The sequence below is a fragment of the Callospermophilus lateralis genome, chromosome 5 (assembly GCF_048772815.1).
Source record: "Callospermophilus lateralis isolate mCalLat2 chromosome 5, mCalLat2.hap1, whole genome shotgun sequence".
Taxonomy (NCBI): Eukaryota; Metazoa; Chordata; class Mammalia; order Rodentia; family Sciuridae; genus Callospermophilus; species Callospermophilus lateralis.
Genome location: NC_135309.1, coordinates 76996732 through 77285089, shown reverse-complemented (window position 1 = coordinate 77285089; position 288358 = coordinate 76996732). Strand labels below are relative to the sequence as shown.

At 34.1% G+C, this 288358-nt stretch overlaps 1 protein-coding gene and 1 non-coding gene across 2 annotated transcripts; one reads left to right on the top strand and one right to left on the bottom strand.

Annotated features, from left to right (window-relative positions):
* The first annotated feature begins 37897 nt into the window (after positions 1–37897).
* LOC143400639 (U6 spliceosomal RNA) lies at positions 37898–38004 on the top strand. The gene has a single exon (XR_013091536.2). It is a non-coding gene; the product is annotated as a U6 spliceosomal RNA (small nuclear RNA).
* Positions 38005–75733: 37729 nt separating this feature from the next.
* Tmem232 (transmembrane protein 232) lies at positions 75734–282995 on the bottom strand. Its single transcript, XM_076857676.2, has 13 exons — positions 282901–282995; positions 260199–260310; positions 258780–258885; positions 255936–256093; positions 251951–252050; positions 249038–249201; positions 242394–242548; positions 227973–228096; positions 226947–227199; positions 198650–198828; positions 180755–181002; positions 80067–80154; positions 75734–76009 (listed from the first exon to the last, which is right to left on the bottom strand). The coding sequence occupies exons 1-13, from the start codon at positions 282993–282995 to the stop codon at positions 75734–75736; spliced, it is 2058 nt and encodes a 685-aa protein (XP_076713791.2).
* Positions 282996–288358: the final 5363 nt, after the last annotated feature.

The window sequence follows — 288358 nt, the reverse complement described above, 5'->3', positions numbered from 1 at the left end:
GTAAAAATTAACCACATACTGGACTATAAAGCAACGCTCAACAGCTTTCAAACACCTGGTTACAAAAGTAAGCTAAACTGAGAAGGAAGACAGTAATACCTACAAAGATGAAACTTATCAAATCTGCAATAGAATAGATCCACAAAGCCAAAATCTTTGGAAAACCATCTGCAAAAGCAGCGGCCACCTCCACTGCCTCTCACTGTAGAACTCTAGTGCAGTCTAAACTCTTGTTCCTTCATGAACATTTTCCTCCCCATGACGTTTCTCATCATTTAGGTTCTCCCCCGTTCTTAAGACTTATTTGAATACACATCTGTTTTCACACTGGTCACAAAGCTCTTTTGAAAACAAGGCTGAAGAGATGTTTGTTAAAACATATAATCTACAGAGTTGGATACAAACACTATTAATCTTAGTGGCTTTCAGAAAATGGGCAAAGGAACAAAGCACTATTAATCTTAATGGCTGTCAGAAAATGGGCAAAGGAACTGAACAGACACTTCACAGAAAAAATACAAATGGTCAACAAATATATGGAAAAATCTTCAACATCTCTAGCAATTAGAGAAATGCAAACTAAAAATATACTGAGAATCCATCTCATTCCAGTCAGAATGGCAATTATCAAGAATACATGCAACAATAAATCTTGATGAGGATGTGGGGCGGGGAAAGTACCTTCATACATTGATGATGGTGAGGATGCAAATTGGTGCAATCACTCTGGAATGCAGTGTGGAGATTCCTCAAAAAACTTGGAAGGGAACCACTATTTGACCCAGTTATCTCACTCCTTGGTATATACCCAAAGGATTTAAAATCAGCATACTACAGTGACATAGCCACATCAATATTTATAGCAGCTTAATTCACAATAACCAAGTTATGAAACCAATCTAGGTATCCTTCAACAGATGACTAGATAGAGAAAACATGGTATATACTCACAATGGAGTATGACTAAGCCATGAAAAGAATGACTTTATGACATTTGCCAGCAGATGAATGATCTAGAGACTATCAGGCTAAGTGAAGTAAGCTGGTCTCAACAAACCAAAGACCAAATGTTTTCTCTAATATATGGAATCTAACCCATAATAAGGGAGGTGGTGAGAGGAGGAAAAGAATTGCAGTAGATTAGAAAATGGGGAATGGAAGGAAGAGGGGACAGATAAGTAAAAGAAAAACAGTGGAATGAATCTGACATAATTTTTCCATGTACATAGATGAAAACAACATAGTGAATCCCACCACTATGTATATCTTATGTACATCCATAAGAATGGGACTCTAACTAGAATAAGACATATTCCATGATTGTATAATTATATCAAAATGGATTCTGCTGTCAGGTATAACTAAAAAGAACCAATAAAAAAAAAAATCTTAGTGGCTTTCCAAGAAACAACTGGCGAAAAAACTGTTTTATTATTTTCTTGCCAGCAAAACTATTTTGAGGGGTGAAGGAGCAATGATCATTTATATGCTTATCCCCCACTAAGTGATTGATAGGGTACTCTACCGGGAGCCAATGTGGGGGAGAGGTGACATTTCAGAACTTCAGAGCTTGAACTTCTTGAAGTCTGTCACTTACTGGCTTTCTATACTTTGTGGGTAATGGTGAAACACCGAGTCTCATTTTTCTCAACTTTCCAACTGCTCTGGTACTTACAGTAGTAAACCTTGCAAGAATACTGTGAGGATTGGAGTAAACAATGAATGTTGAAGACTTGGAATGCACAGGCTGCTTAGAAAATGGTACCAATGCATTTTAAAAATACTTACCTCACCCAGGTTTCAAAGAAGAGAGTCTTCAAAAAGCTGTCCCAATGTATTTGAAAAATAAGCTTGTATTCAACAAGTCCCAAACTTTTATGATTTTATATGATTTTAATTCCTTTTTTAGTTTCTGTGCTTCAGAGTATAAATATTATAAAATATTGGGGCTGGGGATGTGGCTCAAGCGGTACCGCGCTCACCTGGCATGCACGGTGCGCTGGGTTCAATCCTCAGCACCACATAAAAATAAAGATGTTGCGACCACCGAAAACTGAAAAATAAATATTTAAAAAATTCTCTCTCTCTCTTCTCTCTCTCTTTCTCTCTTAAAAAAATAAAAATTAAAAATTAAAAAATTTTAAATATTGAATACTAAGAAATTCTACTCTGGTTCTTCCATCGTGGCCTCTTTTCCCTTTGGGACTCTTCCCAGTTGTATTCTACTTTCTGAGCATTTTAGTAATAAGAGTTGCTGCTGGATGGTGATTTTACCAAGTGTTCTGGAGTAGATTCAAAGTTCAGAAAAGGTCCTTTTAGCTAGAGGTTACAAATTCTTCTTATATACTCAAGCTCTGTATTTTTAGCCAGATTGTAGCCCTGTAGTTTGTTTAAATGCTATCACTTTTTAAAAATACACATACCAATTGCTTAGAGTGTTTTTGCTTTTTAATTTTTATTTTTATTACATTTTATTTTGGTTTGTGAAGTTCATATATGACTTAGCCAGATACATACTCTTCTAGGAAGGCCCACGGTTGATACTCCTCTAATATTACCTCTCAGTCCTTAAGCAAGCATTATACATTGTCAGCACTCAATAAAAATATGTCTATTGATAAGGAGTTAATCAGAAACCTACTAACTACAGGAAGGAAAAGGAGGAGCGAGGCGATGGCGGGAAAGCAATGTAAGGAGGAGGAGAGCTTGAAACAGACTTCAAAGGCTTAATGCTTGGAAAATCCTGCAAATGCAGTAACTTTTGAAATGTATGATTGCTTGCAGGCCACTGAATATGCAGAATATATGTACAGTACAATCCAGAGTTGGGAGCAAGCTGATTTAATTTTTTTCATTAGCAATGCCACAGACTATAAAATATTTATGTTGATATTCTAAATATGTATGCCTGGAGTAAATAAATAATTTACTGGATAGGCTGTAAATTATTTACTAAGTCATTCTAAATATATACACTATTTGCATTTTACTGAAAACAAAACAGGGGTTCCAAAACAAAAAAATAATACCAAAAAAAAATCAAATCTTTGGCTTCTTTGGAGAATGAGATAGCAGAAGACAGCCCCCATCTACTGAAAATCCAGTAAAATTAGTCTTTCTTGTAGAAAATATCAGTTTTACCCAACAGACCAACTGTCCAAGCATGAATTAATCTGGATTTAAAAAAGAAAACTGAGCTGAGCTTTTGGATTAGAAAACTAGGCACCACAGACAAAAACTTTTTAAAAAAAATCCTTAATTTCTTAAGGCTTTATTTGACTTCAGAGAAGTAAGCAAGATAATGTCCTGTTTGGGTTGGATGCTCCAGAAAATATTGTTGTATAGCTGGTTCATTTTTTGGAACCACTCTGCCGATTTCAAATCCCCAGCGATGTCTTGGAAGAAAGGTTCTTTCTGAATAAACTTGCTTCCTTCTTGAGCTTATTATCTGTTGACTGGTCGAACAGTTCAGACTCATTTCTGGGCAAGCAGCATTCTGAGTCAGGCCATTTCTGGTTACATCTGTTCTCAGAGTCAAGCTTGGAATCCCGTCGTGTCTCCTGGGCAGGCCTGGATGCAGTCTCACCATACCCTGTGAGCGTTAAAGCTACAGTGACTGAGGGGATGGGTCTGCTGCTCAGAGTCCCCTTCTCAGTCCTTGGGATCTAGCCTGGACATTAACTTGGGAAATAATGATTTCCACCTAAGTTACTCAAAGAACTTATTTCAGTTACAGTGCAGGAAAGACAGAGGCTCCACAAATAGACATTATAGGTTGACACCTTGTTTGTTCTGGGTAATCTTGGGCAAGTGAACTCTATTTACCTCGGTTTCCTAATCTCTAAAATTGTGAAAATATTACTTACCTCATAAGTTCAAGGTGAGTGTTGAATGAGTAAAAAGACATAAAACACTAAGCTTAATGCCTTACCCAGTATAATCAGGCAATGAGCACTATTTGTGTTGTTATTATTGATACATAGTAGTTTTCTTTATTAAATTTTGGGCATATTTAAGAAGGAGAGTTTCCTTATTAATTTAGAAACTAGCATGACTTTGTCAGATGATCAATAAATTTTAAATTGAATAAATGGATTAATTAACAAATGAGCAAGTAGAATGGATATGGAACCATGAGAGATATAGCTTAGCATTGTGGATTAATAAGTTCTTAAGAATGTTCTGTTTAGCTGAATTCCAACATGTACACACAAGCTGTAACTATCTGTCATATAATTATGGTTTGTATGTGTTCTCCAAAATCCATTTGTTGGAAACTTGATCCTCAACAAGGTTGTGCTAGAGGGTGTGGGCTATTGGGAGTGGTTTGGGACCTCCAACCACCACATTCATGAATGGATCAATGCTGTTTTTATAATAGTGAGTTTCTTACAAAAGGACCAATTTGGCCTATCCTGGTCTCTCTTTGGTTCTCTCTTTATCTTTCTGAACATGTTATGATTCAGCAAAAAAAATGCTTGAGCCACATGCCAGAATCTTAATCTGAACTTCCCAACCTCCAGAACTGTGAGAAATAAATTTCTTTTCTCAATAAATTAACTAGTATCTGGTATTCTCTTATAGCAGCACAAAGCAGAGTAAGACAATAACTTATTATCAATTTATGTGTATTTTAACATGAGATCATTTTTTCCATTCTGATAAGAAATTAGGTTAGGTCATTTTCCCTCACTTTGTCTGGAAATTGAAAAGATATTCATCTGTCATCTCTAGGTCATAGGTTGATGCATTTACCTAGAAATTTGTAACAAGGGTGCCGTCAGAAAAGAGAATATCCCTATATTCTTGGTAATCTTCTATGTTACGTCGTTCAGTGTCACTTAAGAACATGTTATGAGCCACGCTTCTTGTGTAGTATAGTGGTTGATACCAGAGTTCTTTCTTAAGAATGAATGCACTTAGCCTGTATAAAAAATATGGAATCACTGTACCCTTCTTAGTGGGGTGATAAAAATCATGATATCAGAAAATGATATGAGAATATGAAATTTCATAGGATAGAGCTTGTTAACACTTGTGGCAACCAGTGGGGGAAAATTAGTGAAAGTGTTTCTCTCTGGATTTTCTGGAAACCCATAGTTCAGGCCTGAACTTGACTGATATAGTTGTCAGCCTATGATTGGGCAACGTGAGGTATTGCCTGGGCCATGGTCAAGTGCAAAATCTCTATTTCCAGGAGATAACCACCATGCAGAGGGAAGGAAGCAGCCTACCTTAACCAAGGACTGTAGTATCCTTGGCTTTAGTGTAAGAATCAAGAGCAGGAGCCAACAGCAAAGAATCTCCTGAGACCCAACAAAGATTTCCCTGATCTACCCAGGTTTCATATCTACACTTGCAAAGGGATTTTAGAAGAGAAGCCTTATATAGCATTTTTATTTGTTCTAAAGTCACTTTTGACACTTAATTTTATTTCATCCTTGACATTCCCTGTCTCCGTGAACCTAAGTCAGTGGTGCCGATTTCATCAACAGAGAACTGTCCCTTTATTTTATATACAGAGAGGGAGTTAGCTTCTGGTGTAGTATGTGGCAGGAGCTTCTATTGGGTATGATTCTTGTCATAAAACTAAATTGACATTTTTATGTAAATGACTGTCAAGTCAAAATATCCTGTCTGAATCATCTTTACTTTTAGTGATGAAATGCCTAACAATTATTTATCTAATTCTCTATGTATTCATTAATAGAGATTTTTATTATATCACTAAATTATTTTCCATCTAATTAGAGGCCAAAGTCCTCATAGCTTTTTGCCACCACTTTCTTTCTTGTGTCTCTCTAAAAAATCTTTAGTCTGTAAGAGTTAAGATGTGAATAATGCTTTTAAGATAGTAAATGATTTTTATTTTCTTTTGTGTGCTTTTGTGTACATTCTAACATTATACAAAGAACCTCCACCACTTCGGTAATCAGAAAAAACTATTAGAATAATAATGGTAGTGCAAAAGAAAATCTCAATGCTTCCCACGAGGTCCTCCTCTGGCTTTTTTCCATGAAAACATTTTCTCTCTGCATGTGAATCACAAAAAATCGTTCAGTGTTTTGTTATTCTTATTTCCATCAAGTCTTTTTTTTTTTTAATTTTTTTTTATTTTACAGAATCCCTACCTCTTCTCATCCCTCCTGTTGCTACAGTGGTAATAAGGGGTAGTCCAAGGAGGGGACTGCAAAATACTTTGGTCTAACTTTATGATACTGACTACTAATTTAGAGACTCTACTGTTCCTCTTTCCTTTCCCTATATCTGATCAATTAGCATTTTGTGACTAAACATGAACTTAAGAGGGGGAGATGATTCACCTCCTGTCATGCTCCCCACCGCTGGTGGCATCTCTGGCACAGGTGTGGAGGCAATGCCAATGATGCTCAGTATCTTCCTCCTCTGGCCATGATAACGGAACACAAATTATTATTTTTGGCTTTACTCGGGTCTGTCTGTTAATTTTCAGCAACTTATTTTCTATCTGTTATATTTCTTTCTTTTTTCTATTTATCTATCTATCTATCTATCTATCTATTTATTTATTATGTGACAGCCAAATGCATTACAATTCTTATTATACATATAGAGTACAATTTTTCATATCTCTGGTTGTATACAAAGTATATTAAGAATGAATGCACTTAGCCTGTATAAGAAATATGGAATCACTGTGCCCTTCTTAGTCATTCATGGGGTGATAAAAATCACAAAAAAATCTTAGACACCAATTTGTGTCTTCATACATGTACTTTGGATAATAATGATCATCACATTCCACCATCACTTCTAACCCCATGCCCCCTCCCTCCCCCTCCAACCCCTCTGCCCTATTTAGAGTTTGTCTATTCCTCCCATGTTCCCTCTCCCTATCCCACTATGAATCAGCCTCCTTATATCAAGGAAAACATTCAGCATTTGGTGTTTTGGAGATTTCTTGGATAATTGCAAATGGAACCACCATTTGACCCAACTATCCCCCTCCTCGGTCTATACCCAAAGGACTTCAAAACAGCATACAACAGGGACACAGCCACATCAATGTTTATAGCAGCACAATTCACAATAGCTAAACTGTGGAGCCTACCTAGATGCCCTTCAGTAGATGAATGGATACATTTATTTCTTAACAACTACAAAGAGAGCAGAGATGCCTTTTCTATACCCCCTACCCTTTCTCTTTCCCCTGCTGACTCAACATCTGAGCTAAGAGTTGCTTAGTGGAATTTAATGGAATGCTGCTGCCTTGTTAATCCTTCTCTCTTTCCCCTCCCTGAGTCTTTCTTTGGGGAATCAATCCTTGATTCTATTGATCCTGGGACTCTATGGAGCATCTGGATGTGGCTGAGGATTGCTGGATGCCAGTTTTTCTATCCCTCCCATTGTTTGTCCCTCTCACTTTTTCAGACAGATATACAACATTTCTGGATCCTCTTTCATTGAAGAGTTTTCACAGAAAACTAGGAAGATATTTCACAATCAGTTTCCTAGGAAGGAAAGGAAAATGAGCTGCATTTAGGAAGGGGAAAACTTCATATATTGAGACCTAAGCATTCTGCAGAGCAGTGACAGAGAGAACTCTTCTGAGGGACGGATGTCCTGGACCCATTTTTAAGCAGCACTTTTTCTCATTAGACATAGCATGATCAGAGAAGAGTCATCTATATTTCTCTCTGTTGGGACATTGTCCCCTTCCTCACTTGCCTGGCTAATTTCCCCTCATTCTTCAAGACAGCTCAAACACTGATTCTTGCAATTAGTTCTTTCTTCTGCCTTAACTCAATGAAGACTTTCCCCATTGCCCATACCTATTTTTTACATGGTCATCCTCCAAACACTCACAATAACCTCTTGGTCCTCAACATCTTTCATGGTAATTGTTTATTTTTTTCTACTATGTGAACATTTTCTGGACTTTTCAGTGCTTTATTTTCTTTTTCTCCTGGACACCTTGCATGGGGCTTAGAGCACAGTAGGATCTCAGTAGGCATTCATTAAGTGGATTGTCCTTCTGTGGCAGTGTCAAAGACAAGAACTCATTGTAGGGGACAAAGGTCACACTGTGTCCTAGCTGTCCCTCCATGTGATTCAAATGGCCAGTGACATCTTTTCCCTGTTGGAAGTGTGAGATGCCAAGAGCGTCAAGCTTTCCTGAAAATGAAATCTCCACATAGCCTCTAGGATTTCATAGTAGGGAGCCCATCATGGAAAGGGCTACACTGTACCATCCTGCTCTTCATCTCCTGTTGCTAGCACTTAGTTTCCTCATGCAACTTTCATTTCAGTTGTCTTTGTGATTCTTAATCTCTAATGTTGGCAAGAGGAGGGTGAGGAAGAAAAAAAAAAAAAAGTCTCTGATGTTCCATGGCAGCTTGGCAGTCACTCACAGCTTTGGAAAGCAGAGACCATCCCAGTGTTCTCTGTGCAGTGGCAGAGCTCCAAGTGTTTTAGCTCTGAAAAATGAGCTCAGTTTCTGTCTGTGAGCTAACATATGCACTTTGCACACACTCTGGTGTTGACTATGTGAAGATAGTGTCCTGGAATAAAAACGCCAGAGCTGAACAGGCTCCTTGAGATCATAGTCTCATTTTTCAACAGGAGAATGTGACAGCCAAAGAAGTGAGATTGTTTGCTCAAGGTCACAGAGCATTTGGTAAAAAAAAAAAAAAAAAAAAAATGAAAGTAGGACTAAGATCCAGGTCCTGTATCCAGTAGAGTGCTCATTCTAAATACCACATGACAATCCTTGTTAGCCTTGAAGAGGGATCATGGCTTAGAATGGTGTGGGGAGAAAGGAGTGGATTTCCCTTTCTACAAAAGGGAGGGGGAATTGTGCAAGTACTTGTATGTGATCTTAGGCAATTCTGGAACCTCTCTGAGCTTTCGTTTCCTTCTCCTTAACATGGAGATCCACAATAGCTACCCTACCAGCTCTTTTGATGACCAGGTGAAATCATGTCCACATTGTGCCTGGCACAGAGCCTGGCCTTAGAGGATGCTCAGAGAACAAGAGCCGTTATTACAAACAAGCATGTCGTCCAGCTTTGCTCCCACTCCAGCTCCGAGAGCTTCCCAGTGGGCAATCAATGCAGCAATCCACTAGCTGCAAAGCAGTGGAGCAGGACACATTTGAGAATGGTTTGAGAGCAAATCTAGTATGTAAGAAAACAACCAAATTCCCATAAAGCCTAATTATTTGCACAGTTTATTAATAGCTCTGCTCCTGCCCCTCTCCCCCAGCAACAAATTAGGATCTGACTTGAGGTACTGCTCTGGATAGGGAAAGCCTTGCATATTTCTGCAGGGGGTAGCTCCTGCATAATGCATCTGGCATCCAAAGGGAGCCTGGATGGCTGCCTGCTCTCAGCTTCCCTTTGTATCTCCCATCATTGCCCATAACAGCCTTCATTATGATTCGGGTCCCCTTTATTGCACATATAAATAAAATCTGACAAAATTGTAAGTAAATCCTTTAGTGGTAAAAGCTGATAGAAAAGGGCAAAAATTAATTTTATGCATGAAGAATCTCATTAAGTAGCTTCGTGAAAACAAAAGGAACTGGCATCAGAGACTTTCAGATGTGGGCATCTCCAATCTGCATGTCCCACATCCTTATCCACAGAGGAGTCAGTCAGTTTATGCAGCCACTGTTGGCTCCGAAGATCACAGAGGTCCCCAAAGCTGCATTTTCTGGGAAAGTCTTAGGTTTCCTAGACAGGCAAAAAGCATAGCTTTTCTGGGCACTTCTTCCTTCTACTCTTGCTCTCCAGTGGGCAAGCTAAGGAAGGACTTCTCTACTCTGAGTGAGGCCCTGGAGCAAAGCAGCAGGGATCACAGCTGGGGAGAGTGCATTGCCTGTTTTAAGAAGAGCCTTCAAGATACCTGAAGCACTTTCCATCTCCTCTGCTGTGGGCCCTACAGTGCTATTTTTAACCTCCCACTGCTTTCCAGGAGGGAGGGAAGGATGAGGTGAGGAGGGGAGGGATGAAATACAGCAGTTGGGTGGGGTGGTGCTTAAGCAGAGCCAGGATTTATCTTCTGGGAGCAGGGATTGTACAATGGGTTCAAATGCGCTGCCTGTGAGGCCCAAATTCCCACAGTTGATTCCTCAAAATCATTCTTGATTGATTGATACCACATCAAATCACTGCATTCCCCCTCTGCTTTTGATTCATATTGTGTGGAATCAATGATCCATTATATGTGGTTTGTTTCCTCTCTTGAAAATGAAGATGTTGACATAAAAATAAAAATAATCTGTTGGGTCCTTCTATAAGCATTGTCTGTTCCAGGCTTTGTCACTCATCAGTGCATGATGGGTTGACTCTGGATATAAAATAATTCATCCCTGTTCACTTGGGGTTTCAGTGTAACCAAAGATCATTTCATACAGAAATTGTTTATTACAATTTTAGCTGGTCAACTATGTAAGTACTCTGCAGTGGTTGGTGGAAGTCTGCAGAGAAGATGAAGTTTTAATAAAAGATGATGTTCTTAAGTTATTTTCCAGCATTGATGAGTGTCTCACACAGAACTGTCAGAAACCACGGGGGGCTGTGCTGGATAGTAGAGAAAACAAGCAACAGCAACAACAATGAAAACTAGAAGGACAAGAAAACAATAGGAAAAGTATCCCTTCAACAGCAGTCTGTTATTGGTGTACAACTTCTCCATAGTATTTCCATCTGCAATCCCCTGAAAAACACTAAAGGAACACTGAACCTGCTAACATTTTCCTATACACTCGGATGTCAATAGGGCAGAAATAATGTTAGAATAATGGTCACAAGGGAGTCAAGCTCAGAAACAGCAGGAAGTGAACTGGGTCCCAATACTGACTTCATTGCTTATCAACATGGAGACCTCCTGTAAAACATTTAAGCTCTCCAGACATTGATCTCCTTAGAACTCCTTTGAGGATATAGACAGGTACCTAGTATAGTTCAAACTGCCACAGACTCTCCATAAATGACAGCTCTTATGAACCCAGAGGGAGCTGAGATTGGATGTATAAGGTGAGCCAGATTGTAATCTCTGGGCCTCTTCCAATTGTGTGCATCTGACTACTCCTTCATCTCACTGAATATTTTTGATTCCATATGTCATGCCTTCACTTTGATAATGGTACCAAAGGGATTAGAATAAAGAGAAAATGCATTTTTGAAATGTCAACCCCAGAGTATTGTTTGGATACGGTTTCCAAGTTCCTTTCCAAATTGTTTTCAAAGAATTCAATTTTCTTTCTTAACTATGCTTGCTGATCAGGGCACCTGCTTTATTGGTTGGGAATGCCTCTGTCTTTATAAAATTCCATATTCATCATAAGCCCAAACTTAATTGCCTTGCTCTTAATTGCTGGATTTGTTCTTTGTTTAGACTGTGACCTGAAAAGTTATTAAAACCTCTTTAAAGTAGAAAAATATTAACCAAGTATTGCCCCTACAATTCATTAGGGAATTACTCATTTTGGATTTCGTGAAGATGGTTTTGATTAGTAGTAAGATGATGAAATCTATGTGGCCTGTTTGCTACTCTTAGAAAACTGAGCTTCAGTGCAGACTTTACACTGTGAAAAATGGGAATTTACTTATTTCTTCCCAGGTTCATTTTTTGTGCTTGTCCCCCTCATCAAACCGTTGTTTAACAAAGCTGGAAGGGATAGTATGGTTTCCTGAGCTATCTGTTCATCCCACCTCTTGTGGGACCTTCAAACAAATCTAAAATCTTAGGACTTACCCCTAAACATTTACAATGACTTAAGAAATTCTTTTAAATTACCCACGTGTTGCTGTCCTATGAATTATATTTGGAGACTATTAAACTAGTCCAAATGCTACATTTCATAGTCAGAGAAATTAAGGGTCAGAGGCGTTAAGGCAACCTCCCAGGTCACAGAGGTGGACAGTAGCAGAACATTCTTATGTTACTAAGGTCATTCTGAATTCACCACCTAAATACTGCTGCTTGGAACAACTTGTTTCAATACTTTCTGTTTGGGTTTTTAGCAATAATTTCTTTAACATATGGCTGAAGAGGTAGATGATGTAGCACTTATGTTAACTCAGAAAAGAACATTAAAATTTCAAAAGGGCAAAATGCCCTGGTGATGGTAGAAGATGCCTCCAAAAGAATCCATGTCTGGGGAGATGGTAAGATTCAGGAAATCTCAGTTTCACTTTCTCAGCAGTTCCTTGATTATATCCCATTTGTCTGACATATTGGACCTTGGGATGGCCAACCAAGATATCTTTGCTTATATCACAACCACTTCTGACTCCTCCATCAATGGCCCATGTGTCATATAATAGGACTGTGAATGGACCAATGCCACACCGATTTTGCTGGGAGGAGGAAAGTGGGATGCTATCCTATAATTCTTGAGAAGTCAGATCATCTCAGGTAATAGATTCTGGACACTTTTCCCACTGCTTTTATCCATGTCTTTCTTTTGTTATTTTCAGAATGGTTTTAGGGGAAGCAGGTAGGATTGTTGGAAGTGCACGAAGTTGCCCAGGAACTGCAGAAAGACTGTGGAGTTAGAGCTGTGAAGAACCATGACCCCATCTTCATACTCCTCGTGCATTCTGTATCGGCAGCAGCAAACTCCTGCTCCTGGTTTTTTGTTTTGTTTTGTTTTGTTTTTGTTGTTGTTGTTTATTTCTCTCCTCTTTGTCACAGGTCTCCTTTGTCAACATGATGGCAGAAACTAATCCTTTCATATGTTTTCAAAGTTTTAATGGCTTCAATTCCTCTAAAAACATTCACTATAAAGACATTTTTTGTTGTTGTTCAGCACTTATTAAATTCTGAGCCCTGATTTCCTCATTGGAAAAATGTGTTAATTCAGCTATTAGCCTAGTGACGGGGTATCAATACAAATGAATAAAATAATGACTACTGATATTTCCTCATTACTATTAATTATACTAACAATTTTGAAGCAGATTTTTTTTTGAGGGGAGAGATTCCAAGTGTTTCTACCATATGCAGAAACAGATATGTTCAGACTGCAGAGTTAACAGGTTTTAAAGCTATGTTCCCCCAGCACTTTGTGTTAGGAGAGCATATTTCAATCCGTGTGCTTTTCCTAATGTGTCACAGTTATTTGCTTTTAGGTCCCTCCCTTTTACCAGAGTGTTAGCTCTTTATGGGCAAATGTCATGACTTATTTCTGTATCCTTGGTACCTGGCACACAGTAGCTCTTCAAGAAATGCTTGGTGAATAAATGGAGGGAGCATCTCAGGTTCAGGAAGACACTGAGTGCTTATGGGGAGCAACATGCATCTCTCATCTTAAGAACCACAGAGTACTTTGGACTTCTGAGTTTTTCACTTTTCAAATTACAAACGATTGATAATCAACTTTTCTTTCTCCTGCTTGCCTTGTAACTCACACTGCTGTGGGTTATATGCCTTGGCAGAGTGAAGTCAAAAGCCATCCTGTCAAACTTGGCAACTTGCTCTCAATTCGGAGAAGATAATTTGGGTTTTTCTCGACTTCATTGGAGTCAGATGGTTGTAAATATTTTTCAGACTTCATTTTATTCTCTTCCATTATAAGAAATTAGGGAAATCAACTTAGGTGGGAGCTTGCACCAAGCTGGTCCTTTAAGGCTGTGTGGTCATTGGCTAAAAAGGAGACAGGTTGAAAGTAAGCTTTTTAGAATTCAGAACTTTCTACACAGATACACTATGTTGCTTTCTTGGTTTAACAGTAATTCCTGGGAAGGTGCAACTGACCTATGCATTTATTCAATAAATATTTGTTATGGTTCCAGTAAATTAGGCCAAGGTTTTCCCTTGCAGTTACTTGTGGAGATAAAGTACCAGGTAAGCAGAAGAGCTTTAGCAATTCTCTGGAGCTTTAGCAGATATTTAATTCTCTTTTGCCAATTGAAGAATCAGCAAAGCAGCCTCCTGGAATCCATTAGGGATCAAATCCTGGGGCCTTGGCAGGTAAGAGTGGACTGCTCTAGATGCTGTGAGGGGAAATCAGGCATTATGCTCTGCCCTACACATTTGTCCCACAAATGCACTTAATGCTCCTCTTGCTAACTCCATATGAGCTCAAACAAAGCCTACCTACTTTGATTTAATCTTTTTCTTTTTACAGTTTCCAAAAGTAACAGGAGAATTGCAAATAAAGGAAGAAATGAGGAAAAGAAGATGCACCCTAAGTAGTTTTTAAACAATTCATCTGGAAAGTTCATGCACAGCTGCCTACGCATCTGAAGGCCATTACCAGTTCCTGGAAGGATAATATCCCCACTTCCTGTTCACTGCATTTATCTTCTCTGCTTGGCAGAAGAAAACCATTCTGCTTTGCCTTGCAGGAGACCAGGGACCAATTTTCATCTCACCTGCTTTCATCTGAGCTCATACCACCACCTAGTAGGGCACTGGGCATGGAATGCTTAATAAATATTTGTATATTTTACTCAGTGGTGTTATTTTCCCCTGTATTAATCAAAACAAAACAGAGTCATTTGAACCTGAGATATCTGCAGTAGAGTCTGTCTAGAACAGAAGATAGGAGGATTCCACACTTCCTTAATAGAACAGTATACTATGGCAATTCATAGCCATCTTTTCACAATAGGCATGACTCTTTGTATCCCCCAAATCAACACACGTGCTCCATTGTTCACCATTCCCTGATGGATATGTGTGATGTTTTGTAAAACAGAGCATTTCGTTAGGTTCCTGATCTGTCACTGTGTGACTTCAGAAAAATTTCTTAGCCTTCTTAGAGTTTTATTTCCTTATCTATACAATGAGAAGATAGGAATAGATCGCCTCTGAGACTATAATGGTTAAATTTTCTTAGATACCAACACCACTCTGTGGCAAGTTTGACCTAAACCACTATGCTAATAAAAGTTGGGAGGCTCCATTTTGGCTCAGAAAAAGAGTACTTGGGCCAAATATTCATGTCTATGTTCAGAGTGGAAGGAAGGGTGAATTGGCAGATTGAGTGCTCTGCATATGCCAGCCAGCCATGTTCTGACCCTGACTAGCTAGGTTGAAGAGGACAAGTTAGCATAAGGCTGGTACCTTCCTTGTGGAGTTATGGAAATTAAATATAATGATGCATACGAAGGAGTTATAACAGTGACTGGAACATAAAATACATTCAATACAGGTTAGATATATTATTATTTGTGGTTGTTAATTTTACCTTTTATTTATATACCTAAAACCTCTCTTAGCACTGATAGTTAATTATAAGTCAGCCTTTGCACTTGATAAAAAGTCATATGCTGTGCATTGAAATTCTTGATTTTAGATAATCCATTAAGTGTCATTAGCAATTTATTGCCTGGGGATAAGGAGTGAAGTGAATCAACAATGGAGTCAAAATTAAATCTAAAAATATTTATTTATTTATTTATTTATTTTATTTATTTATTTTTTGCATGGTAAGAAGATTCCTTCTTTAACTTAGGCAAGCTTTATTCAGTCTTTTGAACTTTCTTTTGGACTCATTTGTGAACTTTCTTGAAAAACCTGGTTTTAACAAGAATATTGCCAAGTCAGTTTAGCAAGAACCACTCCCCTTACCACCAGCCAACCTACTAGATATCGGATCTCCCCAGATATATCTGGTCAAATTCGTCATCCTACCCCATCTCTCAAGTGCTGTGTGATCACCCTGTTTCAGCAAGATCTTGTTAGGCTGATTTAGCCAGAATCCCTCTTATTCCTGATGTTTCTTCTTAGTAATTTTCCATTCTCTGATGCCCACTTGGCTCATTAGTTAACTTCCCATTTGTCCATGCTGTATATAGAGTTGAGTCTCATCACTCTATCCTACTGCAAGACCCTACATCTATTGCGATGGAACTGAATAAAGTCTTCTTTACCTTTTTTTTAACATGCATCATTGTATAATTACTCTTTAACAAGAGCAAGCTTCCAAAAAGGCTAACACTATTTCTACATCAAGTGGGCTTTCAAGTAATAGTGAATGCAACCCAGACTCATTCTTCTTTCTGCTTTTTTAATTTATTAACTCATAAAATATATAATTAAGGAATATCTATTATGTGCCAAACATTGTTGTAAACACTGGAGATGCAGTGATAATTAAAACAGACAAGATCCTTATTCTCAAATAACTTAATTCTACTGGGAACATGAGATAATAACCAAGAAAACAAATTTCAAAAAGAACCCAGTCTCAGATAGTGATAGGTAGTTATGATGGTAATAAAGCAGTCATATGTTGGGGATACTTTACACTGGGTAGTCAAGGAAGACTTCTCAGGGGACAAATATTTGCATTAACTCCTGATTAATAAGTAGAAATCGTGGTGTGGGCTCCCAGGCGCTAAGCTAGTTAGTATCTGCAAGATGTGAGCGCCTCACCCCAATGCAGCCTTAGCTTCCTTGGAAGGACTGAGCACCTTGATGGCACCTGAGAACCTAAGGAAAGCTGATTGATAAGTAGGAATCAATCTGCTTACCTGAGCTATAAGGATGATTATTCCAATCAGAGGAAACAGCATGCACAAACACCTTCATGTGAGAGCTTAGTATAATCAAGGAACAGACAGAAGCCCAGTGTGGCTGGAGCAGAGTTAGCACAGGAAGAATGGTAAGGGCTGAGACTGAGAGTCAGGGGAGGAAGGGGCTACATCATTTTGGATATTATAGGCCCTAGTCAGAAAATTTGATTTTGTTCCAAAAGTACTGGGAAGTCATTTGAATGTTTTAATGAGGGAAGTAACAGAATATGATAGACATTTCTAAAGATAGATCACTTTAGATATTTTTTTTTTTTTGCAAGTGGATTTTTGTGGACAAAAGTGACATTAGGTTAACCAGTTGCCACTAATCCAGACAAGAGCAGAAGGGGTCCAGAAGGTGGAGAAAATGAACAGACTTGGGATATGTTTTAGAGGTGGAGATGAAAAGATTTGCTTCCAAAAAAACATTTAACATCTTGTCTAATGTGATATTTGCCCCATCTCTGGGGATTTCCTTAAGGCTCTGAGCCCATCATTTCCTCAAGTACTTTCATTTGTCCAAAAGTATTCTGCTTGGCATTCTAAAAGTCTGAATGTGTAAATGCAACTTTTGTGAGTATTTATCTTGGAAACAAAAATTGCTTACATGCAACTCACACACTGAGAAATTAAATCAATAGGCAGTACCAAAGTAAATGTCATTGCTTGGTCTCTTGAAGATGTTGCTATGATTTTTACTGTTCTTACACATGAAATAAATTACATAAAGTTCACAGCAAGTAATAAATGCCTATTAAAATCTTCAATTGTTAGAGAAGAAACATAAAGGTACGTAAGATCTTAAGGAACTCTTAAAAATTATGAACTTCTTCCCACTTGGCTGACCCCACATGTATGGATTTCTTGCTTCCTACCTTTCGTGGGACCATTAGCAGTAAACTAGTCAACTTGCAATGCCCAGCTTCCCCAAAGGAGATTTTAATCCCAATGGATACCTTGCAATGAATTTATATCTGCTACATGGATTTTAAGGTGTGCTATTTGGGATTCCTGCCATTGTGGAAGGTTCAAATGTTATCCATTCAAATGAAGCATACAACACAGCTTTTTTCTTCTTTTTTATTTTTTTTAAGAAAATTTGTTCTAATTAGTTATACATGACAGTAGAATGCATTTTGATACATCATACATAAATGGAGTATAACCTCATTCTTCTGACAACACAGGTTTTATTGGCCTCTTTCATCTGGTCACTTTCATATCTGTCTTCAATCATGTTTCTCCAGTACTCTTTGATTTTCATCATGGGCAAAGTTTGGTTGTTTATTTCTAAGGTACACAAGATATAAAACATAGTTGGCTGGTCAACCAATCAGAATATGCATTACTCAATTTCAAATATTTTTTATTAATTTTAACATTTCTTCTCCAAAGTAAGCAGATAGTACATTTATTGGAAGAATACATATCCTTCCTAAAAGCAAAGGCTGACTAAAGACTTAAACAATGACCATAGTAGATGAGAACTACGGCTAAACTGCTAAAATCCTACCATAGTGGGAATGCTACTGGCAGCACCATCCCTGATGCTGGATTCTTAGAGCACCCTTGGCCCTGCCTCCTACTGTCAATGGACAAGGCTGTTGAGACAGTGCCTCCTCGGGCAGAGCAGCCACTGTTTTCCAGGTGCTGTTGTTTTGTCTCTGCTGCCTCTGCCATCATCAGATTGAATTCTGAATTGTCCCATGTTCTTTGTGTCACACTACCAATATTAAAAGTTCCAGGAGGCAACTGGCAGGAATCAGGAGAGCAAAATTGGTATTTTTGGCTTCCATAGTGATAGGAAAGCCATCTCAGTTTTTTATTCTGAGATGTAAATGTATATTTTAAAGTTCCTTGAGTGAAAACCTGTTAGGAGTAAGAGTTTTAGTATATGATAATATTAAACATGTCTATATTCTTTTTTTATTTGCCCGAGCTTTTTAAAATTTGTTTAAATGTTGTTTTTTTCCCCACATTTTATTGGTTCATTATAGTTGTACTTAAGAATACACATACATAATGTAATAATTTGGCCAATACCACTCCCAAGCATCTCTATATTCATCCCCAATTGTTAGACATAATTCCATATCTTTAAAATCTAGAATTATATTTCTAAGATGTATAGGTACTGACCAGTGCACATACTAATTAACTGACCAGTTGATTATACTTTACTTATTGCATACTTATAAATTAAGAACCAAAATTTGCCTATGCTACAAATCAAATAAGATTGGATAAACATCCTTCTCTCTCTCCATACAAACACACACACACACACACACACACACACACACAGAGTCTCATTCACAAGGATGTATGACTTTGAAACACTCATAAACTCTTGAAAGTTTCCTTATACTCTTTTCTTTTCCTTTCATACTGCCCTTCACAGCTTTCCCAAAGAAACTAAAGATTGACTTGCTTTTTCTAGAATTATATGAAAGTATGATCATACCTTATGTATTGTTTTATATCTGGATTCTTTTATTTAGAATAATTATTTCAGATCCATTAACATTTTCACTAAGTATGAGTAGTTTTTATTCAGTAGCATTCCACAAAGCAATATACCACAATTTTTCTATTTAGCATTTTATGAACATTTGAGCATTTGAGTTGTTTCCAGTTTGGGGTATTGCAAGTAAAGTTTCTAGTTGACATATGAATATTTTCACATACATTTTTTATTTCTTTATTAATGCTTTTATTTCTTTTGTATAATTATCCAGAAGTGGGATATCTGGGTCATATTGTAGGTATATGTTTGACTTTTTAAGGTCCTGCCAAATTATTTTCCAAAGTAGTTAGGCTATGTTACTATGAACAGTGAATGAAAATTCCAGTTGTTACATATCCTCCTCAACATTTTATATGGAGAAAAACTGGTATAACCAGGCTGTTACAGTTTAGGAAATGCATATTTGCAGTTCAGAGCCTAGTGAAAAAGACAGATTTCATCTTTGATATTATACATAAAATATTAGGAAATAATTCCACAAGTGTGTAAGTCACTGTTCTATAAGGTTCTTAGTCAAAAAGGAAGAAATAGCTGGGTGTGGTGGTGCAGACCTATAATTCAAGCAACGGGGAAGGTTGAGGTGGGAGGATCCTTAGTTCAGGTTGACCCATCAACAGTTCAAGGTCAACTCCAGCAACTTAGTAAGAACCTGTCTCAATATAAAAAAAAAAAAAAGGCTGGGAATATCCCTCAGGGGTAAAGAATCCCTGGGTTTAATTTCTGATACAGGAGAGCGGAAGAAAGAGAGGAAAGATTGTTTTCAGAAGTTCCATTATGGTCACAGAAAACATGGAGGTCAAGTTCCCCAAAGAAGGGAAGGGTTAAGCCAGAGGAATGAAGAAAGGGATTCTGGGCAAACAAAACACTGGATGCTTTAAAATTGTTTCAAGTTTAAGGAACATGAAACTGAAGGAAACCCTGGTGACAATATCCAATAGAGTTTACAACTAATATACAAAGTAGACAACATAAAGTTGGCATTTTATGTTTATAAGGAACAAGGCAAGAAGGGGAAGGACTGCTTTATATACAAGACCTACAATGAACAGTGTCACCTAATAAAAACTTTCGGGAGGTGAGATATGAGTCCTAGAATGATTCTGTAATACAGTGGCTCTCAGTGCAGCCTGTAAATTTGAGAGTACCTGATGGGAGACCATACTTCATCACTTACGTGGTGATTATTAGTTATGATTGAAATATACTGTCAGTGAATCATGTGTGTAACATGGAAAACCAAAAGTTCAAGAAGTATCTTATTACCCCCAAATTAAAGCAGTCTTAGTCTTGGCCTTCAAAAATGTCCTGTGACATCTGTGTATTTTGCATCTTTTCATCTGAGTCTGGTTCTACTTCAATATGTGTGCTGAACTAGTAAGCACATGCTGGGTACATAATTTCTTCAGTATAATTGATGATTCTGGTGGTTTGAGTACTATTCAAGTAGAAATATGAGAACCTGTTATTTTAAGGTAGTGTTAGAGTTTGGATCTGGAGTACCTTCCAAAAGTTCATGTGCTGAAAAATTGATCCCCATCTGGTGAAGCTATTGAGGAAGCTTCAGGAGGTAGGGGTCTCCTGGGAGAAAGATCACTGGGGTATGGCCTTGACCAATTTATCTTTTTTTCTTTTTTAATTTTTGGTACTACAGATTGAGCCCAGGAGTACTTAAACACTGAGTCACATTTCCAGCCCTTATTATTGTTTTTATTTTAAGATAAGGTCTTTCTAATTGCTCAGGACCTCACAAAGTTGCCGAGGCTGTGAACTTAGATTCTCCTGCCTCAGCCTCCCATTTCACTGGGCTTACAGGCAAGAACAACTGGACCCCAAAGAACATAATATCTCATCCCCAGTCTTTTCCTTACTCTTTCTGTGCTTTTGGCTGCCTCAAGGTGACTAGATTTCCTCCGCCACACTTTCCTTGCTATCATGTTCTGCCTCACCACAGGTTTAGAAACAATCAAGTTAAGTGACTCCATTGAATTCTCCGAAATCATGAGCCAAAATAAATCTTTTCTCTTTTTAAATTGTTTTTTTCTCAGGTATTTTGTCACAGTGACAGAAAGTTGATTAACAGTTACCAACTTTTTTTGCTTCTTTCCTAAGTCTGATATTTCTGAGTATTCTAAGCTTTAGCATCTAGATGACATGTATAATGTTTATATTAATGTCATTATGTAATTACAGTTTTCTAATTCTTTGCATTGCTTTGCTTTGCATTAGCAAACTGTAATTGCATAATAACATTAATAATCTCTCTACACTGATGAAGTAGAGATGGGTATGTATACTGGTACTCACAAGTGTTTCAGAATTTAAACCAATTAAATTGTTCCCCCTGAGATTTGAATAATTATACCATGGAATTTATATGCAGCCATTGATATTACAAGGAAGTATTTCATTGAGAGGTGAAACATTCATTAGAATGTTTGAGTTCTGAAACAAAATTGAAGAGAATCATTGGACTTGCAATGCTAGAAACATACTGGAATCACATGCAAATGTTTATTCTTTACCTGTATGTTATCCACCAGATTTCTCTATATCTCATAAAATTGTATGATAGACTAGCTTACTGTTCAAACCCTGATCTGAAAATGTAATCTCTGCTGCCATGTTCTATAAGATATAAACTTTCTTCATAATGAGGCTTATGGGTCTTGGCTTCCATTGTTCATTCTGTCATCCCAAATTCAAAGTCCAATGTTTGGTCATTTGACTGACATGATCTTCAATTCCAGGGGCTAGATGGCATGATGAATCAAGACCCCAGTTACAGAAAAGACAAAGGTGTTTTATTTTGTGTACTCTAACTTGCTTGGTTGATTTTCTCTTATTCATCACACATAAACAGTACCTTCTTTGCACTGAAATTCAGGCTTCACTGAATCAGAAAAGAAAGTTGGATCAGATGCAGAAAATGTTTAACAAATGGCTTTCTAAAGGAAAACTCTAAAACTGCGATTCATAGGAGGCTTCCAGGGATTTCAGTAAAAGTCCTTTGGAAACTTATGCAAAAAAAAAAAAATACTTCTAAATAAATCCAAACTAGGAACATTAGTGAACAAGGGTCATTAAGGGAGATGTCTCAAGAATTCAATTTTGTCAATGAATACCATCAGCAGAAAATTTCCATGTAAAAGTTTAACATTATGATGATAATTTTCATTCATTTCATTGAATGAATGAAGGTTCTTTTTACTTTTATCACGATGACTCAGCTAAATATTTCTCAAGTATATATGTGATCTAAACTATGTACACAATCAAAGACGTTGGGAAAAGCTAGAAAAGTTCATAATACAGATTAAAAACAATCATTAAGGGAAAATTAATTGTTATAGTATAATGGAGCATGAAACAGAGTTTTGAGACAATGGGGTGGGATTCACTTGTGCTAATGTTTTGCTAGGAAGCTTTGGGAAAATCAGGTAATCTCCTAAATCACAAATTCTGCATACATAAAATTATTAGTGTTAGATTAATATCATGGGATTAATTTCCTTCTGTAGCCATAGTTCTCTAGTTGATGATGATACTAAGTGTGGATAGTTAAAATTTTGTCTCCATTTCACTTCATATATGGGTATGAGTAGCATCCTATATCCTGAGAGCTGAACTTCTTCCAGCCAGCTCCTATTCAATTATTCCCCAAATGATATCTTGGTACAGATAATAGTCACCATTTATTGGCTGGACTGAATCTTCTCTAATTCCCTCTTCATTACCAGTTGGGAACCTCCAGTTTATTCCTCAGCCTCCTCCCCAGACAGAGATGATCAAGTTACTCAGCTCTGATTAGCAGAGAGATATCCACATTTTAGTGGAGTTGTCTAAGGATGTTTTCTTTTTTTTTCCCTTTTACTTCCCCCTCCTGGTATTGCAATTTCAAATGCTCAAATGATGCTTGAAACTGAAGCAACATCTAGTTATAGTTTGAACCGGTAGCCTCCTACATCTAGATCTCCTGTTGCATAAAGCAAGCAAACAAATAAAAAACTCACTTTATTTTACACTATTGTATATTGGGATTTATGATACTTGTATTCTAAACTATGTCAAAGCAATACAGCACACCATGAAGTAATATCCTTATAAAACTTCTTCATTATCTGAGGATAATTGGTGCTGAAAAGAGGCCACGGGAGGTGAAAGCAATGTAAAGCAGGTGTCTCAGCAACAGAGTTAATAAGGATAAAATGTCTAATTGGAATTTTATCTTAGAAAATGAAACTAAAATTGATGAAAATAATTTAATTAATACTTAATATTTAGGTTATAATTATAACTATACATAATGAGGCCATTTTGAATTTTAAATAGCTTTGTAGAGATATAAATGACATATCACATATTGCAATTTATGCATTGGAAATGTATAGGTGGATAGTTTGGGGTGAATTTATGCAATTGTATAAATATCACTACAATCTTGTTCTAGAACATTTTGTCACCCTGAAAAGTTTCATACATGATACCTGTAGTCCTACCCCCACCCCAGATGAACATCAATCAGCCTTCTGTGCCAGTAGGTTATCGTTTTCTAGAAGTATCGTATAAAGAGAATGATATTGTATGCAGGCAAAATGTTTTTGAGTTACATCTGTGTTATTGCATATATTAGTAATTTGATCTTTTATTGGAAATAACTCATTACTTATAATATACAGTACATTTTGTTTACCTATTTAGCAGTTCATAGATATTTGGATTGTTTCCATTTTTCTAGTTATGATGAAAAATATTGTTATAAACATTGATAAACAAATCTTTGTGTAGACATATGTTTTCATTTCTCTTGGGGAAATACCAAGGAGTGAAACTGCTGGGTCACATGGTTAGTCTATTTTTAAAAATTTCAGTAACTGCCAAACTGTTTTCCAAAGTGACTGTACTCATTTGCATTTCCACCAGCAAAGCATAAGTTTTTGTTTCTCCATGTGCTCCCCAACACTGGTGATTGTGGTTTTTTCATTGTCATATTAGTGAGTACACAGTGTGTCTCATAGTAGTTATAATTCCATTGCCTGAATGTCTAACAGTGTTGACAAATTCTCCATGTGCTCATTTTCCATTATCTAAAGTTTTGCCCATTGTAAAATTGATTTTTAAATATTTTTAAATTGTAAGAGATCTTTTTACATTTAAATAAGACGCACTGATTAAAAACAAAATTTGAAAATGTTTTCCTCCATTCTATGGTTTATCTCTTCATATTCTTAATGGCGTCTTTTTGCAGAGTCCGTGGTTTTTAAAAAAAATTTTAAATTGAGTAATGTTTTTATAGATTGTTCCTTTGATGTAATAACTAAAAATGCTTATCTAACCTAGGTTCACAAATATTTTTTCCAATATTTTATTCTAACTTTATTTTATTATTATTGTTTATTTTAGTATAAAATAATTTTAGCTCTTTCAGTTAAGTCTGTGAACCATTTTTCAGTGTGTGGGAATGTATGTGTATGTGTGTGACAGACATAAAATAAAGGGATTATATGGTTTTAAGCTTTTTCCCCCTTCACGTGAATATCTAGTCAGCCCAGAAATTTGTTGAGAAGACAATTATTTTCCCATTAAATTTCCTTGCACCTTTGTCAAAAGTAAATTACCTGTGAACATAAGGATTTATTTTTAGACTCTTGTTTCTGTTTCATTGATGTGTATGTGGTCCTTAGCTCAATACTACATGAAATAAGGTCCCCCAAATTATTGTTTTTCAAAAGTGCTTTGTCTACTTCAGGAGTTTTGCATTTATAAATTAATTTTAGAATCAGCTTACCAATTTCTGCAAGAACATCTGATAGAGTTTTGATAGGGATTGAATTATATTATACACTAATTTGGGGGAACATTGCTATTTTAAAAATATTTGGTCCTCCAATTCTGTAATATGGTATGTCTCTCATTTTAATCTTTTTTATTATTATTATTACTCTGTGTTCTTTTGTAATTTTTATGGATTTTTTTCTTTTTGCTGAAAATTTTTCTAAGCAACATTTTTCTTTCTTTTTTAAAATATTATTATTATTATTTGTCAGCAGACCTTTTATTTTATTTATTTACACGCAGTGTTGAGGATTGAACCCAGTGCCTTACACATGCTAGGCAAGCGCTCTACCACTGAGCCACAACCCAGGCCCTGAGTACTTTGTTTCTTTTGATATTGTTTTGAATGTAATTTTTGTGATTGAACCTTTGGATTTTTCATGTGAATTACATTTCTAGTATTATGATATGGATTTATCTCTCATATTTCCACTTTCTTAAATTTTGTTATGGGGTCTGGTACGTGCGTGTGAGAGAGGAAAAGAGAGAGAGAGAGAGGGAGAGAGAGAGAGAGAGAATTCTTTAAGATATTGGGCATTGGAATCACACTATTTGCAAATTAAGAGTTTGAACTTCTTCCTTTTCAAAATATGTGCTACAATGCCTTCCATGGTCTGACCTCTAAAAACCTCCCCAACTCCTCTGTCTACTAGACTCATCACTCATTACTCTCTAGCCACATTGACCTTTTTTTTCCCATAAAGCATATCTACATTCATTTCTATCTTAGGCCATTTAGACATTTTACTTCTTTTTCCTGCAATTCTCTTCATCCAAATATTTTATCAGTTCATCATTCTTGTCTCAAATCAAAAGTCTTCCCTTTCAGAGTGAACTTCCCCGGCCACCTAGGGAAGTTCCACCACTAACAACTTTCTGTAGTATTCTATTCTCTTCAGAGCACTTACAACTGCAAAATAATCTCAATATTTTACATGTTTATTTTCTGTTCCCACCCCCTCAATCTTAATATAATTTCTTTGAAGACAGTTAACTTATCTATCATTTCCACTGCTCAATCCCAGAGTTTACAATATTCCCTGTCTGATAGTAGGTGTACTTCTTCCTGTTTTTCTTTGTGATTGTCAGAAGAAAGAAAACAGGAGGAATTTTAAAGCATGCACTCAAAAATTATATAAAGAGTGACTTGCAAACTTCTGTTTGGTTATTATAAAAATTATCACAGGAATTAACTGATGTGGATGGAGGGAGGAAAGGGCAATAAATGAAGAAAATGAGCATGTTTTGATGATATGTTGGAGCTTTGGCATATAACAGGATACAGTATCTTAGTGTACATCTGTGTGGTCATGGGGTCTGTCTGTCATACCCTGGAGTTGTGAAGAAGTATTAACTTGCCTTTGTGTATCTGTGCAGATTCTTTCTGTGAATTAATTTGGGAATTAAGAGTGCAAGTTCTAGAATGGGAATTCTCTATAAACACAGACCAGCTCATGACACATGGATCTGTGCCTTGACCATTGCTCTTCAGATCTCTGCCCATCATCGCTGGCTCAAAGCATTGCCCTCCTGGGATGCAAGGCTGCAGGGCTAATGGCGCTGACACAGAGCCTCAGGGACTACTCCAGCATGCCATATATCTGCTGTTGGGCCCACCACATTGTTTACTCGTTTCCTTGGTGTCATTGTCTTGACAAGTAACTCTGAGAATTCAGTGCATTTTTCCCCTTCAGCTAGACGCCGCCAGAATATTTGACTTTCTGGATGTGTCAGGCAGGCTCTGTAATTAAATGGCTCAGCATTTCTGTTTGTCAGGGTGATATAAAATAAGGGGGAAAAAATGTTTGCTTTGTGAAACCCTGCCATAAAACCTTCAGGAAGGATTATCCATCATCAGGCCTTTGGCTCCCAAAGGAAAGTGTTCTGAAAGACAAAACATCTTTAGTGTCAATTTTCAACCAGAAGAAAATTGAATGAAATGAAGTTTGACATAGGGAACGGCTTTCATAAGTTGTTTCAAATGTGAGTCACAGGAAAGGTCACTTTGAGGATGCAACAAAAGACCAGCTGAGAGGCTTGTAATAATTTGAATACAGCCTAGAAGCTGCCTTAACTTCCTGTGTTCATGGGTCATGCCATGGACCACATTCAGTTTTGGAAGAACTAGACAGACCCATTGATCATTTGTCATTGTGGAGTTTATACAGGAGACTATATAGTTGCTTCTGTAGAAGGGAGGCTGAAACTGGCTTGGAAGCACTTAGGACAACTGTCTTAACCTACATTTATCTATGTCTATCACTTGAAAAGAGCTCTTTCACCCAACACTTCCACTCCTGCATGATTTAAAAAAAAAAAAATTCTTCTACACCAGCAACTTTTCTGCATAGTTACAACAGAATAAAATATGTTCACCACAGTTGCATCTTTAAGTTGTACTAGAAATTCAGTCTCTAAAATTAATGCTGATATGCCATGATGAAAAACAGTTACTGCACAAAACCAAAGAGTATAGGAGGAGTATATTTCTCAGAAACTATGGTCATGCATACATTTTGGTTTGTTAATAAATCAATATGATTAAGACACAGTTTCATATGGTGTCCATAGTTGGCTATTGTCTTAGTTCTACTCTCAGCATAAAATAATTATTTGACATTAATTTTTAAAAGTATTAGAATTTTTCCAAACCCTGTACCATGCATTTCTTTGCTCATTTGTTGATCAGACTATTATACTCTCATCATCCTTTCCTCCTCCTCCATTCCTAATCCCCAGTGTGGAGCTCACAGTGAAGCAAATTGATTGCTGTGAGTGATTTCATTTTATATCATGGCTCCATCTTATACTTGTGGATGTTTTTCTGAAGATAGATCTTGTGATTATAATGATTTTGAAATATTGGAGAGTACTTGTTGTCACTGAGAAATCAATTGTCAGGGAGAATCTAATTGAGGGCCTCCTTCTAATAATTCTTCTAATAATGAAAATAAATGATGCCTGGCTATGGAAGGGATTCCTAAAACAGTTCTAAGCCAATGTACTTATTTGTTTGTTTTTTTTTATTTTTCTGTGTCTAGCTGGAGAGAACGCCATATCCCTGTTTCCTTAAATGTAAACTTGTTTATGTTTTCATTCAGTTTGTGGAAAGTTCAATTAAAAGAGATGAAAAGGAAGCATACTAGCTCTCACTTCTACCTCATGACCCCAGTTGAAATTAAAAAAAAAAAAAAAAAAAAAGTGAATGAATCTTCCCTTAGAGAGGTGTGGCTAGGAGCTAGAATGTAAAATTTCTTGCAATATTTCAAAACAAGAAAAATGAGAGTGAATTTTTATTTTACATTGATGAACATATTTCAGCTCCCTCCCTTAATAGCTGAGTCATTACAGTAAGTGAAAAAGGAAGCACCTTCCTTTTTGGATTAAAGAGGTTGACAGAGGATATTTGGTCCTTCAGGTGAGAGTAGCCCACCATCACAGGTAGCAATAGAAACATGCAAAGTTATAGGAGGTTGGCTTTTTATCAGAGCTCCCTGTGCCTGATTCCTAGGGCTGTGCTTTTCCTGTACTTATGTAGAGCAGCCCTGTGTGAGTGCCCCATGGTTGTGTTGTGGCTGCCCACGGGGCCCAAATGGTAATCCTGAGCAGATTTAAACCAGCAGGCCCTTTCGTATTAGTCATGCTGATCAGTTCTAATTGAAAAAGAGAAAGCACTCATTTTGCACAGTATGGTACAAGGTACATCCACTAATGGAGCTGCTAGCCAGGAAGCCAGAGGATTTCCTACTTGCTTCTCTCCTAAGAAGCTTGTCCTCATTTGATGGAGTCCACATTTTGAGAAGAATACACAAAGAGTAAAGAGGGAGAAGAGGTGCCACTGGCCTGCTGATCCGAGTATTTATATCATCCCTGACCTTCAACAGGAGAAGAATGTCACAGCCACATCACACTCCCTCTTGCAATCCTTAAGAGAATTGGATTGTTGGACAGAGTCTTTATTGCGCCTTATTAAAATTGAATACCATTTACTAAACAGGGAGGGAAATTTTTTTCTATATAGCCTCTTTTTAAAAATATTTTTAGTTTTAGATGGACACAATACCTTTATTTTATTTAAATATGTTGCTGAGGATCGAACCCAGTGCCTCACATGTGCTAGGCAAGCTCTCTACAACTGAGCTGCAACCCCAGCCTCACAGTGGGTCTTAACCCTGTACATTTATGGCTGGTGAAGACCTCCAACATCAATCTTGACAACTTCCCCTTCCCCATGATCTTGCCAGGATGATCTGTCTTGAACATACCTCTTTCTCCCATTTTCCATCTCTACTCTGCTTTTCTTTCATGACCTTGGTAGTTGGAGTTCTCTTAACCTAGAAAGTTTCTTGGATATCTTTGGAACTGGTTCCTTTATTTTTTCTGTCCTTCACTTAAACATCATCTTTAGAAAAAGGCTTTAGATCATTCCTCATCTCACCACCACTCATGACCATATATCCCTGTTATCTTTCTTGGTAGCATTTTCATTGACAGAACTTGTCTTGTTTATTTATTCACCCTGTTTTCTCTCTGTCTTCCTATCTGGAATGCAAGCTCTAATAGGAGAGAGTTATCTGTATTCTCTAACATGGTGGCACTAGTGCCAGAAGTGTGTCTAGCACACAGTAGTTTTCAATCAACATTTGTGATAAAAACAAATCTGCAAGTGATATAATTACTATCACTGAATAAATCAGTAAATTGTATTTCCGAGAAGACAACTAACTTACCTGTGGTCAATAGCTGGCAGTGAAGGCATGTGCATTTGGAGGAGCCTAGACTATATTCTAGGTGTGCAGGCTGATCTGAACCAGGATTCTCTTACTTTCAGAACTACCTCAGCATTTCTCCAGGAAATTTACTTCATTCATGTAATCTCTCTGCTGGAAAAAATTGCATCAGCAGCTAATCATTTATCTGGACAATTTGCTTAGGAATTATTGGGACTCCATTTAAATAGTGTTCCTCTTCCTATATTTGGCATTTAAAAAAATAAGGAAATGAATTTTAAAAAAATAAATAGAAAACCCTCTACTCTTTTGATTTTTGCAGTTGGAATTTATAAAACCCAATTGTTCTTGCTGTAACCGCTTTATTGACATATAATTCATATATCATGAACTTTAACATGAAAAATGCACAGTCTAGTAGTTTTTAGTATATTCACAGAGTTTTACAATCATAATTACTACCCACCACCATCTATCATTTTTATCCCCCACCAAAAAAAATCTCTGAACATATTGGCAGTTTTTTCTTTTTTGCTTTTCTCCCAGACCCTGGAACCTATTAATTTACATTCTAATTCAATTTGGACATTTAGTAAACATGTAATCATACAATAAAAACATTTTGTGTCTAGCTTCTTTCATATAGCATGTTTTCAAGTTCTATTCATGCTATAGCACGTGTCAATATTTCAATCATTTTATAAAACCAAATAGTATTCCATAGTCTACATTTTGTTTAGCTTTTCCTTGATTGATGGATATTTGAATTATTTCCACTTTCTGGCTCCCATGGTTGATGCTGCTATGAACATAATATACAAGTTTCTACATGGACATATGAAGACAGTTCTCTTGGGTACATATCTGGAAGTAGAATTGCTGGGTCCTTGGGTAACTCATTGTTTAACCTTTTAAGAAAATGCTAAAGCATTTTCTTTTTTTTATTGTTTATTCAAAACATTACAAAGCTCATGATATAACATCTTTCATACATTTGACTCAAGTGGGTTATGAACTCCCACTTTTTACCCCAAATACAAATTGCAGAATCACATTGGTTACACATTCACATTTTTACATAATGGCATATTAGTGACTGTTGTATTCTGCTACCTTTCCTATCCCCTACTATCCCCCCTTCCCTCCCCTCCCATCTTCCCTCTCTACCTCATCTGCTAAATCATATGGAAATGGTAGGAGACCCTCAATGTTACACAAAATTATATATAAGAGGTTGTGAGGGGAAAGGGGTGGGGGAAACAAGGGAGAGAATTGAACAACAGCTAAAGCATTTTCTAAAGTACCTAAACTGTTTTACATTCTCACCCGTAATCTGTGGTGGTTCCAATTTCTCCACATCCTCATAGTGTTTGTTACAGTCCGTCTTTTTACTATAGCCTTTCTAGTGGGTAAGAAGAATTTGTTTTTTCTTAATGACTAATGATTTTGAGGGTCTTTTCATGTGTTTCTTGGCCATTTGTGTATCTTTTATGGGGAAATATCTATTCTAATTCTTTGCATTTTACAATTGTGTTATTTTGTCATTTTTTTTAACTTATAAGAATTCTTCATATACTTTGAAAACAATTTTTTTTTATTATTTGCAAACATTTTCTTCCAACACAGAAGTTATCTTTCTGTTGTTTAAAAAATAGACTTTATGGGCTGGGGCCGGGGCTCAGTGGTAGAGCACTTGCCTAGTATGTATGAAGCACTGTGTTCAATTCTCACCACCACACAAATAAATAAAATAAAGGTATTATGTCCATCTACAACTAAAACAATATATATTTATAAAAAATAAAAATAGACTTTATTTTTCGAGGAGTTTTAGGCTTACAGCAAAATTGGGCAGAAGGCGCAGAGAATTCCCACATGCTCCCTGCCACCACATTTGCATAGCTCCCCCAGTATCAGCATCCCCATCAGTATACATATATATTAATAAACCTATATTGAGATATCATAATCATCCAAAGTCCTAGTTTACATTAGAGTTCAGTCTTGGTGCTGTACATTCTACTAATTTGGACAAATGATTACAGGCATGTATCCATCATCATGGCTTCATGTAGAGTAATTTCACTGCCCTAAGAGTCCTCCATGTCCTGTCTTTTCATCCTTTCCTCCCTTACAACCTGTGGCAACACTGAAACTTTACTATCCTCATAGTTTTACCATTTACAGGATGTCATATATTTGTAATCACAAAGTGGGCAGCCTTTTCAGATTGACTCCTTCTACTTAGTAATCTGTTTGTCTTCTCTGTGCTTTCAAAAATTTTTTTCCTGACTCCACAGATCATTTCTTCTTGGTTCTGAATAATATTCCATTGTCTGGATGTAATATAGCTTATTCATTCACCTACTAAAGGATATCTTGGATACCTCTAAATTTTGACAATTTTGAGTGAAACTCTAATAAACATCTGTATTTAATATAGAGAAAAAATTTTCAAATCCTGGACAAACAATAAGGAGCTCAATTTCTGGAATCTACGGCAATAGTATGTTTAGTTTTGCAAGAAACTGCAAATTGTCTTCCCAAGCAATTGCACCATTTTGCAGTCTCGCCAGTGATGAGCAAGAGTTCTTGTTGCTCCCCATCCTTATTGTTCAGGATTTGGGCCATGCTGATAGGTCTGTAGTGATATTTTGTTGTTGTTTTAGCTGGTATATCCTCAGTGACATGTGATGTTGAGCACCTTTTCATATGTTCTTTTACCACCTGTGTATCTTCTTTGAGGAAGTATCTGTTGAGGTCCTGTTTTTGTTTGGTTTCCTATTTTTGAGTTTTAAGAATTCTTTGGCTATTTTGAATAAGAGTTCCTTTTTCAAACAGTTCTTTTGTAATATTTTCTCCCAGTCTGTGGCTTGTCTTCTCATTCTCCTGACAGTGTCTTCCACAGGGCAGAAGTTTTAAATTTTAATGAAATGAAGCTTATCAATTCTTTCTTTCATATATCGTGCCTTTGATGTTGTAACTAAAATGTCATTGCCAAACTCAAGGTCATCTAGATTTTCTCATTACCTTCTTGTACTTTTTTTGCTTTTGCATTTATATTTAGGTCTATGATCCATTTTTCAGTGTGTTTTTGTAAGGGTCTACATTTAAGTATATATATTTTTTGAAACTGAGGGCTTGTGAGTGTTCAGTTATTATCACCCTATTTTTTAAAAGATTATATCTTCTTTATTGTATTTCCTTTGTCCCTTTGTCAAGGTCAGTTGACTAGATATGTGTTGGGCTATTTATAGCTCTCTTTTTTTTGGGGGGGTGTGTACTGAAAATTAAACTCAGGGGCACTCAACCACTGAGTCACATCCACAGACCTATTTTGTACTTTTTTAGAGACAGAGTTTCACTGAGTTGCTCATCACCTTGCTTTAGCTGAGACTGGCTTTCAACTCGTGATCCTCCTGCCTTAGCATCCCAAGCCACTGGGATTACAGCTATGCCAAGGCGCCTGGCTAGAGCTCTTTATTTTGATGCACTGATGTTTTGTCCATTTTTTTTTTTTTTTAACTAATATCACACTATCTTGATTTCTGTAGCTGTATGGTAACTCTTAAAGTCTGGCAATTTCAGTCCTCCAGCTTTCTTCTTCTGCTGCAATTTTGTTTTTGGCCTCTTTAAATAAACTTTATGATCAGTTTGCTGATATCCCCAAGATACCTTGCTGGAATTTTAACTGATATTGTATTAAATCTGTAGATCAAGTTGGGAAGAACTGATATCTTGATAATATTAATAAAAACTAACATCTTGACAAGGTGTGAATATGGAATATATCTCCATTTTAGTACTTTTGGGATTTCTTTTATCAGATGTCAGTAGTTTTCCTTAAATAGATCTTATACTTATTTGCTTAGATTTATACCCAAATATTTCATTGGAGAGGTGTGTTCTAAAGTAAATGTTAATGTGTTTTTAACTTCAAATTCTTATTTATTCTGGAATATAAAATGTTATTGACTTTGTATGTTTACCTTGTGTCTTCCAGTCTTGCTGTAATTGCTTTTTAGTTCCAGAAGATATTTTCATTGTTATTGTTGGTTCCTTTGGATTTTATGCACGGACAATCATATCATCCAGGTCATCTGTTCACTGTCTTGGTTGTTCCCTTTGAGCATAACAGTTAGTGGGTTATTTTCATTGAATTTTGTTGTAGTCCAATTTGTCTATATTTTTATTGTTGTTGTTGCTTGAACATTTTGTATTGTATCTAAAAATCCATTGTCTAATCCAAGATCATAAAGACTTACATCTCTGTTTTCTTCTAAGAGTTTTACAGTTTCAGCCTTTACATTTAGGTCCATGATCCATTTTCAAATAACTTTTGTTTATGGTATAAGGTTGGAGTCCTCCATTTTCACTTCATTTTATTTTTGCATACGACTGTAAGGTTAATCCAGAATCATTGGTTGACTATTCTTTTTCCATTGAATTTTATTGACACTCCTTTCAAAACTTCATTTGGCTATAAAAATAAGGTCTTATTTCTGATGTTGGAAATAAATAATAAACTATTTCTTATCCCCTTATCTTTTAAAACTCTTGGCTTTTCAGTAAATTCCAGATCCCTATTCTGAGAATTTTAAACCACATTTCCTATATAAAAATCTCTTATTACTAACTTCTCACATTTCTTAAGTTGATTCTCCCAGAAGCAGACTATAAGGCCAGAATCTGTGTGCGTGTCACTTACCAAGTAGGTGAGGACACACTGGTTGAGAATGGGGAAATTACACACATAAGGGAAGGCCGATGATAAAAGTATTATTACTAAGTTATCTTCCAGAGGACAACCGTAGTTTCAATATTATTAAAAAAAATAAGAAAATTCAAACCATATATCTCTGAATGCTAGTTAAGAACTGTCATGTCTAACAAAAAAGAAGGAAGAATAAAAAGAGGTGAGGGAACTGGGGTCCTTTTATACAACAACTGATTATCATTGTTTGAGGCTTGTTCCTGAAAATGTTAATTCTCTGATATTTTCAGCCTGCCATGTATGTGAGAAGAGGGGCTCTCTATGGTTCTAGAGGAAACTTTAGACACAGGGATGCATCCTTAGAAGGAGGCTGGAGCACACTGACACAGTAAGCTCAGAGGGATATGAAATGGCACTGATGCTGTCCTTTACACAGGTGAGGCTCTCTTTCAATGTGGCTACTTAAAACTCAGATCCTCCCTAAGGGAGCTCAGGCTTACCCCAAGCACCACTTCCAGAAGCAGCCAGAAAGAATATGGAGAAAGAGAATAATGCCAAGTTACACTTGCAGTAATATGCCATCCTGATCTAATGTGCTAGAGAAAATAAAACTTGATTCAACTGCAATGCAGTAGGAAAGTGAGATACTTTTATATTTGAGGTCACTGTTGTAGTTGGGAGTCTTGGGCTGTAAGTGACAAAAACTAAATTTGCTTAAGGAAAAGAGCACTATATTAGATTATCCAGTCAAACTATAGAAAGAGCAGAGGGAAGCTGGTCTTCCGGCACCTCTGGACCTGAGCCTCAGATATTGTGATTCTGTCTGTGCATTGTGATTTTCTAACATGTTTAGCTTCTCAGAGAAAGAACATGACTTTCTGCTACTTTTGGCTCATTTCCTTGTAGCTGCCCAATTAGAAACTTCCCTGTCAACCATAATTTAAAACATTCTGAGGAAATAAACCAATGGACAACATTTAAAGACTACATAAAAACAAAAAAGACAATAAAACCTTTTTTCCCATGAGTCCTTGTGCACTCCTGAAATACCCCAGGACCCTCAGGTCACTATGGAACACTATTCCAAGGGCATACTGGAAAACTCTGCTTTTTGCAACTCTCATGCTCCTTTGAACAATAAACTCACAGCTCCCATGTTGCCTTACGTTGTAAGACAGCTGGTTTTTTACTCGATATTTTTGTGAAGAGATAATGAAAAATCTGAACTAGTGTCATCTATTTTTGTCCTAATTTTTAAACCTCTCAAATAGTGTCTTATTAAAAAAGAAGTCACAAATGTTGAAGCTGCCTAGTTACCAAGAACAACTGAGCTATGTTTTAGAAATAGTGATTGACATCAAATATCAAATAATCAGTCCTCAAGCAAAGATTAGAATGAGAAAGCCTTAATAATGCTTAGGAAACTCTGGAGTGGTTCCTTCATTGTTTCCAAGATATTATCACCACTCATAAACTTCAGGGATCCACCAGACTATAACACAATTGACCACACTTTCTTCTGGGCAGTTCAAAAGTCTGTGTCACCCCCCACCCCCTCCCCACACCCTTCAAGATTCATATGTAGAAACTCAAACTCCATTGTGGCTTTATTAAGGGGTGAGTCCTTTGGAATATAATTAGGTTATGAGGGTAGAGCCCCCATGAATCAGAGTAGTGTCCTTATAAAGTGGACCAGGTGGGTCTTCATGAAGACACACTGTGAAAGGTGATTCTGTGAAATAAGAAGTTGAGCCCTCACCAGACACAGATGCTGTTGGTGCTTTGATCTTAGACTTCTCAGCTTCCAGAACTTTGAGAAATGAATTTCTGTTGTGTATAAGCCACCTGGTTTGTGGCATTTTGTTAGAGCAGCCCAAATGGACTAAGACAGAGAGCTTAGGCTTTTTGCTTGTGAGGGAAAAAAAAATCTCTTCAAGTAAGAAATAAAATAAGAACTTTGAAACTACTTTCGCTAGTAATGTGACAAACATAGCAAGTAGTTAGATGCTAATTCAGGCTATCACCTTTAATTAGGATTTGGGGAGCATGAGTTCTGCTATCTTCAGCCTTTGGAAATGAGCATTCATGATCAAAGAGCTACCTTCTTTAAATAATTTAAATAGATATCCATTATAATTAAAGTAGATATTCAATAATGAATATGAAAATGACTTCTAAAAAATCTTTAGATTGGGTGACTGCTGCTTAAATGAGAGGTCCCTGTATAGAAAGAAACAACATCTGGCAGAGTCTTGCTTCAGGAATGAGGATGAACCATGAACTCTGCTGGAAACCTTCTGTGATCCCAAAACTTCCCTGGGAGGAGCAGCTGGTAGGCAGACCCCTCCAGAGCTGCCTGTTGGGTCAGTCTACATGTCTTAATAGCTGACAGAGGACAAATCAATCTGTTTCTGCTCTTCTGAAAAGGGCCAAGTGTTCTCCCTGACCCCAAGCAAGAGTGGTTGGGAATGAGGCAAAGCATTAAAGGAATCATTAGACAGATCCTCAACATTTGCTAAAAATGTCCCTGCTGAAGTGTTCAACCTATGCAGAGAACTGGATGTGGCCCTTGTGCACCATCACCATCTACAAGCCTGACTTTTAGGGGTGAGTAAAGAAGCATATAAGAAAAGTTTGGCAAAGAATTAGTAGGCTACAAGATTTCGATTATCCCCCCAATTCTTAATAATTTCCTCTTGTCACTATCTGTTTCATTATAGTATTTTCTCCCTCCTCTCCATTATCTGGTATTTTTTTTCCTTCTAATCCCCAGGCCAATAGAATAAGAAGTTGTCAACAGCAAATCTACGCACAATTGCATTCAAAGAAAGAAAGAAAGATAGAAAAATAATAATAATTCAAAAGAGAAACTAGATACCACAGAGAAAATTTCATTAGTTATTTTTCTGATTTCCATATGCCTATAAACTTCCTCTAGGTTTCTGTTAAAAAGAAAAGTGATGACTTTTTTCCTTCTTCTTTTTCTTTTAAAAGAATGTTTACAGATACTGCTTAAACTCAATAGTCCATATTTATTTTATTTATCTTACATTCCATCAGAGTGGAAAGGATAGATTAAACACTACTGCCACTTGGTTTGGAGATGAATTCCATGAATCAACAAAAATACCCATAAACATTCATAAAAATCAATCAACAAAAATACCCTTCTTGCTGTTTATGAAAACCAAATGGCATGCTGCAGTCCACCTCCTCGGCACATGTTCAATTAGCTCCCAGCACTGAGTTAGATTTGCTTCTTGTCCCTTTCATGATCTCTGATTGACCAACATCTTGGTTTTATGAGGTCAAACTCCTCTGCTCTGAGTAACTGTTTACCATCCACCATCATCTTGACTCTTGGAAGCTTCTCTGAGAAGGGCATCATCAGTTGTTTCCTGGCTTCATATGCTGCACATATGGATGAGTCATCGTGTCTTTCAATCACAGCTGCCAAATCTATGCAGTATTCTTCAGTCCCTTCACTGGTCTTTATGCTATAGAAGGAGTATTTCATATCAAGATATTGGAAGCCATGTGAGTGACAGTTTTGTTTAAGGAAAATAAAAAAGAAATAGAAGTCATGCTTGCTTTGGCAGCATATACACAAAAATTGGAATAATTCAGAGGAGATTAGCATGATACCTGGGCAAGGATGATACACAAATACAAGAAGTATTCCATATTTTTAAGAAATGGAATCATCATTTGATCCAGCTATCCCATTCCTTGGTATTTATCCAGATGGTCTAATATCAGTATACTATAGTGATAATGCATACAGATGTTTATAGCAGCACCATTCACAATAGCCAAGTTATGAAACCAGTTTATGTATCTCTCAATAGATGAATGAATAAAGAAAATGTGATAAACATGCACAATAAATGTTTTACTCAGTCAAAAAGAATGAAATTATGTCATTTTCTGATAAATGGGTGGAATTGGAGAGCATCATGCTAAGTGAAATATGCCAGACTTAGAAAGTCAGGGGTTGAATGTTTTTTCTCATATGCAGGAGCTGGGGTAGAGAAGAAGAATAAATATAAAGTTTTTTAAAAGGTGGGGAGCTGATGAAATTAGAAGAAAGACCAATAGAATAGAGGAATTAGATCAAGAGGGAGAGAAAGGAAAGAGGGGAGAGCATGGGGAAGTACTAAGGAATGGAATCTACCAAATTTTGCTATGTCCATGAATGGATATACCACAATGAGTCATTCATATATATTAACATAATTAAAATAACAAAACAATGATAGAAGGGGTAGATGATACAGCAAGGTGAAGGGGTAGAGGGTATAGCAAGGTACTGGGAAATGAGATTGATCAACTTAAGCTTTGAGCATATATTCATCTGAGTATGTCATATGAATCCCAATGTTATGCTTTATTATAAAAACAGTTAAACAAAAATCACAAATTGAAGTCAAGACTCTGAAGCAGTAGTAGTTGAGGCAGTGTCTGGAGAATATGGTTGGGGACAGACAGAGGCAGGAGAACTGATTATTCAAGATGAGAACGGTGTTTTAAGGATGGCTGTGATTTAAGGTGGTTAGTGTCATAGTGAGTGAGCCAGAGGACAATGTGAGCCTAGCCAGGATGAAAGACAGAAAAGTGAAGAACATGATGGAAGGAGCCTCAAAACAGGAGAAAGCATTCATTGTTAGAAATGTCTAAAAAAAAAAAATGCCTTCTGAAGACATCTGAGAGTTTGAGATCCAAGAAATAGATAGGGAAAAACCCAAATCAGCATGTGGCTGAACAAGGAAGTCCTATATTCACAATCAGAGGATGATGAGTGGGCTTCTCTTGAAAACAAGCCCAAGGCACTTCATAACACTGACTGCAAAGCTTGTATTGAAATAAAAGTGAATTTTTTTCATTTTAAATATTGCACTGGATTCTGACATGGAGCTCAGCTGACAAGAAAATTCACTTTCAATTGCACACAAAATATTACCTGAACTTGCATTAGAATAAGCCTTTCAAAAGTCTGAATGTACTGTGAATTGAGCAAGAATCGAGCTCTTTTCTAAATGCCAATATCAGAGAAGTATTAAGAATACTATGTTTCCATTACAGATCAGAAAAAAAGGCACTAGAAATAATTGGCCATTGGCTATCACTGCTAAGAACTTAGGCTCAAAGTTTCTGTTATTACAGTAAAATTCATCACAAAATGCCAACAAAAGTACAGAGCAAGTTATACCTATACATGACATGTGCAGAATAGACATCCTCTGTGATGCCAAGATTGGTGGTCCTGGAAGATCTATCATAGAAGGAGTCTATTACAAGGAAGAATTACTGACTTCTGCAGTCCTGCCTTCTGTTCTTGGGGTACATTAAGAAATAAAAGATAATTGTATCTTCCCTGGCTATTTCCATAATCAATCAAGTTTTTATATCTAAGCCACCCTCTCTCGAGACCTCATCATCCCAGCTACCGTTCTCTCCCACCTTCCATAACTATTATTTCTCTGCCAAACATCAGAATAGAACAATGGAAATTATGGAGTTTAACTGATGTTATCTCACTGCAGGTGTTCTATCTCACAGAGCAGAATGGTCAGATATTTGGTCAAAATATTTTTTTCTAGACTGCAATTGAAAAGACTAGGAGGACAAGTCACAGTCTGCCACCTCTTACACGCTGAAGAGTGACCCTTTATTACTGCTCTCTGGGCTGGACTCAGTGTCACAATCCAGCCTGAAATTAGATCTCTTATCTAGGGTAATCTGAGCTGAATGCAATACATTAGAAGCTATTGATCTCTTGCATTCTCATTACACTCCCAGCATGTCTTTTTCTGAACACCAAGGAAAAGTAAGTAAAAGGAAGTAGATAGGTTCATATGACTGGTGATGGGGAATGATCCAGAGAGTACTGATATATTTGTTTATGAATACCTTAGCCCCAATATGCAAGAAACTCAAAATAAGGATTTTCTGTTATCATTAGAACCTGGTTAAGTGTAAAATGAACACATTTCCATCTACTCTGCTGGCTTCAGAACTGTGAGTTTCTTCAGAAACATGGCTTTTGTCATATAATATTTTGGTAATAATTGTTCTCTAGTAATAGCTTGATAGATCAAAAAACCATGTTCTTGAAGGAAGCAGATTATTTATGTTCTCACAATATTCACATTAGAAAGATTCACCTACCATTTGCATGTTAAAAGTTTCAAAGACCTGACTGGGGTGTTGGCTCAATGGTAGAATGCTTGCCTAGCATGTGTAAGACACTGGGTTTGATTCTCAGCACTGAATATTAATTAATTAATTAATTGATTAATTAATTAATTAATTAAAGGTCCATCAACAACTAATAAAAATATTTTTAAAAAAAATTCCAAAAACCTAGCCACCATTCCTTCTGTGTCATATTTTAACACACACACACACATACACACACATACACATATACACACACAAGTGCACACACACAGCATGCATTCATTGCCTCTGTTGGGAATTAGAACCAGTGGAGTTTCTTCAAGACACTGCTGTCCTGATGATGCTACAGTGGCTTAGACCTTTGGTTTGTTTATTAGTTTGTGTATGTGCATCAATGGATGCTTGCTTCGTTTTATTCCATCTGTTTTGCAATAAATAATCATGGCAGGGATGACCTTTATGCTGCATTGTTTGTAAGTTTTCCCTGAGGCTGATGAGCATGGCATAGCTGATGGATATGATGAGATGATTCTGTCAAACACTGCTGGAGAAGTGTGGGTGCCTATCAGAGTGACGTCTGAGGCTCCTATATGAACAAGAGAGTGTGTGCGTGCTTGGGCATGTAAAACAAATCTCTGAGGATTGATCACGCACTCATTGATTTGTTTATTCATCCATGCCACAAATACTTATTGAGCTAATGTGCCAGGTTCTGGGGATAAAAAGAGCAAAGACAAGTGACTATTCAGGCTCTTACAAAACTTACTAACAGGAAAGAAAGATACTGCTCAAAAGATCAAAATATAAATAATAGGAAATATTAGCTTCAAAGAAACTATATTGTGCTGAATTATGTTCCGATCTTAGATTAAATAATAAGAATGAAATGAAGCTGGCTAAAGGTTTTGGAAAGTTATAATTATGTGTTCAAGTATATTTAAGGATATTGTACATATTATATTTTCTTGTTAAAAAGAGTCCTTTGGTTCAGTATAATTAACTGAGATTGTTTTTTTCAGAGGAAGAACATGTCTTGATCATCTAGATATTTAGAGATTAAGTAAAAATAAATGTACAAATGGTACTTCACAGGTAACCACAAGGGAATGGAAATTACAGAGTTGAACTATGTAAGAGTTTGGGTAGGGAAGAGTAATAAATCAAATGCTGAATGCTTGGTGAATGGATGAAATAAACATACAGACCTTGCATGCTTAATGATATAGTGAGCTTGGTGCCTGCCATTGTGTCTCCTACATATGCATCATGTGGCATATGCATCATTAGCCTAACTGGAGAAATGGAAAAGAGCTCATATTGCCTTGTCTGTTCTATCAGTTATTTCCATTTTTCTAGACTTTTCTAATGGTCCATTCCACTACTCCTGATACTGAGAGGTAGCAGAGGCCATTCCCCAGGTGGTGCTATTGAATTAGGTGGGGTTGCTAGCTATTGGGTCAAGATGGCATTTCAATCACTCTCCTAGCCCTTTGCTCCCCCTATCAGGGGCAAGAGAGGAGTGGACACACAGTCCAAGGAGCCAAAACCTCGGTAAAATCAGCTAGTAAACAGAAAGAACAAGAAGTGGAAAAGAGATAAACACAATTTGATGGACTGAAAAAAACTGAGATGGTGACTCAATCCAATTTAGCAGTACAGACTATTTCTTAGCAGAATGGACAGTTCAGGGTGGGGTAACAAAGTACAGTAGACTAAGTGGTTTAAAGAACAGATACGTATTTCTTATGGTTTTGGAGGCTAAGATATCCAAGATCAAGGTTCCTGCTGGTTATATTCCTGTTGGACTGTCTTCTCCTGGACTTGTAGATGGTTGTATCCTCACTGTGTACTCACACAATGGAGAGAATTCAAGCTTTGGTTACCTTATGATGACTTGAATCCCACATGAAGGCTACATTCCTCTCCTGACCTCATGTGAACCTAATTACCTTCCGAGCCCCTCTCCCAAATGTCATCACATTGGGAATTGGGGCTTCAACATATGAAAGTGATGGTTGGGGAGCAGCCTTGAACATTCATTCAATAAGAAATAAACACTAATTTCAAGACCTAGTATGGAGTCATTGTCAATTTAATCATTGTGCTTTTATAATTGGATCTAGAGGTGACTGTTTCTTGTCTCACAATATTGTAATTTCTGTCTTTTAATAAGTCTGGTAACTCAATATTTTAGAATTGAGTCATTTAATTTTACGTGTTTACAAAATTAATTTCATAATTTCCAATAGCTTTCTCTTGCTGATTTCTGGCTTAGTTCTGCAATTGTCTGAGAAAATACTTTGAATAACTTCAATTAATATGTATCAATATTTATTTTGTAGCAAAGAATATAGTCTATTTGGGGGAGTCTTCCAGGTATGCTTAAAAAGAATATATATTCTGCTATAATTGGGTGAAAGGTACAAGAATTGTCAGTTAACCAAAGTTAATTAATAGTATTATTCAAGTCTTCTGTGTATTTTCTGATTTTGTATCTACCTGTCCCCTCAACTACTAAAAGAGAAGTGTTGAAATATGCAACTATTATTGTACAGTCCTCCTTTTCTCTTTTCATTTTTGTCAGATTTCGTCTAATATATTTGGTAGCTTTGTTGTTCGGTGCATTAATATTAAATTATCCTTGAAGGATTTTTTCTGTCATCGCCATGTAATATACCTATTTATCCTGAATAATATATAGTTACTTTGCTGTATTTCAATTAATATTTTCATTTTCTGTTCTTTTACTTTTTAGCCCTTCAATGTTTTTATAACTAAAGTGATTTACATGTAGTTGAAACTTGCTTTTTATCAAATACACCAAATTCTGCCTTTAATTAGTTTTTGGACTATTTATATTTAACATAATTATTAAAATGTTTGGATTTCCATCTGTTTAGCTGCTTTCTGTTTATTATTTTTATATTTTTTATGCCTTTATCTTAGCATTTTTATTATTCCATTTTACCATGACTATTAGTTTATTGCTTACACTGCTTTTTAATATTTTAGAGGTTGCTTTAGAATTTATAATATATATAAAGCAATGCATTATCACATCACAGTAGTGTAAGGACCTTACAATAATGTATTCCTAATTTTTCCCTTCCATTTTCTGTGCTGTTGTTGTCATATATTTTACTTTTATTTATGCTATAAACATATAATACACTGCTACATTTTTGCTGAAGAGAGCCACTTATCTTTTATGACCAATGTAAAAAATAAGAAAAAAAGAATTTTATATTTGACTATATTTGCTGTATTTCTGATGCACTTTATTTCTTTGCATATTTCTAAATTCTTTGGGCGTGAAGTTTCTTCTACCTGAAGAATTTCTCTTAACACTTTTTTTTTTTTTTTGGCTGCTGATTTTGCCATGAATTATCTCATTTTTTATTTGAGAAAGTCTTTTCTCATTTTCATTTTTAAAAGATATTTTAGCTAACTATAGAATACTAAGTTGAGAGTTGGGGCTGTAGCTCAGTGGTGGAGTGCTTGCTTAGCATGTGTGAGGCACCACATAAAACAAATAAAGGCATCCTGATGATTTTTTTTTTTTTTTAAGAATACTAGGTTGAACAGTTTCTTATTATTTCTTATAAAATATATCTTCATGTCTTTATGGGTCAAATAGTTTCTCATAAGTCTAATTCTCATTTGTTTTTCCTTCTGTTTCTAATATACCTCATATCTCTGGTCACCTTCAAGATTTTCTCCATGTCTTTGGTTTTCAGTAGTTTGAATAAAATACATATATTTTGCTTGTGTGTTTGCTTGCCTCAGTTTGGGACCTTCCCTTTGCAGTGTGCCTCCAGAGCATGCTTTCCTGTTCTTATAGACCACTCTTAACTGATACTCCAGTGCTTACCATGGTGGGGGAAAGATGGGGTGGGATACTCTCTATCGTTTTGTTCAAGTTCCAATCTTAAGCAGGCATTGTTTTCTTGGCACAGGTCTTTCTCGGTGATCTTGTCTACTTCCAGCTGTGGTTCTGGGCCCAGCATGGTTTTCTGCTCCTGTCTCAGGAGCAGAGGATCTTTTGTTGTTGTTATCCCCATTCCCTAGCATCAAAGAATCTTCATCAGGGCCCTAAGAGCATCAGGTTTCATTGCCCTTCCTGCAATAATTTACACCTTTTGTTTCACAAAGAACTAGGGTAAAAGCAATCTGTGCTTTTCCACCAAAACCCTCACTGTTCAGGCCTGCACCATAAGGGACACATTGACAGGACTTTTGCTGGCCTTCCCTGATCTGACCCTTGGCAGAAAAGCATGTTTTCTCCCTGCTTTTCTTCCAGTGTCTGTTTCCTCCAGGGGTTGTATATTCTCCTTCCAGCCCACCACTGTCTTTATTAATTCATTTAAATATCAAGCTCAAATCTTCCCACCATTGATAGGATAGTGTTTATTTCAGGTAAGCAGATGCTCATGCCCCAACATTATCATCCTGGAAGTGCCTCACTTTCCTTAGATTTCATATTAGTTGATATTTATCAGTTTTCTGCTGGCTTTAAGGAAACTTAGGGATTTTCAGACTGTTTGGTGTTTCTTCTTCTGCTCCTGTGGTGGTGGTTGCTGTAGGAGCAGGGCTGATGATGCTCTGTATAGTATTCTACATCCTGAGCCCAAACTGAAAGTTCCAGCATACACAATATTTAGCTGGGAACATGGCCAGTTGGAATCAAAACTCCATTTCCTGGCCTCTCATATGCCTAGGTCTGGCTAATTATATGTACATGAGAGTTGTCAGTGAAATTTCCATCAAATATCCTTAAAGGGAGGGCACACACCTTTCTCCTTGCTTTTTATCCTGCTGACTCTACTGCACACATGAGATCTAGAGCTGATGAAATCACCTTGCACCACAAAGTAAATTTGGGGAAAGAGGCCATGGCCTGTAGTACAAGCAAGACAAAGGCAGCTTTATAAAACACTATGTTATCTATACAGGTTTTCACCTGAGAGTGAAAACGACAATAACAACTTGTGTGGTTTACTGTCATTTTGGATGTTCTCTTTCATTGCTGTGCTAAGTCCTAACTGATAAGCTGTGTAATCATTCATATCAGTGATGAACAACTGGCATCAAGACTAGGGCCGTTCTTGGTCATCAGGCTGCTGGTTGGTATTCCCGGTGGGGAGGGTTTTCTCCCTCCTGCACATGCCTTCACCCTGCACCTGGCTCAGGGGCTCACAAATCAGCAGTATTTAATAAATATTCAATAATGAAAATTGCAGGTGTACCATCTGACTGTGACTTTTCCAGACTACAAATTCGCACAGCTATTTTTGTGATATTCTTTTATATAATGTGAGTTATAAGTGCCTCCTGCACCTGCACTATTTAATCTGACCTTTTGTCAAAGATATATAATTGACAGAGTGAATTATGTTTTTTTCTGGGTTTTTACCTCTTTGAGATGTAAAGAGACCTAAGAAGACAAGAATAAGTCTGAGAAAAAGATGAGAAGCCAGGGACTGCAAACCTCTTAAATGTAAAAAAAAATAAAATATCCCCAAATAACTAAGAGATGGCTCTTGGTTATCTACTCAGACAACTGTTTACATCTTTGATTCTGGTTGAAAGTCGGGTCATGGGAGTTTTCTTGGAAAAAAAAAAATATTTCCTTTCCTTTCCCAGAAAGACACTATCTTCCAGTTATTTATATCACCTGCTGAAGAGGAAAACATTAAGACAGTTCTGCAATCTGTCACTGAGCCATAGAGAAAATGCTGAAGCTCTGACTACATAGCCAAATATGACTCAAAAGCCCCTGGACCATGCAGGTTAAACTCAGAGTTCCTCAAGACTAGGATCTTGGCCATCCGTTTAAATTTCAAATGTTATACCATGACAAACATAATATGAAAGTTATTTACTATACCTGAGACAGTTGTTTCTGCAAAAGTCCCAGAAACTAACAACTTGAGGGATTTAACTGAAGATGAGAAAACTATAAGAAATATCATCTCCCCATGTAGGAAGCTAAGAAAAGACATGTTTCTATTCTCTATGTGTTATTAGAACCTGTCTGGCCTCCTCAACATCAGCACTAATGGTGCTGAAGTCTATGAAAATAATTGCCTAGAGTCATTCTCAAGCCATGGAGAAGGTAAGATTAATAAAGAACATTTGTTATAATTTTGCAACCAATTTATGTAATGGAGCTCATAACAAATAACCATATTTAACGCAAGCATTCATCAAAAGCAATTTACACATCAATTTTTTCACTATGTGTTAAACCAACCATTTATAAGAATAAGTTTGGTTTCTTTCTATGTCCCCTGAACTCTCTGTGAAAGCAAAAATTATTGTTAGATATGATAATTTTTTGGCTTTTATAGAGGCAGCATTGATAGTGATATATGTTGACTTCTCAGCTGCTGCTACATGCTGTATAATTTTTCACAGCATGTTGTTTCTGTCTGAAGTAAAAGGAAATTATTGTTTTAAAAATATAAAGCCATTATTGGTAGTCTGTTCTTCTCTCAGTAACTTGTCACCCCAGGTGAGCATAGTTCACCATAGGAGAAGCTGTGGATTTCCACAGACTGTCAACTCAGTTATTCTCAGAAAAAGGGACAGGTGTAGTCCAATAAATGAAGTTCACAGATTATCTCCAAGTATTTTGTTAAAACCATTTTTTAGTAACCCTGTTCACAAGCTTCAGCTGACATCATCATCTCCTCACGGCTGCAGGAGTATGATAGTTTTCGGCTTTGTACGTTCTAGAAAATTCTGAGTTATACAGACATTTACAAATACGTGTAGAAGGAAAAATGGATCCGTAATCCTTTACTGGCATGGGAAATCAGGATTATTGGCTATGTGTATAAAAGACAAGAGAAACAGGGGGAAGACCAAGGTCTTATAGTGTGATAGAGCCCAGGGCACTAAACTAAAGTCCTTTCTCCCTTAAACTTTCCACAGTCTAATCTCAGGCACCTATGAATATGTTACCTAACTTGGGTGAATGGATTAGGAAAATGTCTGAATTAATGATCTTAAGTTGAGGGGAGATTTCCTGGATTATCCAGGTGGGCCTGATGTAAACACAGTGGTCCTTGCAAGAAGGTGGCAGGAAGATCAGAGTTGGAAAGAGGGAGACATGATGATAGAAGGTGAGAGCTACAGGGTCCCAAGGGTCGTACCTCCTAATGACTCCTAAAGGCCATGCCTGTGAATACTGTTGCATTGGGATTAAGTTTCAACATGAATTGGGAGGGGGAGACACCATCATTCAAACTATCGCAGCTAGGAAATGGCTTTTATGGAAGGAATAAAGTTTTGCCATCAACTTGACTAAATGAGTCCTCCATCTCTCTTCTTCTGATATTAAGCATGATCTATGATTGATCACCCTTCCCTTCTGTGCCTTGCTTTTCAACCTTAGAAATTTATTTATATCACAATGTTAATGTTTAAATACTCAAGAAGTCATCTCTGAATAACTTTGTGTTGGGAATATGCTTTTCTAAAAAACAGTACACTAGCCTTTAAGAAACTAAACAGAATAAATTTTCTGTTTACAACCTGAATCTACCTTTTCACATCATTTTTTGCCTGTTTTCTATCAGTCTAGCTCTCATAGAATGAATTGCAGTTTACTTCTTGCTTCCTTTGTTAATTGTTTCATACATGTTAATCTCCCCCGACCTTGGCCACCAAACAATGAAGCTCCTTGATAATATGGACTATATTTTCAGAAGTTTTCTATAAATTTGCAATTGACTATTGGTAGACAGTATTTACACCAAAGTTATATCAGTGCTTTGATCTAGGATTGGTCATTAATAGCTCATTGAGTTTCTGAAACATATAACATCTTCAGAATTAAGTTTCACACAGATTTTCTTCTGGATTTATGTGAAATGTTCTGGCTTTGATTCCTCAAGAAAAAGATTCTATTCTATTGAATGTTATCTAATTTAAAAATTAAATCTTTTTCTCCTTGAAGAAAAACAAATGTGTTCTGTTATTATCAATTCTTATTTTAATATTTCTATGGCATAGAACTGATATGTTGATCTCTAACTTATTTCACACACACACAAAAAAAAACCCAGCTCCTGATCTTAAGTCACAGGTGTCAACTCAGCTGTTAAAGTGTTGCCTGCAGGTTCTGCAGACACCCAAAGGAGCTGCATATTTGAGGGTAGGCGCCCAAGCCTTTGCTGGTACCACAGAGCTATGGCCTCCCTTGCTGCTCATCCCAGACAGATGTGCACAAACCATCCCATAGCCCTGGAGCTCTGATGCCACATACTACTTTCCTTGGCTTAGTGTGACCATGAACTATGTACTTAATAAGATTGTGGGTGTTAGAAGACATGGTAGTCCCAGCACACACCCAGGTGCTAAAAAGACCAGAGCTGTCTGGTATATGCCTGCATTAGACTGAGAGATTGAAAATGACTTTTCAATCTCTTCTCAGACCTCTAAGTAGATTTCTTCCCGTTTCACAGAATTTCTCCCCTGAATAATTGCTATAATTATAAGGGTTATGATCTGAACAGAAAGTGAGAATATTAGTTATCTACTAACCAAAAGAAAACAAATAAACAAATAGGAGCAGCATGATTCCTATGTTGGTGGCTAGGGAAGTATCTTGCATCTTGCCAGCAGCAGCAGGATTTCTGTGGCCTGTTATGTGTATGGACAGGACCTGTGTTTGGGGAAGCTCTGGCTAGAATGTGTTTCCTCAGCCCTGCAAAGGTCCTGTGAACTACCTGCACCTCCAGTCCCTTTCTGCTTAAACTAGCGGGTTCCATGGACTTGCATGAAGAACTCTGAATGACACACCATCTAACCCAGGGAAAACAAAACAAAACAAAAAGCTTACAAAGCACAAAGACTGGGAGGACAAGTGCAAGAAGTAAACTTTTTTTGACAGTTGGGTTTCTTCTGAGCACAGCCATTAATCCTGCTGTCAGCAGGAATAAAGACACTTCCTGAGGAAAGTATAAAGAGCTGAGGTGGGTTCTGGGAATGTCAAGCATCAGTGGCATGCAAATGTGGGTAAGTCTTCAGAGCCTTCCTTCTCCTATCCGTTAACTCTGCCCAGAACCCACTTCAAATCTTTGGTAAAACAAGCTCTTTTCCTTTAGACCCAGAGATAAGATGTTTAATCTCTTTGGGAACCAATGAGTCCATGGAAAGTCTGAGATATTTTATTTATTGATTTCTTTTTTAGTGTAGAGGGCAGAAGAGGATAGATTCTGTAAAGAAAATGAGATGTGAAGAAGAGAAGAAAATTATATTTTAAATCCCCTTGTCTCAAACCCTATTAAGGAAAAGAAAAGCAGCATATCTTCCACAGGTATTGCCTTATTCCTTCATGACTGACTCATACGTTGCCAAAATGCCCTTTAGTAGCCTGTTTGCCCTGGCCTTGCTTAGAATTCTCTGCCCGGCCCTGAGTGGCTGGGAGTTTGTCCCTTTGATGGTCCCTGTTGAACTGGGTGACTTCAGTCCCAGGTGTGTTCACCGTTGGTAACCATCAGGGCTCCCTGGGGCTCCTTCCTCTATCCCATCCTAGCAATAATGCAGTCATGTGTCTAGGCTTTGTCAGGTCCTGTCCTTTCCTCTCACAATTTCTACTTTATCCTTCTTTTAAAATCGATCGACACTTCTTACTGCTCCTCTAAAAGCCGCTCAGAGTTATCATGCAGCTGTTGTCCCCTTCTCTGCTATCCAGTGATTCTCCCCACTGATCTTTTAAGCTCCTGGAGTGGGACAGTAGACTCTGAAATAGTTTTGCACTTCTTGATTTCCATCAGCCCCTACATGATACTGCATTAACCCACATTCACACAAAAGTTCCTTTATGCAAGTTCAGATTCATGACAAATTCTCTGATTGTCCCTTCTTATCAGATGGTCACCCCCGGATCTGCTTTTCTAGATGTTCTAAAGTCTCTACTGAATTATTGCAGTGATCTCTCCAAACTCCCTATGTTTGGTAATACTGAAGTTTGACGAATGAACACTGTCCTGATTTCTTCGGGTCAAAGACCACATGTTATGTGTTTTCTGGGATGGCCGGGAAGTTCACCCAAGGGCCCTCAGTCTAAAGTCTCCTGCTCACACTGCTACAGAGCGAAACCTGTATGTTTGGCCTGTAACCTGTCTAACCTTGCACTATCCTAAGTGTTTCAATGTTGACCATCACTTAGGATACATTTCCCTTCTGAACTGCCCTCTTTCACTCACTCTAACTTAGGTCAATCAGGGAGACTGAAAAATAGAAAATTTGAAATCACCCAGACTTAAATTCCTGGCTGCTTCCCCTATAAAATATGTGATATTAAGCCAATTATTTATATTATTTGTATCTCAAATTTTCTCAAATGTAAAAAGCATAAGTGAAATGCCATGATTTAGCTGACATTTTGATGTGAGAAGTTTAAAAAGCACATTACATGCATGTATCAACATGTCACAAAGAAACCCATTATTTTGTATGATTAACATGCACTAATAATTATAACAAAAAGCATTTAAGTGACAATGGACATAATAGCTGCCACATTGCCATTATATGCTCAAATAAATAAGTCTTACATAAGTTTTCTGTATTAGTAAAAAAGTGAGTTTACTTCCATACAAATGGCACATTTCACCCCAATAATAAAGGCCTGGGAAAATATGATTAAAAATATATAAAACATGCATCAGATTTAATATGTAAATTATACTGCATAAATCTATGATCAGGCAGAAAAAGCCATGAAATAAGTTCTGCCATTTCCAGGATGTGTATTTTCAGAATCCAAATTATTTTTATTTTCAGTTCATCTTTAATGAAATTTATTTTTAACTGATGCCTAAAAACATGAAATTGTACACATTTATGGGGTTCCCTGTGATGTTTCAATACATGTATACAATGCATGATATAAGAATCAGGTTAAACATATGTATCTCCTCAAATAATTATCACTTCTTTTATCTAGAAAACACAAAAAAATATTGATTTTAGCTTTTAGAAATACAAAATTCACAAAAGCACACCAGAACTTCTTACTTCAACCTAAAATAACCTAATACCCAGTGATCAACCTCTCCCCACTCCTTCCTCCCTGCTACTTAAGAATATTTATTCTAAATGTGGATAGACAGAAGGATTAAGTACAAGAAACTGACTATTTAAAATTAGCATATTCAATAAATAGTGCAGTGGCATTTATCAGAGCAATGATTTCCAAGAATAAACAGATGTTTCTACTTTCATGAACACACTCAGACCTGTGGGGCACGTCTTTTGAGAAGATTGCTGTTTATCCTATGAGTGGGTTTCTTGCTCTATCTTCTTGTTTCCTCAATTATTTTAATCTAGCCTCTAAGTAAATTGGGTTGTTTCTTCTTTATAAGCCTTAGGATATAGACATTTATTCTGTCATTTCACCTCCCACTTCCAATTCTTTTACTAAAAGCAGCACGTGTGGTCAAAAAACATTTTCTACCTTAGTATTTGGGAGCCGCGTGTCACAGCAGAAAAATGCACACTGTCTGTTGTTGCTGTTGGGTGTAAATGAGGCTGATGTATTTGGAAACTACCTGTCCAAAGCCACCGTAGTTTGACTAATGGATCTGAACAGTGATGTCAGTCTTGTTCTCTCCTAAGCTTGAAGATGCTCCATGGCAAAACAGTGGTTCATTTTTCTAGGTAATCCAGGTAGCGAAATGCAATAATCTAAAAACAACTTGACATGGACACCACATTCTTGTTCCAGCTTTGGGCACTCTGACATTTGAGATGAATGAGTTTCATAAGTTTAGAGCATCAATAATGAATGTCCTTTAGCCTGTTTCTAACTACAACAGAGAGACTGAATCACTTACCAACCAGCACGGCTTGTTGTTTTGACCTAGCAAGTGTTTCAATATGTCTTCCTAGGCTACAAGTTACAGAAGAGTTTTCCCTCTCTGCTTAAACTCCATCTCTTGCTGGTCCCCGCAGGATCCTAGTACGTTATCTTTGGGAATATTTGACATGACTGAGGTGGCCTGTTCTAGCATGAGTTTGCTTTCCTTAAAAAAAAAAAAAATCTGAAATAGCGTGCTTTATAGGAGTTCATATCAAATATCATAGTTCAGCTTCTATGTAGACCAAGAGCAGAAAGCATATTTGTTTTCCTGGGCTGTTTTAATATATTTTAAATAATATTTATTTCTAATATATAATAAAGAGATTATTGCTACTACTAATGAGAACATCAAAATTTGTGACTAATTTTTAAAATATCAGAAGCTGACATGGAACCAGAAGTCCTGACAGACAGTAATTTGCAAGAGCTGAGGAATATTGTTCCATTTAATGGGCAGTTCTGCAGTTCCTAAGTCCTGAGGGCTTCTATTGTTTCTCTGAGAATGAGGGTGAGTTTCTGTTGTCATTGTCTTTGCACTGCTGTTGCTACCTTCCTTAGCGTGAGCAATACGTCTCTGGACACATTTCTCTATCAGAGGTAGAAACCAAAAGGAAAGACAATATAGATTGAAGAAGAAAAATTGCCTAGATTACAATTCTTCATGGAAGTGAGAAGTATCCCAGATGATCTACTCCTTTAGGGACATCAGAATGACACTGCTTTATTGCTCCATCATTTTCTCCATGTAGAGGAGGAGTGCCTTGCTGCTTGCAATTGGTTCCTGACTTTTTTTTTTTTTTTTTTTTGCATTTTGTTGCATTCCCACAAAGAATTGACTTATACTCAAATAACTCTGTCAGAACTTTAATCTAAATACTAAAACAACTATTCGCCCTGTTAGGAAATCAGAGGTATATTTTGGAGTAGCTAATTATCCTCAGAATCTTGTACCATCTCTCTGGGCATGTTTGTATGAGCTGGATTTGATTGTGAGAAATATGAACAAATTTAGGTAAAAAGGCAAATTATTAAAAGTATATGGGATTGTTCTACACTCAGTAATAACACTGGAGAGAATCAGGCTCATCAGCAGGATGAGAACAGATGCAACTCAAAGAAGCTGGATGGCAGAAGTTGAATGACAGTTTTACCAATATGTATTTGATGACAAATAGTGTCTTCAAAAGATGTTTGGTTTTTATTTTTCCATCTATTCAAGACTCGAAGTCCACATGTCCATTGCCCTGGAGTGAATGACATTTTTTCCAAGGAGAAGTCATTGTACTTTGATTGACAGTCTCACCAAGGCTACAAACAGGGGACAAGACGTAAGAAAAAAAAAAAATGAGCAGAAAAAAAAAATGAGCAAATACCCACTACCAGATCTGTTCATTATGTAGAAGATGATTTCCAGTGTCTTTGCAAAGTTTCGATTAAAAAAAAAAAAAAAAAAAAAAGATGACTCACTTTGTGCTTTTGGCACATTTTCTACAGACTTTGTCTTTATGGATACAGGGCCACTTCCTGTCAGCCTGACTCTTTACAAAAGGGTGAAACGCTCTTTTGTGAAAAGAAAAGTCTCAGTCTCAGTGTTTCTAGAGTAAATTTTAAGTAACAAAACTCTTAACAAAATTAGAAATTTTACTTAAACTACCATAAGGCAGAGAAGTAGATCTAAGCGTTAAAATATATTTTTCTCCAAAGTGAATGGCCCTGTTTACCATCCCTCTCAGCTTGATAAACCTACTCATCTGTTGTGGTGCCTCAGGATAGAATACCCGTTTTCCCTTCAGGATTTGCTGGGCTGGCTAAGGATGTCCCACATCCTTATTTTGATCTGTGTAGTTTCAGCTACCCATAGATTGACAGAAGGTAAAACGATTGCTTGCCAGAGAGCTGCCTGGGACCATTCATAGCTCAGGAGATTTTCAAATGATATCAGAGGAGATCTAAAGCTTGTGATGCTGCAGACCTGCTGCAAAGATTTGTTAAAAGTAGAGGAATTATTTATGCTGGAGGGAAGAATTACAATAGGAACACATAGGGATTTGGGCTGATGAATTAAAAACGGAGTTGAATTTAGTATATACCATGAACCTCTGTTTGTTAATATAATCCAAAAGGATTTAAAAAGCAGTAAGGTAGAAATAATCAGCATGCAGCTTGGGCCTGTTGGGGAGAGCCAAAGAGGTCTCTGAGCTGAGTTTCAGCTGTATGTGTGGTGGGATGGAGAGCAAGGGTGGAAGGAATGCAAGTGAGGGAATGTCTTGAGCAAGGCTGAGCTCTGTGCTAAGCATATTCTCTATGTCAGAAGATAAGACAGTAAAGGAAAATTTGGTTACAAGATCAAAACAGTGATTTGGGTTGGGAAAGAACTTTTCGATGAAGTTTCCTTTTTATTCTGCCTCTTTACAAGTAACTTACCTTTCTCTCTACTTCTTGTCTTTTTATTTAAAATTTTTAAAATTTCTTCTTTTTAGATATACATGACCGTAGAGTGTATTTTGACATATTTATACATACATGGAGTATAACTTCTTCTAATTAGAATACCATTCTTGTGGTTGTACATGATGTGGAGTTACACTGGTTGCCTATTCATATATAAACATAGGAAACTTTTGTCCAATTCATTCCATTGTCTTTCCTATTCCTATCCCCCCTTCCCTTCATTCCTCTTAGTCTAACTCAATGAACTTCTATTCTTGCCTCCCTCCCTTATTATGTGTTAGCATCCAAACCTCAGAGAGAACATTCAACCTTTGGTTTTGGAGATTGGTTTATTTCACTTATTGTGATAGTCTACAGTTCCATTCATTTATTGTCAAATGCCATAATTTCATTTTTAGAGACACATCCACATCAATGTTTATAGCAGCTCAATACACAATAGCTAAGCTATTGATCCACCTTAGGTGCCCTTCAAGAAATGAATGGATTAAAAAAATGTGATATATATACACAATGAAATATTACTCAGTCATAAAGAAGAATGAAATAGAAGTGTCATAGAAATTATGGCATTTGCTGGTAAATGTATGGAACTGGAGTCTATTTTTCTTTTATGTCAAACTCTCTGTGAGATGCCCACATCTTCTTCCCACCTTTCCATCTTTATATTTCAAAAATGAGACCTAGTAAAATTTAATATGTGATTTTTCATTTTAACGTCTAAGGGACTGCAGATGTAGCTCAATGGTGGAGTGCTTACCTAACATATGCAATGCCCTCGATTTAATTCCTAGAACTGCAAAAATATATAAATTAATTAACTAATTAATTAAAATCTAAATTTGCTAAAGGTTTGATTTTCAATATCAAGTATACACATAACTCAGAACAGATTCTTCCTTCTCTGATGTCCACTCAAATTCTTTGCCTCCAACAGCTCTTCTTCCTTGCTTTCTGAGCTTACTCTTCTGTCATGACTTCATACTGTCATCTCTATTTCTGCTTCTTAAATAAATAAAGGGACAGAAGGTGGCAAAGGAGAAAGTTAAAGATGGTAGAGTGAGTAAAAACAGTTTTATGCTACATCCATGTGCAAATATGCCACAATGATACCTGCTTGTATTATAATGCACTAATTGAAATAATAATAATAATAATCTAAAAAGGGAAATCGGTAAAGCAAGCAGATCAGGAGAAGGGAGAAGAGAAGGTACTGGGGAATGATACTGATCATGTTATGTGAATGTACAAATATGGTGTTATAAATTCCATTATAAGGTATAATTATAATGCACCAATAAAATTTTTTAAAAATTTAATGTAGATCCCACATAGGGCTTATCTTATGTCCATCATGTTGTCTCCTTGATTTAAAAATTGTACTATGGGAGATAAAGGGAGGGAGAAGGAAGGGAAAGGGAAAGTACTGGGGATTGAAATGGAGCAAACTATGATATGTACACTTATGAGTATATTCAAATGAATATCATTGTTATTTATAAGTATAATGCACCAATTAAACACTAAAAATTGCACCATGAACAAATTGTTTTAATTCTTTCAGGGGAGATCTAGGTATGTGATCTCTAAAGTTTATTTAATTGGGGGAAACTCTTATGAAAATAATATAATATATATTAATATAATATAAAACCTTAAATACCAGTTTAAGTTCAAAGGTAAATATTAAGCAGGCTTCTACTTCCAGTTTATAAGAACAACCAAAATAATATTTCTGCCTCATAGAAACTACAACAATATTGACAAAATGGATAAAGCAAACACCATTTCTCAGTGGCTAGTGAAGAACGGTGAGTCTAACAAAGTCTTGATTGACTGAATTCCAGAGGGAGCCAAGTGCTGCCTAGATGAAGCCCATTCTCCATGACAGGTGGCTATGAGTGCAGGAAGCCCTGGGCCTGCTGCCCATGAAGAGAACTTCAGGGTCAAAAAAGACAACAGCTGGGACACAGATGATCCCAAGATGGCAATAGGTATCACAGTGTGGAAGAGTCGAGACAAAAAAATAAACTGTCTAGTCAAGTAAGTTTTTCTATATGAATATTATCAAGAAATCAGTCATGAAGAAGGGTATGCAGCAAGAAAATAATTATTAATGTGTAACAAGAAAATACATATTCTCATGTTGCTAAGATTTTAAGGCTCTGACAATGTTGAATCCAAATATGCCACAGTCCGGCTGCAGCAAAATAACCAGGGGGTGACGAACAACTTGTGTAGATTGATACAGCAGGAATGGGAGCCATTTGTTGTAAGACAGGAGAGGTATTTATACATTTCACACAGCTTATCTAATTAACATTAACTAGAATATTAAATATTAAGGTCTGTAAACAAGTCTGGATGGTGCCTGGCATTTTGCCAGAGGGAGTAATTAATGTTAGAGTCTGTAAACAAGTCTGGATGGCACCTGGCAAAATGCCAGAGGGAATGGTTTGTGAAGTAACCCCAGCAAGCCATTAAGTGTGGAGATTTCTGATTGGTTGACTGCTGTATCTAGTTTATGTAAATTAAGATAAGCTGTGTGGAATGTATAAATACCTCTGTTGTCCTACAACAAACGGCTCCCATTCCTGCTGTATCAATCTACACAAGTTGTTCATCACACCCCCTCCCCCGGCTATTTTGCTGCAGCCAGACTGTGGCACAAATATAAATCAAAAATATCTTTAAACCAACCTTTCCCATCTCAAATATTTATAAGATAAAAAAGGATTATGGTGATAGGAAGAGAATGGAGCTGGGCTAATCACAGGGAACTCAATGCTGTGGTGAAGCACAAGTTCATCTTGACCATTAAGATTCTGAGGCCAGAATCCTACCAGAAAGGGGCAAAGGTTTGTGTTCTCTGGCAGTAGCCAAATAAAACACTGTTATATTGTTATTTTACAAGCAGAAAAATATGTCTCATTTTTCAAGAGAAAAAAATAAATCAATGTAAACAAAATTAGAAATAACCAGATATTAAACTTAGTATACCCCAAATTAAACATAAGTATAAAAATCATATTAAGTAAATTAAAGGAAAAGATGGATAAAATGAATCAAGAGGTGAAATATTTTGAAATAAAGGCAAAGTTTTAAAATAAATATGATCAAATTAGAATTCTAAATTTGAAAATTATGATATTTGAAAACAAAAATGCATTGAATGCCTCTTCTAGCAAATTATAGAGTTAAAATTTGGTGAACTTACAGAAGGATAATGGAAAATATCCAATCAAAGGACACAGTAAATAGGTAAAGAAAAATAAACAGACTATCTTTAATTTCTGGGCATTACCAGGCACTCTAGCAAGTTGGCACTTGGAGACTTATAAAGGGAATAAATAAAGAAAAAGAAGCAGAAAACGTATTCTAAAAGCAACGACCAATCGCTGTGAGCCACCAAATTCCCATACGGGCCACTAAATGCCCACAGTCTGGCTGGGCACAATTAAGGAGCCAATTGTCAAAAGAAACTAACTTTATTTTTAGAACCACACACGCCAAACAAAACAGCTCCTCAGGAAAAAACTCTCAGAGCCCAACTGCCACCACTGGCTTCCCACTAGCCACTCTCACACCCCCCAGCCTCTTCACCTCCCACAATCCTCCTGCTCTTGAGGCCGATTGGCTGGGTCGCATGGGCGGAGCCAAAAAAGTCCCCCAATGAGCAGCTCCATGGTCTGAAAGGGCAGGGAAACAGCCCAATGAGCATCACCGCAGAGGAGCCAATCAGCTAGATGTTGCTAGATGTTGCTGGGGCCGCTGTGAGCCAATCATGAGCTGGTAGTCTGAAAGGGCAGGGAAACAGCTCAATGAGCATCTCCAATGAGCATCACCGCAGAGGAGCCAATCAGCTAGATGTTGCTGGGGCCGCTGTGAGTCAATCATCAGCCGGCAGTCTGAAAGTTTGCTGGCAGCTGGAAGTTTGCTGGGGCCCCTTCGGCTGTGGCTCTCAACATCCAATTTTTAAAAATTTGACCAAAAATATCAATCCACAGATGCAGAAGTTTCAAAAATGCCATGTAAAATGAAAAAAAAAAAAAACCAAATAAACAAAAAAACACAACCTTTGTATACCACAGTGAAGTTGCTTACAACAAAAGAGAAAGATAAAAATCTCAAAATCAGATAAAAGGGAAAAAGAAACAGTAGGTACAAAGAAACAACTATAAAAATTATAGTTGACTTCCATCAGAAATGCTGCAAGCCAGAGGAGAAAAGCACATCTGATTAAATATTGCTGAAGATACAGAAAGTTGGTGAAGATACAGAGCAAGTAGAATGCTCACACACTTCTGGGGTAGGTGTGAAATGTTCACTGTGGAAGATATTTGGATTTCTTCTTATATAGTTCAATTTTCATTTACCCACAGCTCAGATATACTTCCAGGAATCTACCTGGAGAATTGAAAATATTTGTTCACAAGAAATCTTGTGTCAGAATGTTTACTAGAATGGGGTAATTGGGAACAACCATCAGTAGGAGCATGCATAAATAAACTTTGGTATAATCATGCAATGGAAAAGTAATCAACAATAAAAAAGAATGAACTTCATTACACAAGTAAAATGGACAAATCTTAACATTACACTGAGTGAAAGGACCCTAGGCTCAAAGTAAATGTACAATATATACCTATTTACATCAAGTTCTAGGATAGGAAAAATTAATCTATAATTATAGAAATCAGAATAGCATTTCCCTGTAAGAAGATCATCCAGAAAAGGGCATAGTGAAGTTTCTAGCATGTTGGAAATATTATATATCTTGACATCTGATAATGCTAATTAAATTGTACCCTTTAACCTACATTAAATCAAGACCGAAAAGATAAGAGAATACTATCATAGCTTTTATGACAACACCTTTTTAAATTTAGACAAAATAAATAAAATTCTTAATGGAATACAGATTTGCAAAACTTACACAAGAAATAAAGAACCTGAATAATATGACAGCTAGAAAATAATGGGAATCAATGGATTACTCTATCTCCGTCCTCTCTACCTCTGCCAATTCATGTGAAACAGGCTCCTCAGAGTTCTACTCTTGGGCTCATATCCAGTGGCAAGTGTCATCACAGGAGAATTGCAGAGGAGAGGTACAGGGAGAAGATAGCCATGTGAAGACCGGAGAAGAGACTGTGGGTATGGAGGTATACAGCCACATGCCAAAGAATGTCTGGAGCAGGAGCTACCAGGAGCTGGAGGAGGTTAGAAAGAACCCTTCCCAGAAGCTGCACAAGGAAAGCAGCTTTCCTGCACCTTGATTTCAGAATTTTGACCTCCACAACGGGAAGAGAGCAAATTTTTCTTAAGTCACAAAATGTGTGGTCATTTACTGCAGCAGCTCTAGGAAATGAATACAGAGCTCTTTGAGGAGAAATGAAATAGCTATTAAAAGAATCTATAAAGTTTTCATGAATGTGAATGAGTATGTGGAGAAGGGTGATATGTACCCACTCTGAGAGGAAATAGGAAAATTTACCCACATTGTGCTCCTATATAAAGAGTAAACATGGATCATATATTGCCTATATTTCTCATATCTTTATTCAATAGTATTCACCCCACTGTGTAATTGAAAAAACAAATGAACAATTGGCAAAAATAAAAATAACGCTTCAACTTGCCAATTTATAATATCAGTCTTCTCTGCTTTTACCCTGTCTATTTTAAATGACTTTATTCAAATATTCAATCATGTATGTCTTTCCTATTCTTCTGTGAAAAATCAAGATAGTGGCTGGATAGAGAGAGAGTAGACTTGTAGTAGAAATGGAAAAGTGGAGTAAAGATGTCCAAGAGGTCCTCTAGGTTTCCACGAGGGTCTGCAGCATGTAGCTGATTCAGTGTACACTGTACCATAAGTTGTCTTGCCTAGACATTTGGCCATCCCAGTCCATGGTTTCCAGTCATTCAGTTATTCTTATCAAATCCCCATAGTTCCATATCTTTTAGATCTAAGCTTTCCACCAGTCCACTGGATTTTTAAAATCTTTTTCAGTCTTCGTAAGACATGCAGGAACTTCTGAACTCCCTGATTACTCTGTATGAGCCATATGGACTCAGGATATTTTTTTTCCAGATTATTTAAACTAGGCATCTCCCTTTAGTCATGAGAAGTACAGCACTAGATATGACTGAGTTGTGCTGTCTAACATCCAGGGCAGGGATTTTAGCCTAGGTATCATGGATTCAGAAGATATTTTAGGATAAATTAATGAATCTGGATGTAAAAAATATTGTATCATATTTTCAGCAACCACTAATTTCATTTTAGATTTTTTTTTCAACAAATCACAACAGATTTAAGAAATATGTGTGATTTTGCTGACAGCAGAAATTAGATATTTTCATATCATATTATAAACTTGGAAGATATTTTGACATATCTTCTAAACTTGTAAGTATCAGACCTGTAACTAAGTCTCATCTGATACATTAAAACAGATCATTTATATTACTATATTCAAATGTATTTTTATATTACCTTAACACTTGTTTAAATATATTTGGTTTCCTTTGTAATCTTCTTTTATACAATTAAAAAAACTATTCTGGTGAGTTTATGTGCCTCCCTATGTCAAAGAAGCTTTTGCAGTTGCCCCAAAATATATCGGGGGAATATGCTCCTACTCAATCCCATGGACTCAGAACCCCTGTTTTTATCTGGATGCTTGTTTAGCATACCCCAGCCCCACCAAGCCCCAACTCCCAAGCCCCAACTCCGAGAGGAGAAACTCCTCAGGGCAGAGGTGCTACCCTCTCTGCCTTAGTTCCACTGTTATTCCTTTCCACATTTCACCAGAGACACGCAGGGTGAATTTCCACTTTCTTTTGGATCTTTATGTCATAAACACTATTTTATAAACACTTTCCTTAGCCACATCACCACTCTTGTATACCCCACTTCTTGGATATTTAATGATGGAATTGTTGCTATGAAGCTGCTTTACTGGAAGAAAGGAATTTTTAAAAATCTATTGGCTTATTTTAAAAATATTCCCATTAAATTTTTCCTCTAGTAAATGTCTAGACCATCACAAAGAATATGTATTCTAATCTAGGTCTCTCCATTGTTCTTTAAAAGGTGAATGTTAGTTCTGCATTGTCTGTCTACTCCCCCACATTTTCCATGCTTAACTAGGCAAAGGAGACTAGATACTCCATGAGATTCTGAACTCCTCCACTGGAATTGCATCTCTTTAATCCAAGGAATTTTGCTTCTTCCCAGGCATTCAGCCACCCTCACCCAGGCTTCTCACTGTGCATGTGGTCAAGCAAGCCTTCTCCATATGGGAAAAAGCCTTGGTGGATCTCTTTCCATGTGAGAAAGTTGTGAGTTGAGGAAATTCCTTTGCAGAAGAGCAGCAGAAAGCACATTCTGAGACCTGATCCAAATCCTCTCCTATGTTCTTCACTCTATGCCTTGCTCGACTCCAAAGCCCAGTGGTCATGCCACATAAAACCAATATGAACCATTGCTATCTTTCCAGTTCCCAGATTCCTGTGATCTCTCAAGCTGCTCTTAGTTTCTATATTACTAGCTAGGTTCTATTTCTTAAGAGTTCAATATTTTTCAATAAAACACAGACTTTAGCCAGGCAAGGAGGTACACACTTGCAATCCCAGAGGCTCAGGAGGCTGAGGCAAGAGGATCTCAAGTTTAAAGCCAGCTTCAGTAAAATCTAGGCACTAAGCAACTCAGTGAGACCCTGTCTCTAAATTAAATACAAAATAGGGCGGGGGATGTGGCTCTGTGTTTGAGTACCCTAAATTCAATCCCTGATACCAAAAACCAAAACAAACAAACAAAAATAACAGCCTTTGCAAATATAATAAATATCTTATTATCTTCGTGTGTGGAGGTAGTATTTGCTATGTCACTAAAACAAACAAAAACAAATGAATGAAACAAAACAAAAAAACCCAGAAGACTATCAAATAAACTATATTGTGTTTTAGTGATGGATTCACATGATTCATCATTTATCCATTACGGTATTTCATGGCTTTGAAAGTTCTTCTCTTCCATTCTGTAGGTTTAGTTTGTTTTTCCTGTCTTCAGTTCTTGTGTGGATGTATGCTGAGTTTATAGGTCAGCTATTGCCACAATAATGTTGCATAGCACTGCTCCAAAACTCTGTAGTTTAAAATAACTCTTTTATTTTAGTCTTTTAGTACAAGGTAGTATGGTTGCTTGCAATTTTGTATTAGTGTTTTGTTCCTACCTGATATACCCATGCCCTTTCTTACATAGAAGAGAGAATATTCCCCTTAGCTTTAGCCAAAGATCCCTTGACATCAGTCCCAGTTAACCAATAAAACATGAATCAAGATGTTACTATACAGGCATTCAGTAGGAAGTGATTAAAGTTTATCATCAGTAGACTCTAAGGTATATTATCCTAGATAATACCAGTGATTCTGATCCAATCCATTGGAAGCCTTTAAAAGGAGAGAAGGACTTAAATTTCTTCCTGTACCCCAGAGTTCTAATTGGCCCTATAGATTTCAGAGCTGCCTAGTCATATACCCACCATTATATAAGCAAAAAACTGTGACAAATCTCTTAAAATAAATCTCCCATTTGTTATGTTTCTCTGCTTGTATCCTACTACACTGTGTGACTTATTTTTTCTATTAGACTAAGGTAGAATCAATAGTGCATCAGGCTCCTAAGAGACCTTGAATGTCCTCACTCATTCTTTCTGCCTTTGACCTTCATAAAGAGAAGAACATGCCTAACTAGTGTGCTGGTCCCTGGTAGTGGAGGAGAGCCCTGTGGAGCACACATGAGAAGCTAAGCCTTCTACATACCATCCACCTTGACCAGCTGAACTCCAGCTATCCTACAGATACAGACATGATAGTAAATGGGTTATTTTCAACCAGAGATTTTTGGAGCAGTGCTATGCAACATTATTGTGGCAATAGCTAACCTGTAAACTCTGTTTAAAATGTTACATGGCTTCATCTATTTGTGACTATCTTTATTTTAAATTCCATAATTTGTCATTACTCTGAAAACAAATATGAAGTTGCAAGTATTCTTCCAATAATAAGCATTTATTTCACTACCATCCAATTCTTGCCCTGCTGTTTCTGTCTTCTTGCACACAACGTACTTGTCTCAGTGCCAAATCATAGTGCAATGTTTTTGAAGACATTTTAAATAGACATTTGACTCAACTCATGAAGTGCCAACAACACACACAGCTCCTGTGACGTGGGGTCAATTGTGAACAGCCATGATCACATTCACGCATGCAGAGGCACTAACAACCATGTCACAACTGTCACTTGGCTGACAGCAATTGTAAAGTGTCATCAATTACAGGAAACATGCCCCTTTCAAGATGTTAAAATATAATGTGCTTCTTGGAATCAGTGGGAAATGCTATGTCCCTAGTCTCTGCTTTTGCAGCTGGAATTGCTGTTGTTGAAGCTGGACTTCCCTTTCTAGATAAGCTTTATTCTTTTCGAAATCCCTGATTTCAAGAAAGGTCTTAAAGATAACTTTCTGTCACTCCTACTCCTCCATCTGTTGCATATCGTTAAGCTCTTGCTATATATTCTTTTTCTTGCAGGGTTGGAATGGCCACTAATTTTGGATAATTCTGCTCTCTGGTCGTAATTGAGGGATTTGGAATCAGTTTCTGATGCACATTGCTACTCATAGATGTGGGGAATAAGAGCTCTTACCCTGGGCCCAGATGTTAGTAAATTGTGCTCTGGTTCTCTCTCCACAGCCAGGGAGCCTATTGAGCTAAAAGGACATGCATTCCCAAAGACTAGGCCCCTTCCCCAACTATGCTATGTGTCAAGTTCATGGAAGGCCAGCCTGTGTTGCTAATGTCAGCATCCCCTGGACTGAGCGGTGGGCTAGTGGTGTTTGTTTACAAGAATACATATGCATCTTGTTCATGTGGGCTAGACTAACAAAATATGCATGCATTAGGTCTCATGCAGCACAGATGGTAGGAAGAAAAGGAGGTGGGTAAGAAGCTAGGAACCTAACTCCCATCACCTTCTAGTTATATATTTTATTTATTTATAATTGTGGTAGAATATATTTAACATAAATTTTAACATTTTAACTATCTTTAAGGATGCAACTCAGTAGTGTTAAGTATATTCCACATTGTTAAGTAATCAGTAACCAGAAGTTTTCATCTTGCATAACTAAAATTCTATACCCATTAAACAACAATACACTATTTCTCTTTCTCTCCAAATCCATGGCAACCTTCACTCACTTTTCTAGTTCTATGCATTTGATTATTCTAGATATCTCTTATAAAAGAAATCATATGGAATTTGTCTTTTTTTTTTTTGGTACTGCAAATTAAATCCAAGGGTGCTTTACCACTGAGCTACATGCCCAGTCCTTAATTTTTTATTTTTGTATTTTGAGTTAGGTCTCACTAAGTTGCTAAGGTTGGCATTGAACTTGTGATCATCCTGCCTCAGACTCCTGCAACATTTGTCTTTATGTGACAGTCTTATTTCACTTAGAACAGTGTCCTGAGGGTTCATATATGTTGTATGTGTCAGAATTTCTTTCATTTTTAAGGCTGAATAATACTCCCAGTATGTAGATAAACCACATTTTATACCTATTAACGGACACCTGGGTTGCTTCAACTTTTTATTGTGGATAACGCTGATATGAACACAAATGTATCTTCTTCTCTTTGAGTAACATGATATTTTAATGATGATAAAAGAACATGATTTATAGGAAGAATAAAATGCACTACATATATTAGTTTAATAATTTTGAAATATCAATGGTGCTACATCCTGTGCCACATCTCTTTAGTACTTTGATCTCAGGGCATATCAGAGCTTTGATCTCAGAGCCACATAAATAAATAGTCAGTTAAATACACTTAGTATTCAAAGATATTAGTGTATAAATGAAAAGTGATATTTTTCCATTCCTCCCCCAAAGCAATATGATGTTAACAGTAAGAACAATTTGTCAATAGAAGAGCTAATTACATTTGATGCTGGAGACTTTGCTTTATCTTGCTTCTTACAACAGGATATAATTGGGAATTCAACCCTGAACAAACCCATCTCTTGAAAATATTGTTGGAGGAAAGCTATTGCCAAATCCAATCAAATGCAGTTTCATTGCCATTGATGCAGCAGCTACAAAGTGAATGAAAACCACTGAAACACCTGCACAGGTGCATTGCAACATCTCCAGTGTGTCTCCATTTCAACTTCCCCTCTCTCACCTTGGATGAAGCAATCATGGCCATTGACGTGTTGAATACGCAACTTTCTCAATTGTGAAGACAAAGTAAAGGCCACTGTTTCAGCTTAGTAAAAACATTAATATGGCCAAACTCTTTCTTTATTTAACAGAGAAACAATGCCAAGAAGAGTATCTTCTGAGGCGTAATCTTCCCACAAAATTTCGGTGCACTTGAGTAAATTGTAAGGAGTTCATTTTACTTTTCATTTTACTGCTTCATTTTACTTTTATGAAGTTAGTTTTAAGTGTTTCATAAATTTCTAAATATTTTAAATTAGAAGATATTTAGATCCATCTTTGTTTTATGTTATAATTTATAAAGGTAGTGGGCTTATGTTAAAACTTTTCATCTCCTAAAATCACAATTTTATAATATGTTAAGTTCTTAGCAAAATACCTCAAACCTTTGTGTGTATTAGATATCAATTTCAAAACAAAGAAATCATAATTTAAAACACAAGTTTCAAAGCATTACAAGTTAGGCTGAAGTTTTCTTTTGCTTGTTTGTTTCATTAACCCCAAGGCAATTTCCCTCTATCTTGGTTAAAAAAAAAAAATCAAAGCTGAAACCATGGCTTTCATGATTATAAGATCTGGCCCAAATCTACCTCTCCAATTTGATCTCCTTCTCATTCCTGTGGGGCCTTATCTCCAGCTCTGCAGAATTCTTTGCTTTTCTTCAAACATCCTAAACTTACTCCTATCCTGTCATCATGTTAGGCTGGATTACTCTACAATAATTTATAACTCCAAAACCTCCAACTCTCATAACAGAAGGCTTTGTCTTCTCAGATCCATCATCCTTATTAAAGGAGTCCAGAGTGAAAGAGGAACCACTTTTTTTTTTTAACATTCATTATTATTCAAAAGGGGGATGATTATTATTATTCCAAGTCAACAAGTAAATGCTTCAGCCCAGAAGGAACACACATCATCTCCACTCAAAAGCATTGGCCAAAATTATCCATAGGACCACAAAACAGTGAGGCCAGAAAATACAATGTTAGTATGTGTTTAAAGCAGGGAAAAGGAGAAATATAGCAAGGAGCAAAAATGGTAATCCTAGAGATTTCTTATTTGCTGTTTACCTTGCCTGGAAAGTCTCCCACTACCCCCCAAAAGGCAAATGACTCACTTTTCACTCCATTTAAATCTCTGTTGAAATCTTTAGAGAGGCCATCACTGCTGACTTGATTTAAGATGAATTTATATCTGTCTCTTCACCATGTTTTATTTTTGTTCTTCACCTACTCCTACCTGAAATTATATATTTTTTGTTGCTTGTCTTAAGCACACATATTAATTTTAATATGTAGAATGCTTTAGTTTCTGTAATATTCATTGGTTCATTGATATATCCCCAGTGATTAAGGATATCTCCTTATACATATGAAAATATGTATATGTGTATGTGTTGAAATGCCAGTTTCATATATATACTTCAATGACACAAACTTAATCTCACATATTTTAAATATAAAAAGAGAATTCAGTTTCTGAAATTTTATAAAATCAGATTTTCCTCATGAGGCTCCCTCTACTGGTTTTCTTGGGGAAGGGCAAAGATCAGGTTCACTAACTCAGGTTTAAAATTACCCAAATCTAGGAAAACAAGAGATCTTTTAAATATAAACTTGTTTTCTTTGGGAAACTTCTTTGCCTTCCAGGTTCATCTTCCCTTCTTCCTATTTTCCAAAATGGCCTGTGGTTATATAGGGAGGAGTAGAGCCTATAAGGGTAGACAGAAGCCTGGGTCCTTAAATCCTCCCACAGTCCTCTGACACTTCCCTGACCTTTTTTTTTTAATTTAATTTGTCATGTATGACAGCAGAATGCATTACAATTAATATTATACATATAGAGCACAATTTTTCATATCTCTGGTTGTACAGAAAGTAGAGTCAAGAACTAGTATGCTTTCTTTACTAATGTGTCCTGAAGGTGGATCTCTCTCTCTCTCTCTCTCTCTCTCTCTCTCTCTCTCTCTCTCTCTCTCTCTCTCTGTCTCTCTGGCTGTTGCTTTTGATATGCTAATACCAGAGATCTGACTTTCAGTATTTGCTTCTGACCTCATCCTAACGATTGCAGGTGTAATTGGAAATGGTTGTGTCTAATCCCTCTCCTGGAGGAATTTAACAGTCCTGAGTAGTCTGGGAGTTGATGCTACTCACCTGCTCACTTTCCTTGTCTATCTGGATGCTTCTACACCATGACCTCCCCACACACATACCTTGCTCTTCAAGCACCCTCATTTCTATCTTTTTCTCTGACTTTCCACAATATCTCTTCTTGGAATAGTTTGGAAGAAACTGTGTCTGCTATTCATGGCTTCTTTACAGTGAAGCCTCTGATTGGGAAGCCAAATGAAAATTTGGAGCTAGAGATGAACAGATTGGCCCATTTTAGTTTCTATTTCTTCATAATTTTAAGCACTATTCAAAGCATTACTGGATTTTGGTTCTCTAGGTTTTTTTTTTTTTTTTTTTTTTTTTTTTTTTTTTTTTTTTTTTTTAATATAAAGTCTCACTGGTGATTTTGAGAGGTTTGATCTCTACCTTATTCATTCATTCATGAAAAAAGGATTCTCCTTTCCTAAAAATAGAGTCAGCTTGGGAAATTTCATTGGACAGTTGGGTACACAAGGTTCTTTCAACTAAAAAAAAAAAAAAATGCTTCGGAAATACATATTTATTTTTGACTTTTCAATGAAACAGCAATAAAAAAAAATAACAAGGCACTAGGTATTATGTAAATAGGTCCCTTAGCTAGAATGATTGGATGGAAAAGTGAGCTTGAATAAACATTAAAGCCAAATTATCCCTGAAATTTATGTCACCATGAAAAATGCATGTAGTTCAAAAATACCCGAATCATCAGCAGAACTTACAAAACTATACAAATATGTGAATTTATGGTATAGAACATGATAATTTAAAATGCATTTTGCTCTAAGTTTTCAAACACATCCTAGGCCAGAGAAAACAAGTAGAACTGGTACAAGAAAACTCATGAATTTGTAAGTCTCCAGTGGCTAACTAAGGTGGAAAAGTACAGAGTGAGCTAAATTTACTATGGAGCAGTGGCAGAGTAGATTTTCATGACTCCCTATCTTCTTCTGTATTTAGCCCACAGGGGCGGGGGTAAGAGTCATTGATTAATCATGGGTAAAACAAACAGGACTCTTCATGTCCCACTTCCACAAACTGAGATGTGAGGAGCAATGAGGAGCCTTCCTGAGACCTCTGGTGCTTTTATCACTGACCCAAAGATACAGTTTAGTGTATGAGCAGTTTGGAATAAAATTTTGAAGGCAAACCCAAAAGCAACCCTCAGGCAGTTAACTTTGAAATCCGAAAGTTCAGTGAAACTATGGAACAATTGTTCTCAACCAGGAGCAATTTTGCCCCCCAGGGTACTTTTGTTGTTACAACAGGCAGCAGCAGGAGTGAGGGGATGGGGCTATTACTGGTATCTAGTGCCTAGAGACCAGAGATGCTACTAAAAAGCACAGAAAACCCATCACATTAAATAACTTTCTAGCCCCAAATGTCAGAAAAACCCTGCAATAGAACCATGGGATGTGAACGCAGTGGTATAATTAAGGCGGCATAAGAGGGGAAGAAGGAGTATCTACCATATGTGTTTTAAGCAATACCGTGCAAGAATTTGTGAATTTGTGGATGCATTATAAATTTCTTTGGACTTGTTGATATAAAAAATTTAAAGTATGAGGAAAAAACACTGAAAAGGTAATTCAATAATAGAGAGTTACAAAGAGGGTTGTTACTAGTAGGAACAAAAGAATCAATTATTTGAATTAGAATTTCTATACGTTACTATAAAATTTCTAAAATTAATGATGCTAGTTATTTTTGTCTGTTATCCCCACATCTCTTTTCCCTAAATACACTCACCAATGCTAGAGTAATTATATTTTTTTCAGGTATTTTCTTTCTTAAACATGTCTCCAGTATGCCCACAAACCTATGTGAATCATACTATTTGCCCTTATTTTAAAATCACAATAGGATAAATACTCATTTTTATGCTTGTATTACTCAGAATTTATTATTTTGTTTCTCCCCTTTCCCCCTAATATATACTTTTTAATTTTCAACACTCTAATAATTAAACAGCCTAAAAGTCCCTTAAGTAATTCATTCTCTATATGTTAAAAGGTCAATGAAATAGCTTGTGTAAAAAAGAAGTTGCTTTGATGGTTACTAAGAGAAAACTACAGAATCTATAATAAGTGAAGGGAGGAAACCCTTGGTTTGCTCTTTCAAAACAGAAATAAACATAATGGTAAAGTAGCATGGAAACAAGTTTTAGTTCAAAGGGAATTTAGACCTGAGGGAGGCTAAACACTTCCTAAAAGAGGCACTTAACAGTAAATAAGAGCTGTAAAGGGTAAATAGACAAGAATATCTTTCTCTTTCTCTTTCTTCCTCCTGTCAAAGTGGAAAACAAATAACAAAGAATGAGAAAACATAAGATAAAGGGGGAAAAAAGAGTAGCTGAAAGGCTCCGTTTGGTATCAACACAGTCCCAGACTCATAGACCCCTTTGTGAATTTTAAAGCAAAGTTAATACTAAATGTAAATGACAAATATCCAGTTGAGTTTGTGTTAAATTGAGCACTTAATGGAAAAAATGAAAATTTGTTCTAAAAATGACTTGTAGTGAAGTTTCTTTTTCAGCCATTTACATTAACTTTAAAAAAATGATTTTTTTCTTCCAAACTCCTGCGTGTGTGTGTGTGTGTGTGTGTGTGTGTGTGTGTGTGTGTGTTGGTAGAGTTGCAGAAAGAGCCGAGAAAAGGGCCTATGATGCAAAATGAAAGAAAGGGGGGTAACTTTATGACATAGTCTCTAATATGTCACAGGCATTATGCTGCACATTCTTTCCAGTTATTTAACTAGTGACAGCTCCAAACCTACGCTTTTGTCCTTTGCTGTGTGATGCTGGGAAACGAGAGCACATGTACGAGAATGGAGAGGATGAAGAAATGATTCTTCCAATTGCTTTTCTCTTCCTGCAAGTGTAGTCTTAAAAGTAGACAGTTTGTTCAGGTTTCCATTTTTTCCCTGGGCTCCCAGAAGCACCTGTTGTGTCCCTCAGAAGTGTCAGCAATAGCTAGGCAGTGTCCCCCCCATCAACGGCCTGAGCCCTACTGTGTGAGGTGTCTCCTCTAATCCCTACATTCTGATAATCCCATTCTTTTTGATTCCATGGACTAGGAATGGTAGCAGTTTTCTCCAGTTACTGTTTCTGTATTGTTTCTATGTTCCTTTCTCATTTTCTCAGTTCTCGAACACCTTTTAGAATAATTGTTGACATCAATTCTGTTAAAATGATTGATGAGAGTTTTTTCCTAATTACCTTCTGATTGATGGCAATCTTTATATTAATTATATCCATTTTATAAATTAGCAAAATGAAGTACAAAGGGTTCAGTGACTGCCTATTATATCATAGCTAACCAGAGGTAAAACTAGGATGTAGATCCATATTTACAAGCACAATCTTTGCTAATATTTCAAGAAGAGTCAGAGACATAAGACAACAGTGAGAAATGTTTTATTGCTAAATAAAAATGAATAATTTAAGAATTAAAGTATAAGTATTTTAACCATTTCTTTCTTCATATATGATTTTTTTTCTCTCTTCTAAATCACCATTTACTGAGAGCAAAGCAGTTATTAAAACAAAGATATGAATCCATAAAGATAAAAGATGATAGTGTGTTGGAAATACTAACACAACTGTGGAGGTTAGAAAGCAGTTAAACAAGCAAGAACAAATCTAAGCAGAGAACAGCAAAATAAACCAAAGTCAGTAGTGCGAAAGTCTTAAGGCAGACAAGATTGTGTCTCAAAATGCCAGAAAGTTTCAGAAATGGAGGGACCAGGTTTCTTTTCATGAATTTGGTGCTGAAAACAGCAGGGTTTGTTGAAATTCTTACAAGTAGCAGTCATATGCTAGAGTCCCTTCCCTTCAATTTGTAACTCAGTGGTTACATCTGCCTGTAAACCAATAGAAAGATTATCACTTAAAAAAGCAGCCAGGGTTTGGTAAAGCTCATGTTATTAGTGGTTCTTAACAAGAGAGTGGTTTGGATGGAAGGATGAGAGTATCTGGGACTTCCATAGGTTTAGAACTCAGTGATGGGAAGGGTTCTAGAAGATGATGAACAGCTGAAGCTTTTGGAGGAAAAGAGATTCAGAGAAATGGAACTGGCTGGTCTTCATTAAGAGAGATGGAACTGGCTCATTTTCATTAAGAGAGATTTATTTTCACGTGTAAATAAAGCAATAGTTGAAGGAAATTTTATTTGTAACAACTTGAATATTCTCTGTAGAAGGACACAAGGATAACACAAAATGGGAATAAAAACCAAGTTTGAATCAGCTATATGTGAATGAAAACAGAAACTCACCCCCAAGATTTTTCTACCACATATTTTGTTATTTTAAACAAATAATGATACCTTAAACTCACATAATATAGGTCACAAATTTGTGGTCCATGTGTCAAACTTAAACTAAAATATGATTTTAAAAAATTATTTGCCATTGGCACCAAAACAGACATGAAGACCAATGGAATTAGAAAACAGAGACAAATCCCCATAGATACAATCATCTGATATTAAAAAAAAAAAAAAAGAATTTCAAAAGAAATATTCAAAACATACATTGGAGAAAAGATAAGCTTTCTAACAAATGGTGCTGAGATTTCCCTATTTAGAGGAATGGACCTACATCCCTATCTCTCATCCTGAGCAAAAATCAACTCAAAATGCATCAAAGACCTAGGAATTAAACCAGAAACTTTGTAATTTCTAAAAGGCTCAATACTCCAATATATTAGCACAGGCACCAACTTCCTGAACAAGACTCCTAAAGCAAAAGAAAGAAAACCAAGAATCATTAAGAGGGATGGCATCAACTTAAAAAGCTTCTACCCAGGAAGGAAACAAGAGCATGAAGAGAGCCTACAGAACAGGGAATGGGCCTTCTACTCCTCAGACAGGGGACTGATATTCAGACTGTATAAAAGCTAAAAAAAAAAAAAAAAAGACAAAAAAAGAACCAATCCAATTTATAAATGGGCAAAATAACAAATGAGATACTTCTCAAAAGAAAAAATTCAAATAGCCAAGAAATATATGAAAAAACGATCAACGTCTCTAGCAATCAAGGAAATGCAAATCAAAGCTGCACTAAGATTCTATCTTACTCCAGTCAGAATGGCAATTATCAAGAACACAAATAATAGTAAATGCTATTGAGGATATGAGGGGAAAGGTGTATTCATACAATGTTGGTGGAACTGCAAATTAGTACGACCTCTCTGGAAAGCAGTATGGAGAATACTCAAAAAAGTAGGGATGCAGTCTGGGGCTGCGGCTCAGCATTAGAGCGCTGGCCTAGCATACGTGAGGCCCCGGCTTCAATCCTCAACACCACATAAAAAATAAATAAATAAAATAAAGGTTTTGTGTTCAACTACAAAAAATAAATAAATAAATAAAATTAAAAGTAGGGATGGAACTACCTCATACCCAGCTATTCCACTCCTTGGTATATATCCAACAGATCTAAAATCAGCATTCTATAGGGATACAGCCACAGCAATATTTATAACAGCACACTTTACAACAACCAAGGGAACCAAGTTAGATGCCTGTCAATAGATAAATGGATTAAGAAAATGTCATATGTATATACAGCCGAGTTTTACTCATCCATAAAAAAGAATGAAATTATAGCATTTGCTGATAAATAGATGGAACTGGAGAGAATCATGCTATGTGAAATAAGCCAGACCCAGAAAATCAAGAATTGAAATTTTTTTCTCTTACATGCAAAACGTAACCCAAAATAAGTGTGTGGGGGGAATCCCATACAAATAGAAGATTAATGGAGTAAAGGAAGTGGATTGAAGGCAGAGGAGGAGGGACAGGAAAAGGGAAGAACAGCAGAATGAAACTGATCAAACTACCGTATGTACATATATGAAAATGGCACAGTGAATTTCACTTTGATGTATAAATCTCTTCTACATTAATTTTTAAAAACTATAAGTAAATAGAATACCTGTAGTTTAAAAAAAAAAAAAAGGAACAAGGGAAGAAGGAGTGGGGGGCGGGAGGTCAAGTACTAGATTGAATTGGAGAGAATTATATTCCATGCTTGTATAATTATATGAAAATGAACTCTATTGGGTTATAACTATAATGCACTAATGAAAACTTAAATAATAAAAAATAATTCCTTGCAACAATTTGAAACTTTGTGTTAGGAATTAGATATGAGGTATCCCACAAAAGCTCCTGTGTGAGACAATGCAAGAATGTTCAGAGGTGAAATGATTAGCTTATGAGAGTTGTAACCTAATCAGTGGATATGCATTAACTGAGAGGTAACTGCAGGCAGGTAGGATGTGGCTGGAGGAGAGAGGTTGCTGGAAGTGTGCCATTGGAGCTGCTTTCTTCTGCCATGCCCTTCCACCATGATGTTCTGCCTCATCTTGGGACCCAAAGCTATGGAGCTGGCCAATCATGGACTAAACCTCTGAAACCATGAATTCCACATAAAGTTTTCCTTCTCTAAATTGTTCTTGTCAGACTTTTGGTCACAACAACGCAAAAGCTGACTAAAATATACACTGTACAAATTTCATTTTTAAAAATCCATTTAAAGGTTTCTTTCTGAAAGACTAGAAGATACTACAACACAGTTCATACATGTCAGCATGTAGTCAAGTGGCAAGACATTTCTCTAGATGGGATAGGCATTCTCCAGCTCCCATCATTAATATATGTTACCTTTCTGACCTGTGTGGTCATTCAACAGACCTGATAATGTATCTGTCTCTTGAGTATCTCCAAGCTGTGTGTGTGAAATTGAAAAATATATTATCTATGTTTTTCAGAAAAGGAATATAAGGCATCACAGGATCCCTTTTTTCATTGCTATTACTCATAGATTGAAAGCTTCAGATGAAGTGAAATACTCTTAAAAAAAATGACTACTAATGGGATGAATGTCTCCAATAGTTTATACTGCACTTGGCAGGATCATCTTAATTCATTGCCATAAACTCATCTGACAAAGTAAAACCACTGTCACTCATAGATTTCTGCTGGCATCCATTAAAGATCAAGTGCATCAAAGGTGACTGGCCCTTCCAGATTTGCCTACGTATAGTAATTTAGCAAATTCAAGTCTCTGACATAGTGTTTACTTATATGTCAACAATAAAATGCAAATGCAAATAGATGCCACAACTTCATTTATTTGAATAATAGTGACTATAGGAGTATAATCAAATGCTCACTCTATTTTCAAGAAAAAACTCTTATTCAGTGATTCATTAATTTGGAATTCATTTCCATCTTATAGTCCAATGAAACTCAACATTCTGGGAATAACTGATCAAGAATGCTATACAATCACAAGACAAGCATCAACTGAGAAAAGCAATAGTTATATAATTGGAAATTTTTAACTGGTGAAATCACTTCATTCAACTGACTAAAAGTTGACTACCAATGTAGGACTACAATATGACTATTACACAGCTTGCACTAGGATGACAGCTCCTTTCCACCCAATGACCTCAGATTAATTACAACAAATATTCCTAATATGAAGCTCTCTTGGTCTATTATTAATTTCTGGCAATGTGAACTCCATTTTTTTGTGAGACATTTCCTTTTCTAAAGAAATTGCTTCAGTCATCTGAGGAAGCTCATAAGGTTTGGTTTGCTTATGCAGTTTCTCTTCTCTTCTCTTCATAATTTCTTCAAAGTGTTTTTTCTCTTCTAAATCTTTTTCTTTCCGTTTTTTGGCCTCATTCTTCGCCTCTTCATTCCTTCGAAAATTCAGTTCTATCTGCCACTGTTAGAGAGAAAACTTCATTTACATGTAATTTCCATGAAAAAAACATCAATTTAACTTCTTAAAATGAAGATATTTATATACATATTTCTTAGTCTTCCCCCCCCCCCCGCACCCCCACAGACAATCCTCAGGAATCTTATACTCTTCTACTGTACTAGGAAAATATACAAACCATCTATTAGAACACATACGATTCCCACAAAAACAGAATTCTCTCTTAGTATTTTTAACATTTTTAACATTTGAAGGAAGAGATAAAAGGTTTTGGTTTTCTATATCCCAAAGGATTTTATTTTCTTCATCAGTATTGATATTTACATGACAGCGTGGGTCATAAAATGAAAAATAAAACTAAGCTAATGCAAAACAAACAAAAATATAGGAAAAAATATAAATGGAAGGCAAAAATTGTGATACTATTCCATATAAGATTGAAATGAAGTTAATGGTTGGCAGCAGACCACTTCTAGGGGATTCATCTTAACTGATCAGTTAATCCATGCCAATAATAGCATATCTGACATCAGGAGTCCTAGGACTGAGTAATCAGTGTTGGAAGTTATGATAATAAATCAATCAAACATCATCAAGAGAAATTTTTCCCTAATAAATTTTATCAGGGAATATATAAAAGGATGGTAAACCCCCTTTCAGACAAAAAAAAAAAAAAAGGTTTAGGGAAGAATGACTCAGCATAAAATGTTAGAAATTCCTAAGGACACTACCTACACCCTCAGCTCATGCACATGTACAAATGAGCTAAGGAGCCTCTCAGTTAATTTATAGGTTATTATGTGTATCAGTGCTTGAATCCTGACTACTATTTGACAACTGAGATGTACAGATAATAATAAGCAGAACCAAACTTCAGAGTCCATAGATATCATTCAGCCTTGCTGAAGGCCTACAATTCTGTAAAATGTCAAAATATTCACAGCAGAATGACATTAAGAGAGGAGGAATGGGAAAGGGGAGAAATGTGGAATGAATTTGACAAAATAACACTGTATGCTGTATAAACATACCACACTGAATATACCTTTCTATATATCTATAAAGCACTAAAACATTAAAAATGATTAGATAAATAAATAGAAGGAAGACAAGTAGAGGAAGAGGACTAGGGGGAGGGAAAGGAGGCACCAGGACTCAAATGGAGCAAATTAAATTGTATACATGTGTGATTACATCAAACTATTATACTTAACTATAAAGCATTCACTGCATCATTAAAAAAATCAAAGCATAATAATATCATCACATACACTTATTACATTATATATCCCAGTTAGGTTTTAATGACATAAGAAATACAAATTATCAGCACTTTCTTCGAGATTGCATCTACACAGTTATTACTCACATATTTGGTTTCTCAGAAACCATTTTTTTTTTGCAGGAAATATATAGAAAATTGAGGCAAAACATCCAGAACATTCAGGCACAGGCTTAAATTCATGTTTTGTTTTAGTCTACAAGTTCTATGATATTTAAGAGTGACATATAATTCCTTCAAATATAGTAAACTAAATAATAATCTGTTTAATAAGACTACCAATTTATGTTATATCATATAAGTAATAATTGGTCTAATATATTTTAATATAATATTTTCTATGGATAAAGATAACTAATGTACCTTATATATGGTATGCCATGTACCTATCTCATACTTTGCTGTTTACAATGTGAAAAATCAAGAGGATTAATTTTTAAGAACTGTCAGTAAAATCAAAATTTTAGGTTAACAAAACAGCATGTATAAATGAATAAATACATATGAAAGCTGCCAAGAAAGGCTACTGTATTACTATTGTCCAAGAGGCCACTCTTCCTCCTTATTTCCTTCCTTAAAACTTGTCATGGCTGGAATTCACAATACATCAAAATCCTTCATTTTATTAAGCCCAGAAAAAATAAAATTAATTTTTGTCTCAGCTGACCATGACAAGTAGATAAATCATTGCAGATAAATCATTGTATTGGGCTGGAGTTGTGGCTCAGTGGTAGAGTGCTCACCTAGCATGCACTCGATCCTCAGCACCACATAAATGTAAAAATAAAGATATTGTGTCCACCTAAAACTAAAAAACTAAATATTATAAAAAATCATTGTTTTGTTTTGATTTGAGCATGTCATTTTTATCATCCATTATGGTAACTAGGAGGATGCACATATACTTGAAGTTGATGGGAAATGGAAGCACCAGTTACACCTTTATTCATCCCATGAACTCGGTGATTTGATCATCATGCTATGGAACACCTGCTGTATACAAGGAACCTTAATATCCACTGATCTATTAGGTATTTCTTATTCCTTGCATTATTACAGTCACTCACAAAACTCAGTTGGCTTGTAGGTACAAATATATCTGTAGATTCAGGAATGTGTTTTTGTTTATTGTCAATATTACAGATCCCATCCTCTGGCCTCCAATCCTGGTAGAGACTATACACAAAGAACTTGAGGTGCCATGAAGAAAGGAAAAGGAAAGTGGATTTGGAGTTCAGAGATCTGATTTTGTGCATAAACTTCATCATTTACAAATATTAAAACTTTGGGCAAGTAACTGAACTGTGAACCACTAATTATTCTTATTGACAGATGTTTTACAAAGTTGTTGTGAGGATCAAACTAATAATGTAAGAGCATTTTTAAAAATGTGAAATACATCTGAAAGGAAATGATATGTGCATGAATACTTTAATAATATAATATTTAGAGGCACTTCCATAAGCTCTCCCATATCAAAACTAAAAACTATTAACTATTTTATTAGGCTACATATCAAACAACGTGGATCTCAGAAACTCTCAAGCATAATTTCAGACAGGATTCCTTTACCCTTCTTTAGCTACAATATAAGCTGGCCAATGGCAGCAATTACCTGAATAATGCATATACAACAAAAGAACAAAGATGACCGCTGTTAGAAGCTATTTCCCATCCTCTTTTCGGTCATTATCCTCTTTTTTAAAAAATCTTTTAAAATGTTGATGGGCCTTTATTTATATGTAGTGCTAAGAATTTAATCCAGTGCCTCACACATGCAAGGGAAGTGTTCTACCACTGAGCCACAACCCCAACCCCTTCTGTCTTATTAAGTAATCCTAAGGACCATTCAAATTTTTTGAGAAAGCATCAAATATATTATATGTTGATTAGCAAATACTTTATTATTCAATAGTAGAACCAAATAGTAGCTCTTTTTGTGACTCTAAGATATCAATCAGTCTTCAAACTTCAATATTTACATTTATTGCTACAGTGGCTTAAATATTAGCTATGTGGTATACAACTATTCAATGCAACCAATAAATTATATAATCCCTTATTTTTTCTTAAGAGATAACTAAATAGAATGTGAAAAATTAATCTGGTGATATAATCAGAATCTGATAAATATTGAACTACTGGTGATAAAATAATCATATTTTTTATGTTATTGAATTTTTATTGTGTTCAAAGAAAACACAAAAATAATGTCTCTTACTCCAGCTCTACTGCTAAAAATAATGTAGACATAAAATGACAGGAACTAGGTAAGCAATTATCAATTAAATATAGCACAATAAATTAAAGTGTCTTACGTGAATAGCCTTATATTGTCACTGCTTCTTTAACACACATTAAGAACAAAGTGATTAAAAGTCTTTCTAATTCATCAAGGGTAAAGAATGGTCACTGAAAATTGAGTCAAAATCTTTTTGTTCTGTTATTAGAATTAAACTGCAGAAGAAATCAGTGTTCAGTGTTCAATATTAGATTTTTGTCACAAGAAATCAGTACTAATTCAGGGAACAGGATTAGGCTAGTATTTCCCAAGTTTCCTTTACCCAGTGAAGGCACTGAGTATAGCATACCTCATGCATCTCACTATGTGGATAGCATAGTGAGATAAAACCCCTGCATCCACCATTTCATTCAATGACCAATCATGACTCTATTTTAAATGCCACGTACTAATATTTCCTTATCAGGACTACATTTTACAATTCAAAGTGCTTTTGAACACAGCTTTTGCTCCTGGTTTAAGAAAGTTAATCTTACGTGATAGTCAACGATTTTTGCCAAGTTCTTATCTGCCTTGGTGAAGAAATCTGGATATGGAAACATGGGAAGTTCTGAAGGATGTTCCCTTTAAAAGAGCACAAGAACAGAGCCAATGTTAGGGATAGGTATTCTTCCTGCCCAGAAATGAACAGAGTTCTAAATCATAATTCATGACTAAGCACTTGGATTCTATGTTGTTAACATAAATTGCTTACTCTGTATAGACTACTGTGTTTAGCTTTTAGTTTTTGTGAGCCATCTGAGGTTAGCAAAATGGGCACGCTTGAAGGTACAGCATGAAATACAGAATGAAAACTACACAATAATAAAAAGGCAATCCTTGCCTAGCAGGTATAAACAGTATAGCTGCAGCAAATGAGACGGTGGATATGAAGGGTTTGAGGAAATAGGCAGTAGACTGTGTTCAATGGGAATGAAAGTGTCCATTTCTACACATAGCCCCACAGCCCTGGAAGTTCTGATGAAAGCCTGTGACTAATAATTTGAGCTAAGATATGCTGAAACAATGATGTGATTTCAATAATTCTTTCACGTGCTTGTATTACTAAGGGTGGAACTGTGGTCATTTGGCAACAGCATGACAAAATGGTTGGAAGCACAAAGCTGGGCTCCAAACTAAGGGAGATTTAGTGTTGAGTTACCCACATGCTAGTGCATTATTAAAATTATTATGCAGGAAAGATGTGAGCCCAGAAAAAAGTAAACAATAAGATGATGGAGTAAACAAATAGAGGATGGCCTTGAGGGAGAGAAAGTGGAAGTAGAGAAAGTAGTAGAAAGAATTAGGGGAGGGCCTAAGGAGAGAGAGAGAGTTCCTGAGAAATTTCCATATCCAAAACAGTTTGAATTCTTAAATTCTTAGTCTGTAATATCTGACATTAACTTTTTCCAATTTATTGCTTATACCATTTCAGTGAGCTCTACATTCGTGACTCCCCTCCCTCGTGTTCCTTTGACAGCACCAGGTTCTATTGCTCTATAGTGCTCTAAATGCTCCTCAGATTCCTCTATTTATCTTTCATCTCTACTGTCACTTCCCTAGGCTGAATCATCATCTCCCACCTAGTCCAAGACCTCCTTTTCTAAAACCCCTGCATCCACCATTCCTTACCTACATTATTCTTGTCTCTACCTAATTTTTTTCTTCTAAAATACAAAATTTATCATGTCACACTGCTACATCGGACTGTTGGATATCTCCTCATTAAGTTCAGGATTAAGATTACATGTGTAATCTAAACCTAAGGCATGCTACTGTGCATTTGTTAAAGTAGTTAAGCATAGTTTCTCCAGACTTATTTCTCTCTCTCTTTCTTGCACCCCTAGCACACAGGCTTTCTTGCAGTTACTGCCATCTACCTTGTTCCTCCTCAGTATCACTTGTTTGCACATGCTGTGGACACTCTCCAATTTGTCTCCCCTCCTCTCCATCCATGATCCAGGGCTTGTTAATGAGGATTCATTCCTCAGCTCTCAGTTCAAGGCCACTACTGTAGTTCTCCATCCATCATGGACCTTTCTTTCATTATGTTTACCTGAGCTATAATTCTATGTTTGTCTTGTGCCCGGGTGAATTTTGTGTTCTCCTGACTAGAGTATGGGCCATGTGACCGTGGAAACTTTTACCAGTTTGCAGACCACTGTTTCTTCAGTATGCAACACAGTGCCACCAATCACTCACTGAATGTTGGCCTGTTTGCTTAATAGTAGAGGAAATGTAAAACCTATGATAAGCTTCAACCCTCAATTTTTCAAGCCATTACTAACAGTTCATTCCCACAACACTGTTGTGTCAGTTGAGTAGTACTGGGTATAGCAAGAGGACCAAGAGATGAGCTCAGAGTGGAGTTGGCTGCCGGAGTTCAAAGGAAAACAGCTGAAGTGACCGGTGATCATAGAAAATGGAGCCCCTTTCCCAGCCTAAAAAATATTCAGAAATGTTATGAGAAGAAGATTGAGCTTCTCACTATATGCCAAACAAGGTCTTTTACCATTGTATTAAAACTAAAGAAAAATGTGTATCTAGAAAGCTGGGGAATTGGAGGACATGGAGGAGCTAATGTTGGGGTTAACTATATTCATCTTAATGAAATATGGGCATTTCTAATGTTTAAACAATTATGCCAAATGTTGTAAAAAGATAAATAAGACATAAACTTAAAATCATTTAAAGGTTAAAAGTATTCAAGCAAGTTGCCGAAAATTCCTTTTTGAATAATGTACTCAATTTTTTTTTAAAAAAATGCAGTAACATAATGTTAAAAAGACCTTTAAAAAGTAAAATTAAATAAATATGAGTATGCATCTGTGATTTCTATTACCTCTGTTGAATTGTTTGTACCAGAAAAGAAAAAGAAATGCATGGATAATTATAATGCAGGAAAATATGAGACATAAGACAGGTAAACATTGAGTTGTATGAACAAACAAATACAAAGGGGTTAAGCACATCGGCTCTGCACTTGGACATATCTTGATGTGAATTTTGGTTCTTCCAATTAGTGATACATCATCCTTAATGTGGAATAATAACAGTCCCTACCTTATTATGATTTTACAAAGAGATAAGATATAAATCAAACACTATACAAGTTTTAGCTCTCATACTTTATCATCATCATTATCAACAGCACTCAGAGAAAGAAGCCATAACTTCAGTTGACACTATCGATTATGGGAAAAGGGACTAAGGACGACAATTCTGATGAGCTGTAAATAAGATAGAGAATTTTGATAAGTTAAATGGCAAGTCAAAGAAAGAGACTTCCAAAAAGACGGTGTTTATTTTCCCAAAGCTGCTTTAACAACTACAAACTGGGAGGCTTAAAACAACAGAAATTCATTTTCTTACAGTTCTGGAGGCCAAAACTCCTAAATCAAGGTGTTGGCAGGGTTAGAGGCTCCAGAGGCTCTGGAGGAGAATCCATTCCTTGCCTCTCCCTTAGCTTCTGATGGATGTTAGCAATTCTTGGCTTGTGGCTACATGTCCTCATCTCTGTCCCTGCATTTGATTCTTATTCTTTCTTCGGCTCTGTCCTCTCCTTTTCAGTTTCTTATAAAGATACCTCTTATAAGAACATAGGGATGCTGCCATTGATTTAAGGCTCACATGATCAAGATGGCCTTGCCATTCACTTCTGCTGTACTAGACTGAGTCCTCTGGGCTATAGGCCCCTAATTTCCCATTTCTTAAAGCATTTACTTAGAAAATTTCCAATTTTAAATTCTCCCTCAACCCTTGAAAATGTAAATCTCCTCCCAGAAATGTTTTTCTCAAGGACCTGGAGCCATTCTTTGAAATGTAATTATCAAAGAAGATAGTTCCCATTTCCCAGGTTATTTGACAATCAACAAACACATCTCAAAGACCTAATCACAATGAGTAGCCTACTCTTTAAGGTTCTCCTACATGTGCCCTACCAGCTCCCCACAGCACTCACAATTCTCTTGCCTTTGCTTTATAGGAGATGCATTCAATCTCTTTCCCCTACTGCAACAGCCATATGCAAAATCCTGTCTGCCTGTTTAGTTTATCTAGTGCAATTTTCTTGGACCTATATAATCTAGGATGATCTTGTCTTGAGACTCTTACATTTTTATTGATCTTTCTTCCAAATAAGATCATTTTCATAAGCATAGGGTATTAAGATTAGGGCGTATCCTTTGGAGAACACAATTCCAGCCCACTATGGATGACAAAGACTCATTTGGGGAAAAGTCGATGACTGGTGTGGCAGGAACCCAGAATACTTCTAAGGGAAGAGGGAGTGACTCATTTATTCACTCATTCATTTATTTAATACAACATTTATTGCAAGAAGGATGCTGGTATAAGAAAAAAGAGAACTTTAGCTATGGCTTTCCAGGAATTTGAAGGTCACAAGGAGGGAGGTATAAAAACAGACACCTACAGTACATTGGGAAACTTTTGGAGAACAGTAAAATAAGTTTCTTTGCAGTACAAAGGTGTGTAGGTGGCACAACTTAGCAAGAGAGGACTTCCTGAATGGATTATGCATGATTGTCCAAGTTGTAGCAATAGGATTATGATGAGATTGATAAAAAGACACATTTGGACATGTTCAGTTTCTTTAATATATCAAGGATGAGAAATGTACAGATATTTACCAAAAAAGTGGGGAAGATGACATAGTTCCTTATGTGGAGTTGTGGGTTTTCAAGTCTCCAAAACCCTCCTGAGGGCACACAGGTATGGAAGGAGCATCCAAAGTGAAGAAAACACTGTATCAATTAAACAAACCACAGAACTCCACCAGTTGAAAGACTTGCATTTGAATTAATACAAACCCAGGTATTACACAAATGGAATTTCTCAAAAAACACTGAGATTTTCTTTTGTCAATATAAAAAGCCACTTGCAGCAGACCCGTGATCCCACAGATAACAATCAATATCAGAGCTAAGAATTATTCCATTAAAAATTGTTTTAAACGGTGGATGATACACTGAAGCAGCTAGGAGTTAATGGCCAAAATCTCAGAGACAGAAACGAACCACAGAAAGCAAATAATACCTGCAAGATATGCTTCTCCCTAAGACATTTCCCCATTTATTGTATGGAGTACAAATGGAAAATCCAGGCAGAGGAATTTTTATTATAAGCAGAGAAGCCAGCAGAGTATTTGGCAATCTCACAGTGTTGGAGAGGCATTTGGAGCTGCTAAGGTAGCCCAGACTGAAGTGATCAAGCTCAAGAGGAGTGCCACACTCTTCACTAGGTTTCCCCTTGAGGGATTTGGTGGATTATTAACCCATGAAGTCTGAGAAGCCAAGCAAAGGGGTCACTGACAAGTAGAGTGAGATTTTTCAGAAAATTGATAGGAACACAAAATTTGGAGTATAAAATTGACGAGTCTTTAATAAACACTTGAGGCTCTCATTTGGGTATCTTGAAAATCTACACCCTGAAGTTACATTTGCTTGACATAGATTGAAATTAAAAGCCATAAAATTGTTGAGTCAGTTCATCCACTGGTTGGACTAAAATGCTCTGAAATCAAGTTACAAAGCAAGAAATGGCACATCCTTTCTGGAGGCATGGAGCGTCAATTAGATTTACAATTTCCATAAACAAGTTTCAAAATTCAATAAATCATGATTAGACACCCCAAATATTATATGGAAGACTCATATGTCATTAAAAGTAGGGATTTAAAATAACTATGATGCATATATTTAAATAAGCTATAAATGGACAAATTCAACAGAAAATTGGAAGCTATTTTACAAATTCATAGATGAATTCTGCAATTAGAAAAAAAGCAGAAGTGAAAAATTAAATTTAAAATTTAGTAACAGATATAATAGCAGGTTGGGAATAGAAAAAAGATAAGTGACTGAAAGGGGAAAATAGAAATGTCTAGGCTCAAACAAGCAGACATAGAATATAAAAAGTAGAAAAGATACATACATGAAAATATTCAAAGTAGCATTGTTGTAATAGCAGAAAACTGGAAACAGCCCAGACATTTACCAATAGTCAAAGGATAAATTGTTGTTGATTCATTAAATGGAAATTATTTAAAATTGTAAATACATTAAACATAATAAGTGAATGAATTTCAGCTAGATTCAGCCATGCAGCATAATTAAAGTCCATACACAATTTATGTAAGAAACTTGCAGTATAATTTTATTTATAAATATCCAAAACCATATAAAACCACACAATGCAAAATTAAGGATGCAGACATTTGTTTAAAAAAATAAGAAAAACAAAGGAATGATTTACAAAATTTAGATTAGTAGTTCTTTCTGCAATAAAGGAAAAAAACAAGCGATTAGGGGAGGATAATAAGAAAGTATCTAGTTTTAGTCATATTCACTTCATGGCTGGGTGGTGGGAATTTTGGTGCTAGTTTTATTTTATCATTAGTACTCTTGTTATTAAACTTGAAAAGGCACATTACATATTTCTTGTATATATTACACATTTATTTTATTTTTTTGGTTTTTTTATTATTAGTTGTTCAAAACATTACAAAGCTCTTGACATATCATATTTCATACATTTGATTCAAGCAGATTATGAACATTAAACAATTAAAAAATATAAGTAAAAAGCACATTTTTGCATAAATGAATCACATTCTGGAGCATCAGTCTGCCTTGTGGTCTCACTGCCCAGTTACCAAAAGCAAGAGTTACAAAGACACATTCATATGATAATTTGATAAAAATGGATCACAGGATCTTTAAGGGCAAAATATATGGCTTTTTGACAAAAGCCAAATAGGCTGACCCTATACTGGGCTTACTGCTGGCCTCTGAAGAGGATCAATATTAGTTTCCTAAGGAGTATCTCAGGTGCTATCACCCAAACTTCCCCAAGAATGTGATGAGCTTTTTGCTGGGAGGCTGGTGGCACTGGAGATTTCCCTAGATAAGGTGGCATCCCTGTTCAGCCAGGGCAGTGACAACAGAACCGAGCACCACACTCATCTAGTGATCGAGGTTTCTCCACGAGGGATTTTTGAGTCCATTTTACATAAACATGTATCATCCTCTTCTCCTTTTCTAGGCTCTTCTTTTTCTGCAGCACCAGGGGCCTCTTCTGTTTCTCCAGATCTGTTTAGTACTATGCCACTGTCCTCTGATTGCCTTTGTCCATCTTGACCAGGTTTGGGCTGTGCCTCCCCAGAGAGACAGTGATGGGCAAAGCCCACTAAGTCTTAAGACATCCCTTTCTCTGGTCCTTTGGATCCTAGTTAAGGGCTACTTGGGCAGTCCCACCACTTCCATGGTCCCAGTGCAGAGATCACTAAAAAAGAGCGAGACCTTTTTTCCTCCAATAAAGTAGATTTTTCTCTTCGCTTAACATTGTTCACTTAATATTACATCACCTTCTATCGTGAAGTAGTAGTTTCATTACATCAGTTTTTTAATTTCCTACAGTATTTGCTCATATTTTCCTAATGATTTAGGTTACTATGAAACAATAAAAACAGTCCTTTGGCTATCATATATTTCCTTTCCTTAAGCGGACTTTACATAAACCAAGATGAACTCAAGCTGACCAGCACTATGCCAGGCTTTGAAAACTTCTGAGCATGTCACCTGTCACCGCCACCACCCTCCCAAACACTGTTCAGGAAACTCAATTTGTCCTTAACAAAAATTGGATCTTAAGTAGCATTGCCTGTTAATTCTTCAGTAGCATTTCCCCAAATTTTGTTTTATTATTCTTAGGAACCATGACTCATTGTGAAAATAACTGTTTTCAAATCCTTAGCGACACACTTGATGATAACTTTAACACTCAGAACCCCACCTACTCAGATTTAATATTTCAAAAATCTTTAAAAGAAGAGTTTAAGCCAAGGATGGTGGTTCATGTCTGTAATCCCAAGTAACTCAGGAGATTGAGGCAGGAGAATCTCAAATTCAAGGTGAGCCTGAAGAATTTAGCAAGAGAGGAGATTAAAAAGTAGATGATTTTTTATGGGTATATTAAGGGAAGATTTTTATCTTAATAAAACAATTTTGTTTTGCATTTGGGAGACCTGATTGATACAAATAGTCAATCATTACCTGAGTGTACTTTCATCACTTTTTGTATTTTTTTAAACCTAATTATCTTGTTCAAATCATAGTTGGTCATAAAAGACAAGACTTTTTTTGTACCAGGGATTGAACCTAGGGGTGCTTGGCCACTGAGCCACATCCCCAGACATTTTTCTATATTTTATTTTGAGACAGGTTTCACTAAGTTGCTTAGGGCCTTGCTAAATTGCTGAGGCTGGCTTTGAATTTGCAAACCTCCTGCCTTAGCCTCCCTAACCACTGGGATTACAGGCATGTGCTGTGGCCTGGCTGAAGGACAAGATTCAAAGCACAAATGTTTACAAGACAGTTATATGGAATTAATAAAGCTAATACAAATCTCTTTGGCAACTTTTTAAAGGCTGGTTAATAAAAAAACGAGCTTATTTTAAACTATTATTTTTATGATTACTTGTCCCCACATTAACAATATCTTATAACTAGTTATTTGATCTTTTTTATACATATATTTCCTATTTTTAAAAATTTTCAGAGATACAGTTCACTCAGTGAGAGTCACTACATTGTCTTTCTCTCACCCCTCCCCTCCAACTTCTATAGTTGGGCAGTGATCTCATTTCTGCCTAGCATGAGAAACTGTCAGTCAAAGGAAGACTCTGGGGTCCTTGGGCTTCTGACATTCCCAGTGATGATGTCCCAGGGGCTCTGTCTCAGACATAGGCTTCCACAGTTTTAGTCTCAATTTTCTTTGCCAGCCAGACTATTGATCCAGTGGTTTCCATATATAGTTTCTGTTAGAAAGTTTCAGGTATCACTTTCATATTGATTACAGCCTACAGAAGCAATTGAGCTACACATAGTCATGGATTTTCAAATTTTATTTTATTTTATTTTATTTTAGAGAGAGAGAGAGAGAGAGAGAGAGAGAGAGAATTTTTTAATATTTATTTTTTAGTTATTGGCGGACACAACATCTTTGTTTGTACGAGGTGCTGAGAATCGAACCCGGGCCTCACGCATGCCAGGCAAGCGCGCTACCACTTGAGCCACATCCCCAGCCCGGATTTTCAAATTTTAATTTGTGTTCGGAGTCAAAATATCCAATGAACCAGTTCCATTGAAACAAGCCTTTCTGTATTCCCAGACATAAAATGTTATAGTCCTGGGCCATGCATAGTCTGCTGCTACCTAACATTACAGATTTACCTTCTACTGCAATTTATCTACAATCTCCTAATTTAATTTATCCATTAGAGTCTGGGGTCTTTTCATTAATTCCTTTGTAGATACTAATCTGTGTGATTATGGCAACAGGATTGTGATGTGATTGTGATGTGATTGGTGTCCAAAACATGTCAGAAGACATAGTAAAGGGATGTTAAGCAGATTTGACACAGAGGAAAAGGGTTAATATGTCTCCCGCAGAGGTGTGGCTCCAGGACCACCTCAAACTAGCCGGGAGGGATGCGCAGGAGTAAGTGTAGGATTACTGAGAAATGACTTAAGTGAGTAGTAGTATCAAGTGTCCTTCGTGGGACAAAATTGAGTGGAGAACAGGGGATTATTTTCATTTAGAATACATTGGATTTTAGAGTCTACTTACACCTATTGGAACTGGTGGCTTTCTGGGCTTGCTGTGTTTCTGTCATCCTGAGAATACTCCCCACCTCTGCTCCAGGGACCACTGCTTTCTATACCCAATAAGCTCCTGTTTCTTGATTTATTTTCTCATTCTGGGGAACACATTCTTAAGATACTTCCTCAGACATAGTGAATAAAAACTAAATGATAAGAAGCCTCATATATTTGAGGATATCTTTATTCCACTCTAACATTTGATAGATTAGGATATGAATGTATTCAGGAATCATTTGTTAAATGAACTTTGTCCAAATTGAAGAACAGATCAGATTTAGATAACTTTTATATGAAAAGTTGTTACCTATATTCCAAACATTATGAACCAAACAAATATTGTTTCCCTCAGTGTCTGAGGCAATTGCTCCAATGTATTCTTGCTTCTGGTGCTAATTTTGAGTAGTCCAATACCATCCAGATTCTCAGGCAGTTATAGCAGTCCGCTTGTTCTCTCTGGAACTATATTGTTTAAGATATTAATTGCTAATTTTCTCAATAGACAGATGCAGAAATCTCAATTAGCAAACCAAATGTGTACTTCTTTTTTTTTTTTTTTAAGAGAGAGTGAGAGAGAGAGAGAGCGGGAGAGAGAGAGAATTTTTTTCATATTTATTTTTTTGTTATTGGCAGACACAACATCTTTGTATGTGGTGTTGAGGATCGAACCCGGGCCGCACACATGCTAGGTGAGCGCGCTACTGCTTGAGCCACAACCCCAGCCCCCAAATGTGTACATCTTGCTCACAAAAGTCTGGTGCAGTTTAATAGGAGCTCTCTTCCACCCAATGTCCATGAACCCGGTCCCTTCTCATCTTGTAATCCCACCACGCCAGTAAGAGGCATTCCGGTTCACTTTTACCAAGGAAGAAAGGTGTGGAGGAGATACACTAATTCTTAACTGTTCTGCTACAGAAATATCATGCCACTTCTGCTCATGGTACTTACCAAAAAGTGCATAATTCTAACGCCAGGTTTCTAAACATTGGCCATCTTGGTATTTGGGTAAGATGTTGATTTGTCATGGGAGCTATTCTGTGCATTGTAAGATATTTAGCAATATTTCTGGCCTCTTTCCCTTACATGTCAGTAACATGCTTCACTGTAACAACCAAAATTGTCTATAAATATTGTCCAGGTCTTCTGGTAGGCAAAATTACCCTATTTGACACAACTCTGACCTAATGACAAGGAAGTATTCTGAATAAATGTATGAATCATATGAAATATGTTATGATTGCTGGTGGTCTCTGCAACAGGCAGTTTTAAGTTTCTCCTTTCCTTAGCTTTGCCATTTTCAAAATAGAAGGTGTAGCAAAAATTTCCACAATGGCTCCCTGTAATTGTCGCCTCCTAATATTCATGCCCTCATGTAATTTCATCTCCCGGAGTATGGGCTGGGCAAAGAACTTGTATCTAACCCATAGATCAAGGGGATGATGAAATGTCATTTCCACCATTAACTGTGACTTCTGTCTTGTTAGCAAACACTTTTTTTTTCTTCCTTAGCATTTATGCTTTGGTAAATCAAGTTGCCATACATAAAAGGCCCACAGCAAGGGAATGAGGATGGTTTATGGCTGAAAGCCAATAAATCTCTGATGTTCTCTGTTAAACAATTCACAAGGAAATAAATCCTGCCAATCATTTATGAGTGATCTTGAAAGCTGGGTCCTTCCAGATTTTCCTTTGGAGGAGATGCTAACCCTAACCAACATGTTAACTGTTAATACATATGAGACCCATAGTCAGTGAACCCAGCCAAGCCATGAAACTGTGAGATGATAAATGCATGTCGTTTGTATGTGTCACGTCTTGTGGTCATTTCTAACATGGCAATAGGTAATAAATACAATGCACCTTAGAGTAAATTCATTTTCGAGCACTATTTGTGTCCCTTAAATGTGTATTTGTCTATAGTTCTTCAAATTAAAAAAAAAATTGATAAATAACTCTTTTATCTTTTGTTGTTTTTTGAAATTCCCTTAATTTTTGTAGACTTCTGGAAATGTGCCTCTTGCTTTACTTACTTTCTTGTTCTCATTTCCTTTTTCTTTGTCTTCAATTTTATCTTCTAAACCTTCTGTTGAATTTTTAACTTCTAATATTATGCTTTTAAATTTGTAATAACTCTTTCTTTTTATCCTTATACTATTCATTTTTTAAACCCTTCATTTTTCAAGGATGAAAAAGGTTCCATTTATTTCTCAGAGGATAATAATTATAGATATTTTTAGACATTTTTTTCTGTTCCTCTGCTCTGTTTCAGTTTTCTCTGAGTGCTTTTTGTATTTTCTTTATTTGGGCCCTTGTCTATTATATTGGAGTCATTTTGTTCAAATACTTGGTGAGTCTTATTGCTCCATTAATATTTTAACAGCTTCACTAAGCATAATTAACATACATAAAATTGTACATCTTTAAAATACATAAGTTGATAGTTTTTACATATACATATTCATGGAATTATCATCATATTCAAGCAAAACTTAGCACCCCCAGCCAATTTCTTCATGTCCCATTTACTACTTGTTTGTGTTTAAGAATAAAATGCTCAAAACACAATTGAAAGCTCTGGCTGGGTTGCTGGGGCATGTTGAAAAATGGCTCTCATTATGGAGTGATTGGGTAGTGATTATATTAGTTACATATTGCTGCATAACAAATTGCTTCATAATTGGCAGCTTAAAGCAACAAACATTTATCTTCTCATGTTTTTTCTGGGTCAGGAATTTGGGCATGGCTTCTTGTTAGGGTCTCTCACAGAGTAGAAGTTGAAGTGTTTTCAGGGACCTCATACTGTGGAGCATCTACTTACAAGTTTATTCACATGGCTACTAGAAGAAAACCTCCTGTCCTTGCTGGTTATTGGTCAGAGACATCAGTTTCTTTCCACTTGAGCCTTTTCTTAGGGCAGCTCAGTATACTACAATGGTTTCCTTCAGGGTGACTGAATAAAATGTTAAGAGAGGGTCCTCAAGACAGAAGCCACAGATACTTAGTAAGCTAACCTTGGAAGAGGTTTCTCATCATTTCTGCCATATTCTATTCATTAGAAACAAAGCATTAAAGTCACATCGCACTTGATTACACAGGTCCTGAACAAAAAAAAGTCAAGGATCATTGGAGGCCTACCACAATAGGGAAGCCATTTCTTGGGCAACCCCAAACACCACCATCTATAGGCCTTTTCTGTTGTGCTGGACACAGAGCAGATAGACAATCTCCTGCCTGGGGTATGTCACTGTGGATCATATGGTGAAGAGGGAAGGGGTGAAAGTGGAATGAAAGTAGAGGCTTTGTTCCCTATGAATTCTTTACCTTTATTCATCATAACATCCTTGTAGTCTTTGAAAGCTTTCGAAGCAGTAAAATAATATGCTTATGATTCTGTTTCAAAATGATTGCTCTGATAGTTGTACAGATTGAACAAGAAATACTGAGACATGTGGGACCACTTTGGGAACAACCAAAATAGACAGTCGTAGTGAGTATGAAAGATTGGAAGAGTAGTCTTACCAGAGGAACAACTGATTGCCATAGCAACCAGATAGATCTGGGGAAGAGGAAATCGGGAGATGTAAGAGACCCTGACTTTTTCTTCTTTTTCGGACAACGAGAGATTTCAATGTTGCTAGGTTAGAGCACTTAATAATATAAACTTTCCACTTCAGGCTAAACTACCAAGAATGTATGGATGTGAGTATCCTCTAGTATTTTATTTCAGATGTCCTCAACTATGAAATTTTTGACACACTGACATTTTCTACAATTGTGAGGTACATTAAAATTATTTACTGTTAACAGTAACTGGAACCAAATTCTGAAAATTATCCTTTTTTAAAAAATAGATTATTCTGGGCTTATCCCTATACTAACACTCTCACTCCCATTTACTATAATAAAGTGCTTGAATGGAATTTGATCAATAGAACTGCAACCATCATGTGGAAAAATGGGGCATAACTCGGAATCTATAATTTCTATGTGGCGATCTTAAGTAATCTAAGGGTCATAGGAACTAGAGTTCAAAGTGGTTTTAAGAACCCACTAGTACTCTTTAAACAGGAATGGGGGTAATGCTTTTCAGATTTCAGAATCCAAAAGCAGGCATCCCTTCCTCTATGTTTTTGCTCCAAGGCAACACAAGTATGAGCACCATAGCCAATAACTGGCAGCACCAAAAGGGCTTCCTTTTCCTTCCTTCTGTCAACTCTCCTATATTTTTAGTTAGTCTTTGCAGGTTATAAAAAAAAAAAAAAAAATTTAAAGGAAATAGAAAAAATTGATGGGTAGAGATTATATTTCATTCTAGAAAGGGTGCTTACCTCAAGTAAGATTCTATTGAGGGGAAAAGAAAAAATTGGGGAAGATTGGAAGGGCCCTGTTTTCTCAACAGAGGACGAATAATAGCACTTTTCAGAGATCTGAGATCCAGGCAAAATGGATTGGAAAAAAAAAAAAAAAGTTACATCCCAACACAGCTATCTTAGATGAAAGCCTAATAGAGACCAGAACTAAGCTGGGCACTTTGGTTAGCACTATGCCACCTGCTGCAGATCTAAGTAGGAGGTTCAAGTAGCAAGCAAATGTTTACAGAGGGCTGCAAGCACACTGATAAATCATACCTGTAGGCAAATGTCAGTCCTTCACAGAGCTTATTTTAATACCTGGGAAGCAGAAGAAAACCTTCAAATGATCTCTAAATCACTCAGGGCAAGAAGATTGATACATCACCTCACATGTCCAGGGGAAAACAAACTTTCAAAAGTTATTTGCTGCAGGATTAGAAAGAAGGCATAGAAAACTAGTAAATGGTACACCCAATAGGATATAAAATACAATCTATAAGAGAAGAAAGTCATGAAAATAGAAAATTCAGGGGAAAAAAAAGATGTGAAATGAGGAAAAGGACATGAAAACAAAAAGCACCATTGTGACAGATTAATACCTAGTGAAAGCAAGTTTAAAATAAAAACAGAAAAAAACTATGAAAAATAAATCTGCTGGGTGAATTACCAATCTGAGAAGCTTTCCAAAGTTCAGAGAATGATATGAATGAAAAATAAAGAGAGAAGAGTTAACTGAAATGAAATAAGGAGATGCTACTCAGCCTAAATATTATTAATTACAAAAACCTAAAATATAGAATAGAGGTGATATTAAAAGATATGACCTCAGAAAACTTATTGAATTGAAAAACGACCCATTATGTGTCTTGAAATGACTTAATATACCAGTTCAAGAAAGAAAAGAATACTCAAAAAACTTTAAAGACAAAAGCAAAATTCTCTAATTAGTGAGACAGAAAAACAATTAAATGGAAGTAATTATGTAAACATAAGTAAAATCAGCATTGGATCTCTCCTTTTTAATATATAATGGTAAAAAATTATCTTAAAATTTTTCAAATACTTAGAATAAATGACTTTTCTATGCTTCCTATAAAGTACTCACATTAAGAGATTAAGGATAGAGGTAATTCAAAGATTATTAGTACTTTTAAGTAAAGAAGTAGGAAGAGGAGAGATGTAATAGTAGTAGTTGTAGTAGTAGCAGTAGTACAGGTAGTCATAGTAATAACATTGAGAGAAAGCCAGGTACTCTAAGCTCTTCAAGGACAGTGATCTGTGGTTCTAGAAACTAACATCTAGCCAATACTTTTAAAAAGTCTAGAAGTGAATACTGAACTACATCTAAATAGTTGTTTTAATTTGCTACAAAATTGAATAAAACTAGAGTGCTTCTTAAAGATAAAATAATAATAAGAGTTGTTTTCTGAAAATGTGAACATATTTATAAGAGCAAATGAGGATATAAATCTTCTAAATTATTAGAGTCTAAATTAAAAATGAAAAAATATTTTAAGTAGGAAAAATACACAGCAAAAGCAAGGAATCATATAAAACATAACATAGTAAACATAAAAGACAAGACACATATGTTTTTGATAAAATTATGTTGTTAATTCCATAAAAGGTAACAAACCAAAGTAAATGTAGCTTTATATTAGACTATTGAAATAAAATGAAATAAAACTTAAAAAAGAAAGAATAAAATGATTTGTTAAGAAATTCTAAACATTAAAATATCAGAAGTTGCAATGCTATTTTCAGAAAAAAGAAAACTTTAAGGAAAGATCATTGAACAGTTCAAAGAGGGTAGTTTCATATTGACCAATGGTACATTTCATAAATGATATATTCTCCATTGAATATTTCCATATGCATTTTAAATGGCTGAAAGTAAATATGTCAGATTTAACAATTATTTCAAGAAGATGTGATCACAGACAATTTGTATGTTCATGATTCAGAGAATCTCTATGGGCATGATTACATAACAGTATGAAAGTGAATGAAATCATGAGAAGCCATCTATAGAATAAGAGAAACAAAAAATTTAACCCCCTAACTGTGAACTGAGATGCTTATTTCTTAGTTCTTAACATTTCTGTATCATTTAATATGTTTAATAACTTTTTAAAAGAAAAGTTCTTCTTTGTTTTCTGAGATTGTTTTCTATCTAATTTGTTCTTCCCTGCAATTATATTATGCAATTATATGAATTTAATTACTATCTTTCTCAAGGAAGTTTTTAGTTCCTGTTTATATCTACCTTTATAACTACTTGATTGATACCAAAATGTTAGTGTATCTAACATTGAACTACTTTAGTTGCATTAATTAATAAATCTGTAAAAAGCACCTGTCATATGCTCAGTTTTGTATCAGATTCTGGGACTACATAGCATATTCTTGCCTTCAGAACCTTCTTCTAACATTGCCTTCAGAACTGCGTCTTCTAATATTTGTTTCTTTTTGTTGTTCCCTGTTTTGGAAAAATCATGGTCAACTTCTGAATTACCTAGGCTCAACATCTCTGGCATTTATTCATTTAAAGTTTGCTCTGTCTTTTGATTTTCACATCCAACCGAATACCTTCCCGAAGCTGCATTTTCAGTTCCTTTATTTTTTGCCTTCTCTTCTTCATCTCTGTTATCTACTCTCAAGTTTCATCTATCTCACCTTTACTTTGAAACTGCCTTCTAAAATTATCTTATTATTTCCAAACCTCTTCACCTTTTTTTTTTTTTTTTTTTTTTTTTTTTAGCACCTTGCTAAACTGTTGAGGTTGGCTTTGAATTTGCAATCCTCCTGCCTCTGCCTCCCGAGCTTCTGGGATTGCAGGAGTGCACCACCGTGCCCAGCCATTTAAACTCTTTAAAGAGCATATGACTTTGACATTTCTGTTTGCTTGGCTTTTCCCCCACTGTGCTTATTTTTTTTATTAGTTGTTCAAAACATTACATGGTTCTTGACAAATCACATTTCATACATTTGATTCAAGTGGGTTATGAACTCCCATTTTTACCCCGTATACAGATTGCAGAATCACATCGGTTACACATCCACATTTTTACATACTGCCATACTAGTGTCTGTTGTATTCGGCTGCCTTTCCTATCCTCTACTATCCCCCCTCCCCTTCCCTCCCCTCCCATCTTCTCTCTCTACCTCATCTACAGTAATTCATTTCTCTCTTGTTTTTTTTTTCCCTTTCCCCTCACCTCCTCTTATATGTAATTTTGTATAACAATGAGGGTCTCCTCCCATTTCCATGCAATTTCCCTTCTCTCTTCCTTTCCCTCCCACCTCTCATCCCTGTTTAATGGTAATCTTCTTCTCATGCTCTTCCTCCCTGCTCTGGTCTTAGTTGCTCTCCTTATATCAAAGAAGACATTTGGCATTTGTTTTTTAGGAATTGGCTAGCTTCACTTAGCATAATCTGCTCTAATACCATCCATTTCCCTGCAAATGCCATGATTTTGTCATTTTTTTTTAGTGCTGAGTAATACTCCATTGTGTATAAATGCCACATTTTTTTAATCCATTCATCTATTGAAGGGCATCTAGGTTGGTTCCACAGTCTTGCTATTGTGAATTGTGCTGCTATGAACATCAATGTAGCAGTATCCCTATAGTACGCTCTTTTAAGGTCTTTGTGGAATAGTCCAAGAAGGGGAATAGCTGGGTCAAATGGTGGTTCAATTCCCAGCTTTCCAAGGAATCTCCATACTACTTTCCAAATTGGCCGCACCAACTTGCAGTCCCACTAGCAATGTACAAGAGTACCCTTTTCCCCACATCCTCACCAGCACTTGTTGTTGTTTGACTTCATAATGGCTGCCAATCTTACTGGAGTGAGATGGTATCTTAGGGTGGTTTTAATTTGCATTTCTCTGACTGCTAGAGATGGTGAGCATTTTTTCATGTACTTGTTGATTGATTGTATGTCCTCCTCTGAGAAGTGTCTGTTCAGGTCTTTGTCCCATTTGTTGATTGGGTTATTTGTTATCTTATTGTTTAATTTTTTGAGTTCTTTGTATACTCTGGATATTAGGGCTCTATCTGAAGTGTGAGGAGTAAAAATTTGTTTCCAGGATGTAGTCTCCCTATTTACCTCTCTTATTGTTTCTCTTGCTGAGAAAAACTTTTTAGTTTGAGTAAGTCCCATTTGTTGATTCTTGTTTTTAACTCTTGTGCTATAGGTGTCCTATTAAGGAATTTGGAGCTCAACCCCAAAAGATGTAGATTAGAGCCAACTTTTTCTTCTATCAGACGCAGAATCTATTGACAGTTCTATCATGCTGTAATAGAACCTTTGGATTCACCCTCACTCTTCTAGACTTAGCAAAAATTCAGGCAAACCATGAAAAGTAGGCAAAAATATTTTTATCAACTATATAACATGAGGACCAACCTACTCGACAGGTTTTCAACCAATTAGAACAAATGTTAGATGCAAATAAATAAAAGCAACTGTAAGGGCTTCCCAGAATTCCTTGGATGTACCCACACCCACCTGGTAGTCAGAGGTGTTCTTGGAGCAGAGACTGCAACATGTTCACCAGAACCCTGAAAATGTGTCTTAGACACACTGCTGGACCCCATTTCCAGTTTTCCTAGGTCCTGTCAGTGCAATAAGTATGAACCTTTTGAGCTAGTTAGTTATGGCTAACTAACTCTCTTAGTTATCCTCACTCACAGAAATGACCTGAAGGAATTCTGAAAGAGTGGAGCTACAGAATCAAAGAACCTAGTCTCCTGCATGACCATATCGTATGCCATCTGAGAAAGAATCCTGCACTTGGCTGTCATGGGTCTAAAAATGCATGCTTATTGTGGTAAGCCACTACTGATTTAGGATTTCTTTATTTAGAATTTGCTCTTCTTTGTTATCCTTCTTTCTGTTTCCTCAGCATCCAGTATCAGCTTTACTAGAGAAGCATTCAGCATATAATCCATGTGTATTTTGTTTGTGCCTTTCTCTCTTTCTTTAAACTCACACTTCTTGACAGAAAGAGAATTCTCTTTTATTTCCAGAACTTAGTTTATATGCCTGAGGCTACTGCCTGAAAATATTCCTTTTAGATATGCCTTTTGCTTTTTACAAATGAATGCTATTTTGTAATATATTTCAATAGCTCTACAACTTAGATGGCCCCCTCATTGCCTAAAAAGGAAAGGTCAGAGTCTCGTTTTGGTTTGCAGGGGCCACCATGTTCCAGACTGAACCTTCATATTTTACTTCATCTTTCGCTTCTTCCTCATCTAGTGCCTTAAGTTTTTCTAGTCATTGTTTTCAGTAGTATCCCATAATAATTTGCTTTAGTGGTGTTGTTTATATTCCTCCTGTCACATAAAATGACTTTTTTCTTTTTCTCCATGTTTACATGAAGAATCAAGTACCTTACTATCAATTAAACATTTCCTAATTTTTTTCTAGCAGGAAGTTTTCTTTCCTTTCAAGGAATTGTTATGGTCCTTTACCTTCCTTAGAGCACTTATTGTTTATAATTACTACTTATAACAGGTATTTATGAGCAGCACTTATGCATATTTGGTATTTTAAAAGATCACTTAACCTAGTATGCTTCCAAGTATGTCATCTTTTTGCAATCCTAACAAGAAATATATTTCTATCTCCTTAATGTTCATTCAATGGTTTACTTAGAGGAAAACTTGTATCCAAACAAGTGTTAAAACACTGGTAGGCCCTCCAATTACTACTGTTGTTGACTCTGGCTAAATAACTCATCATGTTCTAGCAAGGAAAACCATCACAGGCCCTTATTCAGTTGAGATTGCTTTCTTACATTGCACTTCTAAAATAAAGCTGGCTACAGACTTTAAGAAATAACCTGATACAATCTTTACAATTTTAGTAGAATAACAATTGCTCCTTTTTTCACAAAAATGTTATATATACTTAAAAGAAGTCCAATAAAATGTTACATAAATTAATTCCATATCAGTCATTTCGGTAATAAATAAAATATTAATTCATTTTTTATGTGGGAAAATGTATTTTGTATCACAAACAACTGATGTAAGTTTGACTCACTGTTTAGTTAATATCTTCCAGCGCCTTAGTTTCACCTCAATAACCCTCTCAATTTTGAACAGAATAACACAGTATACTTTTATTTGAAGAATCCATCCAGATTGCTTAAATTTCCCTGGGATTGATTTTGCAGCATCTGAAGTACAGGTAGTATTTTGTTCTGTGTGCACGCAAACAAACCCCGAATTGATTTAAAATGAGCTAGGTCAGTGTAGATCAATTTAGGCCAGGGTGACCCATGAGGAGATGCAAATTAGGATTCTCCAACTGAGACCAAAAATAGATTTCTTCAAATCCTCTCTGAGCAGGAGAGAATTCTTAAAAAGGAAGGATATAAAAATTCCAATATTCCTACAGCAATATGAGTAAGAGGAAATGGAAGAAAGAGAAGGGAATAAAAGCTATTTAAACAAAAGAATTCCCTTGTATATAATTTACTCTTTTTGTTCTCTATGTTAATCAGTTTAGGAGTAAAGACACCACAGGAAGAACAAATAAAAGGGTAAACTGCTAATGACTTTAAGCCAAATGTGTTTGTCATTCATGATTTTTCTTGCATAAATTGTAAAGGGCAGTCTTCTATTCTAGGTAGAAGCACTGTGTCTGCAAGCACATATACAGTCCTTTCCCTGTGTGTGATGTTTCACAGGAAGCTTCCAAATGAAGTGTCTAGAAAAACAAAAGGTAATCTCTAAAGCAACTGCATCAAAAACTAGCTCTATTTGAGCCAGGTTATTATAACATAATAATTACTTCACCGATACCATGAAGATCACTGCTGTGCCTTATTGATAATTTATCTTAGAGGAAGAAAATGATGTTACAACTTCTTTTGGCCTATTTTCACACAGCACAATGAGTTGTTTCCTATAATCTGTTATCACAGAGTTGTAGATTTCCTATTCTGAGAGCCTTGGATACAAGATATCTGACTTTAAATCTCTACCGTTCACCTTTAAAACTCAATAATAAGGTGCTTGTTCAGAAAATATGCAGACATATTTTCAGTTTGGGTGGAGCTCAAGAGCCACGCAGTACAAGAATTTTAGCATCTGACACTAGCTAGCTGAGTACAACCGCATGGTAGAGCTTTAATTTCTTCATTTGAGCCTCTCATCTGAGCCATTATTTCCTTTGACTGAGCCTTGTTGCTCAATTCGTTTACTATTTCAATTTTTAACAATCCAGTTCTAATTCCAGAGTTGGGTACAGTGGTGCACCTTTGTCATTTTGGCTACTCTGAATGCTTTGGCAGGAGAATTGCAAGTTCAAGGCCAGAATTGCAAGTTCTGGGCAGTTCAGTAAGACAGTCTCAAAATGAAAAATAATAATGATAATAATAATAACAATAACAATCAAAAAAGGTCTGTGGATGTATCTCAGTAGTAAAGTGCCTCTGGGTTTAATCCCCTCAGTATTCGGGGGCCAGGGACAGAGAAAGTGAAGAAATAAAGGCCAATGGTCAATGTTATAAAGCACATCACCTTAAGTAGTGTGACATAGATAAGGAATATCACCAGGACTAAAAATAAATTTCAAAATATGAAAAGATCAGTTTACTAAGAATAAAAATGAATCTGAAATGTGTGTGAATCTAAAAACTGTGTTGGGAATATAAAAAGCAAAACTAATGGAACTGAAAACAGACATAGACAAATCCATAATTATATTTGGGTACTTCAACAATTCTCTCTCAGTAATTAATATAACAAGCAGAAAGGAAATCAATAAGGATACAGAAGCCTGAAATAACACTGTTAAATAACTTTATGTGATTAACATTTATAGAACTTTCTGACTAACAACAGTAACGGAACATAAAATATTTTTAAGTACACATGAACTATTTATTTAGCTAGACAAAATCCTGAGTCTTAAATCAAATCATACCAAATCAAAAAAATTAAAAATTTGACAAAGTTGAGGCCATAAAATACCTAAAGTATAAAAAAAAAACAGAAAGATATCTAAATAACAGAAAAATCTCTAAATATTTGGAACTATAGACTTCTAGATAATCCATGGTTCAAAGAGAAAGTCACATGGAAAATTAGAAAATGTTTTAAATAGAAAGAAAATGAAAAAAAAACATAAAACAAAATTTGGGGCATGTAGTTAAAGCAGTACTTGGAGGAAAGTATATATAGAGAAATAGTTAACATTAACTATTTTATCTTAGAAAAAAATTTTAAAATCTTAAAACAGTAATCTAAACTTTTGCTTTAAGAACTAGTTAAGAAAAGCAACTTAGGGCTGGGGTTGTGGGTCAGTGGCAGAGTGCTTGCCTAGCATGTGTGAGGCACTGGGTTTGATTCTCAACACTGCATAGAAATAAATAAAATAAAGGTCCACTGACAACTAAAGAAAAATTTTTTTAAAAAAGCAACTTATACCCTAAAGGGAAGCATAATGAAATAGGTGCATAAATAAAATTGAAACGGGAAAAACAAAAGAGTAAATGAAAACTAAATGCTTGCTCTTTGTAAAGATCAATTTAAAAAAGAGACTCTGCAAATGATCAGTATTAGAATAAAAGAATAAACATCATTATAGAACATACATTTAGGAATGAGGGTGACACTCAGCTCAGCCCTCAGCAGTAGAATGTTTGCCTAGCATATACAAGTCCCTGGGTTCAATCTCTAGCACCTGCCCCCCAAATATTATAATCACTTTCATGCTTATCACTTCAATGATATAGATGTAATGGTCAAATTCTTTGAAACGCATGAACTATCAATTTGTTCAAGAGGAAATAGGTGCAACAAGACTTCTAAAAGTGTGAAAAAATTTAATTAATATTTAAAATCCTTCCAAAGAAGAGAATATCATGTCCAGTGGATAGAGATTAACTATCCCAAATATTCTAATAGGAACTAATTCTATAGGAACTCTTCATGAAAGTGATATGTCTCCATTTATACCTGGAGGGCAGTGTTGCCCTGATACATAAACCAGAAAAAGATATTATGAGGAAAAACTACTGATCATGAGTGAACAGAAACTTTTTAACAAAACAAGAGCAAGTCAAATCCAGCAATGCCTAAAAAGGATAATTAATTATGAGCAAGTGGGTTTTATCTCAGCAATGCAGGACTATTTTAGCACCAAAAAACCCAACCAGTATAATTAACCATTTCATTAGACTAAAAAGGAAAAACCTTCACCAGTTTACTTAACAAATGCAAAAAAAAAAAAAAAACAAAAACAAAAAACCTCTAAACAAAATTCAATAGAATATTGTTGTTCATTCATGATGAAAGAACAACTCTTTGAAAACTAGAAATACAAAGGAATTTCCTTAACTTGATAAAGGGCATCTATGAAACCCTATGGCATGCTTTCTACATGATGGTGAAAACTGAATGTCTTGCCCCCCCAAATTAGAAACAAAGCAAAGATGTTTGCTCTTACCACTTCTATTTAACATTGAACTGGGGTCAGGGAGGTCTTTGTCAGTGCAATAAATTAAAAATAAAAATAAAAAGTTAAAGGTACAAAGATAAAAAATATTTATTTGTAGTTGATAGATTTACTTGGTGAAAACCATTTGAAATATACAAATGTCATTTGATCTAATAAGTAAGTTTAGCCAAGTTACATGATAAAAGGTAAATATACAAAAAACAATTGTAATTGTATATCCAGTAATAAATATTAGAAAGTATTATTTAAAAGATTTATAGCAGCAACAAAAAATATGGAATGATTAGATGTAAATCTAACAAAACTGCATAGGGTCTATGTACAGAAAATTATACAACACTGATAAAAGAAACCAAAACTGATCTAAACAAAAGAAGAGGCATAACATTGCTCACGAATTGGAGGAATAAATTTTATCAAGAAAATGTCACTACTTTTCAAACTGATCTAGAGATCTAATACAATTCATAAATTCTCAGAAGGGTTTCACTATAGCTAAATGGATTATAGAATTTACATGGAAAGGCAATTTAAAGACTTACAGAGTTATAATATATGAGATGAGAAAATGTGATATTGACATAAGGTAGACAAATAGATCAATGGAATAGAAAAAGATTCCATAAGTGTACCCACAGGTATACAGTCAATTGTGTTTTTATAAAGGTAAAGATGTAATTACAATAGACAAAGAATAGTCTCTTGAATGATGCTGAGACAATTAATTTTATAATACCTTTCATAATACAAAACCTCATATTAACTCAAAATAGATCCTACATTTAAATATGATGAATTAAAATAAGCTAAAATAATAAACTTCGACAAGAAAATAAGAGAAGCCGGGTGTTGTGGCACACGCCTGTTATTCCAGCAGCTCTAGAGGCTGAGACAGGAGGATCGCCAGTTTGAAGCCAGCCTCAGAAAAAAGTGAGGTGCTAAGCAACTCAGTCAGATCCTGTCTCTAACTAAAGTACAAAAAATAAGGCTGGGGATGTGGCTCAGTGGTCAAATGCCCCTGAGTTCAATTCCCAGTCTCCTGTCCCCCCATTGCCCACCAAAAAAGAAGAGAAGAGAAAGCATAAATTCTTTCTGGGTCAGATAAGATTTCTTGGTTACTATAGCAAAAGCATGACTCATTAATTTTTTAAAAATTAAAGAATTGGACTTCATTAAAATTAAAAACTATTCCTCTGTTAAATATAATGCTAAGATAATTTAAAAATATGCCCCAGGCAAGAAGAAAAAATTTGCAAAACATATGTCTGACAAAGAATTTATAAACCTCAAATTTTATTAATAAAATTTTAATTAAATAAAACAGATCAATGATTTCACAAACGAAGGGTTTTTTTTTAAAAAAAAAAGATGACATATGGATGTAGAATGAATACATGAAATATGTTTAACATAATAAGTCATGCAGAAAAGGTGATTTAAAACCATGAGATACCACAACTTACCAATAAATGGCTATATGAAACAAACAAAACACCACATACTGACAATAACTAGTTCTGGCAACTGGAACTCTCATATGTTCCTGGTGGAAAGGCAAAATGAAAACAGCAATTCTGGAAAACAGTTTGGCTGATTTTTTTTTATGAAGCTACACACACATTACCATACAAATTTAAACAGGTGAAATAAAACTCTGTTGATCAAAAACCTTTATGTAAATGTTTTTGGTGACTAATTGTAGTCACCAAAACAAACATCTGAAAACCAAATGTTCTTGAATTGATATAAAGAGAATTACTTGACATCTGTGGACAATTAAATATTACTCTGCAGTACAACGAATGGTTACTATTACATGCAACAACATGGATGATCCTCAAATGCATTATTTTTTAAAAAAGAAGTCACCCGTAATAGAGCTTAGGTGCTTTAAGTTAAAGAGGAATGTAAATAAGACTTTCTGATGGAAATAATGGTATGCATTAGAGGCAACTATTCTGACTTGAAAAAAAAAAAGACTACAGATATCAAAGTTACATGATAATAAATAATATAAATTCTAAAGTTTATATGTATATTGATTAGGTAAGGTAAAAAAATAATATATGTATATCTATACATATGACCATCATATTAATATTAATATATCTATATGACTATATAAATGAATAAATAGTGTCTTTACTATAAGTTCTTTGAAGATAAAAATTGTGCTTTTCTGCCTGTTTCATCTAATAAATAAAAGATATTTCTATTAATTATATGTTTAAGGTCCTATGCATGTTCATTTAAATTTTTATTTGTATTTCATCTCAAATGAATCCATGTCTCAACTCTTTATTTGTATTAATTCTCAGGTGTTGCTTAATTATGGGAATTTTGACTGCAGGCTACTTTCGAGCTGTTATTTTTCTTTCTCTCTTCTCCACCTTTTACTTGTTATTCTCCTCTCTCACCTTCTTTGCTCAACCTTCCCCAGATCTATTATCCTTCCAGGTTGCCCAAGTTTTCTAGTACAAAACAAGACCACATGCTGGCTGTGGGATGCTCCTGAGCTTTAGCAGTAGGAGGATATTGCAAATCGATGAGCTAGCAGGAGGCTTAGCTCAGTTTCTGGTTTGGGGGTTACATCTGCTGTGTTTCCTAATTTCTGTTTCCTGATACAAGGCGCAGGCTCTGGCAGATTAGTAGTAGCCATCTTCAGCCCCTTGGCAGGAGAGATGAACTGACTGAAACTGTGCTAGTGTGTCTGCGGCCCCACACTGCATGTGGAGTGCATTTATTCCATGATAACCCCATAGAAACTGAACCCATGGAAGTCTCTGGTCATCATTTTGAGCCCCATTCAGTACTTCACTACTTTCCATTTCTTTTCTGGTTTTTATTTATGATTATTCTTTTCTTTTTTTATATGACTACGAATTTTAAGTTTAAAAAAATATTGTTATGTTCCTCCTATGTGTTTGAAGCAGTTAGCAGAGATGGAATGCTTGGGGACTTAAAGCATGAATTTATTGTGCTAGCTTGGTAAGTAGCTCTGGTATATAAAAGACTCCAGATGATATTTGATAAACTGATATGTAAAAATCATATCTAAAATGAAACATAATAAACTGGGTGCAGTGGCGCATGCCTGTAATCCTAGTGGCTCAGGAGGCTGAGACAGGAGGATCGCGTATTCAAAGCCAGCCTCAGCAACAGCGAGGCACTAAGCAACTCAGTTGTTACTAATAAAATACAAAATTGGGCTGCAGATGTAGCTCAGTGCTTGGGTGCCCTGAGTTCAATCCCTGGTATTCACCCCCTCCTCCAAAAAATGAAACATTATAGTTATATTCTGTTGAATTCTTTTCTCTTTCTCTTACTTTCAGTATTTTGTAGTGAATTGAATCAAAATGAATGCCTATATTTGGGTAATAAAAAATAATTCTTTGGGATGAAAGATCTTCAGGTATCTTTGAGGAGATAAGACCATTTGATAATATTTACAGAAACTGATCTAGGCACATTTCTTTAGAATCTTGTTATTTTGTTTACAAAGTTCCTTGTAGCAAATACAGATATTGAAGAGCACACTTTATGCTATTGACATAGAAATGTCAACTTTCTACTATTTTCAACTGCATCAGTAGCAATCTTTGCTCCCTGATATTTAGAAAAATACAAGTCCCTTTAGACTATGTGGACCAACTCTCATTTGCAAGGAAGATGTTAATTTTTTGATCCATCAGCAGATGGGTGTCTCTCAATGTCAAAAGGCTAACAGAACTTGAAATATACATAGCACTGGATTTGATCTTGAAAATACAAAATCAAAGTTTTTTTTTTTCAAATCTTAAGAAATAACTCCTGCTATTTGACTTATAGTAGTTAATTTAAAATATTATCAAATCTTGCTTAATGACCTTTGAAATTAGAAATTGATAGTTAAATTATTCCATAACTAAATTGATTCATTAATAAAAATATTAAAATCTCTTTTAGGAAAATGCTAACTCATAAATGTAGTCCAAATGATAGAGGTAAAAAAAATCATGATTTTGCAATCATGATAGCAACACACAAAATATTAGTCAAGAAGCATCAATGTATATTAAAACTAGGAGAAATGTTTAATGGGAAACAGGAGGTTTAGGTAGTATCAAACTATTTCCTTAAAAATTAATTATTAAAAATGGAATATAGAGTAGCTTTGTAGAGGAAGATTCTACTAGATATTCCCTTAAATAAGTCATGAAAATTAAAATTGCCAATAATAGAACAAACTAATATCATCCCTGATATGACATATTGACAAGGACAGATTGCGTCTGTGCCTTTCTTGTAGAAGATGGATAACCTCAAACTAATCATGATGAAAAATTAAACCCAGGTTCAGATTCATTCTACAAAGTAATTTCCTATAGTCTGTAAAAATGTTAAGAAACACAAAGAAAGGTTGAGTAATGATGCCAAACCAGTGAGACCAAGGAGACAGGACAATCAAATGCAATGTGTGATCCTGAGCTGGATTTTGGAACTACGGAAAATAGCCATAAAAGAATTTTAGGACAATTAGAAAAATTTTAGTATGGCTGCAAATTGTGTGATAGCATTGTATCACTTTTAATTTACTGATTTCAATCATTGATGTATGGTTGTGTAAGAGAATGCTCTTTTGAGATAAAACACTGAAGTATTTACAGGTAAAAGAGCAAAAATACAATGTCCAAAATTTAATCTCAAATGCTTTAGTAAGGGAGTATATGTATGGAATATACATATGTGAGTATGTGTGTGTGTGTGGGGGGGGTGATAGGGAATAAATGAAAAAGCAAATGAAGCAAATGTTAATTTTTGAATCTGGAAAAGGTATATGGGTGCTCTTTTCACTACTCTTACTACTTTTGCTATATTGAAAATTGTATCAAAACAAAAAATTATCTCAAAATTACTTGCAGTGAGATGCCAAACATTTATTCCACAAAAATATTTTAGAAGATTCTTACATTTTCTCAAATCACTTAAAAAATATCACCTTTAAAGATACTTTGTCACTATAGGCACACATACACACACAACTACTATTTATATCACATCTGGATATTTATTAGATATCTTAATCCTTGTATGTTTTAAACATATTAAATATATTATTCTTGTTCATATTGCCCTGCTCTTCTCCTGGTCATATTAAAAACCTTTCATTCTAAAGAAAATGTAGTATATATGCTCAACAGAATATTACTCAGCCATAAAGAAGAATGAAATTACGGTATTTTCCAGTAAATGGATGAATCTGGAGAATACTAAGTGAAATAAGCCAATCCTAAAAAACTGAAAGCCAAATGTTCTATCTGATATTTGGATGCTAACACATAATGTGAGGTGGAGAATAGCAGTTCATTGGTTCAGACAAAGGAAAATGAAGGGAAGGGGGTGGGGGGTAGGCACAATAGACAGTAGAATGAATCATACATAACTTTCCTATGTTCATGTCTGAATACATGACCAGTGTAACTCCACATCATGTACAAGCATACTCCATGTATGTATAATATGTCAAAATACACTCTACTGTCATGTATACCTAAAAAAAACAAATTAAGAAATTAAAAACAAAAACAAAACAAAAAAACTTTTATCCTCATTTAAGTCAATTGGGAAAATTCTCCCTCTGGCTGAATCCAGTCACATGAGACTTATTCCCAACGCCTTGTGCAGACCTTTTGTGTATTGCTAATTCGTTAGTAAATATTTTTAATTCTATTTGCAAAGCACTCTCCCTTAACTCCACACTCCTGCCCTCCGCCAGACCTGCAGCTGCATCTTATCCTCCCTAGAGAACTAGTTCCCACCTGGTAATCTTTGTTCCCTTCACTCTAGTCATCCTTTTGTCCCTGACTCATTCTCACCTGAGGGCCTTTGTGCTTGCTGATTATCTGAAATAACTCATCCCCAGGTACTCACATACCTGTCTCTTTGCATCATGCAGGTCTTATCTCAAAAGTCACCTACTCTGAGAGGCCTTTCCTATTCCCCTTTTGCAAAGAAGCTGCACTCTAATTTTCCATCTGATTACTTGAACTTTCTCATAGCAATTTTCACACACTGAACTTGTAGTTATTTGTCTTCCCTATTAAAAGGGTCACAAAAGAAGAGAACTTGCCTGTCCTTCTCAATCTTTATCAGCTAAACACAGTGGCTGATAAATTTTAGATGCTTAATAAATATTTATCAAATCAGTAAAAAAATGAACAAATTATTTATGAACGAGTAAAAATGAACAAAAGTTACACAAGAAATAGAGCCTCGCATCCTTATTTCGACTGCATAATACTCTCTGGCTACTCTTTGCTCTTGTCAGCAATTTGAGACTATATTGGTGCTGGCTGAAAAGTCAAGATGCTGAGAAGAGCGAAGGGCAAAATCTTCAAGTCTGGACATGTCATCACAGGGCCAGGCTAAGTCTGGAATATAGACTCATGAGTGCTGCCAGTTTACTCAAAATGCTATTAATGGGTAGACAGTTGCAACGGGAAGAATGCCATACATAAATGTAAGCAGAGACCCGGGAGCCCAGCTCTGCTAGCATATGATGCGACCTTTAAGCTCAAATTTATTCACGTGTGCCACAAAGCATCAGTCAGAAGATTTACAGTTCTCATACTTTTAAACATCATCTTTATTTAACAAGAGAAATTTGATACTCTAATTATGTGAGGGTAAACCATTCCATATTAAAAAATACACGAAGAACTTAACATTTTGAACAAAAAAAAAAATGAAAACTGGGATAATATAAATTACCATAGCATTTGGAAAGACCTGGTATTTAAACATCCTATATATATATATATATATATATATATATATATATATATATATATATATCTATCTCAACAATATTCAATCTATCTATCTAGCTATCATGAATGTATAAAATCCCACACTTCCAGCACTTAAAACTGCATGCATTTCCAAGGACCTGGAGACAGTAAATCAAGAGTGGAGCATGCTAATGTCTACCCTGGCAAGGCTCGCATGGGAAGCCATCCAGAACCTGGGACTGGTATCTCTAAGTCAGAGCAACCTTAAAATAGACAGGTTTTATTGAAGAAAACTAAGCCTATCTAACAAATCACACCGAGCAAAGCAGTACTAAAAGATCTGCAAGGTGGATACAGAGTGAGGAGCCATCCTAACTTTCTGCTACTGGGTTACTGCACTGTCAAATGAATATGCTGATTGACAAAGACAGAGGAAACCAGGCCGAGAAGATCAGCTTGTTTGGAAAGCTTGTTCTGATAAAATATTATATCAGTGAGGCATCAAACTGGAAGCTCCTCAAAGCTGTGGTTATGTCCAGTTTTCTATCTGTCACTGGGACCTTTACCTGACAAAGTTGTCACATTCAACTTCTTAAGCCACTCCATCAGTGTCGTCTATGATTGGTGGTTAACATCATATGACAAGGCAGGGTCTGTGAAAGGGTGGCTGACAGCCCAGCCACTTTACAGCCTTGATGTTAAACTGCTTATTATTTCAGCTGGATCCAGTTTCAGAATCGGAGTCTGAGTGTATGAGAGTATTATTTTTTTCCCTCAGATTGTATTATTTATTCAATAAAGATTTTAAGTTGAACTGTCTATTTAGACCGCCATTTCAGTATTTGGGTATATAAATAAACATTTTAAAGTCTTACTTTTAAATTTTTATAATTCTAGCTGAGCACAGTGTGGCAACCCGCATAACTTGAGAGGCTGCAGAAGAAAGATTATAAGTTCAAAGCCAGCCTCAGCAACTTAGGAAGAACTTATCTCAAAATAAAAAATTAAAAGGGTTGGGAATGTAGAAAAGTGGCAAAGTGCCCCTGGGTTAAATCCTCAGTACAAAGGAAAATTTGATAATTACAAAAATCTAATGTCTTCATCACTTCTTTTTAACTGAACTAGAAGCTGTAGCTAGTACAAGAGAGACAAGTTCATAAAAGGCAAAAGTTTTGGTATGAAGGAAAAAAAATTATTATCCTCAGTGAATTTTGCTCAAAGAAGATAGATACCCACTAATAAATTAGTAGACTTATATATATATATATATATATATATATATATATATATATATATATATATATATAATGTATATGTTTATATACATTATATATATATAATGTTTATATATTATATATAATATGTAGTTCATATAAATGACATAAATCATTTACATTAGCAACAAATAAATAGCAAATAAAACTTTAAAAAATACCAGTTACAAAACAGCAAAACATTTGATTTTTTGCTGTATAAATAACACTAAGGGTCTAAAGATGCAGCTCAGTGGTAGAGCACTTGCCTAGTATAAATAACACTAACAAAAAATGGTTAAGGAGCTGGGGTTGTGGCTCAGTGGTAGAATACTTGCCTCAGATATGTGAGGCACTGGGTTCAATTCTCAACACCACATATAAATAAATGAATAAAATAAAGGTCCATCTAAAAATTTTTTTAAAAAATGGTTAAGACTTTCACCCTGAATATTGTTAGAATGTAAAGAATATCTCAGTAAACAGAGAACTATACTTATGCCCATGAACTAGAAGATTCAAAACTACAAAGATAGTTCTTATTTCAAATTAATTCTCAGATCCAACATCAAAAATCTGATGCTAAGATTCTGTGAAAAATAAAATATTCCTAAGACAATCTTAAAGTAGAAGGCCAAATATTTTATCACAATATATTATACAATTTAGAAATTAAGGAGGATGATATTAGTAGAATATATAGAAGCAGATCAATGGAACTATAGACAGTCGAGAAATAGACTCACTTATGCACAGTTAATTGATTTGACAAAAATGATCTTGTCATGCAATGAGGAAAGGCTATCCTTTTCCATTTTCAGTAACTAGGGGTGGATTTATTGTATATCAATAGGGTAAAACAATTTTGATACCTGTGGAGCACTATTTACAAACTTTCATTCCTTATATTGTGGTTTTAATTATGAAGGTAAATGCCCAGCCAAATGGAGTTAGGAGTTTTAATTTATGTTCCTATATATATAAAAAAAAATGTGTTTTTTGAAAGCCAGGGATATATATACACAAGTATGCATATACACATATACATATATATGTATAAATGTGTACATATATACATGTATGTATGTATATATAACAGTTCTCAAAACACTGGACAGCCAACAGTAAAGGACATTCATTCCCTAATATGAGGAAACTAATGAAATCCAACTGTCCAAGCTCACTGTCCATGGAAAATCATTAAGTTCTGGTGCTTGAAAGGAGAATCCAGTGAGGATTCAACAGGTTACCTGAATTGAGAAGATGGAGCTGGAGTATAAGGAGGTCAAAGTTTGCAGGGGAAGAAACAGAGAGGTCAGAGCTTTCCAGAGAGAACTCTGGAGAGTGCCCAGGGCCCATTCAGCATGTAGATTTGAGGACAGTACCAAAGGCCAGAAAAAAATTAGAGAAAACAATACTTGTTATTCACATGGACCCAAAGACAATCCATTTCTAGTCAAAGTGAAAAATTGAATTAAGTTAAATACTTAGGAAGACATTGCCTCAGTAATGGAATAAAATTAGCTCTAAGTTAAACTTTCCCTTGGTGCTGCCTAACAAGGCTTAAAAACTGAGATCCAAAAGAATCTCTTTCCAACATATCCAGCCATCTACCAGAACAAAGCTCAACGACAAGGTAAAATTCTTAATGTCTGAAATCTAGTTAAAAAAAAAAATCCAGGCATGTGAACAACTAGGAAAATATATTTCATAATGAGAAGGAAAAAATGTCAAAACGGATCTACTAGAGACATGGGTTATAGAATTACAAACAAGGGTATTAAAATAGTTATCATAACTATTTCCTATATATAAAGATGCTAGAAAAAGACTGGATGTATTACACAGACTCCTAGTATATCATTAAAAAGAATCAAATGGAAGTTTTAGAAATAAAATAGTAAGATGTTTCATATGAAAGACATGTCTGGTATTAATGAGAGAATAATATTTCAAAAGAAAAGATTAGTAAACTTAAAGTTACAGAAATAGAAACTATAAATTGAAACATACAGAGAAAAGAGGACCACTAAAAATAAAAGGAACACAGCATCAGTAGACTGTGGAACAATTTCAAGGAGCTGAATATTCATATGATTGGAATATCTGATTCAGGAAGAAATAGGGGAAGAAAAAAATTGAATAAATAATACACAAATTTCTTCCAAACTTGTTGAAAATCATGAGCCTATAGATCCAACAAGTTCAGCAAATTCTAAGCAAGGAGATAATTAAATACATAAAAATAAAGTTGCAGCAAAGCATATCATAATCAAATTACTAAAAAACAAGGTTAAGGAGAAAAGTCTTAAAAGCAACCAGAAGGGATAAAGAGTGTGCACAGAGAGAAACAAAGATGACAGCAGACTTCACCTACAGAATGCAAGACAAAAAGTCATGCAAGAGAGGACAATAGAACAGCATGGTTAAGTAGAAAATTAAGCAAAACAAAACACAGTCAACCTAGAGTTGTTTACCCACAAAAGATATTTTTTCAGATTTTAAGCTGAAATAAATCCTTTTTCAGTCTTACAAAAATTTAAAGAATTCATCACCAGCAGGCTTGAGTATTTTGCACTACAAGAATACTGAAAGAAATCCTTTAAGGAAAAGGAAATAATACCACAGAAATGTGGATTATACAAAGGAATGATGAGCACCAGAAATGATAACTACGTGGGTAAATGTAAAATATTTTTGTGCTATAATTTAAATCACTTAAGAATATAACTTGCTATTTACAATAAAAATTATAATATATTTTGTGTGAATTATGATCAATGTAGAAATCAAATTTATGTCAAGAATAACACAGAGACCAGAGGAGGAATAGGAATACAGTGATTTTATATTTATGTGAAACATTACACTGGTACTTGAAAATGAACTGTTACAAGCTGAAGATGTAAACTATAAACCATATAGCAAGAGTATCAATAACAAAACAAATAGCTGCAGTTGATAAATTAGCAAAAGAGTTAAAATGAATGATAGAAATACTCAAATAACTAACAATTAATTCAAAAATAAATGCAAAAAGAAAAAAAGAGCAAAGAAAAAATGGAGGACAAATATAGTATAATTAAGCCCAATCATACTAATAATTACATAAAATGTATATAGTTTCAATGTCACAATTCAATGGTAAAGATTGCCAGGGTGACTAAAAAAGTGAGAGACCCAAATAGAAGCTGCCTGTAAGAAACACACTCTTAATTACAAATAGATTGAAAGTAGAAGGTCAGAAAGCTATATAGTAATCATATAGCACATTAATATTAATCAGGAATGCTGGAGCAGGGCATGATGGTACATAAAGGAAATTCCAGAGACAGGGGAGGCTAAGGATCAAAAGTTCCATACCACCAGTCTCATCAACTTAGTCAGGCCCTAAGCAACTTTGCGAGACCCAGTCTCAAAATAAAAATTAAAAAGCTGGGGGTAGGTGAAGCGGTGGTTCTGTGGTTAACCACCTCTGGGTTCAATCCCTGGTATTGAAGAAACAAAAAAAAAAAAGACGAATGCTAGAGTAGGGTGATCATTTGTGGGAGAAGCTACAGAAAGCCTGCTTGTCACTTACAAAACCATCAAGATTGATCCTCAAGTCTGGGCAGAGGTCTCATGTGAGACAGGGGAACCCATGTGAGTTCATCCCTGGCACTCTCTCTTCCCTTTCATTATTCTACCTTTTTGACTAAAATTGCAGGAAGAAAAATAGCATCACTGACAAGCAGTGATTGCGTCTGTATCTTTAGTCATATTGAACATATTTGGGCTGCTGTTTATACAGTGTATTCACCACTTTTGAGGCAGCATGCTGAGAACAGAAGTTCAAGAAACCATTGTCTCCATAGCCATGTGTAGTTCAGTGGCACTCAATTAAATCTGTACAAAGCAATCATCCCATATAGGATACCAACCTTTTAGCAGGGTTGTAATCTACATAGAAAATCTAACATAAGCTATTTCCTTTATTCTGGAGCAAAGAAAGAGGCTATTGTCATGGTTTTTGTTCTGATTAAATTATTTGTTCTTGTTGCTTGTTAGAATGACCTAGTTAGCGATCAAAGGTCATATGAAAGCACATTTCTTAGTTAGGAAAAAGAAAGGTGCTTTTATTCAGAAAATTCACTTCACAAAAAAGACCTTTACTTTACAGTCTAAAATAAGAATTTGAAATTGTTAAAATGAAATTGGCTTGTGAGGTTAAAAACTGATTTTTCTCTGGAAATGCTGTTGAGTATATAAAAGCTTTCACAGATATTATTTCATTTAACCTTATACAGAGCTCATGTGGCAAACAAAATTATTCCATATTCATGTTAGGAAACTGAGGCTTCAAGAGGACAGATCCATTGATTAAATTCACAAAGATGGTAAGTGATTAAACTATACTGAAATTAAAATCTTTCAGTAAGGAAGTATCACAGTTGCTTTGGATGTTGGTTGCTAATGAATTTAACCTAAACAATTGACCTTTCAGTCAAAATTATATTAAAAATTATAATCTCCTTAGTTTGAAGGAGAGTAAATGAGAAAAATGATGCCTTGTTTAGAATTGATTTTAGTGTCAGAACCAAGATCTATATTTAACTATCACATTGACTATTTGATATTTCCAGACAAGTTGGCCTAATTGAGTTGCTCTGATATCATCCATTAAATTTTATCGAAAGCACTGGAGGAAACATTTTTCATTTTTGTAAAGACTGAAACCATGATTCAGGTTATTGCAAACATGTCCCCTACTCTCAAAATAATATGTTATTTCAAATTATAATTACTTTTTCCCTTTTAGGAATCATTTGAACCTACAGCTTCATTTTAGCCTTACCAATTAATCAATTGGAATGCTTATAGAACATTTGTTATTAGACCAATGATGAAAATACAGAAATAAAATACTATCCAAGTTCTCAAGGGGTTTACAATAATATAGAATCAAATAAAAGGATAAATAGATAATAAAGGAAAAGCAACATTGAACAATGAGAAGTAATAATATTGTAGGCAAAAATAACCAAAACAGTTTTGGCACCATAATGAAAATACAAATAACTGGGACAGAAGCAGACCTCAAAAGAATCAGCAAGCTTTCCTTTTTCTGCAGCGAAGTCAATCAATCAGGCATGGGAGGGCTGCCTTTCTGGGTATAGAAATGGCCCCTGGGTTACAGAAGGAACCGGTGAATTAATCACTGGAGACTGCGGACGTGCTGTTCCAACAGTCAGGGACTGAGTTGTACAGGTTAAAATTTTAACTCAGGAAGACAGTTATAAAGAGTGTAAAATTTCATTGTCACTGGGAAAAGCTCAGAATTTGTGTTCACTGCTTACCTTCCTTCCTCTGGGAACCATTGTTATCTACAGCTTAACTATTTGCTTTTCTCCTTCCAAAATTCATCTGCAATGGGAAAGGCTAAAAGTCCAGGGTCCAGGGTTTCAGTTTTCACCTCCTTCCTTCAAGACCCATTGTGGTTGGGAGAGGATAGATATTTACTTTTGGTGAAGATGTTAGGATGAACACCGGAAGGGATAAAAGTTTGCTTTTTCCCCTCAGGGTCCATTCTTACTGGGAAAGGATGTACTGAGAGAGGTTTAATATTTGGCTGATTTCCTGCCCTCCTCTTGAGCCACACTATCCATCCATTTTTCCTGGGAGGCTATCTTGTAGGAATATTATTTTCCATAACACTTCAATAAACATAAAGAAAAATTATCAGTTTATCATCCACTTAAAAATATCTAAAACCATATGGTTTACTCTGAGTGCTACAAGGTTGGAATTGTAAATTTCATGAACTCTGAAAATTGCTACTTAAATGGACATTACTCAGGAGACGGTACATGAGGGCAATTTTCCCTTGTGTGGAAGGGTCTTTTTATCCCTGCAGTTATGTCAAAATCCCCCATACTTCTCTACTCAGAACAAAGAAACTTTTTCCAGATTAATATTTCACTTAGTGAACTAAATTATTTGTCCAGTAGTGGAGAACAAATTGACTGGAAGACAGGCAAAAGCAGAAGTGGATAGATCATTTTGAGTCTACTATAGATACTAAAACGAAAACTGATGGTGGCTTGAGCCATAGGAATATAGAGGATGGAGAGGAATGGGTTCATTGAAGTATATTTTATAGAGAGAGCTAACAAGAATGCATCTGAATTGAATATATATATATATATATATATATATATACACACACAAGTTTCGTAGCTTTGAGCAGCAAAGTCCTTCCTTTGTTTTTTTCCCTCATTTTAATCCTTTCATATGGTTTGTATTTGAAGAAGATTTATTTTTTCATTTCTATTAGTAGTTAAGACCATAGAATACTATATATATATATATATATATATATATATATATATATATATATATATATATATAGTTTTCCAAATTCCAGAATTTGGAATTTCCTTAAAATGTGAAGAATAAAAACATAGGAAACCCCATTCAGGATCAATATCCATATACAGAATAGAAAAAATATTGTGAAAAAACAAAATTAATAAAAGATGAAATTAATCTAAAACTTTTAGTGATCATAAAAACCAATATGGAATGTTAAAAACAATAATTTCATTAAGAAGACTAAGATTATTTAAAAGTTAATAAGATTATTCTGCATCTAAAGAAGGAGATTTTATTTTAAATATGGAGAAAGGGGGGAAGCATAATTTAATCTTAAACATCTTATAAAGACTAAAAGAATTAGTAATAGGTACTTAAAATAGCTATAATTTATTATATAATTGTAACTTTAATACATTTATTATGTGACAAGAATTATTCTAAATACGTAATCATGTTCACAAATACAATTGTTTTAAATAATCTTCAAAAATTGATGTAAAACTTATTTAAACTAGCAAAACCTAAAAGCATTACATAACACTTGAACAAAATAATATTTTAAAGTAAAGAAAATGAGAAAGAGGATATATTTGATTAAGCTAAAAATAGAAATATTTTAAGATTGGGAAAAAATAAAATCAAATCCCCAAATAAGATATTCTTAATTAATAATTTAATTTTATTTTTTGTAGTCCTAGGAATCACACCCAGGGCCTCTTGCATGCTAGGCAAGCATTCTACCACTGATCCATACTCCCAGGCCCATAGGCTGTTTCTTAAAGCATTTTTTAAAAAGTAATATTACAAAATATTGAGAAATATAGTGTGCTACAAATAAACCAAAAAAATGATAATATCATAAAAAGCTGTGTTGGCAGAACTGATAAAATAAGAGGTACATTGGAAGGCAAAAACTAAATAAACAAACAAAAAATAAAAATTTAAGGGCTTATAATTAAAATGCTATGGTAATAAAAAGTAAAAATTGAAAAAAATATTTAAAAAGCTATAGCCACTGACTCTTAGGTTTCAGAAACTTTCAAATGTAACATGTAGTTCAGCAATGTAAGTAAAACTAAATCATGATCAAGTATAGTATAAACTATTAATACAAAGATAGTTCCAACATTTAAATATTATCAATTCAAATTATCACAGTAATAGGTTAGAGAAAAATATATCTTGTCCTCAATTGATGAATAAAAACAAATTGTTAAACCCAAGAACAAATGCATCTTAAAATTCTTATCAAACTATGACTTGAGGGATTTTATTTTTAAAACTAAGGAAAATATCCCTGCCCAAAAGCTATAACAGAAAAATGTACTTAGTTGTAAAACTTTAGAAGAATATCCTTTTATTCAGAGAATAATGTAAGGATGCTCATTATCAACATTCTTTTCAAGATTACCTGAATACCCTTGTTTAGAAATAAGCATATAAGTAATATATAAAGTACACATAGAAATACAAGTTAATCTACAAACTATCAAGACTATTAAGAAACTCCAAACTATCAAGACTATTAGGACATTAAAAGCTTTATTGGATATGATATCAATGTATAGTAATCATGAGTATAGCTATGCAGTAACCAGCTTGAATTTAAAAAAAAAGAAATGTATATAATTTCATCACAGTATAAAAGACAAATAAAATGGAGAGCAGATATTGATATAACAATTATTCCCAATCATCTATAAACCATTATAACCCAAATCAAAATTCCAACAAGATTATTTATAGAGTTTGGTAGATTGATCCTAAAATCTATAAAGAGGAAAAAAAGGATCAAGAATAGATAAGATTGTGTTGTACATGACAAACTACAGAAGGAGATTTATTATGCCTCATTCAAAGACACAGTATAGAGGCATGATCATTAAATCATTGAGGGATAGGCAAAGAAACAGAAAGACAAGGAACTGAGTAGAGAAATAGGTTAGATGTGTTGGTATATGATAGATGTAGTAGTACAAATATGTTGTAAAAGAATAGCTAATGAAATTAAGCTAAGATGATTTATGTTCCATATCGAAAAATAATAAAATTAAATCCTTATTATACTCTGAACAAAAATAAAATATTCCAGATTGGTTAAAGACCAAAATGTAAAAAAACAAAAATGTAGGGGTTTCTCAAGAAAATATAGGAGTATACTTTTAGGATATCCAGATAGGAAAGGACTTCTTGAAACAAGATACAAAACCTCAGAGTACTTGAAGGAAACAATACACTAAACTTAAAAATTACACATATATGAAAAAAAAAATCATATTTGGGGGAAAATGTAGGGAAACAGTCAAATTCAAATTAAAAACTCAAATTAATTAGAAATAGTATAACAATACAGTAGAAAAAATAACTAAAAATGTGATCAGGTACTCACTGAAGAGGACTTAAAAAGAAAAAGCCTATTCAGAGATTCACAACCATGGTACTAACAAGAGAATGCATATCAAAACATGGTGAAGGAATTTAAATCTCTTTAAACTCAGTTTTGGCAAAATTTAGGATGAGCAGGAATTTCTGCACATTGCCCTTCAAATTACATGACCACTTTTGAGAACAATTTGACAGTAGCTAGTAAAGCCCCGTATGCACGCTTCTATGACTCAATTCTTCTAGGCACCACATCCTGGGAAGCCCTTACTCATGTTCCAAAGAAAAATGAACTAGACTATTCACTGTAACACTGGTTGGAATTGAAAAATGAAAGATTTGGAACTATCTAATTGTCCCTTTGTAGCAGGATTATTTGAAGTCTCCTCATACAATTATATACTACATGGCAGTTAAAATGAGTGACCATTCTATCAACATATGTTGCTCTAAAATATATAATGTTGACAAAAAAGCAATTGCTAAATTAGTGTATTTAAAAAAACACAATGCTATACAAAAGGGTGCCTTATAATAAACATATAGGTGTAGTAGAAAAAAATTAGTAAAAGTTAAAACATGGCAACAGAGAGAGTAAATTGCTTATTGACACATTGTATCTAAAATATACAGACCTGTAGACATGAATGATACCCCCAAATTTTAGACTAGTGATCACTCATGGATAGGAACAAGAGAGAAATGGAAGGCAGTTTATGTATATATATATGTATATATTTGCTAAAATGGAGACAAAGAGATAAAAGAGAATATGAGCAAAGTGAAAGAAATAAGGGAATTGCTTTGGGCATATGGGTGTCTAGATCTCTCAATGATAGACAGCCTACACCACGTCCAGAAGAAATACTCATGTATTCTTTCACTCTGACCCATTTCAATAAATGCTGGGTAGGGGCTGGGGATGTGGCTCAAGCGGTAGAGCGCTCGCCTGGCATGCGTGCAGCCCGGGTTCGATCCTCAGCACCACATACAAACAAAGATGTTGTGTCCACCAAACACTAAAAAATAAATATTAAAAAACTCTCTCTCTCTCTCTCTCTCTCTCTCTCTCTCTCTCTCTCTCTCTCTCTCACACACACACACACACACACACACACTTTAAAAAATAAAAATAAAAAATAAATAAAATAAATGCTGGGTATTTTAAAGGAGGGCCTTCTCTGATATTATAGACCTGAGTTTCATGAACAATCTTCTTACTTAGCTGCAGGTTAAGTGGACTCTCCCCTGAGAGGGCAGACAGCACTCAAACATTCCGCTCAACGGAATGGCCTACCCTGGATTCTTAAAAAGAGATCCTTTTTATACAATGCATGCTTAGTCCATGGTTGTTGACTAAATGCTACTAAACCTTGTGTTGAGATAACCTTTGGGAATTCCTTCATGGGTAACCAGTGGCTCAGTGGTACTGGTAGTACCAGTATTCACTATTATTGCACACTCTTTGGGAACTCGTGTGAATCTGAGACAGAAACACAATGACTTCCACACTGCTTTGAATTTAACAAACATACATTTAAGTATAAATAAATGTTGAGGTATTTATTTAACAAATGCTATCAGTAATTATCATTAGGAAGCAGATAATGACAGTTGCTTTTTCTCCTTTCTTTTCTACATTTTCTAATTTTTTCTAATTTTTTTCACAATATACCACGTATTACTACATGATCAAAATTTTTTTCTTGCTAAACATACAATGCAGGTATTTTCTTGAGATGGGGAAATATGTGTAAAGACTAAGCACAAATTTGCACTCAGAGACATTTATACGTAGTGAACAATGGAGCAGAAATTTAATAAAATAAATACAAACCTTGGCTTGTCAAGCCAAAATACTGAGTATTTACAGACTAGTTGGAACTATGTGTGTGTGATATGTTCACAGCTTTTCCCTTGCCCCAGACAAGAGATATTTAATAGGGAAATATACAAAATTCTACCTGGATTTCAACACAGTATAATTTTATTTCCTTTCTTTTTTTCTGCTTAGTGGTTAGGCTGGTATTCATGTAACAAAATATTTCTTAAGTCTGTTTGGTGGTCATAATTTTAAAACTAGATTTTTATGTACACTAAAAATGTTGTACTATGTCATAATCAAGTGTTTTTCTCATCAGCAATAAGCTCAATAAAGTATCTAAATTATAGTTCTATACTCATAAGGAACATGGAAATTATTTCATCTACCAATTCATCCATCCATTCATTTCCCCAATATTTATAGAGAGCCCAGGCTCTGTGCTATGTGTAACATGCAAACATGCTTACATGAACCATGGTCTCCTTTCTCAAGGAATTTACTCCTTACAGGAAAAATAAAGCCCAAAACAGAAGGAATTCAACACACATACACATGCCTTATCAATTTAAGATGATGCCACAATAATGTAATTTGAGTTATGGTACAGAATAAAAATGACAGAGTCCTTGGAACAAAGAATCATTATTTCATGTTTTTGAAAATGATATATTATTTATGGCTTTGTTATTAGCTTTGTAGCTATTTTTGGACAACCCCTAAATACTTCATATTGATTATGATGATAATAGAATTTAAAGGAAATCATAGTGGCATGTGTTATGGGATGAATAATGTATTTCACAAATGCATATGTTGAAGTCCTAAACAAAAATACCTTAGAATATGAACATATTTTGAAAGAGGCTTTTGACGTGTCATTGAGGTTATATGAGTGAACTTTAATCCAACCTGTTTGGCATTCTTATAGAAAAAAAAATATATATTAGAGATATATATATATATATATATATATATATATATATCTCATGCAAACATGCTTACATGAATCATGGACTCCTTTCTCAAGGAATTTACTGTCACCTTAGTGTTTTGTGTGAGGAAATATAGAATTTATCACTGTGTGTATATATATATATATATATATATATATATATATATATATATATATATATTAATTCTTCTGGTAGTGGGAATTGAACCTTGGAGCACTTTTTGAAAAATTTTTTTTAAATAGAATCTCATTAAGTCACTTAAGATCTCGCTAATTTTCTGCAATTCACTTCAAACTTATGATCCTCCTGCCTCAGTCATTGGGAGTCATTGGGATTACAGGCATAAGCCTGTAATCATTAGGATTACTCCTGATTCATTGGGATTATAGGCATGAGCCATTGCACCTGGTTAAAAAGAGAAATTAAGGCACAAAGACAAGAGAAAAAGGTATGCAGGAGGACACAGCAACAAGGTGATCTTGAAAGTTAAGGAGAAGGGCCTCAGGAGAAAACAAATCTGTCATCACCTTGGTCTTGACTTCTAGCCTCTGGAAACACCAAAATAACAAATTTCTGTTGTCTAAGTTCCCCAGTATGCTATTCTGTCATGATAACTTTAGCAAAATAATATGGTATATAATCATAAAAAATACAGTTCATAGTGAAATTTCCATAAAAATGGATTTGTAATTAACATATAAAATATCATTGTAATAATTCTAGATTTCCTCACACAAAACACTAAGCTGACAGTGAATTGCCTGAGTAAGCATTGGGATAAACAATGACCAGCACTATCTCAAGTCTGCCAGCATTTTCCAGATGTCATCTTATTTCACTTTTGAGTATTCTGATTTTTTTCCTCAATGAACCAAAGGATATATGTTCTTGATTACTTTCATCTTTATAAAAAATATTTTTTCAGTTACCTAACATTTGTATTTTGAAGAAGAGTAAGATTTTAATTTTCAGATTGATCAGCTTTTTTAGCACCAGGATGATAACATAGATGGTTTTAGAAATAAGAAATTCACTTATATTGATAGCAATAAATGTGAAAAAAATGGCATATGAAAGCTGGTCTGCCTTTCAGAAAAATAAATTAATTTTACTGGTTGAGGTCCATTTTAAAACTCAGAAAAGGCTCTCAAAGCAAACCTAAGACCTATTTCAGAAATTTAAAAATAAGTAAATAAAACACAACCATTAACACATTTACTGAATATATCCTACTAGTCTAGTATTAATACATTTTCTACAGGAGAAAGAAATCAATGGTTTCCACTAGGAACCATGCTTGGTTTTTGGTTTTGCTTATATGGTTGAACTTTGCTTATATGGATGATAGTCCCCGAACTGTCTTTCAAAATGGATCTTTGTTTTGTTATAACAGTACCTAGAAATAGGGAAAGATGTTCTTGTTGGGTGACATCAACCATTATTTAGCAATCATTATTCAAAGGAACAAAGCTAGCTTTGTAAATGGCTTAGTAAAACACTGAGAAAGAGTTCAACTTTCTTTGTGTCATTTTGGCTTGTTGCTCAAGTAATTATATTTAATTATTATGTTTTGCCTGTCAAAAAGTTGAAATGTGGAACTATAATATTAACAATAATATTATGTAAACCATTTTGGCTATGTCAATCATACTGTTCCTTGATTGTTATATTAAGTACTACTCTCTTATGGAAAACCAACCTCCAACTATTCAGAAACCCCTACTACCTCCCCACCCCCCAGTTCAATTTCCTAAAACATCTGTATTTCCTTTGATAAACTGCTTACAAAAAAACAACAATTTTATAATGATGATAAACCATTGTCAATTTACTACATCAGCATCCATCAAATGAATTGATTAAATATACATGCTCATTTTGTATAATAGAAATACAATCACTGCAATAAAACACTGTCATGGGATTAATGTCTTGTACTCTGAAAATGTAAGTCTTGCCTTTGGCTTGGTATTTTATGAAGCAGCAGGAGACCATTATCCCATGACAACATTTTATTTCATTGACATCTCAAATATATTCTTAATATCCTTTATATTTATGTTCAGTTTAGAATGAGAGGATTAGAATAGGTATTATTATAGTGGAAAGGCATTCATTATTGCATTCTGAATAGCATTACCATGTGACATGTCTCAGCCATAAGAATCTCTTGGCAAGCGTTGCATATTTTATTCTTATGTATTCACAGTAAAACTGACTGTATCTTAGGCTATGAATTTTTCCTGTGTTAATCATCAACATCGACCCAGTTTTGCTGCTATATGGTTTCCACTTTAATTTATATACTGGGAAAATCAATGTAATCCCTCAAATGTTAATGAAATATTAAAAAGAAAAAGTTTTCTAACTTTAAGCCAAAATAATAACCATAAATTTAAATTTTTACTTCCCTTTAAAATAGATTTCTTCCTTTCATTTTGAAATCACTTTTCTCAGCACTTTTCCACAGTCTGAATACTAAAGATCTGCCTATGCATGTAAAATAGAGATGTGCAATAATTGTCTTTATAACTCAGACCAAAAGCAACACAACTTCATCTGAAATATCTAAGCAACTAAGACCATTTTTTGGCTTGGATTATCCAGAAAATAACTTCAATTCTCCACTACATTTTGCATGTGTATATATAGAAACAGACACAGGATAAATTATACAAAATAAGATTCTGAGTGTTAAATTTGAAGTGGAAGATAGAATAAGAAACTATGAAAATTCATTTTTGGGCATCGATATTGAAAGTCTGTGCAGCAAAGGAAATTAACACAATTTTCAAGATGTTAATATTGTAAGGCAATGTTTTGTGTTTACTGAGCTTTAAAGGTGCCAAAGTTGCCTTGTTTGTGTTAGACCACTGCTGTAATTACATTTCAGCTAGCTAATGAAATGCTAAACAGTGTTTTGTCTATGCATTGTTATAGGCAAGTAGAAGTGTTTTGATTAAGAGCAGATGGAGACATTGATTTTTTTTTTTTTCATTTTTGCTCTTTCTTCTTGGGTTAGTAAAAAGCCACGGATTGGTATCCTTGGTTAGAACTTAATTAAACTGCCAATGAATTTCTGCTTAGGTCTACACGAGTACGGTAGAACTAGAAAATTCCTGAAAAGTTGACTTGTTCCAATCTACTACAGCCAACCTATATAGTTTTGTGACTATAATTTTCTTTAAAAATATCCAAGCAGAAAACATAAATAATGCTTTTAATGCCTAAGGTATTATCGGGTTATTATTCTGTTTCTGTCAAAATACATTTAGATATAACCTACACAGAGGTAGGAAACTATTTTATTTTAGTCATTTACCATAGATATATTTTGTAGACATAATTGATTATAACATAAATACAGAGGTGTTAATAAATAATCTACAACTTAAATTATTGCAAAGTAAATGCATTTCATTAAACAGCTTGGTGAAGAAATACAAAACCATTACCAATGTAATATAAAACCCTCCATGCCCCACCTCCAGTCACTAAACCTTCCCCAAATATAAGCTCTACTTTTTCTCATAACACTGTACATTAGTTGTTATACTTTTGAAATTTTACATAAATCGCATTATAAAGTACACAACATTTTGTCTCTTGATCCTTAGATTCAACCATATTTTTAATATAATTATAGCCTGTTCATTCTCATTCTATGATATTTAATGACCTTAATACAACTCATTTACTCTAATTGTCTATGGACATTTTAGATTCTTGTTATTGTCCACTTAATAAACTTGTTTTTTTTTTTCTTAATAGTCTCTGTTTCATTGTGGTTTTTCACTAAGCGTATCACTTACAGAATATAATTGTGCTAGTGTCTGCTAAGTCATTATTGAAGACAAATTCCATTAAAGCCTATAATCAAATGCACTATCTTCCAAAATAATATATATGGCACTTTTTTTCTATTAAGGATTCACTTAAATTCACTTCCACATGTATTAGGCATGTATTATATGGTTTTCAAAAAAAATAATTTTTAATGTATCACTTTTTTCTGCTGAGAGAAAATATATATAAAGTTAAATCTGTTCAATTCATAACATTAATACCAATTCTTTTTCATGTATAATGTCTTGAAATAGTTCCTAATTATTTCTGTATATTTTCCTTCAATTCTCAATAAAACTTAAAGCTTATTTTACATTTTATAGAAATAAAAGTTGGAGATAAATGTTAGGTAAGAGCAGTCCACTTTAGTGTCCCTTAAATAAATATCAGTAGAAGAAAATAAAAACATTTATGTTCTCCATGAAAAAAAAAATGACATCCAGAGATTAAGAAAAGAACTGCTAGTTAAGTTTTTATGCTCAGCTCCTATTGAAATAGTCTGATGGTGTATTTTCCTTTATCCATTAGTTATATACAAAGCCAATCCTTTTGAGCAACTCACTGTACAAGGGCAAAGAATTTAGAGGTTTTCTCAAAAAAAAAAAATGGATGAATGAAAATGATGAACAATTATGGAATTAAGCTATTGACCATATCTAAGTAGAAAATTTGAAATTTTTTATTTGGCTATTTAAGAGAAGGCATAAGAAGTTTCTTCCATAGTCTTATTTTTTCTTAGGGCCCATCTTATCTTTTTTGCAATGAGAACTTTGCTCACTCATTTCCTTTGATAGTGATGGAGACTGTGATTGAAGTAGGGAGTAGGGAACAATACAAAAAAATGATAGAGACACTTCAGGGAAACTTCTATTATAGATTATAAGAATGAGATGTGGAGAATGAAACAAGAAGTGTCAACTAATTCTTTCCATCATCCAAAAAAAGTGTAGAACAAAATAAAGATTCAGTTTTACTTTCTTTTGTATAATAATAAAGATAAATATCAAGCTTTTTCACAAGGGTAGGTGAACCAATATGTCATTTTCTCCAGCAATACTGCCAAGTTAATGAAGAGCTTTATTTTTATTCAAAATAACCACTTTCTTGACTGAAACTTGTTTGGCACTATAAATTAGAAGATTAGTATATATATTTTGTCCTATGTGCCTAGTTAATATGTACTTGCTATTTATTTTTATTACTAATAAATAATTGATAATTATTTGGTTAAAAATATTTTTTAAATTTAGCACATGATAATCAACCAATGTTATATTAGTAGTCAATCTTAGATATTATATTCCCATGCATAATTAGCTAATCTTCCTTTATGCTATTTCAAGTATTGCTTTAAGTATAATGCTGTCATCCGTTTCTATTAATTCACTGGGGCTTTCTAATTTAACTGATAATGTAAGATTTTCAATGCTAAATTACACTGTTATATGGATGGATGATAAAATGACTTTTCGAATTATTATTTTATTAAAAAGGCAAATACAATATAGGAAAAAAAACAGAAGTCAGGAAATCAAATACCCATTTTCAGACCTATTGATGAGGAACTGCATATATTCAAACAGAAGCTTGTCTTTGAGCTATAGATATTATATTTAAATTGTAGATTGGCCGCTGGGTTATAGCTATAGATAGAATGCTCTCCCTCTTCCTTCTTTTTTGTGACATCCCTGAAAGTATAAAAAATGCTCCTTTAAAAATTATGCAATATTAGAGCTGGAAAACAAGAAGGGGTGTCATGAAATATTTGTCATGTACAGTATTTTGACCATTCCCTGAACTACAGGAAGATATCAGCAGACTAAAATGAAAAACTGCAGTACCAAATTGTAGGAGTATACTTTCAGTAGATATAACACTTGAAAAGAGTAGGCTTTGAAGCAGTCATCTGGATGACCCCTGATTTTTATCCTAGTTCTTTTCTTTTTCCTCTCCACCAAATAATGCCAAGCAATGGAAATAGTCACTATGAGAATTCAGGGTAGAAAAGTGGGGTTGTGATCCAGGATTCTAGTGAAAACTGATAAAAGTTAGCACTCAGAAAAAAAAAGTTAATAATAAAATAAGAAGTCTAGCTCTTGGTGCACAGTATCTAGGAATACTTCCCATTCCTATCCATGAAACCATAAGAAGCAATATGTACTACACAGACCCAATAACATAGGTAGGGTAGCAACTTTTAAACTCAAAGGCAAGCATGAAACCAAAAATCATTAAGTATTTGAGGCAAAGAATATTTCCTCAAAGCAAAATCTAATATCATAGAGAGTGTAATTAAAAGAACTGACCAACTAGAAGAGTATGCCATGTCCATTAAAAAACAACAGTTGTTTATAACAAAGTTCCCATTAAGCAGTTTAAAAAAATATAATGTAAATAAATAACCCCCAGAAAGGAATTAATTGCAGCCTTTAAATTAATTTTTAGATACTTATGAGCCTAAATGATATAAGCAGAGAGAAACAAATGAATTTAGCACAGAGTTTGAAAAAGACTTTTTTTTTTTTTTTCTGGTGTATACACAGTATATACACACTAATTGGTGTCTTCATACATGTACTTTGTATAATAATGATCATCACATTCCACCATCATTAATAACCCCATGCCCCCTCCCTTCCTCTCCAACCCCTCTTCCCTACCTAGAGTTTCTATTCCTTCCATGCTCCCGCTCCCTATCAGCCTCCTTATATCAAAGAAAACATCTGGTATTTGTTTTTTGGGGATTGGCTAACTTCACTTAGCATTATCTTCTCTAACTCCATCTTTTTACCTGCAAATACCATGATTTTATTCTCTTTTATTGCCGAGCAACATTCCATTGTGTATATATACCACATTTTTTAATCCATTCATCTATTGAAGGGCTTCTAGGTTGGTTTCACAGTTTAGCTATTGTGAATTGTGCTGCTATAAACATTGATGTGGCCGTGTCCCTGTAGTATGCTGTTTTTAAGTCCTTTGGGGAAAAAAGACTTTTATAAATAAGTATATAAATAAGAATGAATACTATATTTCACTGCATAATTTTTACCATGACATTAACATATAATTACCATAATTTTGTTCATCTTAATCTTGCACCAAAGATAGTTAAGTAATAATTTTAAAATAATACTGGCACAATTTAAAAAAAAAAAAAGCTCCACATAATGGCAATACCCCAAATTTTTTGCAAGAAAAAGAAACAAAATTGGCATAAAATCTGTAATGATTATATGGTGAAATGTGGTAAAAAAAAAATGAAATAAGCCTTTAGTTAAATTCTTTGAAAAAGAAACAGAAGGTAGTGCCACGATATATTAAAAGTGCTAAAACAAAACTACCAAAAATTCTATACCCAGAAAAAGAAACTGGCCCTCAAATACTAAGAATAAATAAAGAAAAACAAAGAGAATTTTTCCATGCACACTGTACAACAAAAAATAAGAAAGGGGTTCCTTCAGACAAAAATGAATAGACACCAAGCAGAAGTGACTCAAATTTACATGAAGTTGCTAAAGGCAACCACACGGGAAAATATAAAAGAAAGTTTAAATGTATTTCTTGTTTGTAGCTTTTTAAAATTCTATCTGATTTTAAAAGTTCTCATAAAGTAATAATTATAAATTTATATTGATGGCTATACAATGGTGAAATTTGATGAAATATTAATGGCTATATATATTGATGAAATTTGCATGACAATAGGAGCACAAGCAGGATAATAGAACTATAGGGTGATGAAGTTTTCATATACTGTTGAAATCTACTTGGCCCCAATTTGAGTCAAATTTTATAAGTTACTATATTAGCTGTAATGACCAGAGCAATTACTAGAAAATGATTTGAAAAACAATAAGATAAATGAAATGGGAATTTAAATGGTGTGATAGAAAAGTATTTATTCAACAAAAAAAGCACAGTAATAGAGAAAAAGAAAACAAACAAGATGTATATAAAATTGTTAGACAATGGTAGAAATAAGTTTTACCTTATCAGTAATTATATTGAATGTTAATGGATTAAACAATCCAATTTAAGGTACACACACACATATTGTCACTAATAAGTGAGTGAATCAAGGTTTCAGGGGAAAAGATCAATATACAAAACCCAATTTCATTTATATACATTAACAATGAACAACGTGAAAAAGAAAAATAAGAACATTAAATGAAAAATAAATTAAAAACATAGTTCAGGTATCTGTTATTAATAAAAAACATTTAAGATTCAAAGATACATTTATATTGAAAGTTAAAAGAATAAAGGTACAATTCAAATGATAATAAAAATGAGCAGGACTGTGTATAGTAATATGAAACAAATAGATTTTATAAGAAAAATTCTAGTAAGAAAAAAAGACAATGATAAAAAAATGAAAGTGAAACTAAAGCCAGAAGAATGAAGAAAACAGGGTTAGAGTGTAAATAAATACTAAAATCAGTAGAACCAAAAATTGTTCAGTTGTTTCTATGCAAGGACAACAGAATTGACATTCCTTTAGCTAGAATAATCAGAGAGAGAGAGAGAGAGAGAGAGAGAGACACAGAGAGAGAGAGAGAGAGAGAGAGAGAGAGAGAAAGGGAGAGAGAGAGAACAAGACAGAGAGAGAAGACTCAGATTTCTAAAATCAGGATGAAGGAGGAGACAACAATATTTAACAAAATTAAAAAGGTTTTAGGGAATACTATGTACAATTTTACGCCAACAAAATGAATAACCTGAGTGAAATGGACAGATGCTGAGAAACTGAAAACTAGAAAAAGGACAAAAGAAGAAATAGAATATATGAAAAGGCCTATAAAAAATTAAGGCCTATTGTTAAACATTCTCATTAATGAAAGCACCAAAAGGCTTGACTGGTGAATTCCACCAGACCTTTAAAGAAGAATTAATGTCTTTCATATTTGCTCCACTCAGAAGAGAACACTTCCCAATCTTATTCTATGAGATCAGTATCATTGTGATAACAAAGTCAGACAAAAAATGACCAACAAGATAAGTCAATATCTGATACAAATATAGAAACAAACAAACAAACAAAACCCACGCAAAACACTAGAAAACCAAATCCAGCAATATGTAAGGAGAATGATATAGTGTGACCAAGTGGAATTTATCTCAGGAAGGAAAGGCTGTTTGAACATCTGGAAATTTAATAATGTATATATCAGTTCAATAGAATAAGGAACAAAAATGATATGTTCATCTCAATAGACATATAAAACCTCTTTGAAAAAATTCAGCACACTTCATGATAAAAAAAATGCTCAACAAAAATGTGATTCTCAACAAAATCTTCATCCTGATGAATGGCATCCATGAAACGTTCACAGATGGCATCATACTTGATGAAAAACCATTGTTCTCCTTAAGAACAATGATAAGAAAAGGACATCCACTTTTGTCACTTATATTCAGTATTTTACCAGAGAGTCTAGCTTGAGAAATTGGGTAGGGAAAATAAATAAAAGGCATTCAGACTGGAAAACAGAAAGTAAAACGGATTCTGTTTGCAAATGATATATGTAAAAACTCCTAAGGTGTGTACACACACACACACACACAAACACACACACATACATACGCACACATATTGTCACTAATAAGTGAGTGAATCAAGGTTTCAGGGGAAAAGATCAATATACAAAACCCAATTTCATTTATATACATTAACAATGTACAATGTGACAAAGGAAAATAAGAACATTAAATATTCCATACTACCAAAATATTACAACTAGGAAGCAAAGTGCAAAATTATATTCTGAAAAGTTCAAAATATCCTTGAGAATCAAAGTCCTAAAATACCCAAAGATATCCCAAGTTCATGGACTGGAACAGCTAGTGTAGTTAAAATGGTAATAATTGGCAAATTGATCTTCATACTCAACACTTGCATACAAATGTTCGTACCAGCATTTTTCAAGACCATATAAAAGCCTGTGATTTTTGTAGCAATCAACAACTTGATTTTAATATGTGGAAATTCAGTGGCAAAAGAATATTCAAAAACAAACTTGAAAAAGAATTAAAAAGTTGGAAGACTTCAGACTTCTCTCATTTCTAACTGTGTATTGACATAAACATAAATCTGTAGATCAATGGAATAGAATTGTAGGCCCATAAATAATCCACCCCATGTATGAGAAATTGATTTCAACAAATATATCAAGACAATTCAATGGAGTAAACAATAATCTTTTCAATAAATGGTATTGGGACAACTTGATATCTATAAGAAGAAGAATGATGTGCACATTTACCTCATAGCATATAAAGAAATTAACTAAGCTAGGTCAAAGAATTTGGTGTATAAGATAAATATGTAGAAGAAAATTCTCAGAAGAAAAATAAAGGAATTAGGCAAAAGTTTCTTAGATATAATACAAAAAGCACAAGTAACCAAAGAAAAATAAGTAAACTGAACTTCATCCAAATGAAATTTTGAACTTCATACACTATCAAAAAGTGGAAAATCCACACAATGGATGGAAATTAAGGGTAGGGGACGTGAATACACAATACACAAAGAGCTTTTATGACTCAACAATAACAAAGAGCCCAACTGAAAAGTGGGCAAATAATTTGAATATTTTTTTCAATACATATCTTTTTTGAAGGTATTTCTTCAAAGAAGGTATACAAATAGGCAATACAACATATAAAATGTTCAACACTATCTGTCATTAAGGAAATGTATACAAAAACACAATGAGAGAGCTTTCACATACTCTAGCATGACTCTATTTAGAAAGAGTAACAACATTTGACATATATGTGACAAACTGTAATTCTCACACATTGCTGAGGAGAATGTAAAATGATGCAGCTCCTTTGAAACATTGTAACAGTTTCACAAAATGTTGAATATGGAGTTTCCATGTGACCCAGAAATCCTAAGTACATACCCAGGAAAATTAAAACGTATGTTCACAAAAACATGTGCAAATGTTCATACCAGCCTTATTTAAAATAGCCTCAAGTAGAAACAATCCAAAAGCTCATCTACTGATAAACGAATAAACAAAAGCAGTCTATCCACACAATGATATATTATTCAACCACTTAAATGAAGTACAGATATATGACAACTACTGAAGAACCTTGAAAACGACCTAAGTAAAAAATGACACATACAAAAATACAAATATATATTTATATAAAATATCAAGAATAGGAACCTCCATAAGGAAAGTAGATGAATTGTTACCAGAGATTGTGGGAAGAGATAAATGAGAAGTGTCTATTAAAGGGTACAGATTTCATTGGAGAATGACCAAATTATTCTAGAATTAGAAAGCGGTAAAGATTACACAACTTTGTTATTATACTTAAAAATCCTAAATGAATAATTTTAAAATATATATTTTCTGGAATGCGAATTATACTTCAAATTTTGAAAACTTTCCACTACCCAAATGAGATAGAAAGAGGTTTTCAAGGTTGAGAGCAGAAATTGAATAGAAAATAAAATTTTGAAAAGATAAATATTATTTTGGTGAGATTATTAAAGATAACAAACTTGAAATATAGAAAATAAGCAATATTAGGAAGGACAAATGTAAGAGATTAAAATTATAATTAAAGATTACTCTGACCATTTGATACAAATATGTTTCAAAATCAAAACAAAATGAACAAATTACTAAGAAAAAGTGAAAGAGCAGTTTAAAATATCCTCATTAAGCAAAAACAACCCAATGAAAGTCCACAATAATATTTAGTAAACTTTCAGAGGACAGGATATTTCAATATTGTGAAAAATCCTTGAGAATAATATATAGAATGCTTTGAATTATAAAATCAGGTAAGAGTATTAACAGAAAGGAAAAATATAAGCCAATCTCATACATGCATATAGATGCAAAATACCTTCACAAAATGTAAGTAAACTGAATTTGGGAACATTTAGAAAAATAAAACACTATTACCAGTTTGGAGTTGCTCCAGGAATATTAGTGTAACTTAATATTATATAATTAATCAAAAATATGAATTTATAATGGATGAAACAATTTAATAAGTAACTTAATTTTTTTGCACTTCAATGAATAATATCTACTAAAATTTTGCAACAAACATCATTCTTATGGTGAAAAGTTCAAACTTTAAATTTGGGAACAGCACAGTAATACTATTTCTACTCAAAATTTAAGGTGCCACCCAAACATTTAGTGACCCAAGTAAAACAAGTTATAAGAAAACAGCATACTACATAGATATTATTAATGTTAGATATTTAAACATAGGTTTTGCGTCACATAATTATGCCAAAGTGTACTCACTTCTATACAAATATAACTTTTAGGAAATAGAATATTTCTCAGAAATTGCTTCAAACTATCATGTATTGGTTACAAGTAAAATTATATCAAAAACTTGTTTAAAATAATCTGGGGGTTGGGCAGAGTGGCAAATGCCTAGAATTCCAGTGGCTCAGGAGGCTGAGGCAGGAAGATCGTGAGTTTAACCAGCCTCAGCAACAGTGAGGAGCCAAACAACTTGGTGAGACCCCGTCTCTAAAAAAATACAAAATAGGGCTGGGGACACAGGTCAGTGGTTGAGTGCCCCTAAGTTCAAGCCCTGGTACCACAAAGTAATAATAATGATCATCATGATAATAATCAGGGTTGGTGACAAACACTTGGCAGTAGTATACATAAAACAAGATCAATCATGCTTGATAATGGCCAAAGTCATTATCAAGAGGCTCAAGTGTACTATACACTTACTTTTCTACCTGTTTCAGACTTTTCATAATGAAAACTTATTAAAACACAAAACATAAACAGAAAAAGATGAGCTAATCTTTATAAAGGAAATTTTAAATTTCTTTTGATCCATAATTAAAAGACAAGTTAAAAATCATGTTTATAGAGATGAAAACTAAACACTATAAAAGAGCTAATTTCCCAAAATTGATTAATAAATAGAATTCAATTAACATTCACACCAAGAGTATGCAAGTCTTCCCTTTTCTCCACATCTTCACCAGCACTTATTAACTTTGTTTTCTTTTTTTCTCTTTCTTTATTTCTTTCTTTTCTTCTCTCCTTCCTTTCTCCCTTCCTCCCTCTTCTTTTTCTTTTTTAAAATAGGAGCTATTATTATTGGGGTGTGGTGATATCTTGTAGTTTTGATTTGCATTTCCTTCATTATTAGTGATGTTGAACAATTTTCAATATACCTATGACCTGTTGTATTTTTTAGAAAATGTCTATTGAGGCTAATTGCCCTTTTTCTTACATTTTTCATTGAGTTTTGGAATCCCTTATATATTTCAGACATTTATTTGCCACCTGTAAAATGTAGCTTGTAAATATTTTCACACATTCTATAAGTTGTCTCTTTATTGTTTCCTTTGTTGTGCAGAACTTTTAGTTTGATTTAATTCCATTTGTCAATTTTCATTTCCTGTGCTCTTGGAGTCTTTTCCAGAAAGCATCTGCCATCCCAATGTCCTGAAGTACTTATCTTATTTTTTCTTATAGTAGTTGCATAATTTCAGGTCTTCCATTTAAGTCCTTTATCCATTTCAAGTTATTTTTGGAACTGGCAAGAGATGGGGGTCTACTTTTGATCTCCTGCATGTGGATATTCAATTTTCCAACCACCATTTAACAAAGAGGCTGTCCTTTCTCCAATTCAAGTTCTGGGTACTATTTTTTGAAAATCAGTTGAGTGTACATGTGTGGGCTTACTGCTCAGCTCTCTATTTTGTTCCCTTGTTTATGTGTCTGTTTTTGTGCCAATACCACACTGTTTGGGTAGTATAGCTCTGTAGAATATTTTGAAAAAAAGTAATGTAATGCCTTATGTTTTGTTTCTTCTATTCAAAATGCCTTTGATTATTTGAGATTTTGTTTGTGGGTCCATATAAATTTTAGAATTATTTTTTCTACTTCAATGAAAATGTTTTGATAGAGATTGTATTGAATATGTATATTGTTTTGGGGTATAACTGACATTTTAATAATTTTGATTCTTCCCTTCCATGAACTTGAGATACCTTTCCATTTTTTGTGTCCTTTTCCATTTATTTCATAAATATATTATAATTTTTTTCTATAAATCTTTTATTTTTAAAATTACATGTAATCCCAGGTATATTCTGTAGCTATTACAAATGGGATTGTTTTCTTGATTTTGATTTCAGATAAATCACTAGTGGCATACAATAATGTTGCTGATTTTCCTATGATGATTTGTAGCCTGAAACATTGCTGAATTGATTAGTTCCGATATTGTTTTTGAGGAATTTTTGTGATTTTCCACATATAAGGTCATGTCCTCTTCAAACACTGACTATTTGACTTCTTAATTAATTCAGATGGCTTTTACTTCTTTCACTTCACTGATTTCTCTGTAACTACTCAACAGTACTATGTTGAATAAAAGTGGTAAAAGTGAGTATTCCTGTTTTGTTCCAGATCTTAGAACATTTTTATATTTTTTTCATTCATTATGTTAGTTGTTGACTTATTGAATATTATTTCTATTATGTTGAGGTATGTTCTTTCTATACTTAATTTGTTTAGGATTTTTATTATGAATAAATGTTCAATTTATTCAAATGCCTTTTCTTCATCTATTGAGATAATATTTTTGGTGTGTGTTTCATTCTGTTGATGTAGTGTGCCACATTTATTGATTTTTATACATTCAACTATCCTTGTATCCTTGGTGTTAATTCACCTGTATCATGCTAAATAATCTTTTTAATGTGCTATTTAATATGGCATGTTGGTATTTTGCCAAATGGATACACAATGTGAACACAACAGAGTTTTTAGTATATGATGTGAATATTGACTATTCTTATGTGAGAAAAAATCTATATCCCTACCTCATGCCATAACCTCTTCTCCTTTAATGAAAGAAAAATGAGAGGCATACTTTTTAAACTTTTGCAATAAAATACAGGAAAATGTTTTATGATATAGGCACAAGGAAGGACTGCTTAAACTTAAATAAGTATTCTAAGTAATAAATACAACCTTATTAAAATTATAAAATTATGTTTCTCATAAAAGAGCATAACAGATGTGGATCCAAACTATGATTCATTAATAGAATGAATAAGTCAAAATAAAAATAGACAACTGACATGAAGAGGCATTATGGAAGATACACAAATGTGAAGCAAATGCATGGAAGTCATTAAACCCATTAAAATCACTAAGTGAATTACTTTGTTTATCCACTAAATTGACAAATTAATAAAGTCTGACAGTACTAACTGTTGGTAACAAAGCAGAACAATGTGAAGTCTTTTAACAGTGGAGAAAGTGAATTAACAATACTACTTGGGGGGATAGAGGTCAACATTATCTTAAATGCTACATATTCACATATCATATGATCCAGAAATTCCATTCCAATGTAAGTCCTAAAAAATGATACCATATGCATACCAGAGTCCAAATACAAATGTTAATAATAGCTTCATATTCAATAACAAAAGCTAAAAAAAACATAAGCATCTATTGACAGAAGAATGAAAAATACACTATACAATGAAATGTTATAATTCCATGAAAATAATTTAATTATTATAACTATATATGACAATATAGAGTGATCTCTGAGATGTACTAATGATTGGACAAAAAGAAAAACAAATCCTGGAGTTGAATGGATGGCTGTGACTGGCGGAGGCAGCCATTGGAGGCTCAGGAGGGAAGAAGAGAACACAAGAGGAGTTTTGGAGCATTCCTTCCTTGTTGTGAAAAGCAAGGAATCCATGTCCTCCATTGCTGGGGATCTCCAAGTCACTCGCTGGTTTTGCTGAGCCAGGTCTGGGTGCCATCCTTAAATGGAAGAGAATATTTACAAAAGAAAACACATTCTTCAGCGAAAACTCCTGGACAGACCAACATGGCAGCGGCACAGAGAGATCAATTCTGTGACCTCTTCAGCTGCGCGGGCAAAGAGAGTCTTAAACCGACTGAATGCTGTTTACTCAGGATCATTTGGCAATGCTGGGCTGAAGTGGATCTAGGGTGAGCAGTTTGTGCCCTCAGAGCCCACACCGAGCTCGGAGCGGGTGAATTCAGGCTGCCTGCGCGCAGTTTCCGGTGGATTATTTGCGTCCAGCCGCCAAACCACCACGACTTAGCGCTACAGAGATGCTCCAGCCAAATAAAGAAACAACTCTTCGGTCCCTCCGTGAACCTTTTGAGGTGATGCCAACCGAGCCTCCATAGGCAGCAGGCCCAGAGCTGAGGTGACACCTGGGAGAGTCGGACCGTACCCACCCTTCACATCGGACACCCCATCAGAGAGAAGGAATGGCTGCCCTTCACATCAGACACCAACATGGCAGAGAACTGACGTCACCAGAATTTAGCGGATGGGATAGCTCCAGCGAAACCGGCGACTGCAGGTGTGTGACCCCCAGGCCCCTCATCTCCACACAGCAAGGGAAATCTCAAGGGCCCCTCCCCAGCTCTCCCGTGAGTGCGACTGTCAGACCGAGGGAGTCAGGAGGGACGTCTGACCCCCCTGCTACCTCTCCCACCAGCGCTGACAACCGAGGTCTCTTGCGCCATCTCCCGGGGGCATGGCTACTGGAGGGAAGCAGGCAAAATAAACTGATGGTCTCCCAGCCCCATGCTCCACAACCTTGGGGTCTGGGGGAATGGCAAACACAGTGTGCCCAGTTGTACAAGAAAATAGGGCTCCCGGGAGCCGCAGACCCGGCGTGTAGCCAGTTTTGTGGTGAACGTCACCGGTGAGTGGGGCCTGGCTGGAGGATAAGCGGGAAAGTGACTGGAGACCAGGAAAGGCCCTGGGCGACCAGGATTGGAAAGCCGCCTGGTTGGGGAGGAGGAGCTGCCTCATAGGGATTGTTTCCTGCAAATTGAGAGGAGAAGCTTGGCCCGCTGGGCACAGCTCCACATACTGAAAGAGAAGCTAATCAAACTTTAAGACTGCATTTTTATTTTTGGTCTTTTCATTTCTTTTCAATTTCCTTTTTCCCTTTTTCTTGAATTCTACCTATTTGCTCTCATTCTCTTTAGTGGCTTCTTCCTTCCCCTTCTAATATCTTTCCTCCCAAGCATTATGACGCTGTTTATGTGTAATTTACTAAATGTGTATAGGTAAATGTTCTGAGGTGATGTATAGTGCTACCAAGTCCCTAGCTACCCCCAAATACTCCGGACCATTCTCCTGTTTATATCCCCCATCAGTAGAGCAATATTTAAAGGTTGCCAAGATATACCAATCTCTATACCATCACATCACCCGACTTAAACATAAGTCCCAAGACCAAACCGCAGATCACTATATGCCATCAGAATCCATATGCATTTTATGAAACGAATGAATCTGCTTTAAAGTACAATAAAATTCATCATCTAGTCATAGTCTCCCATCACAAAGGAGAGACCCCGGAGATACACAAAACCAAAATAAATTTATAGGAGTAAACAGTAACTCAGCAAACAGAGCCGGAAGTAACATGAGCATCATGAAAAAGCAAGGAAGAAAAAGAATACAAACAATGCAGGACAGCCTAAATCTACAGGAGAACCTAGGGGCATCAGAAAAATGGACAAATAAAGAACTCAAGGAATACCTTACGCAGATGAAATGGAATCTTAAAGAGGTCATGAGACAGCAAATTCAAACAATGAAAGAACACATTGAAAATGAATTACATAAGCAGATTCAAAAAGCAAATAAACAACTTTACCAGGAAATAGAGATTATAAAAAAAAATCAAACAATAATCCTAGAAATGAAGGAAACTATAAACCAAATTAAAAACTCAAAGGAGAGTATCACTAGCAAAGTGGAGCAAGTAGAAGTCAGAATGTCAGACAATGAAGACAAAATACATCATCTCGAAAAGAGTCTAGCCAACTCAGAAAGGCTGATAAGAAACCATGAGAAAAACATCCAAGAGATATGGGATAACATAAAAAAACAAACTTAAGAGTCATCAGGATAGAGGAAGGTATAGACGTCCAAACCAAGGGAATGAGCAATATATTGAATGAAATAATTTTAGAAAACTTTCCAGACATAAAAAAGGAAATGGATGTACAAATTCTAGATGCATACAGGACACCGAGCATATAAAATCACAATAGACCAATTCCAAGACACATTGTTATGAAGATATCCAATATACAGAACAAAGAGAGAATATTAAAAGCTACAAGAGAAAGGAGGCAGATTACATTCAGGGGTAAACCAATTAGGTTAACGGCTGATTTTTCATCACAGACGGTGAAAGCAAGAAGATCCTGGAACAATGTATTTCAAATACTGAAAGACAATGGATGCCAACCAAGAATTTTGTATCCAGCAAAATTAAGCTTCAGGTATGACAATGAAATAAAAAACTTTCATGATAAACAAAAGTTAAAAGAATTCACAGCCAGAAAACCAGCATTGCAAAGCATCTTGAGCAGAACACTACACGAGGAAGAAATGAAAAACAACAACCAAAACCAATAGTGGGAAGTACCTCAGTAAAGCGAGAATGGGGAAAAATTAAAAAAAAAAAAAAACAAATCATAGAGGGAGAAACAAAACAAATTAAAAAAATAGATAAATAATCAAACATGACTGGAAGTACAAACCATATATCAATAGTAACCCTAAACATTAATGGCTTAAACTCACCAATAAAACGACATAGGCTGGTAACCTGGATTAAAAAAACAAATCCAACAATATGCTGCCTCCAGGAGACACATCTGATTGGAAAAGACATACACAGACTGAAGGTGAAAGGTTGGGAAAAATCATACCACGCACACGGTCCTTGGAAGGAAGCAGGGGTGGCCATCCTCATATCGAATAAAATTGACTTCAAGACTAAGTTAATCAAAAGGGATGATGAAGGACATTATATACTGTTAAAAGGAACCATTCATCAACAAGACATAACAATTATCAATATTTATGCACCAAATAATGGTGCTGCAATGTTCATAAAACAAACTCTCTTCAAGTTCAAGAATCAAATAGACCACAACACAATAATTATGGGTGACTTCAACACACCTCTCTCACCATTGGACAGATCTTCCAAACAAAAGTTGAATAAAGAAAATATAGAACTCAATAACACAATCAATAACCTAGACTTAACCAACATGTATAGAATATATCAACCATCATCAAGGGGATATACTTTTTTCTCTGCAGCACATGGATCCTTCTCAAAAATAGACCATATATTATGCCATAGGACAACCCTTAGAAAATATAAAGGTGTGGAGATAATACCATGCATCTTATCTGATCATAATGCAATGAAATTGGAAATCAATGATAAAAGAAGGAAGAAAAAATCCTACATCACTTGGAAAATGAACAATAAGTTACTGAATGATCAATGAGTTACAGAAGACATAAAGGAGGAAATCAAAAAATTCTTAGAGATAAATGAAAATACAGACACAATATATCAGAATCTATGGGACACAATGAAAGCAGTTTTAAGAGGGAAATTCATTGCCTGGAGTTCATTCCTCAAAAAAAGAAAAAAAACAACAAATAAATGATAAATGGCATTTATGTACAATGGAGTATTACTCAGCACTAAAAAATGACAAAATCATGGCATTTTCAGGGAAATGAATGGCATTAGAGCAGATTATGCTAATTGAAGCTAGCCAATCCCTAGAAAACAAATTCCAAATGTCTTCTTTGATATAAGGAGGGCAACTCAGAACAGAACAGGGAGGAAGAGCATGAGGAGAAGATTACCATTAAACAGGGATGAGAGGTGGGAGGGAAAGGGAGAGAGAAGGGAAATTGCATGGAAATGGAAGGAGACCCTCATTGTTATACAAAATTACATATAAGAGGAGGTGAGAGGAAAGGGAAAAAAAACAAGAAAGAGAAATGAATTATAGTAGATTGGGTAGAGAGAGAAGATGGGAGGGGAGGGGAGAGAAGGGGGAATAGTAGGGGATAGGAAAGGCAGCAAAATACAACAGACACTAGTATGGCAGTATGTATAAACGTGGATGTGTAACCGATGTGATTCTGCAATCTGTATACGGGGTAAAAATGGGAATTCATAACCCACTTGAATCAAATGTATGAAATATGATATGTCAAGAGCTTTGTAATGTTTTGAACAACTAATAAAAAAAAGAAAAAAAAAAGAAAAATCCTGAGTACTACATATAGTAAGAAATATTTAATAAAGCATAAAATCAAGCTAAACTAAATATTATAGCATTCATATACATGTTTTATAAATATTTACATGAAAACAAGAGAAAGAGACATAAAATTCAGATTAAATATGAAGAAAGCATATGGGTGAGATTGTGGATAAGAACACATTGTAATTTTTGGTTTGAAGTTATATAGTAGGATTATGGATAGTTCTTCCTTTTTTCTGTATTTATTATTAGTTAAAAATACATATATTTTTCAAAAACCAAATATTACATAAAAATAAATAGAATCTTTGAAAGATTAAGCAGTTTAGAAGGTCATGGAAGAAGTTAGAGATGGCTGTGGTTTAAACTAGGTTTTGTCCACATTACCAAAAAGATTCACAGATTCAGTACAATACTTATCAAAAATATCATTTTTTTCTTAACAAAATCAGAAAAAAAAACAAATTTAACATTCATATGGAAGCACAAAAGACTCAAAGTAGCAACACAAATCATGAACAAAAAGGAGGTATCACACTATCTGACTTAAGAATATATTACATGGCTGTAGTAATTAAAACAGCGTAGGATTGCCATAAAAACATACACAGACAAATAGAATAGCACAGAGTACCCAGAAATAATACCATGCATTTACATGCATCATTTTCTTGACAAAATTTCTAAAATCATATGGTGAACAAAGGACAGCCTCTTCAATAAATGGTGCTAGGAAGACCTGATATTCAAAAGCAAAAAACTGAAACTTGACCCTTATCTCTCACTATGTACAAAGTTGACAAAAGTCAACTCAAGTCAAAGTAGATCAAAGACCTGAATGTAATATTTGGAACTCTAAAACCAGTGGAAGAAAATACGGGGGGGTGGGGGGACACTTCAAGACATTGATATGAGCACATGCGCGCGCGCACACACACACACACACACACACACACGCACAAACACACACCCCAAATCACAGAAAACAAAAATGAGATTACATCCAACTAAGAAGCTTGTGTATAGCAAATGAAGCAATTAATACATTAAAGAGACAACTTACAGAGTGAAATAAAAGTTTGAAAACTCTTCATATGATGAAGAATTAATATCCAAAATGTATGAACTTTAAAAAAACCTCATAACAAAAGAAAAAATCCAATTAAAAATGGGCAAAGGGTATGAATAAACACTTCTCAGAAAAAGAAATGCAAACAGCCAAACATTTTATGAAGTATTCCCAATTTCAGCTGCTCAGAAATGCAAGTCAAAACCACAATGAGAAATCATCTCACCCCAGTTTAGAATGATTATTATCTACTCTTATCAAAAGGTCGAAAACTAATATGAAGTGTAGAAAAGGAAATCTCATATGCTGTTGGTAGGAATGAGTTGGTACAGCTACTATAGACAAGAGTAAGAAGGCTTCTTAAGAAACTAAAAATAAATATCCCATATGATCCAACTCTCCCATTTCTGGATATATATCCAAAGAAAATGACATAAACATATTGAAGAGCAACTTACATGCCCACGTTTGTTGCTGCACTATTTACAACGGTTAAGATATGGAATCAACTTAGGTGCTCAACGACAAATGGATAAAGAAAATGTGTGCATACATAACACACACACACACACACACACACACACACACACACACTGAAATCTTATCCATTGATAAAATTAATGATATCCTGTTATTTAGAACAAAATGGAACTGGCAGACTTTTAAGTCATGTGCAGATTGATAAATTTCACATGTTCTATCTCACCCAAAGATGTTAAAAATTGCATTGAAATGTATAATTGTGACTCCTAAAGGCTGGGAAAGGTAGGGTAAAGACAGGAGAATTGGAAGTTAGTTAATGCATACCCAAGCACAGTTAGAAAGAAGTAATAACTTCTAGGGTTCTTCAGAAAAGTGTGTGTGTCGGGGGGTGTAGTTCACAATAACCTATTATATACCTTATAGATAACTACAAGAGAGAGCTCAAATCCTGCAAAGACAAAGCGATGATAAGGAGATAGATACATTACTATGACTTGACCTACAAATATGATATGCATGTATTGAGATATTACATTATAATACATAAATATGTACAGTTATTACATGTTAATAAATTTTTTTAAAAAATTATCTAAGGAAATGGAAATGTTAACTTCCCTTATTTGATCATTACACACTGTGTATATGTATCAAACTGTCATCTGGTGACCCATAAATTTGTACAGTTAAAATAGTAATTTAAACTTGGTGTGCTGGAGCATGTTTGTAGTCCCAGCTACTTGAAAGATATATGCAGGAAGATGGCTCTAGCCTATGAATTTAAGAACAGCCTGGGCAACATAGTTAGAGCCCATCACAAATAATAACAAAAACAGTGGTAATAATAATAATAACATTTTTTTTTAAAAAAGTCAGGCCTACATTATTCATATGTCAATATTTTCCTTTCATTTATTCCAGTTTTCCCAAACTTGGATGCATAGTGCATTTTAAAAAATAATGATGTCTATATTCCACTTCTAGAGCATCTGATTTAATTTGACTAGGCCTTGACATTAGGATTTATAAAAATTCTCCAAGGTACTTCCAATGTGTAATAATGTATAATAACCACAGATACATTCTAAAATAATCATGTTTCAGAAACTATCTTACTTGGTAGAAAGAATAAAATGAAAATGTACATGTTGATTAAATAAAACATTATATTTAGCCAAAATGTCCTACTTTGTAGTAAGGGAATGTTAAAATAAAAATATTAAGCTTTATAGATATGAAAATTATGATTTTCCAATCCCAAAACATAGGAATATATATATTGCTATAGTGGTATAGCAATAAATGCAATATCACATTAAGTAAAATAATTTATTTGACTCAGGAAACAAACACATATTTCAGATATACTATGAGAATAAACAAAATGAATGTCATTAACTTAATGTCACATTTATAACCTTTATATTTACTAGAACACAAATGGAAATGATCTGGCCTTTTAGAAAGTGATGATTATATTATTAAATATTAATTGGAGAAATTAAATATTTGTTAAATAAAAAAAGAACAAATGTATGTTTCCCTTGCTATTAAAGAACCACTGAGTTATAATAAACACAAAGAAATAATAGAACTTCAAATAAGCATTTCAGACATAAAAGGGAGTTATCTTTTTGCATTATTTTTAAAATTAGACATCATTACTTGTAAATTTGAGTTTGTGCTTTTATATGAAAATTATATTCAAATCACAAAATTACAACAAATAATTCTACTCACAAATTATTTTTGGAGAATTAGACATTTTGCTAAAACTTTTAGAACTATTTTGATAGTTTTATTTTGTAGTTTATTTCAGGAAGTTTTTCCTTTTTATGCAATAAAATTAGGTATGTTAAATTTATTTGCGTAATATCTAAGCTCTTTAACAATTTAAAATGGTTGTGAATATAGTTTTTTTTCATTAAAAAACTACTTAACTATAACTTTCAGATTAGGCTCTGAGCAAAGAAGTTATAAATAATTTTAATGAATTGAAGCTCATAAATAATGTTATTATTCATCTAGAGTTCTAGAGTAGAAGATCCCTGTTTTCATATCTATAAGCCCTTATGCTTTGCTTTAATGTTACATTTATAGAAATCGATTTAGGATGCCATCATGTGGTATAATGACTATTTTCTAAAAGTAAACGCATACTAGCACAGAATATAGCAATCCTACAGTCTTCTTCATGAAATTTAGTTCATCTTAAGAATCTGTGAGAGGATAGGTGGTTCAGATAAGTGGACACATGCAGTTGTTTTGTAACTACAATGCCTTTTTGTTTGCAAGGCTCATTAAGGGAAATAGACAAAATCAAAATTTTGGAAACAACAGAGTTAGACCAGTTAGTAACTTCTCCATTACAAAATTAAGTATATGGATGAGGCCATCAGGTACTCCCAATGTCAGGGGAAAGATATTTTATTTTTTCTCTTTGAATCTAAAGATTCACTCACCTATACTAAAAAGAGAAAACCTGAGGAAGAAACAGAACAAATCAATACCTTGATAATGAATGAAAAATTATCTTGTCCTGAATCAACTCTGATGGAAAGAGAAACAAATAGAAAGATTAGATTCATGGGAGCTGGCCAGTAACTTTCTAATTGGCCAAAAGAAATTCAGCTACATTAGTGGGCCTTCACTTCCTCATCTGTCAAATGAAGGGTTTAGGCGAGATCTACTTACGGTCTTCAAATCAATAAGCTTCCTATATTTTCACCATTCCTCACACTTTAATATAAATCCTTGTGATTAATATCAAGTATAAATTAATAAGCAAGTATGAAAACTTATGGGAGAAACAAAGAAAATACGTTGAGAACTGAAGCACAACTTCCAAGGTACACAGATGATAACACTGAGTGATAAAATGTTTTCTAGACTACTACAACCATAGATTTCAAAGAAAGGGAAAAAGAGAAATGAAGACCAGGGAACTCTTAGCACCTTTGTGGGGACATGAAATTTGAATTGAGCATAGGAAAAACAAAATAGAATTCGAACAGACTGTGCGAAAGAGCCTTCTAAGCAAGCCAGGGAGAAGACACCAGCAGAAGAAGAATCAATAGAAGAAGAAATAGGTCAATAAAGAGACAGGGTCTCTGTATGCTAATCAGACATGTTTGTTATGACCTGAAGGATGATTTCACAAGAAGAAAATTTCACACTCAAGTCCATGGCATTTTTAATTTTTCCTGAAAGGGCAGATAAGACAACAATGGCTCATAGCACACTAAAGGCAAAGGTCAATGAGGTTGACCCTTCACATAACACATGCTACTCCAGCCCATCTCATCCTTTAACATTTTATAATGTTTCCCCAACTTGACCAGCTTTTATGTTGTCTATTCCTGCAAGCATTAATTTGAACATAAAACCCCTGAATATAGAGTAAAATAAGCCCAGTGAAAAAAAGAATAAAAGTCAATTGAGTGAAGATTCTACTTTAGATACCTTTTATCTCCTTGATTAATTTTTTTCCAAGGCATTTTATTTCTTTATTTATTGTAGCTGGGATTTCTTGATTTATTTTTTGCATAGTTCACTATTAGTGTATAGAAAAGCTTCTGATGTTTGTAGGTTGACTGTGTATCTTGCAATTTTCCTTAAATTGTTTATTATATCTTTTTTTTTTTAAAAAAAGATAGAGAGGAGAGAGAGAGAGAGAGAGAGAGAGAGAGAGAGAGAAAGAGAGAATTTTAATATTTTATTTTTTAGTTCTTGGCGGACACAACATCTTTGTTTGTATGTGGTGCTGAGGATCGAACCAGGGCTGCACGCATGCCAGGCGAGCGCGCTACCACTTGAGCCACATCCCCAGCCCTGTTTATTATATCTAACAGGTTGTTTTGTAGAGTTATATTTTCTATATTTAAATTATGATGACTGCAAACAGGGACAATTTAACTTTCTCCTTGACAGTTTAGATGTCCTTTATTTCTCTTTCTTAGGTTAGAGCCTAATTGCTCTAACTAGGACCTCTAGTTCTCTGTTGCAGGGAAATGGATGGCATTAGAGCAGATTATGCCAAGTGAAGTTAGCCAATCCTAAAAAAACAAATGCCAAATGTCTTCTCTGATATAAGGGGGGTGGTGACTCAAATAGGGTAGGGAGGAAGAGCATGAGAAGAAGATTACCTCTAGAAAGGGAAGAGAGGTGGGAGGGAAAGGAAGGGAGAGGGGGAATTGCATGGAAGATGAAAGGAGACCTTCATTGTTATACAGAATACATGTATGACAATGTGAGGGAAGAAAAAGAAGTGGGTCACATTAGATTGGGTAGAGAGAAGTGATGGGATGGGAGGGGAAGGGGGAAAGGAAGGACAGCAGAATAAAATAGACATTATTATTGCTGTGTGTATATACATGACTGCATAAGCAATGTGATTCTGCAACCTGTACACAAATGAAAAAAATAAAAATAAAAAAAAATGGTGAAAGTGGTGTTCTGTGTCTTTCCTGACCTTAGAGGAAAAACATCAACATTCCCCAACTTGGATGTGTTAGGTATGGGCTTGTCACTTACCAGTTTGTGTGTGTGTGTGTGTGTGTGTGTGTGTGTGTGTATGTGTGTGTGTGTGTGTTTAGGTATATTCTTTCTATACCTAATTTATTGAGAGCTTCTAATCATAAGGAAATGTTGGATTTTGTCAAATGCTTTCTTCTCTACATGTATTGAAATGATCATGTGGTTTCCTCCTCATTCTGTTAATGTGCTACATCACATTTATTGATTTACATACATCACACCATCCTTGCATCCCTGAGTTGGATTGCACTTTATCATAGTGAATGCTTTTTAAAAATATGCTGCTGGAATCATTTGGCTAGTATTTTGTTGAGAATTTTTGCATTTCATCAAAAACAATTGACCTGCAGTTTTTTTTCCTTGTTGTTGTTGTTATGCCTTTGTCTGGTTTTAGTATTGGGACATTAATGATCTTTGTAGAGTGAGTTTCACAGAATTCTTTCCTCTTCAATTTTTTTAAAGAGTTTGAGAAGAATTGGTGTTGATTATTTAAGTATTTGGTAGAATTCACCAGTGAAATCATTCTGGACTTTTCTTTAATGGGAGAAATTTTATTACTGATTCAACCTCCTTACACATTGTTGGTCTGTTCAGTTGTTCTACTTATTTATAACTCAATCTTGGTTGTCACTATGTGTTCAGGAATCTACCCATTATATCTAGATTTTCCATTTTTTTGGCATGTAGTTATTCACAATAATCCCTTATGATCTTTTGTATTTCTACGGTATCATCTGCAATATCATTGTTTTTTTCCCTCTGATTATTTACTTGAGTCCATTTGTCTCATTCTAGGCATTTTGTTGAGTTTTTTTTTTTATCATTTCAGAAAAAAACAACTCTTTGTTTCTGTGATATTTTATGTTTTTCAATCTCCATTTATTTCCGCTGAGGTCTTTATTTCTTTCTACTTACTAGTTTAGAGGTTGGTTTGCATTTTTTATATAATATTTTTTTTTTATTTTACACACTTTAATTTAAGAACAAAATAAACATCCCCTCCCCTAATACATAACACTCTCTGATAAAATTAGGGAGGGGAGAGGTTTAAGGCCCTTGTTTTCTGTCTTAGATGCAATAACACAGAGAAAAAGAGACAATAGATAATAAGCAGAGGAATCCAGGTAGGAAAAGGTCACTGAAGGCTGCCCTGGGAGTTGTGGGACACTAAGGAGAGGGCACATGATTTTGAAGTAGAAACTTTTAATCTACTGCTGCCATGTGAGACACATCCACATCACCCGCATTCGATTATCAGGAACAGTAGCACTGGATTCCTCTGCTTAGACTTCTTATTTTCCTAGTTCCTGAAGGAGCAACATTAAGCTGTTTATTTGAAGAAACTTTTCTTTTTTGTTGTAGGCATTATTGCTACAACTTTCACTTTTAGAACTACTTCTATTGTATCCCATAGGTTTTAAAATCTTGTGTTTTTATTATCATTTATATCAATAAGTTTTAAATTTTCCTTTTCTTTTTTGATGCAACAATTATTCAGGAGGATGTTGCTTAGAAATTGAAAGAGACCCAAATAAATGGAAAGCTATATCAAGTTACTAGACTGGGAGAGTTAATTTTGTTAAAATGACCATACCACCCAAAGTAAACTAAAGATTCAATGCAATCTCTTTTAAAATATCAATGATATTCTTCACAGAAGTAGAAAAATATCTTAAAGTTTTTGTGGAATCATAAAAGAATATGAACAGCAAAAAAAAAAAAAATCTTGACAGAACAACAATAGCAAAACCACAAATCAATCCTGGAGGCATCACCCTGACTTAAAAATATACTAGAAAGCATTAGTAATGAAAACAGCATGACACTAGCATAAAAAAACAGACACACAGACCTACGGAACAGAATAGAGAGCCCAGGGATAAATCCATTAATTTTCAGCCAACTGTTTTCTAGCAAGAATACATACTGGGGGGCTCATTTAAAAAAAAAAAAAGAATACATATAAGGATAATCTCTTTAATAAATGGAGCTGGGAAAATTGGACAGACACTAAAAAGAATGAAATGAAACCCTTATCTTTTCTTATAAAAAAAACAGCTCAAACTGGACTTAATATAAAAGCTTAAACTACTAAATTATTAGGAAAAATATAGGGTGAATGCATTATGACATTGGATTAAACAAATATTTTTGTTGTGGTGGTTATTGTTTGATTTTGTTTTTGTTTTTGTTTTGGATAAGACCTCAAAGGATTGCAACAAAAGCAAAAATAGACAAAGATGATTACATCAACATAAAGATTTTTCACAGCAAAGGAAAAAATCAACAGAATGAAAAGAAAACTCACAGAATAAGGGATTATATTTGAAAACTACATATCTGAGAAAGGGTTAATATCCCAATTATATAAGGAATACAAACGATTATGTAACTACTAAAAGACAGCCCAATAAGTAAAGGGCAAAAGATATGAATAGACTTTTCTCAAAAGAAGGTATACAAATGATCAAAAAGCATATGAAAAAATGCTCAATGTCATAAGTCATCAGGAACATAGAAATCAAACCGCAATGAGATGGCACCTTACCTCAATTAGAATGGTTATTATCAAAAAGACAAAAATAAGTGTAGGTGAGAATGTAGAGAAAGGAAACCCTCATACACTATTGTGGGAATGCTTACTATAGCCATTGGAAAAAACAGTATAGAAACTCCTCAAGAAATTAATATACAGCTACCATATAATCCAGCAATTTCACCAATGGGTCTGTATTATCACATATCAAAGAGATACCTGCACTACTGAGTTCATTGCAGCACTATTTACAATAATAGTTCAAATACTGAAGCAACCTAAGTGTTCACCAACGATTTAAGGGACAAAAACAAAGACAATGTAATACAGATACACGATGGAATACTCTTTGGCCACAAAGAAAGGTTGAAATCTTAATATTCATGACAACATGAATGAACAAAACTAGAGATCATCATGTTAAGTCAAATAAACCAGGCACAGGAAGATAAATACCACATGACTTTATTCATATGTAGATTCTGTAGAAGTAGTAACATCATTGTAGATACTAAAGGCTTTTGGGGGGAAGTTTAAAGGAATAAGGTTATGAGGAAAGATTAGTCAGAAGATACATAATTGTAGTTAGAAGAAATAAATTTCAAAAGATCTATTGTATAACAAGGTGACTATTCTCAATGAGGATATGGTGTATTCTTGGAAAATGTAGGGTGGATTTTATGTACTTTCACCTCCAAAATGATAACCACATAGTATGATTTGGATATGAGGTGTTCACTGAAAACTCATGTGTGAGACAAGGCAGGAATATTCAGAAGTGATATAAGAGTGTGAGAGTTGTAACCTAATCAGTGGATTAATCTATCTGATGGATTAATAGTTTGAAAGAACTACTGTACTATTTGGTAACTGTAAGCAGGTAGGGTAGGAAGAGGAGGTAGGTCACTGAAGGTGTGCCTTTAGAGTTTATATTATCTTTGGCTTATCATTTTTTCTGCTTCCTGGCTGCTATGAACTGAACAGCTTTCCCCCACAATGTTTTTCTAACATTACCTTCTGCCTCATCTCAGGCCCAGAACAATAGAATAGCTGTCCATGGAATGAACATCTGAAACCATCTGCCCCAAGTAAACTTTTCCTTCTCTATGTTATTCTTGTCAGATATTTTAGTCACAGCAACAAATAACTGAGGAATACATTATGTGAGGAATACATTTGTTAACTTGGTAGATTTCACCATTCCACAAAATGCAAAATATCATGTTGCCCATGATAAAAATGTACAATGTTATCTGTCAAATTAAAAGAAATAAGGCAAAATAAATAATAATAAGTGTATACTTTTAATGCCTCACAGTTTAAATGAATCTCTTTTTATTGAACCTAAGTTAAAGACTCTTGAAATACGTGTGAGAAATTAAGTAAAGAGCATGTAAAACCAAGTGTAAAACAAAGTATCCCAATCTGAATCCTTTATACTCTCTGATATTAGAATGTCAACTTCATATTAATGCAAGAAAAAAAAACAGTAATAAACTTTTCCCTGAAGTAACATCATTTAACTCAACATAAGAATAAAAAACTGATGATGAAATTGTTCTTTTAAAAAAACAAATTAATTATCCCCCAAATAGAGACTGAATTTCTAGATCATATAACTTGCTATGGTCTATCAGGCTCGGAATCTTGCAGCTAATTTCATAAGGGAATCTTAATATTTAAAACATTGTCATTTTCCCAGTTTCACTTCTAGAAATGACATATCAGTCTAATTTGAATTGCTTTCCCATAGGTGACAATCATGAGCTCCGGATAATATATAAAAATCAACTTTTAAGGTATTGGAGAGCAACTGAAAGCAGACAGAAATTGAAGAGGGTTTAACTCTGGAAAGAATGGGCATGCAACTGAGTGGTACAGTCATTAATGTGACTTCTCTTAAGGGAATGGTCCAGTCTTCCCACATGCAGAATAGCTAATACTCAAACAGAAACCTTCAGGCCTATTGTTTTAGGTGTCAGAAGAGTTTGGGTTGTTTCAGAGCATCTGGAAATTTACAGAGAAAATCCCAAGAAACTAAGGTCCAGAGAAGGTGAAGCCAGAACATCTGTTTATAAACCTCCTTCATTCAAATCCTTGGGTTATCTATAAACTACGGAAATGTGAAAGAAACTTTAGCAAGCAGAGGAAAAAGTGACAACTGGAAGGCTGAATATTTGTTTGGAAATTTAAGCTGTTGACCATTGCAAACAAACAAACAACAACAATAAAAAGAATACATAATTTGCTTACTATTCAATCTAAGGAGTTTGCCAAAAACTGTTAACTGGCCATTAAACTCCAAAAGACCATACCTTAAGAGCAAAGAATATTTTCCAGGACCAAGGGATTTTCTCTAAGACTAAGGACCAAACTACAAATCATAATTCCCTAATAAAGTGAAACCTAAATGTCTACAAGTTCAAGGTGATCAGTTAACAATTAAATTGCTGGTTACAACAAAAATCAACTCTTTATAATGAGTTACCAAAATCCAGAGTCTCTACAAGTTATTCTATATTATATGAAGAAATTTATAATAATGAGAGTTTGGTATGTTGAAAATGCTTATTGTATTATTTAAACAACCACTAAATAATATAAAATAAAATAGATATTTTGATTTGTTTGCTTTTTGGTGGTTGTTTTGTTTTGTTTTTGTTTTCTTTTCTGGTACTGGCAATTGAACCCAGGAATACTTTGCCACTGAGCTATATCCCCAGCTCTTTTATTTTTTTAGTTTTGAGGTAGTATCTCATTAAGTTGCTTAGGGACTCACTAAGTTGCTAAGGCTGGCCTGAGCTTCCAGAAAATAGATGTATTTTTACAAAAAGGCTAACAGATGACATAAAATGAAATACTAAAAAAATGTTATTAACACAAAATAAGGAAAGGATGAAAAATGTGAAGAGAAAGATGAAACACATAGGAAATAAATAGACAGGTAGATTTAAATTCACTCATATTAGTTTTTACATTAAATATAAATGGATAAAAGACTTCAATTAAGGGACAAAAATATAGCTAGCTGTCTTTTAAAAAAATACTATACAAATGCTGTCTAAAAGGATATATTTTAAATTTAAAAACACAGATAATGTGAATGGAAAAGCATCCAGAATATGCATAAATATACACTATTTATATGCATATATACATATACATACATACACATACACATACAAGCACATATGTATAATATGAAATATAAGCATTAAAATTGGGATGAAAGTATTCACATGAAACAATGTAAATTTTCATGCAAAGGAGATTTCCAGAGAAAATGATATTTAATAACACTAAAATACAATAAATTCCTCAATGAACATTAAATCCATGAATGTATGTATACTTAATAGGCTGTCCTTAATAGGCTGTTCAATAAACAGAAAGCAAGCTCTGACAGAAAAGGTATTATAGTCACATCCACATTTATTTTGGGGGATTTAAAAACCCTTCCTTTATTAATAGAACCACAAATTAGTAAATATAGAAAAAAATATAATTATATTCAATCTAAATTTATATTTATATTCCATCTAAATGCCAAATTAGGTCCACTTTGACCTAATTTGGCATTTAGAACACTACACACTGTAGAATGTATCTCTTAATGCATCTTGAGCATTCACGAATCTAGACTGAATGCTAAATGAGAGACGCTTCCATTAAATTTTGAAAACTCAGATTTTATGAAGTATGACCTTTGGTAACACTGGAATTAAATTTGATGTGAATATAATGATGATCCTAATATTCTTAAATATTGGAAAATTAAAAAGCATACTTCCCAGTAGTCATGGCTCCAAGATGAAATCACAAAGATATTATGAGAATATTATACATTTAGTTAAAATGAAATACATTTCAAAGCAAAATTTAGAGGAAATTTTAGAGAACTTTAGAGGAAATATTTTAGAAAATAATCACAATATGAAAATCAACCATCAGTCATAATAAATATTGTGGAGATCTCAGGGCTAGACTAAGGTATAATCTATAATTAAAATTGAGGACAGCAGACTCCCTACCATATCTTAGGGGTGGAATGGTCAAATAGGGCCAATTTGTTTTTGAAAGGCAAAGTTTTGGCTTTCTATCTAGACTGAAAATAGTTCTTGCAGTGTGCAAAGAACATTAGCCACTTCTAAAAATCCTTGTTAACTAGTCATAATTCAAGATATAAAAAAATTGCTTGTTGCAAAGCATTCTTCATCTTTCTTTAGAAATATACATTTTATTTCTGTAATAAATTTATTCATGATACTCCAATAAAATGTCTCCACTAAGGGAAAGTAACATTTTCCCATTGTTTTCAGGGTTCTAGCAAGAACAAACGTTGTAATAATAGGGGGCTCTTTTACCTGCTTATGCTGGAACAGAAAAGGAAAATATCAGCCTTTTGTTTTACTAAGCTGCTCCAAATAAAAATGCTAAAGTAACACTTGAGCTAAAAATAAATTATAATCTAATGCATTAAACTCATTGAATACAAAATATTGGCATCTAATCTATTAATTAGCTCTGTTTATAAAGGAATTGCAAGAGAAAAGTAGAGTGTAAATACTAATTAGTCTTACTATAATTAATCATTATACTTTATCCTTGTGATAATGTTATATAACCCTTAAGAGGAAATTATAATGACATTTTAAGTATAATCAAGGATTAAAACTTTTGAGTGCCTACATTAAAAATTACAGGATAACTTTCATTAGACAAATTCATTTCAGGGAAGTATAGCCTTATGATGAATGCAGTAGAGGTGGCAATTTTAAAGGTTCTCATGGTGGATAATAATTTAAGGAAAGGAGAAAGGACTTGAAGACCTCAAATAACCCGTATGAACTGACTGTGTCCCTGGAATTTCCACATTAAAAATTAATTCTTTAGGATACTAATTTATGGGTTGTCAAGAGTCCTCCTTAAAATTTTAAGCAACTATTGAAAGAAAAATCCCTGAAGACATTCCAAATGAACATCTCACAAATCATTGGCTGAAGCTAGCAAAGTGCAACAGGTGGTTAGTGGAAAAAAAGCACCATCAGAGGTGGAAAAGATATCTCCCACAGGTAAGCAATTTGCTTAAGTCTAAATCTTTTTTGAGACTCAGGTAGGGAAGTTAAGTTTTGTTGAGTTTTTAATAGAGCCACATTGAATTATTCTATGGCTCGTTGAATAATCTGAGACCCCAAAGTGTAGAAAGAAAATGTAATGTAAAATAAAGGAATAAAGGTCAGGGATGAAATTATTATCAAAATAGGAACTTTCCCCGTTTATTGTAGGAAATTTTGTGATAATAAGGAAAAGTGATGACTGTCATAGAAATATATAAATGTATCATCATTAAGATGGAAAATATCATAAATATAAAAACAGATGAATAGGATCTTATTTTTTCTAAGATTTTTGGTGCCTTTTGTTTTTGCTACAAACTTCTTTACAGAGTGTGTATATATGTAATTTTTTAAAACAAATTTAATACATGTAAATGCTTACACTAAAGGAAATACCTAAAATGAAAGGCCAACTTCAAAAATCTATAGATGTTCTCTATTTTTCTTATTATTCCAATGAATTGGTCAAATGTTGCCCTCATCAGGCCAGAAATGGTTTACAAATGTATTTCTACAGTTGCTGGGGGCTGAGATTATAGCCAGATCACACAGCTGTACTGTGTGATACAAACAATTCTAATTTCAGTCACTGATTGGGAAAGGATAAGTTCTGGCAAAGAAATTTTCATCTGGCAATTTATAAATCAAGATAAGCTTTAAATCTTAAAAGGGAGATAAATGGAATAAGCAAGATATCAATTGAGTTCAGTCATCACCTTCAGACTGCAATCCTTTCTCCTCTAAAGGTAAATTTGATCATGTCACTTCCCTGGTTAAAACCTTCCAGTGACCCCCCTTTGCGCTTAGAACAAAACTGGAATTCCTCATTTGCGTTAATGAGCCCTGCATGGTCTGGCTTAGGTGACTACCTCGCCCTCACTCACTGCTCTGCAGGCACACTGACCATCTTGTTAGTGGAAGCACTTGGTGAGCTCTTTCCTTCTTCTGGCCCTTGCTCACCTGTAGCCTCTGCCCCATGCTCTCTGCAAGGCAGGCTCACTCTCTTCCAGCGGGTCTCCACCTACAATCCTTTCCTCAAAGAGATCTTTCCTGGCTACCTAAAGTAGAATTTTCCTACTATTTTCAATTTTATCATCTGGTTAATTTCATGCATGCAATCTGTAATTACTTCATTCACTTATTGATTTATCCCTCATCTCCTTTAGATTATAAATTATGTGATATTGTTCACCCCTCTCTCTCTACTATGCATGATGGTGCATGACCTATAGTGCAGATTTCAGTTATATTTAGCCTCTTATTATTTTTACCATTATTCAAATGTTTGACAAAAATCATTTCAACAGGGAGACTGTTCAGTCTCAAATAATCATTTATTTTTTCTTCTTTCCTGAATCAGGTGAAAAGAATAGGAGCAGTGAAAAGTGCCTAGATTTTTAGAAAAGACTATAGGATCCTCCAATAGATGGAATGTGAGTGAGATGAGGCAAAGATTATTTCAATAGCTGAGTGAATGGAAAAATGAATTTTCTAAATACTGAAAAAATAATGAGGTAAGCAGGTTTGGGTGAGAAGGAGAAGAGTTCGATTTTAGATATGTTAAACTTATGTTAACATATGTCTACATATGTTAAAACAATATGTGGGTGGTTGTATACCTGAGTATAGAATTAAAAGAAAAAAATCAGGCTGCTAAGAAACTACCAATGAGCAACATAAAAATGTTTATCATGGTAAAGCTTACTAACTGGATTAATTGAATGATTTGACCTATTTTTCATTTACATTCTTGTTTATGTGCATCCAGAGTCTACTGAGGTTTGCCTAGATTGAAATTCTACAGATTAATTTGGTCCGGATCTCTGTTCCCCTTAAACTCATTATTCTAACTCTATCAGCCTTAAATTTTGCTACTAAGTTGATAGCAGATTCCTCCTTCACCTTGCTTTCTGCTTTAAAATGAAACACCAATCTTGAGTGTTTGCCAAATGACTGAACATTAAATGGAGCTGTAGGGCTTTTGTGGATAAAAAAAATGATGCCCTTGACTTTTCTGTACCTAAGGATCTGACCCTTAAAATTATACAAGAACATGGCAGAATTGACACCTTGCATGTGTCCCTTTTTATTTTCTTTTCTACTTGTTGTTTGTAAAAACGAACAATGCATTTCTCAGAATTTCTTGGGATTTAAAACGATTATTGACTTGAATCAATCAGGCAATTGGTAAAGTATAGCATAGGACCTATGTTTGTAGTTATAAATTAAAATAGCCAACTATTTTTAGATAAGAACAGGCGATTGAGACAGCACTGTTTTAGTTAACTAAAGAGGGATTTGGTATTAGTATTCAACTTAAATATGGATATATCACAATCCTCCATTGAAACATTCCTTTAAGATGAAGAGTTATGAACCACCAATCAGAAAACATTAAAAATATGAAGAACAGACTTAAACCTAACTACTTGAGCAGAGGAAAGTGGGTTCCTTACACATTTCAAATGCTGGGCTTTCAAAAAGAGATGTTAATGCTGGGGTAGAGGAGGGCACAGATAAAACACTAAAGACATTACACAAATTAGCTGCATGAATCAGGCCTCTGCAAAGAAGCAGATCAATAAGTTGTGGGGGCTATAGGGATGTAAAATAAGGACTTGCTTCAAGTGGTTATGGAGGCTGACAAGTCCCAGGATCTGCAGTCGGCACCCTGGAGACACAGGTGAGCCACTGTGTAGTTCCAGTTCTAGTCTGAAGGCCTGAGAACAAGCAGAACTGATCACTGACCAAGTAAGTTCCAACTGCAAGCAGCAGGCCCAAGACCCAAGGAAGGTCAATGCTTCAGTTTGAGTTCAAAGCTCAGAAAAGATGGTAGACCCAGATCAAGCAGTTAGACAGAGTTTCTCCTTACTCACAACAAGATTTTCTTATTTTTTTAAATATTTTTTATTTGTTCTTCTTAGATATTCATGGCAGGAAAGTATATTTTCAAATATTGTATGTATATATGGAGTATAAGTTATTCTAATTAGGATCCCATTCTTATGGTTGTACATAATATGGAATTATACTGGTTGTGTATTCATATATGAACATAGGAAAGTCATGTCTGATTAATTCTATAATCTTTCCTATTCTCCTCCCACCTCCCTTCACTTTATTCCCCTTTGTCTAATCCAATGGACTTCTGTTCTTCCCCTCCCCACCCTCCCTTGCTTTAGATCAGCAACTGCACATTAAAGAGAATATTTGGCATGATGGTCTCCAGTTCCATTCATTTACTGGTGAATGTTATAATTTCATTCTTCTTTATGGCTGAGTAATATTCCGTTGTGTATATATACCACATTTTCTTTATTCATTCATCTTCTGGAGGGCACCTAAGCTTGTTCCAACATACTTTGGCTATTGTGAATTAAACTGCTACAAACATTGATATGGCTATGTCACTGTATTATGTTGATTTTTGAGTCCTTTGGGTATAAACTGAGGAGTGGGATAACTGGTCAAATGGTGGTTGCATTCCAAGTTTTCTGAGGAATCTCCATACTGCTTTCCAGAGTGGCTGCACCAATTTGCAGTCCCACCAACAATGTACGAATGAATGTTTTTTCCCACATTCTAACCAACATTTATTGTTGCTTGTATTCTTGATAATTGCCATTCTGACTGGAGTGAGATGGAATCTCAGTGTAGTTTTACTTTGCATTTCTCTAATTGTTACAGATGTTGAACATTTTTTCGTAAACTTTTTGACCATTCATATTACTTTTTCTGTGAAGTGTCTGTTCAATTCCTTACACCATTTATTGACAGGGTTATTTTTTTTGTTGTTAAGTTTTTTTTTTTTTTTTTTTTTTTTGAGTTCTCTATATACCCCCTCCTATTTGTACATGTTCTTGACTGTTTCTTTTGCTGTGAAGAAACTTTTTAGTTCTATGCCATCCCATTTACTGATTCTTTATTTTACTTCTTGAGCTTTAAGAGTCTTGTTGAGGAATTCATTTCTAAGCTGACATGATGGAGATTTGGGCCTACTTGTTCTTCTAATAGGTGCAGGGTCTCTAGGTCCTTGATCTACTTTGAGTTGAGGTTCATGCAGGGTGAGAGATAGGGGTTCAATGTCATACTAATACATACAGATTTCCAGTTTCCAACTGAATGAAGGCCTCCCAAATTAGGAACAAAATCCTCTTTGTTCAGTACACTAATTCAAATGTTAATCTTATCCACCAGCACTCACCCAGATACATGCATAAAAATCTTTGACCAAGGATGGGATTATGGCTCAGTGGCAGAACACTTGCCTCATACATATGAGGCACTGGGTTTGATCCTCAGCACCACATAAAAATAAAAAATAAAATAAAGTTATCATGCCCATCTTCAACTAAAAAATATTTAAAACAAAATGTTTGACCAAATACCTAGGTACCCTGGGTCTCAAGCAAGTTGGCACATAAAATTAGCCACATAAATATGACTGACATTTATTTTAATATAAGAATCCCTGAAGATTTTAGCTCAAAAAGATGAATAAAATATGTTAATTTTTATTCATGCATTCCATTTCTCCCCTCAAGACTGTCTTCTTTAACTCTTAGAATACTTTACATCTCTATGAAATTATGGAAGTTTTCTAAAACCAGTTAGGGAATGAGGAAATCTTGAGTTCTTATTCCAAGTCTACTGTCTGGCTTTTTATTTTGTGGGTGATCTTGGACAAGTTTGTTAACCTTGTGAACTCTTAATTTTGAATACAGGAGGGCATGGGACCAAAAGACTCCTATAGCTCTTGGATGGGAATGGCTCTGGAAACTTGTGCAACTATTTTCTTTACTGCTCTACTGGGCCTCCTCATAGGTGGAAATGAACTCCCCAGCTCTTAGCCTAAGAACAAGTCCTTGCAATAATCATAATACTTAGTGAAATAGAGGAAGCAGAACAATACTTTCTACTTCCCTGAATTGTTTTCACACTGACTATAGTTGGTTTTAGTATCTAAGTTGTTCTCAAATAGGCATGCTTTTATTTACATAATTACATAAAATTAAATAATTCTTCTTCTTCCTTCTCCTTCTTTTCCTTCTACTCCTCAGTCTCCTCCACTACATTCTTCTTTTTTTGTTACTCCATTTGAAGGTATACCCAGAATTTGGATACGGGGAGTGGAGTGATCATGATAGAAGGAAGCACGGGGGGTGGAGAGGCCTGGTTGATACAACCTATTGATGTGCCCAAATGAAACGTATACATCTAATTCCTTAAATTTCTTTGTCATTAAAATATAGAGGGTTAATTTCGCTCAGGTGGTTTTACTGAATGAACAGCTTGTTTTCTTTCAAGTTATACTAACCACAGTAATCTGTGGTCCCAGTTACATAAAAGACTAGATGTTCATTCTGTAACAAAATGGATGTTGTTTTCCCCACTAACCTTGTATTTTTATTGTTGTTAGATTTTTTGTGTTTTTTTTGCAAGCCTATTTTACCTGAGACTGTTGTCTAGTAATTTTTAAAATGCACTTGGATTTGAACATATTAATGTATTAATGGTCAATTTTACCTATCATCCTTTAACTCCCCAATAAAATCTAAAAGCAAATTGGCTGAGGAGAAAAAAAAAAAGTGTTAGAAACAGTTGTCCACACACTGAAGTGAAAATATGGCAATTATCCCAGTGTTGTGACTCACCGAGACAGCCCACTAGGCTCCCTCAAGTCCTAAAGGAAGAATCAGGGGTCTGAATTATCCACTTTGGCTGTCTGCATCAATCAAATTAATTGCTCTCTTTTTCCAATTCTCATTCATGTAGTAACATATAGCTACAATTAAAGGTGAAAAATATGGACTAGCTTTCTGACAGTGAGACTTGCTCAGCAACAGAGCATATGGACAAGAATAATTTCCATTTCTGATGATTGGAAACCCCATAGAGTCAGGGTTAGGTTAGATGCATCTCCGACTGTGGGAAGAAAAGAGAAAATGCCTTCCTGAGAACTCTTTATTTAAGTGTATTCTTTCCTAATATAGAGCAGTCTGTCTTTATATCCTTCCAAAAGAGCGATTATATATATATTTTTTTTTCCTTTCATATCTTCCAGCCAAATGATTGCTATCTTGGGCTTATCCCTGTATCACACTCCTGAACATATCTGACCAAGTGGTAATAAAACTCTGACATACCGTGCTAACATTACTGCTTTCTGAGTTAGGAGTGGAGAAATTTACAGTGAGACTACTCACCAGGGCTATCTTGGCTCATGTGGAATATCGATGGATTTCTGGCATCCAGAATTTAGAGATGTTCACCATTTTCACAACATGGGGATGAATAGTACATGGAAGTGAACAAGAGAGGGAAAAGGAGCATGTACATTATTTTGTGTGACTTTTTTATTCTTTTGTTATGCGTGCCCTTGTCACAACCTCTCCTTGCTTTGTGTCCCTGTGTTTGTGGTTGATTCTCTGGGCCAGCTGGGTTTAGAATCTTGTATGACAGCAAGTGCTGTGTGAGGACTGAAAACAGCTCGGAGGAATACAGAGATCTCGGAAGTGCTTCTAAAATAAAGCAGAGCATTTTGCCAGTAAGTTTGGTGAGCCCAGCTTGTTCAGTTGCTTCCACTTTCCCCAGCTACCTGCCTCCACCATCTTCATCATCACTACTTTGACAGGCTGACAATAAACCCGAAAAGTCTTCAGCCTGGATTGATCCAACCCGACTAGAATACCTCAGAGACCAAGATGCAGAACTCTAATAAAAAGGTGCGGCTGAGGTCTTCAGAGTGGCCTTAACTGGCCCACCCAGGCCCACAGCTTGTCACCTTGCTGACTCAGCAAGCTCTGCTCTCCTAGCCAGATATGGGTCTGTCAAGGAAGCTGTCAGGCTGCCAAATGGAGTTCACCATTTATGGGCCTTCTTCCTATATGTTATCTATGGATAGAAGGTGAATATTATTAGAATGTGACCCACAGGCATTTGGATATCATGAGGGCCAAGATGCCAGATAATATATTTTTTTTCTTAATGCATGGCCTTTAGAAAGAGACTCTTAAAAAATCACTGCTGACTGTATCCTATGCTATTTCTAGCTATTTCATGCTATTTCGGTTAGAAAAGAAGCTAGTGAAATTATTACATGTGACTTTTCCCCCTGTGATTCAGTTAGCACAATCTCTCCTTCTTGATATCAGTATGCTAATAGGTGGTTGATTTGTCAGCCAGCTGTGCTTAAAATTCTGTGTGGCAATACTGGTTTGCTTACATAAGGGGTTTAGTAAAATTTTGATGCTTAAAATGGGTTTCCTTCAAATAGTTTTATGTAGAAAAAAAAAAACAGAAAGGAAACCACTTGACATTAGTTCTGGCTCAACAAGACTCAGGTTAGTGAACCATTGGGAACAGCCAAGAATTTAGTGACATTACTTCAGATATGATGGATGCTTAGCAATTACTGATCTTATATTGCATTGACAGATTTGGCACTGAAAGTGGAAACTGTTCAGAATGATTAATGGATATGACAATTTATTAAAGATAGAAGGCATGATTAGTGTTGGATGCAGATGCACCCTTAAAGAAAGGAGATAGGAGATGAAGGAAAATAAAAACCAAATAAAAAAGGAATTTAGAAGGTGAAAACTAAAAATTGGGGAAGAAAGGCATATCTGTAACACACATTAAATATATAAAAACACAGAAATTCTAGAAATTATCATTTTAGCTTGGGGATAATGAAGGCATGCATGAAACACAATTTTCATACATTCATGGTCCTTGAAGTCTTCTCTATATATATAATATTTGTAGAAATCACTTTTATATCATAGTTTAACATTATCACAATCTTCTATAAATTTATCTCAAATTTTTATAAATATTCTTGGATTTTCTCCTACTTTTTTGCCTGTTTCTGGGGTTTGGTATGTCATTTGTTTTTATGTTATTCTCCTTTTTTTCAGACACCGAATAGTAACATTACTCAAAATTCTACCCTTGTCCTGCTTCTCATCTCACTCTATGTTCTTCATCCAGGTGATGTTACTTGTCCCTGAACTTTGATTACCACCTTCATTCAAATGGCTCACAGGCCACACTTTTTTCCTGAACGACAAAAGTGTGAGACTGACTGCCTACTTGACATTTCTTCTGAGAGAACTCAAAAGCATTGCTTCAGGTTCAACATGTCCAAAACCAAACTACAGTCTTTTCCCATTCCAACCACACCTTGTCCTCTTCCATCATTTTCTCTTTCAGTGGACAGCACCACTATAGGACTGCCTGCTCAGCCTGGAAAAGAAAGAGTCACCTTGTCATATTCCTCTCCTCACCTGAAGTCTTTCTCTCAGACCTATTCATCACCAAGTCCTACTGCTTTTTCTTCTAAATATTATACAAACCCATCTGCCTCCTTTCCACTTCTGTTGCCACCAATGTAGTGCATGTAATAATGCAATAGTATCCTAACTATTTTCCCCACATAATAATGCCAAAGTAGAAATGGTAAAAGTGATCCTGATGTAGTAATAATACAATGATTAGCAGATATAATTATTATACCAATTTATGATATGTTCAAATATTTATTACATTATAGATTTTACTATGATATGCTTCTTAATGTAATAATTATAAAGTTGTGTTCTTACTCTGTGCCAGGTATTATAATAATCACTTTTTTCTCTTTTACTATTAGTATTATTTAACTGGTATATGAAAATTATACATATTTATGGGGAACCATGTGATATAATGTCCAAATGGGGGTAAACATATCTATCTCCTTAAACAATTACCATTTTTATGGTGAAAACATTCAAAATAATCTTTTAGTATTAAATATATATTATGTTCTATTATTGTTGTTATTATTAATTACAATTATCCTACTGTACAATAGCATACCCCAACTTTTTCTTCTAAAACTTTGTAATTGCTAATCAACCTTTCTTTATTCCTCCCTTTCCACTACTCTTCTCAGCCTCTGTTAATCACCATTCTACTCTCACCTTCTATGAGATGAACTTTTTTAGATTCCACATATAAATAAGATCATGCAGAACTTGTCTTTCTGTGCCTGGCTTATTTCATTTAACACAATGACTTCTAGTTCATTTATGCTGTTATAAATGACAGTATTTTATCCTTTTCATGAACTGAATCGTATTCCATTATGTGTGTTCCATCTTTTCTTTACCTATTTATCATTTGATGGACCCTTAGGCTGTTTTCATTTCATGGCTATATAACAGGGTTGTGATAAATATGGAGTGAAGACCACTCTTTGACATAGTGATTTTATTTCCTATGGATACATACCAAATAGTGGGTAATAATCACTTTTAGTTGACTACCTCATAATTTCTCAAAAGTACTCAAAACAAAAGGTATTATCATCACCCTCTTTCATTTACAGACATTTAGATTTGGAGAAATTAAGTTGCTTAACTATAGTACTTCATACTTCTGATCATCACCATCTCAAACACAAACACACACACACACTCACACACATACACAAAACCTATTACTCTTCACTTCACATAAAATACAACCAGTGCTTCTGACAGATTCTAAGATGAAGTTGAAAATCCTTACCTAAAAATTTCTCCAACCTTTTCCCTCTGTGTCTCAGTGAACCAGCCACATCACTGTTCTCTTAGTTCCTTAAATTCTCCATGATCCTTTTGGCATAGTGCCTCCCTTCCCCAAACCCTCCTATCAATTTCACCATTGTCTTCCTCCGGACAATTATTTCTTGTATAACACAATGAAGCTCTCTTTCATCACACTCATCACTCCAGAGACTTAACACATGTCTGATTACACATGTAGAAATTATAATTAATGTCTATCTCTTATACTTGTTTGTAAGTTGCATTGAGAAAGAACTATAATGATTTTTATTAAGTATTTTTATCTGAGGCATTCAATAAATGATTACTTACTACACAAATATAGGAAAATTAAGAAACTATTTGGGTGCAAAATTTCAAACTACTTTTGATGGACAAAGGCATGCTAGTCACATGAGCAGTAATTCTTGACAAGAAATGATCAATCTCACTGTTAAGTATGATTTATTTTTCTTTATATCACATTGTGCTCACACAATGCCTGTCCCCAGAAGTATTCAATTAATGCTCTCTAAATGAACATAGCACTTCAATAGAGGCCTGTTTTATGCTTACCTCTTAAATCTATAGCAAAGGACTTACATGGAAAGGTCAGTTGGGAGCAACATTTGCCCTTACAGTAGTCAGATATCTGAATGCACCAGCCCCAAATACTAAGGTTTTCAAGGAGTTCATATGCCATACAAGTACCTGACCCTATCAAGAAGATATTTAGAAAGAGGGAGTATTAAGTCCTTCAACATATTGACTACATATTTTTCCCCAAATATGGGAAGGTTATACCAAGTTGATTAATGTTATATCCAAGTTTACATTCTAATAAGACAGGTAATATAAGTTTGTCAACTACTGCAAAAATATTTTATCATAAGCTGAACACAACCCTCTTTTTTGAAAGAGCAAAGAGCACATGAAAGACAAAACATAAAACAAAAATATGCAGATCTTTGTGTTTTGTTTTCTGTTGTAAAACTTTTGTTTTCCTATAGGTCTGTCATTTTTATTCTAGTTGATATGTATTTGAAATATAAAATGCTTTCACATCGCACCAAGATCATTCTAATACCTATGTCATTTTTAAGAATCTGCAAGACATCCTGTCACTGTGAATAGAGAAGTCCTAGGGTTGATGATTGTGTTGAAGACAGACACCTGCAGTGAAAAGTGGAGCTAAAGCTATGGCCCCATTGATGCAAAAGTTCCTGCTAAGATCAAGGCTCTATTTCACCAATGGAAAGGTAGCAAAGAAAAAGAAATGAAACAAAAAGATGGGGATTGATCTATTTCCAAGGCAAGGCAGCAGGCAGACTCTGAGACATGTATTGGAAATGGATATATGAAGCACAGCTCTGTCACTGGCAATTGGATTTCACCTCCGAGTTTCCAATAACACCTCAATCTCAACAAAAGCAAAAATAAACAAGTAGGACTCCAACGAACTGAAAAACACCCACACAGAAAAGAAAACAACCAACAAAATGGAAAGCCAACTTGTGGAATGGGAGAGGATAATTGCAAATACACAGTCAATAATATCCAAAATATATAAGGAACTCATGGAACTCAACAGTAAAAGAAAAAAAATCAAATAAAAAAAATACCAAATAACTCAAATATTGGCAAAGGAATGGAGCAGACATTTTCCAAGAAGTCATACAAATTGAAGGTAGGTATATAAAAAGTCCTCAACAGCTCTCATCAGGTACATGCAAATCAAGACCACAATGACATATACTCTTATACCTGTGAGTATGGCGATTATAAAAAAATTCAAAATATAAGTGTTGGTGAAAATGTGAAGAAAAGAGGACACTTAGGTATTGTTGGTAGAAATGTAACTTGGTACAGCCATAATGAAACATAATATGGAGATTACTCAAACAACCAGAAATAAAACTGATATGATTCAGCACTTATTGGTTACATAAAGAAATAAAATCAGTATACTGAAGATAGAGATTAGTATGTTAAAGAGATATTTTACTACAAATTTCTAGCAGTGTAAATATTTCACATGATTGATTTGAGCTGATGATCTAACCAATTTATAAATATTCAAATATTTCATAAAATTCAAGAAACATGACCTAATCTACAGAACCCCCGCCTCTTTCTCTCTCTCTCTCTCTCTCTCTCTCTCTCTCTCTCTCTCCCCCTCCCCACCTCCCTCCCTCCCTCCCTCCAACAACTGTGATCTGCAATATTGACTATCAACATTTCCAACTTACTTTTCTCTAATAAGTCTTGTTACCATAATCCTGAAATGCACATATGACGTAGTGAAAACTAGGTAAAAATTGTGTTTAACTAAATTACTAGAAACAATAAGGAAATAAAACATTACCCAAAAGAAAATTATTGTGAAAGTGTATGTTCTTTTTGAAAAGTTGCTAGCAGCAGTTCATATCTCAAAAAATCACAGACATAAAATGTAATTTTTCCATTTATGTATTTATCAAAATCCAATAAGATAAGAATTAAAATTTATATTCTGAAGAAGTAAATATTTTTAGAATCTTCTAAATTAGAGAACGAAAGATAAGGAACTAATATGCCTAGGCCCTTTACCTACATTCTTTCCTTTTATCCTCATAAAAAATCTGAGAGTATTATACAGCTTTTAAAAATTAGCTGCCTAAGGCTCATAAAAGTGAACTAATTGGCTCAAAATTAATCAGAAATAATCTTTAAGATAAACACAATTGTATTAGGTGGAGTCACAGGTTTTTTAAAAAAAATTAAATTGCTTTTATTAGATTATTATTGCTATAATAACATTATTAATGGTTATTGTCAATCTTATCCTGAGCCTAATTTATAAACTAAATTCTATGAGAGGTATATATGCTTAGAAAAAATAACAGCATAGGTAAGTTTAAGGGATCCTCTAGCCTTTTTTATGTTTTTATTTTGCTTTGTTTTGTGCCAAATTCAATATTTTAACAAAAACATGGTACTGATATAAAACAGACACCTAGACCAATAGACTAAGATAGAATAGAAAAAGACCCCAGAAATGAACCTATGAATCTACAGCCAACTTATTTTTGACAACAGTGCTGAAAACATAAGCCAAAGAGAGAACAGCTTCTTCAATAAATGGTGCTGGGAAAACTGGACAGCCATATGCAGAAGATTGAAATTTGATTCACATCACTTATTCTGAACAAAAATCAACTCAAAGTGGATCAAAGATATAAACATAGTATCTAAAACTATGAAACTATAAAAGAAAACATATAGGAAACACTTTAAGACCATTGGACTAGGCAATGATTTTTTTGGATAAGATCCCAAAAGTATAAGGAAAAAAAGCGAAGTATAAATAGCATTGTATCCAATTAAGAAGCTTCTGCACTGCAAAGGAAGCAATCAAAAGAGTTAAGTGATGACCTATAAAATAGGAGAAAATATTTGCAAACTATTCATCTGGCAAATGATTAATATGCAGAAATATGTAAGGAACTCAAAAACAACAACAAAGTTATCCAATTTTAAAAAATGGACAAATTTTTTTAGACACTTATTGAAGAAGAAATACAAATGGGCAACAGGAATATGAAAACATGCTCAATATCATTAGCCATCAAGAAATCCAAAAGATAAATAAATAGAAAAAAAAATGAAAAGCTATCTGGCCCCAGTTAGAATGGCTATTATCAAAAAGACAGAAGCATAACAAAGTTAGAGGAAAAGGGCTCTCTCTTACACTGTTGGGGGCCATCTCCATAATAGTACAGTCATTATGGAGAGCAGTTCAGAAGTTCCTTAAAAAGATTAAAGTTTGACCTGCCGTCTGATCCAGCTCTCTTAAAGTCTAGGTGTATATCCAAAGGAATTGGAATAAACAAAATAATCGGATACCTACATGCCCATGTTTATTGCAGCACTATTTGTTGATAAGAGTAAGATAGGCAATAAATCTAGGTACCCACTGACAGATGAATGGGTAGAGAAAACAAGGCATATGTGCACAATGAAATATTATCCATAAAGAAGAATAAAATCCTGTCATTTTCAGAAAAATGGATGGAACCGAAGGACATTATGTTAAGGGCAATAAGCCAGACACAGCAAGATAAATGCTACATGTTTTCTCATATAAGTGGAACCTAAAAAGTTTTAATCTGAATGTAGAATAGTGATTATCAGAGGCTGGCTAGGTTGAGGTGGGGAGGGTAAAGAGTGCTTCCAAAACAATCAGCAACAATAATTCAGGTACACACCACCCCCACTCCAGTTGTATTCCTCAGTTAGGAATCCTAGAAGCACAGCCAGTCAAGCCATCAAATAAGAGAAGAAATCAACCTTTAGGCCCTATTCTTTGCAACTTTCCGTATGTGTATATATTTCTCCATTGTCTTTGGCCAACATCATCTGATCTACCAGGTGCCTCTTCCTTAATATAGATCTTCTAGTAGTAATTGAGGGGCTCATGTCCCTTGTTTGAGATCAACTTCTGAAAATCATGAGGTAGAGATTGAAAAGTAAATTAAAAGTGTTTTATTCTGGATTGAAGGTAAGTTTTTAACAATTTCTCAAGGCTCTGAAATCAAATGAAGTTCACTTTGTGGGGAAAGAAAGCAGCACAGTGAACTCAGGAGTTAGAAAGTCTTCATTTAAATTTGAACTTCAAACTTAATGGCTGAGTCCTTGGACAAATCACTTCATGTTTCTAAGACTCGATATCCATGTAAAATGGAGGAAATAATCATGTCTACAAATGCTTGTTTATAGAATGCACTCATGTAAGTGGCAAACACAATCGTTCATCTTGTATCATCTGATGACTTGCTGCCTAGAATTGAAGTCTCAAGCGTCTCTCATTCGGTGAAGTTTCTTTTTTATAAACTCAACTTTGCAAACATCTTAATGACTTTCTTGGAAAACTAGAAAGGACATTTCCAAGGGCTCCAGGTTCTCAGATGCTGGCATTTCCAGCATCTCCAATCCAACAGGTACCTCACCCAGGATGGCTTGGCAACTAGGCCAAACATATTTATCCCTCCACAGAGAAGAAGCTTCACACTTGCCAGAAGGTAAAGCAGCAGTTAGATAGTATTGGTTCTTTCAAAATACAAACCCATGGAATGTCCATGCTTTCTCAGACCCCAGCACCTGTATCAATGAGAAATGGGGATCACAAGAAATGGGCACCAGTGATTCTTTTGGTGGATCATTGGTCTCTCTCTCTCTCCAATAAGCCTATTCTGCAACCTGTCTCATGGGATATCACAGTGCTTATCTCTCACACCTTGTTACCATGCAGTGACTGATAGCTATTCCTAGTTCTACTGCAGTGGACTTGGCTGCCTTTGTAAAGGAAGCTGTGGAGCAGGAGCTTTTCCTTGCATTTGGCCACCTGTTCAGGAAGTCAGCTGTATAAAATCTCCAACCTAAATGACAACAGATGTTCTCAGTCCATCATTGCTGGACTTCTTCCAGGTACTGGTCTGATGAATCAAGCTTCTAAAATATAGTTTGAGTAAACTAAGCATAATCAGAGATGAAGTTATTCTTCTCCTAGTCTTCATGTATGTGCAAATAACTCGTTGTGAGTTTTTAGAGATTTAAGGTATACGTGTAGAAAATACACTTAAAAGAAATTCAGAAGCAAAAAATGTTTAAATGTGGTATTTGAAAATTTGGTATTCAGAGTTCTAATTCTCAGCCTTAAGGTAAACTTAAGATAGTTTTACTGATGAAGAGAAAAAAGGGAGATATTATACTTTGAAGTGGAAGTATTTTATACTTGGGTTTTTGGCTGCAGTTTTTATTATATAGTAAAGAGTCACTGTGATATTTTTCATTAAAAAAAATGCTTAAGGGCAAAAAGAGCATGCATCCAATGACATGTCCTACTAACTTAAAGTAAAAGAAAAAAACTTAATATACAGAAGCAAAAAGATCAATTCTCTTTTTCATTTTTTACCTAATAAAGTTAAACTTGTAAATCACTCAGAGAAAATGCAAGTTTGTGAACATATAAGAGACAACTAATTAATAAACTAAAATACAGGTTGTTCTTTCAAATAATTTATAGGCTAAAACCACAAAGCAAAATATTTTTGGAAAAAAATTATAGGTTGTGAAATGAAGCAGATGATTCACCAGTAAGAAAGCTCCCATTTTTCTCCTTACTAGTAAATTTTCAGATCTTCACACTGAAGTGAGAATGGTTTAGAGTTCCAAAAGCAATAAAGAGCCATATTATCCTAAATGTTTTATTCTCCTACCTTTTAAATGTACCCCATCTTCTATAGGAGTCTTAATGTTTCTTGTCTTTTGATTTTTATTTGTTGAAAACACAGACTGGAAATTTCTAGATATACTACATGAGGAATTGGTGATGTGATACTGAATACAGACCTTTCCAGGGTGAAAAGACTGACACACTCTGGGGTTTAAGTTTAGATTTAAACCCGTGGAGCTGCAATGTGCTCAGATAGACAACCAGCTCCATTAATTCCAAGTTTGTAGGTTTAGAAATGGGAAGAGGTGAAGAATAACAATAAAATCTACTTATGGGTTTGATGGAGAACAAAACAAACGGAAGAAATAGAATTTCCCACACTTAGTGGCTAGTGAGCCACAGGCATTTTTTTTTTTTTTTTTTCCAAAACATAGCTTAGATTTAAAGTGGGTTTTCAACAACTAATAGGTAAATACCATACCCCAACCGAGGGCCGACTGTTCTTAATGGTCTTAATGTCATCCCCTATTCCACTCCTCTCATTTGTACTTAGAGAATAGCTTGCCCCCAAAGGAGCAGGCAGTATGCAGGACTCCAGGGGTTGATGTTCACATACTGCCCTGTGAATGGAGCAGAGTGCGCTGCTATGTAGCTATGAAACAAGGGGCATTACTGCTAGAGAGACTCTAGGGCTGCTGTATTGCTGAGGCTCTCTCATTTGCAGCAGAAAGACACTAAATTTAATTTCTGGAGCCTGTAATGAGCTGTGAAAAAATGGATAAGCGGATAACATTTTTTCAAAGACCAGTGATGAATGATTGTCATTTACTTAATGAACTGTAGGCTCTGATGAGAAGTTTAATTTACTAATCCTTCAAAACCTACAGGACTTTTTGGGTCTTAATCCCACTCCACTTCTCTTTTTATTCTTCTCTGACTTTGCAAATTCTCTTCACCTTCTCTGAAACCATGTGCATATTTCTCAGTACCCTTCATTCTCAGCATATCTCTTTCCTTTTGGTCAGATTCAACTTTCTTATTCATATTGAATAAAAAAAAATAATGGAGTCCTTATCTTATAATTTTTCACTCTTAAAATTTGTAGTGCTGGCATTGAACCCAGGACCTGCTAGGCAAATGCTCTACCATTCAGCTACATCCCCAGCCCTGTATGTAATGATTTCCATTTCTGTTCTTCTACCTTCCCTGTCCCCAAACATTATGCATATCTCCCCTCGTTTTCACCCTTTTCTTTTCTCTGGGTTCTAGCAGGCACCATTCATCTACATCTGCCTTTTTACTCTTTCCTCGTTCCCTGCTGTTTCTTTCATCTCCTTTGGTTGACAACCAGTTTCTTATATATTTCCAATGTTTTTTCTGGTTAGCTCTTCCTTTAACTGTTCTGGATGTGAAATCAAGTAGAATTGTTTAATGTTCTTTGTGACTCCCAACTGATCTTCATCCATTTCTATGGTTCTTGAGAATGTACAGAATACATTTGAAGATTCTAAAATAAACCCCAAAACCTGCCTGTGCCATTTGAAATCAGCATTTTCATTGTACTTTGATCATGTTGCAATTTCACAAAAAAGTATAACATATCCTGAAGTAGTTTTGTACTATGTATCTCTGCACTCCAGATTCACTAAGGGCCCAGGCTGTGTAATCCTTAAACCCAAATCTACACATCTTCCTAATAACTTTCGAAGTCTTGAAAAAAATATTGAAAACTTTATCAAATCCTTCTCAAGCATTTTCTGTTGACCATTTGTATACACAAAAGAGAAGCCTACCTACTGGTCTTATTGAACCCCATTATTATACTTGCAATAAAGTATAACTCTGGGAAATGAGATATCCATGACTTTGAAGCTTAAATAATAGTTTACACAAATATACAATATAAGAATTGGTTAAATGGGAAATCAAAAAATGTGATGCCTACTGTTTTGTTCTTCTTTCTCACAATGACTTAGCTATTCATGATAATTTGTAGTGCCATATAAATTTTAAAGATTTTTTTTATATTGATTGAAAAGATACAACTAGGCACTAATTAAAATAATAATAATAAAAATAGAAGGGGGATTACTAGAGTAGAACAAGCATATCAGGAAAAGAGAGAGTGAAGGGAAAGGGAAGATACATGGAAAGAGCTTAATAAAATTCTGTGCATGTACAAATATAGCATAATGATTCCCACTATTATGTAGTGGAAATTACATTAATTTTATTATAATGCACCAATAAAAATAAATTAAAAAGAAAGAAAAAATGAAATTATTGACAAACAGAAAAAAATCATTAAAATTTTTGTAGAGATTTTACTGAGTCTGTAGATTTCTATGGTTAGTACTGACATTTAAATTTAACAGTATTGAGTTCTCTAATGCATGAATACAGTATATCTTTCATTTGTTTTTGTCTTCTTTCTTTTTTAATCAATGTTTTGCAGTTTTTAATGTAATATATCTACTTCCTTAGTTAAATGAATTCCTAAGTTTTTTTTTTTTTCATGAGGGGGAATACTAATTGTAAATGCAACTGTTTTCCTAGTTTCTCTCTGACATAGTCTGTTGTTCACACATAGAAATAAGTGGATTTTGTATGTTGATTTTACATTTTACAATTTTAATGAATTCATTTGTTCTAATAATTATTTGGTGCCATCAGTAAAATCATCTCTATACAAGATCATATTATTTGCCAATATCAAAAATTCTAGTTCTTACTTTCTAATATGAATGCCTTTTCTTCCTTTTTTCTTATCTAATTACTCTGACTGGACTTCTAGTATCATATTGAATAGAAAAAAAACAACAATGGAGTCCTTACCTTATTGCTGATTTTAGATTTTTTTTTTTTAAAGTCCATTTTACCATGGAGTGTGATCCAGAGGTGGATTTTTATTACAGCCTTTATTATGTTGAAGTACATTCCTTTTATTCTCAAATGTGCTGATAGTGTTCATCATAAAATTGTGTTGAATTTTGTCAAATAGATTTTCACTATATATTAAGATGATCACAATTTTTAATCTTGCATACTATTAATAATTGATTTTTTGTATATTGAACTATCCTTACATCCCTGGAATAAAACTCCCCTTTCAGTAAGTGTTAGAGTCTGTTTGCTAGCATTTGTTGAGGATTTTTGCATCTATATTCAGCAGAGTTATTGGCTTACAGTGTTTTTTTTGTTTGTTTGTTTTTATTCTTAGGTGGTCATTGTCTGGCTTTGGTATCATGATAATGCTGACCTTTTAAAACAAGTCTGGAAATCTTTCTTCCTCTTCAATTTTTGTAAGAATGTACGAAAAATTGGCATTGATTTCTTCTTCCAGTATTTGGTAGATTTTGAATTTGTTTAGCCATCTTGTCCAGAGCCTTATTTTGTTGGAAGTTGTTTGATTACTGAATCAATGTCCATAATAGTTATAGTTGACTTTATATTTTCTCATGGTGTAGACTTGGTAGGTTGTATGTTTCTAAGTTATTCAGTTTGTTGCCACATAATTATCCGTAATTGTCTTTTCTGATCATTTTTATTTCTGTGGTATTATTTGAATATCTCTTTTATTTCTGATATTTTCAATTCTTCTTTAAATCATATACCAAAAGTCTTGCCCATTTTTCTTACTTTGACTTTTTCTATTTTTTTTTATTCTCTCTTTCTTCGTTTTAACCAAACCTTACTTTTTTTTTTCTTTCTGCTAACATTGGGTTTAGTTTTTGGTTTTGTTCTTCCCTTTCTCCTTGAGATATAAAGTTAGGTTACCTATATAAGATCATTCTTTATTTTTAATGAGGGTATTTATTAACAGTTTTTGCAGTATTTATAAGTTTTATTGTGCTGATCCATTTCTGTTTCTTTCAAGATGTTTTCTTTTTTTTATTAGTTGCTCAAGACAATACAATGATCTTGACATATCATACTAATTTCCTTTTTGATTTATTTTTTGACTCAATGGTATCTTAAGTGTGTTGTGTAATTTCTAAGTATTTGTGAATTATCTGGTTTTGTTCCATTGATTTGTTGTTTCACCCTATTGTGGTTGGTGAAGAAACTTGGTATGATTTCAGTCTTCTTGGGTTTGTTAACACTTTTTATAATGTGGCCTATTGGGAGAAAGTTCTGCTGCACTTGAGAAGACTATGTATGCTACTGTTATTGAGGTGAATGTTCTTTATATGTCTATCAGGTCCATTGGATCTATACTGTTGTTCAAGCCCAATGTTTCCATATTGATCTTCTATTTGATTCTTCTAACAATTATTGATTGTAGGATATTAAAGTTTTCTACTACTGTTATATGATTCTCTTTCTCCCTTCAATTACATCAACCTTTCCTTTTTATATTTAGGTGTTCTGATATTAATTATGTCTATAATTATAGTTGTTATGACTTTCTGGTGGATTAATACTTTTACTAATATATTATGGCTTATTTGTCTTTTTAGATAGTTTTTACCTATTATCTAATATTATATACCCCAGCTTTCTTTTGCTTACCACTTTTCATGAAATATCCTTTTCCATTTCTTCAGTTTCACCCTATGTGTCCTCAAATCTAAAGTGAGTTTCCTATACATTGCCCAAATATTTTTTATAAACGTGCTCAATGAATATGAGAAAATATAGCTCTAAAGCCACTAGAATTTTTCTTAGTAAAAGCAGGGACAGAGAAATGTTAACATTCACTAGTATTTTACTAGGCATACTGAAAATAAAATTCATAAAAGAAAGGAAGTAAAATTATAACATGTTATACGCATGTACAATATGCCACAATGAAACCTGTTATTTCTGCCTAAGAAACAAACACTGATAAAAAATTAAAACTCACAATCATACCTAAAAAAAAAAGAAAAATAAACTGTCTGAAACTAATTGTGAATCAAGACAAAAAATCTCAGTAAGTAAACTTAGTAAGGTAGTAGGGTGTACAATTAATCTATAGAATGCAATAGCATTCAACATATATAAGGAGTAACCTGTAGGAGGCTACATTTGGAGAAAAGATTATGTTAGCAATAAAACAAATGAAATACTTAGCAATGACCTTATCAAAAAAAATACAAGGTATATATGAAAATACTTAAACAGTATTATAGAATTTAAAAAGAAAAAATTCTGAATAAATGGAAGGAACAAATCATGCTGTTGGAGACATTAATCTTCAAAATCATAGAAATATATGTTTTATAACGTTCATGTAAAATTTTAAGATAATATAAACATATGAATAAGTTGTTAGCATTAGAAAAACTACCTGAAAAGTGATATGAAAAATGAATAAACAACAATAGCTGAGGGAAAAATTCAGAAAAAAACAATCAATATTCAACTAGCTTGATCTATATTAAAATATATTTTTAAAAATTAAATTAACATATTTAAATACATTATATAGTCACATTCTGGGAACATCTTTAAAAATAGCTTGGAACAAAGAAACAGCATTTAAAAATCCAGAACTAGACACAAAAGAAATTGGAATTTAGTGTTTTGTAAAAGATAATATTTAACATATAAAAAAGTGGTGAAGTTAAATGGATAACTCAATAAACAATACTGGGATAATTGAACAGCCCATTTGGATCTACACTTTACACTAAGTTTTAGACATTTTTTTGTCACTGTGACTAAATACTTGAGAACAACTTAAAAAATGAAAGATTTATTTTGGCTCATGTTTCAGTAGTTATAGTCCATGGTTGGCCAGATCCATTGCTTTTGGCCTGAGGCAAAGAATGTCATGATGGAAGGCTGTGGTGGAGGAGAGTTGCTTACCTAATGGCAGTCACGAAGAAGGGAGAGAGAGAAGGTGCCAAGGCCCTCAGGGACCTGCTTCCTTTAATCGGTCTCCTCCTTCTAAAAATTCATTCAGGTACGAACTCATCAATAAATTAGTCTATTGATGAGTTTAACACTTTTATGATCCAATCATTTTCCCAAAGCCATACCTCTGAACATTGCTACATTCAGGACTGTCTTGAAGCTCTGAGCCTTTGGAGGACACTTCCTATCCAAATCATATCATCATAAAAAACTTTCAGATGGAATGATGATTGTATTTTATGGGATAAATTTTTGAAAACACAGAATACAAAGTGATAAGATTTTAGTCTTAAATTCAAAAAAGCTTTTCTAAATAGACTGAAAAAAAATCCTAAACCCCATAAACTATAGAGAAAATTAACAAACCATATTATTTAGGAAAAGAATCTATGCCAATAATTACTATATATGAAATTAAAAGATAAATTAAAATGGTGGGGAAAAATCTACAGCCTTTTCCATGAACAAAGTGACATGTACAGGAATAAATAGTTCCCTGAAAGCAAGGTGAAAACAACAAAAATTCAGTGAAAAAATGGGTAAAAAAAAAAAGGAGTTAAATTCTAAATAAACAAAATACAAAAGGTTCTTAACACATGAGAGGTGTTTAAACCACTCATCCTAAAGAGTAAAAATTAAAACTACATTTAAAAACCATATTTTGTATCTCAGATCGTCAAAGCCCAAATGTTTATCAACACCCTGTGTAGAAAAGCAAGCATTCACATCCATTTCTGCTGGAGATATAAATTTGCACAAGTACTCTGAGAGGCAATTTGGAAATTTCTAACATTTTGAAGGCATACAGATTTTGACCCAGAAATCATCTCTTTTGAGAATTTACCTTGCATGTAAAAAAAGACATATGTAAAGGTTATCTTTGTGGCTCTGCCTATATTTGTAGACAATCAACAACCCAAATAGAGAACTGGTTAAATAAATTAGGGTACACAGTCACTAAGAAAAACATAATATTGTATCAAAAGTAATAATGTGAAAATTGCCTATGTTTGCAATGGAAAGAGCTGTAGATATGAGTTTAAATTAAAAATTTAAGATGTCAAATAGCATGTTTGGTATGTTAACATTCATGTAAAAATGGAGAGAACTTTTAAAAAAGACTCACACTTTCTTATATATGCATTCTAGGGTCCCTGAAAGAACACAGAGAAATTACTGATGATGTTACCTAGATGGGGAGGGATGGAGCAGAAGCAGGCAAATGGCATTAGTAGACAGGGAGGCTTTCATGTTGTGCCTTTAGAATATAGAATTCTAGAGCATTTCTCATAAAAATGCTTGACAGAGAGAATATGCTACACCTTTTGTTATAGGAAAAAAAGGAGGGGATCCTACAAAGAAAAGAAAAATCACATAATACATCAGACTCTTCAAGCACAATATGATATTGTGGTGATAATTATAAAGGGTAAGTGAATTTTTACCAAGAATTTTATACTCATACAAATTACTTCTCACTTTTGGAGGCAAAAACAATATATTTGATTTTAAAAGTAGATGATGTTTTGGTTAAGTGAAAATAAATAAAAATAAGTACTTAAAGTATATTTTCAGAAGTGGGAATGAAATGCATAAATTCAAATTTATAGATACGTGATCACCAACTATTTAAACCAACTAAGTTTATTCACTGGGGTCAAATTTCCTTTAGTTCAGGCAAAAACAAACAAACAAACAACAACAACAAAAAAACTCAGATGGTAAGAAGACACAAAGACAAAGCCAATCAAATGTAATATCTGAGACATGCACAAGATATAGCTGATATAATCAATAAAAAGAAACCAAGAATGGCAAAGTTGAGATCAAAGTGCGATCTAACAACTCTCGATAATAACCTACCAGGAACATACTGCTTTGCAAACAATCAAAACATAAAAAATGAATTGTTAAAAATACAAAGAAATATGATTTGATTGTGCTCTTAATAAGAAAAAAATGAACAACAAAACATACTCTTAAGAGTGACTTGGTTTAAATAACAAATAAAAAAAAACTTTGTCTTGATTAAAACTTTACTGAAAGATCTAAAATTGTAAAACATGTAGCTTCAGTTATATATCAACAGAGTGATTCCTCGTCTACATTTAAATCTGTCAAAAAAAGTGTCAGTCTGGGAAAGATCTAAGTGTGGTAACTGGTAACAAGAATCCTAAGAATGTGAAGTCAATCTACCATTGAAGAAATGGCAAATAAATTTGAAATTTATCCTCTTTAATCTTTTCTAAGTCTGTGGCTTTATGAAGTCATTAGAGTAAATTTTTAAAAATTTTAAGGGATTTAAATATAAAAAAAATTATCCTCATACCTATCACTTATTGAATGTTCACTATATTTAAGACTCTAAGTTAAATACATTAAATATATATTGAACACATGTACATACATGCACATAAACACACATGTAAAATGAATATAGTCTTAAAATTTGGAATGCTGAATGATATCATTCTTGTTTTTAATTTGATAGACTTCCACATAAGAATTACTTTAACATTGATCTGAATTACATAATAACTGTTTTAAACATGAAGAAACAATTTCTGAAAAGGCAATAACTTGCTCAAAGTAACTTGATCATTATAGAATATTTAGGAGGTAATGGAGCCATGAATTGAAGAACAAACTGGGTTAAAAATAACATGAAAGAAACTTGAGTTCAATAATGTGATACACAATTGTCTGTACAATTTCTGTGACTTTGACTTCAAAGTATTTAATATTGTTTCAAAGTATTTAATAGTGTTTCACTTACCTTACAGTGAAACGTAGGAATCTTTTCTTCATGGACTCCTGTTTTTTACAAAAGTATTTCTTTTTATCCTGTTTGACCTCTTGTTTCTCTGAAGGGAGAACATGGGCATCAAGAGAGGGAAATAACAGTTTGGAAAGTGTGTTGGCAATTCTCCATCCAATATATTTGGAGAAAACTTCTTCCTCTACATTCAACGAAACTTTTGTACTATATCTAGTGAAGGGATTGACTGGATTATTTAATTCAGCCTATGGAAAGAAAAGAAAAAAGGAATCAGTTGAAAGGAAAAATGATCTTATCATTAAATAATAGATTAAATGCATGTTCATTTTATTTTACTAATATTTCATTCTTTTGTTAAGTAAAAATAACCTTTATAAAGAAAGAACATAATTTCTGTAGAGACCATGATAATAATTCACAAAAAAAAAAATGAAAAATTAAGCATTTGTGAATCCAGCCTTGAAATTTTGAAAATGATAAAAAGTTTATATTTTAAATTTCATATACCTGTCACACAAGAATTTTGTAAAATGCTTTTAAAAATAAATTAAGTAATTTGTTGAAATAATACATAATTTATTTTAAAAGGCTACCATTTTCCTGTGCAAAGTCTTCATTTTCATTTAATTGAAGAAAATATTTCTATGGAATAAAAATTTTAAGTGCGAAATAAGGACTTGGTATTTAGCTTAATCTGAAGATGCTTTAAAATTTATTTTTTTTTCTTTTTATTTACTTTAACTGTTACACAAAAACATAAAAATTGAACATAACCACATTATGTTTTGATGCATGTCATTTTAATTACATTTAATATGTTGTAATACCAAAAAATGGGAAAATCCAAAATATATAAGCAATATTTATTCAAGAAAGAGTTATATTTAGAAATCACCTACTTATGTGTGATTATATGTGTTACTGGTTTTTAATTACTTTTTTTGAAATGGCTAGAGGCATGTTTTCCTTGACTATTCCGGAATCAATAATAAATGAAGATGCAAGTAAAATGTCATGTGTTATAATTTTTTTTAATGTTCACAATATGGTCAGATTGGGAATTTTTTCTCATAAATAAGTTTGATGTCACCTATTTTCATTTGAGGTTTTAAATATTTTATTAAATATTATTCATCTTCATTCAGCTCATTACCATTTACTCAGGATTCATTTCAGATTCCTATAAAACTGGTCATAGAAAAATATAGGAATGGAAAATGTTTTTCTGCATATGAACATGTAACTTAATGTCTTAGTATTCCAAGATCACTCTGAGTTCAATTAAATTATTGTTAAAATATTGTCTATTAAGTTATATAGATAAAATTAAAGTGGAAAATGTACACAGGATAGTCTCAAGATAAGAACTGGCAAGAGAAAAGGTTAAAGCACAGAGAAAAACAGAAGACAGGTAAGCAAGTATGTATTGCTATGAAATCCAGAGGATGGGAAGGAATAACATAAAAAAAAAAAAACCAAAATATTTTAAAAGGATAAGGTGAAAATCATGCACACAAATATGATACAGTAGTCCTACTATTCAAAGGAAATAAAACAGTATGTCATTTATTGCAGGACTTGTCATGAAAGCAAAGATATGGAATAAACTTATGTGTCCATCAGCAGATGAACAGATGAAGAAAATGTGATATAGATAACCAATGAAATACTATTTTGCCTTGAAAAAGAAGGGGAGCCCTGTCATTTGAAATAACATGGAGGAACCTGCAGGACTTAAATGTTAAGTGAAATAATCCAGGCACACAAAGATAAATACTGCATAATCTCTCTTTCATCTGGAAACTAAAAAAAAAAAAAATGGATTTCAGAGAAATGGAGAACAGAACGGTGATTACCAGTGACTCTGAGCTGCTTCGGGGATATGTTGGTCAAAGCATACAAAAGTTCAGTTGGATAGGAAGGAAAAGTTCAAGAGCTCTATTGCACAACATGGTAACTATAGTTAATAATAATATAGCATGTATGTGAAAATGCTGAGAACAGATTTTAAGTCTTCTGAAACAAAAATGATGACCATTTGAGGTAATACATGTTTTAATATACTTGATTCAGTCATTCTATAATGTGTGTGCGTATGTGTGTGAGGTGGGGGAGAGAGAGAGGGAGAAAGTGGTGAATATATGTATACATAATATAGAAATATATATATTTCTAAACAATGTACATGGTAAACATGTATAATTTTATGTCAATTGAAAAATAAAACATGAAAATGGCATCAAAAAGAAGAGAGTCCTTTTTATACTATTTCAGAAAAATCAAACATTACCACTATTCCTCCTTGCAGTATGTCCAATTTTAAGATATCTTTGAATTCAATTATCCTCAGATATTGGAATCTGCCGTGCCCAGCATAGCTGTTAATTTAGAAACCGGCAAGGGGTGATGGGGGATTGAAAAAAGACAAACACATAGAGAAAGCTGGGACCAGGTGGGACACTGTCTTCTGATGGAGGAACAATGACCCAGATCTGGCTCAGCACATTTATTATAATAGGTCTTATCATCAAAACATTATTCATGAGAAAGTTGCAGTAAAGCAGACAGACTTGAAGGTTGTAGTGAAACTTGGGAGACACGGAGGCTATCTTGTTATGCCCAGAATTCTCTATCCCCCGGAGTAGGTGCCTAAGCTCAAGGTCCAGACTGATATAGCTCTTGGCCTTTCACAGAGCCTCCCCAGGCCAGTGTCACAATAGCAACTGGGACGTCTTGACCTACACCTTTGCACAGGAAGTTCCCAGCCCAAATGCAGCCATGAGGCAGTCAGAGTCCTTGATTCAATTCACCATTCTCCACAGGAACCAGTATACAATTATCTTTATATCATTCCCACCTGAGCTGAGTATTCTGCCTCTTAACCAGGCAGAAATCATGAACAGAGCATTCAATTCAAAACAAAAAGTAAAACTGTGTGTCTCACACTGAGTAGCTGTTGTGACTTTGAAGACATTATTTAACATCCGGAAGTCTGAAGCTACATGGGTAACATGGTAATCACAAAATCTGTACTGCTTTTTCCTACTTAACTTCTCTACCTTATTTATCAGAAAGTTACTTTAAAATCAATAGTAACATATAATAGAACAGAAATATAGGATATTATGGTGATACTTCAGTCATTGAGAGAGTGATGAAGAAATAAATGAATGACTAAATAAATGAACCAACAAAAAATAATGTCTTCTTAATTTCTGGTAAAATACATTGTTATCAAAGGCGACTCTGCTCCTTATCATAGAATGATGATGCTCTTTTCACCTTGTCTCATTTGACTATTCCTCACTTTCTTCCCTCTAACACAGGAGAGCCTGGAGGTCCAGATGCCGGCTCTCTTAGCAAAAGGGAGGTATTCCTAGATCTTCCACCATGGTTCCCTTGTTGGAAGCTCAGATAAATTTCCATCCCCCATTGATATTCAAAGCCTTCAACTTGTAAAATATGTAGTCTCTGCTTACTAGGTTAGATTACAAACTCAGCAGTTTAGTTAATTTCTCCTGGCATATTTTGTGATTAGTTTTGTATTGCTGTGTTTTTCATTTATGTCACGAAGATAATAATAGTTGCCTGTTAAGAGTTTTCTGAGGCCTAATTTGAGATCACATAGGATGACTGTTCTGGCAGACAATAAGAAGCTCAACAAATAGCAGTTGCCCTCAGGACTTAACTAGGACAGAGTACTACTCTTCTGGCCTTTGCATCTACTCCCAGGACCAACCCTAGAAGAGTGAGCTCAATCTCTGCCATGCCAAAACCAATGTGGTCATATTAGTTTCTTATGAGCAAATTTATCAAATAGGATCATGATCATGCTTCTATAGTCATCTTCCCTCTTCTCCTAAAGCCATTACTCTGATATGCTGCAATTCAGAGTCTTAAATTCTGTCTTTTCAAAAGTCAGGGGCAGTAGCACACACCCAAAATCCCAGCCACTGGGAAGGCTGAGACAGGAGAATCACAAATTCAAAGCATGTTTTGGAAACTTAGGGAGCCCTCAGCAGCTTAGTGTCTCAAAATAAAAAATAAACAAAAATGGGCTGGGATTGTGGATCCGTGGTTAGGCACCCCTGGGTTTAATAACTGGTATAAAAAAAATCTTTTCATAAGCTTAAGTCTTTACTTATTGAGAGAAGATTAACTCAACATATTATTGACCAACCTTTATAATAGATTCAAAATTCATTGATTTCTTACTGCCAGTGAACATTACCTCAAAATCCATCTTTAATCATTGTGTGGATATTTACATTCTCATTATGTGTTCTAGTTTTTTTGTGTGTGATGCTTATGTATGCTGTATAGAGTCAGAGTTTTCTTGCATAATTAAAACTTGATGTTTTTGGTTAAGAAACAAATGACAATTTTTTAACATCTGCTAATTTTATGAATTTATTATTAATATTGGAAAAGTGGCATTCTTGAAGAATATTTCCTTTACATGCATATTCTAACCAGGGGCAGGAGCAGGTTCTCTCTCTTTGTCTCTGTACTGGAAAGGTGGTAAAAACAAGCAATAATGCAGGTTGGTAGGAAGATGACTGCTAGATCCACACCAAGGAGAATTCTCCAAGGAGTTAGGATGTGGTATTAATCAAAGAAAAAAAACAGCCTCTCCAGAGTTCTGAACTTTTCATCAATAATTGGGGAAATGAGGCATACACACCAAAATTTGAACTCATTCACATTATTCAAGACATGAGAGAATAAAGGAGAAAGAAAGAGGTTATTGAGTCATTACAGCATAGTTCGCAGCAAATTATCTCCTTATTACTTTCTTTGTAAAAGATGTACCCACCTTTCTTTAAGTAATATTAGAGCTGGGCATATTTGACTTGTTTTGGAAAAAAAACTTTTTTTCTTGAAACTTCAAATTTTAAGTATGGTGACTAACAATTGGTCATCTGAAAAGATTATTTCCTGTAGGAATTATAAAAACCCACAAAGGAGAACAGCATGAAAAATTCCTCAGTATTAAAGTTTAGTTCCTTAACCCATCACTTCTATTACCTGGGATCATGTTACAAATGCAGAGTCTCAGACCCTGCCTTTGTAGGTACATTAAAGTTTACAAAGAACTGATGTAACAGATTAAAGAAATGATTAAGAATATCTATTTTCCAACTCGCTAGTTGTGTGGTCTTGCATAAGTTACATAACTTCTCTGAACATATTTCTATTGCTGAATTTTGATGTTTCCCTTCACAAGGATGTTAACAAAGATTATATATGAAAATAGGATGTTTTCTAGCACAGTGCTTGGCCCACAAAAGTTCTTCAATGTATGTTAGTTCCTTGCTTATATTTAGCTTTAGAAAGGGCATGACATAATGGAAATTGAAGAGCCTTTTGGTGACGCTCACTCATAGTACGTCTACAACCAACCACTTATTTTATAATGGTTGAGGCTCAGAACAGTGATGTAATGGTGGTGTAGATGGTTAGGGTTAGGGTTAGGGTTAGGGTTAGGGTTAGGGTTAGGTTAGGGTTAGGAGAGCTGTGGCACTTAAAAGAGTTAATGTTTATAAGGCACTTAGCACAGTGTCTTAGGCTTTGTAAAATCTCTACAAACAATAACTATGTTTTCTAAAACCATGTGTCTGGCCTGGTACATTGACACACATTTGTAATCCTAGCAACTTCAGAGGCTGAGGCAGGAGAATACTAAGTTTGAGGCCAGCCTCAGCAACTAACAGGGTCCTAAACAACTTATCAAGATAACTTGTCTTCAAATTAAAAAAGAACAAGAATAAGAACAAGAACAAGAGAGGAAGAGGAGGAGGAGGAGAGAGGAGGAGGAAGGAGGAGAAGGAGGAGGAGGAGGGGGAAGAGGAGGAGGGGGAAGAGGAGAGGAGAAGGAGAGGGAGGAGGAGGGATGGGGATGTAACTTAGGGTTCAATCCCAATCCACACACCCCCAGCCCCCCCAAAAAAGGGTCTGTAGCTTTGGCCATTCTATTGATAAGTTTTTATATGACTATATTTTCCTCAAAATACATCTACTTTTCCACACTCAGAACTTTGATTTATATTTATAACAAAAGAAAAGCCATATGTGAAGGAGGAGACAGACCCTGAGACAATAGGAACTAATCATGTTGTTTTTTTCTATTTTTTCTATTCTACAGAGTGCATAAGGAGTGTGGAAATATCATTAAGAATAAAAACAAATTTTATTTTAACAATCTCACCATGAAATGTTAACCACGAAGTACATTTCACCTGATGAGTCAAAGGTACTCTGAATAAAGGCACATGTTCATTTCATCTGTACATATTTCTTTTTGATATTTTAGGTCATATTCCAGATGGCAGAAAGCACTTAGACATGATGACTTTTCCTAGATGTGCCAACATATGCTGCTGAATTGCCTATACAGAGAAACCTTGCTCATTGCAAGTCTCCCTGGAAGTATTTCAAACAAAGCACATCAGTTAACATTTGTTTATTATGCCACTGTGAGTATATGACAGCCTTTTATTTCTTTCCCAACTACTCAGGCAACAGTTGGGTTTATATTGTCACATGAAGGGCTCATGTTTAGGATCTATTCAGACTTTTTTTTTTCATTTCAAATATTCATATTAAATATCTAACCTTTCCTCCAACCTCTACAAACATCAAATTTTATGAACAGATATAAAAAGAATTATAGATGATAGAAGGTTATTATAGACCAAATAAATACAAGATATGAGAGCACATAATGTGGTTTGTCATGAATTTACAAGCACTGTAGACAAATAAATGTGTTAAATATAAAATTTTATTCATTAAATTAAAAAATGTATCATATAAATTGCATAGTTGTTTTTAAAGTATAAAAGAGACAATTTCTACTTAACTTCAAAATCATTCAGGTATATTTAATCCTTGGAAAGTAATCCTTTCCCCCTATTATGTATAGTAGTTATAATTAAAGCTACATGTTGCTGTATATGTAATATAACTATAGTATTGCCTTACGTGGCTTTGGAAGCAAGGAATTAGGAAAGAACAAAGGTTGTACTGTAAACAGTCATTTGCAATAACTAAAATAAGAGTGGAATATATATTTTACTTTACAAAAACTGTGTGAAGCATAAGCCTTTATTGTATATGTTTTTAAAATGAAGTAGTGAGGGAGCACCTAGACACTGAAAGTTTTTTAACCACTTGTAAAAGACATCCACTAGCCAGTTTATATCATACAGTTTGTTCAAAGAGGTATCACAGGAGAGTGTGATAGATTGGCTGAATGAAAGTTGAGAATAGAAAGTTATTAAGGAAATAAAAAGATGTAAGTAAATAATCTTTGGAGTTTTATTATTGTAAATAAGTATGATAATGCAAGAAAAGGAAAAAAATCCTTGAGTTTATCATTCTCATGTTTCACTGTAAAATAAAACACACTTGAAAAAATAATTTGCATAAAAAGACACTTAAATTTATATCTTATCTAGAACAACATAGAAGTCATAGCTGATAAAATCATCTTTCAAAATTAAATTGAACAGAAAATCTTTCAAATAAATGAAAACTGACAAATATTGCCACCAGCAGAATTTCACCAAAGAATATGAAAGGATTTTCCTCTAATAGAAGAAAAATAATCTCACACAGAACACCAGGGTCTTAAGAAGGGAGAATAAGGGGAAAAATGTGTAAATATGTAGGCAAGCCTTAAGAATAGTGATAGTATTAAACAATACTTATATATTGGTGTCTCTAAACGCACTTGCTCACATGCAACCCTTCCCAGCACATCCAGATATATATGTATACAATTAAAATTCTCAAATCATAACAGGAGTGAAGCATCCAGAACATGCATACACTTGGGGAAGTTATTTGTCATTGTTTATGAAAGTTGAACATATGCCTTCCTTATGACCTAATCATTTCATTCTTAATGGCTAACTCTAGTCAATCCATGTTAAATATTATTTTCAATAGGACAAAAACATTTGAATGATAGCTATTTTAATATGGTTTAACCAGAAACACATAAAAATTTGCACCAGATGTTACAAAAATACTTTTGATAGAATTATTTATAATGTCTTGAAATTGAAAATACCCAACATATTTATCAAGAGTACAACTAACAAATGATATATTAAGATACTAAAAGGACACATGATATTGATGAATTTAACATAAGATCAACTGAGAAAAGTCAGACAGATACTATAAATGCATGAGTTCATTTAAATAAGCAAATCTTATCAATCAGATATTAGTTTTAGGAGAAGGTCACCTTGATTAGAAGGAGGTTTAAGAATATATATATCTTCAAAATATTTTCATTTTTTATATATTCACTTTTTTATATATTCACCCTTGATAACTTAGAGTGATACATGTTCAGTTTGTGTAACTTTCTTCTTATGTGTTTTATTTCAATGAAAATTAGGAATACACATAGGAAATATGTGGAAAATATAGAATGTAGCACATCTTGTAGTGTCAAAGAGTGAGAAAATGCTCCTAAAAGGGAAAAAAATTAAAAGACAAAATTGAAGAAAAAACTCAAAACACAATAAGAGGTGGTGTGTAAAAAGTAGGCAGGAATAAACTGTAAAAGCTCCCCAGGCCACAGTTCACAGTTGGAACAATTTGAACAACATGTTCATTGGATAACCATTTTGGGGGGAGGGAGAGGGGGTACTGGAGACTGAATTCAGGGGCACTCGACTGCTGCAGTCCGGCTGGGCAAATGACCAGGAGGTGACAAGCAACTTGAAGGTTGAAATGGGAACTACTTTATTTCGAGTGAACTCAGTGGGAACTGAGTGAGAACTCAAAGTAGCGGGCACCCAAGGTAGCAGGAGCCGCTTTTCTGCCGGGCAGCAGAGGTATATATACCTAACTGATTATACACAGCTTAACTTAATTAACATCATCTAGATACAGCAATCAGCCAATAAGGAATCCTCATCATCTTAATGGCTCACTGGCGTTGCTTCACAAACCACTCCTCCTGGCAAAGTGCCAGGCGCCATCTTGACTTGATTTGCAACCCCAACACTTGACCATTGAGCCACATCCCCAGCCCTATTTCATATTTTATTTACAGACAGGGTCTTACTGAGTTGCTTAGTGTCTCCTGCTGCTGGAGACTGGCTTTGAACTCGCAATCCTCCTGCTTCAGCCTCCTGAGCCACTGAGATTGTACCCAGCTCATTGGACAACCATTTAAAGACAAAACGTCTTTCTAGAGTTTATACAGACCAATCTACTTGTAATCCTCATTAATATTCATTTTTGTATTTTATAGATTTTATTAAAATAACCCATGAATTCCATATAGGGGAAAAATCAATGGCAAAATGTTTAAGAGCACTTAGGAGAAGGTGACATTGATTAGAAGGAGGTTTAAGAATATATATGTCTTCAAAATATTTTCATTAAGTATTCACTTTTTATATGTTCACCCTTGATAACTTAGAGTGATACATATTCAGTTTGTGTAACCATAGAATTATCACATATGGGTTTGAATTTAAGCCATAGTGCTGCTAGCTTGTTATGTATCCACAGGCAAGTTACTTCAGCTTGCAGAATGTGTAACACTTTTCATTTAAAGATTTAATTTACACATCTATAAACTCAAGGTAATATATGTATGTTTATGGAAATTAAATAATTGATGCATATAAAATACTTAGCGTTCAGCACACAGTAAATGCTTAAATCTTAACTATTATTATTAGTTCCTTTTAAAAATGATAAATATGAAAGAAACAATTTCATATTGAACAATGTATGAGGCTAAAGTCCAATTTATGCAGCTCTCAAACATAAAACTCTTATTACTGTTGAAAATAATTACCCCAAAACTCAGAGGCTTAACATGACCTTTTTTTATCCCACCGTTCCACAGTCAGCAATTTGAGCTGGGTACAGCAGAATAGTTCTCTTTTCACTGGGCTCATTCATTTATCTGTGGTCAGCTGTTAAATTAGTTGGAGAATGGCTAGTCTTAAGGAGGGGACTGGATCAGTTAGGATGGCTTTTCTTGGTTCCATGTTTTGCCTCAACTTCCAACTGGATAATGGGCTCTTTTTTGACATGGAAATTGCAGGGTTCCAAGAGAACAAGAGACAGCAGACCTCAGTGTAGAAACATGCTTGAGCCCGGTCAGTGGTGCATGCCTGTAATCCCACTAGCTCAGGAGGCTCAGACAGGAGGATCAGGAGTTCAGAGTCAGTCTCAGCAAAGGCGAGGTGCTAAGCAACTCAATGAGACCCTGTCTCCAAATGAAATACAAAAAATAGGGGCTGGTGTTGTGGCTCAGTAGTAGAGCGCTCACCTAGCAGGTGCGAGGCCCTGGTTCGATTCTCAGCACCACATAAAAATAAATTAAAAAATAAAGGTATTGTGTCCAACTACAACTAAAAAATAAATATTTTTTAAAAATAGGGCACATAGCCAACTCAAGAATTTGAATGTGGACAAAATAATACAGATAGAAGGAATTGTGAATAAACTGGAGGTGACTACTCTAAAAATACATCATATGTTCCAAACAAGTGATTCAGTACTTTATAAAAGATACTGGAAATTGTACATGATATTAAGTACTAAACAGTTAAATTTCAAGTAGAGCCAACAAATTTCCACAAAACAAATTCTTCCAATTTAGGATTTCTATTTCTAAGAAATCACCTAAATCACCACTACATTAGATTGGTAATTCAAATATATCTTTCAAATTTAACACCCACTACTGCTCAATCCCAACCAGGCAAGTCAACTAGGTAATTCGACTGCTGTGTCTGATTGACAATTTTGTTTCACAGTGTACTCACTTCTACTTGGCTAAGGACATGTCCTTATCTGAGAGATGTTCTCTTCAACAATGTCACCTTTCTTCATTAAATCATACTTCTCATTTAAGTTTTTGGAACACATACTATTTGAAGATAATAATTTATGTCTTGCTACTATAAGAAAAATTTAGTGACTAAACATCTATCTAAGCTTCTTTTGCATGCTATGAATTTTGATGGGGCTAACCATATGTATAATGTTCCAATGTTTTTTTATTTCTGGATACTGTCTTCTGAATAAAACAGCAAAGCTGTGTGTAAAAGTCATTTTTAAGCCTTTTTTTTTTTTGCCTCTTACATATAATTAAGCAAGTTTGAATTGATTTTGTAAGTACTCAATAATTAAGAGATGATTATTTCACATTTTTTACAATTTAGGTGAAAACTTTTATGAAATCTCTTACTCCAAATGTAGTGTCTTAGATTAAGAGAATTCAAAATAAATCAAATGGTACTTCAGTCATCAACTAAATACTGTATCACTAACATTTTAAATCATATACTTTATTGTTTGATAATCCAATGGCTCTAATTCTAGCTGACTTTTAAATAAAATCTGTCTAGAGTGAATTGTCTCTTAGTCTATCTAATGCAAATTAAGCTTATTTCTTATATATTAAATATGTATTAGGCCTAAATTAATATAACTGCTTTTAGAAAGTTCTAATTTAGATTTTTCTCTGAGGAAAACTTGCCTCCACCACCCATTTACTATTTAAAATGAATGACAACACTTTTTAAAAGTCTTCTTATTAAGCATTGAAAACTAATTAGCACACATAGTGGTTATGCTTTTGTTTATTCTTTTATTCTCAGTGAGCTCACTGCCTGAGTAATGAGCTCTTTGCCTGCATCTAATATCTAAAATATATTTGCTATGTCTGATTGACTTATGAATTTCAAATGTAATTATCTATAGATATTTACTAAAATCTTGAAGAATGAAGAACATCTTATACCAAATGATTGGCCCAGGAAACAGGCATATAAATAGAATTCTAATTATAGAAATAACAAATTTGAGTTGGCTTATTGAGTTATTGTATAATCCATTTGTGGTTTGAGATGGCATATAAAAATAGATGTAACATTACAGAATAATATCAAGAATTTTAAAAAATCATAGAAACAAACCACAAAATAAAATAAGGATATATGAGACAAATATAGGCCCTCCTCTTTTTTCTGTTGGAAATTGGTCAAAAATTTGACTCTCATTATTTTAAGCTCCAGAAAACATTTATACAAAATCAGTAAGGTATCAGAGAGTGCATGAAACTAAGGAGAATTTATTTCCTGAACTCTAGTAGTGGGGATATTCTGTGATACAGTGGCCATCACCACAGTAGATCCAAAAATTTTGCTTTTCTGTTCTGAGTTCTCAATCCAAAAGGAAGTCTAAAACTTAAACAGAGTTACATAAAAGCAAGTCCTTTACGTTAAAAAAACACTGGTTCAAGTGGGCAGTCCTCTGATTATCTATCTTGTTAAAAGGAAAAAAATCTGAATATCAAGAGAAAATGATGAAGTTGGATTTTAGATAGTGATATTACTCCAAATCATGATCAAATAGCAACTTTAATTTACTTTTCTACTAAGACTCTAGAGTGTAAATTCTCTTCATTGTCATTATAATGGCCACCCACATGCTTTGAGGACACATTGACAGAGTGAATTAATCAATTGCCCTTTCTACCTATGAACATTAATTGTATCCTGTGAACATTAATTGTGATTGGAAAATAGGTCATTAAGAACATTAAGAAAATTGAATATATGAAAGCTAGAAAGAACTGAAAATCTCAATGACAGAAAAAAGTATACTTAAAATGACAACAAATTTATCCTGCCTCAAATTAAGACACAAAGAAGTAAAATTTTGTAATTTTACAATATCATAGGGTTCCATAAAGTATCACAAAATCATATTTGTTCCTTCTGAAGAAAATGTATATTGTCATTCAATCAGAACTAGGAAAACCTAGAAATTATAAAATACATTTTTAACTTTGAGGAGAAGGACTTTGACGTGGGTGAGTCCAGATCTGCCTCTTGTCTATGCTGAACAGGAAAACTTCTAAGTTAGATAACTAAATAATATATTATGTAAATTGGGATAATTTTGAAAGTCAATCCACAGCTAAGAAGAAAGCGATAGAAAACCTATACTAACATGAGCACTTTGGGGCTTGGTTAGCATGGTCTCACAGTTCATAAAAATCACTTCCTATAAACCACCTCCTCTCTTTATGCTTTGGGCAGTGCTAAGCACTGGTCTTGCAGAGATTAGCACAGCTATCCATTCCTATTGCCTGAAGATAAAAGCTGAAGGACCATGAGACTTTTTACACATAGCATTCAGTCATTTTAAAATCTAAAACTAATAATTCAGCACTAAAAAAACCATACCAATACCAACCAAGTTTTCCCTCACCTATTTTGAAAACAGATAAATAAAGCCATTTGTGAGACCCCCAAAACATGTTTACTCCATCAGTGCTGTAAATTTGTTTTAAGCCTGTGGTCTCATAGTTTGGCAACAACTTGAAGACTGTCCAGTTAGAAACAACAGGAGGGAAAGGGAAGGAGAAGGGGAATTGCATGGATGGTGGAAGGAGACCCTCATCATTATACAAAATACATGTATGAAGATGTGAGAAAAAAAAAAAGAATAGCGTTACCTTAGATTAGGTAGAGAGAAGTGATGGGAGAGGAGGGGAGGGGATGGGGAGATAGGAAGGATAATAGAATGAAACAGACATTATTATTACTGTGTGTATATATGTGATTGCATGACCAATGTGATTCTGCAACCTGTATACTCAGAAAAATGAGAAATTATATCCCATCTGATTCAAATGTATGATATGTCAAGGTCATTGTGCCTCAGTTTCCTTCCCTGAGAATAAAACTTAATATGTGTAACTAATTAAAACAAAATTTAAAAAAAGAGAAATTCATCAATTTTCTCTGTAGTTTACTTATTCTTTACTACCTTAAAATGTTGTTCAGCTTTATTTTTAATTTCTTCATCTGAAAATACCAACATGTACTGTTGAATTTTTTTCTATTAAAGCAAAATTTTCCTGCTACCAGTTCCATTATAGCATCTACATAATAAATCCTATTTTTAGAAATATTTAGAAGTATTGTACTGCAGAGTATAATGACTTTTATCTCAGTGTCTTTTTCTTTAGAAAACTCTTTAAGTGCTTTATAATATTAACTCAATCATCACAAGTCTAGTACTAGATTATTATTAAGTTTTATTCTCAGCGAAGAAAACTGAGGCACAAAGATGCCCAAGGTCACCTAGCTACTGTGGTAGAGCTTCCACGTGCATCCAGGTGACCTAGTTCTAGGTTCTGTGTTCTCTATCAGTTTTCTGCCTCCTGGGTTACCTTTAGTAACTAACCTTGTCTGTGAGTACTGTATTTTACTGCATAATCATTGCCACTGCATTAACATATATTTACTAGTATTCCATGCATCCTAAACTTGCACCAAAGGCAGTTTAGTAATAAATGATTTTTTAATAATACTGGCACATTTTTTTAAAAGCTTCACTTAATTGTCACACCCCACTTTTTTGCAAAAATAAAAATAAAGACAAAATCTGAAATGATTATGCAGTGAAATACCATAGTATTAGCGCCCCTGAGCACCCATCTCAAAAATAAGAAAATTAAGATTGTGACAGATAATTTGTCTAGGTCCAAAGTGACTATGTTGAGTTGGAATTTAAATTCTGTTATTTTCTTTCTGTCCCTAAATGCTTTACTAGTCTAATCTGGTACTATGGTGTGGCAAATATTCTATTATTTTTTACATATAAGGGCAGGAGATTAGTGTGTCAAGAACAATGGTAAATTATAGTGATAATAATTAATACTTTAATCTTGCTTTTCATCAATCAATTTTCTTAGAAAGTCATCTATTGCAACAATATTTGAAATATATTAGCATATAGTTGCACAATGATAATTTTATGATTTTACAATTACTTTCTTATAGTTATATTCCCTTTACTCCTCTGTATTTTGACTATTAAATGTTCTTTTAATTTTTTTCTATTATTTCATCTACTATTTTCATATTATTTTTATTTTACCCAAAGAAACAATTTTAAGATGTATCAGTTTTATGCTTCTTAATGTTTAGTGAGTTACTTCTTTATTGTTTTGATATCTCCCACTTAAATTCTTTCTTTCTTCCTTTTTTGAAATTTACAAAAGCCTTTATTGCATCTAGATTATAAATCAATATTTAAAATCATTTGTATTTGTTTTTGTAAATTTCATTTATTTTATTAATTTTTTATTTATATATGACAGCAGAATGCACTGCAATTCGTTAATACACATATAGTGCACAAATTTTTCATATCTCTGGTTGCATACAAAGTATATCTTTCTTTTTTCTTTTTCCTTTTTTCTCTTTTTGGAAATGCTTTCACACTATTGCCAGAAGCTTACTTCTCTGTCTTCTGTAGCCATCTTACTTCTTCCTAGCCATCCTCTTCTCTTGCCTTTCTCTCCTTCACTTCTCAAAGTCTGCACGCAGTGGCCTTCTTGATCTCTTAATTCAGCAAACTAATTCTTGCTTCTGAGCTTCTGCAGTTTTTTCTATCAGAATTTACTGCTTTTCTGGCCACTTCACTCTCGCTGTTTCATTCTTGCAAATACTGCCATCTGGAGAGCCTTCCCTGACACTCCAGCCAGGGCATCTACCCCGACAGGACTCAATCTCATTCCAGTGATTTTTGCTCTATTTCATTTTTTCACAGCTGCTATCACCATTTAATAATTATATTTTAATTTGTTGGGTTATATTTTAACTGTGAGTTTCCCCAAAACAAACTCTATAATTAAGAGAATATATATCTGCTCTTTACACTGTATTTCTAGCACCTAAAAAAATGGCTAGTGTTTAAAAATAGGTTACTAAAATTATTCTTATACTTGTTACTATTATTTCTTAAGGCATGTTTTAATTTCCAAGTTTTACTGATTTTAATAATAATTTTTATTTTTAATATTTTATACATTTGTTATTAATTTTTAAATATTAAATTTAATCATTAGAGGTGATCTTAGTATTTCTTTTAATATTTAAAATTAATTTACTTGCAATTATTAGTTAAATATATATATATATATATAAAAAAACATCTACTAAGGGTATCAGCATATAACATTGAAATAAACTACCTCTTGGGGGCAAGGGAGGCATGGGGGAATGTTAGTCAATGTGTGGTAGGTAAATAGGAACAAGGAGTTCTGATGTGCTACTGCACAACAGGGTGACTACAGATAAAAATATTGTCCTGTATATTTCGAAAACTTATAAGAAAGGATTTGGAATATTTTCATCATAAAGAAGTGACACAGTTTTGATGAGATAGATATGTTTAACCTGATTTAAATATAACACAATGTGCATATGTATCAAGATATCATATCTTGCCCATTAATATGTATAATTTTTATGTTTTTCAATATTGGTTAAAAATAAATTTATCTTAAAATTTAAAAATGCTTTTGTATTTTCTTTACTGACATACATCTTTAGTGTGTTATTACTATACTAACAAAAGTAGAATATGTTTGGGTGCCGTCACTAACTAAAGGATGTGCTTCAAATTTTTTAACTTAGAAACCAGGTGATAAAAGTTCCATTTCCAAACACATTTGTCAAACAGGATGAGAAGCCAGGACAGAGTTGCAAAACTAGGGGGCACATCAATAAAGTGATCTTTGACTTTCCCTATTTATTTTTTGTTTGTTGAAATCACTGAAGTTAGGGCCACTTTTAGCCTTTCTCTGGTCCAGTATCATAATATGACTGTGTTCAGCCTTCTTCCTGGTATTTCTGTCCATTGAACTACAGAAGAAGGACACAGTCAAGAGTGTACACACGTTTCTGGATTCCTCATACTGGTAAAAATCATAAAAAAAGCCCCTTATCCCTCCGATTTGAATCCTAACCACAGCCCCTCCTGACAGCTGTTAGCAGGACGTGGTGAAAGTGTTTCTATATGCATCTTTCCACTGCATGCCCTAGCAACAACCCTCAAACTAGAGATATGTTTTACTCCTTAAAACTCCTATAATTTCCAAGGTTTTTCACCAAATTCTCTGAAGAGAAAAAAAGAATAGGGGTTTGATATCTCACTTCACTCTAACACCTATTTCATGTCTACCAGCACTTTCCACCAAATTTGAGTTCTGTGGTGGAATCGTTCCTTGCTAATGGGTATTTTTATAGATTTGTTGAATTTATTTCTGTTTCCATTAAAGGTTTTGGAGGTCTGGTTTTATGCCACCATTTAGAGCTCAAACTCTCTTCAAACAAAATAGCTCAATGTTATGTGGATGCCAGCACACAACAAGTGTGGGGATGGGGGTGAATAAAAGTTCAGTGGGTTAGACAAAGCGGAAATGAAGGGAAAGGAGGAAGGATGGGAAGAGGAAAAACAGTAGAATAAATCACACATAAATTTCCTAGGTTCATAAATGAGTATACCTCCAGTCTAACTCCACATCATGTATAAGCACAAGAATGGGATACTAATTAGGGTAAGTTATACTCCATGTATGTATAATATGTCAAAATGCACTCTATTGTCATGTATATCTAAGAAGAAAAAAAAAGCCAGCCTCAGCAACTTAGTGAAGTACTAAGCAATTTATCAAGACCCTGTCTCAAAATTAAAAAGAAAAAAAATTAAAAGGGCTGGGAATGTATCTCAGTGGTGAAGAGTCCCTGAATTCAATCCCTGGTACTAATACAAACTAACAAACAAAAAACACATTATTTGGTTGTGCATTTTATCCTATTATTTGTTTCATTAGAAACTGTAGTCTATACAATTGTAAAAAAAAAAAAGAAAAAGAAATATAGGGTAATGTTCAATTTTAGAAATGATATTATCCACTGTGAATCACCAGGACCCACTGAATGTGAACATTTTTTGCTCATTCTTTGCATAAAGAATAAATTGACAAGCAAGATAACTGATGATAGAAGCACCAATTTTTCAAGCAGTATTTTTTCTTACCTGGGCTATGTTGATTGCATTTTGGATTCGTTCATCTTTCTCATAATCCTTTGTTATTTGTAATGTTTTCCATATAGTGTTTCTAAATCCATCTTGTTCCTCATCATCCCGAAGTTCCCACAACATTTTCACCATGTTATACACTAAGCCATAGTATCCAACAAAGACCACTTGGTGACCTATTGAAATAGAAACATTCTTTGGAAAGTTTTTATTTTATTCATCTTACTGTAGTATAGCTAGGTGGGGGAAAAACAATTTTATCAAAATTCATAATAATAGTGTAAAGTCTGAAATTACAAGCTTTAGAAATTTTGACCCTTAACTGATTTTATTCCTTTATAACAGCACACAATATCTAACATCCTAACCATTTGAAAATATAAACTGAACCCAACTACTACACCTCATAAATTAGAATATGCATGGGTAAACTGTGAACCACATGGAAAAACAAGTCCTTAAAATTCAAGTGAAGAGGAATTTGCTTAAGGCAGGATAAACACATAATCTACCAGAGTGAATTTTTATAATAAATCAGGGGGAAAGGAAAAAAAATCACTTGCCATTGTAAAACAACAACAACAAAATAACAAAGCTTTATTAAACTTGGCATTTGAACCAAGAAGAAAACTTAAAATAATGCAAAAGGCAAAAAGAAATTACTGATACAATTATTATTTGGAAGATTTTTTTAGATAATAAGGACATAAATAAATTGGAATAGGAGAAAAGAATAGTGAATGCAAAGAAGATTAAAAATATCTAAGATACCTCCCTTTAAAACTTTTTGTAGCAATTAGCAATTTATATATATCATGAAGTTCCACTTTCAAAATATGTACTCATCTTACAGAAAGCAGGAAGAAGTTTCTATTTACTCATTATCTTAAGTATTTACTCTTTATCTTAAATATTTCTTACATAGCTATAGTATACTGCTATGCAGTAATATTCAGGAAAAGATAATTCTGATTTAGGTACAGATAGAATACATAAATAAGAGGAATAAAATAATACAGTTCTCAAAGGGGAGAAAAACTTATGTTAGTCAAAGAGCAATGTGAAAATACTAAGCCTATTTGAAGAACAAGAGCAATAAAATGCTGAGAGAGGAAGGTTAGAAGGGCTTAAAAGCCCATTAAAATTCATGTTGCACTTTTCCAGAAAGTACTAGTTATAGTCCATGTAACACTGGGAATCATCAATATCCTCCTTGAATAAGAATGTAAGCACAATTTGAAAAGCCAGATCCTCAACTTTCCCTAATTCAATCTGATATACTGGGGAATGATCATGGCCAAATTATATTGTTATATTATGTGCATGTACAAATATGTAGCAACAAATCCCACTGTTACATACAACTCTAATACACCAAATAAATATGAGAAAAATGAAAGTTAATGATAATAATTACTATTATAACTAGCATGCATGGGAATGCCATCTAGTTGCCCCAGTTCTTGTGCTCACTACAGTCTTGCCATGTAGATTTTATTATCTTTAGAATGAGAAATCAGTAACATACTAGCCAGAGCAATTAGACAGACAAAAGAAATTAAAGGCATAAAAATAGGAAAAGAAGAACTTAAAATATCACTATTTGTGGATGATATGATCCTATACCTAGAAGACCCAAAAGGGTCTACAAAGAAACTACTAGAACTAATAAATGAATTCAGCAAAGTGGCAGGATATAAAATCAACACGCATAAATCAAAGGCATTCCTGTACATCAACAACAAAACCTCTGAAATGGAAATGAGGAAAACTACCCCATTCACAATATCCTCAAAAAAAATAAAATACTTGGGGATCAACCTAACAAAAGAGGTGAAAGATTTATACAAAGAAAACTACAGAACCCTAAAGAGAGAGATAGAAGAAGATCTTAGAAGATGGAAAAATGTACCCTGTTCATGGATAGGCAGAACTAACATCATCAAAATGGCAATATTACCCAAAGTTCTCTACAGGTTCAACGCAATGCCAATCAAAATCCCAAGGGCATTTCTTGTAGAAATAGATAAAGCTATCATGAAATTCATATGGAAAAACAAAAGACCCAGAATAGCAAAAGCTATTCTAAGCAGGAAGTGTGAATCAGGCGGTATAGCGATACCAGATTTCAAACTATATTACAGAGCAATAGTAACAAAGACAGCATGGTACTGGTACCAAAACAGGCAGGTGGACCAATGGTACAGAATAGAGGACACAGAGACCAATCCTCAAAATTACAACTTTCTTATATTTGATAAAGGCGCTAAAAGCATGCAATGGAGAAAGGATAGCATCTTCAACAAATGGTGCTGGGAAAACTGGAAATCCATATGCAACAAAATGAAGCTGAATCCCTTTCTCTCGCCATGCACAAAAGTTAATTCAAAATGGATCAAGGAGCTAGATATCAAACCAGAGACTCGGCACCTGATAGAAGAAAAAGTTGGCTCCGATCTACATATTGTGGGGTCGGGCTCCAAATTCCTTAATAGGACGCCCATAGCCCAAGAATTAAATACAAGAATAAACAAATGGGACTTACTGAAACTAAAAAGTTTTTTCTCAGCAAGAGAAACAATAAGAGAGGTAAACAGGGAACCTACATCCTGGGAACAAATTTTTACTCCTCACACTTCAGATAGAGCCCTAATATCCAGAATATACAAAGAACTTAAAAAATTAAACAATAAGATAACAAACAACCCTATCAACAAATGGGCCAAGGACCTGAACAGACACTTCTCAGAGGAAGACATACAGTCAATCAATAAGTATATGAAAAAATGCTCACCATCTCTAGCAGTCAGAGAAATGCAAATCAAAACCACCCTAAGATACCATCTCACTCCAGTAAGATTGGCAGCCATTAGGAAGTCAAGTAACAATAAGTGCTGGCGAGGATGTGGGGAAAAGGGTACACTTGTACATTGCTGGTGGGACTGCAAAATGGTGCGGCCAATATGGAAAGCAGTATGGAGATACCTAGGAAAGCTGGGAATGGAACCACCATTTGACCCAGCTATTGCCCTTCTCGGTCTATTCCCTGAGGACCTCAAAAGAGCATACTATAGGGATACTGCCACTTCAATGATCATAGCAGCACAATTCACAATAGCTAGACTTTGGAATCAACCTAGATGCCCTTCAATAGATGAATGGATTAAAAAACTGTGGCATCTATACACAATGGAGTATTACGCAGCACTAAAAAATGACAAAATCATGGATTTTGCAGGGAAATGGATGGCATTAGAGCAGATAATGCTAAGTGAAGCTAGCCAATCCTTAAAAAACAAATGCCAAATGTCTCCTTTGATATAAAGAGAGCAACCAAGATCAGAACAGGGAAGAAGAGCATGAGGAAAAGATTAACATTTAACAGAGACGAGTGGGGTGGGAGAGAGGGAGAGAGAAGGGAAACTGTATGGAAATGGAAGGAGACCCTCATTGTTACATAAAACTACATATAAGAGTTTGTGAGGGGAAAGGGAAAAAAAAAAGGGAGAGAATTAAACCACAGCAGATGGGGTAGAGAGGGAAGAGGAGAGGGAAGGGGAGGGGGGATAGTAGGGGATAGGAAAGGTAGCAGAATACAACAGTCATTAATATGGTATTATGTAAAAATGTGGATGTGTAACCGATGTGATTCTGCAACTTGTAATTGGGGTAAAAATGGGAGCTGATAACCCATTTGAATCAAATGTATGGAAGATGATATGCCATGAGCTTTGTAATGTTTTGAACAACCAATAAAAAAAAAAATATTTAAAAAAATAAAAAAATAAAAAAGAATGAGAAATCAGAATATATGAACCTATAAACATATGAACCTCCCTTGAATCCAAGAGCTGATAAGTGAGTGCCATCTAATCTTGTTCCAGGAGGGACACTCTTTCTAACTCAGACAAGTGCTTTCCTTTCCATAACCCACCTTCCATTCCATTCATACAAAAGGGTGAAACTAGAAAGTAGAAAGAGGAAGCAAAAGAGAAAACATGTACACGTTTTAGAAATGGAGAAGGAAGGCATATTTCTAGTTTCCAATATTAAGGTACCTTCTACCCTTTCTATCATTGGTACTTTGAGAGTCAAAGATGCAAATATGAAGCTACAATGAAGCAGCTTGTTCTTGGGGAAATGTGATTTTCTCTTCATAACAACTTCATTCATTAAAACTGGTGTACTGCAATATTTGACATTATATAAATACGAAAAATACCTCATTTGAATGATTGGTAATTAACATTTTTGCTAGAAAATGAAATTTAATCAAGAAATACGAATTTAATTTTTAAACTACTTTCTTTGCCCTTGGATGAAAGAAAGATAACCTGTGACTTCAAGTAGTTAACAAGTCTAGAAACAGAATAATTTGTATAAGAAGGTAGAGGGCAACAGTTCATGAAAAGGTGATGGAATCAATCTACCAAACCAAGGGATCAGTGAGAGCTGGAAGAGTGAGGAAGGGACTTAGAGAAGGTGAGACCTCGTCAGATCTTGTCTAAGAGGTAAACTTGGAAACAGAGCAGAGGAAGACATTGAGGGATATTTCACTGGGTGGACACCTGGAAAACGTTAGCGCTGTTAATAATTACATACTAACTTCCTGCCTGTGCTTTCCTCTTCCTGTCTTGTCCAGACTGCTTCACCATTGGTAATCTAGGTTGTGAAAAATGACTTTGTAAATCTATCATTTTGCTTCCCTGTTTACAACTTATCCATAGCCTTTTGTCCCTATGTAAATTCCAAATTGCATAGCCAGACAATCACGGCTCTTGTCTTTCTAATCTTTCTGAAATACATATATTGCAACTCTTTTATTTCCCCCCAACTTGCAAATATACTACATTAAGAAAAAGAGATTGAAGTTCTTGAATACACACTTAATTCTATCTTCTAGTCTTAATATAAACTATTCCATTGACTTAATCAGAAGTCATTCTGTCCAAAAATATTTCTATTACTATACTATATCCATTCTTCTGCATCTTTTCATTAAAAAGTCTTCTCTGAAAGAGAATTGTGTCCATGGTTAGTTATTAGCTACATCCCTTGTACTTACTAGATAATAACATATCATATTATAATTGCCTATTTCACCTACAGATTCTAAACAGTGGGAGGATGGGATTATATTTTATTCTCTCTTACGCTCCTAGCACTTACCATAATGCCTGCAACATAGTAGATCTAATTTCTAAAAGTATATTCACTGAATGAAGGGAATAGACAGAGTAAAAAAGTGTCTCCATTTACCTGGGACTGAGGGGTTTCTTAAAGCACAGAGCTTTCAAGGACAGATGGGAACAAGGCTAAGTAAATCAGAACAGTTGGACCAGTAATAGGAATTCTAGCAGAGAGGTAACAGTAAGGAAAGACAAGAGAAGATGATAGTGGGTATCTCAAATTGAGCTTGAGTGGAGAGTTCTTATTAAAATAGTTGAAAATAAATAAAATAGCTCAGGATAAATGGAGTCAGATTAAATGATGGATGTTTGAGCAAAGGAGTAATGTTATTCCTGCTCAATGCAGTGTTACGTCTAGTCTATTCAAGCAATAAACTAGGAAGCCTATATGGGAGTTTTATGAGGTAATCTAGGTCTTCACTATGATGAGCAGCAGGAGACTAGAAAGGAAGGGACAAACTTAAGATACCGTGGCGAAGGTCTAATAAGACTTCTTGCTATGAGGGAGGAGAGGGAATGAAAGGCAAAGGAGAAGTTCACGTTGAAGCTCAGGAGACTAAAACAATAATGAAACCACTTGAAAAAAAATGAGGAGATTGTGAAGATAAGACAGTTTGTACAAAGGAGATAAAAATATGTAAAGTGTGGCATGGGTATGAGAGAATACAATTTTTAATAATCTATAGCTTGTTAAAACATGGCTGAAATGCAAGTAAAATAGCAAGAGTGAGGGTATTGATTTGTGAAGCATTAGTGAAACATAATGCCTGAATTCAATATGGGTGAGAAATAATTTTGAGTTTTTAAATGAATAATACTGGAATTGTGAGCTTCAGTAAAATAGCTTTCAAGCAATATTATAAATAAAACATGCTGTGCATTTTAACTCATTTCTCATTTATTTAGATACTCCCAACATCTTTACATTGACAAGACTCGTTAAAGTACATACAAACCACCTTCCGTCCATATATTTTAAATTTGTTTGAAGATTAATGTTTGATAAAACTACAACTGTTTAATTATCAAACTGGTATAATTTGATTTTAGAATTTGCAGGACCAATGTTGAGCCGTTAGATACTCTCTGATAATTATGTCTCAATCTCACAATTTCTTTGAACGTTCTTTTTATGAGTCTAAAAGTGAGCTGTTCACCTGTTGACTTAAACACCAGTGAAGTACAGCTGATGAATAATATTTGTAGGGAGAATATAATTGATTGACAGTAAATGAAGAAAAAAAACCTTATAAAGACAGATGGTGTGTGTTGCAACTGTCATAAAAAGTAGACCGTGTTCTCATTTGCACGTCTAGACATTTGCTGAGAAGCATGCCTGCTCTGAAGTTCCTCATCCAGGGACCAAGCTGTAGCATAAGGCACTCTTCTGTTCTGCTTTCAGTGACCCTGTGGCAGCTATCAAAGATGTCACTTTAAATATACTGCAAGAAACAGGATTTGTGTCTACAGCTAAGCAGACAGTATCCTAGGAAATAAAAAAAGCTGAACCAAAACAATAAATTCTTAGAATTTATTAAGAAACTATTCTATTTGAAAACCAATACTGTGACCCTTTTCTGGTAACAATGCTACATATTAGTGGTTGTATTCCTTGGTAGCATTTAATTGCCACACTAGATGTATAGATTGCAAATATTCAGTGGACATGAAATATAAACATTTCTACTCATATGAATGTGCATAAATGACAACAGCTTTTACAATTTTGACAAATATCATTTGACACCACAGAATCAAAAGTGTCACTGAAAGGTAACTGGAATGTCAGCTGTGGTTCAAAACACTGTATGAAATGCCACGTTGCATGAAAGGAAGCAGATCAATGACCAGAGTTGGACAAGAACCAGTCATCCAGCCATGCATTTAACAAACACCTACTGTTCTTTGTACCAAAGAGAAAGACAACATTACTGCTTTGGGGATATTTAATTCTGGTGGAGAAAGAAACTAAGAAAGTATATTAAAAAATATCCATTCATAATAAGTGTTATGAGAATAATGGAAGATGATGATGTGACCAGCAATAACTAGAAGAAAAAGCTATTATAGACAGTGAAAGAAAGACTTCTATGAGGAGATGATATTTGGGATAAGCTCTGATGGATAAAGGAAAGTTAACCAAACAAGGATCTGAGGAAATGCTTCTCAACAGGGGGTCAGAAAATGCACCGACTTTGCTCTTAGAATAGCATGATAGTTTGAATGCAAAGAAAGGAGAGAATGGATATAGCTGGGAGTTCTGGGCAAGATCAGGTATATTTGTCCTTTACATGGATAAACTCTGAATGACCAGAGCCAAATTGTATACTATGGAAAGTAATTAATATTTAATATTAATATATTTAAAAGCTATCATAGCATTTTATTTTTACTAATTCAAAACCAAGGGTATTTACTAAATAGTATCCAAAATCTAATTGTCTCTTGGTAGAATACTTTCAAAAGGTAAGTTTTTCCACCCCCATACACAGTATGATTTTGTTAGTTAGCATCCTCACGTTGTACATTACATTTCTGGACTTGTTAATCCTATGTATCTGCTACTTTGTACCACAGCATTTTAAAGAAGGGGGGAAATGAACTCACTTTATCTTTCTGGATTTTTGGTAGAAAATGGATTTCAATGGGCATAAGAGAGGAACAAGGAGATGTTCAACTTTTTGAAGTAATCTAGAAGCAAATGATGATGGCTTTGACTTGGGACATATAACTAAAAAATTAACCTCAACTAAAGGAAGGACTGGCCTTTGTACTTGGTCTGGTTATAAGAATTGACCTCATAGGTCTTGGAATGCTCTTCCTGATAAAAATGTCTTTGTTTCCCTTGGAGTCTTTGACTCTTGATAGTTTGTAATAAAAATGTGATTTCTGGTGGGGATGGCTTGGGTCACATGGAATTAGCTCAACCTCTGAGAGGAGCAACAATGAGGGCCAGTCATGTATAGCATGTAGTCAACCAAATGCATGTTTGACAGATTCCCAATAAAAATCATAGATACAAAATCTTGAGTGATCTTTTGTATGAGTATTCTATGTGTTTTACATATATCATTACTAGAGGAAGAAAACGCTCTCCATGCATTGGCAGAGGACCACGGGAAGCTCTGTGCTTGGAAATGTCCTTGACACTGCCATACACACCACTTTCCTTGGCTGGTTTTAATCTGTGTACTTTCATAGTCAGAAACCATAATCAGGAGTAAAATGGCTTTGCTATCTTTAGGGAGTCTTTTCAAAAAATTATCAAACATGATGGTCATCTCAGGGATCCCCAAACTTAAAGTTACCGCCAAAGGACAGGGTAGTCCTAAGGTCTCCCACAATTCACAGGAGATAATATTAGAGACAAAGATTGGTAAAAAAATTGGAAAAGGATTTTGGATCCATAATAGGGTGAGCAAAAAATCTAGGGCACTCTTTATTTTTAGAATCGTGTTAGAATTAGAAAATGAGGATGATATCTATAATCATATATTTTATGTGTACATAACACAACCATATGTAAATATTAGTAAGAGTCATTTTGCATATATAATCACAATGGGAGTTCTGGGCAAGATCAGGTGCATTTGTTTTACTATAAACACTGAACAAATACCCAACATAATAAATTGAATAAATGGAAGAGAACTAAGTTATTAATAAATGCCCACTTTTTTGCAGGTAACATAGAAAACCAAAGAGAAAATGTCAAATGATTCTTTTATTAGAATGTGGTAGTTGATTGAAACAGGATGTCAAGTAAGATGTCAAAATGTTCATGAATAATTAAGTAATTGAACAGAACTTGTTTTCTTAAAATTTCATAATCTTTTCCAACAGTCAATTATGGAAATCTGCTAATTAAAAATAATTATTTCTGGAGTCATAACTGAGAATCAAGGATAAAAGTAGTTCTTTTGTGTTGTTGTTCAGGACCAACTGTGATTTTTATAAATTAACTAAAGAAATATCAGACTTCTGACTCTTGGATTTATTTTAAATTTCATTTAATTTAAATTATATCACAAAGAAATATAACTTATCTTAATAGCAGCAGATAACTTTCACAGAATTTTGTCTTCCAAGGGCCACAACAACACAAAATAACAAGGATGATCTTGCATACTTAAAAAATTAATAATAATTGTATATTTGTAAATACCTATGTTATATACAAAAAAATCTTTTAAAACCCACAATGTTGAAGAAACTAAATTTCTGAGAGATATGGTAAGTTACTTAAATTCATCCAGAACTTGAAAACTGAGCTGTGATTCATCACAAGTTTCTGGCATCCCAAATTTCTGACACCAAGTCTAGTACAGTGTCCATATCTTCACCTAAAACTGCATCCTTTAGCACTATTTTGGCATTATTTTTCCTGATTTCTATACCTAAATTTCTCATCTATCAACCTGTTTAGAGACTTTTATCATTCCTCCCATTTGATACCTACTTTGGAATGTCTTTTTAAAAAGTGAAATATGATTGATAACATCAGTAAGATGGCAGGATAGGAAGTACTGGAGTCTTCCCCAATATGTGGATATTCCAATTCAATATGAACACATGGATCAAGTTCCAGTGTCATCCAGAAACTAGTACAAAGATGTCTGTACACTTGGTAATCATGAATCTAGCCATTCCAAATATGGTAGGAAAAGCAGAAACACCCTTGTGCCATAACCCTTACCTCCAAAGCATAGCACCATACAACCAGAAAGGAACAACCAATTGAAAAATTCCCAAGTGTAGGGAAAAAATGGACATCCAGATTCAGGAGGCCCAAATGACCCAAAATTAGAAATTCACACCAAGAGATGTTCTATTCAAATTTTAAAAGCCATAGACAGAATTTTCAAAGAAGCAAGAGAAAACAAATTGTTATGTACAAGGGATCCTACATGAGACTATAGGCAGAATTTTTAGTAATAACCTTGCTGGTTAGAAAGGACTAGAATGATATAGTTAAGATGTTGAGGGGAAAACCCCTGCCAATTAAGAGCACTATACCTAACAAAACTTCACTTTAAAAATGAAGGATAGAGTTTCTAGAAAAACAAGTTGAAGGAGCACATTTTACTACTAGAATTGCTAAAGGGAGATCTTCAACTTGAAACAAAAGGACACAAAATAGCAATATGATAGCATAAAAAAGAACAGAATTCATTGGTAAAGGTCAATGATGTGCAAAGGTAGAATAGCATATTACCCTAATGGAAATGATTAAATTAATGTTAATTCTATCATAAGAGTTAAAAGAATTATAAAAAATTAAAAATATGCTCAAAGATGTGCAATATAAAGAAATATTAATTATGAGATTACAATCCATAGAAGATCAGAAAAATATTCTAATTTTTATGAGATTGAAGTTAAGCTGTTATCAACTTAAATAGACAGTTATAAGATATTTTAAATAGCCTCCATTGTGTCCTCAAAGAAAATACTTACAGAAGTCACTCAAAAGAATTAGAGAAAAGAATCAAAGAATATCAACACACACACACACACACACACACACACACACACACAGAGACACACACACAAAGATAAAAAGAGGAAAAGACAGAGAAACAAGAAAAAGAATGACAAAAATAAATCCTTTCAATGAATAATTACTCAGATTTAAATTAACTAAATGTCACTGGAAGACAAAGGGTGACTGAACAGATGAATAAAATCAAGATCCAATGAGAAAAGGAAGAAGATAAGGGGAAAAGGGAAAGGAAGGGTAGGGAGAGTTGCAAGGGGGTAGATACTATCAAAGTATACTATATGCATGTACAACTATGCCACAATGAAACTCTATGTTATGAATAATTAAAATGCCTTAATAAAAATAAGATACAAAGATATGCTGCTTACAAAAGAATCACTTTATTTTTAAGAACATTTATAGAGTGAAAGTAAAGGCATGGAAAAATATATTACTTGCAAATGGTATCCAAAAGAGAACCAGGGTGGCTCTACTTACAGCAGAAAAAGATTGACTTTTAAGTCAAAAACAGTCATAAGAGTTGAAGAAGTATATTATTTAATGTAAAAGGATTGATCCACTAGGAAGATGTAATAGTTATAAATATACAACCAACAGCAGAGCATGCAAATTATAAAGGAAATACTGATGACAGACTAAAAAAAATGACAAGACAGTAAATAGTAAGAAATTTTAATATCTCCCTTTCAATATTAGAGAGAATCAAAAAATAATAATGAAACAACAGACTTAAATAACAGTGAAGACTTAGCAGACCTCACAGACATATAGAGAACCTTGAACTCTCAAACAGTACAATATAAATTCTTCTCAAAAATAAAAAAATAAAAATATCCCCAAGGACTCATTAGACCACAACAAAATCATACTACCTTTTCCAACAGCATGGAATGAGATTACAAGTTAATAGCAGAACAAAAACTAGAAAATTTGCAAATTTATATGAACTAAAATACACTTTTGGGAAATCACTGGGTCTTGGAAAAAATCAAATGGGAAACTACAAAATATGTTGGGACATGCTAAACAAAATACACAGTACTCTAAAACTTATAAATGGTGCAACAGCAGTTGTAAGAGGGACATTTATTGTGATAAATGTTTATATTTAAAAAGAAAAAAGACCTGAAACAATCTAAGTTAACTTTCCAAGAAACAAGAATGGAAAGATGGTGAAATGAGATGGACATCATTACCCTGCATACATATATGACTGAACATATGGTGCAACACTACATTGTGTACAACCAGAGAAATGAAAGGTTGTGCTGCAATTGTGTACAATGAATCAACATGCATTCTGCTGTCATATATACCTAATTAAAATAAACAATTTAATTTAAAAAAAGAAATAAGAAGGGGATAAATAAACAAAAGTCAAAATTAACAGAATAAAATGAAGAAATAGAGAACAGAAAAATTTTTTAAAAATCAACAAACTAAGTTTTTGAAAACATGTACACAATTGACAAACTTTTAGCTAGACCAAGAAAAGGACGCAGATAAAATAAAAGATGATAGAAGATATATTACAACTGATGTCACAGAAATAAAAGGGATGAAGAGCCTACTATGAAAAATTATTATATACTGACTGGACAACCTGGATGAAATAAATACAGCTCCAGAAATACACAACTTACCAAGAGAGATTCAAAGAAATAATATCCGAACAGTTCTGTAACCTCACACCAAAGAAAAACCCCAAACCAGATGATTTCATTGGCAAATTCTACCACAAATTCAAAGCAAAATTAATACAAATTCTTCTAAAACCTAAAAAAAAAATGTAGAAAACAAAGCACTTTTAAACTCATCATATGAAACTATGTTATATTTATGGTATTGGCCTAAAGACTGACAGAAAGACCAATGGGGTATATATATCCATCCATCCATTGGAAATGAACAGTCTTTTCAACAAATGGTGCTGGAAAAACTAGTTATCCACATGTAAAAGGATGAAATTGGACCTTTATTTTATACATATACTACAATCATTTACAAAAATCTAATCAAAATAGATTAAAGACAAACATAAGATATGAAGTTTTACAACTTCTGAGGAGAAATGGGGAATTCTTGTTGACATTTGTTTGGGCAAAGATTTCAGAGACACCAAAGCACAGGCAACAAACAAAAATAAGCAAGTAGAACTACGCCAAAATGAAAATCTTCTGCACAGCAATGGAAGCAATCATCAGAGGAAAGAGAAATCCTGCAGAATCGGAGAGAATATTTGCAAATTATACATATGATATGGTATGTAGGGAACTCCAAAAACTTGATATCAAAAAATAAGAAAAAGATAAAGAAAAAATACATAATCCAACAGGTCTAACATAATGATAATAATTTACATTCATGGTTATTCACAACTAAAAGAAAGAAGTGAAAAGAGTAATGAAAATACAAATAACACAATGTCTAGTGATTTAGAAGCAGATATGATGCCTGGAACTGTAGCAACCTTTTGCAAAACTGAATCTATAATCCCAAGAAAAAAGTTAAACATAATGAGAATAGTGGAAACAAAATCACATTTGCATACCACATATATACTAAAGGGTTATTCTCCAAAACATATAAGGTACTCCTAAAACTCAATAGCAAAACCTCTCTAATTGCCTGATTAAAAACAATGAATAAAGGATTTTAAAAGATCTTTCTCTAAAGAACACATACAAATGGCCAACAGGTATATGAAAAGATGTTCAAGTCAAAAGGTAAGTGTTGACAGGGATGTAAAGAAGTTAGAAATTGTTTATACTGCTGGTGGGATTGCAAAATGGTCAGCTACTATGGAAAACAATATGGCATATCCTCCAAAAATGAAAAACAACTGCCATATGATTAGCTATCTGGATGTTTATACAAATGAATTAGAACCTGGTTCTTGACAGATTTTAGCATTCTCATGTTCATTGATCCTGCAATATGCAATGACATAAATAAACTTTGATGACATCAAGGCAAGTGAATTAAGCTAGTCTCAGAAGGGCAAACCAAACACTACATGATTCCACTTATATGAGGTGTCTGAAACAGTGAAACTCAAAGAAGCCAAGAGGAGAATGGTGGTTACCAAGTGTTGCACTAATGGGAGAGTTGCTACTCAATGGCTGTAAAATTTCAGTTATGCAAGATGAATAAGTTTTAGAGATCTGCTGTAAGCCATTGTGCCTATATATAATAACACTCTATTGTAAACTCCATTAAAAGAGTAGTTCTCAGGTTGTACTCCTAAATATATTTTACAAAAGAATACAATGACTATTAAAGATGAACTTTTAGTTATATAGGATGAATGAATACACTTTAGATATCTGCTGTACACCATTAGGCCTATATATAACAATACTGCATTGTTCACTGAAAATCTTTTAAAAGAATAGTTTTCAGGCTGTACTCATAAAATATTTCTTTAAAAAAAAATATAATGACTATTAAAGGTAAGTACTAAAAATGTGAAATGATATGTGTGTGTGTGTGTGTGTGTGCGTTTGTGTATCTTTACATAAATCACACCATAGGGTTGAAATAGCTCTTCACTCAAAAATCTTAAGAAATGTCTGGACCAAATGCAGGAATAATGTATTAGATCAAATTAGAAATTTCTCTATCTATGAACATATTATCAAGTTACTCTTAATGGATGGGAGGGTAAAAAAAATGTGTTGTTAGGATATTAATATTCATTTCTGGATCATATTAAATATGAGAAAAAAATCATTCTGAAGCACACTGAAGGATCTTAATATAATTTTACATCATACAACATACGAAGTTACAAGTATCTATCTAGTGAGTTATTTTTATTAATGTACATATACCAGTTTCTTAATTTGAACAGGAAGCCTAAATCGCTTTTTTTTTTTTCTGTACTAAGATACATTGTTACAAAAATTTGTTTTTTAAAATGGCATGTTGGGATTAACTTTAGTATCTTAAAAACTTAAGAAATATTGCATTGTTTCTAGTTCATGGATCTTTTCCCTCTGTGTTCAGCTGTCAATGGGTTTTAGACAATTGAATCAAATGGGATAATTTGTTTGTTCATGTTTCAAAAGCAAATACAAGATTTTCAACTCCCTTATTTTCAACTCCTATTTTTAAGTAGGTGAAGATCTTACATGGTGAAAGCATTTTGATTAATCCAGCATGTTATTTCAGCCTCTCTCAACTAAAGGCATAGTAGTGATAATATCAGCAAATAAACAGAAGAAGGTGGTAGATCCTTTTAGCTTAAATATGGACAGGGTTGGATTGATTATTTCATTCATAGAAATGACAACAAAACATCTTGAGAAGAGTAACAACATTTTTTAGAAAAAAAAAAAAATTCCAAATGCTGGTAACCCATTATCCTGATTATTTTGGACTTTCTGAAAATCCTCAAGTAAATTTGGAGGGTGAGTTCTGACCTTTATAGTTAATAGTAGTTTTCTACAGACCACAGATTAAGCCTTGGTTGCTGAAGCAGTGTTAATGTTAACAGAGTAAAAATGGTCAGCTTTTCATTTATTTGTTAAATGTAACTTATTTTCACTTATTTGTTAAATGTAACTAATATTAGACCACAAAGTATAGTTCCTACTCACGGTTGGAAAAATGGAAATACAAATGAGTAGTGTATTTGGCCAGAGAACCTATTCTTCCTTCACCTCATACTTAAAATTTCCAGCTATTATCACTCATTCTGAACTGAAACTCTTCCCTCTGCCTTTCCTGCAGCCCTGCTCAACCAAGGCTTCAGTGAATAGAAAACTGGAAAGAGCGCCTGAGGCATTCCTCACCCAGCCTGCTCTCTCTGAAGCACTGATCTCAGGCCATATTCCTGGAAAGTCCAGCTCCAGGCCCTTCTCATCTCACCTTGAAGTACTAACATAGACAAGAGGAAGGTACCCCGCTATGGCCTAGAGATTCGACCAACTCATATCAAAGAGTTTCTCAGTGAAGTTTATAGATTTGGAGAAATGTGTTTGATGTTCCAAATAAGGACTCGTAGGTCAACCTGTAAGTAGCTCACATTCCACCACAAGGATCAGTGTAGAGAGATACACAGGTCAAGTTAGGATTTAGTTTTGGTCCAGTTTCAGCCATCTAACAAGTTCAGAAGCCACGCTGAAGGCTGAGGATGGCAGTAGTAATTACAAGTGGTATTTCATTCAGTATCATCATCATTTCTATTTTATAACATGTATATATGATTTCCAACTTTCATTTGAATTTTAAATTTTATCATTTTTTCTGCACAGATATTATGATCTTTGTGCAGTTGTTTCTCATCATGTCTTTCAAGAACTGTGATTTTTCTCTTATTTAGTCAACCTTGTTTGCTTAGAGGTCAAAAAGGTATTGAGCTATATTTTATTCTGGTTATTTTAAAGGTTTTAATTTCTGAGGACTTTTTAAAATTTTTATGTATAGGTATGGTGTGTGCTAACTAACTTTAAAAAGGTTAAATGGATAATTAATTATCAAAACATAATCTATTGATAATCCATTATTTCCCCTATTGGTTTGAAATGCTGCATTTATCAAATGTCGCACAGGCAGCTTTTTTCCATATATATGCTCACATACATGCCCACATATAAATATAGACATATATACACATACACACAATTACACACACAAATGTAAGCCAAGAAGTATTTTAATCTAAAACAGTCTTATGAATGGGACAAATGGCATCAAAGGCCAAAGCCAATCGGCATGCCTTCCTTGAAGACACAGCACAGCATCCACCTCCTGTTAGTGGACACTTTACAAGTGTAATGAGCCATAAACTACATAGGTAATCAAAGGTCAAATTTTTGTTACTCCTCACAAATCTTGAGACTTAAGACTTATTGTTCTTTATTAGTACTATAGAGCAATAATCAGATGCATTAAGATCAAATCTAATGTTATAACACCCTTAAAGGAACACAGTAACTGAGCTGCTGAGGGCTATTTTTTTTTTAAATCAAGAAAATAAGAAATTAGAGGAAATGAAACAGCAACACAATTTCAGTGGGAAAATTATAAAGTTATAAAAAGTTGAAAAAGTGGTTTTAGACAAATATAATTAGAATAATCCAATATCCCAAAAATGACAATTCACCAATTTTAAATGATAAGGACAGAAGTTGTCAACATAATGGAGCTTCATATTTATTAAAATATATACATACACATATTACATATGGGTAGGTTGAAAGTAGCATAAAAGTCATTGGGTGATTATGAAATTAAAATAATATACAACTTTTAAACTAATGCTAAGAATCAAACTAATGTTAGACTTTTATGAATATCAAGTATATACAAAACTCCTCTGGCATTTGATATGTCATCGAACAAGAATGTCCACCCCAAAAGTATAAATACTATGACTATTCAGATTGCTAATACTATGGCTATTACACACCTTGTAGATAGTGAAATATATTACTGTTGCATTAGTATGTTGCATTGATATCACAAACTTGACATCTTTTAATTGTTAAGTCATTATTATTTTTATTTGCATACTTGAGAATCAATTCTCATGGGTCAGAACAAATGCCTCTCTTTTCACCAAACATTTGCTCTCCCAGGCACCCTTGTAGCTAATGGTGACCCCTGTAAACAGTCTTGTCAATTTCATGCAAGAGATAGTCTTCTAGGTGCTTCTGGGAAATCTTTTATGATATGGCAGAAAAACTCCAGAAGAAAGCATCATATAACATAAATAAATAGGAAAAGAATTAACTACCTGTCAAACTCACCAGAAAACTGCCACCCTTAGATGTGTCAATCAGTAAGGCTTTTTATTTATTTTTCCATATTTTATTACAATTATATACAGTGGTGGGATTTGTTGTTCTATTTTGTTCATGCACAAAACATAACAATGTAATTTGGCCATTATCATTCCCCAGTACTTCTCCTTTCCCTCCTCTTCTCCCTGCCCCTGGTCACTTTCCTCTACTGATCTCCTTTCCATTTTCTTGAGATATCCCCACCCGGCAACTCCAAGTTTCTTTTCCTTTTTCCTCTCTAGCTTCCATATACGATAGAAAACATAAATGTGGGTTTTTGCTTAACTTAATGTTCTGAGTTTGGCTTATTTTGCTTAAAATAATGGTCTTGGGTTCCCTCCATTTTCTTGCAAATGACATGATTTTATTCTTTTTCATGATTGAACAAACTCCGTTGTGTATATGTATATTTATCCACTTAACCACTAATGGACACCTACTCTGACTTCATAGTATGGCTATTGTGAATTGTGCTGCTATAAATGAGTATGCAAAATATCACTCAAACAAAGCTTTTGTAGGAGGGATGAGTGAGATGAATAAATACTAGGTCCCAAATTTGAAGTGAGCATGACAGATGATGAAAGAGACTCAAATTATTACTGAAGTTAGAGTGTGTTAAATTTTATACAGAGGAGTAAAATAAACAAAAGTGGTAATGGAATAATTTTAAATGGAATTAGAGATGCCTTTAATGTTAATAATAGCAATGTGCTCTGTGGAGACTCTGGTGACCCAAGTCATAGTGCAGTGAAAGTCAGCAATAAGAATGTTATGGATTGTTACTGCAGGGATAAGAGTGGGTTTTCACGTTTTGGAATCATGATTTATCTAACTTGGGATATAATGATCCTCCACCATTTGCAGATAAAAATTAAAGCCATTATGAGTGCTTTACATTTTGCAGATTATTAATTTGAGAGAATATTTATGAAAATACAAATTTTTGTTATAGTGTTTTATCTTTTTCCTGAGTTTGAGTTTTGTATGGTGGTTTGTTGTTTAGGGATTCATATTTATTTTGTTTTCTGACTTGCTAATTTGTTTTCAGTGTTCACAAAAATACAGAATCATCACCTATTTTTATACTGTACTTCATGGTTTTGCATAGAATATGATAGTATATCAGTTTCCTATGGAATCCAGTATGTGGCATATTCCAATTGCATATGCAAATAATGGGTTTAAATATAAAGGGATACTTTACAATCAATTTCAATATATACCTGCATGATGAAAAGTGCCTAATATTTCCAAAATTATGAAATTAAAACATCATATACACCATTGTATCTATACATCAAAATATGGTAAAGGTGAATATCATGTTTTAAATATAAATATAGATAATTTTATATTTTATTTGTGAAAATCTGTTAGCCCATTCTTTTAAAATTATCATATGGACTAAAATATTATAGTTTTATATTTCAGAAACTGTCCATTTTTTTCCTGAAGTTTTCTTGCCCATTTTCTACCAGATTGTCTATAAATTTAATTTGTCTACTTCTTTTTAAAATTTTATTGCAAATACATTTAATTTATAGATTAACTTGGGAAGAAAATAAGAAAATTCATATTCATTTATTTCAACCCTCTTTTATCTCTTTTAAATAAAACTGTTTTTTTATAACACACATTCTTTGGAATTTTGTTTTGCTTCTGCTGTCAGTGGTTTATTTTTGTGAAATATTTTTCTATTTTGTTACTGTTGATATAGAGGAAAATTATCAATAATATGTTTCATGTAACTTTCCACTTTTAATATTAATTTCAGTCTTGGATATTCAAAGCAGACATCAAGATCACCCACAAATGTTTTTTCCAATATTATACTTGTTTCTTTTTCTTGTCTTATCACATTGGGTAAAATATCTAGAATGTGTTTTTAAAAAATCAGCAGATGATATAGAAATTCTCTTAAATGTAGTAAAAATGTAGTCAGGAAAAAAATGGGAATTTTTCATGCTTAAGTATGATGTTGATTTGGTTTCTGATAAACACACTGGGAATTTGAGAAAGTACTTATATTTCTAATTTTAATCCTATTGTTTTATCTATTTTTAACCAATCATGTGATTTAAAATTATCAATGATATTTTAATATATTAATTGCTTTATATTTAGTAAACTATACAAAATTTAGATTCCCTAACTTTGAAGTATACTGTGATTCTTAGAGGTGAAACTCTAAATATGTATGGTATATTATTCTTTTAACATGCTGCTGGATTTGATCTGTTAGTATTTTAATTGGGATTTATACATGTATATCTATCCAAATATATAGTAATCTATGTTTGAATACCAAGTTAGGGAAATAGGAGTGAATTTATTGCAATTTATAGAACTGTTCTCCAACTTTTCCAAAATATGATATTAGAAGTTTAGTTTTCCCAGGACATTCTAATACTATATTAATGGTAGATACGGTGTTTTTGTGTATGTTATGTGTGTGTGTGTGTGTGTGTGTGTGTGTGTGTGTGTGTATGCACATGCAGTCATGCAGGTATATAAAGGTAACATGGACCTGGGGCAGCAGGTCCAAAGCCCTTCCATATTATCATTGAAAGCTACAATTTGTATATAAAGTAAATATTCCTTTTATTCATATATATTTCATTATTATTATACTCAAATGTTTATTATGAGAATATTCAGAATAAATAATTTTTAATTTTGAGATGACAACTAGAACTACTTTAATACTTTCAAGAGGGAAGAATATATTCATCATGATTCAGAAATCACTTCAAGAGCAATCACATTAAATTACTCTTCAATTTTATTAGAACTACTTTTGCAAACTATAGTTAACCTCAACATATTAAAAGTATTTTCTTAGCTACCGGACACCTTGGCAGATATTTAGCTTAGTTTACTTCACATAAACTTGATGGACAGATTACTGGATGGAAAGAATGTTATAAGTTGCTGGTATTAAAGGTGCTTCACACTGTGGGTGAAGAAGGTATAGATTTTATAAGTGGTAAAGATTAGTTTTGAAGACTTCTTTTTAAAAAACTAAAAAAGATCTTATTTTTTCAAGGTTTTGAAAGACATTTTCCTATGAAAAGATATCCCTAGTGTCCTTCCTTAGGCCTTGAAAGGATCCTATGATAGCTCCCCGTCAACTTAAATGTTACTAATATTTCTGAAAATAAACCTCTGCTCCTAGGGAAAATGCAGGAAAGGTTTATACAAACTCAATGACATTTTTGAGGTAGGAATCTATAGTCATCAATGATAAGCCCTATTTTCAGTGAACAGGGTTCCAAATGTCTAAAATAAGAAAAGAATGAGTTTACTTAGCAAGTCTAGATAGTTTGATGTTCAGATGAATTTTTCTCATGGGACCGTTTTGTCAAGTGCTACTAAAGATTTTCAATGTGTATAAAGAAGTATAGGTTTATCCTGAAGTTCAAGTGCTATTGTATACATCAGACATTAGATCTTAGAACCAGGACGTCATTGCAGGCAGCTGGGTTTCCTCAACGGCCACTTATATTTTCATGTTTATTTAGCACTCATCATCCTCTTTCTTCCTATCTTCATCTTCTCCCCCTTTCCAAATTCTGACTTAAAAAAATGTATGCTTCAAACTAAAGCTCAAATCACACCTTCCTTAATCAATCATACATATATTTATTAAAAGTTTTCTAAAAAATTTCTTTGGTGCTCTATGGCCATTAATATAGGGTGTTGAATGTTCAAATTCACATTATAATATTTGTTATGCATAAACAAACTGACAGCTTCTATCTGTAAGATTAAACAAATGTGTGCTAGACAATTTAAAAAACAATGAAAATAAATGGATCATTTATATACTCACAGAGTATTTAAAAAACATTTGGAATTGGAAATTTTTTTTCATAGTAAAATCTCTACAAGCATTATAGTGTCCTTTCCCTTTTTTTTATTCACTTATATATTCTACATGCTTACTAAGTGTCTGAGTGTCTATTCTGAGCAAGGCAATGTGTTAGGTAATGTGTGAGGCAAGGGACATTTAAATACATCTTTTTTTTTGCCCTGAACAAGAATAAAAATTGGTAGACTAAGCTTTGCACAGATAGCTCATTTCTTTGAAATATAATTTATCACCTTCTTTCTTAGTAATCTGAATCACAATTTTTAACTTGACTTAGTGATACTTTGCTTAAAATATATTCCCATTAAGTGCGGATATCACTACCCTTAATATTGTACTATAGTGTATTTATAAACCACAGTTAAGTATATCACTATACTTAAGACCATGAGAATATAAAAGAAATGCTATGCAATATTTTATATGAGAAGACAGTAGGAGATGAATAGTCGCCTTTTTTGTCTTTCTTTCTACTGTCTGGAAAGTGTTCTGGTAGATGAACTCTCACAGCAGAATATGGCTGTTCCCTCGGGAGAACAGAAAAACAAGGAGAATGAGCCTGCTCCAAGAACTCCTTATGCGCTCCCCCTCCCACAACCAAACTGGGATTTCCTGTTGTTTATGTCAGAGAAAATAATATTGTTTTGTCTTACATAATGTATTTTTCTTACATGTATAAATATTTGTTTATAACTTGAAAGATATATAAAACATTTATTAAAAATGCAAGCTATCATGTGATAAAGTTATTAGTACAAAAGGAAGCTCAGAGAAACATGAGGTTACATGCCAGCAATAAGCTGGGGTATTAGGAGAGGTTAAAGACTTGGGGTGAAGGGTTGCAAAATTTAGTAAATCAGTTATTCTGGTCTATGTATATTTTTTACATGTTCACAGCATCTAATAAAAATATGAGTATCAGAGAGAATAAATATCAAATATCTATATTCAATTGGACTATATTATTTTTTGTTCCTTAGGACATATAATAGTATCTACAAAAAATTTTTTAAAAATATTTTATGATAAAGATATCTTGACTTCAATTGAATATTTTACTATTTTTTTTAATATTTCAAGCATGACAGAGGATACCTTTACTTCATAAGGCTTAATTAATTTTTAAAGAATAGCATTTGGCTTTCTTAAATGATACAAGCCATCTGTATTAGCAGGTTGAGAGACTGCTTCAAATGTGCAAGGCTTTTGCAGAAATTGTGACGTTGGTGATACCTCTTTCGAAAATTATAGATTTTTTCTCTAAAGAGATTGACAGAGATAAAGAATGATATACTGAGCAAAATTAGTTAATAAATAGACCCACACCTATATCCAAAGGAAAGCAAAAAAGCTGCATGATGATTTCTGAATTCTTCATTTTTAACATATAGGTGTTCTAAAAGACGTGGACGAAAGCATCAGAAAAGATGTCAAAGGAAAATCTGTAAACAGATCCCAAAACAAGCCCTGAGAAATAATATAATTGATCATACAGTAAGTAAAAATGATTAATGCAGAAAAACTTCAATAGCATTAAAATAAATATTTTTTTTTTTAGTTGTTGATAGACCTTTATTTATTTATATACCGTGCTGAGAACCCAACCCAGGGCCTCACACATGCCAGGCAAGTGTGCTACCACTGAACCACAGCCCCAGCCCAAATAACATTTTTATAATTGCTATTTTTTTTTGAAATTTCATAAGTAACACAAGGTCAGAATTCATTAGGTACTCTACCAACTTGTTTTTAGATTTCCAGTAATAGCATCTGTTTTAAAAAGCCATGTAGTGAACTGAAATATTTTTTATATTATAAATATCTAGGTAGAGCAATGCTAAATCAATCATGAAGCTGTATTTTCTGATAGCCCAATTCTGTATTGATAAAACCACAGTCCTGATTACACTTATTGAAATTTTGATGTCACATAAACTGAGACCAGAATGCTTGAAATTCAGGAGCACTGATCATAAGTTGTACCTATGCAAAGGTGAACATCTTAAAAATAACATCACTTCAAATGCACATATGTGTAAATTTCTATAACTTGGTTTGTTCTCTACCCATATATTTCCCCTTCTCTCTATCATTGATTACAGAATTGAAATCTTGCTCAGGTATTGGATTGTTATGAATTTCAGGAAAACCGAGGAGATAATCTTGAATTGCCTAAATCAACCATATTAATTCCATTCCTATTTCTAGTCAGCATGTGATACATTTATGACCAATAAGATGAGAGGGGATTAAAAAGTTTAGATCTGAAAAACAAGATCTGTTTAACATCCAAAAGTCAATTAAAAGACTGGAGGAAAAATACATATGATCACATATAAATGAAAAAGATCAATACCCTTTCATGATAAAAACACTCAAAAAAAGTAATAATAGAATTTCCTCAAACTGATAAAAGTCCTCTATGTAAACCCCCAAATTAATACTAACATGAATGCTTTCCTCAAGAATGCCAGCTATTACATACAGTGACATGGTCACATCAATGCTTATAGCATCTCCAGTCACAATAGCTAAGCTATGGAACAAACCTAGGTGCTCTTCACCAGACGAATAGATAAAGAAAATGTGGTATATATACACAATGGAATATTACTCAGCCATAAAGAAAAATGGAATTATGGCATTTACAAGTAAATGGAAGAAACTGGAGATCATCACGCAAAATAAGCCAATCCCCAAAAGCTAAAGGCTGAATTTTGGGCTCGGGATGTGGCTCAAGCGGTAGCGCGCTCGCCTGGCATGTGTGCGGCCCGGGTTCAAATCCTCAGCACCACATACAAACAAAGATGTTGTATCCGCCGATAACTAAAAAATAAATATAAAAAAATAAAATAAAATAAATAAAGGCTGAATTTTCTCTCTGATATGTGGATGCAAATACACAATAAATGGGGAGAAAGGAAGAATAGAAGTTCATTGGATTAGACAAAGGGGAATGAAGGGAAGGGAGGGGAGATTTAAAAGATGAGAATAGGAAAACCAGTAGAAAATATCAGACATAACATTCCTGTGTTCCTATATGAATACATGGCCAGTGTCACTCTACCTCATGTACAACCACAAGAATGGGAAGTTATGTTCCATGTATGTATAATATAGTAAAATACACTCTACTGTCATGTATAGGTAAAAAGAAAAAAAAAAGCATCTCTGCTGTCACCATTTCTGTGCAACAGTGTCATGAAGGTCCTAGAGAAGACAATTAATTATAAAGAAAATAAAAGTCATTGAGTTTAGAAAGTAAAAAGTCATACTATTTCTATTTAAAGATGGCATAATCTTCTATATAGAAAATAATAATAAAATCATAAAAACTGTTGAAAATTAATAAATGAATTCAGCAAGTTTGCAGAATTCTAGGTCAATCTACCGATCTTTTTTATTTTTATATGCCAAAAGACTTTTGACACCATTTTAAAATGTTTCTCAGTGTTATTTACATCTTTAAATATAAATGAAATAAACATATCCATGATACATGGTGCACATAGAAATTATTGCTAGTAATAATCATAATATTAGCAACCACATTAAGAACCATAGTACCTATTTTAACATTTATGGGATCTTTACCGTATATGAGATATTATGTCAGAATATATATATATTTTTTTCTAAAAAACAAAAAGTACTGTGATATGGATAAAATTATATTTTTTGTTTGTTTTTGTTTTTGGTACCAAGGGTTGAACCTTAAGGCAGTTAACCACTGAGCCACATTCCCAGCCACTTTTACTTTTTTAATTAGAGATAAGTCTCACAAAGTTGCTTGGATTCTCACTAAGTTACTGAGGCTGGCTTTGAACTTTTGATCATCCTGCCTTGTTGTCCTGACCTCCTGAGGTTACAGGCATGCACCACCATGCCTGGCTGGATCGGATTTTTAACACAAGGATCAGGCAAAGAAAGTAAATTTTAGCAAGACTAAATACCTTGACCTAGGATCATGAGATATAAGTGACAAATATAAAATATAAGTTCGTATGACCCAAGAGCTGATTTCTTCACTCTAATCCCAAAATGAAATTACTTGAAGGGTAAGATTATGAGGAAAATCATCTTCAATTCTATCACTTTTCAGAAAGTCAGACCCATCTTTTGCAGTGATTATGTTGAAAAGGCCACATGGAGAATACTGCTTTTGGAACTCTATATCCTAAGGTCTTGTGGAACTCATCCTTCTCACTAATGATAATGCATAAAGGACAAACCAGAGAAAAATAATTTCCTCTATCTGGAAAACTATTCAGTGATGCTACAAAGAATTAAGCTCCACTGAAGCACATCAGTACAGTTTTTAACAATGCATTTGTTGAGTACTGACTTTTGATGGTAGTAGCTGAAGGAAGCCAAAGACCCAGTAGAAGCAACCACTAGAGGAGATCAAAAATTTATGTCCAGAGGTGGTATATTCTCTGATTTTGACACAGAGAAAGAAAATAGCAGAACACATCCTTGAGAAGTATCTAAGCAAATTGTCAACAGGTTATCAACTTCCATCATTTCCCAAAGAAATCACAAAGGTTCTATGAGAATTGAGGATTTCAAAATATTCAGAATTTTCAACGAGACAAAATGGCATTAGTATCACTTGTGGATTATACAGAAAATTTTGTATAATTCTGATGTTCTCTTTATTTTGGATCAAGTTTCCAAAGGCATCCCATAGCTTAAAACATCCATTTGTCCACCTGTGCTTATAAAACATGGATGAAATTCTAGCTTATCATTTCATCGCTGGGTTCAAGACTAATAATAGGAAGGACATCAGTACAAGCAGAAATAGCATCCTTTTCCTCTGTGCCACTTGCAAAGGCACAAAGTGATTTTCTTCCAGCATCCCACCTGTTAGGCATTATCACCTTCTTCTCTATCACCATTTAAAGAACAAATGCTGAGACCTTGTTATCTATAGAAATGGCTCTTTGATCTGTAACATGATCTCACGGTGCATACAATGACATCCAGAAATTCCTGGAGGGTTTATTCAATGAAGAATAACTACAGAAAAGTAAAGACCTTAATGACACTATTGCTTATGGTACAAATATATAGGTGCCCCTCTTATCTAGGGATACACATGAAAAGAATCATAATTTGCTATTCTTGGATATCATACTTTCACTTAGTATTAAATTAATAAAAATTAGAAACATGTATGCTCACTCAGATTCACAGAGATGAGAAAATAATGACCTTAGATTTTCTGTATCCTTAGTGAGTTTGAGTTCACAGATAGCTCTCTTTCATGTGTGGCACTGCTAAGAAGGAGGGAAATACACATGAATGCCTAGATGTCTAAGCAATGTTCAGCAATAGATGATAAGCACTAAGACAAAATGTCTTTCAAGAAGTCATCCAAATTCTGGACCATCAGAATAAATTCTTTAGGGGAAGATTAAAATGCAGAAAAAGACCAAAAATGAGCAAATGAATGACACAATCATAAATTTTCTGGGGGAAAAAGTCAGATAGTTAAGAAGGAATAAAAATTGTAATATCCTCAGAAACATACACAATAACATCATCACAAAACTTTGCCAGAGGATAGATGTTCCTCTCTAGAGGGACACCAAGAGGCTTCTGGGAGCCAAGGTCCTCCCCATGGAGAGCTGCCCGAAAAGAGCAATGAAAGAAGCCAGGATGCACCAATTTACACAGCTAGACAAGAATTAAGGACTAATATTCATAGATTAGTCTGCTTGGTAGACTAAAAGCCATGTGTTGAAGATTTATGATCATTATGTATAGAAGTGTGAGTAGCAAAATAAATTAATACTTACCACTTTATTTTGTCAACTTAATAAACACTGGAGAAATACAATTTACATTTTAAAGAATAAAGATCTGTTAAAATTGGCAGCAAGAAATGACAATAATTTGAAAAGCAGGAAATGGTTAAGCAATTTACACTCAGAAATGAGTCTCCACTGTGCTAAATAAACCAAGAGTATATTGAAAGTAATTTTAAAACAGTGAACAACTTTTAAAGAGTGAAATCAATATCCATTACTTAAGTCTTACTATTTAAAATCACATTTCAGCATAATTTATCCCAAATCAGTAAATTATGGATCTAAGGAAAGACAATCTTGCTTCCCTTAATGCTTTCAAAAATCTTACAATTATATCTGAAATTCAGTGATTTAATTACATGATAAATCCACTATAATTAATTGCCCAATATTATTTGCTACTGTGCTAGAGTCTGGATTAACACAAATGCAATTCAGAAAAGATTCTCTAGTCTCAATTATCTCGCAATTTAATGAAAATAAAAGTCATATAAACAACAGACTATAACAATATATAGACTGTAATGATTTTTATAATAAACTTACAAAGCTCAATCAAACTAAAAGGACTTCTCAAATTAATATTGTGCTTATAGTACTTTTTTAAAATTAAGCATATTTTATTCTACTAGCCCCCATAAACACCACAGAAAATGATCTTTACTTTTGAGATGTAAGACTCATACTTTTGTTGAAATATAAGAAATCAGTTGTGAAGAATGTACTACAATATTTGAGTGCGTGAGTGAAGAGAAATCCTCTGGCTAGGAAAAGAACAAGAGAGAAACAGTAGATGCCTATAAGAAATGGGGGAAAGAAGTCCTTAAGGGGAAAAGAATAAAAATGAAGTGGAAATGAAGGTTATATACACTTCACAAATTCTTCTAAGCTCATCTTTTCCTTCACACCACATATTTTAAATCATAAATCAAATGAATCTAGCTTTGTGTTTCAGCCATTTTAAAATTATTGATAAAAAATTCCATTTCATGAACTATTCTTCCCACGAAGTCACACTAAATTTAAAGTTATTTCTCATTTCTTAATGTTAACCTTTTATGAAGAGCATATTACTCTATGTAGAAATGGACATTTAAAATATAACATGAAAATTGTTTACTTACAGTCATCTGATATTTTTGAAGAAAAATATTCAAAAAGACTTAAAATATTTGTTTCCTGTAATTCTGGCTCTTTTTCTGATTTTTCCATGAATAAAATATTCTTTTGTGAACTCTTACAGTCACAGAAACCAATAAGAGCAGTTTTTCGCAAATCAGAAGTTGCTGCATACAAGCAGATTTCTGAAACAATTGTTGTATATATATAGATGATAATCCAGGTCCACGAAAGGTCATCAACCTTGCAGTTTTCTTTCTGAAGTAAGAAAACAGGTATTAGGAAATTCAGAGGACATTCTGTCATAATGAAGAGCCATAAAAAAGTCTTCAAATTTCATGGAATTATTAAAAGATCAAAATAAATATTTCTAAATGAACTCATTAAAAAAGCAATTTTCCATAGATATATTGCATAAATAGTAGTTCAAAACATAAAAACTGTAAATAGCATATAAATATATAAAGAACAACTCTTTAGTTTCTTTAGGAAGCAATAGAACATAAATTAATCCAATGAAATACTACTTTCTCCAATAATATTTTTTAGTGTGTTATAGTTTCATGTATTTTTCATAGGAATAAAAAAAATTACAACTTTTGGAGAGGAATTTAAGCATCTGTTCCAAGACCCTTAAATACAGCTTATAGATCTTTCATGCAAAATTTATTTTTAGTAATTTATTCCAAAGAAGTAGAAACATAAATAATATGTTATGTTTGAGAATGCCAATTCAACATTTATTATAATTAATTATGAACAGTTAGAAAATAACTTAATGTTCAATAATAGAGAGCTGGTTAAAAAACTTATTTCATTTCCACTAAAATACAAATCTTAATAACATGTAATGACAATGGAAAAGTTTATGAAAAATAGTAAATGTTATATGCATATTTACCTTAAAATATAATTATTACAAAGTTATGAACACTAGGTGCCTTAATATGATATATAATTTAAATAGTGGCAAAAATAAAATATGCTTCTATTCAAGTGTCTTTTCACATTTAAATTAGTAATGTTGTTACCTGACTATGAAGAGACATAATGCTTGAAAGAAAATCTTTCACTATTTCCATTAAAGCTCTCAAGCAGGCCATGTTTAATTTGGCAGCCTCCCCAAGGACAAACAAAGCCAGAGCTGAGTCCAACCTGAATTATGAACAAATGGCAAAGACTTTAATAGAAAATGACAATAATCAATTTTAATGAGTAAAAAAGGAAATGAGTGCTGAGATAACCACAAAAACTTATTTTCAATAAAGATTGGTATTGGCTGGCACCAATTACTATAAGTGTTTATAGGATGTTTTGGTAAGATGTTTCAATTTAGAGTGTGCTCTGACAAAATTCTGAGAAATAATACAGTCGATAGCATCTCTTCATAAATCTGGTATGACAAGCAGTTGTGTTCTGCTGCTACAGAGTCCCCTTTTGTGACTGATTCCATAGGGTGAATATTAAGAGCGTGTTTTCTTCTCAAAATAGAGAACAAATTTTAAAAAATGATTTGCCTAAACATTCCAAAAGTTAATATTATTTGGTTTTGTAAAATGTGTAGTTTCTAAAAATAAAATTTATATTTCACATGAATGATATACTGTCATGTATTCATTTTTAAAATATCATACAATAACTGGGAAATTATACCAGCACTTTTTAATCATAAATATACATATAATCTGAAAGTTTCAGGAAATTATATATTTAGTGCTATTCCTATCCAATTGAAAGAGACATACTTTGAAAGGATCTGACAAGCATCAAAAGTAAAATTGCCTCTATTTAGAGTTGCTTATGGACTTGATTTATAGATTACTAATAAATTTAAGAATCTGTATATTTTATAAGCATTTTTAAATTTTACAACTGTAGTATTTCAGGTCAATCAGTTGAAACTCATCATCATTTTCAAAAGGAAATTCCTCTGATCAGGAAAGTTGCAGACAATTCTATATATTTGAATAAGGCTTTAAAGGCCTCAATGTGCTGTCACACAAATTATCTCATTTGATTTGAATTTTGGACATGTAAGGCCTGTTAAAACCTTTTTTTCTTTTAAATATAAGAAAACTGAGACCTAGATAGGTCTAGGAGATTTGTCTGAGTTCACTTTTCCAGATCAGTCAACTGTAACTGAAGCCTTTTCTAACATATGGATATTTCATGCTTTATAATTCTCCTTTTCCAAATTATTATTTAAATACTCAGTATTTAACCTCCATGTGGAAAGTGCTGACTCCACCTACCTAACAGAACCTGAATTTTCTTCAAGATGGCAAAATATCATCAGTTAAGGTTACCTCTTCAAGATAGAGTGTTCTGTCTCTCTTGGAGCAGTGATTATTATAAGCATAGTATTTATCAAAAATCATAGATCTGTATACATAAAATGTGCAACTATTATTGTATCTAAACTATATCTAAACAAATCTGATTTTAAATTAACTAACTGAACTTCCTTAGATCTTGGAAACACTATATAATAGATTCTGTAAATGAGATATAAATGGAAGTATATTATGAATGTCTTCCAGGCAAGTTATTATTTTTCTGGTTAACAAATAAATTAAATTTGGATAAGAGACCCTTTTTTCTCCTTTGTTCATCCTCTTGCTGCTCCTGCTAGGAAGGCATGCTTGACATGAACAGAAGCAGAAGACATCATACACAAGAAGGAAAATCATAGGATTGGAATGAAAGGGATGCTGGAAGATGCTGGAGTCTTGAGAATGTCCTTAATCCTCTGCGTCAGCATGTCGTTCCTTGTCATGTGCAATAAATACAGCCCAGCTGAGTAATGCAAGTGTACTCAGGTTTCTATCTCCCGTGAAGACCAAATTCAAACTGACACATTCGGCATGATGCTTATAAACATAAGACAGAATTGTAGCTCTGCCACTAATTAGGTGTCGGATGTAGAATAAATCATGTACCCTATTTCAGGCTTACTTATCTATACAAATATAGCAAAATCTACTTTTCAGAAAGTATTGTGATTTTTAAATAAGATACTCTGTAAAATGATTATGTTCAAAATGCTGAATTGGGTTAGAAAAATTCCATTTCTTCAAAGCTAAAATATATGAGTTTGTAACTTTCTTTGTTTATAAAAGTTTTAGAATGATGGAAAGAAGTCTAGAAGATATCCAAGATGGACAGTGAATTGTTTCCAAATATTTCCCATTCGTATTTCACAATATGGCCAAGGTAAAGAGGATAGTCACAGGCTTTGTAAAACTTCTTTTCCTCTGAATATACTTCATAATCACACAGTTTGGGTTCTTCTGTTCTCTTTGAAGTCTAGAAAATTGTATCTAACCTACGGCACTATGGATTGAAAAAGATCCATCAGTGCCAGCCACCTGTGGTAGAAAAATGCTTCACCAGAAATACACTGTTTTCAATCAATGCTGCTGACTGCAAATTTTTCTATAAGCAAAAAGGGCTTTGCCAAAAATAGATAGAAGCATCAATACTTATAAACTGGAGTTCGTTAAAAATCAAAACTAAAAAATCAATGCACATAGAAACAAGAATTCAAATTGGATTCGTCTACAGATTTTAACACAGCACTATATTCTTTGTGAACTCATTATAATACAGAAAATCTCAATTATGAGAACATTGACTTGGTTTTACAATGCTATGAAAATAAACATGTACAAAGTCATTCTAACTCTTACAGATTTCCCCTGTGTAAAACTGAGACAGAGTTTAGTGGCTTATCTAAAATAATAATATCTATCTATTAATATGTATTTATACACACCCACACACATACACACACACACACACACACACACACACACACACACATATAAAGAGGTTAGGAACATCAGCACTCAAAAATTTCCTAGGTTTCCTTAGTCTTCTATACCTTTTTCCTCAATAAACAGATTGTCAATTAAAAAATGGATTAACAATATGTCCAATTAGTAACACTTTTACAGCTTATTCCACGTTTAAAATAAATATTTAAGAAAATACTGAAAACATAAAAAAAAACACAGGATCTTAAAAACTAAAAATAAAAGAAGGTTAATGAAACAGCAACCTATACAAATTTCCACAAAGCATAGCATTGATGAAGCTGGATTAAGAGAAGCAATAAGGTGTACCCGTATGTCACATCCTGAAACACACAGCCACAAAGAAACTTAAAAGAAAAAAAAAAAGGGAGAAAATAATCTCATCTGTTTACTTTGGTTTTCATAAAATGAAAAAGTGTGGCATATCCTTTACCTTGGGATATGATTTTCAACCATCCAGAGTAATTAATTCTGCATTCGATTTATCTCTTCCTATTTATTTAGAGATGGCAATACCCAAATGGTAAAATGTGTAGAAAACAGTGCTGTAGGGATGTGGAATTAAAGTGGGAGTGATATGACTGGAATCCAGGAGTGTTTTTGTTTGTTTGTTTGTTTTTATGGTTAAGCTTCCTGATAACTGTCCATGTTAGCATTGTAATTTTTAATAACTTTAAAAGGTTTTAACAGCTGTGAATACAAACCTCGTATTTAAAAATATCAGGTTTTTATAGATTTCTCCTAGTTTGGGGATAAGTAAAATGAAAAGTAGAGGAGGGACACCTCCATAAGACCAAACGAAAAATATGTCATAGCAAGGGCTAAAGAGAACATCAGTCTGAATATTCAGAGGAGATCATAACTCTGAAAATTATTTCTTATAGGAACCAAAAAATAGTTTTATAATCTTCTTAAATATGTTTAATAAAACTCTGGAAGAAGTCACAATGAGAAGCCTGGATGCGAAGATGCAGGTAATATAGTGTGATAAGATATTACAAGGAAATTAAGATTATGAAAACACAATGTAATCCATATAGAGGAAGTTGAATGCAGAAGTGACATTTGGAAGGAAAAAAATTTGAAATATCTTTCCATAATTTAGAGGGAAAAGTGGCATACTTAGACCTATTATTGTCTAATTCCTTTTGAAACAACCTGAGATACATAACATCAAGAAAAATCTTTGTAGTACTACCACAAAAGGGAAAGAAGGGAGGGAGGTAACAAGGGAGGGAGGGAGGGAGAGAGGGAGGAAGGAAGAAAGGAAAAGGGAAAGGAAAGGATAATGAAAAATTTAATGTTATAAAGAAAATGGAATCCAACCAAAGGAAAACTTTCTACTACTAAGATGTCCATGGTTTAATGAAGGGATCCATGAGAAATATCTGGGTTTTCCCATATAATTAAGAATAACACTGGGCCCAAAGAGACAGGAATTGAAAACACACAAGAACTGTGAGTAGTCAGTGGAAGCCTTTGGAAAATGTAAATTGTTAAGTACTAGTATTTGTGCACAGAGAAGCGACTTCTTTCTAGGCAAAACAGAGGATTTGCTTCAAGACCTTCCTGAGATGGCCAATGGGACAATCATCAATTGTCCTGGTTACATGTCACAAAGGCATTCCTAAATATCCCTGGACTGAAAGTAAATAGAAAAAGGCAAAAAAAGCTAGCTTTAAGCATTTTGTCATAACTATCAGTTAGAAAAAAGCATAGCAACATTTTGAGATTCAAAGAGGGAATTAAAAAAAAAACAGTGATCAAAAAGTCTATCACCAGACAAAATATACATTATGCTTTTTAAAGAAAAAATAAATTCAAGGTCTCACCTAATAAAATAGGTAATTTATATCCATACTTAGAAATTTATTCAAGACAATCAAGAAATTAACAGTTGAAAACTTAACAGTTGAAAAAGGGGAAAAACCTAATTGTAAATGGCTGTGAGTGGGGGGAAAAAAGGTAAATTTTGAAAATGTAACTTAATAATTAAATGAAATAATATATGCATAATTACTTTAGTATAATGCTATAATTATATAATCTTGCATTTGAATAATAATTATTATTCAAATTATACATATATACAAATATATTCAAATTACACATATATAATATATGTATATATTTTATTTAATTACAATAATTATGTGTATATTGGTGCTTAATTATTCAGTTGTATTTATAAAATTAATTTTACTTACTAAAATTAATACTCAAGAGGGGAAGGACTACATGAAAATCCAGTCTTGAAACTATCTGCTTTAAGGGTTCTTTCTCCAGATTACAGGGATCTGGATTATGTGGGACTGCAGGGAAGCCAGGAGGGGAGAACAAAGGGATGAACTGTTAGTCAAGCAATGACTATTACTTCATCAGGGAAAGCACAGGTGGGTCACTAATGGTTTTCCTCTGGTGACTACCTTCAGGCATTATTGGCTATTTGGTTCTTTGGTAGAAATGAATCCCAGTAGCAGAATCCTTTAGTCATTTTTTGCTCTTATACTTTCAATATTATGAAAAATTATGTGACATTAATTGATGCTGCAACCCCTGTGCCATGTAAAAGCAGTTTAAAAAAAAAAAATTTAAGCTGAAAAGGGATATAATGACAGTTTATGTTGTAACAATGGAAGCGGAGTGTATGTGACAGATTATTGAGGGGAAATCCTTAGAGCAAGGAAACAAGTTAAGAATCTGCAATAGCTGTGATACAATAGGGGCCCAAACTAGATGACAGTGGGAACAGAGAGCAGGGGACAGGTCCGATATGTAATTAACGCATGCACAACACATTCAGATCCTGGATTAGATGGGGGAAGTTAGGTAAGGGAGATAAAGTATCTAACTCAATTAATTTAAGGGGAGAACATGAGAATACATAAGAAGGTAGACATTCAGCAGGCAGGAACCTGATTGGGGAGAAATTTGCTTAAGTCTGAACTAGCAAAACAGAAGATACCTAGGGGAGAACTAGAGTAGAAAAGATGGTATCATATACTTATTTAAATCTCTATTTTAAAAAACTCTTTGAAGTGGGTTTTATCTCTATATAACTACTAAACAGACTTTGGTCCATAGAGGTTAAGTGGCTCACTCAAAATTAGACAGGTAGTGAAACAGATCTAAAAATCATGTCTTCTCAATGGAGGTTGAAAGTGTTTGTTCACTGCTTGATAATTAGGCAATGCATAAGTCGTATGTTTATCCTTCACACAGACTAAATGATTATAAAAAGCACAGATCTAAAGATCAATAATAAATCCAGGAAATGAATGAAATTGAATCCCTATCTCTCACCACGCACAAAAGTTAACTCAAAATGGATCAAGGATCTAGGGATTAAACCAGAAACTCTGCTTCATCTAATAGAAGAAAAAGTAGGCCCTAATCTCCATCACATGGGACTAGGCCCCAAATTCCTGAATAAGACACCTATAGCACAAGAATTAAAACCAAGAATTAACAAAAGGGATGGAGTCAAACTAAAAAGTTTTTTTTTCAGCAAGAGAAATAATATATGAGGTGAACAGAGAGCCTACATCCTGGGAACAAATTTTTCCCCCTCACACATCAGATAGAGCTCTAATCTCTAGAGTATACAAAGAACTCAAAAAGCTAAACATCAAAAAAACAACCCAATCAACAAATGGGCCAAGGACCTAAACAGACACTTCTCAGAAGAGAATATACAACCAATCAACAAATATATGAAAAAATGCTCATAATCTCTAGCAATCAGAGAAATGCAAATTAAAACTACTCTAAGATACCATATCACTCCAGTAAGAATGGCAGCCGTGATGAAGACAAACAACAACAAGTGCTGGTGAGGATTCGGGGAAAAAGGTACATTCATACACTTCTGGTGGGACTGCAAATTGGTGCAGCCAATTTGGAAAGCAGTAAGGAGATTCCTTGGAAAGCTGGGAATGGAACCACCATTTGACCCAGCTATTCCTCTTCTAGGACTATACCCAAAGTACCTAAAAACAGCATACTACAGGGACACAGTCACATCAATGTTTATAGCAGCACAATTCACAATAGCTAGACTGTGGAGCCAACCTAGATGCCCTTCAATGGATGAATGGATTAAAAAAATGTGGCATATATACCCAATGGAATATTACTCAGCCCTAAAAAATAATAAGATCATGGCATTTGAAGGGAAATGGATAGCATTAGAGCAGATTATGCTAAGTGAAGTTAGTCAATCCCCCCAAAAAAACAAATGCCGAATGTTTTCTCTGATATAAGAGAGTTGACTCAAAACGGGGTAGGGAGGAAGAGCAGGGGAAGAAGATTATCTCTACATAGGGAAGAGGGGTGGGAAAGAAAGGGAGGGAGAAGGGGAATGGATGGTGCAAGGAGACCCTCATCGTTATACAAAACACATGTATGAAGATGTGAGAAAAAAAGAATAGCGTTACCTTAGATTAGTTAGAGAGAAGTGATGGGACGGGAAGGGAGGGTTTGGGGGGATAGGAAGGATAGTAGAGTGAAATAGACATTGTTATTACTGTGTGTATATATGTGACTGCATGACCAATGTGATTGGTACACTCAGAAAAATGAGAAATTATATCCCATCTGATTCAAATGTATGATATGTCAAGGTCATCATACTGTCATGTGTAACTAATTAAAATAAAAAATAAAATTTAAATTTAAAAAAAGAAAAAGAAAATGAATCAAGAGTGAGAACTTACCTTGATATTTCAGCTTGTAAGGAAGGGAGGAATACTATTACTACAACTTTTGTTTGTTGTTAGACTGCTACATGAACATTAAAATTACTTGGGTCAAAGATATAGACTATGTACATGTCAGTGATCTCGCAGGAAAGCAGAGGTCTTGCTGTCCATACAAAGCAACTGATTCTTTGATTCATTTTAATGCAAACACAAATACTATATGTCGGAAAGCATTTGCCATGTGGATATAGTTTTAAACTGACAAGTTTTTTGGAATGCATTCATGGAGCGCATTAAATTGGCTACTTCACTTTGGGAGATAGAATTTTATACATTATAGTGCTCCACTGAAATGTCATACTGCATTTCTCAGCAGTCTTCATTGGCCGATAATTCAATTATAAACACAATTCATTATTTTCATGTGAGATTAGAAAGGCTTTTGCGTTGGCTTGAGCTATCTCCCCAGAGTAAATGGGGCAGTTTATAAAAGGCCAAACCACAGGGTGGAGCATTGAGAGTACGAAGTATCATATAAAATAACCATATTAAATAGAAATCTGCCTTCCAGCAAGCTGTTTATCTCCAGCTCTGGGCAGATAAAGGCCAGTGCACAGCAGCTGGGAGTGGGGCTCTTGCATTCTTTTCCCTACTTCTTCGAGTTTTTAAGATTTATTGTCTTTAGTGCATCCTTTCCTCAGTTTTCCCCTGTCTGCCAGCGAGGCTGCTCTAAGTCTTTGCCTTCCTTGAGTTCTTTTGGGGCTCCTGGGCTTGCCCTTTTCCAAAGCTTTTTTTAAAAAAAAAGTATTTTAGTTTTCAGTTGTAGATGGACACAATATCTTTATTTTATTTTTATGTGGTGATGAGGATTGAATCCAGGTCTCGCATGTGCTAGGCGAGCACTCTACCGCAGAGCCACAACCCCAGCCCTTCCAAACCTTTGATTTCTACTCATATCCTTTTGTATGGCAGGTTGTTTATAAGGGGGGATTAGAAGAAATCAGACAGAGAGATACAGAATCAGAAGTGAGCAGGTGAGAACCACTTACTTGTACAATACAAGCTATTTTTGTCACTGAAGTGAAATTAGTTATGATACCTCATTGAATGGTCTCCCTTTGCATTTTAAATCTCTGAATATTTATTCATTGTTATGTTACTTTCCTCATATGCATGGAAAATCAAATTGTTCAGGTTATTCCTTTTAACTGTCCCTTGGCACTGTATTTCAGATACTAAAATAAAGGTATTTTTGTTGGTTTATTGGTGCATTATGATTATACATATGACATATTCATATTTGCACATAATACAACTGATCAACCTCATCCCCCAAACCCATCTCCTGACTCTTCCCTATTTCCTATCCCTTACCCCTTGCTTTACTCTATTGGCCTTAACTAGTGAATTATAATTACATATAAAAGAGGCTTCGTTGTGATATATTTATACCTAGACATAGCATGATTTGATAGCTTTAAAGTGAAAGTATCTTTGCTTGAGCATCACTATTCCAAGGCTATCTGACTCAGAAAATCTTGAGAACGTCTTAGCTTCTCATCAGGCCCTGATGCTTCAATATTTTTATTTCATTCTAAATATATTCAGTTCATTTTTTAATTTTTCACTTGGGACCAGTTGTGTCTTTGAGTACAGGAGAGAAAGATTGAAGTTTTTCAGAAATGCAAAGAATAGCCAATTTGATTTTGATTATTGCATCACAATTTTTTTTAAATTGGAGTAATGGCCTAATTTAATGAAAGGTACATGGGCTCTTATATAAATAACTTAAATACTTGGTAAGAAGAAAAGTTATTTTTAAATATTTCATATGATGCTATTATTAACAAAATAGTCAAAATGATAACTTAAAAAGATAAAACAAATCTTTTAATATCAATAGTTTTTGTTTATTAGAGTCATTGTTTTAAAAAAGATTAAATTATTTCCTTAAAATAAAAAGATAAATATAAGAAGTAGAATCAGAAATATTTGGCAGTTTGTTAAACAATTTTTTAGACTTTTTAAAATTGTTTTAAACAATTATTTTTCCTTTCTAATATGAACAGTCACTATTTTACATTTTTTTCAATTCATCCCCTGTCCTATCCCCTCTCTCCCCCTTCCTACCCCTCCATTATTCCTACCCTAGCAAAAAAAAGGTGAAGATTCAACTACAGGTTGTCTCAGAGCAGTTACTTGCTTAACAATGCCTCCAGAAAAAAAACAGTAGAATGAAGCACTGGGGACAGGATTATACTGGGACTTTTAAGATCTGTTCTAGTCACAAGAAGCCTAATAAACTTGACCTCAGTTTCTTTTTATTTTTTTGTATTTTTTTACCTCTTCTATTCAGTTATACTTGAAAGCAGAATTCTCTTTGCTTCAGTGTACACAAATGAAGCACAATTTTTTACTTCTCTGGTTGTACACAAAGTAGGGTCACACTATTAATGCAATCCTACACACACCTAGGGTATGATGTCTGTCTCATTCCACCGTTCTTTTTATTTTTAAAAATTGATTTGGTGTACCTCTAATGCTTTAAGTCTACAAATGCTAAGAATAAAAAAAAGCTGGCTCTTAAATGTTTATAGATAAACATTATCATTAGCAAATTAAATTAAATAGATCTTGATGAGATACAATAAAACTTAAAAATTGGTTAAAGAAATAATTAAATGACTTCCAGAATTAGATATTCTTAATAAGCCTCTTAATGTTTTACCACTTATTTAAACCCGTATTAGACTGACTGCTATGTTAATAAATTCAACAAAGTCATGCAATATTTATTTTATGTATTAAAATATGATTTATGTTCTCTTAAAATTCAAGTTAGAGTTGTCTAAGAACTAAAGTAGTTCTAGTTGTTTATCCTTTTGAAAAATAAATATTTAAATCCCTTATTACTTATTTCCAATAATTAAAAATGTCTGAAAGAATCACCATGGGGGCTGGGGTTGTAGCTCAGTGGTAAAGCACTTGCCTAGCATGCATGAGGCACTGGGTTCAATCCTCAGCACCAAATAGAAATAAATAGATTAAATAAAGGTATCATGTTCATCTATAACTAAAAAAAAAAAAAAGTAGAAAAGAATCACATTGAAAATCTATAATTTCCATTATATTTAGGAGCTCTATATTAAAGTTACCTAATAAAATCATATTGTGTTATTTCATATTGTGTTATTTGTATAATACTCTTTTCATTCACTTTTATTTTTTTCATCTGTAATTATTATTCTTATTTTTATCCTTAGCTTTATCCTTATTTGAAAAAGAATTACAATGTTTCTCAAATTGCAAAATTAAGTAGGTTTCTCCCCTCAGGCTTTGAGACAGTGAGTTTTTTGTTGTTGTTGTTGTTTATTTCTTTTTTTTTCTAAATAAGCTATTTCTAGGAAATTAGGTGAATTGTAAGCCATTCTCTAGAAATATTTACCTGCTCCAGAATCACACAAACTTCCACATATAAGTGGGATAACTGCTTTCCTTGAGAAAAAAAATACTCCAGATTCTAAGAAGATTCTACAATTGGATCTGAGAGACTTAAAATTTCACATAAAAGACTTTTGAAATAGGACAAGCTGGTAGAAATTTAAAAAGAGAATTTTTAAAAGTATGATACCTGAATTTTCAACTTGTTATGGCATGATATATTATTATTTTTGTCATTAGCACTGAAAAAGGAATTCAAAACTGGGATCTTCTTCAAATAGTAGAAAAGAATACTTCCTTTTTTTAAGAGAGAGAGAGGGAGAGAAAGAGAGAGAGAGAACTTTTTAATATTTATTTTTTAGTTTTCGGCGGACACATCTTTGTTTGTATGTGGTGCTGAGGATCAAACCCGGGCCGCATGCATGCCAGGCGAGCGCACTACCGCTTGAGCCACATCCCCAGCCCAAGAATACTTTCTGATCAATTTCCTCAGAAATAGTCCTTTAAAGTTCTTCAACAAATAAAGACCATATATTACAAGCCCATACCTAAAATCATCTTCAATGATAAAACTTTGGAAGTTTACCCTCAAAACTTAGGAATAAGATGATATCCACCCTTATTACTATTGTTCTACATTGTACTGAAAGTTCTAGCTAGAGTAGTTAGGCAAGAAAAATATAAATAAAAATCATAGAAAGAGAAAAGTTAAACTTCCTGTTTGCAGATGAAAATGATCTAATGTACAGAAAACCCTAAAGGGTCTACCAAAAATCTTATAACTATTAAGTTCAGTAAAGTTGTAGGATACAAAATCAACACACAAAATTCAAAAGCACTTCTATGTACTAACAGACTATCCAAAAATGAAATTTTAAAAATCATCCTTAGAGGGCCTGTATAATCCTAGCTACTCAGGAGGCTGAGGCAGAAAGATTACAAGGTCAATTCAGATTAGACAACATAATGAGTCTCCATCTCAAAAAAATGAAAAAAGAAAATAAAAATGACTCCTTCTATTTACCATTCCCTAGAATAAACTTAACTAAAGGGTGTAGAAGATTAGTATACTGAAAACTATAAAATGCAGATGAAAGAAATAGAAAATGACAAGAAATAGATGGAAAGGTATCTTATGTTCATAGATTGGAAAAATCAGTATTTTAAAAAATAGCCATGTCACCCAAAATTATCTAGAGATTAAATATAATCCTTATCCAAATTCCAATATCATTCTTCATAGTAACAAGAAAAACAATGATAAAATTCTTATAGAACTGCAAAAGTCCCCAGATTGCAAAAGTAATTCCCAGCAAAAACAATAAAGCTGGAAACATCACTGTGCCTGGTTTCAAAATATATTATAAAGTTACAGCAATCAAAACTGAATGATGATGCTGCATAAAAACAGACACATCAATAAGTGAAACAGGATAGAAAGCTCAGAAATACACCTAAATATTTATGGTCAATTGAATTTTGATAGAAAATGGAAAAAAGATAATCTCTTCAAAATTAGTGCTGGGAAAACTGAATATCTACATGTAGAAGAATGAAATTAAACCTTGAGCTCACACCAGAAAATCAACTCAAAATAGATTAACTTTTTAATTAACTCAAATGAAGACATGAAATTGTAAGATTACTAGATGAAAACACAGGAAAAGGCTCTACAAAATTGATGTGAGCAATGATTTCTTGGATATGAACCCAAAAGGACAGGTAATAAAAGCAAAAATAAACATGTGGTATCATCCAACTATAAGGTTTCTGCACAGCACTTGAAACTAACAGAGTAAAGAGATGACCCGCTTATTTGGAGAAAATGTACGTATCTGATAAGGAGTTAATATCGAAAACATATGAGGAACTCAACTCAAGAACAAGAAAACAAACTCAATCTATAAATGGACAAAGGACCTGAACAGAAATTGTTCAAAAGAAGGCATATAAGCCAGATAGCAGTAGCACATCCCTGTGATCCCAGTGACTCAGAAGGCTGACAAAAGAGGATCTCAAGCTTGTGTCCAGACTCAGCAACTTAGAGAGACCCTGTCTCAAAATAAATTTAAAAAGGGTGGGGGGGCTAGGGATATAGCTCAAGGATAGAGCATCCCTGGAAAAATCTCCAGTACCTAGAAAAAAAATTTTTAAAAGACATATGAATGGCCACAGATATATGAAAAAAAGTTCTACCACACTAATAATCAAAGAAATGTAAATTAAAACCACAATAAAATATCACCTCACTCCTATTACAATGGGTATTATCAACAGGATGAAAGATAATTATTGGTAAGGAATGGAGAAAAGGGAATGCTTGTGCACTTTTGATTGGAATATAAATTAATGCAACCATTTTTGGAAGACAATATGGAGGCTCCTCAAAAAATTATAAATAAAACTACCATATGATTCAGCAATTCCACTTCTGGCTAGGTGTCCAAAGGAAATAAAAGCAGAATGTTGAAGAAGTAACTACAATGGCATGTCATTGTATCATTGTTCACAGTAGCCAAGATAAGAATTGTTCTTTGACCAAGGAATGAATAAAGAAAATGTAGCATGTGTACACAACGTAATACTATTCAACCTCTACAACAACAACAAAAAGACTACCCTGAGTGACACATGCAAGAAACTGAGGGGCATTATGCTAAGTAAATAAGACAAGTATAAAAAGACAAATACTGCATAAAGTCACAATTCAAGTTGAAAAAATCCAAACATACAGAAGAGTAGAGAGTAGAATGGAAGCTATCAGAGGCTTGTTGGGCTTAATGCAGATGGGGAAAAGGAAGAGGTTAATTGATTAGAGCAAAGGAATAAATTTTAGTGATCTACTGTACAACATAGTAAGAATAGTTAATAATAATGTATTTAATATTTCAAAATTGCTAAGAGAGTAGATTTTAAATATCCCAGCACAAAAGAAAGATAAGTGTGTGACGTGATGGATATATTAATTAGCTTGATTTAATCATTCCACAAGGTTTACACATTGTAAAGAATATTGTACTCTATAAATATATACAAATTATTATTTGTCTATTAAAGAAAACAATTTACTTCCATTGAGCCCATGCCTTCTTTTGCAATACTACAAAACATCTATTTCTCTTCTTAAATTAGCACATGTGCTGGAGGGAACCAACATTTCCTAGTGAGACTCATAAAGAAATAGAATCTTAGTAATTTCCCCCAACTATAAATGTTGTTCTTTAGTAACATGCAAAATAAAGGATACATGCACATCTATAGAGTAAGAGAGAGAGAGAAGAGAGGAGAGAGAAAGAGAGAGGCGGGGGGGGGGGGGAGTCATTGATAAAATGAACTAATACAAAATAAATAAATTGCTCTTGTCTTTAGAACTGCGATTATAAATTTTTTTCATAGTCAACTGAGGTGTGATTAACATTTAAATACAAAGGTTATTTAACATTTAAGCACAAAGGTTTCTTCATGAGTTCCTTTGGATTTATAGGATCACCCTTACCAGCATTTCTTTTGAAGCTGCTTTTTATGGAAGATGAGATGCTCAAGCACATTATTCAGCTGAGGACTATTATTCTGAACACAAGACCAAACAGCCACACAATGCCAGAGCAGGTGGCTAACTTCATATCCTCCTGGATTAAATGGCAAATGTTCCTGGAATTAAAACATAAAAATATATGAACAACATGAAAATAAATTTTAAATATACAAATGAAAATGCATATTCTCTTACACTTGAAGTTTCACCAGGTGAAGTAATTTATGTGAGAATATTTTTGTAAGTATAAGTAGTCAATCTGAACCTAAGGTATCTATTTTTCAAATGGGTCCCTTGTGTTCCATGATATCCATTCAACAAATATGACAAGAATCCTACATCCTCTGAGGGACAGCTGCTAGACTAGATTACGTTTCTTACACTCTGTGTGACTCAGTTCTTCCTGACACATGAGCAAGAGTGGATAGAGGAAAGTTTGAACAAAGATCGGACAGCAAACTAGAATTTGCTGTGAATTTCCACCTTAAGGAGAAAAATATATGCCCCACAGGACATGGTCACTGTCAAGTAAGTGTTTTAAAAGCCTACACATTCAGATAACAAATGGGCTACTATTGCTTTGTTTTATTTCTCAGAGTGCTTCCTGGCAGTTTTAGATCTAATTGGTCCACTGAAGTAATTGGTATTCAATGATGACATGGCACTCCCATTGAGTCCTAAAGATCCAAATACACATGTGCCCATTCGCCAACTTAGTTGATATTTTGTGCTGTTAAAAAGAAACACTTCGAATATACAGGGCCTCATAATTCTTGTCACATAAAAGAACATCACAACTACAATTTAAAGATGATTTCATGTTGAGCACTCTTAAGACAGGTCAGAAGTTCACACATAAATTCAAACTAAGACATTTTAGCTTTCTAGTAAACTAATTAGTTAAGTACTGGAGATGTGTATTGATTCACTTTATGTCAGGAACTCTGCTACCTGCTAGAGATAAAGGCATGAGTAAGACACAGTCTGCATGAGCTTACTGACTCTGGGGAATAATAACTCAGAAAAGCAAATGGAAACAAATCAATGTGTAGAATGTTAGAATATTCCACAGAAAAGTTCTATTTTAAAGTAATGTAAGGTATCAGACTGAGACATGCTGACTTCAGTAAATGCACACATAACTCAATTTTCTGCTTTGTGGTATACCCCATACAAAAAGCAGAACTCACATAAATGAGATTCTCTTCCCACACTGCCCTAGGTGTCTCAGTTTAGATGTCTGACAGTTGTCAGGTTACAAACTTATTCTGAATAAAATGGTCAGTAGGTAGGTTTTGAAACTTTGGGGTGACTTTGTCAACAATCAATGCATTCTATTTAGTTATCATTACTATTTCTTTTTAAATCACAAATATTGCATGGCTACATAGAATATTCAGTTACTTGAAATATACTTGTGTTAACACATCTGAATCATCACCAGAGAAAATTCCTGAGTGTATTTAATGAAAAAAAAATCAGGATTTAGACAATGAACAAGATTTTAGTTTTATTTTCAATTTTTTATGATGCCATTTCTACTCATCATTGAGAAGTAAAAAGCAGCCTCTGGCGTCTGGACTGATTTGACAATGTGTTATTACAGTCTGGTCTGGTGCTCTCAGCTAGGTCATTTTGATCTCCTGTTGAACATAATTCACAAAATACCAAACTCAGGTAATATTACTCTGATACTATAATAAATCAACAAAGCCATCTGATAATTATTTTCCCAAGCACAGGCAAAAGCAAAATCACTGAATCATTCACAAAATTCTTTTTTTAAAGTATTTATTTTTTTAGAAGTAATTAAACACAATACCTTTATTTTATTTATTTATTTTTAAGTAGTGCTAAGGATCAAACCCAGGGCCTTGCACGGGCTAAACAAGCACTTACCGCTGAGCCACAATCCTAGCCCTTATTCACAAAATTCTTGATCATCCAGTTGCCACTACTTTCTAACAGCGTCTAATCTAGAGAGAAGCCTTTCTCCCTCAGTCTTCTCCCAATCACTCACAGTTCAAGTCCTACCACAGATGCATTCTAGTTCCCTCTTGCTGAGACATCCTATGGTTCCTAGTGATGATGGTTCTCCCTACAACAAATAATAAACCCAATGTGCTTACTGCAGACCTGCTCCTGTTCACTTTGTCTTAAGGGCACTCGAATCATCAAGATCAATTTTACCCAATTAATATTAATAAAATAATGATGATTATGTGATTTGATACAGTTGACATGGACATAATCAATGTAGAAGACCAAGAGGGAGAATGGTCTGGGAGTTCTTGAGTGGTGTAGAGTTCTTTGCCTTTACACCAAGTCACTCCTACTCTAGATGTGATTGGCAGAAAAATGTGGTTTGCCAACTGTTAACACTAGAGAAATGAAGAATATATAATTAAAAATTTTCACAACAAATTGAAAGAATAATTATAAACATATTCAGTCTGATAAAAATTACAATGTGTTTTTATAATTTTAATATTCTTTTTTTCAGTAATTCATTATTATTACATTTTATAATATCATCATTCTGTGATGGTTTGGAAATTAAACAAAAAAAAAAAAAAAAGAAAGAAAGAAAGAAAGGGAAGAGAAGTTGGGACTAGACTAATCTTTCACCAAATCTAACATTTGGTACCAACCACTCCCTTCTTTCCTTCCTTAATTTTTTATTTAACTGCTTGCTACAGTTCTTTCACCTCCTGCCTTGCTGCCCAGCTTTGACTGCCAGTTGCAGCTTGTGCAAGGCCTACTTTGGGAAGCTCATCTCTGGAAGTGCTATCAATTGACAGCTAAGAATTTGGATAACCACATCACCTTGAACTTTATGAAAATCAAAGTATGTAAACCCTTAGTGTCTGCCCAAGCTTCTAAAACATAAATGAGCTTTGAAGCATGGGCTCTATCATGGCTGCTCAGATACAGATTTCAGAGTTTCACCCTTGTTTTAGTCACTTTGGGAATGGCTGACATTGCCTCCAAAGGGCCTCTCCAATACAAACTTGTTACCTGGATTACGGGGCATTAATCACAGGATAATGCTCCTAATTTTTTTTTTTTTTTTTTTTTTTTTTAGAAAGAGAGAGATAGAGAGAGAATTTTAATATTTATTTATTTATTTTAGTTTTCAGCGGACACAACATCTTTGTTTGTATGTGGTGCTGAGAATCGAACCCAGGCCGCACGCATGCCAGGTGAGCGCGCTACCGCTTGAGCCACATCCCCAGCCCCAATGCTCCTAATTTTAAAGAAAAAAGTTCTTTAAATCCTCATAATCCAGTTGCTAATGCCCATTTACATAAAATGGGCATTCAGCATAAAATATCCTAAATTTAAGTGGTGGCTTTGGTTTCCTGAATACTTGTAAGTGTTGGATGATGAGATTGCTAATCACATAACTCTGTCAGCTCGTTTTCAGGGAATTTTTGTACTTTAGAACAGATAAAACTCTTTAATAAAGAATCTACTCCATTTTCACTGAGTTTAAAGTTACCTTCTCCAAAAACCATGTTATTATTACCATATGACAACTGTGCTTAGAAAATTCTTTGCTGGTGAGCATGGAAAACTCAATCCAGCATTCTGGTCCTTCAATCCACAGAGCTAATTAAAGTGTACCATTTGTAAAAGTCAATCAAAACCCTGTGTCTGGATCACTTAAAAGGACATTAAAACAAGAAATGGAGTACAGCAGGAGAGGAAAGGAAACATCTTTTATTTGTTTGTTTGTTTTCACGTGGTACTGAGGATTGAACCACAAGTGTGAGGAAAGCATGATACCACTATGCTGCAGCCCCAGTCAAGAAATTTCCTATTCTTAAATAGAACCAACACCATATTGTGTGTATGGTAATGTATAAATCCTACATAATTTTAAAAGCAGTTTTAGCAACAGTTGGACAACAAATTAAGTAATTATGCTTTTGCCCCAATGAATTAAAAAGATAAAATTTTTTACAGTGGCCAAAAGATGCTGCCAAGGACCTTGTATATTATCAGAGAATAAGGTCTCCTAGGAATAAATTCACAAATCCTCTATTGTTATGTCCTACTAATAACGAAGGGATAAAGGATGACTATAAATGTCTTTTATATTCCAACTTTATCTTTTTTCCTCTTCCTCTTCCCAGCAGTTTGAGTAAGGTGGTATAGAACTGGGAGATGCTCAACTGAACTGGGGAGGCTGGTATAGATTAAGTGATTCTGGAGGAATTGGGCTGAAATCTGGAAACTTTAAGGCATGGCAATCAAGTTCTGAATCAGCGCTGATTACCGAATCAGCAATTTCATAGCAACGTGGCTACACTGTCCTTTATAGCCTTCATATTATGAAGTAATTGAAGGAGGGAAAAAAGGGGCAATAAACCTGATAGGCTACAATCTGTTATAATCCCCTCTGAGAATCACATTGTTAGAGCTGAAATAGAATTTAGGAGCAATTGAATTTAAGCCCTTTGTTCTACAAAGTGGGAAAAGACACAGAAAGAGACTAAGTATCATCTAAGCAGATATGTTCCTCTTAATGTTGACAGTTTTGCCCCTTACGATTCAGGCTGATCTGTACAGCAGTTAGCTCCCATTTGCTTGCTCTGTGTGTGCACCAGCTTCATAACCAATGTTCAGGTTGCTAAGATTTCATGGCATCTTATTTGTATAAAGGAAAAACACTGAAATCACTACATTAAGTCAATATAGCTTCATGCTTAGATGAAATTATTACACTTAACTGTCTATGTTAAAATGAATGCCTAACTATTTTTCAATGATCATTACTTACATTTGCGTAGCATTTAATATACAAGGCACATTTTTTTTTTTAACTCACAACAACCCTGTTGTTTTAGTCAGCTTTTTTGCTGCTGTGACTAAAAGGATCTGACCAGAACAATTTAAAGAGGAAATATTTATTTGGAGGCATATGGTTTCAGAGGTCTCTGTCCACTGTCAGTAGGCTCCATTCCTCAGGGCTCAAGGTAAGGCAAGGACATCAAGGCAGAAGAGTGTGGTGGAGGAAAGCAGCTCATATGATTATCAGAGAGCAGAGAGAGGTCTCCACTTGCCAGATACAAAAATATACCCCAAAGCCATGTCCCACTTCCTCCAGCCACACCCTACCACTTCAATTACCACTCAGTTGATCCCTATCAGGGGATTAATTCACCGATTGGGTTAAGACTCTCACAACCCAATCATTTCTTTTCTGAATCTTCTTGTCTTGTCTCACATGTGAGATTTTAGGGGTCACCTCATATCCAAACCATAACACCTGTAGAAGAGTTAGGGCAGATATGACAAGATGGTGATGATGAAGACTTTTACCGCTAAGCAAATGGAGATATGGAAAGTTTAATCAATCTCCTCCAGATCCCAGTGCCAATTGATGAGCAGGTCTTGTCTTTTCATGATCAGTGTTCTTTCTGTTGCTCAGTGACTTACATTATGTATTTATTATCAAAACATTTTTAAACTTACAAACAAGATCTCTTCCTTTAAAATGATACAATTCATGTTCATTGGTAATTATTACTAGAAGGTTCAAACTATTTAGCAAATATATAAATGGTTCATCTATAATGAACCAAAAAGAAAACACTTAGAAAGAGTTCAAATAGATGTGGTGAAATGTCTTTTCTTGCATATTTAATTTACAGCTAATTTTAGAAAAGGCCCACAGAAAGCATGGAAAGCTGTGGGTCACATAGAAATAGACCTGTTGGCAAATAGAATCTTCCCCCAAATTCCTATTGTTTCAACTTCATTATGTTGAAAGCATTTTTCTTCTTTGAGAAACTTTCAAAAATGAAATTTCTATTTATAAACTATAAAATAATAACTGTGCATCAAAAAACAAAATAATGAAAGAATCAAGGTTTCAAAGTGTTCACTGATCTCTTTTGAAAGATAAGTGAAGAAAGGAAATAAAGACATTATTACATCAGAGACTGAAGTTTGTCCTTTGAAGTATATCAGTCTGAATGGTGTATGTATAATTATATGGCACATTGCACTTGTGTTTGCATAATTATAGTTTAGTACATACCAAGGAATTACATAATTAGGATAGATTGTGTTCTCTAAGGTTGGTCATTAATATTTGAGTAGATAATTAAGAGAGGTTTAAGAATTATTTGAAATATTTTTAAAGTTTTCCATTGATTTTGAGAGCATATTAAATGTTACCCTATATGAATTACAGACATATAAAATATTACACATGTCTCATGAATAATCTGCCTTTACATATTTTCCCTTTAATAAAAACATAGTATCTTGAAATGTTAATTTATCAATCTAAATCATGTTGTAATTTTTAGCTAAAAACTAAAATGAAACCTGTAGGGAAGAGGTATTATGGCATTACTCCATTTAAAGTAGTATTGGTGCATACTGATGCCCTACTATTGATCCAATTGTCTATTTGCCATGAAATGTGCATATGGTTGCATGAAATTAGTGTATGTGTTGTTCATCCCATCACTATCCACTCTCCCTGCAGTGAACTCATCTTCAGCAATGACTGCTGAAGTGACAAGCATGATTATTCATGGCAATCATCATATAAATCATACAACAAGATATGCCCACCAATTACCTACCACATCTGAATCTATGTTCTTGTATTCTTCCTCATTTTCCTCATGGATAAAAATTGATTCAGAAAGTTCTCTTTTACATATAATTTCTGCTGTTTTCAGGATGAATTGCACATTTGAATAGATGTTTGGATACTTGTGATATGGTTCTTCAGAGAAAGAAAGTGCTATTGTAAGAAAAATCATTTGTGAGAAATACTTCAGACATATCTTGCATCGTGCTTCATTCATTTTTTTATCTGTTAAAGTATAATTAAATTGAGTATTTAGGTGCTGGAACTGTTGCACATTTACCTATGTAATCAAGATTTATAATAGTATGTCTGCCCCCTGGTGGTGTAATAAAAAAAACTACAAAATAAATAATTCAGATACGAGTTCATGTAATTCAGGACGGCATTACATAACGGTTGAATGCCCAATTAAATATTGTTACTGCTCAATAATGCTTGGTTGCCTCTAGCTGAAAATAAATCAAGTTATAATATACACTCTATTCATAATAGATACTTTGAAGTTGCAATTCTAGAAGCAAATTAATGTCATTTCTAACCCCACATTCTCTGATTTTATTTCAAGATGTTGTTATTGATTCTTAAAGTACATCCTTCAAATATAGACAATAATCATATCATTTAATATACAACTATGTGATAATTTAGCAGGACCATCTTGTGTTTGTTATTCCTACAAACTTTTAGACAACCTTTGGGTTTCAATCCATTTGCAGAGAGGAAAAATGAGTGATGCCCCTTTCTACTGGACAATGACACAAATAGGCCGCAGCTGCTAATGGTTTCAGGTAAATGACACAGCCTGTTGCTGAGCTAGAGATGTGGCCTAAGGCTCTACCTAACAGTATTTGGTAAGAGGGAAAAGGTGGGGGGATTTATCCCTTTATGAAAGAAAAGTGCTGGTTTTCTTAGGATATACCTACAATAACTGAACTAATAAAAGAACATGAGGTTTTATCCATGTATTTTTTTTTCAAAAATGTATTTGCCACTATCAGCTGAATATTTGACAAGTCAGTATGCTAAACACTATAAGGAATTACAATTTATATCATATTGAAGAAATAAGAACAAGCAGTATGACAGACAAGAATTCATGCTCTACCAGTCTACAGCTTCCTCTGGGTTTCATATCTTATTTGGACTTGTAGAGTGCAAACTCCATTCCCTCTGTTCTCTCCTTAACAACTTTTCCCATCAAATATTATCTCCTTTGTTTTATCTTGAATCTCCCATCCCTTATCATATCTCTTCTTTGGATGTGATTTTTTTTTCATCCAAACTACTGGCATATTTCTATATTAATATAAACATTTAAAAATAGTTCACAATTTCGAACCTTTAAAAATAGTTCACCATTTCGTCTAGTACTTAAATGTTCCCTCAGCACTTGCCTCCAGTCTGAATTTTGTTCTCACCTCTCCCTGAGGAATGCCCCCAAGATCAGTGACTGATATTATGATTCCAGAAACCCATCACTGCTTTTCAGAGCTCCTGCTCTTTAACACTTCTGCAGCTCTTGATGATGTTGATCTCCTTGAATTTTCCTATCTAGATGTCACTACTCTCTTTTACTTTCCTGAATTCTCTATTAGTGGGCTCTGTTACTCCAATAATTCATTAAATGTCTATCTTCTGCAAGACTCAGTTCCTAGAATTAGTCCCCCCACCTCAAGTTATCTCAGGGACATTCAAATAAATGGCTGCAAAATAAATTTCTCAGGTTTCAGCTTTCTCTCATGGCCTTCAAATTTAATGTGACCAATATTTCTCCAAATCTTGATCCTTTTATTCATTATGTAAAACTTCAACTTTCTCCTGAATTCCCCACTTTGTTACATAGATCCTAGCTCTAATTGGTCACCAATCCAGTCTCTTTTATCTCTAACTATTTTAAAAACTATTTAACAATATACCATTCCCATTATAATAGTCCACATCTTTAACCTCTCTTCAATGGCAACACCTTTTTCTATGTATGTAAGTGAATGTATATTGTGTGTGTGCTCATTGCAATGCAAAGGATATTTCTTTCTATGGATCTTAATCAACAGTATGAAAATCATTGTTTTGAGCAGTACTAAGAAATATTCTGTTTATGTACAATGTGCAGAACTGGCCTTCTGAATCCACTCACTCTCTCCTTACTCCAATCCAGCAACTATAGTAGGCTTACCTGACCAAAATGTGAGTTTAACTTTTTTGAAATCCAGTTAGTAGGCAGTGCTAGAGATGAGAAAACTAAGTCAAAACATCATCATCCTCTGGGCCTGGTGGTGCATGCCTGTAATCCCAGCAGCTCGGAAGGCTGAGGCAGGAGGATTGCAAGCTCAAAGCCAGCCTCAGCAACTTAGCAAGGTCCTAAGCAACTCAGTGAAACCCTGTCTCTAAATAATACACCAAAAAGAGCTGGGATTGTGGTTGGTGGTAAAGCACCCCTGGTTTCAATCTCCAGTACAAAAAAAAAAAAAAAAAAAAAAAAAACAACTCATCATCATCCACTTAGGTGAAAGCATAAAGCAGAGCACAATGGTGGTTACCAGAGATGGGAAGGGGAGGACAAGGGTGTCTGGGAAAGGGGAGATATTAGTCAAGGAGTACAATTTTTCAGCTAGACAGGAGGCATGAGTCCTAGTGATCTATTGCACAGCGTGTGGCTACAGTTAATAATAATGTTTGTTTCAAAATTGCTAAGGGAATGGATTTTAAATGTTCTCACCACAAAGAAATGGTAAGTGCAGGGTGGGTGAATGCCAAACAAATGCAGTCTGTCTCAGAAGCTAACACTGTACCTATTATCTTTCATGAAAATAAAATACAATTTATGCTTTTTATAGTGACAGTCAGAGCTTCTTAAAATGTAACATAAAACATTTATAAGTCTAAAATAAAAGATATTTACCGTATAAATATGGTTGAAGCCTAAGTAAATGTTGTTTAAAACTTTCTAGGTGACCATGCAGGAAAAATATAAAAAGTCGTAAGAAGATCAAATAGCCAATCTGTCAAAAGATAAAAGCATTTTTTTGTATTGCATTAGTGAATGTTTAAAAACCATATAGAAAATAAACCATTTCATTATTATGTTGACTTTTGATGAAAACAACTTCAAACTGTTGATATTATGTATTTTAAATAATTTTAAAACATTTACATCAAGATTGAAATGCTAGTTCAGCCACAAAACTTTTATAAATCATCTCTACATTTCATATAACCAATATTGCATACTATTTTGTTCTATATCCTTTACAACAGCATTTTTCAAATTGCTGGTCATGCTCCTGAAGTGAGTCGTGAAATCAACTGTGAGGGTATTTTTTTAAAATAAAAATAAAGAGAAAACATCATGAAGTATTGCAGAATTCCTTTTTTTTCAGTATGTAAGTGAGTGTATATTTTATGCATGCTTGGTCACAGTGCAAAGTATATTTCTTCTTATGAGTCTTAATGAAAAGAATTTGAAAAACAGCATTTAAGTCAGTGTTGATAAATATTCTGCATGTACATAGTATGGTTCACCAAGTTCCCTATTCTCTCATGAAAAAACAAAAACAAAAACAAAAAAAAACCTCATAATGTCATTACTAAGTAAGCACTGCAAAACCTCATTTCTGTGACACTTAAAATCCACATGTAGATAAAAAATAGTTTATTTTACATAGACTATAGAAAATGGCACATCTGCAAAAAATGCATAATAAATACAATTTCACATAAAATTAGGAAAAGAAACACAAAAACTGTAAAAAAATAAATAAAATATAAGTAACTAAATCTTGGAGAAGAAATAAATAGCAATAGTTGTCACTATCGTGCGAGTGAGTGTGTGTGTGTGTAAGAGAGAGAGAGAGAGGGAGAAAAAATATCTCAAATTTTCTTAACAGTAACACAGGGTATTATCAGATATACATGTTAAAATAAAATAAAATCGTTTAATTTAACACATCTCAGTGCTTCACCTAATACTCTTAAGCAAATCAGTGGCATTTCAGAACTTTCAACCCACAATTGTGTGTACTACTCCATAAACCATAAAATTTCACTTACAGCTGGGAATTCAATTGTTTTTTAATCATAAGCCTCTATCATTAAAAATACATTTTCAGGATGAACCCTCAATATTAAGAAATGTTTCTATAAATTACGAACATCTACTATTTATAAACTTATAAAATAAAACAAAATGTTTCTAAGGCATGTTCAGGGAGTCTCTTCATCTAGACCACTTTGTTACATTGTACTGTGTTTCTCTAAGAGATTGAAGTTAAATGAGAAGGATGTGAAGGTCAACAGACCATGTAAAAGAATATTGCAGTAGTCTACATGAGAGCATTACAGGCAGCAACTTCTACAGTTACAGGCAAAGCATGAAAAAGCTATTCAGAAAGACGACTATTGAGGATTTTTCAAAGGAATATATATAAATATTGAAAGGAATATTAATTGATGCTAAAAAATTCAATATGGCACAAATGGAAAATACTGTATTATCCTCCAATTTGGTTTTGAGTTTCACCTGGCCCAGATGTTATCCCTAGTTGTAACTATGCTTGGAAACATGGTTTTAAAAGCTTTTACCTATAATATTCTGAGGACCAGATTTAATGGAAAACTCTCCCTTTCCGCATCTCTCAGGATTCCTGGGACTTTCTTTGTGTCATTCTCTGTGTGTCATTTTTGTATTTGTTCTATCTGTAACTAGAGGATTCAAGCATGCCTCCTAGGCTGAATTCGTGCTTCTCTATTCCTTTCTCTGTCTTCCTATCTTTCCTTTCATTTTCATTTTCTTCTTTCTCTCTTCTTCGTTCTTTTCACTTCTCTACCCTTTTGGCTGACTTTGAAATGGAAATGCTAGACAATATTTATTATGTGTTATATTTTCATAGTTGGTTATGTTTCATGATCTTCCATAGAAATTTAAGAAGTGCTACCTATGTTTATATCCAAATATATTAAACTGCTGTTGTTTATATATTATTCTCTACATTTCCATAAGCAGACTTCAATAATTAAGAAGATTCTACATTTAGAAGTAGATGGATAGGAAAGAATACATTTTAAAAATCTTAAATGAAACAATATTAGGGTATCATGTATTTCTGGCTTTATCCAAACCTGAGTTACTTCATCAAAGGAGGAGTAAAATGGTGCAGATGGAGGTGTGTGGTGCCTCTATGGGATACCTTTCCACTAAGCCTTCGGTTAAAAAGAAAAGAGCAAAGAAAGTTTTCCAATGAGTTACATAATGAAATTCTACAGTGTACGTAGGTCATGCTTGCTTCCACTAACTAGTTTAAACTGGCTAAAAAAATAAAGAGTAAGCTTTAAAATGAGTACACCTGAGATCCAGGTACACATGTAGCATCATGGCTGAGACTCCACTAGACTCTAAACCCTTTTGCTGAGTCATTGGCTAAGTCAGTAAGCTTTCTGTGCTACAATTTTCTCATCTGTGAAATGGTTGATAACGCTAGCACACAACTCTTAGGACGCTTGTGAGATAACATAAAAGGTAATATGGCAAACATATCTAAGGCCATTTATCAGTGTGCAAAGCTCAGAGGTAAACGCTGCTCCTTTGCAGCTGCTATAAGAACCTATGTGATTTGTCTAACCTCAAGATAAGAAGATGCAGGAAAATTTAAAAATTAAAATGACATAGTGTGCATGATGTACAAGCCATACATTCAGTGGAAGAAACTGTACTTTGTAGTGATTTTTGTTTCTAGAAGAAATATAAAATCAAGAAATGGAGAAAGGTCTCTAAAAAACATAAGAAGGAAAGGAGAGATAAGCCAGACTTGCTTAGTGTTTTTCCATTCCATTCTATCTTTTATTTCACTGCATTTAATTTTTCCATTATAAAGAAGCTTGTGTTTGTTTTGTGTATTTCATATTAATATTTCTACATATATTTCTATATTTTCTATTATAAATGCAAATATATAGATCCAAATTATAACCTCACCATTCTAAGGCAACTCTTGGTAACATCTTAATTCTTTTTTTCCAACTTTCTGTGCAAAGCCTCAGTTCTTTACACATTTAATTTCTTTTATCTCCTCTCTTCATCTGTTCTTGTGTGGTCTCTCTAAGACTTTTACTCCCATACATGTAGAAAAGCAGTTAGGCTAAGTTTATAAGAACTAAAACCTCCACAGAATGTATTATTGATGGACTGATTCATAAATATTCTCTCATGCTTGGTTTCTAACAATTGATAATCAAAACTGAGTAAGAATAATAGATCCTTGCATAGTCAATTTTACTTGTTTTGTATATATACACATATATATGCTACTTGTCATGTTAAAGAAATCCTTCTACCCTTTCTTTTCTTCCTTTTCAATAAATTAATTAATGTATCTAAATTTATCTGACTAATAATAAATTTTGTGACAGTCAACCAGGATGATTACAGGGAGTGAAACCGTATGACTTTCAGGACCATATAAAACATGACCTGTGCAAAGATGGTTTCTCACTTTACATCTCTAAAATGGCATAGAGTACTGAGAGGACCACTCATCTTCTCAGGCTGAGAAACTAAGGTTAGATGTCAGCACTTTTAAATGGCAAAGGAAGAAAAAAATTCATTAAAAGATGCATTAAATGGAGAAAAAAAATCTATATCTATCTATATCCTGAGTTTTAATTAAATGTTTTCTAACATAGCTAGTGAAATTTTGTTTTCTCAAACCCTTTGCACTTGGATATCAAACAATAATGTACTATTCACATTTATGGTAAGATTAAAATTACCAAACTGGAGAATGTTCCATAATAAAAGTAAATGTCTTGTTTTGATTCTAAAACAGATGTCATTTGGATACATGTAGTGCATATAGCAATTAAAAGTATTTTAAAAAAATTTTAAAACGTACCTTTGCCAGTTTTATTTCAACTGAATATAAAAATACCTTCACAAATGCATCACAACAAAATCTGTGTAAAACTGATTCCGCAAGAAAAAACAAGGCAGGCAGATGATCGCAATCAAAGGAAGCATGGTCCAGGGAAGCATGAAGCATATTTAAAGCTTCTGAAATGTTTAAAAAAAGTAGAAACTTTGTCATTTAAAAATCATCCTATTTTTCTACATGCTACAATTAATTCTTGCAATTAACTCTTTGCTCCTCCAATTCTGGTTTTAAACACATTTTCAAATTCTTTGCCACCTTCCCATCAAGAGGTGAATGTTCCCTTCCCTCAAGCAGGCCCTGTGAATGCTTCAACTAATAGAACCCACAAAAGTGACACCCAGTGATTTCCAAAGCTGAGTCAGAAAAGACAATATAGTTTCCACCTGGATTTCTGTCTATCTATCTCAAGATACTAGCTTTGGAACCCGCTGCCATGTAGGAGGTCCAAGTCATGAAGCTGGACTCAAATGATGATATAGCATATTGGGAGACACACACAGAGATTGAGAGAGAGGGAGGGAGGGAGGAAGAGAGAGAGAGAGAGAGAGAGAGAGAGAGAGAGAGAGAGATAGATAGATATGCCCAAGGAGCCCCAGCTATTACAGCCAACATGTTTATATTGATCAACAGGTCACATATGGAATGGTAGAGAAATAAGACAAAATTATTGATGAAAAGGAGTACTGAAGATAAATGCTATAAAAGAGAAGAACAAAATACTAGAAAACTGAAGCAGAGGAAACAAGGCTACTCATGTTGAAGGGGGAGGAAAGTAGGGCTAAGTGCCTATAGAAAAATAGGAACTCAAAGTCATTGGAAGGGTTTTGGTGTAAAGTATCCAAGGAAGAACAGCAAATGCAGGGACTTGAGAAAGGAAAAACTCTTTAACATGTTCAAGAGATAGGAAGGAAGCCAGTGTGACTGGAGCATAATGCATACATAGCAAGCATCGAGCAGTCAGATCCTGTAGAGTCCCTGTAGGTCATGATATAGAGTTGGGACTCATTTTAAATAAAATCAGAAGCCACTGAAAATTAAAAAGTATTACACATGGTCACTACTAAGTTGAAAGTAGACTACAGATAAGAAGCAGAAAAGAGTATAGGTTAGACAACTCCTAGGAAGTTATTTTAGTTGTGGAGATGGTGAAAAGAAGCAATATTTAGGGCATCATTTAATATCTGATATGTGTGTTTGTGTGTGTATGTGTTTACATGCAGTGCTGGGGATTGATCCCAGGACATCACATATGCTAGGCAAGAGCTCTATCATTGAGTTACACCCTCAGCCAAGAATTTAATATCTGAATGAATTAAAATGCACTGAGGCTATGCTCAGTGTCGTAGGCCTGTAATCCCAGTGGTTTGGGAGGTTGAATGAGGCAGGGGTGTTGCAAGTTTGAAACCTTCTCAGTAACTTAGCAAGACCCTGTATAAATAAATATATAGGGCATTTTAAAAAGGGATTAAGGATATTGCTTAGTGATAAAGTGCCCCTGTGTTCAATCCCAGTATTGAAAGAAAAAAAAAAATGCTTTTGGTTTTATAACATTCAATTCAACAGAAAGTAACTGCAAACTAAGGCTGTGTCTTATTTCACAAGATCAGAATTGGAAAGATTCCAGAAATGATTAATGGCTGCCCTCTGTATGCACATTTCTTCATCCCCTAGTTCCCTGATGTACATAACTGAGATGGCTACACATGCTCCAGACAGCATGTTCTTAATGAAGCTAACCAGGCAGGAATAATGGGGGGAGGGATATGAGGAGAGAAAGGATGCATTATTTCCAAAATATTCTTGTATGTTCAAAAACAAATACTACTAATACACCTGTGTTTACATTCCTTTGGGCTTGACCAGATCATGTTACTACTCATAATCTAATCACTAGCAAATTAATAAGCATTGCTATAATTAACTTAGACCAGCCACCATTCCCTCCCTGAGCCAGGGCAAAGGGCAGAGTCACAGGAGTACAGAATGCCTGAACAAAACCGAAGTTCAACTGAATGAAGAGCTGCTGGTTGATGGTGCACCAAAAGTGCTTTCCTCAATATCATTTAAACATTTTAATAGAGGTCAGCCTGTGGACTGGCAGTGTCCACAGTGAAGAGTCATTAAAGGCAAGTTAAATACAAAATAATTTTGCCTCTTCCTGTTGCTTGAAGCTTCCAGGCAACATGACAAATCCCAATTTACATGGGGAAATAGCCTCTGACCTTATGTAGTTAACATTCTAAAACTCATTTTAAAAGGCATACAAATAACATTGAGGATAACGATAAAAGGAATTTCAGCCTCTCAAAAATAATGTTATTAAATTTCTTTTCCAGATTGGTTACAGGGCGTTTGAAAGAACACATATAAATGAGAAAAGATAAATGAAAAAGCAATGAGCACAACTTGCTGTAAGTAAAACACGAAGACCATTAGACTAATATTTTATGGTAAGGATTACAAAATACAGAAACAAGTTATTTTAACATATAATAAATAATGTAATTGGAAATCACCAAGTGACACTTTATATTACTTTTTGATCAGTTATTGATTTTAGAAAAGAACTAAAGATTTAAAACAATTTTGTAATTAAAAAGTTGAACAATAAAACTTATAGATTCAAAATTACAAAAAGAACTTTTATAATTAAACATTATGAGATATTTTGACGGAGAATGGAAACTTTTTCTTGACTTCTGCAAAATTTCCAAAAATCAAAAGGCCTCAAATTATGTATTAACTACTAATCTACATTTAAAAAAAAAAGTGGATTGTTCAAAAGAGCTTAGATAGAGCACATACCTTCTTGGATTTCTCCTTTGCACTGAGACAGATACATGACTTCAACCCATGCAGCAGGAAGATGAACATGCTTCCCGGAACCCAAGGTTTTCAGACCCAATTTTCTCTGTTATTGGAAGCATGAAAAAAGCAACCAAAATCTTCAAATTTATTTGTTTATTTTTATTATTTCTTAATTATATTCTGAAAGTCCTTCTATGATGCTAGTGTTATGTGGCCATAGTTGTATACAACTTTATAGTTTTGCTTTAATTAGTGTTTTTGACTTTTTTTTTGCAAATTGTATTAGTGTGACAAGTAGAGATTATTAATATTGTGAGAAATATGATTCATCATTTGCTAAAACAATTGTCATTCTGCTTTCGAGGGTTTACTTCTACCTCATTTTCCCAAGAGAATACATCTCTTGTCTTATAAGAAAACATATTTTAAAAAAAAAACAAGTTTGATGCTGCTTTGCTGGAAAATTCTGGCTACTACAATGTTGATGGATCCATGCTAATGAAAAGGAGGGAAGTGACGTAGATTACCCCACCTCCCTTATTATTCTGGCCACTTCTGAGGCTGCCTTAGGGAGCAGTTGGTCAACTGGAAAAAAAAGCTTCCTGACAAAGGTAGCTCTTGGCACCTGTCTGCATGCACATTTGTTAGAAGTATACACTTTTGTAATCAAATGTTTTAAATGTATTTTTTTCAAAAAATTCAAATATATAAAATATGTTTCAAATAAATAACCACTAAATGGAAAATAGCAATCACCACCAAAAAAGTGACTTAACATTATGTCTCAGTTTTGTACAGCTTTTATTTCATGAATTATTCCGCAGTGAAGTAATATCATATGACAAAATGACATTTCTCTGTCAAACTTATAGTGAATTTAATGTAGGAAAGGGAAGGTAAGAATTTATTTCACTTTCTGTTCTGTTTTGATCTGTTTGAAAATTTGAAAATTAATGTCACACTCTTTAAAAATGTATTTTTCACAAGTGAGGTGAAGAATGGTTTATTACAAAGAAAGAACAGAGTACTTTGTGTGTGTGTATAATAAAGGTTTAGAAGGTTCTCTTTTCTCTTTGTGACACAGTATCTTGGCTAACCTTTTTTTTTTTTAAAGTGGGATTTTGTAATCAATAATTGTTTGTCAGGCTTTGATGTTTTGCTGGGAGTTCTTCAATTGGTATCAACAGCTATATTACCTACTAATCTGTGGGGACACTTCACACAGAAAGGCATTTGGCATTAAATTATTTGGTTATAATCTTTTTATATTTAATTTGCATTAACATTTTATCTATGCCTATTTATAATTAAAGAAAACTGTATGTGTGTTCTTTTTTCTTTCAGTATTCTAGAATATGTAATATTTCCCCAACTAGAAAAGAAAATTTACACATTAGGGAATAAGTTTACAATTACCTTACATCTGAGAATGTTTTTTCTAGCATGTTCCAACAATTTGTTCTCCTCTGCTGGATCCTGTGTTTGATTGAATTTCAAAATGAAATTTGCACTGATTGGAAATAGGAACCTAAACAAAAAAAAATCAATTATTATAGCTATTATTTTCAAATTTTAATTAATCATCTACTAATGGATAAGTATACAATGTTTCTAGAAAAAGTACCTTTTCAATGAGAATGTTTCACACACATACACATACACACACACACACACATATAAAAATCAGAAAAATAAAAAAGTATATGTGCAATCCCTCCTAGACTGGTTTTGTCATGCTCTTTGATTGAGGAAGACATTCCCATTATCAAAGGCCTTTCTTTATAGACTCTCAGAAAAGGTTTCTGAAAAGGTTTTTTGTCATATGCTTTCTTAATAGATAAAATCCACCACAACTTCAATTATGTTGAAGACTGATTTATCACCTTACATTAATCTGTTGATTCAAATTAAGCTAAATCTTTATTCCTTCTTGCAAGTGAAATCAGAATAACCATGCTAGACTGAAGTAAGCAAGAGACAAAAGAAATATGAAGGTCCAGTAAGTACCAAGTAGCCATCCATATTAGTTTTGTATGCAGGGGGGAAGCTATTGCAGGGTTTTGCCAAGAGGAGTTGCATGACTTAGTTAAGTCATGCAGGATCACTCTAACGCTAAACTGAGAATTGGAGTATGGGAAAGTGGGAAATATCAAGACAGAGGAGCCACACAAGTACTTAGGTAAGAAGTAATGATGATTTTGATTAGAATAAGAGCAATGTAAGTAAAGAAAAGTGTTTGAATAAAGGACATATTTTGACATTATCCACTAGTCTGGCCAATGAACTAGAAATTAAGCATGAAGGAAAGAAAGGAATCACATTTGACTGAGCAAACTGAGAGGACTTATTGAGATGAGAAAAATTGTAGAGATGCAGATTTCAGATAAGGTAAGAGAATAAGTTCAGAATTTAGGCATGCTGTGTTTGAAGTGACTTCTTGTCATACCAGTAGAGATGAGAAAATAGGCAGTCAGATATATCTATGAACTTGAATATCAGGAGAAGGGTTCAGATTAGATACATCAATATTTGAATCATCAGCACACATATAATGTCTAAAGTATTATGAATGAAAGGACCTACTGAGGAAAATGTAGAGACTAGACATTTCAGAAGAGTATTTCAAAAAGAATTGGCACAAATAATTTGAGGTTGTATGAAAACAGGATTGTGATTTAGTGATTATAGTGATGTAGCCCAGAATTTAACATGAGCATGAGATTAAATGTGACATTAAAATAATAGTGAAATTAGTAGTCAGTGAACTGTATTTTCCTATGGTCAATAATTGTCAGAGACATTCTATTAGGAGATTAAAAAGCAAAACACATTTATGTATAGCTCATTATAATCATATTTTAATAAATTAATTGTTCTATAGATACATAATAAAGTGAATAAAAATCAGAGATTGCCCTGAGTAACTCACAGTACTACTAGGAAGACAGATATACCCCAAAGTAATAGCAGTTCTACTTAATTACAGACTGAGCGGGGATAATAATGAGACACTTTGTAAAGTGGAACCAAATACAAGTATTCCAGAGAAGAACAAGTAATGGAATAACAAACTCTAACTGCTATCCTACAACAGGCATTCATTTGGTAAGCATTTTTTGACTGTTACCTGTGTAACAGTCAAAAAATGCTTACCAAATGAATGCCTGTTGTACCCAGGATTGAACTCGGGGTACTCAACCACTGACCCACATCCCCAGCCCTATTTTGTATTTCATTTAGAGACAGGGTCTCACTGAGTTGCTTAGCACCTCGCCATTACTGAGGCTGGCTTTGAACTCATGATCCTCCTGCTTCAGCCTCCTGAGCCACTGGGATTACGGATGTGTGCCACCATGCCTAGCTAGAATTGTACATTTTGAAATAAGTAATTCCATTCTTGATTTCCTATTCTCCATTTAGCTCTTAATTTTGGAGATATCTACTTAGATATGGTAGAGGTTGACTGAAAATCTTTCTCAGTAGTCATCTGAGATGTCATATTTTTGATGTACATGGGTCTACTCTACATGAAGAGTCCAAAATAGCTTTAATCTTCCAATTTTTACAAATTGCCATGAGAGTTAAAGAAGGTAAGTCCTTTGTCTATTTTATTTTTGATGAATTCATTAGAAATTAGGTTTTTGAAAATAAACTGTAGCTACATACACAATATGGGCACTCACAGATATATTGCTAATCCAGACACAAAAGAATATACACTATAATATTATATTTATATGAAGCATAAAACTGTAAGAAAAAAAAGAGATTAGAAAAGTCTTTATATGTGCTAGCATTTCAAAGCAAAAACATTTAAAAAAAACAAATGACAAGATCCAAAATCATGTATACATTTTATTATAACAGATTTTTAAAAAATACTTTCCAAAAATATCCTAATCATTCATCTTTTTAAAGCAAGGAAAAATCCTATTACTTTATGTTATCACTGGAACAATATGATATCAATTGTTTTAATTATTGCCAGCTTGATTGATGAAAACAGTATTTCCTTATGTGGTTTGTATTGCAGTATGTACTAGCATTCCTTAGCATCTTTTCCTGTATGAATGCTCATAAATTCATTATTACATTTTCTATTCTGTGGCATGAATGCTTATATATTTTGTTCATTTTTTATTCTCTTTTATTGGATCATGATGATCATATATGGATTTTTTGTTAAATTTTTGTACTCATTTTTTTTCTTAATAGGCTTTTTTCTTTGTCTAGCACTTTTAGGCAATATTGTTTAGAGGTTATGTGCACAGCTCCAAGATCCAGATTGCCTTTGTCCTTTATTAGATCTTTAACTGCAATTAGTTTATTTAACATAACTGTGCTTTAAATTCTTTGCCTGTAAGATGGAAAAGCAAATATACACAGTTCATGGGTTGTTCCAAAAATGAAGTAATTTAAGTATTGTACTTAGAAAGTGTATGACACGAGGGGCTGGGGATGTGGCTCAAGTGGTAGCGTGCTCGCCTGGCATGCGTGCGGCCTGGGTTCGATTCTCAGCACCATGTACAAACAAAGATGTTGTGTCCGCCGATAACTAAAAAATAAATATTAAAATTCTCTCTCTCTCTCCTCTCTCACTCTCTCTTAAAAAAAAAAAAAAGACTGCTACTTTAAAAAAAAGTGTATGACACAAGCTAAATATTTGGTTAATGATAACTGATACAATTGTCATTAAAATTTTGCAAACATATGTTGCAAGTATTTTTTCAATTTTTTTTTAGTTGTAGATGGACACAATATCTTTGTTTATTTTTATGTGGTGCTGAGGATAGATATTAGTGCCTCACACAGGTGAGGCAAGTGCTCTACCACTGAACTATAACCCCAGCTCATGTTGCAAGAAATTTTTATCTCATTGTTGCACTTAACTTTTTCATTGTCATGGTAGCTTAAAGCATAAATTAAAATTTTATATTTATATATGACTATATTTTCCTTTGTAATATCTGGGATTTCTTACTTTGATTATCTCCCTCATCCAAATGATATAAAGTAGACACCTAAGTTTTCTTCTCAAAATATTTTATACTTATATTTTAACCTATTAGGAATTTATTGTTGTAAATATTGAGAAGTAAGAATTTAATAATTAAGTGGGCATCTTGTAGTGACTTTCTTCCAAAGGGCATAATATGGAAAAGGGAGGAAAGGAGTAACTTTACAGTAGAGAAATCTGACAAACATTTTTTGAGTTTGATGATCAAAGTCAACATCAACAGTGATAAATTGTGTTGATAGCCTGTTGCTTTGATATAAAATGAGAATGGCATTTAATCTCAGTGATCTGTCTCACAAAAGCTCATAATCCCAAAATAACCATAAGGACATCAGATAAATTTGAATAGAAAAACATTCTACAAAATGACCAGTTCTCTTCAAAAATACCAAGGTCTTTAAAACCAAAAAAAAAAAAAAAAAAGGCTGAGAAACTGTCACAGCCAAGAAGTGCTAGAGACAACATTGAGTTAATTCTAATTTGGTATCTTGTATAGGATCCTGGAATAGAAAAATGACATTGAGTAGAAACCATGAAAATCTGAATAAAATATGGACTTAAAATATGGTTAATAAGCACATTTCAATGTGGCTCAGCATAGTGACAAATGTACTATACCAGTAATGTAAAATGTTAACAATAGGAGAATCTAGATACAGGGTTCATGAGAACTCTCTGTAGTATCTTATTCTTTATCTATAACTTCTCAAAATAATAACATGTATTTTATAAGAAGAAATATAGACAGAAAAGGAATGGAACATGATTTAAAAACAATTTGCTTAGTAAACATTAAGATAGAACCATACATGCACTGATTTGTTGATTCACATAAATTGCGTACCTATTATGAGTCAAGCACTCTTCTAGGCATAAACAGAGTGAATAAAATCCTGATGTGTAGTCACTTGCCCCTTGGATCTTACATTCTAGTGAAAGAGAATAAATATCCAATAAATAGGAACACAAATAAATGAAAAATATTATTTCGCAGACTGATAGGTGCTGTGAAGATCTAACCCTAATGGCATGGAAGACAGTGGGAGAGGGAGGGACTAATTTATTGAGGCATTCAGGGAACATTTTGAGGGAGATGAGAAAGAGACAAGGAGCAAGAGGCAGAGACACCAGGAAGGTGGCCAGGGACTAGACCTCACAAGGTACTTAGACCACAGAACGTGGTTGAAATTTGACACTAGATGCAATGGGAAGGTACTAAAGAGTTTAAATTAGAGCATGACATTATTTCATTTACAGTCTTAAAGGAACACTGAGGCTGCTGTTCAGAGAACTCATGGGTGAGGGCAGAAAAGGGACACCAGTAGGAGGCCATTGCAGAATGACAGGAATTAGACTTGGTAAAGACACCGGGCTGTGACAGTGAAGATGAAGATGTTGTGCTTAAAATTACATAATTACAAAGGTCCAAGAACTCATTTCAATCCTCACTTTAAAATCTGCAAAAATATGCCACATAATTGAATATTAATGTAGCTGTCTAAAATTCCTTCCTGTGAGTTTCTTAAGTTTCTCTTTATTGTTTTATATACAATTTGCTTAGTAAACATTTGGTGTTGGCCTTATATATACAGGTTAAGAGTCCCGCTTAAGATCATATCTTTCAAAATAAACAAAGCAATATTTAAAATAAGCTATCTGACTCAAAATCTGCTTTTAGTTCCTTTTCTAAGATAACTCACAATGATTTAAAGTATAAGAATATGCAGAGCATACACATTGATAATAAAATAATAGTTAATTTTAAAACTATTAAATATAATGGTTTAAGCAGATTTCACCCACTACCAAACACAGGCACCCCCAGAAACACATTTGCACACTATATTCCAAAATATTCTAAAATATGAGTTAAAAATATATTTTCTGAAATTAGACATTTTATCTCAGCTTCTTCATAGGCTCTGAGCAAATTGTATTTATGCATTTATTTCCAAAGCAAAATAAAGTCTTGGAATGAAAATAATATCTAATTCAATTTATATGCTTAGAATACATTTTATGAATAATTTTAGTTTTGTCAATTATTTTTCAGTATGGATTTTGGTCTGTAATGCATCATTGAAAATATGGAAAGCTAATTATTTTCCTCTTTCTGTACAGATATTGAGTGCCTTAATTGGTCTCCCACAGCTCATGTTAATAAATATTTAATGGGAAATAAATATAGCTATTTTTAACAATTTCCTTCCCATCACAAATAGAGGTTGTTATATGAATTAACCCTTATTTAATGATGTATAAAATTCATGATCAGAAGCAGAAAGAAATTTTAAAAAATAAAATAGGCATTTGCAAAGAAAATGTACTTTAGCTTCATAGAGTCCAATTTCTTCAGGATTTATATCAAAGGATTAATATCAAAGGATTTCACAAAAAAATAAACACAATCTACTCCAAGTATGGAAAAACGTTCTTGAGGAATAGACACTGAATAGGATAATCATTTTAATTTTCACATATAAAGAGACCATACTAAAGTCTCCTGATTGCATGGATACCTAATTCAAACTAATGATTTATATTGGATGCAATTTATTTTATCAATAAATATTTCATAAAGATATTTTGCTAGATACAGTAAGGGCTAGAAGAGGAATCAGGCCTGGCCTCAAGAGGCTCTTACTTTCAGAGTGAAGCCAGATACACTACAAAATATATAACATAAAAAAGACATGCTAAAGGAAGGAAAGAAAATCCTGCATGAATTCAAGAGTAGAAATCATGATTCCAACATCTCCTAGTCCTATACTCTTTGCTGAATCACTTAATCCATGTGGGCTATAATTTCCCATGTGAAGAAATAGGGACAAGATCTCATAGAATTTTGAAAAGCAATAACAGACCACACATCTGAGTTCCTGGCATATATTCAGTGCTAGATAACTATTAACTATAAGCATTAGTATTTTGGGTTATATTTGGAAGAAAAGCTTTTTTGCAGAAATGATGCTGGTACTGTTCTTTAACGTATAGACAGGAACTAGAGTGTGATGAAATAGTAGTCATTCTTTCAAAATTCTTTCTCTGCTTCTTTGAGTACAGAACCACCTACAGCCAGGGTTTAGGTAAAATCCAAGATAAATAAAGCTAAAATTGATCACGTTAAATCAATAGGACTTGATGACTAATGGAATATGAGAAAAGAAACTGTGAGAGTGAATAAACACATAGGCTTAAGGTTTTTTACCCTACATGATTGATGTCAAGATAATACAATGGGAAAATTTGGGCCGACAACCTGTGCCATTTCAGATATTAAAGTATGGTTTACATGTGAGTTATCCAAGTGGAGATTCTTCAACCCAAATGGAGGCAGCTATGAAGAAGTAGATAAGATCAGGAGATAAAGCTTTAAATTATATATCAGTGATAGTCAAAGCCATGAAACTTCAAGAGGAAGGATATTCAGAGATAAATAGCCAGAAAGAGATCTTTGGAAAAACCCTAGAGTTATAAGACAAGAGGGAAAAAAGAAACAGCAAATACAATAGGATATTCAGTAAAATATTAAAATGGAATTCAAATATATGTACAATTTGGTATGTGAATTGTTTCTCTGGAAATTGTCTGATAGTCAAAATTACCTGTTAAGCTAGTATGTCTGAGTCCTATATTAGAACTATCTGATTCCGACCTCCTGGCCATTGCTGATTGGATCACAATGGGCATCTGACTCAAGTTGCCCCAATCTAATCCTCTCTCCCTGAATTTTAAATAATTGTCTGATACTGCAATTAGTTGGTGTTGAAACTAAAAGGTCAAGGGATAGCTTTTGCTGAGAGATTGTACTGAGAATTACTCCAAATCTCAGAAGTATGATTTATATCATAGCTTGTTGACCAAAGTCCCCAACAAATGATAATGTAATTAGAGCCCTCAACCTTTAAGAGTTTATAGTGATATACTATTCACCAATTTGATCATTTTATCTCCAGCAGGTGTTCATAGTGAGTACAGAATGAAAGAAGAAGGCCTGGCTATACTTTTTACTCTCATTTTTCCTTATATCCTTGGATTAATTTTTATTTTGCTTGTGGGCCTGTTTCATGCAATTAAAAATTCCATCTGGGTATGGTGGCACACACTTGTAATCCCTGCAATTCTGGAAGATGAGGCAGAAATATCACAAGTTCAAAGCCAGCATCAGCAAATTAAGGAGGCCCTAAACAATTTAGTGAGACTTTGTCTCAAAATTAAATATAAAAAGGGCTTGGAATGTGGCCCAGTGGTTAAGCATCCCTGGGTTCAATTCCTGGTAGTAGTAGTAGTAGTAGTAGTAGTAGTAGTTGTAGTAGTAGTAATAATAATAATAATAATATTTATTAATAAATAATAATATTATTATTATTTTAGCCTGAGATATCAAAGAATAAGAAGGTAAAGATGCTGACAATCAAAAAAACTGTAAATCTGCAAAATTATCAAGACTAAAGACAAAAAGAAGACTTTTATTTATAAAATAATAATGTTTCATTATAAAAACATAATACAGATTTCCAGATCTAAATAAACACATGGACAAAAATAAAAGGAACAAAAACATTAAATATTGACTATTCTTCTGATAAGTCTGGTACAATGAAAAGGTAAAAACAGGGAATTGAAGCAGAAATTTCAAATAACAATTAGTAGATATTCTCTAAAAATATCAGAAGTATCAGCAGGATAAAAAGGAGGGCAGGTATGACTCTTTTGATGTATATATGACACAATTGAATATATGAAGAATTCAGGGATAGATATATTAATCTGAAAGGTATAATTAAGGAGTAAATGATATAGGCATGTACAGAAATTTATCATATAAATTCCTCCCTTAAAATTATCGTTCCTGACCTGCACTTTTTAAGTCAGGAACTGGAAATATCTTCTGTCATCCCTGATATCTGTGTGATTGATTATAGAATCTTCATATTGTGGATATTTAATAGACTTTATGGTATAAAATTAGAAATATAGGCCTCATATTAACTTCAAAAATATCTATGATTTGATATAGTCTTTTATTAAGTCTTCATATTTCTTTTAGATTTTAAATTGATGATTCAGTCTTAGAAAATGGAATACTGTCTCATGCCTTGACAATGCAAGTGCTTCAACTTTATTGCTCCAGTAAAGGAAATTCTAAACAAATAAGGGAGGAAAAATTCTTCAAAGCAATCAAGAAAAAAACTGGAGGCTGAAAATATTTACAAGTATAAAAATATAATTCCCTTTTTAAATGTTTACTCTTATATTTGAAAATATTCTACTTTGCATTTGGTTAATAGTGAATGATCCTATCAAGGTTGTTCCTATGAAGACTACTCAAAAACAACTAAACTTCTAAGTTTAATGTCATCTCTTATAGAATGTAATTATCAATCCCAAAGAGCACTAATTCATTGCATGGGTAACAGTACCTCAAATTAATATATTTAATTACCAAAGAAACCAAACTTTGTCTACATTCTTTTGCTTAGGAAGAGACCTTCAAAAATTTTATCTGTGGAATAGATTAGAAGATAAAGAGACAAACCCATACATCCACAGTCATCTGATTCTGACAAAGGTGCAAAAGGCATACATTGGTGAAAAGAGAACTCTTTTAACAAATTGTTCTGAGAAAACAGAGTATCCATATGTAGAAAAATGAAAGTAGAATCCTACCTCTCACTCTCCATAAAATCAACTCAATGAGGATCAAAGACCTTATTGATCAAATTAGATCATGAACAATGAAACTGCTAGAAGAAACCATAGAAGTGACACTCCAACACATTAGCAACCAGCACCAACTTCCTTAACAAGATACTTAAGATCATGAAATAAATGCAGGAATTCACAAGTGGGATAGCATGAAATTTAAAAAACATTTGCACAACAAAGGAAACAAAGACGAAGAGAGAGTCTAAAGAATGGGTGAAAACCTTTGCCAGCTACTCTTCCAATAGAGGATTAATAGCTAAAATATAAATAACTCAAAAACAAAAAAGCTAAAAGAAAAAACTAAAAACCCACTAAGTAAAATGCACAAAAAATCTAAAGAAACATTTCTCAAAAGAAGAAATACAAATGGCAAACAAAATATGAAAAAAGGTTCAACATCCTTAGAATCAGGGGGATGCAAATCAAAACTACACTGAAATTTCATTTCCCAACAGCTAAAATCAAAACCATCAAAATATAACTGATAATTGCTGACCAGTATGTGGGATAAAGGTACACTTACACACTGTTGATGGGACTACAAATTAGTATAGCCACTCCAGAAAGCACTATGGAGATTCCTCAAAAGAACAGAATAGAACCATCATCTAACCCAGCTATCTCACTTCTTGGCATTCATCCAAAAGATAAAAATCAGCATACTCTAACAATACATGCATACTAATGTTTATAGCAGCACAATCCACAATAGCCAAGTTATGGATGGATAAATACAATGTGGTGTATATACATGAAGAAGTTCTACTCAGCTATAAAGAAAAATGAAATTATGTCATTTGCTGGTAAATGGATGGAACTGGAGAATATCACACTAAGTGAAATATGCCAGACTCATAAAGTTAAGGGTTGAATGTTTCCTCTAATATGCTAGAGATGAAAAGAATTTTAAAAATCTCATGAAAATAGACAGGGAGATCAGAGAGAAGTAGGGAATCAAGGAAAAGGGAGGAGTGGAGGGAAAGGGAAAGCAATGGGAATGAAGTTGACCAATAATGCTATGTGAGTGTGTAAATATATCACAATACATTCCAATTTCTTATATAATTATAATGAACCATTAAAAACAGATAAATAGAATACCAATGAAGTTGAGGGAGAGGATCAGAGAGAGGTGAAGAGAAGGGAAGGGGTTAGTACTGGGGATTAAAATGGAGAAAACTGTATTACATGTATTTATGAGTAAGTCAAAATTAACTACACTGTTATATATAAATATATAACTATAATGCAGTAAAAATACAAATCAAAAAGGAAAGGTAAATATATAAATCTAATGAATAAAACAAACAAAAAGGCATATGATAAAAACTGATACATAGACCAATGGAATCAAATAGAATATAAGACCCAGAAATAATTTCTTCTACTGAGAGCCAACTGATTTGGTACAGTTGTGTCAAGAATATACAATGGAGGAGGGACAGTCTCTTCAATAAATAGTGCTGGGAAAACTGGATATCCGTTCAAAAAAAAATGAAACTAGACCCCTATCTCTCAGAAAATACAAAAATAAAATCAAAATAGACCAAAGACCTAAGTGTAACACCTTAAGCTATGTAATTACTAGTAGAAAACATAGAGGAAATATTTTAAGACAATGGTATGGGCAAGAATTATCTGGATAAGATCCTAAAAGCCTAGGCAATAAAAATAATATAGGCAAATAGACTACATCAAACTAAGAAGCTTTGCCACTAAAACATAAAATAAAAAATAAAAAGAGTGAAGAAACAACCAGCAGAGAAAGAAAATATTTGCAAACTATTAATTCAATAAGGAGTTGAAATCCATAATATATAAGGAACTCTTAACAACTCAGCAATAACAACAATAAAACACAAATGATACAATAAAAATGGGCAAATGATCTGAAAAGACATTTTTCAAAAGAGGATATACAAGTGACCAACAAATATATGAGGAAATATTCAGCATCACTAATCATCAGGGAAATTTCCTCACCTGAGTTAGAATGGCTATATAGGAAAGTCAAAAAATAAATGCTGATGAGGATGTAAAAAGGGGGAACTTACACACTACTGGCAGGAGTGTAACCTAGTAAGCTATAACGGAAAAGAATATGTAAGTTTTTCAAAAAATGAAAAATAATACTACTATATGATCCAACAGTCCTACTACTACGAACAGATCTAAAAGAAATGAGGTCCGTTTATTATTCACAGTTGCATATTTATCACAATGCTATTCACAGTAACCAAGATGTGAAATCAACTGTGACATTCATTGATGGATGAATAGAAAAAGGAAACATGATATACACACACATGGAATATTATCTGGCCATCAAAAGGAATGGGATCTTATCATTTGTGACATGGATAGAGTTAGAGGATGTTATATTAAGTGAAATAAAAAGTTCTAGTGTAAGGAACAGGTTCTAGTTGTAGCTCACCAGGGGAAATGTAGTTTTCAACCATTTCTTATACATCTCAAGATAACTAGAAGAGAGGAATTCAAGGGTCTCTGCATGAAGAAGTGTTAACTACCCTGATGTGAAATTACATGTTGTATACATGTATGAAATTATCACACTGCATTCCATACATAAAATGACATTTTAATTGAAAATTTTAAATGCATATGTATTTTTTTTGACTATGGGTTAACCTTTCCATGAGGACACAAAAAAAAAGGTTTGATGAAGTAGAGACACCCCCTCTTGGGGAAGAAGAGCTCATCATAAACGTAAAGACAATAATACCTCCACGGAGGAAATGGAGTAGTAGAACTCCGGCAATTATTTTCTTCCCATAACACAGGTTTCTGCCAGAGAACCATAAGAATTGGCTAGTTCAAGTGGAGATGCAGCTGTTACGGAGTGAGGTCAACAAGTCTGCATGAATGAAGTGGTGGTCAGTTGTGTATGAGAAACTCTTAAAGAAAGTTTTGAATGTACTAGCCCACGCTGCAAATGATGACTAACATAGAAAAAAATGTTCTCTACTAACCCAACTAGATCAAAGCCCCAAAGCAAATCTAATTCTTGTTCATATGCACAATAAATGAGTCATCTGGCAAGAAAATAAAGCTAACATGAAGACCAAAACTGTTAACCAAGGTAGTGCTGTGAAGCACAGATTACAGGCTTTGTTCTAGAGAGCTAGAAAACATGATTTATACACACATGGAATATTATTTGGCTGTCAAAGGGAATGGCATCTTACCATTTGTGGCATGGATAGAGTTAGAGGATGTTATATTAAGTGAAATAAAAAGTTCTAGTGTAATCTCAAAAAATTACCAGAAACATTTTTTTCCCTAAGGCAATCAGTTTCACTAAAATTATTGTAAACTAATCGAAATAGACACTGATTTCTTTTTCATGAGAAAGACCAAGATAAACAATCCAGAGGTCTTATGGCAGACCCAAGGTGTTAGAAGTTTGGGGTTTTTTAAGCTTTTATTGATGCATTAAAATTATACATAATAGTGTTATTCATTGTGACATATTCCTACATGCACATAATTAGATCAACTTCATTCCCCAATATTTCCCCCTCTGCCTTTCTTCCTCCTTCTTTATGATCCCCTTCTATTGGTCGCCTTTCTAATTTTTTTAATCAGTGCATTATAATTATACATAAAAGTGGATTCATCATGAAATATTCATACATGCACATAGCATAATTTGGCTGACTTTGATTCCACAGTACTTCCCCTAACCTATCTCTCCTTTCCCTCTCAATTCCCTTTCTGTATTCTACTGGTTCCCTTTGATTTTTGTGAGATCACTTTTTATCTCCTTTTTTTCTCTTTAACGTTTGCATAGGAAAGAAAAACATTCAACTCTTGACTTTCTGAGTCTGGCTTATTTTCACTTAACGTGATGTTTTGTCCATTTACCAGTAAATGACATAATTTCATTCTTCTTTATGGCTATATAAAATTCCACTGTATATGTACACAACACTTTCATAAACCATTTATCTGTTAATGGACACCTAGGCTGGTGTCATAACAAGACTACTGTTAATTGCACTTTGTAGGCTTCTACTCTGCTTTCCTCAACACATATCTTTCACTTTATGGCCTACGGCATCTTCTCTAGCTGCCTCAGTTGCATCCCTATTCCAACTAAAGGAAGCAGCAGAGTGAAGAACAAGAAGAGACTCTGCCTTTTAAAAGAAAACAAAAGGCTGGACATACAACACTTCTGTTAACACATAACTGATCAGAATCATACCCATGAAAACAACTAGCAGCAAGAGATGCTGAGAAATATAGTCTTCCATGTCAGCCTATCTATCCAATTAAAGGTTCTAGTAATAGGGAAGAAGGACAGAATGGATATGGAAGGAGAGTAATGAGCAGCCTTTGCCATGGTGACCATGGTTTATCATAGATTGAATGAAATAACAACACAAATTGCCACTAATTAAGCACTCACTGGTAATGTACCAGATTACCATGGTCACTATATGGGAATAATTTTCAATAATATCCCTTTTAAGGCAAATGCTAGGTGTCAGAAGCCAGTCACTTTTTTATTATCTTAACAATATCATCTTTATATGAGGGTAAAGAGGGATAGAATGTGCTTGCTTCCAAGACTAATAAATAGTTTGGAGCTCTGGAAGATGTGCTGAAGATGCAGGGTGATGAGAAATAGATCTGTGATCAGATAAAACTCTGCATGAGAATATCTCAACACTAAGGATTTAGTAAGGTATAGTTAGAGGAATAATTTTGGAAACACATGGTTTCTGGAACACTGGAAGACTAAAACCTTAATAATCAGAATTCCTGAGCACTGACTTTTTCCCCTAGATGAAGCTGTGGAATCACTGATATTAGGTTGGATTTAGGAATAAGAAAATCCTGGTGTCTGAAAACATTTTCCAAAATGAAAGCATATTATAAGGTTTTTATAATCAATGTCTCTATTAGACATAAATAGCATGCTGACTCTCAGATTTCCTTGAGACCTTCTTGACTTTATTGACCAAGCACTGAGCTGTCCTTTCCCTTCTTGCCTAATTTCAGTTTTTTTTTTAATCTTCATAGTATTAACCTTGTAAACCAAAAATAAATATTATCACCTTAATTGTCCCATATTCTGCCTTCTAGAATCTTAAGCCAAAACTCTTACAAGTACTCTAATACCAGTACAAAGGACTCTGATTTCCAAGATTTTGCAAGACCTTTCTTACTGTGCACACATAATCTCAGGAGTAACTGCTAATATTTCATTTGGGGCTGTACACCCTAAAGAAGGTTACAACACAGTATTTTTTAAATGTTCATGCTCTCTATGGCCATGTTCCTATAAATATTGTATTTGTGACTAAATCACCTGTGACCAACCCCCAAATGCTAAGAGTATAGATGTCTCCAGCTAAAATGAACAGATCTAACTGCAAGGTGTTGCTCATTAAAATTTCACTTAAAGGCTTGTAATAATTCAGATAAAGTCAAAGACTATATATCAAACAAATGAATGACCCAAATTTGAGTCTAGAAAAGTTTCTTCTTACTGCTAGCAGCACACACTTAGAATCCACCCTACAGATTGTAATGTGTGTGTGTGTGTGTGTGTGTGTGTGTGTGTGTGTGAGAGAGAGAGAGAGAGAGAGAGAGAGAGAGAGAGAACCAACAATATCACATATATATTATATAGATATATGCCTCTGTAATGTTTAAAAATATTTCGACCATATATTTGTAAAGAACATTTTACTAAACATAGAAGTGTCAACACATTACTAAAAAGGAAAAATTTCAGGCTTTTTAACATTTCAGGAAACTTTAAGACTAGCCTTTCAAATATAAAAAATATTCAAGAAATGTCTGTGAAAAATATATTAAATCATCCAATTGCTTGACTAAATTTCTTAATGTTTTACTTTGTGTTTAAGATTTTTAGCCAGGCGGCTGGGATTGTGGCTCAGTAGTAGAATGCTTGCCCAGCAAGCGTGAGGCGCTGGGTTTAATCCCCAGCACCACATAAAAATCTAAGTAAACAAAATAAAGGTATTCTGTTCATTTACAACTAAAAATATTTTTAAAACAATATTTTAAAAAGATTTTCAACCAGACAATATAAATGTGTTTACTTGACATAAATATTTAGAAGCATCTTGTCTTTTCTAATGCAGCAAAAAGAAAGCAAACTATATACAGTAAAATCATTTTTATTACAAAAAATTATCCGAAAATAAAATTTTAAGCTCTAAATCAGTAATCCAATGCAAATATTTGCAATTTCTCTTTCGTCCAGAAATGTGTAGACTTCAAATGTGTCATTTGAAGGATTTGTATGGAGCCCCTTAAGTGTCTCTAACAGAACCCACACTAAGCCTGCAAAAACTCATATTCCCTTAGGAAGAGGAAGCTAAAGACATTGAATATGAGGTTTATAAAAATATTCATGGCACAGATAAGAAGAGATCCAAAGGTAATATTCCTAATGCAAGGTAGAACCCTGCTTCACATCAGACATCTGTTTTCCCTTAATATAGGGGGCAACAAAGAAAAGGGCAAGGATGTTTTCTAGGTGACCATGTGATAAGAAGAAAGCAGGATTTTCAAAGTGTGGGAAGCTTATTTTAAAATCTCTCCATATTGTTTAAATAACAAAGTAAGAACTATCATAACTGAACACTCCCTTTTCCTCAAATCCAGGGCTACCTTGGGGTTCAGCAGAGAAAGAGAAAGGAAAATAAGTCTATTGCTGAGAAGACTGGTTCTAATATAGATACACCTTCATGAAAGACACAGACTATTTACCAAGAAAACTCAGGCAATGTATTTAGCTTCTGTAATCCCAGGTTGGCAGCATTAATAGGTGCCTGATAGAGAACGAAATGCAAGGTTCTCTGAAAGATGACTCCTTTCTCCTACTCCTCAAAAATATACAGAAATATTCTTCCCCAAGGGCAAGGGAGTGATGACAAGATACCAGGAAAACATGACATATGAGAATGAGTAGAAACAGTAACGTGACTGCAGCCACTTGATCAGCACAAACTATAAAATCTGCCACACTTATACCAAACATGTTTAAAAGTATTTACAGGTACTCAAAAATCTTGTCTACATAACAAATCAGAAGAAAGTTAAATAAATTACTAGAATGTAAGATATGATTCTTACTATTAAATGGATAAATTTGTCAATGGGAGAATTCCTTAGTTGGAAAAAAGTTCAAAATAAATTATTTGAAATGTAGTATATTATGGTTTGGATCTGGACTGTCCCCCAAAATCTCATGTGTTTCAGGCTTAGTCCCTAATGAAGCAATAATGGAGTATGGGGATCTTGGGAAGTAATTAGTAATTAGTGCTCTGACCTCATCAATGGATTAATATATTTATGAATTAATAATTTTATGGTATAATTGGTAAGTGGTAAAAATGTAGAAGATAGGCCTCATTGGAGGAAGTAGGTCACTGGGAATGTACCCCAGGAGAGTGTATTATATATATAGTAATATATATATATATATATAATGTATAATATATATTTCTATTTATCTATTTATCTATCTCTCCCTTTCCTGGGTGCTACAACATTAACAGTTTTCTCTCCTACCTTGCCTCAGACCCAATGCAATGGGACCAGCCAACCATGAACTGCAACCTCTAAACTGGTGAACCAAAATAAATCTTTCCTCCTTTAAGTTATTTTTCTCAGATATTTTGTCACAGCAAGGAAAAGCTAACTAACACACAGTAGAAAGAGGAAAAAATCTTTGAAAAATGGAAGGGAAAGAGTAAACATGTAAGACACAAATTCATCTTGTATACATGTAATTAATAAGAAGAGAAAAGAGAAAAAATGTGGTCAAGGTAATGCCTGAAAAGATAAAAATTAATAATTTTTTCAGGAATGATAAAATAATTTTTTCAGATTCAAAAAGGCCAGGAACTGCAAACAAGATAATTTTTTATAAACTTATATTCTCACATATTGCAGAAAACAGAAGACAGTAAAACTTCGAAAACCTCCCAGAAGGATAAAATAAAAACCAGATTAAACATAACATGGTATTAAAATTTACCTAACTTCTCTATGACAATAATGGAAGCTGAACCACAGTGAAATGCCAGCCATGAGGCACTGGGGGGTGGGGGTGGAGAGAATGTAAGTGACAGTGACCCAGAGATAACTCCAGACATGTTCAGAACTAGGAGTAAAATAATGACATTTTGATACAAACACAAACTGACATTTTTGTCCACAGCAAAATCTCAATAAGAGGAATTTTAAAAACTACACCTTGGGCAAATGAAAATAATAGCAGATAGAAGGTCCAAGAAGCAAGAAGGAAGCAAGCAAAGTAGTAAGCAAGAAACAAAACAGAAAGTAAAACTTATTTTAAATAACAATGAAATCTAAAAACCACAAGATGGAATTAAAATACTAGATAAATTTTGAATTAAAAAAATCATGAAATATTTAGAATATTACTTTTAAGTCAAAATTGAGACAAATATGTTTAGAACTAATTAGAAAAAATTAGCAATATTTCTGTGTGAAAATTCAAGATATAGAAGTCAATGATATTTCTTCTAGTTATGGCTGGAAAACAGAATTTTTAAAACAAACTTATATATGTACATAATTTATACTAGCATCAAAATAGTAAATGTGTAGGAATAAATCTAATAAAAGATGAATAATACTCCAGTGGAACAAAATGAAAACTTTATTTGGAAAATTTTATAAATATATGTATCCATAGCCATACATAGTTCATGGATTAAAATCCTGATTTTGATGATATCAGCTCTCCCCAAGTTGATCTGTAGATTCAGAAAAACCCAATACAAAATCCTACCAACTTTTTGAAAAAAATGTGATAGATTTATTTCCAAAATTAATATATAAGGTATCATTGAAAAAGACAATTATTCATTGACTTTTAAATGTTATTATTAAACCATACTAAACCAGGTGGCATGGCATTGGTGTGAAAACAAATAGATGATGAAACACAATGGAGAGCAGAGAAACATAAATAACATGTGGACACTTCATGCATGACGTAACTGCAATAGAGAAAGAATGGGGAAAGAATGATTTTCAATACATGGTGTTAATAAACTGAGAGTGTATATTAGAAAAAGAAATTGAACCTGAACTTAATATTATTCACAAAATTTCACATGCATTACAGATATAAAAACACACTAAGATTTTTGGAAAATAATACACAAGAGTATCTATGTCATCAGGGGTGAAGAGTTCTTAACCAAGATACAAAATGACTAATAAATTATTGAGATATTTGACTTCATAAAGAACAATAATTTCATAAATGTTTTATATTAGATAAATATTTACTATATAAACATATTCTAAATAAGTTTTAAAACTAAATCTGAATATATATCCCATGACCCAGCAATTTCACTCTTACATAGGTGTGTACCTTTGGATGTATGCCAGGATATCAATTTTAAGACATTTAATTTTATAGTAACATTGTTAACAATAACTGCAAATTGAAAACAATTGAAATGTTCAACAAAAGTAGAATGAATGGGTAATTTGTAGCATGTTAATAAAATGCACCAATGAAATGAACAAATTAGCAGTAAAAAGAATACAGCTACACTCAACAGCTTGAATGAATCTTAAAAACAATGACTAATCAATTTTTAAGTCTTCTATATAATTAAAGACATCATAAAAACAAAGTTAAAAGATGGGCCACACACTGGGAAAATTTGTAATAAATATATGCAAATACCAACATATCAATAAGAATAATACAAAGGAAGATGGATAAGTATGTGAACAAATAATTCACAGAGGTTTTAATAGCAACAAACATAAATAAATGCTCAGACTCAGTAGTTATTAGAGATTAAAAATCATTTATCAGGCAAATAAATTATAACAATATTTTGACTTTCAATAATATCAGATGTTGGTGAACATGGGAAGAAGCAATACGCTCAGAGACTGGTGAAAAAAGTAGAAATAGATTCAGATACTTTGGAAAGTAACTTTATCTGTTGAAGTGTTCTTTATCAAAGAAAAATATCTGAGATAAACATAATAAGTGTCTGCCTAGGCTACTATAACAAACAGCACAGACTGGGTATTTAAAACATTTTATTTCTCACAGTTCTAGACGATGGGAAATCCAAGATCGAGTAATTTACTTTATCACTGTGAAAAGAATTTCTGTTCCAATTTTCTTTTTTTGTTATAAGTATTTACACTATTTAGATATATTTTCAAATTTGTTTGAGAACCTACTCCACTACTGTTTGGCATAATATCTATTAATATCTGGTTTGTAGTTAATGCCATAAGAGATTGACGGTCCACCAATTACTGTTTTTTTGTGCACCAAATACTTCTGTTTTTTATTCATTTGATATAATTGAAGGGTTATGGAAAATAATATTCCTACAAGACAACCCCCCCCACACCATACCCCCACTGCCGTGGCAAGACATCCATGGGCTGTGTGTGTGACCTATGCACATTTGAGCACATGAGGGAACTGGACTGATGTTACTGCTCTGATTGGGCTGGGCGACATATGTGTGCCTTTTCTCTTTCTCTGCCTATGACCCTACACAGCACCTGAGATGGGTATGACTCTTCAAGATGTCAAACTGCTGACCAAGATATCACCAAGGAAGACTCCACCCACTGAAACCCAACCCCTTGTTCTCTTATAATATTACCCCTTTACCTTATTTATATGGAATGTTCTAATGAACAGCTTTCCCCAATAAAAACCAGGGTTGGGGGCATGCTTTCTCTCTCTCTCTTGCCTGACTCTCTTGCCTTTCTCTTGATTCCCTTTTGGGTGCTGAGTCCAAGGAGCCATCATTGCACCCCCCCAAAATGTATTTTCTGTGTTTGTGCGGTTTTTAGTGGCCAGCCCAATTCACACAGAGTGAACCCGATTCAGGCCTGTGTGGACACGGCCCCCCAGGAAAAAATAGAGGGACAGTGTGTCTCAGGAGGAGGGAGGAAAATTAGCCAAACACTAAACTTCTCCCAGTACATCCTTTCTCAGTAACAATGGGCTCCAAGGAAAAAAACAAACTTTCATCTTTTCCTAGGTCTATCCCCAGAATCTCCGCCAAAAACAAACATTCACCCCTTCCCAAACACAATGAGTCCTGAAGGGAGGAGGCAAATACTGAAACCTTGGACCCCAGACTTTTAGCCTTTCCCATTGCAGATGAATTTTGGAAGGAGAAAAGCAATCTTATATTTGTTGATTGATTGTATGTCCTCTTCTGAGAAGTGTCTGTTCAGGTCCTTGGCCCATTTGTTGATTGGGTTATTTATTTTTTCTGTGCTTAGCATTTTGAGTTCTTTTTATACCCTAGAGATTAGTGCTCTATCTGATGTGTGAGGGGTAAAAATTTATCCCAGGATGTGGGTTCTCTGTTCACCTCACAGATTGTTTCTTTTGCTGAGAAGAAACTTTTTAGTTTGATTCCATCCCATTTGTTGATTCTTGGTTTTAATTCTTGTGCTATAGGAGCCTTATTAAGGAAGTTGGAACCTAATCCCACATGATGGAGAATAGGGCCTACTTTTTCTTCTATTAGATGCAGAGTCTCTGGTTTAATTCCTAGGTCCTTGATCCATTTTGAGTTAAGTTTGTGCATGGTGAGAGATAGGGGTTTAATTTCATTTTGTTGCAATCAAAGAAATGTAAATCAGAAATACTCTAAGATATTATCTCACTCCAGTCAGAATATCAGCTATTATGAAGACAAACAACAGTAAGAGTTGGAGAGGATGTGGGGGAAAAGGTACACTCATACATTGCTGGTGGGACTGCAAATTGGTACAGCTAATATGGAAAGCAGTATGAAGATTCCTTGGAAATCTGGGAATGGAACCACCATTTGACCCAGCTATTCCTCTCCTCAGTCTATACCCAAAGGACTTAAAAACCAGCATACTTTACAGGGATACAGCCACATCAATGTTTATAAGCAGCACAATTCACAATAGCTAGACTGTGGAGCCAACCTAGATGCCCTTCAGTGGATGAATGGATAATAAAAAAATGTGGCATATATACACAATGGAATTTTACTCAGCATTACAAGAGAATAAAACCATGGCATTTGCAGGTAAATGGATGGTGTTGGAAAAGATAATGCTAAGTGAAGTTAGCCAATCCCAAAAAAACAAATGCCGAATGTTTTCTCTGATATAAGGAGGCTGACTCGTAGTGGGGAGAGCAAGGAGGATTAGATGAATTCTAGATAGGGCAGAGGGGTGGGAGGGAAAGGGAGGGGGCAGGGGATTAGCAAGGATGGTGGAATGTGATGGACATCATTATCCAAAGTATATGTATGAGGACTCGAATTGGGTGTCAATATACTTTATATATAAACAGATATGAAAAATTGTGGTATATATGTGTAATAAGAATTGCAATGCAGAGTACATGTATAAAGGCATGAATTGACATGAACATACTCTATATACAAAGATATGAAAAATTGTACTTTATATGTGTAATAAGAATTATAATGCATTCTACTGTCATGTATTTAAAAAAATAAAATCAATAAAACTAAAAAAAAAAAAGAAAAGCAATCTTACTCTGAAGTATTTTATACAAATTATTTTTCCTCTGTTGATCTTTTTCCTATTAGTAAAAGAACAGCTTACATTTTATTAGGTCCTGTTGACTTTTATTTCTAGTGCTCTTGACCATTTAGATGCACCAATTTTCCTTGTTTCTTCAGTATAACACTAAATATATCTTTCATGTTCATATAAATTATAGCAAAACTATTCATTTTTAATTTTATTATGAATTTTTTTTCATCACTATAGGGTTATGGATGAATAATAACATCTCCTGACGCCCCCCTTTTTAATGAATCACAATGGTGTTAGGAGAATGATATAACAAAACACAACTAGAGAAAATACATAAAATACTGTGATCATAAAATTTTCATGAAAGTTCTTTTAAGTTGCATTTGTACCTATTTTATCCCAAAGAAAATAATCTGAAATACATAAAACATTCTATTGTGACTAAATTTAAAATATCAAAGGACTAAGAAATAACTAAAATGTATCACAATACAGCAGTCATTAAATATTTTATGTATTTTGTGGATTACTATGGCAAATTAAGAGGAACATAACATTTTAAAATTTTAAATTAAATAAGTATAGAATATGTCTATTTAAGTGTACAACTCACAGTTTTTAAAAGAATATGGTTGTTGCAATAAATGAAACTATTTTTAAAAATAGTGAATTTTAACATCTTTACTCTTGGTTAGAGAACTATGTTTTTGTTTTTGTTTTTATTTTTCACAATCTGTGAACTTTTAAGATTCTTTACTATGTCCATGGATCTCCTACTTTAATAATACAATTTTTTTTCTAACTTACCTTGATATATCACTTTTTCTATTTAATTTTTGAGAATAAAACTTAAATAGTTCTTCATGACAGGACGGTGTGTCTCTGAAATTACTAGCAGGCATTGCTGCAGATCAGAAACCTAAAGAAAAACAAAATTTATGTTAATATACAAACTTACTCATAATACTGAATAATATATGTCATGCCAATTCACTATTTGTGGAAAAGGGTACCAAAAAGGAAAATCAAGCTTAAAAACAGCTTACTAGGGAACACTCTATATTTAAATTTAAATTGACACCTGGAAATAAAACCTACCTTTGCTTCCAAAAATCTATGTTCCTATTGTGTTACTATTGTAAGCAAATCCATTCATATAATATTTAGTCTGTGTTGTAAGTTAGCAAAACCATTGAATAAACAGCATGACATAGTAGCTAAGGAGATAGGCTATACTTAACTGCTCTGTACCTCAGTTTCCTCACCTATAAAATGAAGGTAATATTCCTCCTGTGAGAAATAAATAGCTCAATATATGTATAAATCATATATTGAATCAACATTTATAAAGCTTTATAGAAGTGCTTATAATCATTATTAGACTACTATATTTTCTGTTTTTAAGGCAAATTGCTAATTTCATTTTTTGTCTCTTGTCTTTTGCCATTTTGATTGGGTTCCTCAGCTTGCCATTGCACCCAGATTTCCTTTTTCTTTTGAAGACTATATGAGCATATTTTCTGCATGTATAACTAAATCAGGGACATACTTTTGTGTTTAGTTGAATAATTAATCAGTAAAATTAATAAAATAGGTAGGTCAACAAATACAAATATTCAAAAAAAGCTAATTTGATAAGTCTAGTAATAAATGCTGCAAATTTGACAAGTATTTATCATGAGACACAAAATTATGAAGATAAAGTGTTTAAGAAAACTAAATAAAGACAACATCTTCAAAAGAAGTAATAAAAAAAACAACAGAAGGCTCTACAAGCAAGTCCACAGTTCATAATATGCTATACATTTCAGAAATATAGCTTAGAAATACAAATATGAAGAGACATACTCTGAATTAGGCTAAAATAATTAATATTCAAATGGAGGAAAGGAAAAAGTACAGGATGAAAAAATAATAACAAGGGAAATTTGTTAGGTGCAGAACAGGCTGAACTATGTTATCTGCAGGGCAGGCTGAACAAATGATAGCTGCAGGATGGCCCACACACTCAAACCCCCCTCTGTCTGGTCCTTTATCACCTGTTTGCGTCAAAGCTGAACATTCAACCCCCACTCAAGGCTGAACACTCAAACCCCCTTGTGCCAACAAGGCAGCTTGCAGACCCAGAGGCCCCATTAGATTTGGGCTATAAAAACTCCCTCCTGCTGGGCCCCTCTCTCTTGCTCTCTTGCTCTGTCTCTCTCTCTCTTGATCTGTCTCCCTTGCGTGCATGCTCTCCCCTCTCTCTCTCTCTCTCTCTCTCTCTCTCTCTCTCTCTTTCTCTCTTTCTCTTTCTCTTTCTCTCTTTTCTCCTCTGTTGCACTGCTGCAAAAAGATCTCTTGGTCGCTCCGAGTGTTGTGGTCATTTTCCTTTCAAAATTGAAGACAAAGTGGTCTTGGTGTGCATTATGTTAGAGCTTTAAGCTGTTTGCTGAGATATTTCACAGGACTGAATATGATTTGTCATGGTTTTTTTTTAAGATTTCATGAAGTAAAGAACTAATTATTTTAGTTCTTTGATTCTTCACATCTGCTGGTAATGGTGGTCAATATTTGCATGTTTTGCTCAACATGTGACCTTGCAACACCCTGTTGAACAGACTTCCCCAGCTTCAATGGGGAATAAAATGTCAAACTGCTGTAAACACTTGTGAATTGAGTCTCCAATTCTAGTTTACCTTGTTAATATATTGGGAACAATGTACAACTGACCCTGCTTTGTAAACCGCTACTTGAATAGTGTTGTGACATAAAAAAATACCATTTGTGTTCCTTAATACATTTTATAGATTAGGATTTATTTTGACTAAGTAGTAGAAACAGAAACCAAATAATCTCAAATTTGCAAGAGAATAAAATGAATGTCTTCACAAATGTTTCCTATACAATGTTGGAATTAAACATTCAATAGGGTAAATAAACAAGGAAAACAATATTTTAAATTACCTACCTCTCAAAAAGCATTGACATATAGGATCTGATATGGTTGCAACTTTCAGAAAAATTTTTTGCTCTTTTCAAAGAATATTCTTCATTAGATTCTTAGTCGAGCCCCAAACTTGAACCTATCAGTAAAGGAATTACTGTAATTAACATCATCATTATCATTACATGTAACAATAGAGCTTCATTGCAGTGTGAGATATTTTGAAATTACCTTTCCAACTCCAACACAAAGTATGTAAAAATCTTGGGGAATGTAAGCAGTTAATTATTTTAACATTTATTTTATAATTATTTTAACGAATATAAAGTCTGGTTTTTATTTGTAATATAATTAGCTAAACCAGCAAAGTAAATAAAAAACTAGCATTTTATTACAATTTACTCATGACAAAACAGGCTTCACTGAATTTCTTTGCTCAAGATAATGCTTCTGTGAATACAGCAATAATAATAATAACCAAATCATGATATGAGTCCAAAGAAATAAGAAACTAAAAAAATTTCTACCAGTCTCTTACAAGTGTATCATATGAAGTTTGATTAGTTCTGAACTGCCAAAACAAAAGTATTTTATTTCTGAATATGTACCATCTAATGAAGCAATAAACATCACTCTTTAAATGCCATTTATATAAGATATGTAAGTTGAAAAACTAAAAGAAAGCATTGGATAAAAAGTTAAAAGAAGAAATATTAATCCTTTGCAATTTCTCATAATGCAGCACTCTGTGTTGCTAGGACTAAGAAAATATATTCAGTTTTCAAGACACTAGTCAACAACTGCATACAAGATGCTTACTTGAAAATATTTGTTGTGGAATGTGATGGACATCATTATCCAAAGTACATGTATGAAGACACGAATTGGGTGTCAACATACTTTTTATATACAAACAGAGATATGAAAAATGGTGATATATATGTGTAATAAGAATTGTAATGCAAAAAAAAAGTACACGTATAGAGACATAAATTGGTGTGAACATACTTTATATACAAAGATATGAAAAACTGTGCTCCATATGTGTAATAAGTATTGTAATGCATTCTGCTGTCATGTATTTTGAAAAAATAAAATCAATTTTAAAAACAGAAAATATTTGTTGATTCTGCAACAAACACAGACATCAGTTCAAACTGCACTTCCAGTGATATCCTAGTTCAATGTATTCAGCACTAGGTCACAATATGAAAGACACACTCATAGAACAAATAAATATAGTAAGCTGTTTTTCATTGCACCTCAATGAATGCACACATTGCTAACATTGGCAATTTCTTTACAATATGTGCAACTTAAACACACTAGTGATAAAAAGAATTATTGTATCAATTCCTTGCTTACAAGCACAAACAGCTCTGAATGGTATAAGACTGGGAAAGAATACACTATTTTACAAATTATTAAAATTAAGTTTTGCATAGGACAGCTTCAGTTATTGATAATTATCCTGGAATTTTCATGTAGATTCAAGAATTCACTCTAGAATGCCTCTAAAAACTGAGAAATACCTACCCCAGTCAAAACCCAAAATGATGACAAAGCAGGGGGAGGGAGCAGGACCCCCAGAGCTGCAACTTCATTGAGCTGAATTCTGCCACCCATGTGGATGAACTTAGAAGCATGTCCCTTACCAGACCACTGAGGTAAGAGCCAGTCCAGCTGGCACCTTTTCCCTCAGGGTTTTTTGTTGTTGTTGTTGTTGTTTGAGGTATAATATATAAAAACTGCATGTATTTATGTTATATAATGTGATGTTTTGATACATATACACTGTGAAATGATTACCACATCAAGTTAACTAAGATACTCATCACCTCACCTAGATCTCTTTTTGGTTTGTATGATGAGGACATACAAGATTCGTTCTCTTAGTAGTTTTAAAATATACATTGTTTTTTAAATATTTTTTAGTTATAGATGGATACAATAATTTTATTTCATTTACTTATTTTTGGGTGGTGATGAGGATTGAACCCAGTGCCTCACACGTGCTAGGCAAGAGCTCTACCACTGAGCTATACAACCCCAGCTCCCAAATACACATTACTTTCAATTATAATCACCATAATGAACAATATCTGGGCACTCGCCCATCTTATCTAGCTAAAGTGTGTACTTTTGTGTAAGAGCTTCTCATTTTTACCCCCTTACCACAGCCCCTGATAACCACTTTTCTGCTCTCTGCTCCTTTCAGTTTGACTGTTTTAGATTCTACACATCAATAAGATGATGTAGTTTTTGTCTTTCTGTGTCTGGCTTCTTTCATTTAGTGTAATGCATGTTAAAAAAAAAAAAAGTCTTACAAATTCACCCATTTTGTCACAAATGAAAGGAATTCCTTCTCGTTTTAAGGTTGAATAATAATCCATTATGTATATATGCACAATGTTTTATTATTCACCCTTCAATAGACAGTTAGGTTAATTCCATATCTTGGATACAAGACATGGAATAATGCTGCAATGAATGTGAGAGTGCAAATATCTCTTTGACATACTGATTTCATTTCCTTTGGATATGCACCTAGGGGTGGGATTGCTCCATCATATAGTAGTTCTGTATTAAAACTTTTAAAGAACTTCTGTACTAATTTTCCATACTAGCTGTACCAACTTACTTTATCACTGACAGTATATGAAAGTTACTTATCCCACCAAAATTTTTATTAACGTTCAACTAATTTTTTACTTTTACCTTTTTTTTTTTTTTTTTGGTACAAGAGATTGAACCCAGGAGCATTTAACCCCCGAGCCACATCCTAGGCTTTATCTTTTATTTTTTTTTATTTTTGAGACAGGATCTCACTAAGTTGCTTAGGGCCTACGTTGCTGATAATCCTCCTGCCTCAGCCTCCCAAGTCTTTAGGATTACAGGTGCACCCAACTGAACCCACCAAACTAAATTTATTTTTGACTGATACATAAATACATAAAAATTGTACATATTAATTGGGTACGCTTTTGATGTTCAATTCAGGTATACATTGTATAACCAAGCTCAACATATCTATGTTCTTAAACATTTATGATTTCTTTATGGCAAAAACACTCAAAATTATTTCTTTTAGCTTTTTGAGATACATGGCACTCAATTGCTCTACAGAGTCACTTTTTTGCAATAGCACCCCAGAATTCCTAACTGCATCATGGCTCCTAATGACCAACCTTTCCTACCCCCAGCCTCCTCCTACCCTCTCAGCCTCTGGTAATCACCATTCTCCCCTCAACTTCTACAAGAACAGTTCTTTTAAATTCCACATATGAGTTCCAGTTGTGCAGTACCTATATTTTTATTCCTGGCTTATTTCACTATGAC

Excerpts from the sequence above, each read along its gene's own strand:
- Tmem232 (XM_076857676.2), bottom strand. The coding sequence starts at position 282,995 with ATGCCTGCTAGTAATTTCAGAGACACACCGTCCTGTCATGAAGAACTA. Across the intron at positions 260,311-282,900 it reads AGAAAAAGTGATATATCAAG|GTTCCTATTTCCAATCAGTG; the intron begins GTAAGTTAGAAA and ends TTTTTTGTTTAG. Across the intron at positions 198,829-226,946 it reads TTCAAAAATATCAGATGACT|GTCACCAAGTGGTCTTTGTT; the intron begins GTAAGTAAACAA and ends CTATTTCAATAG.